The following is a 288,358-nucleotide window of genomic DNA, read 5'->3' on the forward strand; positions in this document are numbered from 1 at the left end:
TTTTTTTCAAAATACCATCTTTTGCTTTTTCCGCACAACAAAGAAATGCATACAAGGTTAAAAAAAAATCATTTAAATTAGGCTGTAAGTTTCCGCCAACTTTCGACTGGTATTATTTGCATTGTTACAGTGTTGCTAGTTCATGCAAATATCCACTATTACTGTACTGATAGAGTTTCCTTGATTAGCAGGATTACGTGTGTTTGATTGTGGTTGGAGCTGAAGGACCCCTTTCTTATAACATTTCCCCTATGTTTAGCTATATATTTGCAGGGTCACAGCGTCTCAGGCCGAAGGCAGGGAAACATCCTTGACAGGAAACCAGTCCATCGTTGAGCCAACATACAAAGACACACATTCATAAAGAAGGGCAAGTCATATTCTCCAGTACACCTAAAAAGCTGCAGTCAATGGACAAACCTACGCCAACGCTGAGAAAACATACAATCTTTATACAGACAGGACTCCACGCTCAACCAGAGGGTTTAATTAAGGGCTCGAAAGCATTTCCCAGAGGCACAAGCAAGCAGAGCATTTATCCCATGAGACTACTTCCAATTACCACAGTCAGCAGACGGTAGAGAAACGTGTTTATTATGACTGAAATATGGATACTTCTCGTACAAAAACGTGTGGATTCGCTGCAGGTGGTTTTTATTCAGCCCAATGGGCCATGTGAGGGATGTTTTATGATGTATGCGTGTGCTTTATTTAATGTGTTTAGGACTGTTAAAGGAAAACACCCACCCACTACAGTGATAGAGCGTAAAAAGTGCCTGGACAATTTTAAATATAACGAAAAAAGAGAGTCAAATACACCTAGAACGGCTTGAGGTTTAGTAAAATACATGCTAAATTTCATTTTTGACACCAACCCTTTAAATTGGCTTAAATTGGGAACCCATAGAGAACACCAAGATACTCATCAGCGAACAAAACAAGGATGCATTTTATGTTATATGCATTGTGGTGTCAGTCTTAAAAGGTACCGCTTAACCAGAAGACAATACTGGAAATGACATTAGAATGAATTCCACTACACCTAGTACCAACAAATGAGTTTTGAGCACCAGGAAGAACAGATGCTGGCAGAGCTCTCCAAATGTAAACTTTATTTATTCTAATTATTAAACCGACGCCATCAAGTCCACCTTGAACTCTCAATACAACCGCTTCAGTTTTCATGTGATGCTGCGGAAAAGACACCAAAGTGATCTTTCATTTGTATTCCCATAAATCGCATACATTCAGGACCAAAAACCTATAGAACAGCTTAACATTAAACCTGTAGACGCTTATTATTAAACCTCTCTTTTAAAGAAGTGTTCATAAGTTTTAAAATAATTTACATTTTCGCTAAGAAGCTACGTAACAATTCAGTTGTTATTTACAATATTATACTACACTAAAAATATTAGTAAATATGACACAGTCACATCTTTTCACTGACAATTTCTATTAATCTCTTTTTTGTTGTATTGTTTGAGAGCACTCTTTGATCAAAAGAAATCAATTGCAAGCGAAAGGCCTATTTACCAATAGAGTGGACCAGCACTAATATATCTGAGCAACTTTACATACAATACAGATCATATTTTCTCACATGAAGGCTAAAGGTTTCTACTCTTTAATCGTACCAACGTAGAAGTATCAGTCTTTAAAATTCCTTATTGATGAAATGTTAGAGGATGTGGCAAGAGGTTATCAATCCATTCAGTCCTATGCTGGCACCTTGAATAAAAAAAACCTTAAAAATATACCAACAGATCAAAATGAATTAAAAAAAGAACATTGGCTATACATTATTTGACCTGACTGGTTGAAACAGTGACACTAAATGTAACAAGTCTGCTAGTCTTACTAGTCAGGATTTATACATTTTAAAGTGTTAACACAACAGACTCTTTCATACAGTATTTTCCAGTGACATCCTCAACATTTTACAATCACCTAATAAGATGAAAATATTCTACAACTTTTTACTACAGTGTGTCAGTTACGGTATGTTTTCGCAGCTTTGCAAATGATGAATCACATTCAAATGTTACCAACAGTTAACAACTGGTAGATACAAAGCGAGGAGGTAGACTTAGCACGGAACATCTAACATGTTCTTCTTGAAGGCCATGACCAAGCAAGGGCTTTAGCACACGTGTTCTTCATGATCCTCCTGCAGCAGAACCTCCTGTGTGACTGAAAGGCGTTCATGTACTCAACAAGGCATCCAGGCTTTTAAAAAGTACTGAAATGGGAATAACCCTACTCCATAAATAAAAAAAACCCTTCTAGCACAACACATCACAGTACAATACACTGTGTCTCTTAATTTATCTTCGTTAATAGATTCCAACTTAATACAGTTAAATGGACCAGAACGTTTGCGTATGTCTGCTAAACATGGCGGCTTTGCAACTGGTGCTGTACCTATAGTACCGTGTGTTCACATAGTCACGCTTATACGCTTATTTTACTTTACTTTGTCCGTGATCACAAGTCTGTCACTTTATTTTCTACAGCTGCAGCGATCTGTTGAAGCCGGTACCCGAGCTGCATCTTCTGAGCAGTGGTGTCTTCCTCTAAAGCGGTGATGATCTAACATGAACACACGGACACATCCAGGAAAGAGGAATTCGGTTAGAGCGCAGATGTGTACATTTTTATAAGCAACAGAAGCATAGTCACTAAAAATGTATCGTTCTACTAAAAGTGGTAACATGGTCACCTTTATTTTAAAATCCAGTACTTGCTATTAGCAATCAATTCTAATTATTAACTAGTTTCTTATTGGCATTCATATAACTACAATATAAGTATATAACTACATATATATAACTACAATAAGTTTTTTTTTTTTTTAGTTTGCACATATTAATGCTTTATTCCGCATGACTATATTTCGATCCCCTAATCCTACACCGTACCTAAAATTAACAACTGCTTTTTTTAACTATTAATAAACCGCCAATTAAGCTTACAGAGTCGTTAACATGCTTATTAGTTACTACTGAGAACTGACTCAATATATTAATAATACGCTGTACATTATTTCATTTAATTATAGTAGTGGTTAACTAGTGCCAACAAACTGAAACATTTGTCAAATGCTAGCCTTATAAGAACTTGTTTGTTTGTGCTTAAAGCCCTTTCGGCTCTTAGGCTATTTTCATGGCGAAAAATATTATAGCTAAATGATATCATTTGTATCATTTATTTTTGCTGAAACCTCCAAAACTGTATCTGGCTGTTCAAATCTCTTCAGAACATTTTTCGTAATAAGTTAAAACCAGCACAATCCACTAAAACATGCTTAATGGATAAAGGGATTTGGCTGGATGTTGGAGGCTCTTCCCTTACATAAGAGCTCAAATATATCTCAGCCTGTCATGACTCACCTGATCGTAGTATTTGTTGATGTACTTATAGAGCTCATGCAGGGCCACCAGGTAATTTAATTCTCCAGAGTAATTCTGACAGTCAAAACAAATGCGGACAGTGTTTAACAACATTTACATGTGCTGCAAAGCACTGTTACTAACCCCCATCCACAACCCATTCATTTTTACAAGTGAAAGAAAGTAAACCGCTGACAGGCATACCCTGGAGAGCTCAGCAAGAGCGGAGTTCATCTCCTGATCACTGGCAGAGATGGTCTGCTTGATGTCTGCATAATATCTGTGTAACAGAAACAGTGGGATTCAGAACAAGAAGCCTTTCGACTATGGCCTCTGTAATAGAAAAGCAGTCCAAGTTAACGTTACCGTTCAACCATATGTTTGTAGCGAGGGATATCTCTGGCATACAGCAACTTATTAATAGGTGAATCCTAGATTAGAAGGAATAGAGAAGAACAATCTTCAGCATTGTCAATATTGCACTCTACTGGCTTCCTGTTCTTAGCTCTGTTTGTGTCTTACCCTGCCAAGTTTATGTTCTGTGGTAGTGCAAGAGTCCATGAATGTTTGAGCGATGACTGACAGAACTGCATCCACATTATCCGACACCTGCACATCGAAGATGAACTGAGGGTTCTTTACGATGTTGATCCAGAACCGCAGAGGCAAACTAGAACCAAAAGACAACCAAATCGGATCGAGAAAAGTGATAAATTGGTAGCACTTCAGAATAGGGGAAATAAATTCCTAATGTGCTGCTTATTAATACTTAGTGCTGTAGTTGTTAAGTTTAGGTATTGGGTAGGATTGGGGATGTACAATAAGGTCATTTAGAATAGGGCATTAATATGTGCTTAATTACTACTAATAAATCATTTTCTAGTAATATGCATGCTACTAAGCAACTAGTTTAATATAAAGCATTAGCAATAGTTTTAACCCTGTCAGGGCTTTCAAGATCTAATTCTATTACCTAGTACCTCCGCTAAATACACAGGGTACAGTTATAGCTTTAACATGCACAAACCTACAAGTTACAACACTTCTAGATTGTCTTTTAGCGTTTTCTATGGTTTAATCTTTCACGGAGTTAAGTTGTACCTGTTAGTCTTCCAGATGTGGATCGTTTCAGAGTCTGAAATGCCATGGCGCACTGCCTGATCATCGAGCAAGTCAAAGAAATATTTGATTGCCAGAGGAACTGGTTGACTAGTGCTTAGAATAACTGTGAACAGGTCATCCACAAACTTCTGCAGTGTACCCTAAAGAAAAATGTAAAATGGAGCATGTATTCAGTCATTCCTACGGGAAAGAGTTGTACATAACTGGTGTGAGTTTGACTTCCTCATCTTTAGGGTACGTAAACACATGTTTAAGCTACCTTCATTGACAGTAACCGTGTGAGATAGATCTCGGGTATCGTCTTGGCTCGTTCTCGTTCTTTTAAACTGCCTCGTCTGTGTTTGGGTAACTCTGGCTCCTCGCTGGCCTTCACTAAATGCCACATTCTCACTCCTCCTTCATCTGCATCCTCCAGCATGGGCGTCTCTGTGTAGGGAGAATGAAAGACGATACAAGAAAGCAATATATTTAGCAATAAAGCCTCATTCACTGTATTGCATGCCTGTGTGTATCTTTACACGTGAACATTTTGCACATGCAATATACTGTACTCACTCTCTCCTGCAATGTAATCATGGGTATCATGGTGAATATGTTTGCTATTGCGCGGCACCAAAGCTACAGTTGCACCATCCGGAACCTGCAAATACATTTAGTTAAAACTGTTAGCTTAATTTCATTTTACTACAGAATAATCGACACGAGTTAATTAATATAACTATGTGCCAGTCAAATGAGGTTAGTCTCAATTCGGTCCTCCACTACAAGGTAGATTTCTGTTAATCAAATTTGCATGACCACCTTGAATGAAAAAACACTTTTTTGTAAAGCACTTGACCTGAGTGTTATACAGCATCGTGTGTATTGAAGATTGCATTGTACCTTATAATGCTGGAGCGTGTTGAGGCGTTTCCAGTTGCCCTGAACCACAGATGTTAGATCTTCGTCTGAGAGGATTAGGTGACCTGCTACACCAGACCGCCATTCTGGGAATGCACGAGGAACAAATGGAAACCACAGGTAACGTCAAAGACACAAAGTTTGAAAAGAAACAAAGAATGGAAAAAAAAAAGAATATGACATGTATGAACATTGTCACCTAGGTCCACGGAGTCAGCATGCGGTCTATGAGAATAAGAGGTGCCCTTGTACACCTGGTCTAGTATCTTCTCCTTCACCTGGGTTATAGTGTCACAGTCTAAAACTTTAGCAGCAACTGGCTGAGCCTCATTCACCCCTATCCCCTGCATCAGGACATTCACTGTCTAAAGAGAAAAAAAGAGTTTGAGACAAAAAGAATTAAGTATTTTCTTTTTAATCACACCTACATTTTAATACACGCATAAAAAAAATAGGATTCTGTAATAATTATTTACCGATTTGTTTATTATAAACATCCCAGTTAATGTTCCCATTTTCTCTTTAAAAAAGTAGGTTATGCTTAATAACTTATTGCACTTATTTCATTAATGTTTTGCTGAAAAATTTCAAGTTAACCCTTTGTTTTTTGCATTGGCAGCCAGTTTATCAGAACAAAGTCATCCTTCAATTATACTGATAAGACAGAAAATAAGAGTTGTTAATTCTATATTAATACACTGATGAAACAAACCACATGTCTAACATGCTGTTGGCCCTCATTGTTCTGCCAAAACAGCACTCCCCCATCATGGACTACCTGAAGGCATCCTGTGCTATTATCAGTAGATAGTGCCAACGATGCTCAGTCAGATTAACATTTAAAGAATTTGAAGATCAGTTCTCTAATTCTTCATTACCCTCTTTTAAACCGCTCCTGAACAATATGTGCACTGAAGTAGGGTGCGATATCCTACTATCGTGAAAAGTTCACCTGGACTGCAATGAGGTTCATGTGGTGGCATGTGGCGTGAATTCACAACAGAATTCATAGATATACATATCTATGCTCAAATTCATTTTGTCCATGTCAACTAAACGGCTAAATACTGGAAGTGGCGCAATTCAACAATTCTTCTTCCCCGAGTAAATCTCGCTGAATACATTGATTGTACTGGGGTACTCTCCATAATGGCAGAAAACAGTAACTCGTGGAGAAGAATTGATGAAAAAAATTGTATTATTGTTTTCTTTGTTCAGAAAACATTTTCATAGTTTCGTAAATTACAGTTGAGCACCTGCTGTCTCATGGACTAATTTACCAATGTCCTTACTACGTTTCTGTGCATTCACAGCACTAAAATCCTTGTTATAGTACATGTTGTTTTGTTACTACAGGGAGTGCAGAATTATTAGGCAAATGAGTATTTTGACCACATCTTTATGCATGTTGTCTTACTCCAAGCTGTATAGGCTCGAAAGCCTACTACCAATTAAGCATATTAGGTGATGTGCATCTCAGTAATGAGAAGGGGTGTGGTCTAATGACATCAACACCCTATATCAGGTGTGCATAATTATTAGGCAACTTCCTTTCCTTTGGCAAAATGGGTCAAAAGATGGACTTGACAGGCTCCGAAAAGTCAGAAATAGTGAGATATCTTGCAGAGGGATGCAGCGCTCTTAAAATTGCCAAGCTTCTGAAGCGTGCTCATCGAACAATCAAGCGTTTCATTCAAAATAGTAAACAGGGTCGCAAGAAGCGTGTGGAAAAACCAAGGTGCAAAATAACTGCCTGTGAACTGAGAAAAGTCAAGCGTGCAGCTGCCAAGATGCCACTTGCCACCAGTTTTGCCATATTTCAGAGCTGCAACATCACTGGAGTGCCCAAAAGCACAAGGTGTGCAATACTCATGGCCAAGGTGAGAAAGGCTGAAAAACGACCACCAGGGTTTTATGGACTGATGAAATGAGAGTGAGTCTTGATGGGCCAGATGGATGGGCCCGTGGCTGGATCGGTAAAGGGCAGAGAGCTCCAGTCCGACTCCAGCAAGGTGGAGGTGGAGTACTGGTTTGGGCTGGTATCATCAAAGATGAGCTTGTGGGGCCTTTTCGGGTTGAGGATGGAGTCAAGCTCAACTCCCAGTCCTACTGCCAGTTTCTGGAAGACACCTTCTTCAAGCAGTGGTACAAGAAGAAGTCTGCATCCTTCAAGAAAAACATGATTTTCATGCAGGACAATGCTCCACCACAGCATGGCTGGCAAGAAAGGGTCTAAAAGAAGAAAAACCTGGCCTCCTTGTTCACCTGATCTGAACCCCATAGACAACCTGTGGTCCATCATGAAATGTGAGATTTACAAGGAGGGAAAACAGTACACCTCTCTGAACAGTGTCTGGGAGGCTGTGGTTGCTGCTGCATGCAATGTTGATGGTGAACAGATCAAAACACTGACAGAATCCATGGATGGCAGGCTTTTGAGTGTCCTTGCACAGAAAGGTGGCTATATTGGTCACTGATTTGTTTTGGTTTTATTTTTGAATGTCAGAAATGTATATTTGTGACTGTTGAGATGTTATATTGGTTTCACTGGTGAAAATAAATAATTGAAATGGGTGTATATATATATATATATATTTGTTTTTTGTTAAGTTGCCTAATAATTATGCACAGTAATAGCCACCTGCACACACAGATATCACTAAAACTAAAAACTACTTCCAAAAATATTCAGCTTTGAGACCATGGTTGTTGTTGTTCAATAATAAAATGTATCCTCAAAAATACTACTTGCCTAATAATTCTGCACTCCCTGTATTACTCTGTACCTATTGGTGCAATTATGTATATGTATAAATGAAGTGTAACCAAACATTGTGATAGTTGAAGTGTGGACACAATCTGCCATATTTAAACTTTTTTTTCCAAAAGCTTTGGCACAAACAAATTAGACTACTACTGTAATGAGATGTAAGGACTGTACTGTAAGGAAATGTAAACAATTCTAACCAGAGTGTGGTATTCCAGATCCTCTCTTAGCAAGCGGTTGTCATTTAAAGTGTATTTGGCTTTGCCAGTCACTGCATCCACGGGTCCTTTATCCACCTGGTGTTTAATTGCTCTGAAGAGCATGTACAGAGACTCACCAGCTGAATGCTGCGCAGGGAGCAGAAGTACAATCATTTACAAAAGTACAACATGGATAATCTACTAAAACACACAAATGATTTTACTGCAATCAGATCTTCAAGGGCCTCACTGTTAACTATGCTGCAATCTTAATTAGAACATCCTCAGGCTTTAGGGGGCTAATTACATGGAAAAAATTGTATATTGTTAAGCATCTAATCACATTTTTAGAACTGCAAAAGTAATTTGTAAGTGTCTCCTCAGCAATGCATCATCAATGTATCCACAGTATATTTATGTATTAAAAAACCCTACCAATTTCCATACGCACCCTTAAGAAAGAATAGAGGCAGATAGAGATCCAGTTTGTCAGGAGCTTTTCAACTACCGTCTCAGTTCTGAGAAGACAAAGTCTCAGTCATACAAACACTTTTTTTTTTGTTTTAAACAGTGAATTTAGTACTTCTACTGTCAGTTGCTTACCGCCGGAGCATGAGTTTAGGGTTCTTGGCAATATACTGTTCCACCAGATCGTTCAACAGCGTTTTAAGGATGTCAGTGAAGTACTCTAGTTTACTGTGAAGAGCCACGGTGAGCAAAGAGGCCACATATCCTCTGTCTCTAGGGGAAAATGTCCTCTGGCTTTCAAGGGTGTGGATAAACTATAGGAAAGAAGCATATGAGAACGAATATCAAAAGATGGAAAGAATTATCATTTAGTGCAGGTGCTTAATCCTGTTCCTGGAAATCTATCTACCTGCAAATTTGAAATCCAACCCTAAATCAACACACCTGTGTCTAATTAAGTGCTCCACAAAATCTTAATAAGCTGCTTCAGTTATGTTTGGGTCCGAGCTGAACATTGCAGGAAGGATGATCTCCAGGAACAGGACTGGGCACTCCTAATTTAGTTTATCCATTCACAGACTCAAACATTCAGTGATGCTCAAGGCAGCAAAATGTATTAAAAAGAGAACTGAAATTTTTGGAGTGTACATTTTTCTCTGTTTTGTTGTTTAAAGGAAAAAACATCTTCAGAACATTCTCTGTTTGTTATAAAGTAATGGGTAAATCTCAGAAAACTGAGGGGAAAAAAACTAATTTTAGCTACCTTTGTGAGGAAGAGTTTGCTGTTTAGGAGATTGGATAACTGAATGAGTCCTTGCTCCACCGTGGCCCGTCGACACTCCTGCACGTCCAGGTCTCTGCGAAGCGGAGACTCGCGGTGTCCAGGGAAAAAGATGCGTTCAGCATACATACGGTACTCCAAGAAAGGAATCCCTGATCCAACCAGATCACTTGTCACATCCATCATTTCAGTCATGAGATCTGTGGAGGTTTAAAAGTCAAAGCTGTGATTATTGAAGGCTAGATGTTCATGAGAAATGTTTTGATATTCACTTACAGCATCTTTATTTTTTTAAACTAACCACAGCTAGACAGACCTTCAGTGGATAGACGAAGATGATGAGGAAAACTACATTTTATCAATTTGTGTTTCCAAAGATGAATGAAGTCTTAAGGGTTTGGAATGGCATGAGGAATTAATGACAGGATTTTAATTTCTGAGTGAACCATCATTCAAACTGATCCGAGCCATAAATTACCTGTAAACTCCTTTTTGCAGCGGTCTCTCACACTGGTCTCTAGATTCTCCAGCTGGATCTGAACTTTCTTATAATCTCTCAGTGCCTGTTTACTCTTTCTCCTAAGTGAAGGAGATATCAGGCCACAAAATATCAATTATGTTCATATACCAGTCTATAAACATTTCAATACCGATTTATTGTGTTATGCACTTGTAGCAGGTGAGGATTGAAAATGAAACGTACATGCAAGTTTGTTAAATGATACTGCTATTTATCATTAACATTACCCTCTTTATAGGGTAATATCTTTTTCACAGGACTGTATTTAGCACAGTCTCTCACGTTACATATTACCTACACACCTGTATATAAACACGATGATAAGCACAATAAGAGCAACAAGAGAAGCAACTGCTCCGACCCCAATCTGTGCCACCAGTGGAAAGATGGAGTGACTAGGAGAATCATACTGCACTTGTCCCAGTGAAAAGTTCAGGTTTCCCATATGCACCTGAAAACAGACAGACACACACGCCATTATACAATGCCTGTCACCAAAATAAAAAATGCTAATCACAGTCCCTTCATGATAGAAGATGTAAGTGAAAGGGCGTTGGCTTTATGCTTACTATAAATTCTGGGAAGGCCTCGGCTCCTTCTCGCTTGCGCCCGTGCCTGAGGGAAAGTGGGGGCTGCTGGGGCGGTGGCTCACAATAAAGGTGGTTGTGTGTCAAAGTTTTAACAGTGCAAACTCCTTCACCAATCAGAGCTACCACTTCCTCTTTAAAGATGGCCAAGTCTAAATTCTCACCCTGTAGAAAGAAATGAAAAAGGTGTCCAAAAAAAGAAGAGGAACATGACAAATAATGGTGGGCAATATGAGGAATTATCAATCCATGCTGTGATAATTAGACAATTAGACTCAACTACTCCAGTAAAAAAGTCCCTTGGATATAATCAGTATTCACTGTCATAACAAAAATACAAGAACTAACAAAAACTCAAAGAGTCCCACTAACCTCCACTGATATAACTGATCCAGGTTTGTAGCGATATGGTTTTGTGGGATCACTGTGGTTCAGCGGGTGCAGGGTTGGGTTGGGTTCATAGGTAAAAGGCGATTGGCTAACAGAGTTAAAGTCAAAGTGCAAGTTATCCAACAGAAACTCAACCAGCATATGACCACCAACTACCTGAGCATCTACACCAGGAGTCCGACACAACAACTGAGAAGAGGTTTTCACCTCGCAATCCTCCTCAAACTACAGGGAAAATAAAAACAAAAAGAAAGCGATTACACTGTGTAAGTGTACAAACTCTCCAAAACATCTGACACGCAATGAATGCATAACTATGCAGACAGTTCACCAAAGACTATGATGTAATATCTTAATAAACACCTTCAGGATGGAAAAATATCATCGTTTGATCAGTCTTAAGATGTTGTGAATCTAGACAGGTTTACTTTAGAACGCAAGTATTTTTGAATCTCAGTAGAAGATCACAGAGTAAAATAGTCTCAAAAAGAATAAATGTGTGATAGTCAATAAAATTAACATCAGAACTATGAAAGTAACTGCAATCAATGCATTTACCATAGTCATATCAGATATGAAACTAAAAAGGTTCATAATGTATAATACAATGAATAACATCATCTCAACCAGTTGTGTACAATTTCTAAATTGAGAAAATGGCTTCAAATTTGTGGATACATGTGTTGGAATGGTTTGCTAATTGCTAATAGTAAAAAAACTAGGAAAACTGAAAATTCAGGTGTATGAGTTTGTTAGGTCACATTAAAAAAAATAAACAAGAGGATGACAGAAGATTGTTTTGTTTTGTCTATTACCTGCATTTCCACATCTGTCAAGCTCCTTTTTCTCTTTCTCCTGAGTCTCCTCAAGGGATAAACCGAGTCTGAGAGGACCACTGTCACTCGCATCCGAGGCTTCTGGACCACATCCAAGTTCTGGCCAAAAACGGTAATTACACGCCCACCACTGTAGAAATGCATAAAGGAGGAACTTTTTGAAAGAAGCGTTTCTAGATACAGGCTTGTTTTAATGCAGAATGTTGATTCGATTGTCCAAAATCCTAAAATCTAAAGAGAAAGTATTCAAACACGCACCCGATGAAGCTCTTAGAGGGCATGGCATGTGTAATGTTGGGGTCAGGGGTATAGTAGTAGCCATTGCCATGGAGATGTCGCTCAGTGTTTCCGTAACGCACAGTCACTCTGTGTTCTCCTGTCCTGTTACTAGCGCCAGTCAGACACTTGATAGTTTCCTCCTGAACACTTGATATTCTGCAAAGGAAAAGACTACCATAAAAGAACTTCCTAATCACAGACAATACTCATATTACACCAGTCCACAGCAGACAGCGATACATAGTACTCACAATGAACAAGGCACATTCCCCAGTAGGACACTGATATCAGTAACACGACCAGTCAAAAGTTTTCTGCCTGTGATTGTCAGAGTTGTTCCTCCTGCCTGTGGTCCTCTCTGAGGAGAAACTTCTATCAGCTTCGGGTCCTTGATAAAGGATGCAAGGTAAAAGAGATACAATCAGAAGAAAATCTGCATTTAGTCTGTACTACATTCAACGTAATGCAACCTTATGGGCCATGCTTTTATGTTGCGTCAAAGCACAATATGCCATAGTCATGTTTTGTATGGAGTGTATCGTTACATACTGAAATTGAATCTTAACTATGAAAAAAGTCTCATATTTAATGCGCAGAGGCAAGTTTTTTAACAATAGAAAAGGCCATTTTTTTTTCAAATAGTTGTATCTCAGCCAAATATTTTCATATCCTAACAAACTATACATCAAAGTAGTCCATACGACTCATCCCTATATTCAACGTCTTCTGAAGCCATAATGATGATCATTATTACCGACTAACACAAAGCTATCCTATGTCTTTAAACAAGTTAGAGGGAACACTTTTATGATACATTTGGGTGCAACGGCCAGATTATTTCATACAGCGACGGGCCAATACATTGTTTTTGAAAGATGTGATAATAATATTGCTAGTTAATAGTAAATGCAAGTTAACCTGGTAGCTGAATCTCTGACTCGACAGGCCGAAGCCTCCAGAAGACACCTTCACCGAGACGTGACCAGATTTCTCCTCTCCACTTGCAGTAGTTGTACATATAATTCTATAATAGAGGACGAGAGTAAGCATAAGCAAGTGTCTGAGACACACAAAAACACATCAAACGGGCAAGTACTTCTTAAAATGCTTTATATTGTAAAGAACAATGCTATTCAGGTGCAGGAAGCCACAGTTCTATACTCTACTCCTGAAGCAGTGTGTTTTAGGGGCATGTCGAAGCACTAACATTTAAACTCATCTAGTCAGTGATGGTGCTTATTATTCACACAATGTGTGGGTGTTTACCTGGAGGATATTTCATATAGATGTGGTATAACAGTGCAGGGCACATCTGCCACGGTCACAGAACGAAGGATATCCTGAGCTTTCTGTCCCAAGTTAGACCCAGAAACAGTTAAAATAATGCCTCCTTCCACCAACCCTGACAAAGGCTCCACCTATGGACAGAAAACCAATCTTTATGGTGGAACAGATGTACATTTACACTTACATATCTGGAAGAGGAAAGCAATGCAAGTTACCTTGGATAAAATCAAGTTATACATTTATTCCCTTCAATGCATTCCCTGGGAATTAAAAACACAGCTCTGGCATCGCTAAACTACCTCAATTTAAAAGTATCTACTATAGATCGTATTTGGAATAACGGATTAATTACGTGTTGAACTATTTTTTATATTTCTGAATATCCACTTTTTTGCTCATCGCGGAAGTAAGCCTATGGGTGAGGTTTCCTGTTCGTTAAGACACTATAGGTAAATAACAAGGAGAACAAGAACGTCATTAAACGGTAAAACTGTTTGCACTACAAAGCAGTGGGTTCATAATTAAGATCATACATTAAAATAACAATAAACTGTTTTGTACAGCGAAAAATAGCTACCACAAACCAAAATTAATTTTAGACTTGTGTATTAAAAAGTTACGAACTGTATATGCACTAAAGAATTCAGCATTAAGTTTGAAACTGTTAACAAACCAAATGAATGAGAGGAGCAGGACAGGTCTTCTCGATGTGTTTGGAACAGGACTCTCTATAAACACAACTGGCTCCACACCACACACAGTCGTACTTCTGATCTGCAGTATGACAGCGGCTGCAGTCCAAGTGCCCAACCGAACAGTTATATAATGTCACTGAAATAGTGAGGACACAGGAAATATCAGCTACAACATAGTACGAATACAAAGACTTTAAATTCATACATTAGAGTTAGATTCAGTAACGAGCGGTCGAGAAAGACAGATTATCAAGTCGAAGGCATGACAACAATTTTAATAATGAGTGTTAAACTGGACAGAGTAACAAGACTAACGATGATTCATTTTCTTCAGTCTTTAAATCATTTAATCTGTTTTTTTTCCTAAGGCCTTAAAGCTACTGTAATGAGTTCATTCATAAATAAAAAATTCTAAATTAGTGATCCTGTACCACAAAACCAGTCATAAGTAGCACATGGTTTATTTAATAGCTATAGCCAAGAAAACATTGCATTTTCGCAATATTCAGATTTGTTTTTTTGTACCCTCAGATTGCAGATTTTCAGTTGGATCAGTCCGTCTGCCCACCGCTCCGGGGTGTATACTTTGACGGGTTGAATGCAGAGCGCAGATTCTAAGAATGGGTCACCATACTTGACCGCATGTCACTTCCTTTTCAGTTTTTCCACTTTCAAATATTGTCCTATGCTAACAAACCATACATAAACGGAAAACTTATTTGTTCAGTGTAAGGTGATTTATAAATATCAACTTATTATGACAGGTTTTGTGGTCCAGTATAACATTTAGTGCATTTTTATCAAATTATTATACTCACCGTAAAGGTCAGTGCTGTCAATATGAAAAGTGTCTTTTCTCTTCACGTAAACCATGGCATTATACTCTCTAACTGGGTCTGCATAAAAATACTACAGAAAAGAAGATCCGAGTTGAGTAACAATAATATCTGCAAACTGTAGGCTTTCCTCACAGAACACACATGCATTTTAAAATACTACATAGTTATTTTCCTCTTTAATTATTGTTGTGGGCTTTTGTCTTTCCATAGTAATGGACGCAACACTTTAGAGCATGTGCATTAGGCCCTCTGTCAAACTAGTATATATGAGAGCAATGTCCACACCAGCATTTTCAAGTATTTTTATTACTTAAATGTTATCTCAGACATAAAACTTAGATCACTTAGATGATACTGAAAGACCAAACAGCAAATTTCCCACAATTAAAAAACATTACTTCACTTAAAACCTTTATGATGCATCATGAAATGTATTTTATTGCATTAATTATAAAAGTGTTGTAATACACCTCACTGTATGATCACATGAATAACTGTAACCACAGTTATAATACATGCATTACAGTACTAACATAATCACTATTAAGCCTTTAAAAAGTATATTCAAATAAAGCACATAAAATCATATTACAGTGAAATTTAAGTTCAGTTACAATTATTCCTAAAAGTTTATAATGCTTTATAGCATACATTATCAATACCTCCATTTCCACAGTCCAACACTACAAATTTATGCACTTGAAACTCATGAATCATGTTTTGTATTATGTTGCTGCGGTACCTGGTGATCACTACAGGTGATGTCAAACAGGAACGGGTTTGCCTCATTCAGTGTCACATCTGCATCAACCACCACAGTTTGCCCCTCGATCACCAATACACACTCGTACGCCAACTCTTTATCCTAGGCACAAGTGTGTGTTTCACTAGTTTTTTGTTTTTATTTTAAATGCAGATGTATACATTTTAAAATTCACACTGAAGTTGGTGTTTATTTATTTTTACCTGATAGAGATGCAAGTTGAGAGCCAGCAGAGAGATCTTTCTCTGAGTTAGGACAGGAAGCAGAGAGGATCCTTGAATCTTTTTCACACATGGGCAAGCAGATGCCCCCCGATTGACAAAAGTGCCTTCATCGGCCTGATGAACAGGAGGGAAAGGATTCACATAACCAAAAACATTGAAGCAGAAAAATATATTCCACTTCTTTCGTGGTCAATTTGATTTGACGTTAGGACAAATGAACAATGAAATGCGTGATTTCTGAATAAATGAATTACATTTATTAATATCACTTGCTATCAATTCAAGATGTTTAGTCTCACCGGTAAATCCGCTGAGTCATACTGGTAATCAGCATCTATGTCCGTACTTCGCAAACGGAGATACAATGGGGGGTCACTGTCAGATTCTCCATCCCCTGACAACACTGTAGCTGCAGAAAATGTTGTGTTGTCGTTTTCTAATTGATCCACCTCCTCGGTTTCCTCTGGAGCCAAATGAGCCACTTCACGGTCAGCAATGATCCTATTCTCTGAAGGCACGGCAGGTGATACTCTCTCAGACATTGGCAAAAAGTCATTGGTTTCAGAATCAGACATGTTTGGTTCTGGATTTAAAGGTGAAACTGTAGTTTGGTTTTCCTTTATCAAATTTAATGTCCCTGCCAGATTGTCCGGTGTGCTGGTAAGCAAGCTATGGTGTGTTACTGGCTCCACTAGTGGCGGCAATTCGGTTTCAGCCAGTGACGACGGCAGTGATATCCTTTGCTCCTCAGCCGCGTCGATGACCGATGGCAGCTCTGTTTTTACAACCACTTCCAAACTTGCAAGAGTAGCCACATCAGTGTCCGTCTCTCTCAGAGCCACTGACTCAATGTCTGTAACAAGAAGCTCTTTTTCTGAGAGGATCTCATCTAGAAGAGAGAGTGTGGAGGCTGGCTGTTTTGTGGTCTCGGCTGTGGAAGAAGGGCGAAGGGCACTTGTGGGCACAGTAGACGGCTTGAAAGTGGAAGAAATCTTAGTTGATGGTGTTGGTTTCACAGGTTCCCGAGATGTTAATGAATCCAGTACAGAAGTTACAGTTTCAGTTATTGCAGTGGCAGTAGTCGGAGGTTTAGTATGAGCCATGGTTTCAGGAACTTTGTGTGTTGTGACTGGTGAGGTCATGAATGCAGCACTAGAGGCTTTGGTTGCAGGAGGCGGGGTGGGGAGAGATTTCCACTAAGAGCGAGAAGTACAGGGAAAACCAAGGGAGACACAATAGTAAAAAGTGACTTTCCTAGCAGAATGTTGCAATGGTGGACCTCCAAATTATGTGAATGTTAGCCTTACCAAGCAGGAATTTCAGTTTTATTATTTTAAAAGTATAATTAACAAACGTAGAGGAAGTAAGGCCTTACAGGCATTTTCAAATTCAAAGTTACTATGACTACAAATATAGAGACAGCTTGTTTTTCTACAGATTACACTGCTGATGGCGTAATGACTTACATTTTCGTTGTAGATTATCAGTCCCTCATCGCACACAGCCTTGTGGGTACACATATGCTGGTTCACACACCAGTTGCATCCCCAGCGACTCTGCACACAACCATGGCAGCTGCGAAAGAGAAAACAAAAGTATCCAAAACCATTACCTAGAGGTAGTGTATACAGACAAATATGTAAATCACAGTTAATAAAACTTTCTTTTCAAACTTAACGACCATGCTTTACTTGATTTCATAATAAGACGCAGGCTTTATTAGTGAAGAATTGAGCTTTTTGTGCCCAAAATATGTGCTGTGTTTGCAACTCACGGCATGCTTCCTGCAAGCTGTTTGACTGCTGTGCAATCATAAAAGGTGAATTCCCGAGAAGTCACAACAACATCATGGAACCGTAGAGACAGAGTGACTATAAAAAAATCTGTTTCAGATAGAACAAGAGATTAGCAAGAAGAGACTCCTCCAGAGTCACGATTGTTATAAAGCCAGTGCTTCTCCATTTCATCTCCGGAGTCTCACCGTTTCATCTTTGTTTACACATACTACCAGCTAGGTTTTAACTTGCCTAGTATTCATCTAGCAGATGTGGGGGTTTAACTGATATCAGTTGAAAATATTTGCGGTGACTTTTTGAAATGGGATAAGAAACGTCAGCCTCACATTTTTCCCCACTTATGACTTTTATTCTACTGTGGAACACAAACAAATATTTTCAAGAACACTGGGGTCCCAAACAGAAGCACATTTTTTTATATCTTTTGTAAAGCTAAAAGCAAGAAACACAAACAGGAATTAAACAATGTGAGGGTGAATGCGCTTTCATTGTAAGTATTATCACGTAAGTATTATTAAACTAATTTAATACATACATTTAATACAAAACATACACAATAAATGTGACGATAGCAATATTCTCACCCTGACCAGGTGGCACAGATGGCAATGTATATACGTCTGGAGAAGAGCAGGTGACACCAGACTCCGTGACTACAGCTAAACTTGATCTGTCCTGGAAAACACAAGAGTAATGCTCTCCTCGTTCCAGACTGGGAAGACCAGGGATGGATAAAGAAATCTAAAAGGAGCAAAAGACATTTAGAGAGATGGAACGACGGACAAAGTCAGTGGATTTGTGAGGATTAAAATGATGTTTGTCAGGTTTGTCGTTGGTTATTGTTGTTTGTGTGCTCAATTATAGACACTGTGAACTATGCTTAAACAAATATACCCATCTCTGAATTAATTTTTATGTTTTGAAAAAAAAAAGGTGAAACACACATCTCTCCTCTCCTCTCGGCTGATGTTGGATGGATTGAGAAACGTCACACTCAGGCATTGTTGCTCTATGTCAAAGCTCCAAAGCCACTGATCTTTCTGATCCCCACGCGCACACTCGCTACGAAGCCCACACCTGACGCATAAAGACACGGTGTTCTAGCTCAGGTAACCAACAATTCAAAACAAAGCATCCAGGTGCTCTTCAAATATGAACTTACTTCCCCTCCAGAACACACCAGCCACAATATGGATCATGAGCCATCAGACAGGACTGACAATCCAAATGCTTTTCACACTCTGCTACAGGCCTCTTCTCTAGCTGTGTGAGCGCAGTAAAAAAAAGAAAAGAAATTATGAATAATATACTACACATAGGCTGCAGTTATTTGATGAATGATATCTGAAGTTTCAATTAAAGTAGTGATGGCTTCTAAAAAAAATCATCTGTGCCATCACAGGAATAGATTACATTTTAAAAATGAGGTCACACTTTATATTAGGTAGCCTTAACTATTATGTACTTACATTTTAATTAATCATTTGGTACAACGCACTTACTGTATGTGTACATGTAATTACATATAGGTATATAAGTACAATGTAAATATGTCTGTAAATCTTTTCTGTAGTTACATTTATAATACATACATAATGCATATATAACACTGTCCCTTGTCCCTTAACCCACCCTTAAACCTACCCATAACACCAGACCTGCATCCCACCTCAACTGCAACAAAAGTGTTTTACAATATAATATGACCACATAAATACGTGGCAATTCTTGTTCTTAATTTTTCCAAACCTTTAGCCAGTAATTCAAATACATACATGATGTTTAATTCTATTATATTGCCAAAAAATGGTTACTACTATATTACAAATTTTACCTAATTCGGCAATTTGTAATTTTTGGTCAGAAAAGCAATACACATTTTCGTCATAGACAAGGTTTATGATAAATTTTTGGGTCAACTATCCATTGTTCGGTTTTGTTTAGTACAGGTGAAGTGACATTTAATTGAAGGCAATTATGCATGACCTTCAAGAATTAAATTATCATTGGCTATGCCAATTCCACTTCAATAATCTGATAGTTACCATGTTACTTGTCAAGATGTATAGATGCTTCTCTTGATGGTCAAGTCTGAGCTCTCTGCTTATTGGTGCGCTGGGATGGATGGAGATCACTGCATACTCTTCCACCTCACCTTCTGGGCCCAGAAACACCTGATGAAAAAAAAACCACACACACCTTCTGAACAAATCTGAGAATGAGTTAAAATGTTTTAACTTTTTTCATAGGGTCACATCCAGAGACTACATTAGCATAGTCTTCTTGTAGAAATAAAACATCAAGCAAACAAACAAAATGATAGAGAATTCATCAACAAAACGTAAGAGGCAACTTGTAGCTTTTAAACTAAAACTAACTGTATTCAAAATGCGTGCCTCTAAAAGACCAATGATGAAAACATTGTTTTTAAAATGACATATCCATAAGACTTTGCCTATTTTTGTATAATAATGTTGATAATGCACCCTAGAGAAAAGTGCAATAAAATATGAAGGTGCTCTATTATTGATAATCTTATGTGCCTATATCAATCAAGCATCATTTTGGCTATAGACAACTAAAAGTGGAACAGGAACCCAAATACGGGCTTTAACAAAATGGGAATCACACATAGCACACTGAGAAACTTCATTCATGTTACTATATCAGGAAATTGTTTTCTTTGTGAATTCATCATACTTCACCGATTCTCAAACTGCTCTAAACATGATCTTTGGTTTAAAAGTCTGACTCTTTAACCATTAGGCCACAGCTGCCCTAGTTTAGGTTTTCACGTACATTTTTAGTGCATGTAGTTTACAATAATATAGACTACCTATACCTGTAACATGAGCGTAACAATGCTGTCACTCAGTTCAGTATATTGACATGTATATTGCAAATGCATAAAATACTGATGTCCATTTAATCCTCAGGTTCTGTAGGTCACTGAAAAGGGAATCAAATGCACCTGTGAAAGACTACCAAAGATGCACTTTACACCAAATGGTGAGTTTCCCATAAAAACCCATTCTTAAACATTCCGTGATAATCTCATATTTTCCTTGTACCCTAATTAAAATCCAGAAAAAAAAAAAACTTTTTATAAAGTATTTTTACCTCAGATAAGAACTAAAAATAATGGAATATTTGCATGCGATAGTAGCAAAACGCCTCATTCCTTGAGAAAGTCTCTATACCTTGTGTAAATTTCCTTGAGAATCTCCTAGAAAGGCAATGGTGTGTTCCTGCCTTACGCTCACAGCAACAGCAGTGAGACGGACAGATGGACTGTCAAATATTGGCTCTGCTTTCACAAGAACGCGGCTTGCCATTGGACTAGGAGTGTGATCAGAACCACATGGGTAAGCATCCAAAGTGTTCTGTAGAGAGAAACGAAACAAAAAATCACAATAACTGAAATATTTTTAAAAACCGACAAATTTAATCATCATCGCAAATATCTTTTAAGGTATAAAGTCAACATAAAAAAATTGTTGCTTTTACAGATACACACTATCCACCTTTTTCCAGACATACAGATGGGCGCCGCCATTTGTAAACTCTATGGGAATAGCTTCTGGTCTCACAACAGTTGGTTTTGCTATTTGATCTGTTATTTTAATACATTATCCTAATTACGAACACACTGGTTTGTAGTGCATACAGTTTTACCGTTTACTGCTATTACTGTTATTTTCCTTGTTATTTACCTATAAAAGTCTAACAAAGCCATAGGCTTATATCTGAATTCAGGAAAAAGATGGATAGAAAGAGTAAAGGCCGTATAAGTTCTCCTAAGCCTAAACAAAATTACTTGTAAAAATGTATTTTTTCTTAAATCTTACTGCCGTTTTTCTTTTTGTTCCTTTTATCTTGTTCCTTTTATCTTGTTCCTTTTATCACCGTGTTCTTACTTTGATCTTTTCAATAACTATGTTAGCTACCCTCTCCAGACCGGTTTAGAATACTTATATATAGCTACACAACGGGGGTGGTGGAATTTGATGTCATCATAGAATGAAGCCATGTTCAATTATAGTTTTGCTTCCCCTAAATAGGTTATCTGCTATGTTCAGGGGTACAATGGTGATACATTCAGGAGAAAATCTTGGAGGATCTGAAACAACAGCCGCAGTCACCAACATCATTTAAACCACATAGCTCTTTTCTACTAGACAAAGTAGGCTCTGATTATAACTGGATCGGTTTCATAAATCACAGGGGTCAGGTGAGGCACAGTGCCGTTTACACCTGATAGTAAAATGAGCTTCCTCTGACCAGTTGTGATTTGCGAGAGTAAGATCTCTGATTTTGTGTTTGCTTAACCTGATAAAGAGGACTTGTGTTATCACACCATTATACAGCTCTAAATGCCTTTCATTTTGTAATGGAGTGACTACAAATCTGTTCACACCTGTTGACTTAAGCTATACGCGTACTAGTCCAGGTTTAAAACTCACCTCTGGAAGATTGGCACAGTTTGATTTGACTTCATACTCAATGTATGCGACCTCCTTTCCATCTGCACGACCCATTTCAGTATAGCACAGATCTCTTGTAGAATTGATATGTTTATCCACTTCTTCAAGTGAAAACACGCATACGGCGGATTCTTCGTTTGGCCGACTGGAGGAGGCGAAATGGCTCGAAAACACCCCCAACAGAACCTCTTGTTCCGAAGCGCTTGAGTTTTCGATTCCCATAGTCTTACCTAACTTCGGTAAGCCTACATGCAGAGCTTGTAGGAGGTTATAATTCTTTCCTCCAGCTGAACGGCAACTTAATGGAACTTCTACATATGAATAATACGCAGCATCATCCAAACACATACGGGAAACATATGTGCGATATTCTCTCGATGGTGACTCCAAGTCCCGCCGATAGAACATGAAGTAGACATACGAACGGTGTGTAAATGATGTTACAAAATGGTGGTCATACTCAGAAAGCCTCCCAGCCACCGCTAACTTTGAAGTTTCTTCATATGAGAAAACAGGCTCCATAACTAAGTTTCGAGTAGATATTGGGGGTTGGCTGTTGGTGTAACCCCGCCCCACAAACAGTACCGGCTGTTGTTTCCCACGGCCTCTTGTGAGCGCCACAAGTCCTACTGTAGAGACATTAGGGTCATTAGCCGCCACATACTGTGTATCTACAGGCCTCTCTGCGGAGAAAAGCACTTTCCCCACTGCATCCAAACTTCGTTTCTGACATATTCCTTGATACACACTTCCACAACTGATGAGCTCCTGACTATAAGGATCCACAAGTAGTATCTTGTTGTGGTTATTGGTCCATTTTGCCTGTGGGCAGTTTGTGTCACTAATTGGGGGCAGGCAGTCACGACTGTCTATTACTGGCCCCGTCTCTTCCTCTGCCTCAAGCTGAAGATCAGAAGAAAGCTGATAAAGTCGATCACGACCGCCTAAATAGACCCGACCCAATTTAGGGTCAGGATGCAAAGCCAGGTGCTCAAAGTAGGTGTCATTGCGCAAGAAGGTGGGGTGATGGTTAGAGGAAGCAGAGCTCTGGGTGACCATGCAGCAACACAGTATAGAGAAAAGAGAAGAGAACACACACACCATCCCAGGTGGCATGTCAACTATTCTGAAAGCAAAGAGAGAAAGAACAAATTAAAAAAAAAAAATTACAGCCCCAATTATTTAATGACCAGTGTACATATTGCAAGTGTTATTAAAACAGCATAATATCAAGAAATGATGCCACATATGTAATGCCACAGCATGTCACAATATAAAAATTACAGTAAAAGAAGTGTTCATTTGTAATCAAAGAACAAATTAAATGGACTGTTGACAAATTGTCTTACCAGGGTTTGATCTGCAGGGGCGACATGCATACACACAAAACAGTCAAATACACCTCCCCATAGGCATCTATGACACAAACCAAAACAGAAAGAAACACTTAAAAAGTTAATAAATCAAGTCTGTTTATTTGCCAGGAGCATCTTGATTAAGTTTAAATTACATTTTGGGATGTTTACAAAATTACATATACATATACACATAAACACACACAGTCAAGCTCGAAATTATTCATACCCCGGACAAAATGGGCTTCTCCCAAAAGATAAGACGACAATGTACAAGAGGCATCTCAAAAATTATTACTCATCTTTTATTTACATTTGTACAAAGACTGGCATGTTCAAATTTATTCATACCCTTTGCAAACTGTCACAGTCTATGGTAAAATCCAAAGGTCTACACCATTTCAAATAGTCCAAGCTGTTGTAAAGCATCCTAATTACCCTGATTTGTTGGGAACAGCTGTTTTAATCGACTCAACAGGAGATCTGCTGTTGGTTTGTGGACAGTCATGGCTAAGACAAAGGAGCTCACTGAGTACCTGAAGTTGCCCATTGTAGCTGCTCACAAGTCAGGAAAGAGCTATAAGACCATATCTAAATGTTTTGAATTTTCAGAGGCTACAGTGTAAAGTATTATTAAAAAATACAAGACGTTCCACACTGTGAAAAATCTCAAGAGGACGTGGTCGGAAGCCAAAAGTGACACCTGTGCGAGCCAGGAGGATAATGAGAGAGGTAAAAAAAGAATTCAAGGATCACAACCAAGGCCATTCTGATGAATCTGGGCTGTGCTGGTGGCAACATCTCAAGGCAGACAGTCCAACGGACACTGCACACAGCTGGGTTCCACAGACACAGACCAAGGAGGACACCCCTTCTCCAGATAAGGCACGCAGATTGGCCTTTGCAAATGATCATCTTGACAAAGAAGAATACTTCTGGTCTTCTGTTTTATGATCAGATAAAACAAATTGAATTGTTTGGCCACAATGATGTAGCTTTCATTTGGTGCAAAAAAGGAGAAGCCTTCAACCCTAAGAAAACCATCTCCACTGTCAAACATGGTGGTGGGACCCTAACGTTTTGGGGATATTTTTCAGCTAGTGGGTGAGGAATCCTAATCACAGTAAACGGCACCATTAAAAAAGGAGCAATACATCAAAATTCTTAACAATAACATCAGGTAGTCTGCAGAGAAACTTGGCCTTGGGCACCAGTGGACATTTCAGCATGGCAACGACCCAAAACACACAGCAAAAGTGGTCAAGAAATGGTAAGCAGACAAAAACATTACATTAACCAAAACATGTTTTGCAGTGGCCTAGTCAAGAGTCCGGACTTAAATCCAATTGAGAATCTGTGGAGGGAGCTAAAGATCAGGGTGATGGTAAGGAGACCTTCTAACCTGAAAGAGTTAAAGCTCATTGCTAAAGATGATTGGGCAAATATACCAGTGGACACATGCAAGAAGCTGCTCAGCAATTATAGGAAGCATTCGATTGCTGTAATAGCCAATAAATGCTTTTCTATTGATTTATTGAGAAGGGTATGAATAATTTTGGACATGCCACATTGCCAGGGGTATGAATAATTTTGGGCTTCACTAATCTATATAAAAAAAAAAAAAACATTTACAATTTTTTATTATTATTATTAAGGAACCTGCAAAAATTTTACAGAAATTGACTGAAAATATTGCTTTTTTAAATACATATTTCTAAGTACTATGCTCGTTTCTTTACAGCTCAAACATTTTAAACTGTAATGTTTCTGGCAAATCTACAGACATTTTTCTCTGTATTACGAATTACACTTTATACAACATTTCTTGGTTTTTGTAATTAATAATATCTGTAATTTAACAAGATTATTTTAGGTAGACAAAATTACTTCTGAATACCCTGCAAAATTTAGAGATTGGTTAAAGTTATGAGATTTTTTTCTGTAAAAGTAGTATTAATCCTTTAAAAATACAAACTGTATCTGACATATTTCTCGACAAACACTTCCACAACTGATGAGCTCCTGACTATAAGGATCCACAAGTAGTATCTTGTTGTGGTTATTGGTCCATTTTGCCTGTGGGCAGTTTGTGTCACTAATTAGGGGCAGGCAGTCACGACTGTCTATTATTTTTATTTATTTATTTTTTTTTAAATATGTACAGCATTTTCGTAATTTTTTAGTTATTGTACATGTGAAAAGTATACTTTAAAAGTAAATTACTGTAGGTGCACAGATCAGTTTTCTAAAAATAGCTAACAAAAACTTTCAATTTATGGTGTTTAATCAGAGCTGGTTGTTTTTCCATTTGATATGATATGATGAATTTAGCTTAAAAACAAGTTATCAACAGAAATACACTGTATTTTAATTAATTTTGTCCATAAAGTCTATTTTGCATTTTTACAGTTATTTCTAGTAATTTTATAAAATTGTTATTTTAATTTAACAGAATATCTCTGGAAATGTTTCATGACTCTGGCTGAGATTTTGCCACCCCGCGAGCACATTGTTCAGGGTTCAGTACATTTCACTGTCACTGTAAGCAATCTTTTTTTCTATTACGGATGTGGGTTTATTTAAACAGCTCAGTTTGAAAAAATAAAACATACCTTATTACATTTTTTCTTTGGAGTGTTACAAGCTGTTAGTGCATGGATTAACTAAAGTCTCACATCCAAAAAGATATTCTTTATAAAAGTTATGACTTGTCTATGCCCTCGTTTAAACATCTCTACATCACTGTGTGGGTTTATTTTCATAACACTGCCCGAATGCTTACACAAAGAAAGAAGCCAGAGCTATTAGACTCGCTGTAGTTTTGTAGCAGAAATACTGTGTTTCGCTGTCAAAGTGAAAATACTTTCTTTTCAAGAGAAGCCAGTCTGTGCATAAAGTGGGGAAATTCTAACTTTGCGAGGGAAGTCTGGTGCTTGTAACTACCTGTACCTCTTTTCATATCTAAAGGATTTGCTGCTGACTATTCAAAAGCGAATTTTGAGCAGTGTAGAGTAGTCTTTGTTTGATTCTTCCAATCACAAAAGCAGACATGGAAATGTTTACGAGACGCAAATGCATAAAAAGACAGTAAAAATCATTATAATCAGTAATTATGTCCCCACTGGATGCAACAAATGCCTTGTTTATGTTGGGTTTTATTGTTTGTCATCATGCCAGGACACCGCATCACGTTTCCGTCACCCGCTTGTGGTATTCAGCCCCTCAGCCAATCACAACACACTGAATAGCTGCTAATCAGAGCTCACCTCGCTTCTCAGGACGATAAGCTCAGGACGACGGGGTATAAGAGGAGTAACAATATAACAGTATGTGGAAAATAATGTGTTTTTGAACCTTAAACCCCATAAACACATTGCATTACATCAAATACACAAAACAATGTACCGAGCAAGTTTGCCATGCCAGGGAAGCCATACATATGGGGAGGGTGTGTGATGCAAATATCAAAATTTATTAGTTTACGAATCATGCACTATGGAATTTTTTTTTTTTTTCCTGTGAGAACAATGATGACGATGTGCACTTACAGCTTTGAATAAGAACAATGATAACATAGTACTGTACAACGACAGCTGCGCATGCAGAGGCATCTCCAAAACATTATGAACATTATCGCTGTATTTGAAGGATGCCGCTGAAGGAAAATGGTAAGATTGGTATATTTCAGTAATTCGCAAAGTCTCACAACTGTATTTACACGGCAAAAGAAAATATAGGTCTATATCAAAAACCTACATTATACAAACATATTGAATAGTATTAATCTTACGTATGTCACATTTATAACAGCTTGTGTAAAAAGGAGCATTAGATAACAAAATACTATAATTTATGTAACGTAACTACAGTTAAGTCAGTTAAAGCAGCATTTAAATAAATACTTTGAAGACTCGCATAAAAAAAGGAACTTTGAAAAAGAGAACTGGAAATGGGAAATTGATCTGAATTATTAAACGATCAATTGACATTTCATTATTTGACACACACACACACACACACACACACACACACACTCTGTGAATATGACAATTACGGATTTAAAGTGACAGCTCTACAAAAGTTCAAGTTCAACTTTCTCTTCTCATCTTCATAATCCTTGTCACCCGCTCACAAGTTCGCATGTGCCTGCAGTCAATCACTTTATTAACGAACGCATGAATGCTTCGTCTGTCTCCGTTTTTACTTGTGCATATCAGAAAGCTACACGCCACCTTGTAAACCTTTTTACGCATACAGTCGGTTCACAACTAAATCTGATATACAAAAGAAAAAAACCATATGATCTGATTGAGCAGCAATTCCTGCAGGGTGAACATAGCCTGAAGGCCTGCAGCCTGTTCAAATAGTGACACAGCAGTCTCTATAAAAAGCTGTACAATTAAAAGTCTTTGAAGATTTAATTCAGTGTGCTATTGACAGCGAAAGAACAGCCCGTGATGCTATGCTTTCAGCGCAGTAATGCTCCGAGCTAGAAGTTCTCTAAACACAACATGTCCGAACCTGAGATTTCGGTCTTAAATCTTGGACTCTAGGACAAGTGTCATAGTTATATCAGTTCCTAAACATTCCCTAAAGGTCAACATGAATCATGTTCAAAACATTTTACTTACTGTGACATATTCCACAAGAAATTCAACAAGAGAGAAATAAATATACTGGAAAATTCAATTTGAGCGGTCAAGCCTCGAATTAGCTCGAAAGAGCGCTTATATTTTTTTTTTGAGGACTGCAACACTTGTATAAGAGGTATTAAAATGTACTAGAAAAGCAAAAAAAAAAAAGTATATATCGATTTTACATTCAGTCTAAAAAGAAAAGAACATGGTGAAAAAAGCCCAGTCATCTAAATACTAAGAGCAGCTCAAACGCACAAATTATTTGATCCTCGGGCAAAAACATGCACACACTTGCCTGACACAGCCCTAGGGTGACGAACACACTCAGGTCCTTCAAACTACATCTCAATGTCCAATATCCTTAATATATCTAGTTTCAGACTTCGTTAAAAGACTGTTGTTGGTGACGGCAGTTTCAGATAGTTGACTTTATTAAATGTTACTGATATTTACATTAATAAACTGCTAAATTAAAATACAGATATCTTGTGAAATCATTCTAATGTTTCTTAAACATACATTATGTGTGTCAACAAAACAAAAATAACACGACTATGGCCAATCTCAGCCATCCTTAAAAAGTAGGTTTTATCAGCTTTAATTCACTGGGTACAAATTTGTCCCCAGAATAAGGTTAAGTAAACACACACACGATCCTTCAATAGCTAAATATTAATACAGACTAGCTAGAGCAATGCATGTGCACCTTTAAACCCGAAACACTGAGCTCCTGTCTAATGCTGTTGCTATATGAAGAAATAAATCCAAAACTATTGTAAGGCTCAAGAAGACCTGGAATGTATTCCACAGGTTTTATGGACTGATTTTATGATGCTTGACAGACATGGTCACTAAGAGAGCAGGAACATTATTCAAAACTTCCCTTTTGTGTTTCAGAGAAACAATATCATCATACCGGTTTGAAAGCAAATTATTTCTCTCTCTGCAGAGACTCCAGTGAAGGACGTTGAACCAACTACAAGCTCTGCAAATACTTAATTCTATACAACTCTACATCCAAACAGTTTTATAAGCTACGTTCAACTCAAATGAAAACCTGATGAGTCTATAAACTGCAACAAAAAAGTTATAAGTATCGTTGGGGGAACATGCCTTTATTCACTCCAAATAAAATGAGATGAACAACTTTACAACCATGCTTAGATAAATGTTTTGTGACCTCGAGGCCAGAGTCAACCGATGGATTAAAGAAGTTTGAAACAGAGACGACGCCACTGATTCCATGGCTGAAGCTAAGGCAAAGTGTACCCTTCTGTGCAAACAAGAAAAATCAGAAACATATCGTGCAACTATCTTGCTGCTGCAGCCCAATTGTTCCTCTGCATCAAGAGTTCCTTCGGTGAGGGTATTCAGTGCCAGGGACACGTTCTTTCTACTGTCTGCTTTATAACGCAATGCAATACAAAAGGTTTTAAAACCATTTAAACCAAGGTTTAAAACCATAGCCACTTGTGTTATGTATATGCAGAAAAATTGCAGACCCAAGGGTATATAGGTCAACAAAACCATTCAGGCTTGTAGCCAGAACAGCTAGTTCCTAGGATCCACAGTTGACTGAACTCTAGTTTTTTTCTCAACTTTGTTGTGTTTGTGGCCATGACCACACTACAGTATTCACTATTACTCAACCAAACCAACACCTTAAATACTCAGGATTTACAGCTGTATTTTGGTGAACCAATGCTACGCCAACATATAACAACACGAACCACAACAGACAACTATTATTTTGTCATGTTGTTGCACATAACCAGATCGCTTCAAGTAATATATTGCTGGATGCTCAGCTACAAACGGTAGAAAGGAGAATTGCGGGGTCTGAGAGAGAGACTAAACTTTTATCAAAGGGTCAAGAGTTTACCGGCTGAGTCAAGTGGTTCACACCTCAGATTTGGCTCAAGGCTCAAGAAATGTGCAAAGAAAGCTGTGGAAAGGTGGGAGGAAAGAGGGAGGGAATCAAGCACAACAACCCACAACACACAGACCAAAAGCACTCATTACTGTGATGAATGAAGATTAAAATGGGAGTGGAAACAAAGACAAAGGAGCTGGGGCACTTTGCTGTTTCGCTCATAAGCCAAATGCACAAACACGTGATGGGACAATAAAACCATTTGTAAAGTGTATCGGATAATTGGGTCAGATTCAAGAAGTATCTTGCTGCATTCAGAAAAACAGAACTGGCGCATACAATGGATTTAGGAAAACAAGCCAAAATAGCTTATTACTATCTAATCTTTAAAGATTAAATCCCAAATGTCACCCTTATCGAAGAGCAATGTAGCCATAAACAAACTCTATTGTTATGTTTCAACATTTCAGCACATACTAAACTGTAATTAGGAGGAAGAACGTTTTTAGAAGCAACCTCCTTGACAATGCTTTCACAGATTTTAGCAGCCTCTGAACAAGCTCATTACGTCTTCTGTACATTCTTCTTTGAATTTTCAGTTTTCATCTTTACATTGTTTGTACTTGAACAATCCATTGTTTTGTTGCATTTATGAGCATGAATTATGCTGCCGTCATTTCCATTAAAAGGCCCACTGTTCGATTGAAAAAAAAAAAAAAAAAAGAACGCAATGGAATGTGAGTGAATAAATGGGGCTGGTTCATGTTTAAAGTACTATATCAATAGAGAGCTTAAACTAGCTAGGAATGCTTGATTTGAATTTTTATAGGCGTTACAACTTTCTTTGCATATTTTAATTTCTTTTTGAGGGATTTTATGTCCTTCTGGCCTAATTTAACACGGTTAAAACGTCCCATAACGTAACCTTCTGTGTGATGCTCTTTAACCTTTCCCAAACGCTTTCAATAAAGGAGAAATGTGCTGCCAAAACCGTATGTACAACATCCACAGGACTCTTTTAAATGGTTTGTGTTGGTTATGTTTTCCATGTACACACATGCTTGGACTCTTATTATTGGTGCATGCAGCTGTATTTCACTTTATTGTGCTCAATTGCTGCACACCCTGTTTACCCAAGGCACACCCTAAGCCTTATCCCTGGCTTCTGCTTTTATGATTTTTTTTTTTTTTTTTTTTTTTTTTTTGAAGCTCCAGCAATCCATGATTACTGTATGCTTTCAAAAGAAAGATGTGAACTTTTTAAAACTTTAATCTTTTTTTTTTTTAGAATGAATGAAGGTGAGGAAATGAGTTATACATATATTTTAAAGCAAGTTATTCTTTTAGGATTCCTATAAGCTTATCTTCCCTAACCGCTTCATAAGAATTTAATGATATCATGATCCAAAGGACAGGGCAAATAAAGTGGGAAAACTAGATCAATCATCATGCATATACTAAAAATTAAGTACATCCTAAAACATTATGTTATGACCTTGATATAAGCAAGTTTTTGCATCAAAGAGCAACATAAATGATGCACTCCCACAGCTCTCTATTCATTTGTCTGTATACTGTTCCTCTATGCAGTTGAGCAGCAGCAGAGAAGTGCTTTGCTTTCCTTTGTTTATGCCATTCCTTAACCTGCACGGCGGCATGACACAATCACATACTATAGATAATGTGCTTTGAACAAATGAGACAAAAGTTGAACTATTTATTTATAAAACTAAAAATAGCCTTTGGCTAAAAGGAGACCCAAACAGTACAGCAGGAATGGAAGCATTATGGTTTGAGGCCAGACGGGGCCTGAGCAAATTACAGACTCAACCAAGCATTCCACAATGTACCAAAGTATTTGAGAATATAAGGCCATCTAAGAGGATCTTAGTACAAACCCTGAAACAAGTCCACAAAAGAATGTCTAAAGCAACATGAAATGGGCATTTCATAACCCTCCCAAAGCAAGGCCCACTTTTAAAACAAAGACAATTCTATAGGTCAACATTTAGGTCTGCGGTCTGCAGGTTTGGGTTATATGCAACAAATGTATCTTTATGTAACAGCTATGTTTGGAGAGAAAGAGAGTGAGAGGCAGAGTGTGTGGAGATGGGTGGGGGTTTGTTCCCACTAATTCAGCAAGGGGGAAAAAAATAAAAGAGGGGCAGTTCCCAGGACAACCGGAGACCCACCAGAGCTTTCCAACAAGAGACTTCACCAACTAGAAAGAGTTCTTCACACTTAACACTTTTCTACTTCCAAATACACATTAAATGCATATTTTATCGTTTTTGCCTCCAAAACATGACTAGCGGCGTTGTACACGGATTCCTTACAATAAAAGAGAGAAAATTCATAACATCACAACGAGCCAACAAACCCTCACTTTTAACAGATCACAGAGGCTTTCACTAGTAGCGCCGCACCAAGGAATAAAAAAAGGAGAACAATCTTTATTAAAGCTCTAAAAGGCAAGGTCTGCTCCAACATTCATGTTCTCTTCACCATGGCAACTCCTTTTCCCAGGATAGAGACAATCTCAAGGGTAGGAATGTTTATGAGTCCCGGGAAGAGTTTTGAGGAGTTCTGTGTGACTGCATCGGTGGGACAAAAGAAGAGAAACGGAGCGCAGAAAAGATTGAAAATGGTTTAGAGTTACTGAATCACTGCTATTGGCGTTGCGTTCGATTTTCATGCACACGTGTCAGTTAATCCATACGACGCATAGAGCTTTTGTCCCTGCAATGCATACTCAATAAATTCTACTAAATGAATATGCCAACTGTCAAGTAGCTACGCATTGCTCATTAAATAAAATGCAGATTATCATCTGTACACAGCTTATTTAGGTATTTATTGCATGCTTGCGCACACCTTCCACACAGCGTGCCCATGCACTCATTCACATGTTCAACAGTTACTCACTCACTCACCCCTCCCCTCCATCTGCAACTCTCCCTCATTCTCCAATTCCCCCTCTTTTCACTGACCTTTTAAATCTCCGCTCCAACAAAAGAGACAAAGGGAGCTGGACGGCTTTCTCTCTTTCCCCCCTGCCGAAGGGGAACAAACACACATACACAAGACTACAGTCCGTCACTTCACAGACACAGGCCCGAAGTACATGTTCAGATCTGCAGCTCGGTCCATTCCTCATCACGTGCAGCATTCCTAGAAAATATGAAGGCTTCTACACGCCTTATTGAAACAACTATAAGTCTATATTAAATTACAATTATCATTTTGTAATTATTGTCATAGAAAAAGTACTAAACCTTCAACATATGGGAGATTGTGGATCACAATGTACTTTTTGAAGCTTAAACTGGTTTATAAAATTACAATGAATGGAAAAAAAGTAAGTATAAAAAAACTCAACTTATTTTGTTTTGCTAAATGACTAGCACCACAAAATGACTGGCAGACAAAGAAGAAGAAGAAGTGGACTGTGAGCACTTTTGATTTGACTGTGTACAGAGCTTTGGGCTGCCACAGAGATTGTGGTACATCTCTTGACGTTTATTTTCACGATGTGTTTTAAGGAAGTAGGATAATATCGTACGCCATAAAGACTTAGCAAACCTAACACCACCAGAACATTCAGGTAACACCCTAGTGATGATCAGCACCCAGCCAAAACAGCCTAGCAACCAACTACAGCACCCTGAGAAACCAAGAGCAAAACACTTCAGCCATATTTAAGCAAAAAAAAGGATGCATTTTCATTTATGAACTTTGCATAATTATAGTCAATGTAACAATGAAATTATTATTTATAATAAAATGTAATGATAAATCCAGAAAGTAATGTAAAAGTCTATTGTAAAAAAAAAATTGTGTTTTATGAATTAGGCTAAAACTATTAAATGGGAATCCAGAAATTCTTTAACAAATCACTTTATTTGGGAAAAATAAAATGCAATTGGGGGAAAAATGTATTCTGTAGCGCCCTAAAATGTTACTTTTTAAATCTATTTTAAATAAGCAGTTGTTAAATTGTATACGCTTCATAATTTCAATGAATTAGACATTCTGTTTGATTAGTTTTAAAATGTAAAAAGGACTACAGAAATGTTCAAATGGATACCAGGAAGAGTCTTGTGAGACCCCATCCAGTGAACAGAAAACACAGATAAGCTCTTTTAGCTTGGAACAAAGTTAAGAGTTAGTATGTGTTTGGGGAACGTAAAAGAAAGAATTATAAGTCCTATAGAAACTTTAAAGTAAGATTTGTTCAGCCATCCTTTGTACTGACTAGGGCTGACTAGGAGATTTCCAGCACATGTCCACACTTTTTCTGGAATCTTTCCATGGAAAGCACGCCCGGGAAATTTTCCAAATTTTAAACTTATTTATGGGAAATTTGGGGAAATGTATAAAACTGCATCATATACAAACAACATTAACATTAACATTAACATAACATTTTTTAATTGCATTTTTTAATTTTTTTCAGGATATCTGTCACGTTTTTTTTCAGGATTTATTGATGAATCTTACTATTGACAAACTTTACTTCAGGTTAAATCTTAATTTTTCTATCAAAAGACAAAACAGTATGGAACTACAGAAAACATACATGTTTAGATTGCGGTCATGTAAAAACATGAATGAGAAACATAATGTTGCTAATCTTATTACTCAATCTAACTTTTGATCTTTTGATCTTGGTGTGATGGTATGGTGTGCTTCACTGTCAACAGTTTATTGAGAGTCGTATAATATTCCACTTTAATGAAAAACCACCATAAAACATTTCATGCCTTCAGGTCTTCTGCTGACATTATATTACTTATATATGTTAACTTATCTTTCTCCATTCAGCATCGAAACATTGTCACAACTACTTATGACACTCAGGATGTTAAAAAACTCCCTCTAACGTGTTCCCATGCTCCCTTGCGCATAATTCGGACTTAAAGGTCTGTGTTTAGCTTAAAACGACTGCATTTTGCTGGAGTTTATTGGTGCTATTGAATGGCGTCTGTTAGATGAGCTCAAAGAGGACGACTGAATAAAAACACATTCCCAAGCAATTACTAGAATTTAAAACCCTGATGAAAAAGCTTGGTAACCTATTGAATAGATGCAATACTCTCAGTTTTGCGCACACAATATCTTTTTGTGCTCTAAATTTTTCATCATGGTTAATCTGTGACTCAAGAAAAAGCTACTACTTTAAAGCACACCACCACCACCACCATCATCATCATCATCATCATCATCTGTAAAGCAACCAGAATGTGTATAAAATGCTTTAAGCAATTCTGCATTGAACGATAATTAAAGCTACACTCTTTAACTTTAAATAACGCACAGGTCCATCAGGAGTTGCTGGGACAGATTGCATGGGAAACTACTATCATCTGTCAGTGTGTTTAATGTCGTATCATATTGCTTATTTTTAATTCTTTAGTTAAATGGAAGTCTACGTCCAATCCAATCAAGGGAGTACTCCATTACTTTTAATGAACTTTGAAACTAGATCCAGCCACACAGAACACGCATAACTACTAAAACAATGCTCCTTCTGTTAGCCAATATAATTATTCTTATTGTGTGCATCATTTCCGATGTTCTAGTAAATAACACATTGCGTATATATTTATTTAGTAAGAATATTTGTATTAAAAGTAACCCATTTTGCGACATAGCTCGTTACATTATAGATCACGTATGCAATGTTTTATGTACACTCTTCATTTATACTGAAGCAGTGCGCAGTTAGCCAGTTAATAAGGTAAAGATGTAATGAACGGTGTCATATATTGCTACGTTTTAATCCAGACACCTTTTGTTACGTTTTGTTAGATAAAGCTACACAAATCTCCACAATATGTACTTTTTAAACATCATTTGTCAAAGTCAATATGAAAAAGAAGTGGCATCTTAATTTGTTTCACAGTATGAGCAATAGTCGTACACCTCGCATGAAAAGATGTATGATATTTATCACTCTGTTTTGGTGTATATCTAGCCTCACCACAAAGCAGTAAGTAGTGCACTTGTTCAAGTACAACAATTTAGTCATTTAACAAACCCACAGGTTGTTGAAGTGTTTCTCATCTGGGGAACAAATCATGGTAACATTTTATTATAAGGGCAATAGGTCTGTCCAAAATTCCATAAAAACACAAACGTGTCGCAAAAGTGGTCCATATGACTCCTGCTCTATATATTCCAAGACTTTTGTTGATAAACAGACTTAAATTTCGATCATTATTCACAGACAGTACCCTGTCTGCAACCTGTTTGGGATCACAGTAAACTAAACAACGAAAGAAAACGTGGAGTCTATTTACAACTGTATTTAACAGATGAATATTAATGCCAAAGATAAAGAGGATAAGACCCCTGTGGTTAAAGGAAGAGTTACAACATCAGTGCAAGTGTTCCACAGCAAGACCATTCTCTCCCTTTTTTTTCAATTGTTTTGTTTCAGCACCACCAAATAGACTACTGTGTAGCAGTAAATATGTCCAGACACATCACACACACACACACACACACACACACACACACACACACACACACACACACACACATAAATATATATAAGTCCTTATTGCCCTGATTTAAAAAAAAAAAAATAGACAAATTATATACTTTTAAACATCATGAGCCTGTTAAACATCATAAGTTTTCACTCTTTTTTTATTTGTTGGTAAATATGCCTTATCTTTAATGCTAGTGCTTACAAAAAAATAATAATAAACGAACTTTATGTTTTCATAGCCTATTTTTAACAACCCAGATGACTTATTTTCCTCAAAATATATTATATTTTAAAGTGTTGTAGAACACTTTAAATCGAAATAGCATCTTCAAGAACAACGGTGTTTAGCTAGAAGATAAATTACAGTGTTACGGTGTTGTTATTCTAACCTGAGGAAAATGCACGGACTTCCTTAAATCCGTTTTCAGAACAGGACAACGTACTCTACTTTTAATTCCCGATCCGTAGAACTTAATCGGAAGTAAATCATCCCCGATTTCAAGTCCTTGAGGAGTCTCGTGGGGTTTGGGTCCCGACAGACCGTGGCTATTTGTTTAAAAGCCATTCCCAAGCGGAACGGGTACGTCTAAAACAAACTACCTTGACTTCAGCGTGCACATAACAGCACGACTGTACGGATTTCCACAGCATTCTACAGCGCTAAACATTTACGTAACAATCATAGAGCACACATGTGTTAGGAACACTTACCTTCTGACCGCCTTAAACTCTGCTTTTGCGTTTGGAAAAAGTTTATCCAACTTGGACGGTTTTGAGCGCAAATTCGCACGCTGACCACAGCGTCCACGGTGTGATTTACTCGGTTTAAGGTACAAAAAATTATTACAAAAAGAAAAAAATATATTTAAAAAAAAACAATATTGATGATTAAGACATTCCGCTTATTTTTGGTTGCAAAAGCCGGTCGCTTGGCTTGTAGTTAAAATTATGTCCATTTAAAAATGAGTGCTTTGCAATCTACTGGCCCTTTTCACAGTCGGCATATCGCGCTACGAGAGCGTTTCAAAGGGAAAGGGTTTCGTATACAGAAATGAATCATTAGAAGGGAAACTAGAGAAAAGAGTCGGTTCCATGAGAGGCGACCCGGAAGTAGTTTCCAATTGGTCAGATATGTTAGGGACGCCATTTTTCCTCTCTCCTTTTTTTTAAGTCTGTGTTTTAGATCACTCAAGTGATAATGCTGTAATTTGTTGTAGAATTTTGTTTTTAATTTTTTGCTCTGGCCCTAGTGGTCCCAATTTTGACAATGGCCCATGTCTATACATGTGTGCTTGCTAGCAACCACAGGACAACAGCGCCAGTGCACTCAAAACACAGAGAGTGTGTGTGTGTGTGTGTGTGTGAGAGAGAGAGAGAGAGAGAGAGGAGAGAGGAGAGAAAGGGACAGAGGCAATCTAGTGGATGGGGTTTATTGGGAGGCCAGGGATGTTGGCCAGGACACCGGGATCTAGTAACTGTAGTGCTCCTAATTAAGTGATAAAAGCAGTTGTAGGCCCAAACATTTGACATTAATAAGCTAATCTCTGCACCAACAAAACTACCACTGTTTAATTAATTTACCTTGTACTGAAATTTGTCACGTGTCACATTTGTATTTAAATGAATTTGTACAACTTGGTGTATAGGAAACTTAAGAAAGGAGACAGGGAAATCAACAATTAGCATAAAAAAAACTTTTTAACCCAGTAATAGCATCCACATTTAAACTGTGTGATCTGGGCATCTCGTTCCTAAACAATAATTTGTTCAGTTTCACATGCAGGTCAAAGGGTGGAGGATTATGAATATGTAACAATGACCGATGACTTCAGTTTGAATCTAATGAATTTAAATTTCAAATTTCCTCTTTTGTTGAAAACTGAAAGTGTAAACTTCCCATAATGTAAACCACTGGGAGACCACAAATGCTTGTCAGTACATCCATACATTCTTTTTTTTTTCCAAAATAATAAAATTTTAATTATACATATATTATAGCAGTAATAGAAATGTTACAGCTACACAGCGACTGCCCCATAATTGTCACTGTGGAGACAGAATGGTACAAGTCTCATTCTACAATGGAGTGTTAAGAGCTGGTCTAGGTGGGTCTTGAGGAACAGTGGACCGCTGGCTGTTGCTTAAGTTGCATGAGTGCCCACTGCTGGTAGAACCCGAGCTATGACTTCAAATACACATGCCCTTGGATTTTCACTCCCTTTCCTGGAGATCTAGCCTTGTACAAAGTTCAGCTCCAACCCTCCTCAAATTCACCTGAAGCAGCTAATTAAGATCTTCACAAGCACTTGATAATTATAGACAGGTGTGTTACGCAGGTTTGAGATTGAACTGCTACAGGAGCAGGACCGAGCACCTTTGCTCTTGGAAGCCAGTACAGAGCCGATTTATTATTTATTATCTGCTTTTTCTTTTTATTTAGTTTTATGCACCACTGACGTGTAGGTCAATAAAAGTGAGTTGCCCCGATCAAGCTGTATAACGGGAGATGGAACTGACTAAATCATTTGAGTCAAGTCACCTTCATTTATATAGTGCTTTATATAATGCCGATTGTGTCACATCATCTTTATCATCAACAGGAAACTAGTCAATAATGCAAGAGGACAATGATAAAGTCTTTTTTTCCCCCAACAGTTTGTTGATGATTCATTAGTGTCTGTGCAATCAGTCAAGCGTTCCCTACTAAGCAAGCCAAAGGCAACAGTGGCAAGAAACCAAAATTCTATTAGTGACAAAATGGAGAAACTAGATTCAATTGGGGGGTCAGTTCTCTAGCCAGATGAAACCTGCGTGCTGTGGTTTAGGTTACGTTTAGGTTAGTTATTTTAAACAATACTTACCTATATTAGCAATTTTGACAGAACTGTATTGGATCGTATTGGTTTGTTTTGTTACAGTTCATGCAACTTTTGTATTCAATACAATTCATCATTTGAATTGAAAATAAATGAAATAAAAACTTCAAATGTCTTTGCTCCACGTTAGCGCTAGGTGGCGGTAATGAAACGGGACAGTGTGCGATCCACTGTTTAACAAACCCAGAAGAAAGGAGAGGTAACTTCTTCTCTTGTTTTTTTCCTGGGTTTAGTTGTATTGATGGTGTACTGTTACTGTACGAATGACTGAGTTATTAATACTTCGTCCCGTAAATGCACACATTGCGTACTAGCAGGCAAACGGAGAACAGGTTCGATTTTTTTTACATTCTTAGTTTAGACGTAAGTCATATGACAATGAAAAAAGTCTACCAGTAGTAGTGTCGGATGTATTTGCATTCATTTGCTCTGTTGCAGGTTATCCGGGGCTGATAATGCAGGAGCCTGAGCAGACCGTCACTATCGGAGCTACTGTCCCGACGGGCTTCGAGCACACCGCGGCGGAGGAGGTCCAGGAGAAGCTCGAGGCCGCTGCTCGAGTCAGCAAGAACAGAGGAAGGATTTATTTCGATATAACGACACAAACGCTCTTTAAGGTCTGCCGTGCTTTCGTGCTTTTTTTCACATGAGCTGTAATTTTGTGACAACACCGAGGCTCTGAAATCATTTGTCCGTGTAGTATTTTTAACATGGCACATCCGGTTTTCAGTAACACGTGCCGCTAAAAGTTGGGGCATGCCGTATAGTGCTTTTTGCGAGTGACTACATTCATAGGTATTACAAACGTATACGATATGAATGAACCGCAACGTTACAAACATTTCTTATCATAGACTTCAAAGAAACACAAAAGTACAAGACTCCGTGTTTACCATTTATACTGAAGAAATGAAATACAATAAGCGACATAATACAGTTTTTTAATGATCGAAAAACAAGCAGAGCTCTAATCACATGTTGAGTGTTCATAACATTAGAGGGAAAATGATTAGGATTTTTATGACTGTTTCACTCCATTGTGGACACAAGCATGAAGTCTTAGTAAAATAATAATAATAATAATAATAATGCACAAACATAACTGTGTTGTGGTGGAATGAAGGCTTGACATGGCTTGATCTTTTAATTTAACTTGTGTTTGTGGAGCTCAAATACGCATGAACAATGTCACACAACAATAAATGGCGTCAGTCTTGCTCTCATTTACCTAAAAAAAAACCTATAGGTAATTAATGAGGAGAATAACAACAGACAGTATGTGATAAAACTACAAACCAGTCCGTTCATAACTAGGACACGATCAAAATAACACGATAAGACATTTTCAATATCAAGCAGCAAATCAAACAGCTTTTTGTACAGCTAAAAAATAGCTGGATGCGTATGAGAGCGGAAGTTATACCTATAGAATTTACAAATGGACATGCCCAGTTTAACATGAAGGGTTTAAGAAGAATTTAATAAAAGGGTACCATTAATTAAGTCCAATGTGTATTAGAGAAAATTATTAATTCATAATGAATTTCAAACTCTTATTCTCCAATGATAGGTTAGATTTTATTTGTTCTTTTTTTATTAAACAATAAAAGGATTAACAATATGGATTTATTTTCACAGCCTTTTTTTTTTTCACCTTGTGTGTAAATGTGTAATTACACTGTAACAAGGACACTTTAAAATTAAATGTAATATTTTGATTTTTTTTTTGTGATTATTTTATATTTTTGTTGTATTAACAAGCAACACATCCAGAAGTAAAGTTGTGTTGTTTGTTTTTTTTAGTTCTCAACCTAGATTGGTTTTAGTAATATTTAGTAATATGCTATGAATAAATATAGCAGCACTTTCTCATGTGATTTTCATATTTATTCATTTATATACAAAGGTACATCAGCTGAAGTCTCTAGACAATCTGTTCGTTGTGGTTAAAGAATATGACGACTACCAATTTAAAACCACAAAGGTATGTTCAATATTTTAGTAGTTATTTGAAAACCCTATACACATTTGTCACGTGCTTCCCACCAAACTCCACCATTTTTGATATGTATTTACTGGATTGTTTAGCTCTGGAAGTCATTTATATTTAATGCTTATTTAACAGGAGGAAGTGCAATTGGATTGGCAAGAGCTGGCTGCCAAGTTGCCTTGGAGCAATGCCTTAGAAGTCTGGAAGTTGAACAATTCTATAAAAAAGAAGAAAGGACGTCGGAAAAGAACTAACCCCACTAAATCAGATCAGTGCGGCAATGTCGGCATCAAATCTACTGATGATGTTCCATCAGATCCAGAAGAGCTCTTGGAAGATCTTGAGGCTCTAGAAGTGAAAGGAAACCAAAGAGATGTTTCTCCTCAGCCGGAAAACGATTCGGAGGAAGAAAAACACTCTGAAATCCAGGATCAGGAGTCAGGTGTGACGCCTCTTAAGTTTCGAGTAACATGCAACAGAGCTGGAGACAAACACTGCTTCACCTCCAATGACGCTGCACGGGACTTTGGAGGAGCCGTGCAGGAGTTCTTCCAGTGGAAAGCAGATATGACTAAATTCGATGTTGAGGTAAAAACAGGATAATTAATTTAAAGGGAAATCTTTCTAAAATGTTTACTTAAGGCAGATTGCCTGCAGCAAACATAGTAGGATTGTAAGTTAGTAAGTTAGGAGTCCTCTTGACTTCTAAGTTCAAGTTGAATCAAGTCGGGAGCTACTTTTAGCCTAAAGATGTTTCAAGCGTATTGCAGTCCAGTGTGGTGTTGTGTAATAATTCACCAAAGTGGTTGTTTCTCTCTTATTTACTAGGTACTGTTGAATATCCACAATAATGAAGTTGTTGTTGGTATTGCTCTCACAGTGGAGAGTCTGCACAGGAGAAACATCACTCACTTTGGCCCAACCACTCTACGTTCTACGCTGGCTTATGGCATGCTGAGGTAAGTAACGTTCATGTAAATTATTGCTTGCGATCATGTCAGTAGGGGTGTCACAATGTCATCATTTTACCTAACTTTTTGGACATGGAAGTTCACTAAATGGAAATTGAATACTCCATGGAGTTATTTATAAAGTATTTAATAAATGGAAGCGAGGGTATAATATATATATATAAATTTCTAATATATTTCAGACTTTGCAAGCCACAGGTCTCAGATGTGATTGTAGATCCCATGTGTGGAACAGGAGCAATACCTTTAGAGGTTTGTAAAATTCATTAAACTGCTACATTTTCAGTCAGTATATTGCACTTTCATAAGAGGTCAATTATTAACTTCTTTTTTTTAACAGGGAGTTATGGAGTGGCAGAATTCATTCTTTTTAGCTGGAGATAACAATGGCACAGCGGTCAGCCGATCGGTCAATAATATCAAACACATTCTAAAGAGAACACATGATGGAGGAAGGTAAGGACGCTTGTGTCCAGTCAACCGTTTACTTGTACTATTTATATGTTATAGTTGTATTTATATTTAGAATTTAATCTTTTTGTGATTATTTTATGTGCTTTTGTCAGCATTTATTATAATTTTAGTCATTTTAGTACTTAAAAAGTTTAGGTTGGAGTAACACGCATACACACACACACACATATATAAAAATAAAATATTCTCAGTATTTTATGTTGTATATCTAGCTCTACAGGCTTGCCTTTAGACATAATTCAGTGGGACTTGTGCAATCTACCCATGAGAAGCAGTTCCGTGGATATCATCATCACTGACATGCCTTTTGGAAAAAGGTACTGACCAACATCTGAAGCTATGCATTTATTCTAGTTTATTAAAATTAAATTAATTAAAGATCCAATTAAAAATATTGCACCTTACAGTATCATTCTATTAATTTTAAATGTATTTTGAACTGTTTGTGGTGTCTGTGTGTTAAAGAATGGGATCCAAGAAGAAAAACTGGGAGTTATACCCTCTATGTCTTCGAGAAATGGCTCGAGTTTGTAAACCTGGTACAGGAAAAGCTGTACTACTGACCCAGGATAAAAAATGTTTCTTGAAGGTATGGCTAATATGAGATCCTTTTCGTAGTTCATGATGGGGTTTATTAAATAATTCTGTGGTTTTCAAGGGACCTGGACCTTTTATCATACATGAATCATATCTATTCAATCATGACGTACATCATTTTTTAACCATTTCTTGCAGGCATTGTCTCAGATGGAGGGGCTGTGGCGGAAATTGCACACTGTGTGGGTGAATGTGGGAGGACTGCATGCTGGCGTTTTTGTTCTCAAAAGAACGGCAATAGTTTTTGGCACCACTTCCGGAGATGTAATGGAGCCTCATACAGAAACAGGATCACAAAAAGAGAATATGAAGGAGGCTAGTCAGCGAGAAGCCTGACAGACATTAGCAAAGGCCTTTGTGTTCCTCTTTTTTTTGTTTTTAAGATAATATGCCAAAGTTTGTCTTTTCATTGATTAGATCACTCAAGACATAATTTATCCTGATTCCGAGATAATAAAATATTCATATCTTTACATTCAATTTAAGGTGTGATTTATTTCTTTGCGAAAAGAAAATGACAATTGAGAATGAAAAGTTACTCTGCATTGGACCTCCCAAGTTTTTATTACATTAAATGCAAGTGTAATGTTTTAATGTATAGAATGCACGGAATGTGACTTAAACAGAAATAGTCAAACGGGCATCTAATACACATACACGTGCCTCAGTGAGCAGAAGTCTTATTTCTGATTCTTAACAGTGAAATAAGTCCAAGCAATAGAGTAATGAAGACACTTTTATTAATTTTTTTCTTAAAACCATCACTAATTTTCTCAAAACTTTAAACGCAGTCCCAGAACCCTGACCTCTGGCAAAATCAAACAAAACATTTCACCTGTACTCAAAATCAAAAAAAGCTTTCAAATCATAAACGCATTAAACAGTAATATGCATACTACAGATTATTCAATTAAAAACACTACACTGTACAGAGAACATAGTTACAAAAAAATGTAATTGTGTACATAGTAAACGATTTGCATTCAAAAAATGCACAAAGTCTGGTGACCAAAAGGCATGTTTCTCTCAAAAAGGAATGAATGTATTTATGTTCCACCTCAGGATCACACGGGTTTCAGAACTCACATCTATCCAGAGGACTTCTTCTTCCTTGCAGACAATTTTGTCCCTTACCTAAAGTATGCTAAAGACCCTCTGGTGTGGCAGATCTGGTGTGGTGTTGTTTTTAGTTAATGCTAAAAAATAATTAGGCATGTTATCCCTGTGGAAACATTCTAATTTAATAACACTGAACGAAATAACTAATTTGTTGGCTAATTAAATAAAATGGAACCGAACACTGTTAACCATCAAGGTCAGTGAGATCAATTTGTCTTTGTTTTTGAATTTTCTCGAGGGTCTTGAAATATGCGTTTGGCGTGACGTAATATCTACACCGGCCTATCAGGATCGGGCTCTCATATGTGAAGGGCGGAGCTTTCGTGAGCTGCTGCTACAGGGACACCAAGATGGAAATTCAGGGGCTTACTGACACCAAAAACACTCAGTACCAACATGGCGTCCCGCTCCACACGACATTCTCTCAGCAGACAACAGCTTCTGCGATTCATGCGAGAACTCGTCTGACTGAAAATGCGATCTCAGGTCTTTCGGGATCGCTGGGCTTAGAAAGCGACGCCAACAACAACCGGGCCAGATCCTCTCCGCTTCGAGTTGCGGAAAATGGCAGCGGCAGTGCTCTGTCTCTTCAAAACAACCATGGTAAGAAATATGATGTTCAGTCAGCAGATGCAGAACTCGGTGACGTGAATGCGTCCAAACAGAAGGTATTTAATGAATTAGATTTGCTGCCTTCCGAGTTTGAGAGGGCAGTTAAACATGGTGACAACGATCTGCAAATGGCGCTTCCCCTTCTGGACACTGAGAGCTGTGAACAAAGACTCACGACAGAGAGGATTCTCAGCAACACCTCTACCTCTTCGAACAAGAGCCCAGAGGAACTATACGTGGTTTTCAACATCGTGCATAAAGAAGATGACAGTAAGGAACGACAAATGAGCTTTCAGCACAAAGCTGAAGAGAATGGATCATCATCATCATCATCATCACCCAAGTCCAAGATTCTCAGTTCCCCGGTTGATTCAGATGAAAACTTTAACAGGACATCCAAATTGGGACATTTGTCAAGCAACGGTAGTTTAAATTCCAGATCTGAGACAACAGACCAAAATGTTAGACGTGAGATCTGTCTTTTGGCTGAGAACAGAGATCCGATATTGTCAGAAGGCTATGCTGGAGGCAGTCAAACACCAAAGGTCTCTGCTGTTGAAATGCTCGGCAGTAGTTTAGTTGAACATTCAGCAGAAGAGCTGATGCAGTGTGTCACAAAAGATAATAGCCCTGCGTTTGTTCCAGAGAACAGGGTTGCACCTGAAATGAATATCATGGATTACGCGAATCAAGAGTCCAGCAGTAATGGAGACTGCGGTCCTGATGGGACTCCAATACCTGTGCATGAAACCTTTTCTGGGACCATCATGATTAACAATCAAAGTATTATTGTGACTATTGAAAATGGAATATTGACCCTAGCCACCCCACCAGAGGGCTACAAGGAGGATGGTATGATAAGCTTAAAAGAACATTTGGGAATGAAAGACGATGATCTTGTGCTGCTCAATTATGATGGGGAGAGTAAGTCCATTGGGAAAATTAGCAATGTTAACTCGAGTCTACAAGATGAGCCTAAAGCCAGATTCACCGGCAGTGATTCAGAGTTGACTCTAGCCGATGACTGTTCTCTGTCAGAAATGGGTGTAACTCTGGACTCTTGCTCCTCAATTAAGCAAGAGGAAGGCACTGTTTGTGCTATAGAAGATGATGGTAGCATTTGCCAAAATTCCAAAAACAAACCAGTTACTTGTGAAGAACTGCAGCCAATAAACCTATTAACTGTGTCAGGTTTGGCCAAAAAAGGTTCAGTGGTAAAGTATAGATGTCCCCAGCCTGGTTGCTCCGGCACCTTTGATACCAGGCAAAATCTCAAAATACACCTGGTTCTACACACAGAGGACCAGCGTCCCTTCAAGTGCACAGTGGAGGGTTGTGATTGGTCCTTCACCACATCATACAAGCTAAAACGTCACCTGCAGTCTCACGACAAAGTGCGTCCTTACAAATGTGAATGGGAGAACTGCGGTCGCCGCTTCACCACCGTTTACAATCTAAAAGCTCACGTTAAAGCACACGATCAGGAAAATGCATTTATCTGCGAAGTATGCAGCGAGAGGTTTCGTACTGCCACCAGACTCACTAATCATCAGAGAACACACTTTGAACCAGAGAGACCGCATAAGTGTGAGTTCCCAGGTGAGTTGAATTGAGGTCTCGGTTTCTAAACCGAAATTGACAATAAGCAGTATTACAGGTAGTGATACCAACTTGATTTTGCTGTTCCTGTGGCTCCTCAGGATGTGAGAAGACCTTCATCACGTTCAGTGCCCTGTTCTCCCACAACAGGACCCACTTCAGAGAAATGGCTCAGTTCACTTGTACCTATCCTGGCTGTGACAAGCGATATGACAAGGCTTGTCGGCTCAAAATACACCTTCGTAGTCACACAGGTGAACATATAAACAGATACTTAGAATAAAGTAGTATTAGCTGAGTTTTCTAACATCTCTCTTGCTTTTTCTTACCAGGTGAAAGGCCATTTGTTTGTGACTCTGACTCTTGTGGTTGGACTTTCACAAGTATGTCCAAATTACTCCGACACAAACGGTGAGGAGTTTAAGTTTGACCCTCTTGTACCCACGATCTCTGTTGACTTTTAAACATGGCTTAATTTCAAAAACATACAGTTCAACATGTTATTGACCTTCATTCACAGGAAGCACGATGATGACCGGCGGTTTGCATGTCCAGAGGAAGGCTGCGGGAAGTCCTTTACACGGGCCGAGCACCTGAAGGGCCACAGTATCACACACTTGGGTACCAAGCCGTTTGAATGCCCTGTAGAAGGTCAGTATTCAAGATGTTCGCGAAAAGAGACAAAAATAATATTGAGAATCAAAGCTCAAAAAATGAAATACACAGGCTTCAATACCTCTCCTGAATCTCACGATTAATATCTGTGTACGGCAAAGAAAAAGATCTGTGCTTAGGTTGCTATTTTAGATAGAATTTTGTAATCATCATCATTTTGTTTGTAAATATTTAGGTTGTAATGCGAAGTTTTCAGCTCGAAGTAGTCTCTACATTCATTCTAAGAAACACAAGCAAGATGGAGTCAGTCTGAGGAGTCGCTGTCCTGTCGCCGGTTGCACCAAACACTTCTCGTCACGCAGCAGTCTCAAGACACACATGCTGAAACACCACAACCTCAGCCCAGGTACACCCATACACACAACTTCCAAGATGTATATTATGTAGCAAGCACATTGTGATCCCTTACCCTCTTGCCACCAGTCTTCAGTTTTGATGGAGGAAGTTGATATTTAGTTTACTGGGAAAAATCAATTGGTAATTTCTCTCAACAGCAACCATAAACCTAGTGTGGGGCTTGAATATTTGTATTTATTAGCACGCTTGCCATCCATCCTGTCGTTCTGATTGTTTTGTTCCTCTTTCTCTAGATGTGTTAAATCAGTTGGATGACACGACCACCCTCACCCCCAGCAGTGAGCTAACAAGCACTTCCCAGGCTGTCAGCGCCCCATCAGGACCTGCGGGAGCTGAGCTCAGCAGTCTGGACCTGTCTTCTCTCTTCTCTAGCATCCCTGCATGTCCCGGGACCAACGCTTTAGGCAGCGAAGGCACTACGGGGGCCGGATCCTTCTCCATGGACATGCCTCTGGTTAACACTGGAATCCTCACAATAGATCCAGCATCAGTTGGCTCGGCCCTTAACGGGGCAAAAACTGTGGATCCTCTCATTTTAGCGGCTGGGCAAGATGTGGGCGTACACGTATTAGACGCAGGATTGGGCGCTGGAGGTGGTGGAGGGGTTTTGCCTCATGCCGCATTGCATTTGGACGAGTTTCAAAAAGTCAACCCAGAAGAGCTGGGAACTCTGACTGCTCTCGGTATTCAAAGTACCGCGTCTTCAGAACAACTCCACACTCTGAACTCCTGCAATCCCTTGACTGTAGAATCACCATCTACTCTCACGCCCACTCTTTCTTCATCGCTGACTCAGTCTCTCTCCTCACTGACATCGGCTCTTCCTCCAGCACTCGGTTCCTCTCTCGTTCCTGCTCTCTCCGCTCCGCTCTCCTCCATGGCTCTGGCGGCGACCCCTGTACCGGAATTACTCTCTCCGCAGGCAAAGGCAGACCTGCCAGGCAGCGAGACAGCCGTCGGGCCACTCTTAAGCAGGGTGGAGGTCATGGCTCAGTCAGATGGCAGTAAGGGGATGTGTCAGTTTGTGTTCACCGGCCACAGTGGAACCTACAGCGGACAGAAAATAACAGAGTTGCCCTCGGTCACGTGCCCTGTTATGGTTGGTACTAAATGGTTGATCTTGAACTTTTTAGAAAATAGAATTAAAAGGGTTACTCTATAGAATTTTAGGGTGACTGGCAAGTAAAAAGCACTGGCAAGGCCCAGAAAATCAGTGGTTCGATCAGAATTTTATGAAGCGATGCAATTACTTTTTCTATGCAAAGAAAAAAAAAAAAAAAAAAAGCGGATTTGGTCAGTTCGTCTCCTCTGCGTTAACATAGCCCCATTTTGGTGAGAATCCACTCAACGCGAGCTGCATGCTCCTATCTGTGTCAGCCACACCATGCAGATACATTGCTTTCATTCAAATCAATTCAAATTAAATGAAGAAAACTTATCCATGTGGTGCAGCTAACACAGAACTGCTTACACACTTTCCATTTAGTGGATGCTCTCCCAACTGAGCCTGGTTTCTTCTCCATTCTGGCACAGATGGGGTTTTGGTTCCTTGCCGCTGTCATCTCTGGCTTGCTGTGTTGGGGCACTTATCACCATCACTCTATTCTCCTATTTGATACTGTTCAGTGTTTTGACACAATCTGTATTGTTAAAAGCACTATATAAAGTGATTGAATGAAGGATACAGTGACATGAAGAGTTGAAGGTTTTTTTTGTGCTTGTAAAAAGTATTCTCATCGCTTTATAAAATTCAGATTGAAACACTGATGGTAGATAGACCATTTGAACAATGTCTTTTAATGTTTCTGGGTCTTGACGGTGTTATTTACTTGGCAGTCAATGGGACAGAATTTTCACTTTGAGATTTTATATACAGTATATATTTTTTTTGTTGGTTAAACATACTTCAATAATTTCACAACAAGGTATCTCCAAAGTCTAAATGCATGCTGTTGTCGGTCTATTAGGAGAGCAGTGGATCAGCACGCACAGACTACAGGGCCATTCAGCTCGCCAAGAAGAGAAAACAGAAAGGTCCAGGCCCTTCTACATCTTCTATAGAGACTGGCCAAAGAAAGACCAAAGGATCAAAGGGCACCGGTTCTGCTCCACCGACTACTTCAGGTGCTCATTTTGGAGAAGGAGGTGCTACAGGAAACGGGGAGCTACCCATCCGGGATCCGGTGGCAGGCACACAATTTGTACAGATTCAGCTGCTGCAGGTGAGATGATGAGGTGTGAGGGGGTTCTAGTGACAGCGTTCTCACTTCACTTCTGAATATTGATTTGAGTGTGTTTGTTGTAGGATGATCCTGCTGCTGATGGAGACCTGGCTTTCCAGTTGAGTTCACAGACCTCGTGTTCACACTCTCAGCTCACCGTGGATCTGCCTGTCAACATCCTACAGGTTTACACAACTACTAAACCTCCTAATCGTTGCACTGCTTTTTGTCCTTTTGGTTTGTACTGGAGTTGTTTCATTTTTGTTTGTGATTGCAAGATATGCAAGTTAAAATTCTTTAATGTGATGTGGTCATTACCAAAGCATTACTGTCACTACCGAAAACGTGCAGCCACTGCCAAAACATGGGCTGATTGGTCAATAATAAAGTATACCGAATTATTAACTAAGATGTTTTTGGTTTAATGTATATTCATACTAACGAATCCTTAACTTTGAAATCAGTATGATCAACTTTTTTCCCTTTTACAAAGAAAAATAGGATTCAAAATACAACAAAACTCATAAATTACACTGTTGTAATGTCACTGTTGTTGATTGAAGTTTTATTAAAATAGCAATAACCTACAAACTAGCCTAAATATGATCTCTTGCAGGAACCTACAGTCATGGCCGAAGATGAGAATGGATCTGATAACTCTCAGTTCACTGGGAGCACCATTAACTTACAAGACTTGGAGTGATCATGGAAGCAGAAAACGCTTCTAAAAGTCCTTGTATGTCAGGCTGTCTCCCCCTAGTCTCTGTTATTTTCAGATGATCTTGTATCTTTTCTCAGTGCCTCCACTGGTTTTTATCTTTTATTCATTACCTAATTTGAGCAAATCATTGCATTCGTGTTTAACCCATGAAGTCAGAATAGTACTGTGTTCCATACAGATGGCTAATTTGACCAAAAACAACGCACATTTAAGTTTAATTTTGATCATGTAAAGTTCATATTACAGTATGATTTGTAAGCACATAAATGGCAGAGAACATCACTGATCTGCCTCTTAAACAGAATAAATCCTATCGATTATGAAAACCTAACTGTTTATGTCTAGTTTGATTTGACCTTAACTTATTTGCCTGATTCACCACTATAAAACAAAGTTGTTTTGATGCCTATTTTTGTATGGCTTTGTAAAGTGCGGATATAGTTATGTTTCATGTTTGTGGGGGGAAAAAGTTTGTTCTACTTTTTATAAAAACAATGCAGCTGAAATGTATTTATTAGGTTTGGTTTACGTCAGAACAGGTTAATAAAATTTTACATTTAAATCATACGTAGTCTCTGTAGTTTGTGTCCTTTTATAGTTGAGTTTTGAGAGATCTTTGCATATTTGATTCATGCATTCATTAACATTTATGTCCTGAAAAAAACAGGTGACATTAAGTATAATTTCCATCCTTTTCTACAAAAATACATTTGTATTCACATTCAAATATCAACATGCTTCTTTTAACTGAGGAAATACAAGAATTCTTCGTTCTCCCGTTCTGTAGCTTCAGTGTTTTTGCTTGCCTGTTGTTTGCGCTGAGGAGGCTGAGAGCGTGGCATCAGCTTCTTGACAGACTAAAAGAAAACAAAGCATGTTCTCACTTCTATTTAAAGATGTTATAAAATAAGAAATCATTTGAGGTGACAGATTGATGAAAACATTTCTGGCGCTGGCAGTTAAGACTACTTTAAAAGTGGCAAACAATTGCAATATGATTTTATGCCAGAGATGGATGACATTTGTTGTGGAAAGACATTCTATTTCTTGTCTTTTTCTTACTGTTTTTTTTATTTGAGCCTGAGATCTTTCCAGGGCTTTTTTCTGTCTTTCCTCTTGTTGTTTCATCTGCAAATATATCTTCTCATCGCGCAGCCTAAACAGAAAAAGAAGGTGAAGATTAGATACCGTTGACACTACATACAGATAATTCCTTTTATGTAGATGTACAGTACTGTGCAAAAGTCTTATGTCACTAGTATTTTTTTTTGAAAATAAATTGATCAATTTGCACTGGTTACAAATAACTGCTCACATAGAAGCTTGTGTTCTGTAAGTGGACATCCCTTTTGTTGAGACTATTTCACTCAAACGGCTCTTTACCAGGAAGGATCAACTCAAGGCGAAATAAAACACAAGACAAGTTTTTGGATTTTTAGCTTGCAAGGATTGCGCTGTCGGTTGCAAGCGGGAGAGAAGCAGGTTTCTCCTTAAACTCCCTTTTGCCTCCAGACGGATCACAGTCCGCCTGAGGCCCGGCCCCCGCCTTCTGCCTCCTTCCCTGCTTTTGCCTCCTTTTGCCTCCCTTTGCCTCCCTGCTTTGCCTCCGAAGCTCAGATCGCAAGTCACTTTATTTATAGAGGAAAGGACAAGACACAATAAATGAAAACAATTGGCAACATCTCTTGTGCGTCAGAATCTTCATTCCTTCAGATTCTTCTGGTGCCCATATCAGTATTATACGGAGGCCATGTTATGACCAAGAATCAAACTGAAACTAAAAGGCCACAGGTGCATAACTGTCAACATTCAACTCTAACATTCCGTTCTCACCAAGCTGACAAAGCCTGGCACCCGATGGATACATACATAACTCCAACACCTTTATTGTGCCATAATGAATGAAATGTTCTCTCCTGCTGGAATGACTTACCCAACTGAATCTGAATAACTGAGTCCTTAAACATTTTCAGGTATTAGATAAATCAGCTTCCATCTTTATTTAGCCCTCCAACTCTAGCACTTTCTGTTTTAATTTTATTATTTGAAAAATAAAACATTCACCCCTTTTAGACTTCTATTCATTTACTACTTTTTTTTAAACACTTGCTTCTCTAATCTTTTTATATTCGATCTGTTTTCTTTTTATTATATAATCAACAAAAGCAAAAGGTCTCTAACGCTAGCTTTCTGTAATCTTTTTTTCTATTCTATTTTCTTTTTTAGTATGTGATTAAAAATTATTTTAAATTGCTCCATGCACTGTGTTAAAATGAGATGTGCACAGCACTTGCTCTTTTGTTGATTTTGATTGCTTCCATTGTCCTCATTTGTAAATCACCTTGGATAAAATGACTAAATGTAATAAATCTTTGCTGTAGTGTTAGTAGGAAATATCAATGTACATTTCCAAATATTCCTTTTGCCATTAATTGTAATAATAAGCTTGGAGGTTTGGGAGGTGAGGGGAGAGAGCACCACCGAGGTGAGACCCTTGAGCAGCATTGGCTGCACAAATTCCAAGTATGGGTCACCTTGCCACAAGTCACCATTTTTGTTGGTGAAAATACTAGTGGTCTAACACTTTTGCAGAGCAGTGTAGATCAGTAGTATACAGTACTTGGTAGTGTAGTGCTCATCACCTCATTCTCCTCTCTTTCTCTTTGGCACGTTCAGCTATACTCATTTGGTCTTTTGGAATCATATCTGCATTTTCCAGAAGCTCCCCCAGTTTTTCCTCAATGGCTGTCAGCATCTGCAAAGTGGTCAGATTGGCCTCCGTCTCCCCCACGCAGCAGTGGTACACCTCCTCCACCTTTCGGCTCAATGCGTCAAGAGTCTTGTCCTGGAGGCGAGGTAAAAGGACATGTTTAACAAATGACAAGTTACTGTCCGATAGTCTATCAAAGAGAGTAACTGAGCAACGAGTAGCACTCACGAAAATGTAATGTCTTTGACAAGACTCTAACATCACAACTAACATTACACTACTTTTTTTAGTTACTGTTGACACATAATTGGATATATGACATGTTTCAGAAGTTTCTAGAACCTTCCTAAATTTTTATGAGAATGTTTTAATCTTTGAATTGATTAGAAAATGCCTATAACAGCTAGTGTTTAGTAATGTTTATGTCATTTAAAATCTTGCTGACTTTTGCCAGAATGTAGAACATTCTTCAGGGAAAGAATTCTCAGGGATGTATATATGTAACAAGTTATTTGTGGCAGTTTGTGTGATTCTTCTATTTCAGGGTGCAATTATTCCCTTGAATATCACACCCATATATTGTAGGATCTGGCTCATCATATTCATTACCTGACAGTGCCCTTAGTACCTTTAATCGAACTGGATTAAATGAACCGTTCAAATCATTGACTGTCTACTTGAGTTTATGGAGAAAGATTTTCTGCCACCCATTATTACCCTAAACAGGCTGCCAATGTTATCATGTTAACATGTGACTAATTAAGTATTAAGTCCTTGCATACCAAATCCAAAACTTTACTATGTATTTTTTTGTATGTTTTGCATTTGTCATCCTTTCCTATCAAAATACTTGCAACCAATGCAAAAACACAACCACCTGCAGTCTGCTTGGCCCAGCGGTACCTATCAGCTGCCTCAGGAGTCCCATGAGCCATCCAGGCCCGAAAGGACTCCTTCAGCTTGATGGCATCCACCGGGTTCGGGAGTTGCCGCCACGACAGGCACTGGAGACTACAGCCACAGCTCCGAACAGCCCCGTCAGCAATGGAGGCAGAGAACATAGTCCAGTTGGACTCAGTGTCTCCAACCTCCCTTTGGGATCTGTTCAAAGCTCTGCTGGAGGTGGGAGTTGACAGGGGGCTCTGCGAAATCTTCCCAACAAACCCTCACAGTACGTTTGGGCCTGCCGAGTCTGTCCAAGATATACAGGTCCGATGAAACAACCACAAAATCAATCATCAACCTCCACCCTAGGATGTCCTGATGCCATGTGTATTGACGGACACCCTTATGCTCAAACATGGTGTTCATTATGTACAAACTGTGACTAGCACAGAACTCCAACGACAGAACACCACTCGGGTTCAGACCACTCCCAATCACTACCCTCCACACCAAAACCAAAACTTTAGTATGTGGTTTTTTTGGGGGTTTTTTTGCATTTGTTATCCTTTCCTATCAAAATGCTTGCAACAAATGCAAAAACGCAGAAAATCAAACCCAGTCTGATATTTATTTTATGATGGCCATAACAATCCTTTTCTTAATGCCTTCTTGCAGGCATATTTGTAAATAAGTGTTCTACGAAGTTGAAATGTCAGTGACTTAATCACATGGTTAATGAAAAAGCCAGTGGACTAGTGGGAAAAATGTAGTTTAATATTCAGAAAATATTCTGTGACGACACAGAAAACATGATGAATGGTTTTGTTTGCAAGTTACTTAAAAAAAAACAAAATAGAACAACAAAAGACAAGCATCTTACCTGGTCCTCTGGTTTGTACTGTTCAAAGCTGAACATTTTGGCTTTCGCTTCCAGCTCTGCTGCTCTGTCTTTCTCCCTCTGAATGGTATCAGTCATGATATCAATCTGCTCTTTTAGCTGCTTTGATTCAGACTCCCTGTAAATACACAGGCAAATAGCATTTAAAATGTTTCGTAAATAAATTTACGAAAATATATATGATGGTGCATACAAGTACGCACATGTTTTTTTGAGTCAGTTCAGCATTCTGTCTGAACTCCTCCAAAGCTTCTTCTGTCTCTCTAGTGTTTTGGATGAGAGAAAGGTTCTGCTCTTCCAGTTCAGTCATTAGATTCAAAAGATCCTGCGGTTCTTTGAAGAACATCTCTGGGTCCTCCTAAAGGAGACATCACAGTGATATTTTAGTTCCTAAAGAACTATCTGTTTGTATTCCTGTTGATCTCGTTGGCACTTGCTTGAATGGTGCAATAACGGTCAGTGGCATATAAAATCTTGACTGTAAGCATAAATTTAGAGAATAAGATAATCTCTCTAAGATATTTCTTTTCAAAAACATTCTCTTTATCGATTATATATATTAAATTAATTATGAATGTGCATTGTATTTAATGTTTAGATAAAAAAGTGTAAAAGCAATAATCTATAGTGTAAGTTCATTTCACTCCTTTATATTATAATATATAAAATATATTTATATTACAATTAAATATTACTAAATAGCCACACATACAGCAATATATACGCTGCCTGATCAGTGCTAATTAATGGAGAAAGCAAATTAGGTAGTTTATGCATCTACTAGCAGAGAGGTTCAGGCATGAAATATAAATGTTACACTTTTATTACTTTTAATATTACACTCTTACAACTATAAATAGTGGATATTAACCTCACAATCCGAGCTGTCAGTCCCAGGAGCAGATCTAACGTGAAAACAAAGCATTATTAATAAGTCACAGAACGTACAAAGCTGTGCATTTAATATTTTGTTTAGCATATACATTTTGCTGCTCTGATGGCTGGACTTCACACTTTGTCTAGATGAAGCCCCGGCCTCCTGAGAAGACAAGAAACCACGGGCCACTCGTCTTTCTCCACCTATGCATGTTTGATTACATAAAAAGAGACAATAAAAAGCAAATACATGACAAAAAGTAATATTTACACCCGTGTCTTCTATTCATTTTATATCTTGTACTTCGCTCTTAAACAAACATGTAATTTTAAAATGCTTGTCAAGTTGCCAACTTACGCTTGCTGCCTTCTGCTGTCTTTCTTTCTTTGCTCTTTTGGATTGTTTCTGCCTGTTTTTCATCCCTCTTAGTACTTGTGGAGACAGTAGAGTGCCTACTCTTGGAAATCTGTTTCTCCTGCCATTCCGGAGGTGACAGCATAAGCAGAAACTCTTTATATTTTTTATACTCCTTCAGGATGTCCTCATATTTAGAGATGTCGCTAAAATCAAAAGGATAATGGGAGGAAAAAGATAACCCTGCTGAAACTATTTTGGAAGTATTTAATCAAACAATTAGTTTTTTACCTTTTGACTGCAACCATTTTGGAAGTTATCTTCTTGATCTCAGCTACTTTCTCCAGCTTCACCTTGGTCTCCTGCTCAGCACTAAACAGAATTTGATGGTATATTAAGATAAATGCAGGCCACGTATTCTTCTGTGTTCATGCATTGCCGTGTAAAACACCATTGTTTGCTATATGTATGTCCATTTTTAAAAACCTCTTAAATATTATAATTCTTTTAAATAATTTTTTTTTAAGTGAATTTGTACAGCTGGTACATTTTGATAGCTTCCACCGAATTCTTGTCATTTTCTTTTAGGAATTCTTCAAACAAGATGGCATCATCTTCCAAGAACTTCTCAGCTTTTGTCAATTTCGCCTCTTCTTCTGCAGCCATTTGTTCCAGTAGTTGAATCTCTCCTTTTTTTACTGCCAGAGAATACTATGAAATTGACAGAGATTGTGTACAAAAAACAATCAAGCACAGAAGAATAGAGCACAAAATTAAAGAGAAAAATCTGTCTAAATCACAAAGAAGTAATTAAACAAATCTTCCACCTGGCTAGTGGCCAAAAAGTAGAAAAACAAGATGCATCTTACCTCAAGTAAAAAGAGCTCACGTTTCCTTGTGATATATTCATTCATGCCTCCCTTTTCAACATTATGGTCTGACAAAATCAAAATAATAATATTACTTTCAGGCAACAATGTAAAGTTACTTGTGGGTCATTCTATGCCAACTCAACTCAACACAAATTTATATACAACAAATTGTTATATATAAAAGCAAATCTGTTGACATTAGAAAATTGTTTTTATATAATTATACATCAATTAGCAATCTTTGTTGCATTATATGCCAATGGTGAGTGTTCAAATATGAGTAAAAGCATTTTTATGTACTTAAGTATATATGCTTCGAACTCGGGAAGTATTAAACATTTAGTTTTTATATAGATATAAGACATAGGCATTTCTTTACACACAGCTAACACTGCTCTTTGTCTGAAAGTGGTGAAATTAAAACTGTATCTTGTTTCTCTCTGCCAAACTCAAATCAAGAATTACTAAAGATATCTTAGCTGTTCTTTCATAATCTTAATTTTTAAGCCCCAAAGATATTTCAGTCCCAAAGATATGGAGCTCTCAATGTGACTAGGTGCCCTAACGGCATTTTATGCTTTTTCAGTGGTTGAAAATCAAATTTAGGTCACTTTGCATACTGCTGTTACCTCTTGTATTTAAAGAAAAATAATGAAAATATTGAAAATAAACACTTTCTTTTTCTCCCTCTATCGAAATTGAACAATTTACACTTGGAGCCACAATAAGAACCACCAAAAGCCTTAAAAAAATACAGTAATTTGTACCTCCTCTAATCTAGCTCCAAGTCTTACCTCAAAATTGTAATTTTGATCCCTTCCCAAAACAGTGGATTACTCGACATCCACAACATTTAATATTCAATATAAAAGGTTTGCCTTTCATTACAAAAAGCTAGGAAGGTTTCTGAAATGTGGATGATTTAACGTGGAACGACCCACACTTGATGCTAATGTGATATGGTGTGTCACCTTTCATAGATACCCTCCATGCGGGAGTCAGTTGGAGTTGTCCATGAGTCTGTGTCACTGGTATGTTTCTCTCCTCTTTCAGTTCCTTCTTCAGTCTGGTTTGTCCTGACCTTGTTCTGCCTGCAAATGTCATCTTCTCATGGGCAGATAAAGCCAACTTACTTTGGTGCTCCTGCCACAACAGAGAGCATTTTTATTACCATTACATTTAATTCCTGTTGGACAAATTATGTTTTAGTGCTGTACTCTGGCGTGTGCTTTTAACTTCTAGCAAATCTCCGGACTCCAGTTAAGTGCTAGTGAAGTTAAGATATCACTGGATGATCCATTTACCTTTACTATTCTAAATGTCTAATAGCTCCCTCGTTACAGCACATCTTTAATGTATTGTATCGGTGTATTAAATGATACAAACCAGCTTCCTGTGAGATTTCTCTTTGTCCCTCATCTGGAAAAGATCGTGGTGTTCGGGGATTTTAAATGGGTTCACATCATCACTGCTTTCTAAAAGAGATTTAAACACACACACATCACAATGATATTTTCAAATAAAATTAAATTCAAGTTTATTTATAAAACATCCCAGTAATTGATTGTATTAAAGCCCATCGTCTGTTGATAAATGAATCTGAAGTCTTACTGTGTGCTGATGATTGAGGTGAGGACATGTTGCTCCTGAGGCGAATAACTATTTAACTTCTGTAGGGACTCCTGGTTTGTCCTGGACTGTTTCAAGTCTCGGTGTCTTTATGTAAAATATCGAGAGAGTTTGTAAAGTATTGGTTTTTAGAACTGAATGACCTTTTAACATCTAAACCTCCGGAAAGATCACAACGAGTAAAGCTGCTGGCAAGAGCCAGTTTGATGACACTTTTTGTTTGGTTTTTGGTTGCCCTGACAACGTAATATTCGGTTGTTCTTTCCGCGAAAAGTAGGTGGCAGTATTGTACAGGATTCCTTGTTATTGTCACTATCTTCAGTTTCCGCTCCTATCTCCAGAAACTACGCCAAAACAGCGACAGAAATGTTGCTGTGCGGTTAAACTAAATGCCCTACAGCTGGAGAGAATAAAATGAGAATGAAATGAAAAGCGTTGACGGCAGCGTTAAATGTAGATCTGCTCAATGTTGCGCCATGATTAATATCCACATTAAAGAACTTCAGGTGGGTCAAGAAATCTGTATAACCCTTTTAAAATCATTAAAAGAATTTACTTTGGATAATGCTTTAAATAGAAAAGCTAGTTTAGAGCTGGTTTAATCTGTTCTAAATTCAGTGTTTGTAATAACCCAGCTTTATGGTTTTATAGCACCTAGATCTAAATTTCTCTTTCATTATCTCCCTTAAGAGAAATTTGTAATAGGCAATCCACAGAGCAGATCAAACATACAACAATAAATTTACACTTTTACACACACACACACACACACACACACACACACACATACAAAACACTCCTACACAATCCTAATAAGACACAAACATTACATATTATCCAACACCCACACAACAATTTCAGTCACTGATAATTTAATGATTTGATACATAATGGAATTAGAGAAAAATTGTACCTATTTATTTTACAATACAGTAGCCTATACCTCCTGCCTGATGGCATACTCATACTCCTTGTGGAGAATATAGCTTAAGTCAGTAAAACAATTTAAGATACAGACCTCTCAAAATTGTACTGAAGAATAAGATAAGAGAATAAGATAAAATCATAGTTAGATAAGATGATTTTTAAATGAATGGCATCAAGGCTGTAACATCCTCAAGACAATCCATCTACGGTATCTTTCTGTCTCAAAGGCAGAGAAAGTTTCATCAGAAGCTAACAGATCTTTAATAATCTACACATCTTGTAGATCACACACACAAAAAAATTATATATATATATATATATATTATAAATAAATAAATAAATATATACAAATTACAGATCAACAAAATACTTTTTAATCATTTGCTGCTACACTTTACTGATTGTTATTTAATATATAGGTTTACTGATGGATAGTCTAATACAGTACTGCAGACATTTTAATCTCATTTTTACTTGAGCTGGTAATGAATTAAATCAGCTATGTGGATTATAGGAAACTTTTACTTTGAGTTTTTGCTGAATCATTCACTTCTCCAGAATAAGGGTCAATAGACATCTCAGACATCAATCATTAACTCTAGTATGGTAATGATTCTCGGCTGACTGAGGTCCAGTGAAAACTAGATTAAATGACCATGACAACCCCCTCAAAAAATATATTTTTATTCATTTTCACTTTATAATCTTTAAACCATTAAAATTGTATTGTGCAAAAGATGCAGTATGGATTGCAGTCAAATAAATTGTTAATGGTATTTTGTATTCTAAATATGCTGTTATTTTTGTCATGTTATGTGTGAATTTGAAGAAAGTCTGTGTGCTGAAATGAGTGAAGCAAAAGTGTCTCTGTGAGATCAAGACTGCTGTGTGAGGTGAAGGCCCAGACACTTTCATAAGTGTTTCAAAATCTGTTAAAAGCATGCACCTTTTTAGTGGATTAAATCGTATTACTGTAATTAATATACATATCCCATATTACTGTATTACTATACTGCATTTCAAATCTGATTTACACATTTGCATTGCTGCTATCTGCGGCTAACAAAATCACATTAAACTGTGCGTACAGTCTTGTATGTTTAAAATGTTAATCATGATGGCTTTATTGACGCTGTATCGAAATCAATCCTATCATAATGAAGATAACTGCACAGCTTTTGAAGACACTCCACTAAAACATCAGAGGACTCCTCTTTGGCGGTGGACACAAAATACATTTATAAACTTATATAACTTCTTATGCAAGAACGCTCAAATCGTCTAAATTGGAAGCATGCACCAACAACGGCACTGCATCATCTGCTTACCAGTTCAGATGGGATTGCATATGCAGGATTGTTATTCTTGTCTGTATAGTTTTTAGTTTTTTTTAAGTTCAGTTTCATTCCCTGTGCTTAGCCGTGTCCGAAATCGCCCCCTATACCCTTAAATAGGACGGTGTCTGAATCCATAGTGGGCCTTATCAAGTGCTTCTTGGACAAGCCTTCTCTACGTTCTCATCTTGCTTGTTGAGCTACGTTCATCTTTATATAGATCAGTGAATGTGCTATTATGATGTCATCTAGTTACATTTAACTAGCAGTTTTAATAACTTTCAGTTGAAAGCGCTTGGCTACACTGACAATGTCACAATAGGTAAATGTGAGCAAAACTAGGCTCTTTCACTCAAAATATACTCTCAAAAATCTGAACTCAATCTCTAAATATACTCTTAAAAGTCTAATTCAAAGGAAAACAAACAAATTGGATTTTGATTTTATGGTCAGTGAATCATTTTTGTCTTGATTTTGATATTCATGTTCTTGATTTTAATCATTGTCCTGCTGGAATTGTTAACAGCAGGGTGTTGATTTAATTTCATTGTCCATATGAAAGAAATATGGCCATGTTTATGTGTCACCTGACCTCTTGGAGACCTCCAGCTGTAATTCCAGGAGATTGTTTGCCACTACGGGGTTAATAGACACACGTCCTCCATGTCAGTTCTTAAGCTCTCCACTTTATATATAGAAATACTGAATGCAAAAAAATTGAACCTACTTCTAGGAAATAATGTTATCACACATTATGCAATATTTGACTAAACTACAACGGTATAAAAGGCTTGTTTAATTGGAATGTCTGAAATACTGCCCAGACAAACACAGCCAGGTCAATACACTAGATCCTCTTTTAAATCGATAGCTTGCAAGCCAGTCACAGTTAAATAACTATCAAATTTGGCCAATCTTTTCTGGTACAATTATCAATGGAGTAAAATACTTCATGTATGAGATAGTTCTGCTAAACTTACATCAGGAACAACAAAAACTTTTCTTATTTACAGAAGTATGTTAGGGCTGCCCTATTTCCCCTTTTCATTAACCCTTATTTACCCAGGTTTGTCTCAATTTTATTGTATATTATTTTGGGTTTTTTTTTAAATACACACTTTTTCATATTTGTATCATTTACATGTCTTACTTCCTGTTGTTCTGTACTCGTTAATGCAATTGTCAAATCAATACGTCACGTTTTGTCACGTTTTTACACTATTTCTGCATATGCTTTAAAACTGTGGAAACGGACTCTTTTGGTTCCACCCCCTCGTGTTTGTAATAACGCTATTGGTGGTCTGATCGCTGGCCTGCAATCCAGTTGTGCTGAAATAAATAGCAACAGTGTCTGCTCAGTCCTTCTTTCCTGCAGAAGAGCAGCTCCAGTCTGGTCTTGAAAAGGTACGAGACGTGTATAATATCTAGATAGGCTACATGTTGATTGTGTGAAATGCGAGCCTGATAGCGAATAGTCTCACGGGCTGTGTGCAATGACAGATTCCTTTTGACAAAGGACACAAGCTCGTTTCGTGTCATGAGTAAAAGGGTTTTGTGTTAGCGAAAACGATTTTAAAAGGTAAACAAAAAATGTCGCCTAGTTGAAGTAAAGTTCATGTCATTCAGGGTTTGAATGTGTTTGGCTTTTTATTATAGTAGCCTAAACTCTTACATGCTAGATGTTATATAGATATATGAAATCGTTCCATGTTATTTTGTAGTAAATATCAGGTTAAATATTTGATTGTGGGCGTACCTGGTTGAGCGAACTTTGTGTGACCCTGTAGTGCACTCTGAGCAACTATCCTAAACACGAGCATTTTCTTTGGTGGGTTTCTCAACGTTCTCATACTCATTTATTTTTGCAGACTCGTTTAATAAAAACCTTTTTTTTGCTGCCGGACTTGGTTCCTGACTAACGTCAGCTATATCTGGTTCGCGAACGAACCGAATCGTTCTTTTGAACCGGTTCTTTTCGGTAAACCAGTTGAACCGGTTCGTCAAACCGAAATGAGTCGTTTGGGACGGTTCGCGTCTGTTCCGCTGTTAAGAACTCAGATAACGTGTCAGACGTGTCCGACATTCCGAAGGAAAATCGGCCGAAGTCCGACAGCAGCTATGTCCTAGAACTAGGCCATGTCTTTTGCAGTTCAGATGTCACAGTAGTGCGGTTATACATTTCAAAAGTGGGACAAAAATGGGTTAATATTTACAGTGCATTAGCATTGCAGTAGCTTGCTGTATCATACTGATCTTTTATAGAAATATTAAATATATTTTACAGTAAAATGACATATTGAGTACATATGTTGTTCCTGACTTTTTTATGTGTTCTTAAGTTATTAAAGATGATCAAAAGTTACAGATTTAATAAGCTATACAGCTAGCATGCTAACGTAATCTGACATGATAAGCAGGTAAACTAAGCTTTATATGAAATTGTTAGATAAATGGGAACATTTCTGATAACTAAAAAGAAACTGAACTTAAAAATGGGTCTTTTTTCGTAGATCTTTAGAAAAAAAAGGAAGTCAAGTGATGTCATTAGTCTCATTTTTATTTCAAAATAACACACAAATTCAGAGGGCCACTGTTTTAATGATATATTTTATAATATTTATTCAGCATTTTGTTTTATTACGCCATTTCTATCGTATATTTGACACAAGTTATGAATACATTATTGTATTTTAAATGCTAGAAAAACACTTTTGACCTGAAAATAAAGCACTTTCCTTCCGTACATGTCTGTGGGGGACGAGCAGTTTTGTGATAACCTTAATGTGTTTTTCAATTGCAATATTTCTGTAAAGGCTAGGGACAGAAACGTTTCTGTAGAATGACCCATAAATTAAGTCAAAAGTCAAATGTATAGGTTTTCCAGTAAAAGCCCTTTCAGTCAATGGGATCACAAGTTTGGACTTGTTGGACAAGTTGTGCAGAGGGATGAAATGGCCATGAACTGTCGGTGAAAACCTACTCAAATAAAAATAATAAAGTTGAATTGAATACAATAAAGCGTGGCCACAAGTCGGCTTGTGGTATTGTGCTCTTAAATCAATATAACCCTATTCTCTGGGCAGCTGTCTTGGGAATATACTCAGTCATGAAACTACAGCTCCTGTCTAATTGAACGGAGATTCATTGTCAAATTGTTTCACAAAAATGACTTGCCAAAATCACATTTTAATAACACATTTCAAACCAGCAATAAAATCATGACCAACTTTTGATTGTATAATAAACGTTGCTTCTTACCCTTATGTTCGTTGACCCTGTTTCGAGGTTACTATCGTTACGTAATTGGCAAACAGTAAATGTCTTTTACATTATTGAATTAATCAGTTGTTCCTGACACAAGCTATAACGGATGCATTCGATCCGAAACTGATTGTGGGTGTCAATATCATTCGTATAGCACTTAAATACTGTATGCCAGTCGTTAGTTTTTTTAAACATGAATACTTTCGCTCCTGGATGCACATGATCGATTCATATTACTGAACCGAATGACCCATTCATCTAGTTACTGTTTCGGTCAGCGGGTTGTCGTTCACAAACAGTGTTATTTGTTTACCCTATAATGGTCTTTGTAGGCAGGAAAAAGCCTCACAGAGTCAATAAGATCTTTTCCTGGCTGTGCTATCTGCTGTGCGTGAGACTTTGGAAACTAATTCTTGACCTTTAAGTGCATAACAAACTGCAATGCCGGGGAACGAAATTAGTGTCTACTACAAATATGTCTTTAGGAGATATAAGATTTAAGCACCACACGATGACAACAAAGCAGATTTAATACGTTTGTAGTTTATATCAGTTTAGTAACAGAGTAACTAGTCAGAGCCGTTGGTGCTCAAAATGAGTGTTTAACAGTCTTATTTGAGTCGAGACGCTGACAGGGAAAAGATAGAGAAGAGCTGGAGCAGGAGACGAAGCTATGATGGTAAAGAGTATTGAACAATCTTAGTTGCGTATGTCACAATGTTCAAACTTCATCTGACCAGCATCATTTCAACATGTACTGTTACCAAAAGTGCTTAAACTCTAACCTTGGGCTTCCATGAACCTCTAGAAGTATGAGATGAGAACAACGATGAAAATACATCAGCGAGGAAAGATTAATAAGAAATATAACATATAGAAACTTAATAAATTATAATAATTATAATAAAAACACGTTTATAAAAATATAATGATAAATTACACAAAAGAATTAAATCAAATAATAGATCTTATGACCGACTACTGATTCTAAATTGATTACGTAAATAAATGATTATAAATGAGTTAAAAATATAAACATAAAAGCACTATAAGTTAGTGCATGGAAGTGAACAAGAATTATTTCTTTTCTTTTAATAACGTTTTGCCAGAAAGATGATTTGATCAGTAGTTGCTTCAGTAGGAGTTTAAACATTTTAATGGTGAAAATCTTCTCAGGACCTCAGTCTGGTTTACAGAATCTTTATCTTTTTTGTTTAACTGCTCACTCGCAAAATCCTGTCCCTTGTCACAGTTTCTGAAACCTGACCAAATCCAAATCTACAAAACTCTCCGCTAAATCTCTGCCTGTGACAATTTTATAAAATGCTTTTTGCTGAACGTAACACGCGTATCTCTGTGTAACACACAAAAATCTAACAGGAATTAACATTACGGCAAAGGTGCTTGTTCATTTTGTGAAGGTTAGTTCTAAAATAAACGTTTACATTTTCAAGACATAAAAACAGATGAACATAATCAAAACTCTTGCTGTGTCTTGCTCAAGGGCACAGTCACGATAGAGGTTCTTAGCAGAACAAGCTCTGATTCACTGAGCAACACACAGAGACTGCTGGTATTTCCTCTGAACATGCTCTTGAATACAAAGCAAAGGCTTGTGAATTCATTTCAAAGCGGCTCGACGAGCAATTTATCAGACGGTCCAGCTATATCTGCAGTGCAATATTCACAATTTACATTTTTAAGACAGAGTGTTAAACAACCTAGAAAAGTGAAATGTGGAAAATGAGAAAAGAGAGTTTTTTAAACCTTAATTTTAGTAACAGTATAGTAACAGCAGCAGTTGTATGTGTAGTATATAGTGTTTTTTAACCTGTATGTGGTCCTTTGATTTCAGATGAAGATTGCCGTGATTGGCCAGAGTCTCTTTGGACAGGAAGTGTACAAAGAACTGAAGAAGGATGGCCACATGATTGTCGGTGTATTCACCATCCCTGACAAAGATGGAAAAGTGGACCCACTTGGTAAGTCTCTTGTTTCTGTTAAAATCATTGATTTTACTCCTAAAAAGATCATTTTCTCAAAATCTACCCACACTTCCTGGTTTATGTCTTTCTTTCTTCTGTGGAACACAAACAGATTTAATGTTAAATTGCTTTCCTTAGTCTTGCGAAGTAAAGACTAAAATATTCAAAGTTAACATTACTTATAAACAATCATTGTGAACATCAGCACCTGAAGTTACTTGTAAAGTTGAAAATAGTCCTCTGTGCTTTTGCATCACTTCTCATGAGAGTTTCATCAGTAAGATTGAAGTGCTTTTTCTCACAGGCCTATAGTTTTGTTTCAGAAGACACTTATTCATCAGCTTTTTTATGGATTACCATCATGTTGGGTTTTCCATCATCTCTGACAATATAAGCACGGCCTTATGTAACAGCAGCAGACGGTCGTCTTGATTTGAATCTTTTTTTCAAAAATACATTCGTACATAAATCGAGTTTTTACATAAAATTATTTGAATACAATTCTTATTAAAATAATAAAAAATATTAATGGTGATACAATTGTTTTGTTAATTGCTGAATGTTTCGTAATTAAAATACTTATATAGAATACGTGTAATATCCATTAAAGATAAGTAATGTGATGCAAACAACATTTAGAAACACATTAAAGACATGTTTTAAGAAGATTGTGTGTTTCTTGTAAATATGAGAAGACAAGATTAGCTCAGGTTGTTAAATGTCAAGACACATTGATTCAGGTTAGTATTTGTCTTCTTGAGACGTCTTAAAAATGTAATTAATTATGAATTAGTTGCACTATGAAACTTTGACCTGTATAAAATATAAAATTGCATGTTATTCGCAGGAAGCTTTTTCAGGGCAGGTGTGTTTCACCGCTGCTCTTTTTTGCGTACGGATCTGAATTGAAACAAACCTTTTAAACTTTCCACAGCGACTGAGGCAGAGAAAGACGGCGTGCCAGTGTTTAAATTCCCCCGCTGGAGGCTGAAGGGAAAGGCCATCGCAGAGGTTGTGGATCAGTATAAGGCAGTGGGTGCTGAACTGAACGTTCTTCCTTTCTGCTCTCAATTCATTCCTATGGAGGTGATAGATCACCCAACGCATGGGTCCATCATTTATCATCCCTCCTTGCTGCCCAGACACAGAGGAGCTTCTGCCATTAACTGGTACGTGTGTTTGTTTTGTGTTTCATTACTGAGCGTGTGTATAATTAGAAATATTAGAAATACTCAAAAACCCCAGTGTTTGGTGTCTGTGTTACTGTAGACAGAAAACCAGCGAACGTATTGATCAGAGCCTTCAACCAAAAGCAGCATATAGCATGCAGTAATTAATCAATAAAGAAAATAATTTGCAATGTTACATGGGTAAAACCCATCTAAGGAAGAAAGCGTATGAACAGTGCTATTGAAAACATAAAATGCTTTATATTTAACAGTTCAAACAAATGGATATAATTTAAGGAGGCTTGCTTGTCAGGTGCTTTGATGGATACATGTTCTCTCTTGAAAACATCTGAGACATGTTTTCTCCATACAATTAAAGTTTTTAGGTTTTATCGTTGTCTGCATATGTTATTAAGCATAATATGTGTTGGGCTTCCAAGTATAATATTTGGTTTTTTGGAGCTTGGCAAAATATTTTATCCGCTGACAGAAACAGCATGAGGGTGAGCAAATGATAACACAATACTCGAGTGTGTAAATGATGTAAAATTGTTTTAACGTGATTTATGTTTTGTTATTTTGCGTCCCCTAAGGACTCTGATTCATGGTGATAAGAAGGGTGGGTTTACTATATTCTGGGCAGATGATGGACTGGACACAGGACCAATTCTTTTACAAAAGGAATGCGATGTGGAGCCGAACGACAACGTAAACAGCATCTACAAACGCTTTCTGTTCCCAGAAGGAGTCAAAGGCATGGTGTGGATCAATGCAGAAACTTCTACATCTACATCATATAAACTGTAGTGTACTATGCATTCAATTTAAAAGAGAATTAAAAGGACTGTTTTCATTTAGGATCGGTAGGATTTGAAGTCTGATGTGGTTATTGTATATGAGAGCGCCCTTGTGTGTGTGTGTTTGTTTTAGGTCGAGGCAGTCAGGTTAATTGCGGGAGGTAAAGCGCCGAGAATCAAACAGCCAGAGGAAGGAGCCACATACGAGTGCATTCAGAAGAAAGAAAATTCAAAGGTGGAGTTCTCTAGCCAAGCACAACAGCCGATATATAGAAAGCTTTAACCTCATTGTTGCGCACAACATTTAAACAATGATTATCTGTGGTTGGTTGAATAGATTGACTGGAACCAGCCAGGAGAAGCCATTCATAACTGGATCAGAGGAAATGACAGAGTACCTGGAGCCTGGGCAGAGATTGATGGCAAAGTGAGTGTTTTAACTAACACACACACACACACACACACACACACACACCAGTACAGGAAACATGCAGAGACTGCATTAAATTATGTGCAAAACGCCTCTTGTTTGCAACAGTTTTCTTTGAATTTTTTCGGTAGAATGTTTCATTCTATGGATCAACACTGTTGGAAAACGATCATTCTTTAAGTAATGGTCAACCTCTGGAAATCCCTGGAGCAGCTCGACCAGGTCTGGTTACCAAAAATGGCCTTGTTCTTTTTGGGAATGATGGCAAGACGGTAAGGACATGCAAAAATATTTTTCATTTATGCTATTAAAATTGATACAGGCACAAAACATTGTTAACGTAATTGATATGATTTGTCACTATGTCATCCAAATTTAAAGGGATAGTTCACCCAAAAAAACTGCCATAAAAAAAAACTAGAGAAAGCGATGATGTCTTTGAGTAAATGTGTGAGTAAATGACTTTTGGGTGAACTGTCCTTTTAAGTGCAAGCTGCAATCGTCACGGCTCAAGCTCACGTGAAGACACCATGACCGAAACAGACACATTAGAAAGAATAGAGGCTGTTGATGCAATTGCTTTGGAGTCAAATGTCAACTTCTTCAGTCACAGATAGCACAATTAGGTTTTTCTTAAGTTATAGCCCCTAGCGACAGAAGCATTTTCAGCGCAAGCATGCTAAGCAGCAGTCTGTCAGTATGTGGCACCGCTGAAAAATCAATTAGATCACATCTTAGAAACGTAATGAGGGTCTCTAAAGGATCAGTACCATATTTGATGTGAACTGGACAAACCTCCTGTGCATTACTTGTGTAAAAAAACCCGTAAAATGTATAGAAATTAAAGCTGTACATTTCCTTTTGTGTCAACTCAAGTATTTCTGAGCAGAATCCCAGACCATATTGTAATGGACAACAACATACAGTAATTGTACTTGGGTCCTTAAAAGAATAGGTCATTATTTACCCCTCACTTTTTCAAACATTTTTGGAAAACTTTCTTGGTAAACCTATTTCACTTTTCAAATTTGAAATCACATCAGAAAAGCATTTTCTTAGTGAAAAAGGCGCATCTATCTATCTTCCGCTGCCTAGAAAATATCATACAGGTTTAGAATGATATGAGAATGAGTTTAAATAGAATTTTACCCAGTGAAATATGCAGTACAAGACTCCAGGCGAGCGTGTGTCTGTGTATTTAAGTACATAAAGTCTGTTCGTACTTGTGTGTAGTTGCTTGTGAAGAATCTGCAGTTTGAGGATGGGAAGATGATTGCTGCGTCCCAGTATTTTAAAGCTGCTGTCAGTTCCACTGTGGAGCTCTCTGAGGATGAAAAACGATTTTCTGAGCAGATGAGGGTAAAAATATATCACTCTTTTCATTACTAGTCACCTCAGTCTTCTTTGTGTTGTTGATTTTCTTTGTCTGTATGCTACAAACCCTTTTCTGCGTTCTGAAAGATGATGTGTTTTGAAGCCTGAAGGTTAGATCATTTATTCCTTTTTTCGTCCAGGTGGTGTGGAAGAGTATTTTGACCAATGTAGAGAAGATCGAAGACAGTACTGACTTTTTTAAGTCTGGTGCTGCTTCGATGGATGTAGTCAGGTAATGTGTGAATTTATAACTCTCCTCATACCGCATGTACATGTACATGCTTTGTTTAGAATATTTTTCCCTTTATCTAATCGAAAAGACGCTCTTATTTTTGTATCGTAGACTGGTGGAAGAGGTAAAGTTGAGGGCGGCACAGTTACAGTTGCAGAACGAGGATGTTTACATGGCAACAAGCTTTGAAGAGTTCATTCAAATGTGTGTGAGGAAGCTGAGAGGAGAGGACCAGGAAGAAGAGTTCACCGTAGACTATGTTAGTATTATATCTGTTAAATGGGTTGTAGCTTGTAATTAAAATATCATTGTCTGTCACATATAGTTGTATATTTCATTTCTGTAGTCATCCATTTCAAATTTATTAAGACTCGGCCAATGAAAAAGCTAATTTTTTAATAATATTTTTGAAGCACCAGACTTAAATCTATAATATATATATATATATATATATATATATAAAAATATTTTTGTCTTGCAATATATGAACTGTGTATGTTTTTATTTTATTGTTGCAAAACAGGTAACTTTTTTTTACATTTTACATTTTTTTACATTAGCTGTATCTTTAATGTTATCAAAATAATCCAACTCCTGGTTTATTAAGATCAGTTGGAATGCGCAATAAAAAAAGAAAACTGTTAAAAACATAGTTATCTGTTTTTGCAAATAAACTCTTCATATATGCAGTACCTATATATTTAATATACAAGTATAGTATACAAGTTACAGTATATTACAAAATAGAAGTCTAAGCCCAAATACACACGATAATGATTATGTATTTCAATTTCTGTTGTAGGTAGAAAAGAAGTTGAACAACATGACAATCCAAATCCCACACCAGCTTTTCATAAATGGGGAGTTTGTAGATGCTGAAGGGGGGAAGACCTATAAGACGATTAACCCCACTGATGGACAGGTACACGGGGGAACTGCTTCTTCTACATTATCTGTTTTCTTCTTTTTCACAATCACATTTCAGCTTTTGTTTGCGTAGGCAATCTGTGACGTGTCCTTAGCTCAGATCTCTGATGTGGAAAAAGCTGTGGCTGCTGCTAAAGAAGCATTTGAGGAAGGAGAGTGGGGCAAGATGAACCCCAGAGACCGAGGCAAACTACTCTACAAGTAGATGGATTTTAAATTGAAACACTGCAATTTAAAACATAAGTTTCTTTCTTTCTCATGTTTTCGCACTTAACTCTTTGAATAACGTACTTATTCAGTTCGGCTCTGATTTTTTTGCTTTTTGGATGACTACAGAAATTAAAAATACAACTACACGTGACAGACAATGATATTTTTATACCACAGTCCGTGCAGTGATGCGCTTATTAGAAAAGTGTCTATCCTCCAGACTGGCTGATCTGATGGAGCAGCACCAGGAAGAGCTGGCCACTATAGAGACCATAGACTCAGGAGCAGTCTATACTCTGGCCCTCAAAACACACATCGGCATGTCCATTCAAACATTCAGATATTTTGCTGGCTGGTGTGACAAGATTCAGGTTTGTTTGTTATTTATCAGAATATTTATCAGCCATAATTTGTGTCATATTTTGTATATTAATTTATTATTATTATAAATTATTATTTATATTAATTTATTAAGTATATTTTTTTCTATCCTTATTCACCTAATTTAAACGTAAAAAAAAAATATCATGAAACAAAAGAGAAAATTAACTTTGTGATAATTAATGTGCACTGAATGCTGAGCTTAACTTAAACTGTACCCAGAAGATTACTTTAAAGCATTGACTGCATTGTGTTAGAAACTACAGTTATAATATAAAAAAATATATCATATCCTTGTGTGTGTCTGAAATATATCCAATTATTTTCCACAGGGCTGCACTATTCCCATAAACCAGGCTCGGCCTAATCGAAACCTGACCTTCACCAAGAAAGAACCGATTGGGTAAAATCAACTCTCCTCATAAAAAAACATCCTATGTTTTTGTCCAGCCTGAGCATAAAAGAAATCACCTCAGTTGTGTTGAGAATCTTTAGCTCTTGTTTGTTCATGCTCAGAGTGTGTGCCATCGTCATTCCCTGGAATTATCCCCTGATGATGCTGGCGTGGAAGACCGCAGCATGCCTAGCAGCCGGAAACACTGTGGTGCTCAAACCTGCACAGGTAAAGAACCGAGGTTTATACTAAAACAAAAAAGCACATGGACATGGCATATTTAACCCAAATCGTTTAAGCACAGAATTTAAGGCATACTCTTCTAGGTCACACCTTTGACTGCTCTCAAGTTTGCTGAATTAACCGCACTGGCAAAGTTTCCGAAAGGTGTGGTGAACATACTGCCAGGATCAGGTACTTCTACAACCAAACATGCACAGTACAGTTTAGTATAGTAAAAAAATAAACTGATATAATTGAACTGTTTTCTGCACTCAATTCAGCATCAGTATTGCAAATTCTTTGTACACTTGCGTCACTTCAGGGTCACTGGTTGGTCAGCGGTTATCTGACCATCCTGATGTTCGAAAACTTGGCTTCACTGGCTCCACTGAGATTGGCAAACAGATAATGAAAAGGTAAATGAGCATCTGTTTAAATCTGGACGAGGTTTCTGATTTCAGCTTTTGTAGTAAAACACTAATTAAATTGAAGTCAAATTTTTACATCATCAAAATGCTTGTGTATCTTGTAGCTGTGCAGTCAGCAATGTGAAGAAGGTTTCTCTTGAGCTAGGAGGAAAGTCTCCTCTCATCGTTTTTAGCGACTGTGATCTGGACAAGGCTGTCAGAATGGTTTGTTGACCTCACCCATCACACAGTTGTATTTGCAGTGTAAATGTTTGGTTGTGTTCTCAGACGTGTGTTATACCCTTCACACACACTTCTTATCTACAGGGCATGAGCTCTGTGTTCTTCAACAAGGGAGAGAACTGCATTGCAGCGGGACGACTTTTCATCGAGGAATCTATCCATGACACTTTTGTGGAGAGAGTGGTAAAGAACGATAGACACCAGTTTAATATATTCATCTCTGTTTTTACATATATGTATTCCTTTTGATTACCCGTGACTGATTCTGACACAGGGCCATAGATGACTTTTGTGAGTTTTGGCTGTATATCAGCTCAGGCTTTTGGAATTTGAAGCTAAAAATAAACGCTTAAACTTCTTAAAACTGCCCACCCTCATTCATCATAGTAACACAAATTAAGATATTTTTGATTCATTATAAGAGCTCTCTAAACCTCCCATAGACAGCAATGCAATTAACACAGTCAGGTTTTATAGGATCAGAACAACGTGAGGGTGAGTAATTAATGATAGAATTTCAATTTTGGGTGAACTATCCCTTTAAACCCTTAGATTCGAACTGAAGTGTAAAAGGCATACTGTGAAGAGTTATTAATGCGTGATTTATAACTCCAGTATCTCAATTCAGAACTCACAGCATGTATAACCGCGTCTATGTAGGTGAGTGAAATAAAGAAAATGAAGATTGGAGATCCGCTGGACCGTTCCACAGACCATGGCCCGCAGAACCACAAAGCTCATTTGGACAAACTGGTGGAATACTGTGAGAAGGGAGTCAAAGAAGGAGCAAAATTAGTGTGTGGAGGAAAACAAGTGAAGCGTCCAGGTCAGAGGAGCGTGTGAGCATATGCATACGTCTTTGTTGAGGACAAAGTGCAATGTTGTTTACATCGTGTATCTCTATAGGTTTCTTCTTTGAGCCTACTGTTTTCACCGACGTGCAGGATCACATGTATGTTGCCATTGAGGAGTCCTTTGGGCCGGTCATGATCATCTCCAAATTCAGTAATGGGTTGGTAGAAATAAGCTACTTTTATCATTAAACTGCTGATTGTTTCACACCAGTGAATTTTAAATGATGTATGATAGATTTAACTGTATTCATTGTAAAAAAAAAAAAAAAGTAGCAGAGTAGTAACAACATGACTAAGAGCAACACTGCAAACTAGCTTTTCCTCAATCTCCCTCATTCAGAGATGTTGACAAAGTGCTGCAGAGGGCTAATGCTACAGAATATGGTTTAGCATCAGGTGTGTTTACACGCGACATCAGTAAGGCTCTGTACGTGAGTGAAAAACTTCAGGCCGGCACTGTGTTCATCAATACTTACAACAAGACCGACGTGGCTGCTCCTTTTGGAGGCTTCAAGCAGTCTGGCTTTGGCAAAGATTTGGGTAAGACAAAAGAACGAATGATATAAGTATTTTGATGCAAGATAAATGGATTTAAATGAACAGGTTTTTGCGAGTAGTCATTGTGCTATACTTCAGTAGTCGTTTATCTTACAATAAATATTTTTTGTGTATTGTTTTAACTGGGTTTATTTTTTCCTAACAGGACAAGAAGCTCTGAACGAGTATCTAAAGACGAAGTGTGTCACTGTAGAATACTAATAAAAGCATGAGATACTGGACATATAGTGCGCAGCATAAAATGATTCCATTTTAATGCTTTAAAGTGGCAGCTAAGGACCACTTCAGTTTAGTCTTCAAGTAAATTGTCACAACTCAGTAATTAGCTTTGTTTTGTGTGTAATGATGAAATGGATGGACTTTATTTCAGTTGAGGCAATTAAGAAAATGAACTCACAAGTTCCTCTTTTGTTCTTATTTTCCTACTTTTACATGGTACCTGTAAATGTCTTACTGTATATAAGCTCAGAGAAATCAAGGATCATACATCAGACTTTTATAAATTATTATAATGAATGTTGTTTCACTATATCATTTATTTTGAGATGATTGTTTCAGATAAAATGTAGATACTGTGAAATAATGCCTAGTCGTCAAAGCAATCTGGGGTAGAATATTTTTAGACGTTGCCGTTTACTGCACTGTTATTGCTCAATTGTTTTAAAGAATTTAAATGAATCTAAAGAGATAACAGAAGTGTATTTTATGGTTTTGAAACCAGACCTCCAACATATTCCAAGCATGTGCCACAAAAGAATAAAACCAGTCCAGTATTGTCTTCTAATATTGTTTCCTTTGTGATTTGTGAAAGGAATTACATGAAATAATGTTTGGTAATGTACATTTTAACTTTAATCCATATCCCACATCACAGCAACACTGTCACAGAATTTCAGCTAATTATTCAAATTACCCACCATTTTTACATTAAAATGTAGTAATTTAGAGTGGAGAGTGTAACATGTTCTCCATTGGGTTGATTTGCAAACAAAAGATGTTCAGCATACAGAGGCCTTCAACTCAAATAGAACATCTTCTGTCAGGATCCAACCATCCGTTCTCTGTAGGGTCAATGAGATGCTGGAGGCCATCCAGACAGGGAACACCCTAGGCAGGTGGCCAGTGACAGGCCTCACACACAGACACAAACACATTTACACCTCCAGAGCATTTAGTGTCTCACCAGTGCTGTGTATTTGTATTAAGGGGAAATGGAGCACATGGAAAACCTACACAGAAAAAAAAAACACATGCAAACTCCACCCAGAAAGGCCTGATGCTCAGCCACAACTTGAGGGAACCACCTTGTGAGACGCCATTGTGCCAGGATCCTGCTGCATTTCTTAGCTAAATTCCTAGGGGAGGGTCTATGCCATGGGTTGGGTTACTTCAGGAATTTCCCATGACCCTGTGTATACTAATGCCCCTGCTATTTTTAGCCATGCAAGCATCTGTATGAAAAATGTAATTAATTTGTATTCTTTAAATTTACGTATCAATAATATGAAATCAGAAAATGATATGAAAAGCTTTTTAGGTTACAAAATGTGCATTGAGAGCCTATGGCAAGTCTACTGAAATGACAATACGTTTGTAGCCTTAGCTGCACACAACATAAACCAAAAAAACCAAAACATTGCTAACCAAGTTTATAAATAACAAAAAATATATATAAAAAATATATACACATATGCATATACATACATTTTGAGAAATTTAGGTATAAAGGGGGGAACGAAAGAAAATGTATAATATTGATAACCAGCAAATGTTCCATGTATTTTATAGCATATTATATTATATGGTTGTTTTGTAATAAACAGTAGAAAACTAAGTTCTGGACACAACCTTTCGTTTTTTCCAGCCATGTTTTCTTGTGTGGTTGGTTGTGTCCATTAAGTGGTTTGCGGTTTACTATCCGTAGAGACCTTGAATTGATATAGTCTCTTGTAGAACCAAATAACACTGCATAGATGTGTTTAAATTGTGTTTTACTTTTGTATATTAAAATCTAATGAACCTAATACAGTATGTCAATGGTTTAGGTGGAAATATTTTGTGCCTCTTCGTAGCACGTGAGCGAACGAAAGTTGTTTGCAAAACAAGATCTTACGTCTTTCGCATCTGATAACCGTTACTTTTCTCCGCGCTGATGTCTGGTCACCAATAAAAGTCGTTTGTGGTTAAAGGTTAAGATAGATTTTTGCCTTCTTATCTTTTGCAGTGACTGCTATAAAACAATTTTGCAATTGTTATATAGGCATTTAAACGACAACGTTGTTATGCACACATTCGTCCAATCATCTAGTGCGCAATTAGTTTTAACAGAAGCTCATTGAGAGGTTACAATTCGTTAGGTTCATCGGTGTTTTGAGTTCGACCTGCGGGTCTTTACGATTTTAAGCGAATTCATCACCATTTTACGCTATTTTCGCTGCGTAATTTCTGTACTCTCAATAGAGCCCTGCGTTCAAAATTCTACGTCATTAAACGGGGCGGGCACAATTGTCTGGCTGTGGACGACATTTTACTAAACCGAGAACACACGAAGATGTTGATTTCCAAGCACAAAGCTGGCGTCATTTTTGCGAGTTTGCTTGCAGAAGACATGCTGTAAGGATTTGCATGCAGAAACTACAGCCCAACTTTGTCTAAAACATTTTCATTCAATATAATATTTCTTCGCCGATTTCTTAGTTAGACATTTCCACAAACCAGGTAGGACCAACGTTAAGTTACTCCGTTTTGCTCTGGAGAAAACAGTGATTATTCTGTCGGAGTTTTACTCTACAGCAAGCTAAAGGAGATGAGAGGAAGTTCCTCATATGGAGACCGTGACAGAGATCGAGGACGAGACAGAGGGTGGGCCTTTATATTTAACTGATGTTTCTTTATTTCTGTATATCAGTTTATTTGGAGATGGGACATTAGGACATTCATTACACTATTTGCTCCCATGAACATATTTAGCTGTCTGTTCGTACACTCCTGGCAAACACCGTTTATCACTGGCAGGATTCAAAGTAAGCGCATTGATCTTTAACAGGCCTCGCTTTGGATCCAGTCGAGTTGCCCCAGCTCCACCCAAAAAGTTTGGGAATCCAGGAGATCGGCTGAGGAAGAAGAAATGGGACCTGGACCAGCTGCCCAAGTTTGAGAAGAACTTTTACAGTGAACACCCAGAGGTTCATCACATGAGTCAGGTAATGCATAGGATAAATATGTACACACACATTATATGTGTGTATATGGACATATACATACATACATACATACATATATATATATGTGTGTGTGTGTATGGCTTAAAAAAGTCTAGCTTAGATTTTTATTTATACTTAACAGTATGATGTAGAAGAATATCGCCAGAAGAGAGAGATCACTGTCAGAGGCTCTGGCTGCCCAAAGCCTGTCACCAACTTCCATCAAGCTCAGTTTCCTCGTAAGTTTAATTTGCATGTGAATCACTTGTGGATTTTTCAATTTAATCTTTTCTATGATATTCAATCACACATTTGACAAATGTTAGCATGATTGTTTTCAGTGAGTGTGAAAACAAACTCATTAATAAAATGTTATCATTTTGTAGTGTTTTCTACCAGTAAAGATCATACTGCCACCTGCAGCTAATATTCAAACAGTCAATCCATTTGTGTCATTTTTCATATGTTTATCCTTTGGTAATAGGAAAAGAGAGGAAGGGACATAGTCATGAAAAACATCATCTTTCAAATGCACCACATTTCAGTACACCTTCCACATTTCTAATACACCATATAAATCTTTTTTTTTTTTTTTTTTTTTTTTTTATAAATTTTTTCCTATTAACTGCAATTCTTTAGTCCTAAATTTAAATTACTTTGTAATTTTGGCCAAGGTTTAATAAGAACTTCTCAGACTTGTAGAGGTCTTGTAGAACTGTAGCACACAGGATTATTAAAGTGATGTCTCTGTGTTTAAGAATACGTGATGGACGTGCTGCTGCAGCAGAACTTTAAGGAGCCCACTGCTATCCAGGCTCAAGGTTTTCCTTTAGCTCTCAGTGGCAGGGACATGGTGGGCATCGCTCAGACCGGCTCCGGAAAAACACTGGCTGTGAGAGACCCACATCTACAACCTACAGCCATAGAAAGTTCACATATTCAAACATGCATCCCAAGCCTCATGTTTCCTCATTTCTTTACACTCAACAGTATCTGCTGCCCGCCATAGTGCATATTAACCATCAGCCGTACCTCGAGAGAGGGGATGGGCCCATTGTAAGTTGACATACAACTTTTTACCTCAACAAATTAAGAATGGGAACCGGATCGTGTTTTGATATACTGTCAGACCAGAATGAATCCATAGTGCTTCGTTAGCACATTCTAAAGTTGTGTCTTTTTTTTTCTGCTCTGTTGTGTATAGTGCCTTGTGTTGGCACCGACACGTGAATTAGCCCAGCAGGTGCAGCAAGTGGCTTATGACTATGGCAAATCATCTCGGATCAAGAGTACCTGTGTGTATGGAGGAGCCCCTAAGGGTCCACAAATCAGAGATTTGGAACGAGGTATGAGAAATGTACTTTACAGCCTTAAAAATAGCAGTAGAAGAATTTACTGGAATGCACTACATATAGACTTTTGAAATTTTATTGTAGAAATATATTTATTTGTGATGCTGCATTAGAAAGATCTGAGCTTTTAGGGTTAGTTTTTGTCTGCTTTGCTTTTTTATTTTAATTATAAAAGGGTGAGGAGAATAGCATCACCTCGTTGTAGCCTGTTTTATAAAATGTCTGTTTTTTTAAGAAACAGTTAAACAAGTTCATTGGCAGCTGCTGATTGTCAACATTTCAATGGAATTTACTCCCATAAGTCGTTCAAGGTGTCATGGGATGGGGTTCTCTACCCTCTTCCTGAACAAGTGCAACTGTGATCATTAATTAAAGAGTAATACTTGAGGGCTTTTCTTAAAAAAAAAAAAACCTGTTTGACTTCTTAAAGGTGTTGAAATCTGCATTGCCACACCTGGCCGTCTGATCGATTTCCTGGAGGCGGGAAAAACCAACCTGCGTCGTTGCACCTACCTGGTGCTGGATGAGGCTGATCGTATGTTAGACATGGGATTTGAACCCCAAATTCGCAAAATTGTTGACCAAATTAGAGTAAGTACAGTACAATATTTGGCAGCTCAATTGAAATTGCATAAAAATACCATAAAATGAAATACACGTGTTTGCTGCCTGTCTGTCTGTCTATACTAGCTTTAAAAAGATCCTTTAAAAGGATCAGTAAGACTTCATCTAGTCTGCATTTATTTGATCAAAAATACAGAAAAAAACTGCAGAATGTAATTACAATATTGCATAATTATGCAAACACGCGTTTTGCATTTAGTTTTCTATTCTTCCTGTTTCCTTCAGCCTGACAGACAGACTCTCATGTGGAGTGCCACCTGGCCTAAAGAGGTTCGTCAGCTGGCCGAAGACTTCCTCCATGACTATGTCCAAATCAATATAGGAGCTCTAGAATTGAGCGCCAACCACAACATCCTGCAGATAGTGGATGTCTGCATGGAGAATGAAAAAGACAACAAGTAAGTTAATTTACCAGTCATGTCTCTAATAAAGTATTGGGTTTTTATTCATTTATTCAGCTGCTGTGATTTGCATTGGCTTCCTGCTTACCTGTACATGTTTTTGTGCTTTTAAGGCTAATTCAGCTGATGGAGGAAATCATGGCTGAAAAGGAGAACAAAACCATCATCTTTGTCGAGACAAAGAAACGTTGTGATGAACTCACTCGGAGAATGAGAAGAGATGGGTGAGACGGATCTTTTATAATCCCTTATATTAAAGAGAAAAGTACTTACGTACGTTGTGTGTTTATCCAGGTGGCCTGCGATGTGTATTCATGGTGACAAGAGCCAGCCAGAGAGGGACTGGGTACTATCAGGTGAAGTTAAGCTTCATCTTTCATTAAACAAGGCTGTCACAATTTGGCCTGCCTTTTCTCATTTTGTTGCACTTTGTATTTCCAGAGTTCCGCAGTGGAAAAGCTCCGATTCTGATTGCTACTGACGTTGCTTCACGGGGTCTGGGTATGTCCTGATACTTCATACTCAGTCACAACCGCTTGTCTTTCTTTTGAGTCCAGAACCGAATGTTTTAATATCCACTAAATAATTCAGACAATATATAGAGAACGCGCTGACAACTATAACAATGATATTTTTTAGTTTTAACATTTTGGATGACGACGTCATCATTTTTTGGTGCCAACGGTGAAACTCACTGGTTCAGCAGACGTCATTTCCACAGACACAGAGATGCAAATTAAGAGAGGATTGCTGTTTTGCAGTCAAAATTGGTCACTTTCATGATTTGTGCTGTCAGATTTCACTTTCATAGCTTTAACCCTAGAATCACAAATCATAAACATTGATTCAAATGTGTTTGAAACAGTGGTGTTGAAATTAGCGCGCTAATGCATTCAGATGAGCTCATATTTAACGCAGGGGTGGGTCTGGGGTTGACCCCCCCCTCACAACTGCTGCTTCTGTTACTTTTTCTTTTATTTAAAAAAAAAAAGAATAAAAGAAGCAACATAGGAAATATGCTTCAAAGACTCTGAAAAATAGGTATAAACTTAAAAAAAAAGTCAATGTCTTGCTGACGTTCACGAAAACCAGACGTCTATTGGACCCAGAAATAACATCTTTACAGATATTACATAGACTACGATCTGAATCCTTATCCATCTTCAAGAATCGGTTCAAACACATCTCTCCCATCATTACTTGACTCTAGCAATCTATATTCTATTATTTTTCTGTTCAGTCTATTAATTGTTGTATGTACAAGCCTGCATTCATGTAATATTAGAACCAATAGTCAGAACCACGTAACATTCAGCAAGGTGAAAGAAAATCACCTGTAATAACCAGCAGTGATGTCTGTTAATCAAAGGACAGTTTTACAGAGAAATCAGGTTTTATGTGAAGTTCACTTAAACTAGACGTTATGTAATGTTGAATGGCTAATAAATGATTAAATAGCTACTAGGAGGACAAAGTGTTCCAGAGACATCAGAGAGATGCTGAGTGGACCTCCACTGTGAACCCTTGTAAAATAAAAACCATTGTCACACATTTGCACAAATGCAGGCAGTATTCAGGACAACAGTGTGCTGTTTTGAGGAACTTTCCACAATATGGTACAAAATATGGACAAGTAAAGTATAACTTGGGCTTGAAATTTGTCAGACTTTAGTTGGTCTGTTTGGTTACAGATTATTTTTTGCATATGATATTATGTACAAGATAGATAATAGGAAGAAAGTTTTTTTTTTTTTATGCATGGTGTTTAAATTTAAAATAATTTTACTTGCCGTTGTTTTGCATTCTCTTGTTACGGCGTTTCTAATGCTTTCTTTCACTTACAGTTGGAAAAACCATCGTGTACAGTATATTTTGTAATCACTTGGTTGGATCTTTTCACCTTCAGCACCCCCCCACCCCCTCTCTCTCTTCACTTCATCCTGTCCTGTTCTATCTCCGCTTTTCTTCCATCCCTTTCGGTTTTTTTTTTGTTTTGTTTTTTTTGAGCGATACACTTCTGAATTGTTGGGTTCACATTTAACATGAATCATACAATGACTCTGTGCTGACGGTGACTGACTGGAGGACTGCTTTGTCAGTTTCCACATCCACAAGCTGTTCCAAAGATGTTAAAGGTGTGCTGTCTGTTTCTTGTTACTGATGTAAAAACCCTCGCTCACGTGGGGCTCACCGGCTCGCTGTTGACCCTAGCACGGATCTGGGGGAGCTGCTATGCTTCCCTCCTCTTCCCTGGGTCCTAATGCCAGTCTCCTTCCTGAACAAATGTGTACACGTGTCCAGTTATTTAGCAAGATGTCAATCAATAGTTATGGTCATAATACAGTTGGTTTAGATTATTATTATTTTTTTCTCCCCCTTAGAAATATTTTCATTTGTGCACTTTTTTTTAATATCATTCATATTTTTATGAGATCGTTGTTAACCCAGATATTAGGCATTGCTATTTTGTTTGGTTTGGGTTATGCCAGAGGGTCTTACACTATTATTGTTCTTTTTCCCCTTCAGGATTTTTGACTTCCTAACTGGCAGCCCAGGCATGCTGTGCTAATTTGACACAGTGGCCTCCCTCCCAGTAACCAGAGCTCTATCAGACGCTAGCACAGGTCTCGATATGGATAGACTCCCTCAGCTGCTCCCCTACTTATCTGTAGTCTTAAGGGCTGGTGGCATCTACGAGCTTACTTTTTTTTCTTTTTGTTTACACTTTTACCTCAAACTCTGGATTGGCAAGTCTCAAAGGATACTGTAGCCCCTCAGAGCTCTGTTAGTTTCCAGAAAAAAGTCTGCCCCTAAGATAGATCTGGGGCCGAATGGCCACGGAGTGATTGAGAGAGAGGGAGAGAGAAAGTTAAGAGTGCTGGATACAGTCCGGTCCGGTTTGTGGAGGCCCTGCAACCCAGCGAGAGAGAGAGAACTGGGGCAGAGCCGGTTCTGCTCCCGCCTGGCGTTGCTGGGACAGGGCCGAGGGTGAAGGGGGGGCAGCTCAGCGCGTGAGCCCACATTAACCTCTTCCTCTTGGGCCGCTCCACGGGACCCAGGACTGATCCCAGCCAAGAGTAACCTAACCTAGGGTAAGTACCTGATTATGCCCTAGTCACTGTTTCCACAGTGTGACAAATGTCCTTTAAGTATGTTTAAAGGTGTGTGGTAAGTGCCGTGGTACATTAGACCGTTATTGTACTGTATATGACTACATTTAGCACATTGCTTTTTTGAATAATCTAAATATTATCTATCATCATCACTTTCTAAAAGGAGACTGTTTTCTTTTAGGGTCAATAGCAGTGTTGTTAGAGCCCCTTTTGAACTGTAATGAGAAACAGACTTTTAAGATGTCGTGTCCAGAAAAAAGAAAAACCACCTTTGTTTAACTCCTGACATTTCTCATCTTTAATACCAGATCGGGCATTGCTCGACAAAAACCCTGAATCGTATTGTTAATGTAGTGATAGTGAATGTGATACTTGAGATTTAAATAAGCTGTTTATGTATGGAATAGGTAAGTAGCAAGTCCAAGTTGTAGAGTGTTGTCATTTTATTTTACTCTATGTGTCTGTCTGCTTATAGCAGAGTCTCACTAACCGACTAAAAACTGATTTTGGTCTCTTCTGTTGCGTTTGGATGACGTGAACGGTGTTTTCACTGCTATAGCCATCGCTTTCCTGACAAATGAGGTGTGCACGCTTGCAAGCACAGTGATGAATGTAGAAAATGAATCCCGCATTCTTTGAAACCTTGCAGAAACGAACTAATAAAAGTGAGGCGAGTGATTCTCTTGAGTTAAGTTGAGGGATTAAACCGCTGTGTGGCTGAAGAAAAGGACTGCAGAACCGTCGGTTCATCAGAAACTCACCGCTGTAGCCACAAGCATCTCCAACCACCGGCAAAGTCATAACTAAACAAGACCAAAATTGTCTTCTATTCATCATTAATCATCAGTGTTTTTCTCCTTTGGAAATTGACTGTAAAATTCGGCCAGTGAGACCCTGTCTTTAAGCTGACTTTAAGGCACACTTGTTCTAAATGATTAATAAAGTAGTGATGCACCGAAATCATTGACCGGTGACATTTAAGTAGGGCCTCTTCGAAGCCGCATTCTAACTATGGGCACAACATTTTTCATTTTAATGAACCCTGATCTCAAGACTATGCTGTTTTCATTTACCACATTAACAAAACTTCTAAATACTATTTTGTAGTGTACTTTTTATCTAATAATTGCAATAAGCTTTGTTCCAATAAGCTTTTTTTTTTTTTTTTGTCAATTTTGTAATGAAATTCAGATAACTGCTGTTGCCATCTCAGTTCAAGCAGCAGCACATTGTAGGCAATTGAAGTGTATATACACAATAAAGTGAAGGTGCATCACTATTTATTATACAATTAACACCTGCATATTTCTGACTGCTTGTGAAACGGCATACAGAAATGTTCTTTCAGACATTTTAAAGCGTATGCATGCCATTGGATAATTAAAGAGAGTTCAGAGATCCCAACCCCAGATGACTGAATACCACTGTTGCTCTCGCAGTGAACTAGGCAACGGTCCGTTCCTTCCATTTACTACCACACTTTCTAATTTACTTTTTTTCCTTCCTCCATAAATTTCTTGATCTTGGTCCCATGAAGATGTGGAGGACGTTAAATTTGTCATCAACTATGACTATCCAAACTCTTCGGAGGATTATGTTCATCGTATTGGGCGGACAGCCCGCAGCACCAACAAAGGAACGGCCTATACCTTCTTCACCCCTGGGAACCTTCGGCAGGCTCGTGATTTAGTCCGGGTTCTTGAGGAGGCTAGACAGGCCATCAATCCCAAACTTCTGCAGCTGGTGGACACAGGCCGTGGGGGAGGTGGAGGTGAGCTTTTTAAAATGAGTTGGGCATGCATTCAGTTGCGCTAGATGGACATCTTTTGGAGGTACTTTTTTTTTGGTTTTTTACATTTCAAAATTTGAAACTCTCTGGTTACTTCTGTAGGTGGAAGGATGCGCTATCGTGGCAACAACTCGGGCTCAAATAATCCCAACCTGATGTACCAGGATGAATGCGATCGCCGCATGCGCTCTGTAACTGGAAGTAACAAGGGCAGCCGCAGCAACAACATGAGCCGTGACGCAAGGCCAGGTGGGAGCAACCGCGACGACCGCATGTCCTCTTCTTACAGAGACCGCAGCAGGGATGGACGAAACAACTACAACTCAGGACCCTCCTACAACAGTGGAGGAGGTGACCAATACCAGAGCTGTGGGGGCGGAGGAGGGGGGCAGTACGGCTCCAGAGGGGGAAGCTCACATCCAGGTGGGGCCGGTGGTGGAGGTGCAGGAGGGCAAGATCAAGCTGGACCTCCCCAAGGTCTGTTTGGACCACCTCCACCAACTCCTCCTCAGCCTGGGCCAGGTCCACAACCTCTCATGGCACAGCAGTTCCCTCCTCCACCACAGCCTATGATGGGGTTCATGGGTCCTGGGCCATACCCTTTTGCCTCACCACCACCACCCCTTCCTCCTCCTCCTCCTAGAAAATAGCATCTGGAGTCTTTGCCGTCTTTTCAGGGTTTTTTTTTTTCTTGTTGTAATAGTAACCTGCCCTGTTTCTAGTCTGACATTTTGAATATAGCTGTAATACATGGAATACTTTTTTTGTTTTTATTAGTGTTGTTGTAGAAAAGGATGACTTTGCATTTAATCAAGCCCGTGTTCTAAGGTCTTGATTGAAGGGCTTTTCGTCCAATACAATGTTTTGGGTTTTTTTTTTTCGTTATCAAATCTGGTCCCTAAGTGAAACCAGTTAGGTACAATCTTTAGGTTTCTTGCCTTCTTTGTATTTTCTATTTTCCCCAAATAAAATGTTTTGGTCAGTGTTTATTAATGATTTTCGATGTTTTAGTACTTAATTGATTTCCACACTCCAGTGTCAGTCTTATACTTGCAGAATGGATTTTTTTTTATTTTTTTTGTAGGTAACTCACAGAAAGCTAACTTCTCTGCGTCTTACCTTAGCATACCATTAGCCACTTAGTACGCTACAGCTACACTGAACAGACTCAGCGGAATCAAAGTTAACTCCGCCTCCTTTCTGATCCGAAGGGACCTGGAAATAATTCAGTGTTTTTTGTATAATCACCATTTTACAAATTTTAATAAAAGAGTTCAATCCAGATCAGTGTCATTCATGGCTTTGATTGCTACCTCATTCAGCTGTTGTTTTAAAAAAAAAAACTACTAAAGATGAAAACACATTTTAAACCCCAGAGAAAAAGAATAACTTTATTTCCCTTAAATACATATTTGCACTACATTCACTTCTCCATATGTTTAGTCTCTGTATTAATTTTTGGCAAATGTACATAATAGCAATACCGATTTTATTTACACTGTCATGTTGGAAGGACATTAATGATCTGGAATGCAACCGACTTCATCGCAGACCTTCAGCTGTAAAGAGTGACACAAACTAGAATTGTTTACTTTGGGAACACAGTGATTTCAATTCCTGTCTAGAGATGCAGGAGCATCCTGCTTCCACCTACGTATAACCAAAATACAGTTATTTAATTACCTGTGTTATCATCTTGAGTACAGTATTCTTCAACTACCTCATATAGGAATGGTAAAGGTGAAAGTATTTATTAAACCACTGCATCGGGAGAGCCCAGATTACATGTGGAACCTTCAGGAAATCACAAAAAGACAAAGAAAAGGGGAAAACTTTTGCCAATTAAAAACAAGCATCAATACATAAATGTCTATTCACGTCAACATGAAAAAAAAAAAAAAAAAAATCTGATTAGGCACGTACGGTAAATATAAACAAGACATCAGCATGATGTTCAAGAGCAGTACAGTGCGCATGGGGCAATTTTAGGGCAATCTTAAATTAAGATGAACAAAATTACAATGATTGATAAGCGGGGCTGTATGATTTGCAATATAGACCATTTGAATTTGAACTATTTCTTGCTAAGAAATTGATTTTTTTAGTTGCCATTAAAACCACATGCAGCCTGACAATACAACCAAACACACACACACACACACACAAAATAAGATCAAGAATGTGTGCAAGTGAAAACCTATTAATCAACACTATGAGAATGAAACAATTAGTGCAGAAACTGAATTTGCTCTATGCCATTACTGCCGACTGAGACCGCAGTATCTCGATTCACACATGAAAATAATGTCATAAATGACCACAAAACTCAAGTCTCTAACTTTCAAACAATTAAAGCTTCATACAAAAAGGGCCTGACATACCACAAAACAAAACAAAAAAAAATAAGCTGGGAAAAAAAAAAAAAAAGAGCAACTGGAATTAAAATGAGTTCTTTAAAGGCCTCCTCCCAGTACTCATTCAGACATTAAGGAGTAGATAGAAGGATGTGGACCAAAGGCAGAGCCATTGACACAGTCTGGATATGAACTGCCGTAAGGAAGCAGAGGGGCCGCTAGCAGGAAATCAGTCTGTTCTTTAAATGTTTCCCCAAGACTCTGGTGGAGGGAACTGCTCTACATCTCCGCTCTCATCGTGCGATTCTTCTCCTAAATCAAATGTCAGTTTGTATCTCAACCGCACCTTCTCCTTCAAATAGAAAGAAAACTTGTATGAAAATATGAACTTGATAGGAATATGAAATGCAGTGTAATCAGATCATTTCTGCAAATCAGCAACATAACCATCACAGCTTTCACATTGGTTCATTTACCTTCTGAGGATTGGCTAAAAGCAGGACCTGTGTAATGGCGGCAGGGGGCAATAAAGGATTGAAGGCAGGTAATTCTGATCCTGACGGTGGCTGCAGCTTTACTCTCATATTCTGCACATACATGCATACGATACAGCTTCAATACAGATTTATATACAGGTTGACTAATGATGGATGATCAGTGGTTACCTTAGGAACGGCCGCCTGGAATCGTACATTAGTGATGGGCACAGGGGCGGATGACAACATTGAGATAATCACCACTAAAACATCTTGCCGGGCTGGTGGAGAGTCTCTTGCGAAATGGAACAGAACTCGAAGGCTGTGTTTATCGAAGATTGTCACGGGTAACAAGCTACCTGTCACAGATACAAACTTAAATCAACAATACATCCTCATATGTTAAAACAAACAACAAAACAGCAGCATTAAATATAGAGTACAGACCACTAAATATTTATTCATCCTTGTGTATTCTTATGTGTTTCATGGAGGAATTTACACATTTAAGAACCATCCTTTTTTCCCATGAGGATTGAGGACTTCAAGCGTTAAAAAGAACACTAAGCAGATCCATATAACTTGACTTTCACAAAACCTCAAAAGTAACATGAAAGATTTATGAAGAACAGACTTGCATGTAACCTTTATTGGCTGTATTACTGTATTTTAAGCTGATAACTGCTGTAACAAGATTGAGTGAACTACTTAGTGACCATTACATGTAAGAATAGACATTTTATTCAAGTGTGATCGTGTGGCTCAGGCATTGTTTAGATTTACTAGGCTGCTTTACAAAACTGATTTTGAACATTTTTGAACCTTAGGGCTGCAACAAATATTTCTGTTGTCTGAGTCATAATGTTTCATACAGCTAATTAAGTGATTATTCGTTTAATCGTTCTAATAATCGTTAGATCAAATACTAAAATAATTGGTGCAGCCCTAATCTTTATAAAACTTTTAACCGTAAAAGCAGGCTTAGTCTAGAGAAAAACATTCAAATGAATAACATCATGCTTCAAGCAGCAGGAGCAAAGGCTGTCACTACACTACATATTCTCTATCTCGATCTGTCAACTGTATAGTTAAATATCTTACATGTAGGAACAGACCGACAGGATAAAGATATATTTTCTACAGCCTTGATACTTTTTAAAAGGCGTTTTGTTGTAAATTCATAGAAAAGCAAAGCATGACCATTCCAGCCTTACTAGGTTTGATAGACTCCAGGGGCACAGTCACATTCACCAATGATATATCATCCTGAGGGGTAGAAGCTGGAGTGGTGCCTGCTGGGAGCTGGGAATTCAAGAGACTGCCTGGCTCAGAAGAGAAGGCCAACACAGGACTGGGGGTTGTAGCATTGTTGGTTCCAGACTTGATCTGAAGGTCTCTTAGTGTGGGCTTGGACTGAGACTGAAGTTTGTCCCTGTTGAAGAAGAGTCATGTCAATTCCATGTCACAATGCATCACGATTATCTAAACTTTAATCATATAAGCAGGCTACTTTGAAAGATATACATTTTGTGTTATATTATTATTTTATTAATATATAATTAATTATTGCTAATTATTCACATATTTTGTGCAATGAAGACCGCCACGTTTGTCTCTAGCGCACACGCACGCACACGCACACACACACACTCGCACGCGCGCACACACACACACACACGCACACACACGCACACACACGCACGCACACGCACACACACACGCACACACACACACACACACACACACACACACATATACACTAAATGCGGAAAACAGCCAAGCTCAACCATAGGCTCTAAACGATTACGGTCTATTCGGTCATCAATACAGAATCGCCCACGTCCGCATCGATTCATTTTGACATCCCTAACTGATATGCAGCCATATACATATTTAAAGCATAAACTATTTACCCTTTTCCAAAATCTTGTAATTATTTTTCAGATATTTTCACAAACACACTCAAACATAAACAAGCAACCATTTTCCAATTATACAAAAAACGGAAAAAAAAAAAAAAGATGGAAATTTACCATTTGACTTGAAGGTTTTCTGGGGGTAGAGACTGCTGAAGCAGGGTCTTCCCCAACAGGTCTAACTCGTCTAGGGATTTAGTGGATGTCACAGGCACAGTAACAGGTGTCTTGGTAGCACTCGCCACCGGCAGCAGCACTGGAGGGGCTGGAGTAACAGCTGTATCCACAGACTCTGATGACTAACAAAACAGGTCAAGAGTTATGGTAAGAAGGGATCCAAATAACATTTAGCCAAGCCATTAACACGCTAGGTCATAATCAAACTTCAGCTAGTAATTTTTTTTTTAATGCATTTTTAAGTTTTTAACTCTGGGATTTGCAAGGCTATTTAAATGTCGGATGAGTAAAAATACTACTAAAATGTTACTTTTCTGCATTTGCTAACAGAAATGGTGACAAAATCAGAATTATTTTTAAACATCTCTCAAAACCTTTTTTAATTCCTAAAAACAATTTGCCAGCACCAATTAGCACTGAATATTGAATTTGATAAAAAAAAATCTGCCCCAACAAACTGTCAACAGACCTGAGATTACTAGATTACCTAGATTAATTAGTCAAATAGCTGCTTGGTGGATGATTAGTCAACCATCCTGGTACATCTAAATATGATCTTCATCCCATGATTACAACACAAATAAATGTAACAGATTTTTCTTGAGCTCACCTGAAAAGTATTCCATGTCACTGCATCTCCAGATTGAGAAGATGCCAGATTAGAATTGACTTCAGTTAAGCCTGAAACAGAGTTACAAACAAACATGATAAAAGTTGAGTTTTGTATGAATGTACAATACTTGCTAGGGGTTCCTTTTGCTCCATTAACTGCTCTCTCAGCTGAGGTGGTATGGAAGGCCAGGTTTCTTTGACAGCGGCCTTTATTTTTTGGTCTCTTGTTTCTCATTTTCCTCTATAATCTGTACCTCTCCTCTATAATACAGTATAATTATCTATGAAGTTTAGGTCTGGTGAGTTTGCTGGCCAGTCAAGTACACCAACACCATAATCATTTTACCAACTTTTGATGCTTTTGGCAGTGTGGGCAGGAACCAAGTCCTGCTGGAAAATAAAATGAGCAGAAGGAAGCATGAAGTTCTCTAAAATTTCTTGGTAAACGGGGGCAATGACATTGATTTTCAGAAACACAAAGGACCAACACCAGCAGATGACATTGCACCCCTCATCACAGACCATGGAAACTTCTCACTGGATTTTAAGCAACTTGGGCTACGAGCTTGTCCACCTTTCCTCCAGACTCTAGAACCTTGGTTTCCAAATGAAGCAAAACTTGCTCTCATCTGAAAAGAAGACTTTGGACCACTGGGCAACAGTCCAGTTGTTGTTCTCCTAAGCCCAGGTAAGACGCTTCTGATGTTGTCTGTGGTTCAGGAGTGACTTAACAAGAGGAATACGTACTGTATATGAATACAAAATGTAGTCCAATTCCTTGACACGTCTGTGTGTGATTGCTCTTGATGCCTTGACCCCAGCCTCAGGCCATTCCTTGTGGTGTTTTGAGTTGATTAGCTGACTGGCATGTCACCATATTCTTATTTGTAGAGATTGGTGAGTTTTTGTTAAATATGAGTCAAAATTATCACAATTAAAAGAACCAGCGACTTAAAACTACTTTAGTCTGTGTGCACTGAATTTATTTAAAATACACAAGTTTTCACAATTTGAGTTGAATTACTAAAATTAACTTTTTTATTGAGATGCACCTGTATTGACTGTGTAAGTGTCAAAGGAAAACGCTACAATCAAGCATGACAGTGAGAGATTGTTTAGCACTGCAATCTCATGTCTCTGATATTCTTTATAAAACATGCCCCAACTGCTCTTTTCGTAACATTACACAAGTGTTTACTCAAAGAAAGAAGGTGGTACTAATATTCTGACACTGTGTTTCGTTGCCTTCTTATTTGCCTTCTAAAGGAGGACACAACTAGAAATCATTGGTAAACAGTTTTCAGTGTTCCAGAACAATTCAACCCAAATACTCAGAGGTGTTCAGCGCATTTCATGGACAACTGATTTCTGAACCTGCAGAGCAGCCTATGCTGGCTGTGTGAGACTATAAAGTGGGGCAAATGACCATTTGTAAAGACTTGCTCTCCTTACTATTGTCATGACCAACAAACAATGCCGCTCTCACACATGTGAAAACTACATCGCAGAGCAAAAAGAAAACACCATAAGAGAAGACAAAGCAGGTTACTTGTAATGTGAAACAAGATCTCATGAATATTAGCTTTTTGTAGCTCTTTACTGTGTCGTGACAGATCACTGTATGTCCTCAAACCAACTGTGCATCTTTTCATATTTACTTAAAGCACGAAAATAAAATTAACGCCCAAGTATTTTATTTCAATTGCAGAACACACCATATGCAGTTTAAGTCCACTGGAATTAATATAATCCAAAATATATGCGTATTTATATATTTTCATAAGCCAACAATATAGCAATATAACTTAACTTCTAGTGATTATCGTTGAATTAATTACAGAGACCGTCTCTCCATTTAATAACAAATTGTTCAATCTCCTCATTATATATCCCCATCATTGTATTCTTTTGCTTTATACTGTTCAGTGCTTTGATACACCCTGTGTTGTTAAAAGCGCTATATAAATAAAAATGTTAGACTGATATAAATGACATGATGTTATGTTTAGAAGACTGTACCAAGTCATAATCAGTAATTATGTCCCGGCTGGATTCAACAAATGCCTGGTTTGTAATGCGTTTTGTTGTTTTTGTGTCATCGCGCTGGGGCATCACGTTAGAGAAAGGGGTGTAAAATCACAATGCATTGTATAGCTGGCCAATCAAAGAACACCTTGAAAGTAAAGGTGTGAAAGTAAATGTAAATATAATGCTTTTAATGGACATTGATTAGGTTATCAAAGCCAGCTGTAACTGTAATTGGTTTCTTAAATTATTTTATTACACTAACATTTTTTGTTTAAATATTAATTATAAAATAAGAGGGAAGGAAAGGAAAGGAAAGTTTTTACATGCATTTTGTATTTCTGGGTCAAAGATTCTAGAGTTTTATGCAACCCTTCACATGCTCCAATTCACTTTATAATATCAAGAGAATTACATGGCAAAGTGTCATCACAGATTTCTTACCCAGGGACATGAGCTCATCATCCAAAAGGCTGATGCCCAAATCTTGTGAAGACAGTGTCTTAGAGGGAAATTCAGAGAAAGACTGAGCCGAAGAAGAGGTATCCAGCCCTGTGAGATCCAAGAGAGCAGTACTGTAGCCTATGAACACCAAGAGTATCAGAATTAACAACTCTATTATATAAGAAATTACCAAACAGAACAAAGTCAAAAGGGTGAATGGAGTCAAAAACAGAATCAATTTTACGGCAAACTGAGACATTTTTCAATATCTTTAGAGCTCAAGGATGGGAGCAGTGCTGTACCTGGGAGTTTGGAGGTGCTGCTGGTGTCTCCATTCACTTCCTCGCCTTTCACCAGCTGTCTGTACAGATTTATCACCTGCGTTAGGCTGTCATTTGCCTGTAAGATCTCAGCTGAAGACAAACACAAACACAGAAACACATCAGAAACTCACTAATTCAGTTTGTAGTCAGGTCACCTTTTTTATATAGTGCTTTATACAAGGCTGGGTCAAACTCAAGTCAGTGCAGTGTTCAATAATAGTGTGAAGTCACTTTAAAATTAGTTCAATTCAGCTATAACCAGTTCTACAACAATGTAACTATTGAGTCAGTTCAATACAAGTGTCAATGTTGCAAGATGTGAATTTGTGGAAACACAGGTTTTTTGCCCTTCAGCCTATATACCTTACCGAGAGCTTCATCGTTGTCTTCAGTATCACTGGCCAGTCTGAACAGAGTAGGCCTCATTTTCTCACAGCGCTGGTAAAGATCCTACATCGACACAACAAAGACCAAATAGAATGATTTAACAATAAAAATACTCAACCATGTGAAAAATCTATCTGCTACTCTGAATGTATTGAGTAGCTCTAAGTCCACTGCTGAAGTGTGACAGTAAAAATGTGTTAGAGACCTTAATTAACTCCTCGTTGCCATGTGAGCCGCTCTCTTTGCTGTAATCCCCCAGTAGCTGTGTGAGAAGCCCAACACTCTCCTTTACTTCCTGAATAGCATTCACTCTCTTTGACACCTTCTCCATACGCTTCTGATCCTGAAAACAGAGTGTATGAATTACTTTTAAAATGTCAAGAATGCAAAACTTGTATGTCCTAGTCCTGGTCGTCTGACAGCTGGATTAAAAAGACCAGCTAAAAGATGAACTGTGTGCATCTATTATGAAAGGACAAAGAATGGTCTAAGAACCCGCTAAGAGTTAATCCAACATTTAGGGCACACACACACACCTCCTGAACCATTTCTTTAATGAGTTTGTTTGCTGCCCGCAGGTCCTCAGGGTGAGAGCTATTCAGAAGGCGAGACAACATCTATTGAATCAAACAGAAAAAAAAAAAGTAAGAGAGAGTGCACAGACACAAGAGAAGTTATTTCTTCATGTATCTGAAGTCATCCTAAAAATGCTTCATTAGCTCATGGTTTAGAAACAAATTGAAAGAATGAAGATTTAGCAAAAAACATCAGCCTAAACTGCATCTCAACAACCTTTGATTTCTCCTCATCCTCAAAGATAGCGTTTTTGGGCCTAGGTGGTGGAGGAGGGCAGAGCTTGTCTTCAGGAAGGTCTGGGTCCTGCTTAATAATTCCTAAAAGGAGATGCGGAGCATAAACATAATGCAGCTCATGTATTACCAAATAAACAGTTTAGCTTCAACTCTAATCCAACAATTAAGAGTTATTTTACTTGATTACTGTACTTAAGTACTATTTTGGGGGAATTTTACTTTATGCAAGTACAATTTAAACTGACTACTAAGCTCAAACGTGTATGCTTGATGTGAGAACCAATGATCTCTGTTTGAAGCACACACACTTCAGTTACTTCAGTCATGACTGTCACCATAAATGTCTGGGTTCAATAGTTCACCATCAAACCAAGGAAGCAGGTTGAGACGGCTAAGTTGTGTTTTCCCCCCAAAAAAGATTATTCATATTTCTTTCTGTTTCGATCGAGGCATTAGCAATGTAATATATTGGCTGAATGCACACGACTGAATGCAAATAAAATCAGTGATGAAAAAAATAAATTAATTAAATGTGAGTAAAGCTCAAAAAAAGTTAAAATTGAACATGAATTACAATTAAACAAAATATTAGTGTTGTATTATTGTGTCATTATATGACACATTAGTAGGAATTTAGACTCTCAATTAATATTTGCTTTAAATCTTAATAATTACATGATTTTCCTTATAATTTATAGAAATAGTTGCAAATAATTACGTAGCAATATTTGCTAAGAAAATGCCCAAAAAGATCAATTATACTTTTAGACAACGATGTAGACAACACAAAAAAGTTCAAATTCTATGACTCTCCTCATTGATTTAACCCATTCTTAAATCCTGTTTGGTTCATGTTTCTAACCTCTGCATCACATTCTTATTAAAAGTGAAAGTTTTAAAATTAAGATTCTTATTTCTGACCATTTGAGAGACCCTTCTTGAATAGGCATGTATATGTTACTGTACAAATAAATACAGCCTTGCTGATCAGAATAGAAATCCGTGAAAACATTGAAAAACATTACTGTAATATTCACTTACATTAGGTTATACGAAGAGAGATTATTTAGTTTACATGATTAAGATCTTAGTTTGTGTTCATCTTATAAATTGAATTTTTAATACTTCAGTACAATTCAATTTAAACTTGTACTTAAGTATGTTTTTGGCCACAATTTAATTGAGCAGAATGTTTACTGAATATCTTTACTTTCACTTGAGTAAAATTTTGAGTATTTTTTTACTTTTTATTGTGAGATGTAGTGATGCTGCACGTCACGTTACCTTGTTTCTTTAGCATCTGGTAAGCATCAGAAATCTTGGTCTCTTCTGGTAAACTCACAGTCCAGCTGTACATCATTTCTAAAACCTTTTTCTTTACTGGTTCTGGGGCTCGAGAACCAAGATACTGTAACAAAAATAGAGCACAGGAAGTTAAATAAAAAGGAATGTTTTCACACAGACATTGATATTGACATTAAAAAAAGATATCGAGTACTAATATTGACATTCTAAGCAGCAAGAGACACCTCAGTATAAGCTGTATAACTACAGTGTCTGGTTATCTAGTTATTTTTTCGTCTTGCTTTTGTGCTTCATTCTCACTTTGGTTCCTATGTGTTTCCTGTTCACAAATAAGCATGTGTAATGAAGTTATATGTTTGTGGTTGCACAGGCCCCTGCTCAGTTGAGCGCACAACCAGTCCAGAGAGAAGATACAGGAGTTTGTTGAATGAAATTATTGATATTTCGTTGTGTAACCAAAACACCAATAATAAATGATTAACAATGCAGCACCTTTAATTATAAAAAGCCTTCGAAAAGTACAGATGGAGATAAAATATGCACTCTTACAACAATCTGCATCATATTACAACATAAACACACGGTCAAAAAAAAAAAATTCATTTAAAAAGATTTAAAATAATGGTCACTATCCACCAGCATTACTGAGCTTTTAAACACTCTGACTGTATTAGTCTGAAAGAAGAAACAATAACTTTGGGGAAGTAGATTATGCCGTAACTTTCCTTTTTGGGTGAACTATTCCTTTAAGATGTTTAAGTTGCATTTTTCATTTTGTTCCTTTTACAAACTAACTACAAACTCCTTCAAATGTTAGGATGCTTTGTGATTACGTTTGTGGTGTGAATTTTAACAAAGGGACAGTGCTGATTTATACACACAGACCAAACATACCTTAGGGGAAACCACTTTGATGAGCTCGTTCAGGAAACGGAACTTCCCCACCTCGTTATGGAACCTTTTCCCACAGTTCTTCACACAGGTCTCTAGAACCTTAAGACAAAAACAGACAAAGAGTTATGTGTGCAGTTGTAGACAGATAATTTATTAATGTTAGCTGTATGATTCATTCAGAACATTTCCATAATTTCATAAAATGGGTCAGCCAACATGAATAAAATAAAAACAGGTGATAATAACCACCTCAAGCACTTACTACAGGTATGATTTGATCATTTTCCTTGATCAAATGGTTGTTAATTATAACTGATTGTAGCATCCCTTTTAGACAGATGAAATTGGTGTTCATCCTCAAAATATCCTGTTGTCTATGTGTTTCATTAAGTCTGACATTCAGCGGTTCTAAGTCAGTTAGTCGAAATGGGTAAAACTAGACCATCTAATATGCTTATATCTTAGCAAAGTTTTCATAAATCACAATTTAGGGAAGTCTTTGCCTAAACAGTGAGCAAGAAGACCTTACCGTGAGCGCCTGCATGGCTTCCCACTCCTGAGGAGACTGAATCTTGTGAGCAAGAAGTCTGGTGGCCAACTGTGGACTAAAGACACAACGTTATTTAGCACAATAAATAGAATAGTCTGTAAATCAGGAACATTCACACAAACAAAAGCAAAAGATACTTTTACATTGACTCCTAACTCAGCTTTCACTTTCTGTACATTTCCCAGTAACTTGAAGCTTTCCTAAATAAGGACAGGTAACTTTACACTTTAATTGTGTTTCTTCCTTTGGGACTGCACATGCATGGCCAAAAAACAAGAAATCACATTCGGTAAACCCCAGAAAAAGCTTAAGGAAAACTCAAATACAAGTATGCCAATGGCTTTTCAATTCCCCTAACATGAGAAATTCAGTTGTAGTCAGTAACACCAACACCTCAATAACATATTGAGCCACTGCTCGGGGCTTAAAATACATGTAACAGTGAGACGCAAGCATTCATTGTGAACAGTACCTCACTGTGCATACTTGAGGAGAAAAATGTGAGTTTAAAAATGACGGAAATGTAGACGCACCCTTCAGGTTCATTGCTGAGCTGGTCACAGAACAGCTGAATACTCTCCCAGTCAGTTTCTCGATTTAAAGGGTTGGTCGCTTTGTCTATAGGGGACATGAAAAAAAAGAAAAAGCAAAAAAGTTTGAAAAATTACAATAAACCAACAACAAGCGTATCAGCAATTCAACATTAATACATGAAAGCAAATTTTTTTACATTTACATGCATTTTACATTTATATTTCACAGATGCTTTTATACAAAGAGGGGGCAATGAAAGCAATCAAAATCAACAAAAGAGCAATGAGATGTAAGTGCTAGAACAAGTTGGCCTAATGGGTTTGTTTGTTGCTGCTGCTGTCGTTTTTAAATTATATTATAAATAAAAACAGAACAGAAAAACAAAGCAAGCAAGTGTTAGAGGCCTTTTTTTTTGCTAAATAATCTTTTATATATAAATAAAAAAGACAAGCAATAGACCAGAAAACAAAAACAATAAAGAAGCTAGAGTTAAAAAAAATCTAAAACAACAATAACCAATCTTAATCTATAAAATGATATCATCAACAAGAAATAGTTTTCAAGCATGTATGTCATATCAAAAATATTCCTTGTAGGTTCACTGTAGCTCATTATCTTAATATGCAAAAATTAAATAACTTTCGATGTAAGCCAGACTATTTCCACAGGTTGCTGACTGCATTTGTTTAAAGTGGCTATTGTATAATGAATAGGAGGCATTAAATGTGAAGATTAGGAGGTCAATACACGAATTATTCAAAAGTAAATGCATGGACATAACAATAACCCAGAGACATAATTACAGAAAATGTAAAGAAGTCAATTATAATTTTATATTTTCCTTTAGAAAATATTTCATGAACATTCATTTCTTTGTGCACAACGTTTCAATTAAGAAACATACACCAGTAATCAGTAATGTTATTGGTGTTGAGTCCACAGTCACTTTTAAAGACACCAATTCAAATGGTTAAAGAAAGGGTAGAAAGTGTTCACCATACTAAGTGATGACTGTGACTCAAGCATTACAAAAGGACAACATAAAACTGACAAAAGAGTAGGTTGGATATGGCCCCTTTAAGGAAACAGGCGAATGAATCATCTTTTCTTGACTGCCATTGCTGAATGGTTGTACGGAGCTGTGTTGTAAATGGGGACTTCACACAATAGAAGTGCAAGAAATATTTTGTTATTGAATGTATTCATTCAATAATTTATTTATCATGTGATTCTGCTTACAGAGACTCCTCCCTTTTGCCTCACGGACAGATAGGGTGCAATTTTACAACTCTTCTTTAACTTACCTGTCCAGCACAGAACACACACACACCCACAACAGTACAAATAAACGCACAAAACACACTAAAACAAAAGTGTGTCAGAAACTCAACTATATCGGCGTTAGCATGCTAATAACTCAACTGCCAACAACACCATGACACTCCGCATCTGCGTTTAGTAAAGCGCTTGCGTTAATGTATAATTTTAGGCGTATGTATCTCCTTGGTACTTGCACTGTCACATTAGAATGTAATACGTTTGTAGTTTAAATGTGTTTGACTTACTGATGCGGGACTCTAAGCTCTGCTCGTCAGGCGGAGCCGCCATCTTCACCCGAGATCACAAGACTCAAATCTCGCGATGAAACACGTGACGACTCTAAGTACTTCTGCATTTTTATTTTCGTATAATGAAGCGTCTATCCAAATTTGTACAAGCAGTAGGCTACTTGACTATGTTTCATGATGCCTGAAAGTTTTGTATATGAAAACATATACAAAAGAAAGAAAGAAAGAAAGAAAGAAAGAAAGAAAGAAAGAAAGAAAGAAAGAGTCCATATATACGTTCGCATAATTCGTTTTTAATTGATATTAAAAAATGAAAAATAAAAGTTTTTTTTCATATTTCTTTTTAAATTTGATGAAACAAAAAAAATATCAAGAATTCGGCTCCAATTTCGTTTTTTCGTCCAGGGACAGAAAACGATTAAAACACTTGAACATTCGATCATTAAATGTGGGCGGGAGTTACAGGCCCCTCTCCGCTGATTTGGTTAGTCATAAATTAAAACATATTAAGAGTCCTCGGTTTGTACAGGTTTAATATTTCTATTACATTTGATATCTTTCTCTTCATGATGAAACATTATGCGAATGACTTCACATAAAGCGTACCGAGGCAGAGCCCTTAATGTGTATGAATAAATTCTGTAACCTACCAGAAATATTATGCTGCGTTTATGCTTTTCGGAAGTTCGTTCTTATGAGTTGACAAGCCATTATTAAAACATCGGGGTGCGTTCGAAAAGATATCAATTTTCACTTTTTCACCATTCACTTTTCTACATAAAATTAAATGATTTTGCACCCCAAATAGAAACAGAAAATCATGTTTAAAAAAATTAAATACATTTATGTATTAATTTTACCCTTATGAGCAAACATTACAGCGTATTTCATTTAGTTGTTTCTACTACAAAAAAAGGCAAGTGATGACGCTGGCGCCTCCGTGTCCTGCAGAGCGCGCTTCAGCTTCTGTTGGGTGTGCGTTATTGTGATATTGATATATAGAACTGTTTCATATCTAGGTTTTATTTTAGGCATGTAGTGATGATTTGAGAATGCCAAATTATTCAAACACTGGCTATGATTAAAACAACAGAAAACAGAAAAGTCAGTGCAGCTTCCTGCCAACCATCAGAGATTGTGACTGTTGACCATCATCATCATGCTCATCATCATTGGATGATGTTACAATTGATTAAAGTGGGATTAAAGATTGAACAGAGAAAGTTTGTTTTGTTTTTTATGTTTATAAGTTTTTATTAATTCATAATAATTTATTTAAATAATCGTTTTATAACTATTAGTCATTCATATGATTTATTATTAGATCATTTTTAATGTATTTCAATTTAATTTATTTAATTTATCATTTATTTAATTTTATCATTTGATTATTTCATCATTTATTATATTATATACATTTATTATATAAGTATCTGTATTGTTTATTCATTTATTTATACATTTATTATGTTTCCATATTTTATATTTTAGATTTCTTATACATTTTTCCTTGCTTATGTATTTTCTCTGTTGTTCAGTCTCATGCTTGTGGAGTTTCGTGAACTGTTTTGTCTGTATGAATAGAGATAGATAAGGGGAAATGTTTATGGAAGCCCAAGGTTTATGGGATGTTGCTGTGAAGCAGTTTTAGTATAACGGTACATGTCAAATTTGTGCTGGTCAGATGAAGATTGTTCAATAAACTCTGTTACTCTTTACCATCATAGCTTCATCTCCTGCTCCTGCTCTTCTCTGTCTTTTCCCTGTCAGCGTCTCGACTGAAATAAGACTGTTAAACACTCGTTTTGCACACCAACGGCTCTGCTGTTTTGATATTTTTTGACGGGATCTGGTGTCCGGGGCTGGATTCTGAATATTTTCTGGCACCCCTTTTTCTTAAGAATATTTTCCATCCTTCTCCCTTCTTTGTCTTTGTCCTGGTGCTTCCTTATCATTTTTAATGTTTTGTTTAAAGCTAAAATGTCCCAACCTCATTCTAGTCAATACAATGTTCCTGTTTATTTTTTCCCCACAGATAACTTTTTCACTTCTCCTTTATATATTCTCCTTCTACTTTTTCCTTCTTCAACGCCTTTTTTACCGCCTTATCTGCTTTTTCATTCCCCTTTACTCCTACATGCTCCAGAACCCGTTTGTCATGTTGACTCCTTTACTGCTTCTTTACTTTCTGTTTCCTTCATGAGAGCAGACCCAAGCATAGGGCATGTGGTTAGGACAACATGTAAGCCTATTAAAACAATAACATACATAAAACCATTACAGTACTGAGCATCTTAAAACATGTGTCTTATGTAACAGTGGAACAAGCTTGATTCACACCGATGCCTGGATGCCTTCACCCAAACATCCCCCTGTAGAAGATATAGCTCTCCACATGGGGCTTCAGCTCCCTTGTAGAAATGTGCTGCTCCTGGAGGATAGGCCGGTATATGCTGTGATCTTGGACTTTCGATGTTGCAGCAGTTTTTAGACGAATACCTCGATGAGTAGGAATACCTGGTCTTGAGAGGCTGGCCACGGAGCAGACCATGGACCATCAATAGAAAGGGTCTGTAAAACTTTAGGACTTTGGAAGTGTGGAGAAGCATGTATTCAGCTGACTGAACTTCAAACCTGACACCTGGATTTCAGTGAGCATATTGGTTTCTTAACTGTAATACTATTCTATATTAACTATATTAAATAAAATGTTATATTTATAGTGGAGCAACATACTTCAGATTACTTCAGAAAAACATGGTCTTAAACTAGAAATACAAAGTAACCAGGAAACCACCTGGCTTTACCAGCCTTTAAAATCATTCACAAATGTGCTCTTGCAAATATTGCAGAAAAAAAAGCTAAAGTAAGAATAAAGTTTATGATATTAAATCTTATTAATTGTAACACACAATATGTGGTGTATCGTGTATCGTGTAGGTGTGGTGTCTTTTAGGTCAAACAAAGCTGTGCTTGAAGGACAGGTTCTCAGAACACAGAAACGCCATTAGAAAACAAAATAAGGACTATCCTATGTGGTGAGATATTCAAGTAGGCTAATCCATAACAGCGACCCAGACACTCTTAACATTTATTTATTTATTTAATTTGATCTTTTTTTCCAGAATAAACATAGCTATATGTTTCGTATGTTCATTGTTCTCCGCAGAAAATGTTAAAATAATAATAATAAACAAATAGAAAGTAGTATTTGGGTGACGATTACGTCATCAAAGCGCGCCCTAGACAACTGAGCGACGGAAGTACCTTTAGCAGTGCGTGAGTGTGTATCGTCTCTGAAGCGGGAACCGCTTTTATGGAAAATATCTACGGCAGTAGGTGAGTTTACTTCATTCCGATGTTTTGATCAATCATAATATGTGATGTAGAGGCTGCCCGAGCCTATAATTGATTTGTGTTCGCTGCAGGCTGCTAAAACCAGATTTCACCGTTTGCGGTTGCGTGTAAACGTAAAGTAGAATTTAGTATTTCACGCCATAATCTGGCTACAATGGTAATTTTGGACACTTTAGGAATGGCAGCCGTTTGTTAATGTTAACATCAAATGAATTTAGTCACGTGTTGATATGATTTCGTACGAGACGTTGCTCTGATCTGACTCAGTCTTTGTTATGATCAGCTCTTAACAGGTCGAAATGAGTTTATTCGGGGCGAACACGGGCTTTGGCTCCGGGGGAACGGGTGTATTTGGTAGCACCACCACAGACAGTCATAATCCCATGAAGGTATATACACATATATAATATATTTATCAGTACACTTTTGTGCATGTTAATACATTTGAGGCGTCATTGATAACAGGATGTTGAAGTAACATCGCCCCCCGATGACAGCATAAGCTGCTTGGCCTTCAGTCCCCCCACGATGCCGGGGAACTTTCTGATCGGAGGCTCGTGGGCCAATGACGTAAGCGTTTGACCAAGTATAATTTTTCACATGCGTTTCTGTCACTTTATATATTGGTACAACGTTGACTGGACGTTGCACTTATAATATGTTAAATATGTTATTGCACCTCGATTACTTCATGAAATCTGTCTAAAATATTTTTCAAAAGAACCTTTCTGTCGGGTTGTATCGTAGATAATGAATTATCACGTGTTGCATATACTCAGGTGCGGTGCTGGGAGGTTCAGGATAATGGTCAGACTGTCCCTAAAGCCCAGCAGATGCACACAGGCCCAGTGCTTGATGTGTGCTGGAGTGATGTAAGATTATTTACACATTTCCTATTTAATAATTCCAGCCAAACAGCATTATACATTTTTACGAAAATATGTGTTTGTCTAAGAATTGCAATCAACCGCAGAATACAGAATAAACACTTTTGCACAGAATACAAGCATTCTGATGATAGCTGTTTTAAAATGCCTTTATATATATATATATATATATATATATAGCGGGCTCTGTATTCAGCTGTAAATTCTATCACATATGTGATTTCACATTGAGCAGCATTTATTACACAGAGCTATGGTTTGCTGTAAGACAGTAACTATAACACTTTAAACATTAAAATGGTGCTATGGTTTTGAATATGTCTCATGAAACCAAGTTGGATGGCTGTTTGAGGTATATATCTCTTTTTTTTTGTGCATAGTTGCATGTGGGTATTCTGGTCAGAATTGTTGTTGTAGTAGAACTGAATATCTGTCCTGTGTTCTTTTTTGAAACACAAGGCATCTTACCTGTTTTTGCTTGTTTTGTTAACAGGATGGCAGTAAAGTCTTTACAGCCTCCTGTGACAAAACCGCTAAGATGTGGGATCTGAACAGCAATCAGACGATTCAGATAGCACAAGTAAGTGGTTCATTTGTTTCTAATGTGTTCTTGTCCTCCTACTCTTAGCTGATGTATTTCAGTCGTGTTGGTGTAGTGTGATTTAAACAGATCCTTTTCCTTTGACCAGCACGAAGGTCCAATCAGGACAATTCATTGGATTAAAGCACCAAACTACAGCTGTGTTATGACTGGCAGCTGGGACAAAACGCTGAAGGTAATGGAACCCATCCTGATACGGCCTAGTATTAATGTTTATTAGTTGAAGCCTTGAATAGATTAGCATTTGTTTCTATGCCTCTCATTTTTGACAGTTTTGGGATACACGATCCCCAAACCCTATGATGTCCCTGCAGATGCCAGAGAGGTGTTACTGTGCAGATGTGGTAAATGATTGAAATTAAACCGAATGTGAATCCCATCTCTCTTGCAGTGTAGTTGATCACATGATGGGGAAGTTTTGATTGTGTGTGCGTATATTATCAAAGTGATCTTCTTAGTGTAGTACATTAAATTGTTTCTGCTGAAAGCATTTTTTACCTCCAGTTAATGGATATCTTTTTGTTCTTTTATAGGTCTATCCTATGGCTGTTGTGGCCACTGCAGAACGTGGTCTTATTGTTTACCAGTTGGAAAATCAACCTTCAGAGTTTCGACGTATAGAGTCACCTCTGAAGCATCAGGTCATTGTTGGTCATGCTCAGTTTTTGAAGTAGTTAAATGGCAATTAAAAGACTCAAGCAATAGGGGGATAATAAACATTGGCTTCAAATTAGCATTTTATATTGAATATTGCTGTAGCAGACAAATTAGAATAGTGCTCTTTTTGATTTACAGAACCCTTTACAGTTAGATCAAACAAGGTGTTAACATTAGTTAACAAACTAATAATAAAAACCCACTTCTAAAGCATTAATTTATTGTAGTTTCTCAATTCCAGCATTTACTAATGCTAGGGATTTCCCCGGCCGATGTCAGCTGATGTGTATCGACTAGCCCGATCCTGTCTGGCTGTTGGTTCAGCACACACGTGTTAATTGCAGAATTGAACCATGATAGCAAAAAAAAGCAAGCAAATTTTAAACACTTTCATTAAAAAGAGTTGCAGAGAGAGGTGCGTTTCAGACGCGTACACTGAACTAAATCCTCTTCTGAATCCTCTGAACAGACTCATACACTTAAAATCATGACATTCATTCAGCTAAACACAGAAAATCAACACACACACACACACACACACACACACACACACACACACACACACACACACACACGTATGTGTGCCTGTATACACATGCATGCTTTGGGCTCTTATACATACTTAAATTATTATACATACAAATTACAATTAGTTCAATATTCAGCATTCTGAATAGATTATTAGGCCACACAAACTCATGAGAAAAGTATCACTTAAATAGTCATTTATGAATCGGCAGTGATTTTTCTCATTGGAAATCAGTGAATCATTTCTCAGCTGTGCTTAACCTGTAGTTCACTAACATCTCAATCCCTTGTGTATAATCCCAGTTCTCAACCCCATTTTATTTTTAATATTGATTCGTAGCCCATTTTCAGCATTTTTTTATTCTTTACAGATGTTGTTGTTAACCGTTGAGGTGTATTTTAACCTGTGTGTTTTGTTTAATAGCACCGCTGTGTGGCCATCTTTAAGGACAAGCAGAGTAAACCCACTGGTTTTGCACTGGGCAGCATCGAGGGACGAGTTGCCATTCATTACATAAACCCCCCTAATCCGTGAGTCTGTATCTGATTTTTCCAGTCAACAGATAATTCATGGCTGGTTTAGAAATTTGAAAGCTAATACAGTGACCTTAAAATTCAATCACCTTAAATTAAGAAGAACTTTTCCACAACAATTAGTTATTGTGTTAGATAACAGCTAAGAATAGCATGTTAGCATGTTAAAGGAACATTCTCCAACTCCCCCAGAATGAATAAGTTGAGTTTTACCCTTTTTGAATCTATTCAGCCCATCTCTGGCGTTAGCACTTGTGAGGAGTTGGAGAATGAGCCAAAAAAAATTTCCAAAAAAAGTGGAACTTTCCTTTAAAACAATCACATTCAGTGAAGGGAGTCTCTAAAAAACAATATTAAATTTCAAGTTTTAGTCTTCTGATGCCTTACTGTGTGAAATATCTCGAACAAGCAACAATTTATTGGAATCTAATACTGAACATGTGTCTATCTTTCTATCTTAATATAATGTCTCTTTTAACCCAGAGCCAAGGACAATTTCACCTTTAAGTGCCACAGGTCTAATGGAACCAATACTGCCACACCCCAAGATATTTATGCTGTAAGTGTTCCAGGTGTATTTTTGAGGTTATGAAAGTTGAGTAATGATAGTCTGAGGTTATGAAAGAAAGTATTCAGTAATAAATAGTACTAGCTAAATAAACGCCTGCACTTGCTGTTTTTTTCCTCTGTTGTAGGTGAATGCTATTTCCTTTCACCCGGTCCACGGCACTCTGGCGACAGTAGGGTCTGATGGGCGCTTCAGTTTCTGGGATAAAGATGCCCGCACCAAGCTGAAGACCTCTGAACAGTTAGATCAACCAATAACTGCTTGTTGCTTCAATAACAATGGGAACATATTTGCCTATGCTTCCAGCTATGACTGGTCTAAGGTACACTCTCAATGCACATGAAACATTTGAGGAACTCTCATTGTTAACTTCATAACTATATATATATATATATATTTTATTTTATTATTATTTTTCATTTGATAATTTCGGATAGTTGTCCTTTTAGTTTAGTTTTTAGGTTTGTGTGTATTATTCAACTGGAAAAAATCCTTCAGTGATATTTTTGCGGTCATTAAAACCGGGGTGTCTAATTTGTTTAATTTTCATTACTGCAACAGTTTTTCTTTTTATTGATCTGACAGTCAGTTTAATCTCTGCTCACTTGTGTTACTTCTGTTTGTGTCACAGGGACATGAATATTACAATCCCCAGAAAAAGAATTACATCTTCTTGAGGAATGCAGCTGAGGAACTGAAGCCTCGGAACAAGAAATGGTGAGAGCAGGATATCCATTACCATGGAGAAGGTGTCTTTCACCTGGCAGGGGCAGGTGTGCTGCCTGACTTGCGCTGACTTTCCTTTCTGTGCAGTTCTGAGGCTTTCTGAGTCCTTCTTTGGTATCTCATGATGGATTAATACGTTGCACTTAGCTCACAGGGATGAAACCAATATTTCTAAAATGCTATATAGAAATGAGGTTCTACTTCAGTTTGATTTTTATTTATTTATTTATTTATTTTTAATTGTTCAGAGTTGGAGTGGATTCTGTATTGATTGACTATAATGGTGATTTTTTTTTTTTTTTGGAAATCTATTATATAAATCAAAGCCATGTTATGAAAAGTCAGAGTAACTAATAATTTGCAAGCAATTAATATTGTGTTTTGCAGTGCTTTAGTAATATTGATCAGTTTAGCTGTGATTGTTTCTATTCTGTTTCATAATTTAGTCTTACTTTGTTCTCAACCAGAAGGCCAGGGTTGCTAGGGGCTCTCTGTAAACTTCCAGTTGAGCCATAAGTTAACTTACATGATTTAAAAATGAGTTCTAGTAAAAAGAAAATGTATAGCATGTGCATTCACATTTCTCTTACTTTTTTTGACTGTGTCCTCAGTTGTTGTTTTTACTGAAGAATACACACTTCTTAAAACGTCTGGGGCCTGATGTATAATCGTTGTGTGAACAGAATAAGCTTTAAAAACTGCACACAACATTTCCCATACAAATATTGGAATTAAAAATAACTTGCCACTTGTGCACTGACGGCGCACACTCTTATTAGTGTGTATTATGTTTTAATGATATGTAAGCTAATAGGTGAAGAGAATGATTCAACGATGACATTGATATAAGCTACAAAAGAAAATGTTTTCTAATAGATAAACTAATTTTCTGCTGGTATTCTACAGGGAAGTACGCTTTTAAAGATTTTGCTTTTCTTGGATGAAATCTGCTTGAAGGAGTAGTTCACCCAAAAATTAAAATTACCTTATAATTTACTCACATCCAAGCCATCCTAGATGTATAGGACTTTCATTTTTTGTCAGAAAGAAGAAAGTCTCATACAGCTAATTATGGGGTAATTTTGGGTAAATTTTTCTAAATAGCAAAGAATACTTTTAGGAATCACACATTTTGGTTCCAGCTAAAATATTGATAGATTTATTTAATTTAAGAAAATGACAGTCTGTGTTTTTTTTTTTTCTTCTACTGATGAATTGATTGCTATCAGATGTTTGATGTGCATGGATATTATATGCAGATGAAGACAAATTATAATTTGGTCACTGATCTATTTTTTTAAATATACAAGAGAATGACCTGTAAAACTTGGAACCATTGGAATTGGCCTAAAATAAAGATTTAATAAATGCTAAAAACGATGCTTCTCTCTACCATGTGTGTGCTTTCATTCATGGGGAAAAGAAAACCAAAAATAAATCAGATTTGAAAAGCAGAATGCTGTATTGACTGACGCCTGCCCCTCCTTGTCTTTAGATTCATCAAGCTTCGCATCACATCTCGGAAGACCTGCGTTTGTGTGTAAATATGGGACAGAGACCTCAATTTGGCTAACACCTGGACCAATGGCATGGCAATGCATAATTTTTATGGACCAATCAGAAGGTGGCCAACTGCTCATAAGCAATAATGATGTGAGCAGTGGCTGTTGACATAAGTAAGGAAGCCATGCTTCAGTATTTTTGGTGTAACTGGTGTACCTTTTTTCTTCAAGTTCATCATTACTTGCAGCTCTTTTATTTCTTGAAACTGCCTTACGAAGGAAATGCATTTTCACCTTTACATTTCTTTATGCTTGGTGTATAATCAAATTGTGTAACCAATAATAAATCTGTCTCGAGCTTTCTCTGCATTTTGACATTGCGCTTGTCTTATTGTTGTGTGTGTGTGTTTTATGTATAGGTGTCTATATATAATATATATGCATATTGCTCTTACAAATGGTAATCGATGACGCATTAATTAAAAGTTAAATTGCTAAAAACCTTTTGTCAAGCGGTGCAACTAACATGCAGAGAGGGAGTGTTGGTCTATAATGGTAGATAATTTAACCTTTTCGTTTCAGGGCAAGGATCAATGTCTTTAACAACCTCAAAAAAAACTTGATAGTTTAGTTAAGGAAAGTGTTTTTAATTTAGGTAGTGTAACTATTTTTTTCAACACCATTTGAAATGTATGCACACTAATATGCATACAAATATTACATTTCTAAAATTAAGATAATCTAAAAATACTTTTTTTCATCATGCTCGTCATGTGACGGTAAGTTTTGTTGTAATGTTATAATTTTTATTTGAAATGTTCCCAGTTTTTTGTTAACAATATCGTGAAATGTATCTATTCTCAAATGAAGATTTATAGACCATGTTAGTTAATCTATAAGGGGCAAAGTAGCCTTAATGTCATCTGTGTATTATGCATAAAACATATTTTTACTTTTAAGTACCAAATATGGGTCAAAAAATCTATTTAATACGACTGACTCTGTATTTAACGTAAATTTATTTAATACAGTTGTCAACATCAGTAGTCAAGTCCCCAAAACAAACTTTTTTGATCCACTTCAGATGTTTCTCTCTCTGCGCCAATCAGAGAACGCCTACAGTAGCTGCTGGTTTTGTCACTAGGGGTCTAACGCAATAAACACCGCACCAAGTGAGCCACGGTGTATTGAGTCCATGCCAACAATAGGTGGCGGTACTGAGCTTACAGGTTTGCGAACCGTCGTTAAACAAAAAGAGGAAGAAAGTCCTCGGCGGTTGTGCACACTGTGGACAAGATGGTTGGCTCTATGTGGCGGATCAGTGGGGCAGTGAATCGAGCTCTTTCTAGAGCTGGTTACGTACGTATTGCATGGCTTTGATATTTTATACCGGCGCTACGAATTTCAAACATTACATTTAAATAGGCGGATAGTGAACAGTCGGTTTCCATCGTCACAGCGACTGTCATTGGCCTTGTTAGTACCGGCGAGCTAGCTCATAGCCCAGACACACCAAAGGTTAGACCTCTTTCCCGTGTGTAAGGGCTTTCAGGATCAAGAGGAGAGCTATAGACAGTTCTGTATGCCACTCACCGTGTACATTTAAGAATGCAAATATTGCACTTTTATGTTTCTTATTTTTAATGTTAAGGTTGGGCCAATCTGTAATTTGGTCTGACAAGGTCATTGAAATCTGACGTCATGCGGAGATATAGATTATCAGTTCGTTTTATACAATGTAACCGTTAAACTGAGGACATTAATAGCACAGCTTCGTGCTGAAAGGAACATTTAATCGTTGATTGTAACCAAATAATAGAAACACTGAGTGTTGTGTCCTCTTGAAGAAAACAGCGTGAGCTCTGGCTGGACGGAGAACTAACTTCTTGACTGTTAGTACAGAACTTTCTGTTAACAGTGGGGTCAGATACATACAAGAGCGGCCGGGATAGAAAAGGACTTTTTTTTCTCGGAAACAGTTCAGATACACAGTTCATATGAAAACTACTAAAGCTACTATGCTTTAATATTTACAATAAAATGTAATATGACTCCAAAAATGAAGGAAAATGTCATAATATTGTATCACATTGTAAAAATGTGTATACGCGTGTATTTTGCTTTACCTCTAAGTTACGGTGGACGAGTGAACTCGACACACTACAATAACAAACCTCATGTATTTTGTTTAGGCCAGGGTTGCTAGGGGCTCTCTGCAAACTTCCAGTTGAGCCATAAGTTAACTTACATGATTTAAAAATGAGTTATAATACAATAAAAAAAGAAAAAGACCACGCTAGAAATGCTTTAAAAACTACACACAACATTTCCCATACAAATATCAGGATTAAAAATAACTCTTATTAGTGTGTATCGACCATAAGTGATATGTAGGAACCAAACGGAACGATAAACTTTAGAAAACACATGCAAATAGAAAAGCAGCAGTAAATATTAGGATAAAATCTTAAGCGTTTTGACATCACATGTGAACACAACACAATTAACTTTTAAATATTTCAAACATGCATACAAGCAAATACAGAAATGCACTGTAAGTAGCGCAGACAGGAGCGGAAGCCTTACGACAGTTAACCAGGGTTTTACTACTAGAAATAAAACCATAACTATAGTTAAACCATGGTAACCACAAATGAACTGTAGTTTTGCTATACTATAGTTTAACCATGATAATTGTAGCACAGTTCTGTTATACAAATGGTAGTAAATACGACAAAAATGCGTTTTAATAAAGCATGATTTATTTTCAGAAATGAAATGTTTCAAGGGGACCCCAAAAATGCTTAACAAAATTAAGTTTTATTATAGGAAAAAGTGTAGTAACTGTGTGTGTGTGTGTGTGTGTGTGTGTGTGTGTGCTTTTTCTGGATCGACCACAGTTGTACAAACACCATGGTTGTCTGCTGTCTTTTTCAATCAATTTAATCAATTTAAATTATTTTTACAATAGCCCTATAAAATTCCTCAGAAATTCTGTTGTGTATTTTAATTTGAAGTCTTATTTACGGCTTAATATTTACAGATACTAGTCCATACCGCAATTTGGTTTAAGATTAATGACCTACTTTTGATTAATTCATCCAAAGATAAAATATTTTAAAATGGAAAATGATTCATTGTTATTTTACAATATATGACTTCTAAAAACATTCAACTCTGGCTACTGGGTCAGATCTTGTCTTATAGGTCAGCCTCTAGTCTATATAATTGCATTAGTCTGTGATTTTTGGCTTGATTTTGAAGTAATACAAAGAACTATCTTTCACCATATACTTATGTCTGCTGTTTCATTATTTCAGCCTCTTCTGGTGTCTCTGAGACGAGGACAGGCCTCTGTGTCGTATGCTCAGAGCCTGCTTGGAGCTCCAGAAACACGGCTAACTACTCTAAGCAATGGCTTTAGGATTGCCTCTGAAGAGACCAACCAAGCCACATGCACGGTAAATAGCTGTTTTTAGGCTACAAATCAATTATTTGTTTGATTTTTGCAGATGTAATGTATATTCTCAGTGAGGGAATTATAAGGTCCTCACACTTTCTAGCACAGATATAAAAACAACGGTATATCTGAAAGGAAATCGTCCTGAACTGGTGATGTAATTGCTTGTGCATTTCATCTGTCTTGCTTTTGTAGGTTGGCCTTTGGTTAGGTTGTGGGAGCAGATACGAGTCCGAGAAGAATAATGGAACTGGATTTTTTCTGGAACATATGGCGTTTAAAGTATGCAATAAAGCTTTACTTGGTCTAATACATGAATATAGTTACTAGGGCTGGCATGATATGGCTTCAAGACTTATAATAACACCATTTTAAGTCATTTGCACACTTTTTATTTCAAACTGCTTTTGGATCAAGGGCACAAAGAAGCACCCACAGGCCGCTCTTGAACAGGCAGTGGAGTCTATGGGAGCACACTTGAGTGCGTACACCTCACGGGAACACACTGCTTACTACATGAAGACCCTCGCCAAGGACTTGCCTAAAGGTTATACAACACGCATGTGGATCTAGAATGTAGTATGTCACGTTGGCTTCCTCTGAATAATTTGGAAGCGTCCCCCTTTCTTCTCTTGTATTCTTTTTAGCCGTGGAGCTCTTGGCAGAAGTAGTTCAGAGCTCATCTTTGAGTGAGGCTGATATCGAGCAGCAGAGGAGTGTGGTGCTAAGAGAGCTGGAGGAGGTACAAGGTAGCTTGCAGGATGTTTGCCTGGATCTGCTCCATGCCACTGCCTTCCAGGGTACTTCTCTGAGCCACAGCGTTCTGGGTCCCTCTGCCAATGCCAGGTACTCGCATGGCCTCCAGATCATGTATTTCATATGATTCACATGCTTGGATTGTGGGTACACTGACGTTTCGTTCAGCATACACAAATGCACGTTTAAATATAAATGTGAATTGCATTGCAAAGTTTAGTATAAACAGAACTTTTGGAAACCGAAACCGGATTGGATTCATTCTCATTGCTGAAAATTTAGTCTAAATGCAAGCAAACATATCTAACGAAACCTGAATTTAATGTTTATTTTTTTTTCTTTCCCTCTCTTTGTGTTTTGAAGAAACTGACTCGTGATGATTTAGTGGAGTACATCAATATCCATTATAAAGCTCCTCGCATGGTCCTGGCTACAGCTGGGGGTACTGCTGTTGAACTTGTTATACAGTATGGTTTAAATAGAAACCCCACGCAAAGCTTAAACACCGTCTCTCTGTTCTGCTGCAGGAGTCAACCACGATGAGCTTGTGGCTCTGGCCAAGCAGCATTTCAGCGCTGTTCCTCATGAATATGAAATCGATGCTATACCTGTTCTGTCCCCATGCCGCTTCACTGGGAGTGAGGTAGCTTTACAAATCGCATGTGTGTTATACGCGCTAATAATTGACCAGTTGATTGACTTTTTTTGTTGGTCCAATCCTGTGTCTCTTTCAGATTCGCATGCGTGATGATGCCATGCCCCTAGCACACGTTGCTATTGCTGTAGAGGGAGCTGGAGCTGCAAGCCCTGATATCGTGCCTCTTATGGTTGCCAATTCCATCATCGGTAGCTATGACATCACATTTGGGGGTGGCAAGGTTAGTTTATAACTTTCCTTTAATTTAGTTCCCTGTTAAACCTTTCATTTCCTGTGAACAATGCAGGGTATTTTTATGGAGGTACATTTGCACTTTAAATATCAGGTACTATGTTGTTTTTTTTTGGTTTTAATTACACATGAATAATTTAAATTTTACATGCTTAAAGGGGAATTTGGCTATTACAACGTTTATAACGTACAGTAATAAAAATTAAGCTTTTAAAGGTTTACTTTAAGTAAATATCATGGAAAAAAAGCAACTAATAAATGTAGGACTTCACACTATATCAGTGTGACATCTGTAATTTTTTTTATGGTGTTTTAAAATCAATTTCATTAGAATTTAGGTAACACTAGTCTAAAATGCCAAAAGGCTACTGTCTACGCCAGTTGTTATGAGAACCATTGCTGGTATTATTTATATTTCTTTCCTACTATTACAAAAACCACTGCATATGCATGGCATTAATGTTTATATCAGTAAATTACATTTAATCTGTAAATTAGCTGGGTAGGACACAGATTGTAAATTATCAGGTAAAAGGCTGGTTGCATTAGAATCATGACGCAATACAAATTATATTATAATATATATATTTTTTCTTGTATGTTGTATAGCACTTAAGCAGTCGGCTGGCTCGCCTGGCTGCAGAGCTGAACCTGTGTCACAGTTTCCAGGCTTTCCACTCTTCATACAGTGACACTGGACTGCTGGGTATATATTTTGTTGCAGACAAACACAAAATAGAGGACATGATGCATTGGGCTCAAAATGCCTGGTAAGTTCAGCTGTGATGTACGAAGAAGACAGGATTGTCACCCATCAATTTGAAGTTGTGTAATGTGCTCTTGATGTTTCTGTATTACAGGATGAATTTGTGCACCACAGTGACCGAGAGCGATGTGGCTCGAGCCAAGAATGCTTTGAAGGCTAGCTTAGTGGGACAGCTCAATGGTTAATATACATTCTCACTCTTAAGCTCTCTGAAGAAATGATACAGAAATCATTACTGTTCATTATAGTGCTGATGATTGTGGTGAAAAATAACCTCACAGCACAACTTGACTTACTAAATCGCTACATTACTAAAAATCGCTACATTACTAAATTTACATTTTTTTTGGTTACATGCCAACCAGTTGTTGCAGATATTGGAGAGAAGTAAATGATTATGATTTTGTCTGGTGTTGTGTAATAATACATCAGCTGCAGATATCTTGTGTACTTGGCAGATGTTTTTTGCTTTAATATTGACTCGGTACCTCTCAGAACTGACTTCTTCTACACACACACACACACAATTTAATTGAACCCATTTCTTCTTTTTGTCCTCAGGAACCACCCCTGTTTGTGATGACATTGGCAGGCACATACTAAACTATGGTCGTCGTATCCCTCTGGCAGAGTGGGATGCCAGAATTGAGGTAAAATGTCCATGCTAGTAAACTTACAATGGCTGAGTGACCACACTTTTTAAGGTGACATTTTAATGAATTATAATTGTTGTCATTTGTTTTAAATTGAACACTACTTTTTTTTTGCTTGTTTGTTACTAGGCTGTGACTCCCAGCATTGTCCGGGATGTCTGCTCTAAATACATCTATGACAAATGCCCAGCTGTTTCTGCCGTTGGTGAGTCAGTTTATTTTTAGATTAAATATATATTGTCTGTGTTTACAACTTTGTTTTATTAGTGAATAATTATTAGAATTAATAATGAGTGGAATTGTGTTATTTGTCATGACACACAATTAGGGAATTTAACTAGTAATCAGTGTAGTGATAATAGTATGGCTGATAATGTTGAGAAATTTGTGCATGTTTGACACATACAGCATCATACAGTGCTTAAGGAAGTATAGACAGCATCTGCTCTCATGATAACTCAACTTTTTTGTTGTAAAATTAGTTGCTTATAATCAAATTAAGCTTGTCTAAGGATTAAAAATATCAATCATTAACATAATAGTTATTTTCTGAATCTGGCTGCAGCTTATTTAGAGACGCAATAATTCTGCTATCAGACTTTAATGTAAGGAAACTGTAAAATTTCACTTGCATTAACAACGGAATTTTTTTTTTCTGTATCCAGGTCCAATAGAGCAGCTGCCTGATTATAACAGAATGAGAAGTGCTATGTACTGGCTCCGATTTTAAATCTTCCCTGGGCTGTTAACCCCAATGATGTGATGTGTTTCTTTGCAACTTTTTGTCCTCTCATTTTCGTACCCCTATCTCATATGAAATTAATGAGCAGCATATTTGCTCGTTTCTTTGCCATCTTTCAAGCTCAGATGAAGAGAGAGAAGAGAATATGGTACATTTAAATCTAGACACGGCACAGAGCTATTTATAAATATATGTAATGTTTTGTTTGTCTATTTTGTATATAGCAATAGCTCTCATTCCAACTTCAAATAAAACCCGTCACATCAAGTTGGTTTTTTGATTTCCTTTATTCTTCAGCGATTCTTAAACACCTTTCCTATTTACAGGAAAAAAACTGAATGGATTTAAAGGATGACAAGGTAAATGACAGCTGTTTAAAATATTTCCTCTTCCAATTTTCCCATCATTTTACTTAAAACCGCCATGTTATTTGATGTAAGCGAATCATCATATTTGTACAACTGCAGATTACAAATGATCAGAAAAGCAAAAACTTTCAACAGTTTCAAATTCTTTTTATTGTTAATTGTAAGCCTAATTTTACAGTAAATGCTAAATACTTTAAAAGTCATGAATTAAGATAACCCTGTTGATCTAAAAATCCATTGCAGTATTTTTATTTTTTAAATTTGTGTTCATATTTTGACCTATAATGCTTTCAAAGATATACATAAAAGGACAGTTGTTTTACAATAAATAAAAGATACAGAAGAAAAAGCCTGAGCCTGCAGAAGCACTATAAGTTCTTTCATATAATTCTGTCTGCATCATTACTTCCAGCAAACAACAATGTTAGGGTCATTCTCCAAGCGTTCATCCAACTCCTTATAACTCATTCCTGGAAACACAAGCAAAGAATAATGTCGCTTTCATTTAAATAAAGGAATATTCTTGTGCCAAAATATGCATAATACTTGCCAGTTTTGCAGCAGATTTCATCGTAACTATGGCAGCCAGTATAAAGTCTAGGTGGACGACTCTTCTCATCTCTCACAACCTTGACTGGATATTTCTGTAGGCGTCGAATCAAACCTTTCATCAATCCAAACTGAATCAACTTCCTAAAGCAACACAAAAAAAATTCAAATGGAATCATTATTTTATATAGAATATTGATTTTCATACAGATCGCACTAGTACTTAGCTAATAGCTAACTAAGCCATATACACAAAAAACGGCATGTTAATTAGGAGAATCGGATTCAAATGGCCTTGCCTTTCATCAACTCTCTGTAACTGGTGAGAATAGCGGGAACAGAGGTCACGTACAGTCGTACCTGGGGTCAGACCACAGTACAACTGGAAGACGTCCCTGAGATTTGTCCTTTGGCCTGAAGATGTACAATAAAATGCCTTGTACTGTATGTGTATAAGTGTAAGAAAACATGTTGGAATCAGACGTGCTTACCCAGCTTACTGACGTAATGTATACACTCTTCCTGAAGGCACTTCTTATCTATTAGGTTTTGTACTTTAGGTGTTGTGCAGTAAACATTTGAGTACTGTAGGGTATGAAAACAGAGAAAAAAAAAAGTAAAAAAAATATCCATAATAAAATTCTGAAGAAACAACAACAACAATAACCTACCTGGAATATGGACACCAGAGTTACTACTTCATAATACCTGTCAAACATAACACAACTGTTCAGTCCGTGACTTCTGCTGCTATTACAGGCATCTACCTTCTTATCAGGATCAACTAAATGCTGGATTTTCAAAAGGACGGGAAATATTTCAAATTCGTGGCATAGAATCATAAATCAGCTAAACAGCCACTTTCATGATGTCTAGTTACCTGGTTACCCAGCTAAAATGGCTTCATATGTGAACAGTTAATCTCTGCATGTATTTTTTTTAACCTTGTTTAATTAACGTTAAATCAGAATGACCTAGCTTGCCATGAAAATGGGAGCCTTCTGGTAATTGATAATAACTTCACTTAAAAACTGCTGATTCATCTGCCTCTGCTTTTGAGTGCAACTTTCACATATCAAAATCTAATCAAAAACCAGTCCATAGAACATCCCTCACGTTTTTCAGTAATCCATTACACTTGCATAAACAAGATTCAGTGCTATTTCTATTTTATTGTGGCTTTGAGGTCTTTTTGTTTAATTGTGTAGTTTTATACATTTTGTAGAAAACTGGGTGCTAGAGCAAAGCCATTTAAGAACCAGTGCTGTATTCAACACAGAATATTCTTTTAATTCAAATATCGAAACTAATGCAGTAGCTCAAAAATAAAAATAAAGTCATACTTACAATAAATTCTGAACAGCAATCCGAACCAAATTAAGCTCAACGTCGGCCTCAGCTGAGATCTTTTGAATGTGTCGATACCCATCTACAAAAGGTAAGATCTTCAAAAAAACAAAAAAGAAATAATTAATGAAATGCAAAATGACTGGAAACACAAATAAAGCCACACAACATGGCGTTCACGTACCACTGACTTTACAATATGCAGCAGGGTTTTATTTTTTTTTATTCTGATCATAAAAAAACAAGACAGTAAAAGTAGATGGTGAAAAACATCTTTTGTAGACCTGTTGCGTGGTGAGATCCCACTGTGACTTTATAAAGTGGTCCTTATTCTTGGTAAATACCGGCACGTCATACTCCTGAACCACCAGAGGATCTTTCCTTTGTTCAATGAGCTTCAAGTGGATGGTGTTCGAGTCATCTGTCCTCAAAGCAAGAAAGAGTGGTTATAAAAACCATGACATCCACTGATCGGGGAAACAGAGAGATAGAAAATACATATCTTACCAATAGGCAGGGTGCAGGCTCCTGTAACATTAAGTTCCTCCAGAAGTGTGGACAGGATAGGTAATAGCTTCTGTTTACTCTCCTCGTTTGAAATGAATCCACTCTCAAGCTAATCAAAGGCATTTTACTCAAGTTAATAAGTTTATTATATATATACCATAACATAAATGATTAAATTAACTTTTACCTCCAGAGTTGTGAGGTAGCCAGACAGTTTTTTGACAATAGGTTCTAAAGCGCATGTTTTTGTCCTGGCATCACAGACTAATCCCAAATTGAAGAGCAAGGCATTCCGGCTGTACTTCTTATGCTCAATGCACACTGGACAACCTATTAGTTTCTTCTCCATTGCAGTCCTTAATCAGTTACACAGATGAAACACAACAGTGTCATTATTTCAAACTCCAAAGGTGAAAAAATAAATAAAAATCACAGAAGCAAAAGAAGTAATTTTTTTTTTTTTTTTTTTTATTTAAAGTGCATTTAAGTTCAAAAGAGTGAAACTTAATATATATAACTGTTTCTATACCATTCCAAATCAAGAACTAATAAAAATCTGCATGACTTCAGTTGGACTAACTTGTGTTGAAACATTTCATATAATATGAGTTTAAAGTTCACACTCTTTATTCTCTTAACAACTGAGGAAAAGGTTAAGGAAGGTTTTCAAAAGGACCAAAAGTAACTGGACAGTTGACCCAGATGTGGGCTATACCTTCATTACTTCTACATCAATTAAGGTAAAAGGTCTAGAGTAGAGTGCCATTTGCATTGGGGAAGGTGTTGCTGTGAACCCACATCATGCCTTCAAAGAAGCTCTTCATGCACGGGAAACGGCTTCAAAACCAAAACAAATCCATAAGGAACACAGGATCATTAGGAGTGGCCATATCTCCATCTCTATGGTAAAGAAAAACTCTTTCACGACATTCAGTCCAGAGTAAAACACTCTACGGGAGGTAGACATATCACTGTCAAAGTCTACAATCATAAGAAGACCTCACGAGAGACAGTACAGAAGGTGCAGACAAGGCCTGATTAGACTTTGGCAAAAAACATCTACAAAAGCCAGTCCACTTATGCAAAAGCATTCATTCATCAACCTGTACCATAATAACAGAAAGAAAAAAGTATGTAGAAGGCTTGATAGCTCATGATACATGATACAACATCATCTGTGAAACACGACGGAGCATTGTGATGGGATGAGCGGGGTTACTGGTGTTTATTGTCGACTTATTCTGAGAAGACAGAATTCAGAAGTGAATAGAAGTGAAGGGATATACTGTCTGCCCACATTTAGCCAAACGCAGCAAAGCTGTTGCTTTATAGTACAAATGGACAATGATCCAAAAAAATACAGTAAAGCAACCCAGGAGCTTTTTAAGATATAAAAAATAGATTACTCTGCAATGGCCAAGTCAATCTCCATATGTCAACCACAAAAGCAGAATGAAAACAACAACAGCCCATAAACAAAAAACAACCAAAGTCAGCATCATAAAGGAGGAAACCTAGTCCCTGATTTTCAGACTTGAAGCAGTTATTGGCAGCAAAGGATTCTCAACAAACGTTTAAAAACGAACATTTTATTTATAATTATGTATATTTGTCCAGTTACATTTGAGCCCCTGAAAAGGAGGGACTGTATTAAAATAGTTCCTAACAATTCCTAAGCCATACAAATACATACAAAGAAGAGTTTTTGATCGCACCTGTATAAATGTATAATCTAAGTACAGTGCAAATACAAATACGACAATGCCACATTGAGATGAGACGAAGTTCAGTACGTACACTGTTATAAGCTTGTTTTGCAGTTCAGGTTTGGTGATGATGTACACCTGCACAGTATCAAAAAGTTCCCTCGAAATATATTCTTCAGGAACCTTCGAACATTAAAAATAACTGGTCAAACATACTGCATGTATTTATTTATTTTTTGCTCCCAAATATATGCTTCTATGACGTTACCTGATATGTGATCTTTGGTCCTAAAGTTGGATGAAATTCACTAAAAAATATACAATCTATTCGTCTGTATGTACCCATGTTCAGCACCAACTCGATAATGTTGAGCGATATTTTCTTTTCTTTTTTTCAGTGAGTGCTTCTCTTCTTCTTCTATTGACTTTTTACAGCGGCTGGCAAAACAAGCGATAGGTGCATTCCTGCCACCTACTGGGCTGAAGTAATATTAAGAGGAATATATATATATATATATATATATATATATATATATATATATATATATATATATATATATATATATATATATATATATATATATAGTTTTTAAAATAGTTTAAAAATACAGATTTTATTACACAGCTCAGCTTTCTTTAAATACTCAAAATATGAAGGTAAATCAGTAGCGAAACCCAAGAGCTTGTTGATTTGAATGTGAGAACTTGTCATATAAATGCTTGTTGTCTATTTCTAAGTTGACATTTAAACTCACTGCTTTGAACTGAAAAGCTGAATGTTTTGATTTGCACACACAGACAATAATAAAATCAATAATTAATAGTTGCAAATTTGAATAATGACATTCAAAAAAAAAAAAAAAAAAAAAAAGACACACAAATGTGTATCACATATTTACTTTTGTAAACACGGGCCCTGGGGATTATGTAGTGTGGACTGAAATAACCACTAGACTGCAGTTTTGGGAGTCCTACTTTTGATTATTGTCCTAGTGAGTGTGTCATGGCCAAAGGTTTTGGCAGTTACATAAATTTAGTTTTTACAATTTGCTGCTTCAGTATTTGTAGATTATATTTGTATATTTTTTCACTTTAAGTATTAAATGCTTTTATTGGCAAAACATACAATGAGTCAATATTTACAGTGTTGATCCGTCCTTCTTTATAACCTTTGCAATTCCATGTTGGATATTAGCTCCTGACTGATAGCGATCCATTCTTGCCTCATTAGTACACCATACTGATCACAAATTGTGGGCTTCTGCTTGTCCACTCGTCTTTTCTTTCACATGATCAAGGCCTCCCGACGATGTGTGCAAGCCATAGACATGTGGAAGAATCAGTGCCCGGTTGATCCATTTTCCGATGCAAAGCCTCAAGCTTCCCCATGATGTTATCCAGAGTCCCGACAGATCTGCCCACCGCTTCATTATCCCAGGCAGCTTTGTGGGGCTGTGGACAGCTGCCCTCGTTCTCTCATTTTGTCGATATACCAGGGCTATGCCCAATCCGATCAGCAATAGCCCCGTAATCAAAGTTCCGAAAAGAAAGATATCTTCAATATCCTCCACGGAAAGAGGCTCCAAGCACACAAGACGCCACTTCTCCCACGAGTCCATCGAATACCCGGCTGCCATCATCCCGGCAGGACAATCGGGTTCCCCCGAACCCACGCTTCTCTTCGAGAAGATGGTGTCAATTGCGTTGAGAGACCAGTTGATCAAATCCATGTTTTTAGCTGGAGAGCAGGGCAGAGAGAGTCTCTCAAGTGGAAAAGAGTAGACGCAAGACGAGACTAAGATGCACAAGCAGGCAAGGTCACGGGGAAGGGAGAGGGGAGGAAAACACGTCCATCTCCGAGGACGGGCAGAGAAGAAAACTGAGATTTGATTTGATTTGATTTGATTTGAAAACTGTGAACAGTAATGGAAAATGCACAATGTATATAGTTTCTTTTTAAGAGCAAATTGACAACTCTATTACCACCTGATGCAAGGGAATTTCAAAAAAAGCCCAAAGCCAAGTGTATACTCAGCCAAAAGGTTCCTCCTCAGTGCCTTCCAGTAAACATTAAACAGAGATGGAACACATGGATCTGTGTACAAGTCATGATGTACGTCTAATGTGTTTATTTTAGTCACCAGTGAGCTCTAAAAACAAGGTTGATGAGATTTCCATTTTTATTTTTGTCTGTGTGCAGAACTGCATAATATGATGTAACAATATATGAATAGCTTCTGTAACCCTCTGTAATGAGGAGGCAGAGGCCGACTTAGAATCCATGTGCAGAAGTTTATTATACACAAGGACAACAATCATCAACATAGTTCAGGCAGAGGGTAGTTAACTGTAAGGCAGTCTGCGAGGCTGAAGTTTAGGGGTAATCCAAGAGACAGAGATCAAGAAACAGGCAATGGGTCTTTACCAGGCAGCAAATCCAGACAGGCAAACAGAACAGAAGGGCAGGTCCTAGAATCAGTAGTCAGGCAAACAGGCAGAGATCATACACTAGGCAATCAACAAAAATAGAGAGAGACCGCTTGGTAAGGCAGTGAAACTGGCAATACTTTGCAGTGAGCACATGGAGGACCTCTGGTTCAAACATAGGTAGACAGATGATAGATTGTTGACTGGCTTACTCCTAAAATGTTTGCAATACAAGAAACTGGTGAAGACATCTCAATGAGTCGGGACAGCATTTCCTCAGAAACAACAAACTTTGGTTGACCTTGTCCACCCCCACATTCCCTCGTAAGAACTGGCGCCACCTCTTGGGAAAGAGCTGCATGAATTTTTTCTTGTAGATCCATGAGGGTCTCCAAAATATAATTTGGCACATCAAAGATAGTTGAGGCTGATAACAAAACAAACACTTCTTGATTGATTAAGTTCAGCTGATGGCCATCTAAAAGGACACTTATTATTTGGTGACGGGGCGCATTGCACACTTTGTGGAGTCGATTCATCTTCCCTTGGATAGTAATGCCTGTGACCGTGATTACATATTTTAGACAGTCATTTTGTACACTGCACTTAGTAGTCGTGAGCATGTTGTGCGTGTCATAGTTGTACATTATGCAGTTGTACTCTAACAAACACACAAAATCTTGTATCTGTAAACTGTTGTGGCCATAGATTTTGGAATACATTATTACATACAACAGTTTTAAAATTACACATAATTTTGTAAATTAAAAGAACACACAAAATGCCCTGAATTATATATAATTATTTTTGACAGTAATTTTATTCCATAGGCAATTGCTTCTAATCCCTCTGGTCAAACCAATGACAGCCTTTTCCACCCCTGATGCGGCATTTCAATACTGGCTTCCTTCTTTCAGGGTCCATGGGGCTCTTGCAATCTTTCAAAGGCTCATGGATAGAGTCCTCCAACTCCACCAACAACATGCTGAAGAATACCTAGACGACAGGAGTTGGGAGGAACTTCTTCATCTGGAGGCAGTCCTATAGGCATTATGGGCAGCAGCTCTAATGGCAAACCCAAACTAGCCCAAGAGGAAGCAAACTACCTGGGGTACACTGTTGGAAGAGGAAATGTGAAAGCACAATCTAAGATGATTGGCTCAATACTTTCCTGGCCCCAGCCCCAAACCAAGAAGTAAGAACCTTGCTTTGGCTTGTTAGTTACTACCACCCCTTTATTCCTAGATTCACCACAAAATCACTCCCCTTAAAGGTAGGAGATCTCAATCCAATGGCTGGACTTTTACCACTTGGCTATGATTATAATTCCATTCGGTTAACTGGTCAAGGTGAGGGCCTTATGCCAATTTTTAAACATGATAATCTCTACCGAACTTTATAATAGCTTTGAGCTACAAGCATTTCAGATATGTGGGATGTGATTGATACCATACATTTATTTATTTGTGGCGACCTGCCATGATATCAAAAATGACCAATTTTCCAAAAGGCTTCCTTGAATAAACATGAGCATGTAATGCACATTTAAAAATCAAAGCGAGAGGTGGAAAATGTTCTTTTGAAAATGTCATTTTCATTTTACCCTGCATACAAGGCAGCATTTGTAAGCTCAGAGATACTTTGTCTACAGCCGGTACTGGGAAAACCTCCATTTCTCATCCTTAAACTACCTTCTGCTGGCAAAAAATTAATTAGCATTTTTTATAAAATTGATGGAGCAAACATATTTTGCTTGTTATTTAAAAAAAGTCAAATTTTAGAAGGACTTAGCTGCTGTTATTAATTCTATTGGGTCTAGCGGATGTTAAGTTAGGGACACAAAAGCATGCATGAGCAGTAACGTTTGTTTGTCATTGAAAACGTCAATAAGTGTTGATGATTTGTTGGAACAATTTAATTCTGTCTGTGCAGATATTTTAGGTACTGTTGCTCTTAATGAACCCCTACGGGCACTTAGACAACATGCTGGACAAGCTGAGAGGAGGTGGAAAAAACATAAATTGCAGGTTCACTATGAGATATTTAAAGAATCGTTACAGACATTCCAGAAGGCCTCTAGTATTACTCAGATGTTATCACTTAACGTGGAAATGAACCTAATATTTGAGAGTATACATTCAGAAATTAACCCTAGGCAAACTATGTATCCAGATCTTTCTTTCCTTGATTGTGACATCTTTCTGAACCCTTTTAATGATAAAACTGTAGCTATACATTCTACAAAACCAAAATGACAGGTGGCTTTGTCTTTTGACCTGATGAGCCTTACAGAGTTCCAAAATTCCAGCCCTTCCAGTGTTTACCGATATCATTGTACATACTAAGTCTTCTTTATCTAACAGTTTATCTAAAAGAATATCATGTTACCTTGTTTTTTAAGCAGATCTTTGTTAGTGTGGGGACCACAGTGTTTAACCTAATAAATAAATGCCTTAGCCAGGGCATCTGTTCAGCAGATTTTTTTGTATTCTACATTTCTTCTATTGTTAAAGAGACCTAATTTGGCAATAGAAGATCCTAATAATTTTAGACCTTTCAAATTTATCTTTTTTAGCTAAGGTTTGAGGGAAAAGTGGTATTTAAGCAGTTGCAAGCACATATCACTGTAAATTCAATTAGTGAGCCCTTTCAGTTGGGCTTTAAGTCTTGCCATAGCACTGAGACAGTAGTAGTCCATATCCTCTGACTTCTGCCATCCTTGATTTATGGCTTTGACTTTTGACCTTACCCCTCCCCTTACCTGGGACCACCCGCATCGCTGCCAAACTCATGTGACTCCCTACTGGAAGTGTTGACCCTGCGACCCTTCCTGTTTTTCCTTATTTGGTCATGTTCTTGTTTACTTTGCTTATTTAATTACTCTCCACCTAGTGTCATTGTGTCACAATGTTTAATACTTTCATCTATCTACCTATGTTAGAATTTTCTAGATTTTTTTTTTTTGGTTACACTTATTTAGAATGATCGCCTTGTTTTCATGGAGATGTGCATCATTCTTGTCACATGACACATCGCGGCCGCAATAACACTGTATGACAGATGGTTCGACTTTTATTTTGTTTTTCCTTTTATTTGAAATATTCACAAACTTGCTTACCATGTCATGAACAATCTGAACTTTATAGTTACTTACACTGTATCTGATGTGAATCAAACACATCTGCAAATTACATTTGAATGGATTGTGTGTGTATTTTACAAGCTATAAATGTACTGTTTTACTAGAACTTAAATGTCCTACAATTTGTATTATGTGGTTAAGAACACTGCATAGTTATGTGACATCATCGAACATTCTAAATCCCATCTGTGGGACTGTACTCCTGTACGGAAATAAAAGTCCCATATGTAAGCCCATTCTGTTTAGTCTTTTTTGTGAGTCCCTTAATTTTGAAAATGCTGTGTGTTGTAGCTTATTTGATTTAGAATGAAAAGAAACTTTCATTTATTTCTTCATCGTTCCTGTTGACTACAACCACAATTACAATTACTTTAATTTTGTAATAAAATTCCAGCAATAAGTGACTGCTGTGAAACAGATTTTATTTCACCAGTCACACAGAAACAATTAAAGTGATACAAAACATGAAAGGAGAAAAACAACAGGGCCCTTATTCACAAAACATCTTAAGGCTAAAAGCTCCTAACTTGCTGATTTATTAGTGGGAGTGTCAGGCCTAAATTTAGGACTAGCTAGACTGTGAAACGTTAAGAATAGGACTTCTATGTCACTAAGACCAACTCACAATCTATTTACCTATCTATTAACTATCCTAAATTTATATATACATTTTAAAACATTTGATGATGGGGTTAGGAGCTTACATCTGGTACAGCTGTTCTTGCATTCAGTTTGCTTTTCTTACTATGAGCCATGATTATTCTACTGTTAATAAAAAGGTTTTTTATATGCATATTTTTTCTTTTTTGTTTGTACAAGGAGTATACAGGCTCACACACACACACACACCCATGACACAAGCACAAATGTTGGTTTTCCAGACATTTTAATTTAACTGATGATTCTTTTGGTGTGTAGAAATAAGTATATCCTAATTCCTAAACAGACCAAGTCTTCGGCATGGAATAGGTATCTTTCATGTGTAAGTTTGAGTGGGGTATTAATGCACTTGTTTGTTTAAATTAAAGTTCAAAAGTAGCCTTTTAGAGTTATTGCTACAATTGTTCCCATTATTGCTAAATGAGAGTCCAAAGAAGACTCAAACAGAAGACTAGACCAGTGCAACTGTCACTGCTAAAAGACTTTGTCTTAGACGTTGTGCTATATTCCATAACAATGTTCTTGCTGGTTATATATTTCTCAAGTTGAGGAATCCAGTAAGAACAGTTATATGTTTTCCAGTTTACACTGTTATTGAGAGAACTAACCACTGTATATAATCCATTAACAGGATAAATGACCTGGGATGATTGGCTCGTTAGATTGACCGTTCCATGAAACCAGTGGATACGCCCATCATGGTCTGACTTCTCAACCTTGCAAGTCACCCTGTTTTTTCCGTCTTCTTTTACCTGGACAATTTTCTTAGGACACTCTGCAGGAAGAAGAAAGAGAGGCTATGATAAATGGTAATCTGTGAATAGTGTTGGGTAAAGTTATATATTTATATTTTAACATATTTTTTTGGTAAACAAATTAAGTCTTAGCTTGAAGGTAAAGTAAGTTCACATCTATACAATAGAATGTAGAATACAGATGTAGTATTTAGTGTGTTCAACACACTTAACTTTTGCTTATTATTAGGGTTAAATTGAAAGTCAGCAGCAAAGACATTGGTTAATAAAATGGGATTAAATTAATAAATTATATTTGTGTTATATAACATTTAATTATTGCAAAAATTTAATTTAACAGTTTTTATTTATTTTGAGGAATGTTGCAATCTGTTTTTTATTTTTTGTCAGCAAGTGAGGTGAATTAATTAATGTTCACATTTATTCTAGAATTACAGTAACATCTCTTGATTTCTCTCAATGTGGGGACATGACAGCTGTCAATCAATAAATGGAAAAAAGTAACTGGCATTACTTATTTGAAAAAGTAACTCAGAGATTTTCTTGTAAAAATACTTTACTAGGTACTTGAAAAAAGTAATCTAATTATGCAAATAATTTTACCCTCAACAGAGTGTGTGAAGCTAAAATGGCTTTCTAAAAAAGGTTTTAAAGAAGGTAAATGGGATTTGCTAAATTTGCCCTTAACCTCACAAACAAATTATTTTTTTTACTGAATAAAACAATTATCATTTAATGATAAAGGATTTGTCTGTGTTGTTTTTTTATGTACATTTCTTATAAAATCTTTTTTTCTCCATTCTCAGTCATAACATTCAGTTTACATACCCAAAGTCACACTGGTATTAGCACTTGTATGTCCATGGGAAGATCGGAGTTTGCAGATATAGCGTCCAATGTCATCTGATTTTGGTTGGGTAATAGTCAATACCAACTGTTTTTTTGGCATGTATTGGCAAAGGATGGAACCATTCATTGCTGTCTTGCTTTCTGAGCATATTGTTTTATTTGATTCTTTAATCCAGCTCAGATGAGTAACCTGGAATTCACGGTCCTTTCCATCAGGCAGTGAAACATTGCAGTGTAGAGTGATAGCCTGGTGGCAGTAGGAAACCACAGGTTTGGTAACTTGTACACTCATCATGCCTGTGCAAGAGAAAGAAATGAATCCAGATAAATAAAAAACAACAAAACTAAAATGTCATAAAAATATCACTAAAATATAATAAGATAAATTTTCAACTTTCCTGGGTAATGATTCATGCAACATATAATGGCAATGTGAATGTTTATTAACACCAAGAATCAAGATTCAAGATTTTTATTTGTCACATTCAATTTGTACAAGTACAACTTGTAGTGAAATGTAATAAACAAAACCAAATGCAAATATCTGCATTAATTTTACACCTGAATTTTACACCATTATGACTGGAATACCATAGTACCAAGCTAATACTGACAGAATTTTTAGTTTTTAGTGATTTTCTTAGCCTTAGGCCTTGTAAACTATGATGAGGAGGAATAACTCACCAACTACTGCTGAAACAGATGAGATGAACAGAAGAACAGGAAATTGCATACTGAGGATATTTCAGCTTAAGTAGCATGAAAATAAAACAAACAAAAAATATATATTAAACACTACAATAACAAATTCTTTATTATTGATGTATAAATCAATACCCTGCAGTTTTGGGTAAAAGTTGTGTCATAGTTGAATTAGCACTAGACTAACTTGAATGGCAAGCAACTGAATGTAGTACAAAAAAATTTGGATTAGGGTGCTGCTTGGGAGCCCAGACACCTCTGACAATATTGAGAAAAGGCCAATGAAACTGTCGAACAAACATTGCATAGCTGGCAATGTTCCCTCCACTAGAGAAGGAGGATTACCATATTTAACCAAGAAGGCTTCCTTTCAGCTTGTCATTTCGATTTTGCATTGAAGTTTTACCTGTGGGATGCTAAAGTGGTCATGATAAATAATAACAATGTTTTAATGCATCTTCATACTGCAAAATTGGGAGTGGTAGAGCAAAGGTAGGTAGCCCAATTAGCAAATTACAATTATGAGATTAAACAGTAGAACCGAGGTTACCGGGCTCAAAGATCTGCCAAAAGCCAGTCCCCCAGATTGGTGTAGGGCAACTGAATGTGGCAATGGTGGAAGCACCAAGAAGATACCCCACCACTATGCCTTTTGGCAAAAATAAAAGGACACAAGGACAAGATGCAGTTTTGAGGAAAGTAAGAAATTAGTAGGAAGCAGGAACTTTGCCCTTGAGAGAGGAGCGACTGGCCTCCCATAAAGATGTGCAGAAGTTTTTGGGTCAGCAGAATTGACCGTGTTTGAAGGAGGGTGTACTTAGACCAGACTAAGCAACACAGGAAAAGATCCAGCAGACTTACCCTCAGACTCAGAAGACCTGTTAGAGGCCTACCACAGTCAAACGGGCCATCAAGTAGCTGAAAATATGCTTTTCTTACGGCAAAGACATTTCTTTTGGCCCCGGATGGAGGTTTCTGTTTATGAGTATCTTGCAGGCTGGCCACGTAGTGTTCTTCAAAAGGCTAAACTAGACACTAAAGCTCCATTGACCAGTTTTGTCCACTAGGCACCCTTGCAAATTGTGGTACTAGACTTTTTCTGCCACTGAGTCGGCTAAATGACAGAAAGTCATTTAGTATACCCACTCCAGACCAGACAGCCATGATAACTGCCCAATAAACACAAAAATCAGGGCATGTCAAAGAATCTCAAGGGCTCCAAAAGGTAACTTTGCAACTACATGGCAACCAGCAGTCATTAGAGTATTAGTATGTTTGCTTAAGATCTTAAATTATTCTACCAACAACCTACCCTAAGAATCTACTAATCAAATCAACGATAATCACTAGGGGAAAAAAACCCCAAAACCCCATCCATTTGGTAAAAAACAAAAATCGACCTTGTTCATGAATCCCTGGAACACGGAAGGTGAGTTGGAGAGCCCATACTGCATAACCTAGTATTCATATTGCCCAGAGGGAGTTATGAAGGCCGTCTTACATTAATCACAGCATGTATTCATACCAGGTTATAGGCACTCTGCAGGTCAAGTTTGACGGGCTCCCTGCAGTTCCTCCAGGGCAGTGGAGACCAGTGGAACCAGGCATGGCAGCTTGACAGTATGGGAGTTCAAAGCTCAATAATCTATGCACGGCCTCAGTCCTCCATCCTTTTTAACCACAAAGAAGAAACTTGAGGCCTCTGGAGAGGTTGCAGGGCGAATCTCCCTGTCGGAGAGCCTTTGTGATAAAAACATTTGCATAAACTTTTGAACTGTGTTTGAAAATAAACCTACTCTATGACATAGAAAAGTGGGGGAGTTTAAACAAGCCATTTTAGGGAGTGTGGACAAGTGAATGATAGCCAGTCATATAAATGCAAGGCAGTAAGCTCATTGGCTGCATATGTAGCATGAACCAATCAGCTTGTTCCAAGTGGTTTAAATCTGAATATAATAGGATATGCTAACAGCCTGTCAGTCTGCATCATCTACAGTTTTATGGCTGAACTATATGTATTTCTATAAAATGAATAGAAGATAAAAAAATCCCTCATATTAGATCTCTGATTATTTCATAGCAAGAAGGTCTCTGGTTCAAGTCCCGGCTAAGCCATGACACTTTTCTGTGTGGAGCTTGCGTGTGCTCTGCATGGGTTTACTCCTGGTGCTCCTGTTTGCCCCACAGTCCAAAGACATGCAGTATAGGTGAATTAGACAAAAAAATAGCTTGTTAGTGAGTGAGTGTGAGCGTGCCACTGGTTACACTTTCAGGGCTGGGTTGTGGCATCCGTTGTGAAACATGTGCCAAATTGGCTGTGCAGACTACTTTGTTGTGGCCACCCCTAATAAAAGGGAGCATGTGGAAGGAGAGAGAGAGAGATTAGTGATTACTGTATTGGATTATATTAGATCCATGCATTACAATAGGACTTAAGCTGTGTATCTCATTAATGTTAAAAGGATATTAACTTAAGGATATTAATAATCAATAATCAATAATTAACGTGACAATTAATTACGCACACATTGTATATATGATCAGACACTTAAATTATTAATAAATTAATTTCTGAAAATCATACTCAAATGGAGTTAAGGTTTTTGACAGCCCAATGATGGCGATCTATGTTGATTATTAGAATGGCAGCATTCTAATGTCAGTAAATCAGTAACTATAGTCAGTAAATATCAGGACCAGGGACCAGACATGAAGTTTCCAGAGATGTGGACAAGGATGCCATAGGGTGCCTTGTTTCTGAGACAGTAGATCATTCCTTCCTTCCAAGGAAGGGCTGAGTCAGTAAATATAGGATTATGTTCATCAGTTTGCAGGTTTAAAGTCTATTATAGCTATAGCTCTCAGTTTATTATTGTTTAATACAATTGGCCAAATGATATGAAACACAAACCACTATGCACAGGATATTTTAAAAATAACAAATTGCTGTACAACTGTATATTAGCTACAACTAGACAGCAAATTCTAAACCTCTTCTGTGGCCTTTTAAACATTCAAAAACTGTAGCCTTTAAAAACAGCATTTCTTGAGTAAAGAAAATTCTGCACTTATTTAAATATATGTTTTTTATTTACCCTTGCATTGTTAAGAAGTATGACTGTCTCCATCTTTATTATATATGAATGGAGGCGGGGTGGTGTTATGAGGTTTGACCAACAATTTGAGGACTCAATGGCATTACAAGGTTTAGTCACAGGGTCTTTTGAATGCTTGTCATTAGTAAAATATTTATAAAACCCACAAACAAGCATAATGATAACCAATAACACTGATTTAAAATAAAAACTAAATCTAATAGCAATGAGGAAGTTGTAGATAATATTCCATGGCGCAGCCCACAATCTGTCACGGCACACTAATTTGCTGTGGTTGTTGGGAAACACTGCCCTAAGGAATGATGACCAGGTCATGCTTCCCCATCAACCTCTCTTTGTTGGGGTCATAGTTGGCAGTAATTGCAACCACATAGACATTAAGGGTTGAGGTAGACTGTCACGGATCTGCCAGATTCTGCCACCACATGATCACAACAATCTCCCTTACCAGAGTTCTAACCAGTCACACCTGCACCTGCACCTCATCAGCTAATCACCACAAGCACTATAAAAGCACACACCAAGTTCGTCAAGTTCTCCTACATTTACCAGCCATATCTTCAATCACCACTCCCTTACCAGTCACTGTCAGCACTTCTTCACCTACAATCAACTCCAGTCCCATGGCCCATCCAGCGCCCTACTCTGGCTTGGTGGAGGAGTGCAATGGATTTCTTTTACAGTGCTTGCTATTATTTGAGATGCAGCCCACGCTATATCCCACTGATCAGTCAAAAATGGCATTTATAATCTCCTTGCTTTCAGGGTCAGCACTTCCATGGACCTTGTGATGCCATCTTCTAGGACTTTATGCATGGGCTACTCGGAGACTTTCCATATTGATCTACTCCAAAAGCCTGATGGAACACCAGGTACACATTATAGAGGTTCTCCAGTGGCTGAGGGAATACCAGTAGTTCCTGAAAGCTGAGAAATGCATCTTTCATCTCTCCTTAGTCCAGTTTTTGGGGTATGTCATCGACTCTAAAGGTGTGTGGTTGGATAAGTGGAAAGTTGAAGCAATCACCTCCTGGCCAGAACCCACCTCCATGAAAGAACTCCAAAGATTCCTAGGATTTGTTAATTTTTACCGTCTCTTCATGAACTATAGCATCTCTGGTCTGTTGACGTCTGTACTTGAAGACGAGCCCAAGTATCTGTTCTGGACTCCAGCAGCATCCCAAGCTTTTGCCGCACTGAAACAAGATTCACAAATGCACTGCTCCTTGTACATCCAGATTCCCAGAGTCCCCTTCATTGTAGAGGTTAACGCGTCCACTGCCGGTATAAGAGCCATATTGTCCCAGCAGCAGGGGAAGCCAGCTCGACTCCATCCATGTGCCTCCTTCTCCAGAAAGCTCAGCTCAGCAGAAAAAAGCTCACATTGGCAACAGAGAGCTCCTAGCTAATAAACTGGCTCTAGAGGAGTGGAGGCATTGACTGCAGGGTGCTGCACATCCCTTCATAGTGTGGATGGATCATAAGAATCTGCAGCACTTCAGAGATGCCAAGAGACTGAATGCCAGATAAGCCAGATGGACATTGTTCTTTATGCTTCAACTTCACCATCTCCTATTGTCCTGGACACAAGAACGTCAAGGCTGACACCCTGTCTCACATCCATTCCAAGAATGAAAATCCTGAGAACTTCCTTCCTGAGGAACTCTTTGTAAGCGTCATTCAATGCGTCTCCCCTCCACTCTACTCCGAGCCAGCTCCTTTATAATCTGCCTGGCTGGCCACCAGGTTGACAGTTTGTACCCTGGTCACAGCACACCCACCAATCCATACCACTAATACATCCTTGGGCACTGGCCACCCGGGGTCCAACAACACAATCTTGCTGCTACAAGACTGCTTCTGGTGGCTAGAGATGGCAAGGGATGTGAGAAGGTACGTGAGTGAAAATAAGTATTGTGCCATGTCCAGGAGTCCGCGACACTTACTGGTTAGGAACCTAGGTGTGCTGTTTTACAGCAATCTTTCCTTCGAAAATCATGTTTCTAGCATCTGTAAAACTGCGTTTTTCCATCTTAAAAATATAAAATATATTTAAAAATATTAAATTAAAAATATTAAAAATATATCTAAATTACGACCTATGCTTTCAACCTCTAATGCAGAAATATTAATTCTGAGAATAATAATTCTCAGAATTCTCAGTGTAGTTTAGTTGTGCTGTACTTTAAGTGGTTGTAAATTGTTTGCCTCCGGGCTATTAAGAGCACTTAAGTGTGAAGGCGTTAGTTTCGTTTTTCCTGATCGACCTCCTGATTGGCTACTGCCTGGGCAAATTAGAACTAGCTTTCCGCTGTTTCCACTGCATGCACTTTGTATTTATTTGTTGAGTGTGCCAGCGGAAGCGTCCAGTGCTCGTGTTCAGTCTCCTCGTGTGAAGACTACGAGAGTAAAGACATACGACTTTTCCTGCGCGACTTTAACTGAGCAACGCACTTAAGTACATTTTCCTTCATTCTCTTACACATCTTCACTTCCTCTTTCCTACCTCTATCATGTGGCTCCAACTCATTCCGGTTTTCTCTCGACCTCGCCCTAACAACCCACGCAGACGACAATGCACTCCTACTAACCTACGCTCTGTCCCTACATCCTCTACTACACCCCTATCTTTCTCTGTTGGTCTGTGGAATTGCCAGTCAGCTGTCAACAAAGCTGACTTCATTTCTGCTTTTTCTTTACATTCTTCACTCAACATTCTGGGATTGACGGAGACCTGGATTCGTCCAGAAGACTCAGCAAACCCAGCGGCTCTAGCCAACAATCACTCTTTCTCACATACACCTCGTCAGGTTGGCCGGGGTGGGGGCACTGGTCTGCTCATCCCAAACAATTGGAAATATTCAACCAACTCACTTGTATGTAATTACATCTCTTTTGAATTTCATGCTATCACAGTTACTACTCCGACAAAATTCCACATAGTGATAATCTACCGCCCCCCCTGGACATATTCTAGACACCTTCCTAGAGGAGCTGGATGGATTATTGTCATCTTTTACAGACGAAGGCACTCCACTCCTACTCTTGGGGACTTCAACATTCATCTTGACAAACCTTACGCTACGCACTTCCATTCACTTCTAGCTTCATTTGACCTCAAACGCCTTATCACGACAAGCACCCACAAATCAGGCAACCAGCTTGATTTAATTTACACACGCAGTTGTACTGCAGACACCATTTCAGTACAACCGCTTCACATCTCTGACCATTTCCTTCTTACATTTAAACTGCATTTTCCTATCTCTGTGCAACCAACCCCTATACCGGTTACTTTCCGACGTAACCTTCGTTCCCTTTCTCCCTCCCATCTCTCCTCTGCTGTGTCCTCCTCCCTTCCCTCACCTACCCATTTCTCTGCTTTGGATGTGAATGCAGCTACAGATACCTTGTTCAGTACTCTAACCTCCTGTCTAGACGACATCTGCCCTCTCTCCTCCAGGCCAGCACGGACTGCCTCCTCTAGCCCCTGGTTGTCTGATGTTCTCCGTGAGCATCGGGTCAAACTCAGGGCAGCGGAGAGAAAGTGGCGCAAATCTAAAGATCTGTCAGACCTGAGCAGGTATCAGACTTTGCTTTCTTCCTTCTCTGCTGAAATCCGCACTGCCAAATCATCACACTTCCAAAACAAGATCAACAACACTTCAGACACACGTAAGCTCTTCAGATCATTTAACTCCCTGCTCTATCCCCCTCCACCACCTCCCACCACCTCAATATCACCTGACGATTTTGCCACATTTTTTACAAACAAAACAAAAGCGATCAGTAGCCAGTTCTCAGCCCCCCCAACGCACAACCTTCAACCAACCGCATCGACTACCGATTCCTCCACTTTCTCCTTCTGCTCCCTCACTGAGGCAGAAGTATCCAAACTTCTCCTCTCCAGCCATCCAACAACATGTCCGCTAGACCCCATACCCTCTCATCTTCTCCAAGCAATCTCCCCCACAGTCTTGCCGGCACTCACGCACATCATCAACACATCTCTCCTCACAAGCACCTTCCCCACAGCATTTAAGCAGGCTCGGGTAACCCCACTGCTCAAAAAGCCCACTTTAAACACTTCCCTTATTGATAACTACAGGCCAGTCTCTCTTCTTCCATTCATAGCGAAAACACTTGAAAGAGTGGTTTTCAACCAGGTATCACTGTTTCTTTTGCAAAACAACAAACTGGACCATAACCAATCAGGTTTCAGGTGCGGCCATTCAACTGAGACTGCGCTGCTCTCAGTCACGGAAGCCCTGCGGACTGCAAGAGCTGAATCCAAATCATCAGTTCTCATTCTGCTGGATCTATCCGCTGCTTTTGACACTGTGAATCATCAGATCCTGCTGTCTACCCTCTCATCACTGGGCATCTCTGGGATCCCACTTCGCTGGTTCGAATCCTATCTCACTGGTAGGTTTTTTAGGGTGGCCTGGGGAGGAGAAGTATCCACAGCACATCAACTGGTCACTGGGGTTCCTCAGGGATCGGTTCTTGGACCCCTCCTCTTCTCCATTTACACTACATCACTAGGCCCCATCATACAGGCTCACGGCTTCTCCTACCACTGCTACGCCGATGACACACAGCTCTACCTCTCTTTTCATCCAGATGATCCAACGGTAGCTACTTGGATCTCGGGTTGCCTGGCGGACATCTTGGCATGGATGCAAGAGTACCACCTACAGCTCAACCTGACAAAGACTGAGCTGCTTGTATTCCCTGCCACTCCAACTACACAGCATGACTTCACCATCCAGCTAGGCTCTTCTACAATTACCCCATCAACCTCAGTCAGAAATCTTGGTGTAATCCTTGATGACCAACTAACCTTCAAAGATCACAATGCAAACACTGCTCGATCAGGCCCTTTCTAACAGAGCAAGCTGCACAGCTACTTGTCCAGGCCCTTGTCATTTCTAGACTGGACTATTGCAATGCTCTTCTGGCTGGCCTTCCATCAAACACAATAAAACCTCTACAAATGATTCAGAATGCAGCGGCACGGCTGGTATTCAATGAGCCCAAAAGAACCCATGTTACACCTCTCTTTATCTCCTTACATTGGCTACCGATTGCAGCTCGCATCAAGTTCAAGGCACCGATGCTTGCATATAGAACAACCACAGACTTGGCACCGCTCTACTTCCACTCACTATTACAAATCTACACACCCTCTAGAAGTCTGAGATCTGCTAGCGAGCGACGCCTCGTGGTACCATCTCAAAGAGGCTCGAAATCACTCTCCAGAACTTTCTCGTTCTCTGTTCCTGGCTGGTGGAACAATCTTCCCGTACATATCCGGAATGCTGGATCTCTGTCAATCTTTAAGAAACAGCTGAAAACTCACATCTTTCAGCAATACCTGACCTCATCATAAAAAAAATAATAATAATACAAAAATACTCTCACTGTCTCTGTCTCACTTCGCCTCCCCCTTGTTTATTCCTTCCCTTCTGGCATGTACTAATTTGAACACTGCCTGTGACTGGGTGTTACAAGCACTTACTCTGTCTGTTTGTCTCTCAAAAAAATGAATCGCTGTTGTACTCTCAATTGTAAGTCGCTTTGGATAAAAGCGTCTGCAAAATGACTAAATGTAAATGTAAATGTAATTCATGCGTTTATGACCTCGAGGTTAGATTATTGTAATGCTTTATTGGGTGGTTGTTCTGCACGCTTAATAAACAAACTTCAGCTAGTCCAAAACGCAGCAGCCAGAGTCCTTACTAGAACTAGGAAGTATGATCACATTAGCCCTGTTCTGTCAACACTGCACTGGCTCCCTATCAAACATCGGATAGATTTTAAAATCTTATTAATTACCTATAAAGCCCTGAATGGTTTAGCTCCTCAATACTTGAGCGAGCTCTTATCACATTATAGTCCTGCACGTCCGCTACGTTCTCAAAACTCTGGCCATTTGATAATACCTAGAAAATCAAAATCAACTGCGGGCAGCAGATCCTTTTCCTATCTAGCACTTAAACTCTGGAACAATCTCCCTAACTCTGTTCGGGAAGCAGACACACTCTGCCAGTTTAAATCTAGATTAAAGACGCATCTTTTTAACTTAGCCTACACATAACACACCAACACACTTTTTATTATTCAAATCCGTTATTTTTAGGCTGCATTACTTAGATTTGCTGGAACCGGGAACACTACTCCTAAAATACGTCTCTTTCTCAATCTGTTTTCACAGTTTGTATCCAGACTAGATGGTGGATCAGCACACAGAGATTATGTTCATCAGAGACCAGAAAACCTAGATGCGCCCGTCGACAGATCACCAGATCCTGATGCACACACACACACACACACACACACTTACAAGTCATTTACACTATCTGACACAGTTGCGTTTAAAATTGAACTGGAAGTTAAGTGCTGGGCGTCCGTTCAGAGGAGAACTGACCCCAACTGAGTCTGGTTTCTCCCAAGGTTTTTTTTTCTCCATTCTGTATGCATGGGGTTTTGTTTCCTTGCCGCTGTCGCCTCTGGCTTGCTTGGTTGGGGACACTTAACTTCTAGTGATTTAACGTCGAATTGACTACAGAGACCGTCTCTGCATTTAATAAGAAATTGGTCATTCTCGTCATTATACATCCCTTGTACTCTTCTACATTATACTGTACAGTGCTTTGATGCAACCTGTGTTGTTAAAAGCGCTATATAAATAAAAATGATTGATTGATTGACTTATCATCTGGTAAGCTGTGTCATCTGCCAATCTTGAATCGCCCCTGGTCTCACCTAGGAGTAGACTTCTTCACAGATCTACCACCCTATGAAGTTAATACTTGTATCCTAGCAATTGTGGATCAATTCTCTAAGTTCTGCCTTCCATTAACCCTCAAAGGTTTACCCACTGCCCTGGAAACAGCAGAAATGCTGTTAAAATCAAGTATTCTGGTTGTCTGGACTTTCTGAAGACATTGCTTCTGACTGCAGACCTCAGTTTATATTCAAGGTATGGGATGCATTCTTTTTTCTCCTAGGTGTGACCATCAGCCTCTTCTTGGGATGCCATCAGATGTCCCAGCGGTTGACTACTGGTTCCGAGAGTGTGGGACAAAGCTCACTACCTCCAATGGGCAGTGCACAGGCAAAAAGCCAGGCTGACCAGAGGAGAGCTGAGACACCCACTTTACAACTTGGCCAGAAGGTATGGCTCTCCACACAGGACTTTCACCTGCGCCTGCCATGTAAGTGCCAGGTTTGTTGGCCCCTTTCCCATTCTGGAACAGGTAAACCCGGTATCGAATAAGCTCCAACTCCCACCTCAATAACACATTCACCCTACATTCCACGTTTCCCCATTGAAACTGTATGTTGAACCTGTTCCTCTTCCCACAGAACCTGGACCAGCCAAAGAACCCCCTCCATTACTCACAGAGGATGGCGCTATATATATACGGTCAAGGAGATATTGAATTCCCAATGTTGCGGTGGCCGTTTGGAATGGGAAGGTTATGGTCCTGAGGAAAGATCCTGGGTTCTCTCCATGTGTGTGTGGCCTTTGTTACAACCCTTGCTGCAGAAAGGACAGCACAATTCTGAACAGGCATTTTCATTCTCTGTGAAAAGAGCATCATAGCATCATGACATCAATCTGCCTCCTAGCAATCTGTCAAGGAGGGGCTGTCACAACATTCACAAGGTTCCGGGAACCAGGTCCAAGTAGAAGAGTGAGAAGGCTCACTTGGGGAAACACATACTTGCACACACATTGATCATGAAACAACAACTCCTATGGTAAGACGCCTTGTCCAAAAATACAACAGTACATGTATGTAATACTGTAAACACTTCAGAATGTATATGTAAGTAAGAGACACAACTAGGGAGTGAAGTTTGAACATCTACTCAGCCTGTTATTAATTTGTTAAAGGTCTATGAATTTAAGAATAAGAATAATTAATATAACCTAAGAATTTAACCTAAGAATAATTTATTTGAACAATGGAAAAATCCACATTACCAGTGCTAAAAAACTTTGGTATACTCTTAATTTAGTCTCACACTACAGGATTTTTAGCCTACCTTAGCCCAGATTTTCCCCTCCTGAGAATTGGAGCAAAAGAGTAATGACTGTCTGAATAACGTGACAAAGGCATGCAACTAGTCTCTCTATACAAGAGGCTTGAAACTGTCATTGCCAAACAAGGCTTTTGTACAAAATGAATTTATTCAGCAGTTCAATATATATATATATATATATATATATATATATATATATATATATATATATATATATATCCCCCATTGCCTGGACATGAGAAAGCAACTCCTTCTGCACCTAATCTTAAATTAAACTGACAAATGACTTTGTTCAAATATCATGCCAATTTATATGTTAGAAATCACAGGTGACAAAAGAATGCCAAGTCAAAGAAATCAAATTTATTTAAATTAAGTAGTCTTGAGTTGTTATTTAGATTAGTATTTAACATTTATTGTTAGATTAGATTACTCAAAGATTCCTATAATCAACAACCTCTGTCTGAGTGTATGAGGAAGTGTCTATTGACCACCAAGGTCAAATCTGGACAATGCTCAGGAAAGCTGGACAGTAGGCAAAAACTGTTTTGTGTCTTACAGCTTCCTGAGTTTGTTTTTATGCAGTGCTTTCCCGTATAGCAGAGAAAAGGTTAGAGTGAATGTTTCTGAAGTAATTGTACAGTCACTCATTGTGTAACATTTCTTTGACATACAGTGTACATGATAAGATGAGACAATTTCACCTTTCACTTTCAAATTAATCTTTCATCACTTTTGTCACTTTGAACATTAATTATATTGGAAACTAGGTGACTGCAAATTGCCTCTCATAATAACATGCTAAAGGCAATTTGCAAAAAAAACCCCAAAACAACTTGGTCACAAAAAAAATCTAACTGGTTCACAAACAATTCACCTTGTCAATCACCTATCATCGAAGGGGCCTGTACAGAACTATGCCTTTCTGCCATGAATCTGAGATTTAAAAAAAACAAACAAACAAAAAAAAACACTGGAAGGATTTTTATCATTAGAGGATGGAAGTGTACGCACACTTTCAACACACATTTTTAAACTTGATCCCTTTAAATGTACAGTATAATTAAGAAAGGCTTAGAAAAGATTAATTTCCTGCTCAAAGTGGCAAAAATAGAATATACTTGTTCCTGTTTGATACTGTGACTTAATCTTTAGAAGACCTGGACTTGCCTTGAAGTGAGCCACTGACTTGACTAGCTTGAGACTTCAGACTTGCTTGAGATTTTAACAATGTACGACTTGCTTCCACATCTGCTTTTTTCCCTGACCAAGGCCCCCCTTTGGCACAGATGCACTGGCACACAGCTGGCCTCGCTCTTTACTCAAGTATGCATTTCACCCTGTGAGCCTGCTTGCACAGAGCTTGCAAAGATCTGGGAGGACAAGGAGCAGGTCTTGCTGATTGCACCATACTGGCCCAACCGGAGGTGGTTCCCGGAACTCCTGCTCCTTGTGACAGCCCCTCCCTGGTGAATATCTCTGAGCAAGGACCTCCTTGGGCACCATCTGGCACCTGGAAGACTTGAGTGGCCTGCCCCATACTTGGGTCAGTCCACATCAATGTGGTCTCTGTAGTGTTCTTTTTTGGAAGGTTCGCTTCCTCAACAAATAGCCAGCAGTCAGAAACAGCGGTCTGGCTTCTCCAGTAGTGATGTACTCACCTGTGGTCCCTGCAGGCACCAATGTCAGTGAAATTGCTCTGGAGCGATAGAAAGGTTACAGCCTTTGCACAGCATTTGTTGACATGCACTGCCTGGCAACATTTGCAATGCCACAAGGCTGCGATGGGTTTCAGGTTGTGGAGTTTTCCATGGACCCCAGTCTGTCATCACGACATAACTTGTAGTGACTGACAGATAGGGAATGTCTCGGTTGCGTTTCCTGAAGGAGGGAACTGAGACGTTATGCCCCCTTGCCACGACCTTGAACCATCGGTGGGTGCCAGGGACTAGTTCTCGGCTCCTCAGCAAAACCAGATGAGTGGCTACACCTGTTGCCTATTTATAATACCCGTATGATGGGGAGTGGCTCAGCATTAATTAACCACTTGCCAAATTTCATTGGCCTTTTCTTAATCAGGGCTCCAAGCAAGACCCCAATCTGTTGCCACAACATCAGGGAACGAGGGTTACATACGTAACTGAGACAATCTATTGGACTGCACCATGTAGAGTATCATTCCATTACTTTGTATTTCTGTTATGAAAAGTCTTTGTAGGGATTGGCACAGTGAAGCAGATGACAGTGTTAGTGGATTTGGTCATGGTGGAATAGATCTGCTACTCTGTTACTAGCAGCAAGCATGTATAGCAAGTAACGATACTTGCTACTGCCAGTACATAGACTACATGCTGCTGTGAACAGTAAAAATACTGCTGCTGCACCAGTAACATATGAACATGCCAAATCAGGAGACAATATGAGCATTTCAGTGAATATAAGGATATAACTACTGCATCAGTGCACATACATCTGCACACATAAGACTGTTAATAACAGGAATAGAACCAGATACGCCCCACAAAGCAATTCTATCTCCAAGACATATACCACTGCCACAATGTAAAGCACTCATGGCACAATGAGTGCCTAAAATTGCTTTATTATAATAGTAATAATATTTTGTCACATTTATAATGTCACATTAAATAGTTATGTGTGTCAAAATCATATGTTTATTTGTGATAATCTTGGTACTTTTTAAAATATTGTCTAATATAGCTGGCATTCTGTTTTTAATATTGTATTTAATATATCCCCTCATAATCTGTGTGCACATTTTGTGTTAACAAATAGTATTGTATATTGTTTTTAAATTTTTTATTATTATATTAGTAAGATTTATATTACTGTTTTGATGTATTACTATTTACTGTCAAATGAAAAAAACCTCTTAATGGTTTTTGTTGTGCATAGTAGACATCATTCATCCACAGCATGGAAAACAATTTATAATAAGATTTCAGTTGTAGAACAGTATTAACAGAAAAATATAAAAATTAAGATGAATGATTTATTGCATGAGACATGGGAAATGACTCAGTGAACACAATCAACATGAGGGAAACTAGGTCACATGGAGCAACACACACATACAGACAGTCCATGGCTGTATCCAAAATTGACCCCTGTACCCTCATTCACTATACCCTACATTAGTCCACTCATTCAGTTTACTTGAAGCAGGGCTGCAAACTCTCACACATTCAGTGTGTTTTGTGACTTTACAGTTTTTATGATTTATGCTAATTTCATTCATAAAATTGACATTAATTCACTTCACACACTCATTATAATATACTTACTTTACTAGTTTATGTATTATCTTTATCTTTGAAAATATACAAAATACAGGCATCTATAAAATCTATCTGGATATTTTCAGAAAAAAAACTTATTAGGACAACTGCATATAATTGCTTACAACTTCCTAGAAACGTTAATTTTCATTTTATATATCGTATTTATGAATCAATAATTTAAAAATGAACAAATGACCTTTGCCTGTGTTCAGCTTTCAACACGTTTATTGTTTTTTTTTTGTCGTGCAAGAGACTATGACATTCATGTTACATGATTTGACTGATTTTTATGTAGAAATGGTGGCAACGCACCGCATTAAAATAGTAAACATTCATGTTTTTATAAACAAATTTAAAAACTTACACATGCTTTCTTTTCTTTATTTTACTTGCACATGATAATGACGTTTTATTCTTATATAGTAATGTGCGTAATACATTTGTCACAGCCAGGTTTATTAGATCCATGTCACACAGTGTGACATGCAATGACCTTGATTGCTAAAATTGTGCAAAGAGTATCAGACTTTACAGACGTGAAAAAGTATGGGGATGCCATGGGGAGTGTTATGTTGCCTGCAACATCCACTTTATGATTAACATTTGACTTGTTTATGTACCTTCACCCTAAGCAAAAAACTCCACTGTGGACCACATTGGTAACCCTTTGACACTGTAATTACAAATATTCTTCCAGTCAATCCCATATAAAGCATAAAACCATAAATGCAATTTTTTTACTTGAATGGTTTTGTTCTACAATCTACTGCACTTTGAAAATTACATTAATTAAAAGCAATCATATTGGGCAATCGTTTTAGAGTATTTATTATGTTTTAGTTTACTTACTGTGAAGACAGCTTCTTTTTGAAAATATTTAAATATGCATATTTGTTATGTACTATAAAAAATATTTGATAACAATCTTCATAATAATGAATGATTAGACCAATGCAAAAATTGTATTTAAATAAATTATATGAAAAATATATATATATATATATATATATATTTTTTTTTTTAATTCTTCAGAAAATGTGAGATTCTTTAAAAATGCACATACCTTTTTAAAGATAATGCAGCTCCAGTTATTTTCTGTATGACAATACGTCTGCGCATAAAGCTCCCCACCTATCTCTTCAAGCTACTAATAACTGCATTGTACAGGAGTGTGCAGACATTGTTTCTGTTTCCTGAGAGAGCTTCCTGTACATTCCTTAACTTTACACATTTTAACATAAAAAGGAAGAGGTCAGTCTGAGAATAAAAGGGCTGACCTAGTAGTTTAAAGGTTAACACAACACTTTAAAAGCAGTTTGTGAGCGATATGACATCTGACTAACAGAAATTGCAAGTACATTATTGTCCTCCTAAGCCAGCTTGACCTTATTTTAATGTTCATGACTCTTGTATTTATAAAGCATGCATAAGCACAAATTTGATCTTAGAGTATGCATACACTTATATCCATGCCAGCGCTCGTATTTATGAAAACTGTCTTTGCATGGAAAAGTGACAATATAAATATAAATATTTTCATAATTTGAATTATTTCCAACCAATTAATCAATTATGAATAATCGCATATATTGTGATGCATTCTGTGTTCATATCCGTGCTGATGCATCTGTACTGATACTGTCTGTAACATTTAATTAGTGGTTAATAAGCAGAACTGTGTGCATCATAGGGAGGAAATTTGTAGCCAGAGCTATATCTGTTTATGTCTATGATGAATCACTTAAAGGTATAGTGTGTCAATTTAGCATCTAGCGGTTGAGATTTTGAATTGCGACAAACCCCGCTAACCCCTCCCTTTAGAGAAGCTACGGTGATAGTCGGAGACAGCGGAGATAGTAAGAATAAGGTTTCTTTACAAAGGTAAATGAAGGAATTATATTTACTTTTTAACATTTATATATCACTTTTTTAGATTTCTCAACCACCACCAATGTGCAGCATCTACCTGGATAATGCGCCAGAACACCCACCAGCTTACTGGTGGAGAGTAGACAGAGTAATGGAGTCAATCAGTAGATATGGGGAGGCCATGGTCACAACTCTAAGTATAAGGGGATACCCAATGTTTGGATTGTTTTGAAATTTGTATAAATCATCACACCACTACTCAAACAATGGAGAGCCTCTTAAGAGTTCAACTTTCAAAGGCAACATGCAGTAGTAAACAAAAAGTGAAATTATTTACATTTAAGGCCATGGAAACTGTTAAATGGTACAAAAAGTCTAAATTAGAAGAGATCTTAAATTTGGGGATTGAAATAGAAGAATTGCTATATGAATTAATTTGACGATTACATTTAAAAAGCTTTTTCAGTAAGCCCTTCTGCTGGTTTGGCTACATGTTTTTAAATGTGAACCAGTAGATCGACAATGCATTATACAAATCAAAACAATATTTATAAAAATATATAATAGAAATGTTAAAATTGAGTTAGTAATTATTATTAAAGTAATAATTATTAAAATATTATCATAATGCTAATGTAACACACACAAATAGTGTTCAATTGTTGTAAAGAAAACCTGTTAAAACTGTTTTTGTTTACATAATATATGCATATATTTATTATGTATGCATAAATAAGACTAATCCATTAATTTTGCGCTTAATTGCACACAATAGGATACAGCTTGCCACAAAGCCCCAGCAAAAGTAACCATGAATGTGTCTGGAAAATAGTAGGAATATATTTGAATTTACTTTTTCTGACTCACCATCTCCTTAGATGCTTTTAAAAAGAAAAAGTCTTCTTTACGGATTTAGATTATAATGAAAGTTTTGTTTTCGAATTTTCTTTATTTCATTAAGTGGTCATTTAAAGCTGTAAGAAGCAAAATCAAAAACATGTAATGCAATAAAACTAATCTGAGAAGGGATATCCAAAGGAACAAAAGGACTTCAAAAAGAGAGTAAACAACACCACCCCCTCTGTTGCTTTTATGACACCCTCTTCACCTCTGCTCTTCCTGCTTCCCCTCCTTCTGCCCAAAAGACTTGGCTTAAAGTTCATTAGGAATAAGGCATTATATGCCATGTGTCTTGTCAACCTATTGTTCTTCACTTTCATGTTTGGTCTCATTTGAAAGGTCTCAGTGCGATTGGTAATTTGGTCTCAATTTCACAGTAATCACTTATATTATGGAAAAGATTAAGAACTTGGTAGAACTGTGTTCTGTTGAGAAGGAGGTGTGCCCTCCTTTTGGGTCTCTGACAGGTGTGACCCTGGAACACGGGAACCTAAACACCAAAAGGTTTTTACAATTACATTTGGGATCTCTTTGTCTGGTCTGAGTATATAAGGAAAATGACAAAACATAACAAGGCACGATTCTGTAGCCAGATCGGCCCGTAGTGTGGTGTGTTTCCATAAGACCAGGTATAATCAACTTTTATGTTTTATGTTTTATTTTTCTTTGTTTTGTTTATGTACTGCTGATCAGTTGTGCAAATGTTTATGAATTTAACCAATTTGGAAACTATTCTTGCCTGGCAAAATAAACATTAATCTCGGTTAAGTTATAATATTGTCTGAAATCATTATTCTAGTAGGTTAGTGAGGTTTTCCGCATTGTTGGCATGCTAGGGTGAATCAGATCAATGGATGGATCCGGGGGCACGTTTTTGAGATCTTAACTTCTGGCCACCAAACTGGCTTAGCATGCTATTACTTAGGGAACGCTTAAAAAATTACTCTTTTTGAGTCTATTGAGGAAATGGTTGCATCAAGGTAAGCGATCTACGGTTTAGCCTCTGACTAAGACCTGGACTAGCCCAGATGTGTTGTGAGTCTGTTCTGGCCAAACAGGTCTCTAAGTGACCCAGACTCCTAACGAACAATAAGTCGAAACTAGGAAGTATTATAGTTAATTAATGATGGGTTAAATTTAATCACAACTAGAGCTCACAACCAAGCTCGATCTGTGAAGTTGGTACAACCTAATCCGTATCCGAGAGGGGGGCAAATGGAAGACTGCTTCATTACCCCCGCAGGTCACTACGAATATCAGGTAATGCCCTATGGGCTCGCCAATAGTCCTTCAAATTCCAAAGCTTTATGAATGAGATCTTCCGAGATTACTTCCACAAGTTTACTATCATTTATACTGATGATCTCCTCATTTATTCCCGCAACCTACCTGAACACCAGATCCATGTCCAACAAGTTCTCCAACGTCTCCGGTAGCAGATGGTGTGTACATGGAGTCTACCAAGGTAGATGCTGGGAAGAGCCCAAGCAACGTTTCCTCGGGTTTGCAAATTTTTACCTTCGTTTTATAAGGAATTAGTCTTTATTCTGCCCCTTTAACCACTTTACTTAAAGGAGGACAACTCTCTAAACTGGGCACCTGAGGCTTGATAGGCTTTCCAATTCCTGAAGCAACACTTCACCATGGCACCCATCCCACGGTATCCTAATCCCTCTAAGCCAGACCTGGGCAAACTACGGCCCGCCCGCGGGCCACATCCGACCCTTTGTACGTTGGTTTCGCCCGCGCGAGTCAAATATAATTACCATAAATTAAACAATTTTTAAAAACTTTTATTTTGAAAAAGCGTTACGTCACTAATTAAACAAGCGTATGCGCGTAAGTGGGTGACGCTTAACAACTACAAATGATACAAGACGGTTAACCCTCAAGATATCGGCTCACGCTAAGAAAAGAAAAGTTGATAAAGAATGCCGTATTTTTAACAAAAAATGGACTGTCAAATATTTCTGTACAGAAGTTAAAGGTAAAGCAGTGTGCTTAATCTGTGGTACACAGATTGCTGTGTTTAAAGAGTATAATTTGAATCGCCATTACACGACCAAGCATGAAGATAAATACAAAAATCTGTCCGATGAAGAGCGTGCAAGGGAGTCTGCATTGCTTGCAAAACTACAAACCCAACAGGAATTTTTTTTTTTTTACTAAACTTCCCGCTGCCAGAGATGCAGCCGTCAGGACAAGTTATGTAATTTCTTACAAAATCGCCAAAAAGTAAGTCGTTTTCCTATGGAGAGTTTTATAAGGAATGTTTATTGGACTCTGCTGCGCTGAGAAAAGCGGCGCATTTGAGAGCGTTTCACTCTCCCGACTCACTGTAACGAGGTGGATAGAGGACATCACTGGAAACTTAGAGCTTCAGCTGAGGAACAGAGCGGCTGACTTTGACTTTTTTTCTCTGGCTTTGGACGAGAGCTGCGATGTACGTGACACCGCCCAGCTCCTCATCTTCTTACGTGGAATAACTTCAGACTTTCAAATCACAGGGGAGTTGGCAGCCATGCAGTCATTAAAAGTCACAACTACTGGTATAATCATTTAGAGAGGTAAATGCATGTTTGAACATTTTAGGTTTGAAATGGGACAAGCTTGCAGGTGTGACAACACCAGATCCAGAGTTTTGTCCAAATCTGACAGGGAAAAATGTTGGACTTTTAAAGAGAATGCAGGATAAAGTCACAGAAATTAACCCTGTTCAGAAATTGACATTTTTGCATTGTATCATACATCAGGAAGTGTTGTGTAAGACAGTGTTAAAAATGAAACATGTAGTTGATGCTGTCAGTAAAACAGTTAACTTCATCAGAGCAAGGGCTTTAAATCACAATTTGTTGCATTGTTGGAAGAAAATTAACAAGTTAAAAATAAATTGCACTGATTCAAAAATGATTGTTTTCTTTTTAACCTATACACCATAATTTCACATAACCTAATTTAAATATTTACAAAGTGTGTTAATCTTCTGATTATCAGTACCAGTTATTCAAAATATTTAATTTAGAGCATTTTACAATGAAAAAAAGTTGGTGGCCCTCGACGCAATTCTAGTTTCTCATGTGGCCCCTGATAGAAATTAATTGCCCACCCCTGCTCTAAGCCATTTGTTGTGGAAGTTGATGCTGCTGATAGCGACGTCAAAGCTATCCTTTCTCAATGGTCTGATGAACCCCGCTCGCTTTACCCGTGTGCATACTTTTCCGAGAAGCTCACACCTGCGGAGCGTAACTATGGAATAGCCAAGAGACTTAACGCCCGTCAGACTCTATGGTCACTGTTTTGATTTTAAAATCACATATCAACCGGGGCATAAGAATACTAAAGCCGATGCCTTATTTATGTTTTTCCCAGAGCTTACCACTAACCTACCCGAGCCTGTGTTACCTCCCTCAGTCTTCGCAGCAAGTACCACCAGGTCTCACCTACGTACCCACTTAGCTATGTCCTGCCCTTCTGGATAGTACACACACGTCACCTGGTTCGGGACACCCTGGCATCGGGTGAACCTTTTCGCTTCTCCAACAGAAATACTGGTGGCTGAACATGGCTACCGATGTCACCCATTACGTCCAAGGATGCTCTGTCTGCGCCACCACAATGACACTGCGTCGCCTACCTAAAGGTAAACTCCAGCCATTACCCATTCCTCGCTGACCCTGGACCCACATAGAAGTTGACTTTGCCACTGACTTGCCTCCATCTCAAGGTTTTACCACTATTCTGGTTGTTGTCGATCGGTTTTCTAAAGCATGCAAGTTAATTCTTTTGAAAGATCTTCCCACAGCTATGGAAACTGCAGAAACCCTATTCACCCATGTGTTCCAAAACTTCAGAATCCCTGAAGACATTGTGTCAGTACAGAATCTCCCCCTCGTTCCATGTTTCCCAGCTCAAGAGTCATACTGACCCAGTCTTTCCTCCCTCTACAGAACCAACCAGAAGTCCTCGGAGATAACATCTACCAGGTCCAAGAGATCCTCGACTCCTGGTGATGAAACGGCAAACTTCGATACCTTTTTATAGAGTAGGAGGGTTTTGGTCCCGAGCAGAGGTTTTGGGTTCCCCGTGATGACATCCTAGACCCCACTCTCCTAGAGGAGTTCCATCACCAACATCCTGATCGTCCTGCTCCCCGTCGCCGATCTAGGGTGCCTGGAATCAACTTATCTATTTGCCCTTGCCTGAAGATACCGGTGTTGAACACGTTACTCACCTGATTCTTCTATGTTTCCATTTGTTTTACAATAAAACTCTAAAACTTACATCTGCCTCTCCCTTATATGTGTGGTCGTGACAGCTTGAGGTTTATCTTTAGAACTCAGAATTTGTTCCTTAGCCTCAATTGCCTCTCTAAACCATCTGTTGATATGATACTCATTATTAAGAGTTTCAACATGTTTAAGACTATTAATTTCACTTTCATGTTTAGAATTATCAAGGGAAAGGTTTTAACTCCATTTTAAATGAACTAACATACAAATATAAAATACGTCCAGCACTATTATAAAATTAAATTCCCAAAGGACATATAAACTCATAAATATATATTTCCTTTAAAAAAAAACAACTAATGATTTCAGTCTCTTTTTAAATTTTTATTAAAAACACCCTTCTTTAAACCTCAAAAGAGATTCTTACTTGTTAATTAAATTATTTCACGTCACTATCCATTTGTGGTGAGATGTGTATCGGAGTATACATTTTTTGTTTTGTTTTTTAAATAAAATAAGACTAATTAACATTAAAGGATCCTTAGATCCTCATGCAAATTATGTTATGTCTATGAATTTTAATTCAGTCCCCCTTTTCCTGCAGAACGGAATCCAGAGGCCCTGGTCAAAGGTCAATGCGTGTTCGGTCTTTTCTTTGCGTCTCATTAAAAATCACTAATATTTATTAATCTTTTGTATTTCCAATTATAGTACTGACCTTATACACAATTTTATCTGACTCCAATCTTTCGTGATTTTATTTATATTTATTAAAATGTAACTGCTGATCCATCTAGTTGTGATTAAATTTGGATCATTAATTAACTATAATATTTCCTAGTTTCGACTTATCGTTCATTAAAAGTCTGGGTCGCTTAGAGACCTTGTTTGGCCAGAACAGACTCAGGACACATCTGGGCTAGTCCAGGTCTTAGTCAGAGGCTACCCTGTAGATCGCTTACCTTAATGCAGCCATTTCCTCAAAAGACTCAAAAAGAGTAATTTTTTATGCGTTCCCTAAGTAATAGCATGCTAAGCCAGTTTGGTGGCCAGAAGTCAAGATCTCAAGACGGCTCCATCCATCGATCGTTGATCTGACTCACCCTAGCACGCCAACAATGCGGAAAACCTCAGAAGTCACTAACTTACTAGAAAAGTTATTTCATACAATATTATAAGTTAACCAAGATTAACATTTATTTTGCCAGGCAAGAACAGTTTCCAAATTGGTATAATTGATAAACATTTGCACAACTGATCAGCAGTACAAAAATAACACAAAACAAAATAAAACAAACTTAAAAGGTCAGTATACCTGGTCTTTAAAAAGTACATAGTGTAGTGTATGAGGACACACACCACACTACGGGCCGATCTGGCTACAGAATCACGCCTTGATGTGTTTTGTCACTTTTCTTATATACTCAGACCAGACAAAGAGATCCCAAATGTAGTTGTATAAACCTTTTGGTGTTTAGGTTCCCGTGCTCCAGGGTCACACCTGGCTGGAACACGTTCAGGGACCCAAAAGGAGGACACACCTCCTTCTCAACAGAACACAGTTCTATCAAGTTCTTAATCTTCTCTATAATATAAGTGATTACGGCGAAATTGAGACCAATTTACCAATCGCACTGAGACCTTTCAAATGAGACCAAACATGAAAGTGAAGAACAATAGGTTCATAAGACACATGACATATAATGCCTTATTCTTAATGAACTTTAAACCAAGTGTTTTGGGCAGAAGGAGGGGATGCAGGAAGAGCAGAGGTGAAGAGGGTGTTATAAACACAACAGAGGGGGTGGGGTGTTTACTCTCTTTTTGAAGTCCTTTTGTTCCTTTGGATATCCCTTCTCAGATCAGTCTTAATGCATATACAGGTTTTGATTCACCTCCTTACATAATTTTATAATCATTAGTTATTTATATGATTATTAGATCATTTTTATTTACTTTTATCATTTGATTATTTTGATCATTTATTATTATATTTTTTATTAAGTATTTTGTATTGTTTATTCATTTATTCATTTATAATGTTTTTTTTATTTATATTTCTTACAAATTTTTCCTTGCTTATGTATTTTTATTGTTGTTCAATCTCATGCTTGTGGAGTTTCATGAACTGTTGTGTCTGTATGATTAGTGATATATATATAAAGGGAAAATGTTTATGGAAGCCCAAGTTTTATGGGATGCTGCTCTGAAGCAGTTTTGGTATAATGGTACATGTCAAAATTGTGCTGGTCAGATGAAATGTGAACATTGAGACATATGCAACTAGGATTGTTCAATAAACTCTTTTTACCATCATCACTTTGTCTCCTGCTTCTGCTCTTCTCTTCTCTAACAGCAATTAGACAATCCCAACATAGACAAAGAAGTAATGGAGAGAAAGCTGAAGGGGTTACAAGATAGATGTCAAGAGTTAAAACCTCAGGTTGAAAATGAAAAGAAAACTAAAACAACTAATGCTTTTTTTTCCAGTTTTTCCAGATTTGGCTGCATGTGATACTGGTAGTGACACTGATATGACCACAGATTCAGATTATTGTAAAAATGCAACAGCAGAGCTTAGTCCTTTGACAGTTAACGTCAAGAAGGGGGAAACGTGGTTTATCTTTGGAAAACAAAGGAAGGTAATGTGTTAATGGATTGTGAGATCAGAGAATCAGATTTGGTGCTGTAAAAATATTCACCCCTGATGTGTAAAGCGTATAAATGTTCAAAGGAGGTTGGTAATGTCAGAAAAGATCCGAGATCAGCATTAGCGCGATTGGAAACTCTGAAACAGAATTTTTTTCTCTGTCAGTCAGAGATTTAGCATGTCTCAGTCAGTCTGTCATCAGCAGACATAAAAAGCTTGAAAGAAGCTATCTGTAACCGTTTAAATGGTGAACATTTGACTGATGATAGAGCTGAAAAAGAAGAATGGACTTCACAACAGAAGGAAAGCACAACAGCAAAAAGTAGATGAAATCACAAGATGTAAACAAAAGACAGATGAAAGTGTGGAGGATTACACTCAACGATTGTGTGATACCTTTTCACTTTTCTCTGGCTTGGATGTGGGCTGTGAGCCATCAAGTTTTATGAAAAAAATTCCTGGCAAAGGAAGGCCTTTTTCATCAGTTTGGCTGAATGGGTCAATTCCCGAAATTAGGAAAGGTGTGTGCAACAGGAAGGAGGGGTTAGGCTTCCCTACTGACACAAATTAAACTGTTGAAGAATTGCTAATTGCTGCAAGAGATGTGGCACGAGCTAAAAGCCAAACTTTAAAATTAGTATGTGTTTTAATAGCAGATCCTAACAGCTCTAACAACATTCTGAGAAAATCTGGAGCTGTGCCAAAGCAAACCAACTGTTCAGGTCAAGACAAATTTTAAACTTAGATAAGTGTTGGAAATGTGCAATGAGTGGATATTGGGCAAAAAAATACAAAGTTAAATAGAGACCAAAAAGTCAGAGATTTGTGGCCTTTCTCCCTCTTCCTCCACCCCCTCTCCCTCCTTCAGACCCAGTTTCTCAGATTGGTCAACTTCAGCTTGAAACACAGCAGAAGCTGCTGAGTGCTGTCTCAGTTGCTCCAGCGGCTGTGGAGGCAAAGACACAACAATCTCAGGGAAACTAGATTAGCTTCCCTCCTCTCTCGGGGCCTTGGAGGGAGAGCTTATTTGTAAGCCAGACGGTTTGTATGTAAGGGCCCATATTCTATATTCTTATCATTTCATCTAGATCTGTTGTTAGATACTGGAGCTGAATTAAGTGTGATTCCATCGGATTTCTTTGACATCAGAAATTATGCATGTCATAGGTGTAACAGGGAAAGGGACATTTCTCACAAAAACATAGCCTCTCACTCTTCTGTTTGGCCCACATGTAAACTGCAGTATGGGATGGTAATGTTACTCAACCATTATTGGGAATGGATATACTAATGAATTTTAATTCAGATTTGCAATTCAGGGAAGGGAAAGTCACATGGCAATTAAGAACATTAGTCAGTGCTGATGTGCAAGCACACCCAAAAAACAAAATTCATTGTGGGTTACTTGACATGAAGCCTTTTTTATTAAAGTCAATAGTCCCTGTAACAGCCCTGTTTTGGCCTGTAAGGAAATCAGATGGCTCGTGGAGACTCACAATTGATTACAGTGCCACTCTGTAATCAATTGTGAGTCTCCACGAGCCATCTGTACAGTACATTGATATGATCAGTCCTTTTGTGGCTGACCCGTCAACCATTTTCAGATTGGTTAAACCAGAACACAAATGGTTTACAGTAATTGATATGGCTAATTGCTAATTCAATATATTGATGATATTTTCATTTGTTAAAACTGAACATGAGAGGGATGTCAAGTGGCTGCTCCATTTTCAGTACAGCAAACAGTAAAAAGCTCAATTATGTCAGGAAGAAGTAATTTTGTATTTGGGTCAGAGTGTATCTCACGGTAAAAAGCGAAAGAAAAAAACCCACCCAGTTGCCATGATGCTGTTAAAAGACATCTAATTCCTCAAACCATTCGAAATATGGATTGAAGGGTATGCAGAAAAATTACAACCTTAAACTATTTGTTAAAAGGAAATCCAAAAGCTCAAGACAAAGTAAACTGGATTCCTCAAGCAAACATGGCTTTTAAGTAATTGAAACAAGCCTTATGGCATGGCCGACCACAGGAAATCCTTTACATTACTGGTAGCCCGTAGAAACAGAAGACTTGATTCATCAACACTTCTGCTGTCTCCCTGGCAGTGGGTAGTTTGGGGAGTGGCACAAACCTGCAATCCTTGGAGAATATGTCAATGACGGTGAGGATAGTGGTATTGTTGTTAGAAGGTGGCAAATCCATAACAAAGTTTACTCCGATAAACAAAGACAGGAGGCTAGTAGATGTCAGGGTTGACCACAGTATAGGCATAGACAAATCTGCAAGTGGTTCTCACGTTCCTCCGAACTTAGACTTGTGTAGCCGATCTGCATGGGTTCCTGTTTGGGAATTGTTGTCAAGAGCTTGAGTGTCCATGACGTGGAGGCACCTTGACTAGTCCTTATCAAATTATCAATATGAATGGTGAGTTCCATAAATTGTTCCAGGGTTTTCCCTTCATCATGACAAGCGAGCTCGGCTTGTAGATCAGCGTTTAGTCCCTTGCGGTACATCAGTTTGAGGGGATCTGGGCTCCATCCAGTTTGTGCTGCAAGCATATGAAAGGTTAATGTATAATCGACAGCTGCTCCCTAGGTTCTCTTCCTCCAGCTGGGTGTTCGAACACATCTCTGAACTGATGCAGGAAATCGTGGTAAGATGAGAAAGTCATTTGTCTGCCCTCCCACATGGCGGTATCCCAATCCAGCGCTCTCCCAGACAATAACGAACACACTAAAGCCACTTTGCTGTCGTCTGAAGGATATAGATGAGGCTGTGGGTAATGAACAGTGAGCATTGGAAACAGAAACTCTTACACTTGGCGGGGTTACTATTGAACTTGTGGGGCAGCGATAGTCGAGGACAGAACACGTTTGTGTTGTTCTGAGCGGGGGGTGAAGTTGCTGTAGCAGCGTTGGTGGTAAGTGGCGTGAGCATTTGAACGATTCTAAGCACATAAACATAGCACAAATTCTAGATGTTTTTATAGCTTTCTTGTTAACAGATGTAGAAATACGATTGCAGTTCTTGTTTGAAGATGTTAAAGTGGAGTTTAGAATTAGTATATTTACATTTATGGACAAAGAACTTTCCAATAAATATCAGTAGGTTTATACAAAAACTTGCATTAAGCAATTTTTTTTGTAATTTCTTTAGCAAAAAACACAAAAATAATATTTTTATAACATATAAAAAAAAATATATATATATTTTATGGACAATCAGGGCATTAACCTTATTCCAGAACGACTGAGAAAAAAAAGCATTACCAAAAGAAATGAAAGAAAATTCACAAAAAGAACTAGCTGTATCAATGTCACTCTTAAATTTCTGCAAAAACTGCTTGACAGGACAAAACCTGTGTATCATTTTTAGTTGTTTTTTTAATTAGATAAGAAAAAAATCTGAGGGAGTGACCAAACATATGCTCACTTAAAATCATCAAAAGGGTTGTTCCAGTATGAAATTGAAGACAGCTTAGAAATAACAAGGTCCAAGAATAAAGACCTAATTTTGTGAGGGATTACATTCATTTTCAATTGAAATTTTTTTTTATTCATTTTTTATTCATTAAACATAATTTTTATATAGTATCCTAAAATTGGTCACAGGAACCATATTATTAAAGATGTTCAGGCTGTGATAATATTTACATATCATACACTGACTGTTCTACTCCACTAATTGCAGAAGGCCCCCTGCCTTGAAGAAACTGAATCACTGATTTTAGAAATGTAGTTAATTAGTTCTTCCCTGAATTTATTCTCTTTTAGGTTTAAGCCTAAAATGTATGTCTGTGCTGCTTCAACTGAAGGAAACTTGCACTGACTCATCTTAAAATATACAGTATCTGTTTTGTTTTGTCTCAAGATGGAGACCAGTAATGTTTATTTCTACGGCACATTTTTAAAAATTAGTTAAATGTCCTAATTGAATTATAGCCTAATCCTGGCCCTCTCTGTGAAACCATAGGGTTTACTTTTTAAAAGTACTAAATAGCAATTTATAGGTAAAACATTTTTGCTGGATAGTATTTCATTGAGACTTGCTTTGAGTGGTTTAACAAACATCAAAACATTGAATGGTTTTTATTCATTCAACTTTGTGGCTTGTTCCTCAGGATCTGCAAAAGACAATGCACAATGTCCTAACAACATATGGAAAAGGAAAATTTCATGATGGACAACATATTATATTTGAACATATAATTATTCATGATTAAACAACATTAAAGGATGTTAACTGACTCATCTGGCAAGATAATTGGCACTGAAATGGAGGGCCTTGCAAATCTCATCTCCTCCAGTGCAATTCTCCTCTCTTCCATGCCAACTTGGCCTTCTTGAGTTCAATGATTTCCATCTGAAAGTTGTTGTCTTTCTCATTGGCCTCTTTAAGAGATTGTCTAATGTCTTTTAAAACATCTAGTTTCTCTCGGTCCAGCTGCACTAAGTACTGACTACAACCACATGCATTCTCAAATCGCTAAGGCGTTGTGGCTGTAGCCTGAACAATTGAAGATGGAGTCTGGGGCATGGATGGACCGTTGGGAAGATTGGGAAATGGTAGGTGTCTGCCAATAGGAGTGGAACCTGATTGCTCTTGCGAGCATGATGGACCTGGTTCAGATTCAGGTTGACCCAACCCTACTCTTCCATGGAGTTAAATACCGCCACAAATCCAATCTGAGGAAGTTTTTCCAAGGATTGACAGTGCCTTTTTTTCTTCTGCTGTAGGAAAGGGGGACATCATTAGATCCGCCACCTGTTTTATTAATTGTTGTCCTCTGCAGTGGCCTTTTTTTTAAAGCACGGCTTGAATAGTCCTGCCACTTCTTTCTGACCTCCTTCACTGATCTTGTTGCAGTAAGTTTTTAGCAATATCATCCCAGATTTTTTGTTTTTCTTCATTTCTATGACTGCCCTTAAAACTGCTGAAAATTCTATGTTTTGTAACTCCACCTCCTCTAAAATAGTATTAATTTCCTCCTTTTGAAAAATGTATTTTCTTTGGTTTTTGGTTTCAGCCATTTTGCTAGTGTCTCCACCCCTAGGTGTGTACTTATATAATCTAACAAATACACATCAGCTGAAGATAATTAGGTAAAACTTTACAAAAATAAACATAAGAGCCATATCTTGTTTATTTATATAGATGTGAGATGAGCAATTGTGCATAGTATAATTGACAAATAATTCTACTTAAATAATTAAGTTTCATATATGTATCGAAAATTATGCTGATGCCATTTCCGGCAAGTACTGTTAGAATTAGTGCAAAATTCCAATAAATTTTTGTTTTTAAACTTGCTTCAGAATAAATGACTTTTCATGCAGTTATGTTATTCGAGTTGAATACACATTCACACAAGTAGAAAAAGAAACGGAAATCAGACATTAAAAGGATTGCTATAACAACAAGCATGTGCAACAATGAAAAGCCATTCTACAATGTGACATTTCAGCACTTGGCAAATGGACAGCGACTCCTAAGTAGCACTTAAAGCAGGGCTACATGCAAACGTGTTAAGTGCATTATTGGGAAACGCACCTGAAACAATAATGAACGTTCATAAAATGACTCGCAGAAAACGTTCTTAAGTGCTAAGATCAATCGTTATTGAGAAATGCAGCCCAGGTGTATTTATTACTCTGTTCATAGACTGCTGAAATTTAGATTAGATTAGATTAGATTCAACTTTATTGTCATTACACGTGTACAAGTACAAGGTAACGAAATGCAGTTTAGGTCTAACCAGGAGTGCAATAAGCAGCAAGTGCAGGATATAGGTACAAATATAAATATAAATTACAAAGATAAATATGTACAAATTAAATTACAGATGAGAAGGGGGAATTTACAGTGATTATGTGTAAACAATTTACAGATCATTATGTACATAAGAAAGAGCAGGATATACAGGATATGTATAGACAATTTTACAAGAGTATGTACAGTGGATATGTACATACATTTACAAAGATATATACAGTGGAGTGCAATGAATGTTAACAGTGCATTTTTGTATTTTTGTTTTAATGGGGTGGGTGGGGCAGACATCAGTGGGGGTAGAATTCAGTAGTGAGACAGCTCTGGTAAAAAGCTGTTCCTCAGTCTACTTGTTCTAGTCCGGGGAATCTGAATCGCCTGCCAGATGGCAGGAGGGAAACAGTTTGTGGGCAGGGTGAGAGGAGTCCTTAAGAATACTGCGTGCTCGACGCAAACAGTGTTTCTTCTGGATGTCCTCAATGGATGGAAGTGGAGTTCCTGTGATGCGCTGGGCAGTTTTCACCACCCGCTGCAGTGCCTTACGCTCAGCAACAGAGCAGCTCCCATACCAGACTGTGACACAGTTTGTTAGGATGCTCTCTATTGTACAGCGATAGAAGTTCACTAGGATGGCTGAGGACAGCTGGTTCTTCTTAAGTTTCCTCAGAAAGAATAAACGCTGGTGAGCCTTCTTGACCAGGCTGGAGGTGTTGGTGGTCCAGACAGATCCTCCGAGATGTGGGTTCCCAGGAACTTGATGCATGAGACAGGCTCCACAGCAATCCCATTAATGTGGATGGGATCATGTGTGCCTCTTCTCACCTTCCTGAAGTCCACAATGAGCTCCTTGGTTTTGGTGGTGTTAAGGAGCAGATTATTGTCTTTGCACCACGTGGCCAGATGCTGGACCTCTTCTCTGTAGGCAGTCTCATCGTTGTTGCTGATGAGACCGATCATCAGTAGTATCGTCTGCAAACTTGATGATGGAGTTAGATCCAAACACAGGCCTGCAGTCGTGGGTGAAGAGGGAGTAGAGGAAGGGGCTCAGCACACAGCCTTGTGGTACACCGGTGTTGAGAGTGATAGTGGTGGAGCGGGATGTGGCCTGACCTAACATGCTGAGGTCTGTTGGTCAGGAAGTCCATAACCCAGTTGCACAGTGAGGTGTTAATGTCCAGATCTCTGAGTTTGGTGATTAACTTAGAGGGTATGACCGTGTTGAATGCTGAACTGAAGTCAACAAACAGCATCCGTGCGTAAGTGTTTTTATTGTCCAAGTGTGTGAGTACAGAGTGCAGTGCGATGGAGACTGCGTCCTCAGTGCTCCTATTGCCTTGGTAGGCAAACTGGTGGGGTCCAGTGTGGAAGGCAGAGAGTCCTTCAGATGTGACAGGACTAGTCGCTCAAAGCACTTCATAACGATGGGTGTGAGTGCTACAGGGCGGAAGTCATTTAGGCACACTGGGCTTGAGATTTTCGGCACTGGCACAATGGAGGTGGATTTGAAGCATGTTGGTACAGCTGCTTGGGCAAGGGACATGTTGAAAATGTCCGCGAATACCCCAGCGAGCTGCTCTGCACATGCCGTAGTGCGCGTCCAGGGATACCGTCTGGTCCAGCAGCCTTGCGCGCGTTGATCCGGCTTAGTGCAGTGTAAACCTCTGAGGAGGTGAGTGTGATGGGTGGGTCGGTTAAGGGGGTGATCTTGGTGACCGTTTCATTATTATCCCTCTCAAAGCGAGCATAAAAGTCATTAAGCTCGTCCAGAAAGAAGACATTTGGTGCTGTGGGGGTGGAGTGGTTGGGCTTGTAATCACTGATGGCCTGGATGCCCTGCCACATGCGTCGAGGGTCAGAGTTGGAAAAGTGCTCCTCTAACTTCAGCTTGTAGCAGTACTTGGCCTTTTTGATGCCCCTCTTCAGATTTGCCCTGGAAGTGCTGTAGGCCTGTGCGTCACCTGATCTGAAGGCAGTGTTGCGTGCTTTCAACAGAAGGCGCACCTCCTTATTCATCCATGGCTTCTGATTTGGGTATGTGGTGATCTGTTTCTGGGTAGTAACACTGTCTATGGTGGTGTTGATGTAATCCAGAACAGAGGAAGTGTAGTGGTCTATATCCGTGTGAGAGCCACAGGTAGCCTGGGAAGCAAACATACTCCAGTCTGTGTGTTGAAACCTGTCCTGGAGTGTGGAGTCAGCCCCGCTGGCCAGACTTTGATGGTCCTCACTGATGGCTTCACACGGTTGATGAGGGGGAGTACTTGGGGTGAGGAACAAAGAAAGGTGATCCGATTGTCCTAGATGGGGAGGGGGTCACAGCATAGGCTTCAGCCATGTTTGTGTATACATGGTCCAAAGTTCTGTTTCCTCTGGTGTGACAGAAAACGTTCTGGTGAAATTTAGGAGTACTGCCTTCAAGTTAGAGTGATTAAAATCCCCGCAACAATAAATGCAGCCTCCGGGTGAGCAGCCTGTTGTTTACTGATGGCTGCATGAAGTTCGTTCATAGCAAGCTTGGCATCAGCATCGGGTGGAACATAAGCAGCAGTTATGATGGTTGATGTGAACTCCCGTGGCAGATAAAACGGTCTACTCTTAACCATGAGAAACTCTAGGTTGGCTGAGCAGTGTCTCCCAACGATAACAGAGTTTGTGCACCAAGCATTGTTAGTATAAATGCACAATCCCCGCCTCTGGTCTTACCGAGTCATCCGCCGTTCTGTCTGCCCGGAATGTGTGGTGTCCAGCTATGCTGATAGCATGGTCTGGTATACTGCTGTTTAGCCATGTTTCGTGAAGATCATGACATTGCAGTTCTGAAGTTTTTTGTTGTCTCTGATGCGGGTCGAATCTCGCCCATTTTGTTCGCCAGTGACCGCACATTGGCAAGGAAAATGCTGGGTAAAGAGAGCCGATGTGGTGTTAGCTTTAGCTTAGCTCTTAGCCCTCCGCGCTTCCCCGCCTTTGTTTACGATCGCGCCGCCTTCTTGAGCACTTCCGCCCGGCCGAAGAGTGCTCAGCCTCGGTTGTTCTGACGATCTCCGGACGAGTTGAAGGTTGCCGTTAAAACTGTCTGAAAATGATGAACCAATATCCAAAAGCTCATGTCGGGTGTACGATGTAAAGGCACTGCTGTTCTGCACGAACAGACCCGAAATGAGCAGGTAAAATACTGCAAAATTGCAGAAACTGGAGAGACGCTGAGCCTCGCGATGTGTACGCGCCACGCCATCTTGGTCATAATCAGTCACAATTTCAAATCCAAGGAAGGGTGAAAAATGCGCCTTAATATTTACAAGTAAATTAAGAACATTTATTTTTAGCAAAAATCTATTGGTAATGCGTTATATTACTTACCAAATGAACACAATTTGAGACAAAAAATGTATACATTTAAAAAAAATTAAGATAAATGTGTGATAAATATATCCAATCGTTTGTGCTAAGAGTAGAAGCTAAATTGTGCTTTGAAGAACGTGGAGGTGCTAGTGCTATCACTTGCATTTTTCCTCATAAAGGTAGAGTATACATCATTCAGATTCGGAACTGCAAACAGTTTTATTTGTGTGCACTCTGCATTTTTGATCTTGAGCAGGAACGCTTCACAAATCTAGAAGTAATTAAATAATTGCATCACTGACATGAAAAATATATTTATAAAATTATTTATTTTAGGTTCAGTTTTTGTGAAGTGCACACGAGGTGAAGTAACAAATGGCAAGGAGAGCTCCAATAAAGACCCAGAGGGTGGATTTATTTAACAAAGAATGAATAATACGGGTGCTGGTCAGTGTCCAAGTGGTGTAGGGTGCTGAGGTGCTCTCTCTTCCTCTTCCTTCCACGTGGTGTAGTGGGTCTGTGCCTTGCGCTGATCGGTCACACGCTGCTATCTATTGGGGACAAGAGCGCCCTCGCGTTGGTTTCCTTTGCAGGAAGACTCGTACCTGGGTCTTGATGAGAGGCCTGGGAGTGTTCCAGCTTCTTCTCCTTGGGCCAGATGAGGCCCCTCCCGACTTGGAAACCCAGGTACTTTGCTTTGAAGAGTGCCAGATGACATTTCCTGGGGTTGGCTGTGAGCCCAGCCCTCCAGAGTTTGGACAGCACCCTCCGCAATTGCTCCAGGTGGTCCTCCCGTGGGTCTGCCCGGGGAGAGGTGAGAACACACCAGAGAACTAAACGACCAGGTGCTGGAGTTCCCCCTTCTGGGCAGCCGAGAGGTGGGGGTTGATGTCAAGAATCACGGGATCGGTGGACGTGAGGGCGGAGAGTTGGCCCTCGTTCCCTCTCACCTTTTTAAGGAGGTTGACGTGATAAAGTTGGTTGGGGCATTGGCAGCCTGGCTGATGCAGCCGATATGTGACGGCATCAATTCCAAGTTCCATGACGGTGTGATGGGCTCCCACACCTCCTTGGTGACATCCTTGGAAGCCAGTTGAGGCCTGGGGAACTTCCCTAATGCAGAAGAGGATGTAGGGTAGCATCAAGTTCCAGTCTTGCCTGTCCTCTGCGTCAAGCATTTGTTTCAATGCTTTGATTGAAGCTTTCGACCAGGCCATCCGTCTGGGGGTGGTTTTGCTTTTGCTGTGGCTTTCCGTAAGGGGACTGCTTCCAGGTAGCGAGTGGCATAGTCGATGATGACCAGACTTCGGCAACGGCCTTACGAGGTCCACCCCAATGTGCTCGAAGGGCACGTTGATTATGGGCAATGAAATGAGTGGACTGGGGGGAGGAGTACGAGGCGTATTCAGCAGTTTTGGGATTCTGAGCTTTGGCGAACGAGCCCCCTCCCGTGACCTGTTGGAACACATTGAAAAAAACGTTAGGATTTTGGGAGGGGGACTCTCCATCTCTCCTGCTGTCTGAGGCCAGCAACGTGGGACGGTGCCTCCCAGCACGGGTCGCTCCTGGACCACCCTCCAGGGAAACAGCGGTGCTTGCTCCCCAGGCTCCCGCTGTTGGGCCGCGTCTGCCAGCTCCACTGCCTTGACGAGCTCATTAATCATTATACATTAATCTTGGATGGAGCCGGGGGCACGTTTTTGAGATCTTGACTTCTGGCCACCAAACTGGCTTAGCATGCTATTACTTAGGGAACGCATAAAAAATTACTATAGAGGAGATGGCTGCATTAAGGTAAGCGATCTACAGGGTAGCCTCTGACTAAGACCTGGACTAGCCCAGATGTGTCATGAGTCTGTTCTGGCCAAACAAGGTCTCTAAGCGACCCAGACTCCTAACAAACGATAAGTCGAAACTAGGAAATATTATAGTTAATTAATGATCCAAATTTAATCACAACTAGAGGGATCAGCAGTTACATTTAAATAAATATAACTAAAATCACGAAAGATTGGAGTCAGATCAAATTATGTATAAGGTCAGTACTATAATTTGAAACTAAAAAGATTCATAAATATCAGTGATTTTTAAAGGGACGTAAAGAAAAGACCGAACACGAATTGACCTTCGACCAGGGCATCTGGATTCCGTTCTGCAGAAAAAAAGGGGGACCCTTACAACGTCTCCTTTTTAAAGTCCGAGATCTCTTAGATGTTTATGATTTAGAATGTATATAAAACTGACATCTGTAAGACGTCTACCAGACATTTGTAGACAGATGTTTTCCAGATCAAGAGATCTTTAACAGACATCTTGCATTGTATGTGTTCTATCTGGATCTTACCCACATTTTCTGGATAAATTATGTTGTCACCTGTGAACATTGGGATAGACTAGGCTGTAAAGGTTCCAGCTTTTGTATCTTTCATTTGCCTAAGTGTGCTTTGATTTGATACACAGCCTTCATTTTGGAACAGCCTTCATAGTGCAGCTGTGATGCAATCACACTTCAAATGAAGCTTTCAAAGTGGACAGCTTTCACATTGGGATGCAGCTGTGGAATGTGGATGATTAGATGAAGGTGATATTCAATGACAAATCACAATCATGCATTAGACAAGGAAATGATGCTGGAACAATACACAGGTTTTTATACTGATTATTTTGTTTATGATGATAAATGCATCTTGCCACAAAGCTAGAAAAAAATAAAAAATAAAATAAAATAAAACTGGCACATAATAAGGCTTTGTAACGCCACACCAGCAGAGGGAGCCTTCCCCAGAGTACTGACTGTCAGCTCTTCCTCTGCTTTCTCCACGCCCACTTCCCTTTTGGCGGCCATTTTAACCAGGCCCAAACAACAGCCTGGTGCAAAGTATTGCCAGCTCATCACTGCATACCAAGCGTTTCTTTATCTGTCTGTTTCTATTGTGTTTTTTGACCTATTGCCTGTTTTTTCTTGACTATTGAGACTTTGGATTACCCCTTGCCTTGACGACTCGGATTGGACTGATTATTGTGTTTGAACCTTTGCCTGATTATTTGACGCTGAGTTTGGATTACGTTTGGATTTGTTTGCTGTCTCCATTAAAACTCTGCATATGGAATCTACCCCGGCTTCCGCCTCTGGTTCGTTACAGGCTTCATCCTGTAAAGCCAATCTGTCAACCAGTCTTTAAGAAAGTTGAAATGAGCTTGATGAAGAATATTGTTTTTCAAAGTCCATACCACAAATAATTCAGGTTTTCAATATAAATTTATACTTTGGAATTTCTTGAATTTTTAAACATGTTCCTTGAAAGGTTTATATTGTGACCACATGCTGAGAACAGGTTAAATTACATGTTTACAATGAATGCCCTGATTATACATATTTCCTGTAGACTTTTTAGGTTTTTATAGTGATTAATTTTTCATGTTTAATATGAAGAGAACTTTTGTGTGAAACGCTTAAAACAAGCTGTGTTCAGTCAGGCTGCTGCTTTTCTCACACAGAAAAACCTACTGACAGCAATAAGTGCATATCTCAAGAAACTCACTCCACTGGTGCAAGTCTTACCTCTCAGATATATCCTTCAAAGCATCTTGTACGGGTGGACCACTTGGACCACTTCTCTATCTACATGGCATCATTAGGTTCTGTCATTCAGAAACATGGCTTTTCATTTCACTGTTATGTTGATGACAGTTACCTCTCATTCTGATGATCCAATGATAGCCCCTTGCATCTCAGCATGTCTAATAGAAATTTCTTGCTGGATCACGAACCATCACCTTCAGCTCAACCATTATTAAGACAAAACTGCTTGTGGCTTCAGTCAATCCAACACTTTATCACAAACATCTCTGTATAACTTATGCAACTAATTCAGAATGCTGCAGCAATTGTAATCTTTAAAAGAGCACATTGCACCCCTCTGTTTTTCAATTTGCACTTGCTACCACTTGCTACTTGCTATCTCTGCACCCCTTCACCCTTTTACCCTGCCCAGCTAAATCTGGGCAACTAAATCTTTTTCCTTTTTCAAAAAATCTTTTCCATTTAGACCTACAGTAGCAGTCTATTTATCTACTTGTTTTCTTTTAGTATTAAAATATTACCTTCTTAACACTAGCAGTAATATTGTATTTCTTTTCTTTCTACTTTTTATTTGTATGTTCCTTTGGATAAGAGCATCTACTAAATGATTAAACATAAAAGTGATACATAAAAAAAAACAGTAAAATTTTTTAAGAGGTTAAACTGCAAATTACTTGTTAATGGTAAATGTGATAAATGTCACGTGATGAATAAAACTAAATTGTAATTTATCCTGGTATATCACAGTTGTAACAGTTTTCATTACACACAGCTATTAGTTCAATGTATTCTTTGTGGGCAAGTTAATACAAATGTGAATGGCTCTTATTCATTGCGAGCTTCATTTTGAACATACCTGCCCTGCTTCAGAAGAAACATGGGCTATTTTTTATTTTACTCTGAGACATCTCAATTCCATTAAAACCTCTTTAAAGGAACAATAATGCTACTGGTTCCCAAATCCCAAAGTGTAAACTTAGTTAGATCAGTGATCTCAGTATGCTTATACTGCTAAAGCCATTATTTTAGTTACTAAAGTTCAGTGTTTTATCAGGGGATCTATTGAATGAAAACATACCTCCAGACATTTGGCCATTTTATTCAACAATGAGCTATAATATCATCGGATTATGTTATTTTCATGCTATAAAACCAATTCAAACTGAGAAAACAGAATACAGCATTGACTGGAATGACACTTCAACATCAAAGACTAAAAGTAAAAATTTCAACTCATTTCAGTCAGAGTTTCGTTCGTTTTTTAGGACCTTCTCTTTTAACAAATCCAATATAACCTGTCTTTCCTGACTCTCTAGCTCAAACCGACGTTCCCGCTCTTTTCTTTCTGCTCCGAGACGCTCCCGATCCAGGGCAATCTTATTCCTCTGGATTTCTAGCTCCTCTCTTCTAAGTGCCATTTCCTCCTCTCGCAGACTCTGCTCTGCTTCAAATCGCTTTTCTAAGAAGCTTAAGATCTCTGAGTAGGTCTGGCAGCAGCACTGGCATGGCCTTTTGGCTGTGGGCGCTGTGAGCTCAGCCTCCTCCTGCTCCTCAGGTTCTGGGCTGGCTACCACTAATAAAAACACAAATGTAAGAATGTGTTAAATACAATGTTTATTTATCTTTAGTATGTTTATGACAATAAAATCTAAAGATCTCCACTTGTGGATTGTTATGAAATGATCTACGAGCTATGGTTATAATCATTTCTAAACTAAAGACTCCTTACCAGTGGGGGGAGCTGCTGTTACTGAGAGCACTGTGGATTTGTCAGGCTCAGGGGATGATAATTCCTCCAGTGCTCTCTTCCTGAGTTCGTCATCTTGGTATTTACTTTCCCCACTTGCCAGAAGATTCTTCTCTGCCTCCAGCTCCAGAACTTCATGCAACAGGTCTTCTTTCTGTGCATACAGGCGTTCTGTACCAAACCTAAACACAACTTAGATCTAATAGCTTTTGTTTATACAATTAATGATTAAATAGTAAGAGTATTTAATCTTTACTCTAAGAGTAAAGTATTGTGCATTTATTTTTTTTATTTACCATTTATTCGATTATATTTCTATAATTCATTAATGTATTTTCACATTATTTACATCAGTTCATTTATTTGAACTAGGGGGAAAAAAGAGGAAGGTGACCTCTCCTAACCTGCGTAGACTTGCAAAGTCCTGTTTTTTATAATAATCCAACAGTAGCATGGTTCTCTCCCTGCATCTGCGTCCGTCCACCTCAAAGTTCTCATCCTGTAGAGTCGCAGTTATAATTTCACCCACCCTCGCCCAGATTCGGCCTGACTCTTTAGAAGTGAATGGGTTCTGTGCTATCACCTCACGGAGGAGCAGGATGTCATGACGTGCTGAAAATCGTACTTGGCGTTTACGAGGATTAGAAGAAGGTCCAGCGAGAGAGAAACCTTAACAAGCACAGAAAGACGTGAGATGGGGCACATAAATCTGAGCACTGGATTTTCAAACATTTTTATTTTGTAATTTTTTTTTATATGCTACAGCAGCATTAACATACTATAAATATACTAAATTGCACATGAGTAACATTTTATTATAAATACTAAAAGTGCATGCATGTCCTTGTTTCTCTTTCACATTTCTTTTTCAGTCAGTAGTAACCTATGCCACACGCGTTTACCAGGGTAATGTTTTTTTAAGTTATTCTTTATGTTTCATTGTTTTGAGTTTGGGACATTATTTTGATATGTATGCAAACAAATATAACGAAATATACCCAGAGCGCTATTGGTGCTTTGACTACTGACAGACTCCCAGCAGGACAGCCCATTCTTTTACAGCGCGTTGACTGCATGACGTCGCTTAGCATTGCAGTGTAATGCAACTTAATTAAACAGAATTTAATAACACTGAATTAAACAGCAGTGTCAATGAATTTTATTCTATTCAAATGCAGAATAGAATAGATACTATAGATTAGATTCAAGAATATAATAAATATATTCCAATCTATTCAAACGTTGCGGTTTTTCGGCAGGTCTTACCGCGTTCCATGTTTTCCCGTCTGTGTGTGTGTGTGTGTCAGCTGATACGCACAAACTGCTGAGGTCACTGTACACGTCCGCTCACCAGTACAGGTTCCATTCTGACGTGTACCTCAACTTCTCGGGAAATCTGGCATAACCGGGAGAGAACGGAATGCAGGTGCACCTTTAATCCTCAAGAGGGCAGAAGATAGTCAAATCAATTATAGGGGGTTGGTACTTTTATCAGTACATATTTAACACAGACATGTAGCCAACTCATCTGGAAAGGTAAAACTATTATTCACGTGATTTTCAGTATATGACATAATCCCTTTGGCCAGTAAATTATTCTCAGTTGTGAAATTTAATTTACCCCCCCCCAAAAATTAAAATTAGTCAGACTGGTCATGATATGGTCAAAATGACGATATGGTCATGTACACGGTCCTTAAAAAATCTTGATTTTGAAGTTGCTGTTGGATTCTCCTCCAGCAATACAAGACAGAATTGCATACTGTTGAAGCAGGCTTACTAAAGGATTTTGGCTCAATGGCTCAACCGCTGAACCTGGGGTGACAGGAAAAAGTACAAAGAATACAAATCTGTCACTGGGGTGTACATGTTACTAAATGGCAGCCTACATACCCTTTGAAAGGTCAATTTTATTGCTTTCTGAGAGTATGGTGGGTTAATGTACATTTTACCATGCACTCATATAAAATTATGCTTTGGCATGGGTGTAAAATGATTTTACTTGACTACTGTACTTTATTATGGTAGACCTATTTGCACTCTAAGTAACATTCAAACCGACTACTTTTACTTGATTCGTTTGTGAATAAAAAAACAAAAACAAATCTGTAGCCTACTTTATACTCCTACAATATTTGTTAGAACTGCATAGATGCAGACATAATCTGTCATATCGGTTCTCCATCTACCTTAAGTTCACCTCTCATCACACCACAGCTGATTTATGCAGCCAAAAAGGAAGCCCTTAGCACACTGGTCTCAAACTCACTTCCTGGAGGGCCACAGTTTTGCTCCAGCCAGCTCCAAATCACACCTGTCAGTGCTATTGGTCATCTTTATGACCATCTTCTGTTTGTGGGTTTTACAAATATTTAACCAAAGAATAGCATCAAAAGAGCTTGTGACTAAACTTTATAACACCATTGGATCCTCAAAGATCCCTCCAAGGCCTGCTTTAGTCCAGGTGATATGTGCAAAAATGTAGGTTATGTGTTCACATTTTCAAAAAGCATGATGGTACAATTGTACAGGTTAGGGCCCTGAACATTTTCAGAAATTGAGCCAAAAACACATTGTGGTTGCCATAGAGACCATTTTACTTTCCATCATAAACAAATTATGTATTTTATGTCATATCTCCTAAAACAAAACACAATAACACAAAAAGGTGATGTCTACCCCTTTGTTTTGATAGTCAATGATTACAATACCATATACAGCAGAATTGGACAATTCAATAGAACAGTAAACAATTATTTTAATGAACTTATTAAATTTATACAGTGCTTTTCTGTGTACTTTGCATGTAAGGGGGAATCTCCTCAACAATGTGTACCATCCACCTAAATGATCCAACAGAAGCCATACTGCACCAGAATGCCCACCATATAGAGACCTGTATGGGGCTCATATTTAGGCCCTAGTCCCTGGTCTGAGACCAGTGGGGCCCTTTTGAGATAAAAATTATTGGGCCCAAAGGTGTAAAAAATGGTAAGCACAAAAAAGATAATTTCAATATTTAAGTATATTTAAGTATTACCTGTAACATATTCAACATAATACATGTGTAAAAATATTTAATCGGATTGAAATAAATTTGCAAGTACCACAAAGTATTGTAAATTATTACAAATGAAAGTGCAAGTGTGTTTGAGAAATTAAACTAAATTAAATAAAATAACTAAATAAAATAAATTACTTCTTTGTGACTTCTTGGCTGCAAAATCCTCGATCACCTCATATGACACAGTCTCACATCTTTCATGGTTGATACTCAGAACAGCAAGTCCTGATAAACACTCCTGGGCCATTGTGGATCTCAATGTTTTGAATATTTGCGCTGGCTACAGTAACAGGTGAGGACCAAACAATTTGAAGAGCCATCCAGAGACTGGGGTAGATTTCTGTCAGTTGCTAAGAGTGAATAAATGATGGGAGGCTTAACAAGGCCATGCTGGTTGACTGCAGTTGTGGCAAGTTTGTCACATTCATGGCATCATAGATGTCTTTTGCTGTTGCTTGAGCTGCTGCAAATCCATCGACTCTGTAGTCAGTGAGGGACCTTTGCATCTTATTTAGCACATCAACAGCTACGTCTAGCTGAATATCAGGTGACTGCAAAATCTTATGATCTAAATCTAATTGATAGACAGAGGAAAGAATGTCGTACCACACTGCTGAATGAGCCCACTTCCTCTGTCAGTGACTGAGTTTCAGTTCTAATGTTTCCATCAGTGGCCTTGTCCCTCATTTCCAAAGAGCTTCCCTTGTCTCTAAGGCCTGATAGATTAAACCCTCCATACTTTTTATCCTGCCTTCCCAGGATTAAAAGTGTAAACCCTCCACAATTTTCAACCTGCTTTCCCATCTGGACCTCTGTTTACTAAATCAGTTCTAACTGCACCTGATAAGACAGAGGGCCAGTCAGTTGGGTCAATTGGTGGAGATTGATGAACTGAAACATCTGCAGCAGGTTCCTCGGTTGGAATGGTCTCTATAGCTTGGGAATCAGTTGAATGGGATTCTGAAGACTGAAGTTTCACCTTAGGATCAGCAGATGGACCTTAAAAATACAGTAACAGAAACTGATGTACAATGTAATGATTAATTTTAATGCAGTAATGTATCTACATTGTTTTGTAATATAGAATTAATACAACAAGTGTCTTATATCAGAGTGCAAACCTAATAAAAATATATTCTTTACCAGGAATGCTATGAAAAATTCCAGATGTAGCAGAAGCAAATGTCTCTGCAGCTGTAGGTACACTGAGGGATTTCAGCAAAGATGCTAGTACATAAATAAAGCCATTTTCTAAATGAATAACATTCACACAGATATGCATAAATAACAAGAAATGCAGGAGACATTTTAGCTTGTTTTTTAGTGTTTTTAATAATCAACAAAATCTTGCATTACATATTGGACAGCGTGTTAAATTCGAATTTGGAAAGAGGAGGTGACCTTTTTTAGCATGAATTAGTGTGATAAAATAATAGATTTTTTAATGAAACATGCTAAATGTAGACAAATTTTCTCTTACATTTCATAAGTATGTCTGTGATCGTAGGCATCATCACATTTATTAAATCAAGTCTTAATCTTCTATTAACTTCTATTAAAAAGGTAGTAAAAATACTACCTGTCAAATGATCTTTTACTAATGTCTACACCTAACCCAACCCTAAACCTACCCTTACAGTAATGCAAATATAGTAATAATGTGTTATATTCACGTTTTTGACTATAAGGTATATATCTACTACCTATTAGATTGTGTTTTATTAATGCCTACACCTACCACATCCCTAAACCTACCCGTACAGTAATGCAGATGCATTAAATATTGTTGTTCAGCATGAAAAAAACATGTGCACAGTAAGCTCTGGTAGGAAAACAGACAGTGAGCTTATAATAAAGTATGACTGATCAATTTAGCCTTCTCAAATCATCACAACTTGCCTAAAATACAATTTATAGATATTCTAATACAGTTCAAGCATATAACAATGTTTAAACATTAAACCTGTACTATAAGAATAAGTATGCGATGTGATGGTTTGTGCAGAGAGTGGATGCTAAAGCACGCTCTGCAGGACATAGAGGCACCAGCTCAATCACTTGCATTTTGCATTCTCTGATAAAGGTAAGAGTAATACATCATTTGGATTTGTAACGGGTCTACTTATATTTGTGTGCAATGACACTATCCACAAAACATGAAATCAAAACAAATGCTTTCTGTCTTGAACAGGAGTGCTTCAACTCAGCAAAAAAGGCAAGATAAATATATCAATAGAAAGCTTTAAATTACCACTTAACAAAATAAAAAAATGTAAACAAAACTCGTTATAATTATTATCTGTAAAGATGGCTTTTCTTTAAAAGCGTGTATAAGAGGAGATGGAGAGTCAGGAAATCATAATTGCACTTATTCAGAAAACATTAGATTAGTAGTTAGTAGTAATTATCACATTCGTCATAATACTGTACGGGTTTAGTGGTTTGTGTGGTATCCACCAGCGCAACATGACAATTTTTAATCACTAAACAGGCACGAGGCCTGGCCGTGTCTGAACTATGACATGAAATTGGCCCATCTGTTGCCACCATTCTGCCCGGGCTTACATTCAGGGCTCTACCACCACTCACTAGCTTAACTAATATTTAATTTGATAGTACAATAAAAGATTATCAAGAAAACAATACATACTGTATATTTCAGAGATTATAAATAAATATATATATAAGCAAGTGCATTTTACTCAGTCCTGCTCTCTCATCAACAACACCTACATCGCACACAGATGGCAAAGCGGTCTTGCTAAGATGCATCCTATCTGCACCTCTGTAATTTTCTGTGGGTTGCTGAAATTGTCAGCTGTTCAGCTGTTAATAAACTTCATTCTGGCCATTGCTTCTCCGTCTGCTCTTATTATTTTGGGCTTGACTGAGATATGATTTCAAGTAGGAAGGGCACTGGTCATCTCATTTCTAATAATTGAAAATACTAAACCAACTCTACTATGCGATAAAAATTATTTTGAGAAGCATGCTATTATGGTAAGAGCTTCTTTTAAACTCTATGTTGTATGTTTTATTGTTTCCCTGGTCATCTGGGCACCTTTTACAGGCACTTTTTCGAGGATCTATAGGCTTTTTTATTCCCTGTGGATGGCAGTCCACTTGTAGTCCTTGGTGAATCTATTTGGAGAAGCCTTACACGGAAGACTTCCAGTTCTACTACTAGCTTCCTTTGATATCAAATGGCTTATCACCACAAACAAATGAGGCCGCTTGACTTTTTTACACATACAGTTATATCACAGAAAACATTTGGTAAAACCTCTAGACATCTTTGTTCATTTCATTACATTTAACCTAAGTATTATTATGTGTGTGCCACCAATTCCTCTATCTAACTGATAGAGGAATTGGTGGCACACACATAATAATACTTAGGTTAAATTTTAAGCAAAAACTATGCTCCCTTTCACTCTTTCGTCTTTTCTTTGTAATGTCATCCTCTCTTCCCTCAACCACCCATTTCTCATCTTTACATGTAAATACAACAACTGACACATTATTATCCACTTTAAATAATTGTCAAGACAATATCTGTCTAGACAGGCCAGTACATACTACCTCTTCTTTGAATGGCTCACCAATGACTTCCAAAACATTTTTAGTTTTATCCAAAATTTTTGTGTGGAAAAGAATTGTAGCAGTTCTTCAATTGTAATGTAAGCATATCTTTCTTTAAACAATCTTAACCCTTGTACGAATGCTATTACTATTCCCAAAGTTCTGTATGTGAGATATGATTCGTTATGGGTTTCAGGTCTGGTGACTTTGCTCTCCTGTCACCATGGTCATTGCTGCCGCATCTTGCTGGAAAATGAAATCAGCATCTTTAAAAAGCTGGTCAGCAGAAGGAAGCATGAAGTGCTCTAAAATCTCTTGGTAAACAGGTGCAGTGAAGTTGGATTCTCCTGTTTACCATCATTGGATCTGTACTCCACTGCTTTGAATCTAATCTCAGAGGTAGGTCTTTCAGGGTTTCCTGGGGAGGAGAGCTATTCAAAGAACACTAACAATGGTCACAGGGTTTCCTCGGGGATCAATTCTTGGACTCCTCCTTTTCACCATGTACACTACATCACTGAGACCCACTATACAAGCACCTAACTTCTACCATTGATATGCTAGAATGATTGATATGATATTGGAGGGGTTCATGTGTTTGTACCTCTGTGTAGCTTGCCTATTCTTTTTTATCACTCTCTGTTGTTTATAGCGATCAAATATAACTTAATTCTCTCCATATCACTGATGCTATCTATCAAACTAAACTAACAAATTTTACTGTTGATCATTCGCTTTTAATATGAAACCATGAAGTGTGTTTCCCCACTCAATGATGCACCCACTGAGAAACCTGATGAAAGCGGTCAAGTAGTTGGCGATTCTATTGTACAGAACATAAAGATAGAGACACCAGCCACCATACTGTCCAATGGAGCTAATTTTGGCAAATTTAAAAGTGCTGGCTAATGCTAAACATAAATTCAGCAAGATTGTTATTCATATCAGTGTTAATTATATTAAACTTTGTCAGTCGAAGATCACTAAAAATAACATTAAAGAGGTGTGTGAACTTGCAAGTATGATGTCAGACACTGTAATATGCTCTGGTGCCCTCCCTGCTTACTGGGGTGATGAAATTCACAGGAGGGTCTCAACGGCTGAATGTCTAAGTGGTGCCCGTAGAGTTTTTGGGGCAGACCTGACCTGTTGAAAAGAGATGGTCTTCATCCCTCCTGGGGTGCCGCTCTTCTCTCTTGAAGTATGGCAAATATTCTTAGAGCTTGTACTTGACTAACTAGGGTCTCGCTAAAACCAGATGAATACATTACTTTAAATGAGTCTACCTCCCAAAATTACTGCTATAAAAATGAGCCACTTCTAAAAGGTAAAGAGTAAGGTGTTGATACAATTTATAACAATATTCTCTGTCTTCCTTTAAGTAACTCATTTGAAGCTGTGTTGCTGCATATAACATTATCTAGAGAAACACATGATAGTGATTTATACTGGCTACTGCCTATAGGCCACTACATAGATTTCATTTCATTAAAGAATTTGCTGATTTTATAACTGAGTTGGCGATCAGTATTCTTAGACATTCTGAACTCTATTGGGGTTAGACAACATGTGTCTGGTCCTACTCATTGTCAAAATCATACTCTAGATTTAATACTGTAGCATGGAATTGATGTTAATGGTATTGAAATTTCCACAATATTAGTCTGTTTTTTTTTTTAAATTCTCTTTCTCAGTTTGTATCCAGATCAGAGGGTGGATCATCGGAGACCAGACCACCTAGATGTGCCCCGTGGACAGATCACTGGAATCATATGCACACACACTTTAAAATACATTAAAAGTTGTTTGCACAATCTGACATAGCTGCATTTAAAATTGAACTGGAAATTCTTGACTGAGAGACTGTCTCAGTCTGTTTAATCTCTTCATTATACATTATCATTGTATTTTCCTATTTGATACTGTTCAATGCATTGATACAATCTGTATTGTTAAAAGCGCTATATAAATAAAAAGTGATTTATTGATTGATTGATATGCTGATACACAGCTCTATTATTCATTTAAACCAGGTGATCCAACAGTAGCTGCAGGGATCTCAGGCTGTCTGGAAAACATTTCTGCATGGATGAAGGAACATTACCTACAGCTCAACTTGGCAAAGACTGAGTTTCTCATTTGCTCTGCCACTCTGACTCTACAGCATGATTTCATCATCCTGGTAGGTTGATCAAAAAATATTTTTTTTGGTGACCAGCTGACCTTCAGACAGCTCAATCATGCAGTTTTTCATTGAACAACATTAGAAGGATCAGGCCATTCCAAAAAATATGTTGCACAACTTCTTGCCCAGGGCCTTGTCAGGCTGGACTATTGAAATGTCTTTCTAGATGGACTTACATATGCAATCAAACCTTGAGAAATGTTTCAGAATGCAGCGGTCTTCAACAAGTCCATAAGAGTCCATGTCACACCTCTCTTTACTTTCCTGCATTGGCTACCACTTGTGGCTCGCACCAAGTTCAAGACATTTATGTCTGCATATAACAGCCACAGGCTCAGCATTCTCCTACTTCCTCTTCAGTTTTTATGAATCTACATCCCCTCTAGAGGCCTGAGATCTCTAAGTAAGCGAGGCCTTGTGGTAACCTTTCATTCACATTTCCTGGTTGGTGGAATGATGTTCCCACAATTGCACTAATTAACAGAGCACCCAACACATTATATGACAGCAACACTAATTTAATCATTTAACTCATAAAACTCATTTGACCTGAAATCTGGCACCTGAACTGCATCTGCATTAAATCTCCTACATAAGTAACTCATTGTTAAACTTTTATTCAAATTGTGAATAGATTAAATACAGAAAGCAAGCAAAGAGCACTCCCTTTATAATTACTATAGCTGTCAGTCATTGGTAGTGCAGTTGGCTACATTGCTCAGCATAAACTGGATCAAGTCAAAATAGTTTTGGTTATTGGATCCCCAACCCACACCCACACCACACCTTACACAAGAATATTATTCTCCAAATTAAAGCAAAGAACTGCTTCTTGCTGAATTGATGCAAATTTAAAAGCAAAAGTAAAACCCAGGTTATTTAAAAACGAAGGAAAGCGAGGAAAAGACTAAAAACTCAAATGACCCCCCCATCACGGTGATACCGGTATTACCGGTGTTGTTATATGAAGAGGAAATTTGATCACCCTCACAACCCTAAATTTCATTCAAGTTGAGAAATTTCATGCGAATACTTGATTACTTGATTACGTTGCTGTCTGCATGTGATGTTAGAATGTTGTTAGATTGTTGAACAAGAATGTATTAGAAACACACTGTCACGATTTCAGTCAGTGTTCCCTTTTCATGGTGTTTATGGACTCTTTATTTGAAGTGTTTGTTCCCCATTGTTTCGGTGTTCCCTTGTTCCCTGTTCCTTACCCACATTGTTTCCTCTGTAACTGTTTAGCTCCTCTCCCTTGTTAACATGTTATATTTTTTATTTAAGATCAGCTCAGTCTCTAAGCAAGCATCAAGTATTGTTTAATCTATTTTTCCCCATGTCATTGCTTAGTCCTGTTTTCCCTATGTTTGATTCTCCTGTGTTCTGATCTCTTCCTGGTTACTGGATTTGCTCTTTGCCTGCTATCTTGGACACTGTTTGTACCCCGTTTGGACTGACCCTCTCCTGTTTTTTGGACTTTTCTTGTGTTTTGCCTGTGCCACACCTGTTTGGCTTTGTCTGACCCTGCCTGTTATTTGACTATTACTCTTAATAAAGCCCTGTATATGGATCTGCTCGCCTCTGACTCCTCCGTTACACACTCTACAGTCTATTTCTGATTTCACCATTATCTCTTCAGCTGAGCAGTTTATGTTATTATGATATCATTGTAATCCTTGACCATCATAATATAGGGCTAGACATCACCTTTTCTGTGTTATCATGTCTGGTTGAGGAGATATGACACAAAATACATAATTTTGTTATGGTGGAAAATAAAATGATTGCCTAGCAACCACAAGGTGTTTTTGTGATAGCTCCATTTCCAAAAAGGTTTAGGGCTGCAAACTATGCAAGTACATTAAGCTTCATGCTTTTATGAAAAAGTTAACTTTATTTTCTCATATCATCTGTACTACTCATCTCCATTCAAAGTGTCTCAACATGCAATACTTCTTCATAGTGCAAGGGTAAATAAAGCACTGATGTAAATAAGTTAAATTTCCTAACACTGTCTATAAAGTCTAATGTTTTAGTTTGTTTGACGAGGAGAGAAGAGCCTTATCATTTGCTGTATAATTGTAGCCAAAACACTTTTGTACATTTTAAATACCCTGTGTATAGCGATTTGTCATTTATATCATGAGAGTTTGGTCAAATTAATTAAACAAAATCAGTACCTGAGCTACAATAAACTGTGACTCTGATGTTTAATTATTGTAATTATTATCCCCTTATTATTGTTACTATTCTTTTGTGTGGTGTACTGTGTGTTTTTTTTTTAAATATACACGCATACATTAGACATATACAGATTTTATTTCGAATGCAATGAGTCCAAATGGTGCTCCCGGTGCTGAATGGTGCTCTCTTCCTCGTTCAATCTCTTGTGGTGCAGTAAGTCCATGTGGTGCTCCTTGAGAATGGGCTGATCGGTCACACACTGCTGTCTGAGGGACAAGAGAAAAGGCATTAATTTCAAGTCTCAATGAGTCGATGTTTATCTTCAGTCCTGCCTTGTGTGGCTGATATAGCCAGCTCCTGAAGAGTTGCAGTTGTGATGGTCCTTTGGGATGCTTGTCGCACCCCCCCCAAGTGTCATCCTGGTCCTATGAAGATATGACCCTAGCTCGAGAGAGGCCTTCAGCGTTGCCATTCGCCGCTCCAGCTCATTGACGTATACAAAGTGGAAGTCCTGGAGTGCAAGGAACCATCGGGTCACCCTGCCATTGGTATCCTTCGCCTAGGCCATTCACTGAAGGGGAGCATGATCGGTGACCTCTGGTCCAAGAGGTAGTAACGCGACTCCAGGACTGCCCACTTGACTTGCCTCCTTCTCTACGGTTGCGTAGTTTCTCTTGGCTGGGGTCAGCTTCCTGCTGATAGGTTTCGAGGTTAAGGCGTCCTTCACCCGCCGGAGGGTTTCTCTGCTGCTGGCATCCAAATCACCTACTCTAGTTGCTTTGCAGGACTGGTCTGCCCTTCGGTGGCCTGGCTGCCATAGGTAACAGGGCTCTGTAACAACTCGCTTAGTAACAGTGTATGGGCCTTGCCAGGTGGCAAGGAACTTGCAGGCCGCAGTCAGGACAAGGACCATAACCCAGTCTCCAGGGTGGAACTCTCGTGCTTGGGTGGCCCGATTGTAGTGGCTTGGGCTTGCTGGGCTTTGCTCAAATGGTCCCGGACTAGCGGCATTACTCGGTCGATTCGGTCCTCATTTCATGTACATGTTCGACCACAGTGCAGTGGGCTGCCGGCTGCTGGTCCTAGGTCTCTTTAGTGATGACGTTGAGTTTGGCGGCCAAACAAGAGCTAGAAGGGGGTGAATCCGTTGATGCCTGTGGCACCTCCCAGATGCTGAACAGCACACAAGGGGATCATGAGGTCCCAGTCTCTCCGATCTTCAGCAGCTACGCACAACAACATCTGCTTAAGGGTCTTGTTGAATTGTTCGATGAGACCGCTGTTTGTGGGTGGTACACTGTTGTCCGAGCTGCTTCAGCCCCATCAGCCAGCAGAGGTCAGCCATTAGCCGGACATGAAGGGGTTCCCTGATCGGTCAATTTTTCTCTGCGGATGCCGACTCGGCAGAACAGCAGGAACAACTCGTGGCGATGGATTTGGCCGTGGCTTTATGCAGCGGGACTGCTTCAGGGTATCAGCTGGCGTAGTCGACAACCACCAGGATGTGTTCATATCCCCGGGCAGACTTGGGCAGCGGCCCCACAAGGTTCATCCCAATGTGCTCAAAGGGCATATCAATGATAGGCAGTGGTATTAGCAGACTGGGGGGAGGAGCTCTCGGTGACATGTGCTGGCAGGTTGGACAGGCTTGGCAAAAGGCCTCTAGGCTGGAGCAGGCCAGTAAAAGTGGTCTCTGATTCGTTGAATAGTGTTGGCGGCACCCAGGTTCTCTGCCATCGAGTGAGAGTGGGCCAGCTCCAGCACGGTCTCTGTCTTGCAGCATGGAACTACTAGTAATTTTTTTTCCTCCCTCTTTCCACAATGAAATGCAGGAGAGGATGGGGCCTAGGCCATACGTCCTGTTTCTCCAGGATTCTCACTTGAGGCCAGCAGTGTTTCAGGCGGTCATCTTCCTTTTGGGCACGGGTAAATGAGCCCCTTTCCATCACCTGTTGGAAAACATTGAGAAATGGGTTAGGATTTTGGGAAGGGGACTCACCATCTCTCCCGCTGTCTGAGGCCAATAAAGCCGGTTGGCGGCGTGGTCCTCGAGCTGGCCTCAGTCTTCAGTGGCTCCCTTGATGGCTGGCAGGCTGGGTAATGGCAGCAAGCAGGCGGTCGAACCCGACCAGTCTTGTCCAATGAAAACGGGAACCAGCAGATCCTTTAGAATTCCAACCTCTACCACCCAGGAACCTGGGGTGGCAGCGATGGTGACGGTATGGGCTGGAACTTGTCGGGTATCCCCATACACACAGTTAATTGGCAGGACAGTTTTACTGTCTAAGTGGGGCCCAAGCATGCGAGACTGGACATGACTGACTGTGCTGCTGGAGTAAAACAGGGCCCAAAATGATTGTCCATTCACCTTCACTTGCATGTCAGGAGCTCCTCTTGGGAGTCCAGCATTCAGGATGCGCCTTCCTCGGTGTTGAGCCGCATCGGTGCTTTGATGCAACCTGTGTTGTTAAAAGCGCTATATAAATAAAAATGATTGATCGGCCAGCTCAATGACCTCATCTTGATGGCCTGTCAGTGCATTCGGGAGGGATATGGAGATCATGCTCATGCTGCTTCGTGGCTTTTTAAGGCTAGTGGGAAATTACTTGCAGCTGTGAACAATCGGAAAGTGATGAGTGAAGCCAGGTGCTCCGTCTCTGTTGCCAGGGCAATGCTGATGACTGTTCGGTATGCTTGCCACAATATATATATATATATATATATATATATATATATATATATATATATATATATATATATATATATATATATATATATATATATATATATATAATTATACACACTATACTGCCAAAAGTGTTTGCTCACCCATCCAAATAATGGGAATAAGGTGTTTCAACCACTTTCATGGCTACAGTTGAATAAAATCAAGCACCTAGGCATGCTGTTTTTACAAACATTTGTGAACGAATGGGTCACTCTTAGGAGTTCAGTGAATTCAGTAAAACCCATGGAATGGGTTTCTATGGCCGAGCAGCTGCTTCCAAACCATTCATCACCAAGTGCACTGCAATGTGTTGAATGCAGTGGTGTAAAGCATGCTGCCATTGGAGACATTTTCTGGAGTGACGAATCACGTTTATCCATCATCATGGATGAGTCTGGGTTTGCCAGGAGAATGGTACTTGTCTGACTGCATTGTGCCAAGTGTAAAGTTTGGTGGAGGGGGGATTATGGTGTGGGGTTGTTTTTCAGGAGCCCCTTTAGTTCCAGTGAAAGGAACTCTGAATGCTTCAGCATACCAAGAAATTTTGGACAATTCCATGCTCTCAACTATGTGGGAACAGTTTGGAACTGGCCCCTTTCTCTTCCAACATGACTGTGCACCAGTGCACAAAGCAAGGTCCATAAAGACATAGATGACAGAGTCTGGTGTAGATTAACTTGACTGGCCTGCACAGATTCCTAACCTCAACCCGATAGAACACCTTTGAGAGTGGAGACTGAGAGCCAGGCCTTCTCGTCCAACATCAGTGTGTGACCTCACAAATGCACTCCTGGCAGAATGGTCAAAAATTCCCATAAACACACTCCTAAACTTTGTGGACAGCCTTGCCAGAAGAGTTGAAGCTGTTATAGCTGCAAAGGGTGGACCAATGTCATATTAAACCCTATGGATTAGGAATGGGATGTCACCTAAGTTAATATGCGAGTCAAGGCAGGTGAGCGAATTGTCACGGGGCGGATGAAGCACAGCACAAACAGAGGCGTTTGAACCCCGGAGGGCACGTTTATTCAACAATATAAGTGAGGCGTGAATAGTGAGCCGGTGTACAACCGCTGTCGGTAGCGTTATCTTCTAGGTGCTCGGTGCTCAGGGTGCAGTCGGTGAGTACGGCAGCGGCGAATCTTGGGGGAATTAGCTCCGTGTCGTGGTTCAAGGACTGGCTTCTGGAATACAAAAGAGATAACAGTCAGAGACAGCATGTGGGAGTGTGGTAGCTCACTGGATCGCGGGCCTGACGTGGCTTATCTGGCCACCGGCAAACGAGCTCCAGGTGCGGCGAATCCGGTGATCAGTGGCTTTTCCAGGTGCTCGAGGTTTATTCCCAGGGCAATGCTGATGGTAGCTCGGGACGCCCGTCACAATATATATATATATATATATATATATATATATATATATATATATATATATATATATATATATATATATATGTAGTGATGAGCGTCTCGAACAAAAATCAGCGTCACCCTGCAAGCTGACGAGGAGCACCTAGACGCGCCCATCACCAGCTGATCGGTCGCAGCTGCTTCTCATTTCCCTCTGGCTTCAAAAGGCCACAAGGCATGCCAGAAGGGTGAGCATGATCTCCAAAAAAGCTGACAGTAACATTTATTCTCTTGTTTCTCACAGACAGCAGCGTGTGATCGATCAGCCACCTCTTCACGGCACGGACCCACTGCACCACGAGAAGGAGCAAGGAGTAGAGAGCACTGCAGCACCTGTCACCACTTCAGAACCTTCATTTCACCAGTATTCTTTCTGTTTGTTAAATAAATCCACTCTACGATATTTATTTGAGCTCTCCTTGCTGTGTGTTTGTTCACCACGCCACAGACACACACACACACACACACACACACACACACACACACACACATATATATATATATATATATATATATATATATATATATATATATATATATATATATATATATATATATACATTCTATTTATTATTAGCTATAAGCAGCTAAAATGGTTTACATTATTTGTTTGTTTTTAATGTCTCTCCCACTTGTTCTAGTGTTATAGAACCCTTTTATTTCTATACTGGTGCTATAGAAATATGACTACTTACCATTTAGAGTCACAGGAGTCTCCGTTGAATGTGATGGCCAGTCAAAGGTGTTTTTCTAAATTTAAAATAATTAATAATAAATAATTAAAACAAACAAACAAGGTAAATAACACATTCTTTGTGTATAGTTAATCATTGACTCTAAAAATATCTTTATGTGAGTAAGCCTGGTCAGCTAAACTATAAACAGAGCACCATTGCAAAACATTATGTAACTGAATCCACTAAATTGCTTCGCAAGACATTGCTATGATTGACAGTGATAACTGTAGCAATGGTTGGAAAAAAAGAGGAAGGGTTAGAAATAATTTTGAATATTGTTTTGTGTAATAGACTTCATATTATCTTTTCTTATTATACCTTTTTTTTACGAAATTGATGATTGCTGAATATGTAGTTTCAGGTATCTCATTTTTTTGTGTGTAAAGGCACAGTTTGGAGAGGGTTTATAGATAACAGGAAATTATCCCCTTTCTTATACCCCCACGCACACCCCTCTGTCTCTCTCTCTCTCTCTCTCTCTCTCTCTCTCTCTCTCTCTCTGTCACCTCCCTTCAGCTCCCTCCCTCTCTTCCCCACATTCCATATCTGAGGTCATTACAAATCCAGAAGTTCCAAGCATAGAGAACATCTGTGTTAGAGGGAAGACAAAGACCCGAGCAGCTCGGAAGATAAGCCAAGGAAAAGCAAGTGGAAAGAGAGAGAAACAGTGTCGGCAGACATATTCATCGAACGATTGTCAGAAGTGAAATCATCCTGCCTGCTCAAGGGAGTGAGGGGCACAGGGTGAGAGGGGGGCGGATGCACACTCTCTACTCTCTTGCCCTGCGTTTTTGTTGCCCCTTCCGCCAACTTCGTCGCTCCTCTCCACCACCACAACCGCTCATTCCACCGTCTGTGCCTGCTTCAGGCGCAAGTACCCCGTGGTGTGTCTGTGGCATGGAGAAAGAGAGGGAGGACGAAGAAACAGAGGGGAGGGAGAGACCGGAGCCGCTGACGGATGTGGAACGGGGCATCATTCAGGACACCTGGGCGCGTGTTTACGAGAGCTGTGAGGATGTGGGCGTCACTATTCTGATCAGGTGCAGTAAATTTACCCCCATAAAAAAACAACCAATAGGATACTCATTTTATAATGATATTTTTTTTATTAGATGTCTTTCTTGTACATTTGGAAATACAGCATGTGATGCTGCACAGTGGGCAAACCAGAATATTTGGCAAGCAGAGTAATTGTGCATGATGGATATTGTAGCATATAGGAAAAAGCCACTAGCATACGCAGATGTATTATAGCAAAGACATATAGATTGGGGAAAACTCATTATTAGAATATTTTGATATGATATATATTATTTGAAAAGAAAAACAGATGTGTGTATATATAGTGCATTTTTTGCTCTTGCATCTGGCATTGCCACATTTAGACATAATGGACGGATACCAAAGGAAGGTGTTCCATGATATCTTTTTCTGCATGCCTTTTCTCATTGTGAAAACCTCTCTAACATCCACACCATCAAGTAAATATATTATTCTTTAGAACTTCTATTTTTAATTGAGTATAGCAGGTATAGAAATACACCTTGTACAATATTTACTAAACAACTATCGTGCATGCCTGGGAATTCTCTCAGACTCTGTCAGAAACCACATGCCAGTGTAATAAATCCAGTGACAGATTTGACAAAAAATATCTAGTAAATCTATTAACACATAATTAATAAATACATGTAACTAAGCACATACTTATGATAACATACATTTTAAATAGGCAATGCCTACAGGACTCATTAAAATAGAATGCTTTAGGTTGCCAGGACAACTGTCAGGGATAATTTAGTGATTTTAGGTTATTAGACTCTCTCTCTGTGTGTGTGTGTGTGTGTGTGTGTGTGTGTCTTATCTGTGGATTTCAGTAACCACTGTTGGCACACTTTAATGTCTCTCACTCTTTTTGGCCACATAGAAATTGTTTTCCTTGGCACCTTCAAGCATGCATCATTCAGTTCCCTCTGTGTCCTGTGTGAGTTGTCTATGACCTGATCAAACATATGCACCAGATCTGATTAATGTTTAAATTTGAACGATAACAAAATAAACACTTTAGATTACAAAGACTTTTAATGCCCTATTTTGGATAAAATATTAATACACTTGTAGCTAATTTTATTAATTTAACCATACATTTTCAGACTTTTCTATGGATATATTCCTTCAGTTTCTCAGGACAATTCTTTTTAAAGCATGTGACAATAAAAATGTATTTGTATTTTAAAAATGAATGTGTAATTATGTGACACAACCTTTTTTGACAACCTTTTTTGAATGCATTAATATTATGTACTTGATGCCAAAATTATGAACCTAGGTGGGGAAAAATAATGTCTTTACTTTGAATAACTGTTGCTTGAAAATATTATGACCAAAACTATGAACATCAGCATTAGACATATTCTATCCATACTGATCCATACTACAAATGACAAATTTATTTGGATATACAATAGCATATGCAAAACCTTTCATTTATGATAAAAAAAACAAGTTATCGTGATACTGTCAAGTGTGATCTGTCCATTTCCTTGGGGGCTTTACTGCTTTTATTTTGTATTTTTGTTTGTTAATTCGTTACATCTCTTTAGTTTTTCATTCTCACATAATGATTTATTCTTTTTGGGTTTTCTCTTCTTTAGCACACCACAATCAGCACGACTGGTTGTTTGGCGCACCTGCATCCTTGTACCCAATTATTACTCTCCCTATTTCTGTTTTCGTTGTTTTTTGTCACTATGTTTATTATTGTTAATTTTGCAATCTCTGCTTTTGTTCATTCTGGTTTCTTCTTTCTAGTCAAAGAATCTCAATCTTGCTCTGCCTTTCTCAGCCTGTGTTTTGCCCTTAGTGTCTCTGGATTTGACCCATGCATTCTTTTTCGACTTCCTCACCTCAGTCTGCACCTCACTCGACCCCTATCTGCTTGACTATTCTCCTACCTGCTGATTTGGATTAATTGCCCGCTTCTCTCCTGGCAACTACGGAAGCTCAGTGCTCTGCCCGTTCTGGAATTTGGTTTTTGGAACTATGGACTTATTCATTTTTGGGACTGTGCCTTGGTTTCTACTCACAGACTATTTTCCTTTGCATTTCTGACATTGTTTTGGTCTGCGCTTTTTTTCTGTTAATAAAATATATTATCTGCCTCATCCGTTGTTGGGTCCTTTCTGCTCTGACACCACACACTGACCAAGGATGGACCCAGTGAAAGGATCACCATTGCAGTCTGCATTGGAGCATCACGAAGCGATGTTGAGTCGTCACAAGCTGGAACTGTCCTCCACTCGCTGCTTGGCGGCTCAGCTCACAGATCCGGTGGAGCGATTTGATCAACTAACTAACTTGAAATCATTTTGCCTCAGCACCCCCTGTGGCCTTCCCATACCCTTCTCCTCTGAACCTACAATAAATAATCCTCCCACTTATGCTGGTGAGCCAACAAGCTGTTAATCATTTCTTATTCAGTGTGAGGTTGTGTTTTCTCTTCAGACTAGAACCTACACATCTGAGACTTTGAAAATGGCCTATGGCATCCCTTTAACAGGGCAGAAGAAGAATGTGAACCCATGCAAGTTGACCACTTGTGCTTAACTGCCAAGGAGAAACAGCACCACCTTTTGGAGGGTCTTTGCTTGAATTGTGCGACTCAAGGTCATCAGGCTCAGTCCTGCCCAATTAATCTGACTTGTTCACCACAAAGAGTTAATATGAATGGTACAGCCTTTTGTCCCCCTCATGGCTTAAGCACTGTGCTGTCTATGTCCATAATCACTAAACATGCTTCTTTTAAGGATTCAGCTCTCACTGACTTGGAAGCAGAGGGTAACTTCACTGATAAGGAGTGGGCTCACGCTCTGGAAATACCCATTCAACTCCTGCCATCTTCAATTGTCACTCATGTGCTCTACGGTCAGCCTCTAATGAAGATTCACTGACTCAATGAATGCCTTTAAATCAGGGAACCACCAGGAGAACCTAAAGCTCCTATTTTGCTCCTAGTTTTTTCTCCGTCTACCCCTTTAGTTTTCTGTCATCACTCGACACTGACCGTTCATTAGCTGGGCAGACAATTCAGTAGATTCTTGGCGTCTATATTGTCACAAACATTGCCTTTTGGCTGCTCCCTCTCCAGTGTCTGTTTTTGCTTCTCCACAGGATGAGGCGGTGGATCTGTCCCGACGTCCGTCTTGCTATCATAATCTGTGGGCAGTTTACAGCATGTCTCGAGTTCAAGTTCTCTCTTCCTCCACATCAACCATATGATTGTGCCAGCGATCTCCTCCCTAGTAATTCTCTGCCTTATGGCCTACTATACTCCCTCTCTGATTCTGAGCGCAAAGTGATGGAGAAGCGTTTAATTTCTCTGGCAGCCGGTATAATTCAGTTCTCTGCATAGACTATTGGGGGTTGAATGAAATCACTGTTAAGAACTGGTACCCCCAGCCGCTTATGTCTTCTGCCTTCGATCTCTTGCAGGGGGCAGAGATTTTAATGAATTTGTACCTTGGCAATACTTACCATCTGTTTCAGATAAAGGAGGGGGTGAATGGAAGAGCACTTTTTTTGATTTTGTTCTTGGGAGACATCATTTTGGTTGGGGGGATTTGCATGGACGAAGGTGAGAGCCATCTCTGATTAGCTGGCACCTGATTCTTGAAAGGCATTTTAGTGGTTCCTGGGCTTTTTTCTTTTTATCTGTGATTTATCAGGAATTTTGGACAGGTGGCGGCCCTTTTGATGGCATTGACCTCCACCAAGATCAGTTTCTGTTGGTCTGTGGCTGCTCATGTGGAGTTCAATGAGCTTAAATGCAGATTTACCTTTGCTCCCATTCTGGTGACTACAGAATCATCCCAACAGTTTGTGGAGGAGGTTGATGCGTCGGAGGTTGGAGTGCGTATCCCTTCTAGATAACAAGTTGCATCCGTGCACCTTTTTCTCACAACGTTTGTCTCCCACCCAATCAAACTACGACATTGGTGACTTAAGTTGTTAGCTGTTCAACTGACTCTTCGCCCCTTCCCTCCTGCTGATCTGCCCCTCGACACTATAATAACTTTGTACTGCATGGTGGGGGGGTGCTTACCTGGAGAACCGAGGAGCTCTTTGTGCCAGAGTCACTCCACTCTGCCGTTCTCCACTGGGACCATTTGACCTAAATCATGTGCCAACCAGGCATGAGGAGGTTGCTGACTGTCATCCGCAAGAGGGTTTTGGTGGCCACCCACAGACAAACGGACTGGCCGAGCGCACCAACCAGGATCTCAGGTGGATGCTCGGCTGCCTGGCAACCCATAACCCCTCATCCTGGAGCTGACATGGGCAGAATATGCTCACAACTTGTTACTGATGTCATTAGGGTATGTCCCCTTTCATGTGCTATCTGAGTTATCAACCTCCTCTGTTTTCTTCCCAGAGCACCGAAGCAGCTGTCCTCTCAGTTCAGGCTTTTATTCAGTGCTGTCACCGTACCTGGAGGAGGACCATTGAGGTGCTGATCAGGGCTAGGGAACACACTAAGACTGCTGTATCACTGTCACACGTTATTACATGCAGCGGGTCCCAGAAGTTGACCCCTAAATTCATCTGGCCATAACTGATTTCTAAGGTCATTAACCTGGTAATGGTCTGTCTTCAGTTGCTCAACTCCCTTCATTGTGTGCACCCTGTCTTTCATATGTCTAAAGTTAAACCTGTCTTGTGCTTACCTCATTCCCCTATTGTGTCTTTCCCTGTTGTGAATTGGCAGAGTTTTTGTTACATTTCTGTCCCCTCATTTCTGAAATACAGAAATTACAGTACAGAACGTACAGAAAACATAGCATGATTCTTCTTGTTCTTAAATGTTTTAAAGTCATGTTAAACAGCATACAAAGGAAACTTAATTTTAACAAGTAGATGATTCCTGACCTTAAGCATCCTATTCCAGAATTGGAATATATGTTGTATTCCCAAGCCTTAGAATGGGTTAACATGTTGAATAAAATACTCTTTTTTTGTCCTACTGGATATGTGGCTAAAGTCCACCTTTGTTATTATAACAAAGTACACTTTAAATGTGATTTTAAACCATTCAAGTCACAAAGACTCACAGGCTGTATGTTTTGTAATAAGGTGATATCTAAGATTTATGTATGAATGTATTTATTTATTTAGTTATTTATTTTACCTTATTAGAATCAAAATTAGTACATGGGTGTTAGGATTAGGGTTAACCCTGCTTTATAATGCTCACATCATGTTTGGACTCTTGTACAGAGGAAGACAATATCTCCAATTAAGCAGTTGAGGTGTTTTGTTGTTTAGCCTCGATTTCATCTCCTGAGTATCGAAGCAAAAATCTTGTTAGGCACCTTGATCAGTCCTGATGTTCAGTGCAGATTATCTGGTAATGTGAGGTGTTCACCGATGGAACTTTGCACCTCCTGATCTGTTCGTCCACAAATGGGCCCACGCCAATCATATCAAACATGTTTGATTTTCAGAATTTAATTCGGGATGATGGCTATATGATTATGTAAGTACTTTCACAATAGCCAATGTGTGACTGCAAAACAGCTGCTATAACAGCTTCATTGGAGTTTTGTACGACTGTCTGTGTCAAATGTTTCAAAAACATATCACAACTGTAAGAAAAAAGAGAAGAGCTGGAGTGAAATCACCTCAGCTTTAAAATGTACTGGGTGATTACAGAAAGCTGCTAGCATTTTTGAAGGGAATACGGATTGATTCTCTAATCATATAAACTTGAGAAAAATGGCATCAGATGGCCCCTTTAAAGTCAAAACACACAGAGCACTGGTCACATTGAGATTATGTCCTAATATGAATTATGTTAATGAGACTTTAGATAACCGTTCTTATGAATTCATCTAGATTCAAGAGGGAGAGTTACACAAGCATAAGATGTTATCCTCCAGCTTCACACTTAAGGGCTGTCAAGTACAGAAAGTGCTTCCTACTTCTCAAGAATGAAGGCAGCAAAAACACTGGGTTTAACGGTTACAACTTTCAGTATTCCAACATGGTATCACAGTTTGTGTAATGTATCTTTTAGGATAAATATGTATTTTGCATGAACCATGTTAAATCTCACTAAACAGGGCAGCATTTGTTATAGTCTTGAGCACACTGTTGTGCTCAATGTCTGTGTTTCTAAGAGAGTGAAGTGACAGCTGCGGAGGTTACGCATGGCCAGCTATGAGCTGTCACACATTTTCATCTCCAGTGATGGGATCTAGGATGCACTGTAGTGTATTGGCCAAAGGCTAAAGCTAATAATGTCTCTAGTTTCTCTTAGTGGCATAAGAGAGCATCCAGAGAAGTGAAACAAGGTCAACATAAAGTGTATATTTTCTGAGAAAAGAAATTCTATATTAATCAATTTATTTACAGAAAAAAAACATCAGTTGTCAGCTGAAAGAACCAAGTTAAAGCACATGAAATACACAGTATGCTATGCAGTGATGTGTGTTTCTAGATTAAAATATCCTGGTATCAACATTAACTTTAAGAGAAAGCCAGAGGAAATCTTAATGCTGTCATTAAAACTAGTTACTAGGACAACCATAGGGGAATACATAATTAAGTCAAATAAAGAAACACTGTTAATGTTAATAATATATTCATCACACCATGACTGTGGTTTTCTCCAAACTGTATAAGAAATAACATTAAATGTACAACACTATAATATTTAATGCATAATATTTAATGCAAATCATTCTATGTACAAGCAAAACATTTTTAAGTATTGTCACCAATGCCTGCTTAAACAGCCTTGATCATTGATATGTATTCATACCATGGCATTTGATCTTCATACAGGATACTGCCAGTCACAAAGCTGACAGTTTTAGCGCCTGCTGTGGAACTGAAAACAGAAACAGAGCAGCAGTTTGTCATTTATGTCAGAATTGCACTCTGATTATTAGAGCATGTTCATTATCAGCGCTGAGGCTTTTAAACCAACAGAGCTGAAGCTCTGGTTGTGTTTGAACTCTCTCCCTCTCTGTCTGTGCACCTGCCTCTCATTTTCCCTGCTGTGACTTAATGACATCCTTCTCATCAGAGCCACTTAAGCTCTGCACTGCAGTCGTACACCACACTGCCATTCATTGCCCAAAATATCTCTCCCTCTCTCTCTCTTTCTCCCCTTTCAGCTATCTTAATTCCTTCTTTCTAGTCTTCCAGTTTATCATTTTTCATAATTTGCATTTATTGGCTTGTGTCTATGTAATTTATGCAGCTTGTGCTCCCTGGATTTCAAAGGCATAAATATTCTATTTCTACTCAGCTGCGAAGGGTACCCATGGGCAAAATGTTAACGAAGAGTGATGGGTTTGGTTATCATGGACCTTAGAAATTTTTTTGTGTCTTGCTGAGGGAAGTATGAATTTAAATATTCTATCACTACTACAAATACTAGCAATGGATATTCATAATATTCTATATATATATATATATATATATATTAAAATGTACAGCAAATATGTGATACATAAAGCAATTGTATTCAGTTATTTGCCAGCTCACTGTATGGATTCAGCAAAGGATTTTTAATATAACCCAATTGTCACTAGTCACATTCAGTTGACTTTTCCACAAAAACACAGATGAATCAGAGTGTCAGAGTGTCCACCACTGAAAGGCTGCCTGGTCCAATAATGAAGAATCTTACACAGCTTTATACAGCATTGCAGCGATTGCTTGATGGCTTTTCTAGATCCAGAATTTCCACCAGAGCTTAGTAAATAACCTTTCATGATCTGATGTACTTTTGAGTCATAACATTGCATGATGAGTTAAGTAATGTTTGGATGCTTTGGAATGGGCACAACTGGGTGCAAGTTGCCTGGTTTAAGATATGATCTATGACATAGGTATCTTATTTACCTTAATTTCTTCATCAAGCTCTGAGGCCAGCACTTCTAGACAACTGTAATAGGCTGTTCAAAGTCCGACAGGAAACATTCCTGCTGTGTTTAGTGCCATTTGTGGTTTTGTTCTCACTCTCCCTTGACTCATTTATACATTTCAAATTAATAAAAAAATACAAATATGAAAATAAATAACTACATTTCAAATTAATGAATAGTATAATATACACTATAAACAACAAAAAAGAAGCAAAAAGACTGTCAGCAGGGCTTCCAGATATATTCTGTTAAATTACATAAAATAACCATTTTACAAAATTACATGCAAATACTGTAAAAAATACAGGATAGAAATTACAGTATATTACAGTCGATAACTTGTTTAAACAGATACATTGTATCAAATTATAAAGCAACTCTCACAAATCAAAACTGATTTGTCCAATGTCCAGTAATTTACTTTTAAAGAGTATGTTTTCCTTGTACAATAACTTCTAATTTTTAAGTCTTCGTTTTACAGAAACAATCTCATAACTTCCAACCAATTTCTGTAAATGAAAATGTATTTAGAAGTTATTTTATATCTACCTAGAATAATCTTAAAATCTTAAAATACGTTTCAATGGCGCCGTTCCCACTTCCGCAAAACCGGAGCGAGCACATCTGTTGACACAAGAATTGCAGGACAAAGGGGCCATAGAACGTGTTCCCTTGATTTTTGTTTCTCAAATCCAACCAGAATACTGGTTAGTGACAATAGATCTGAAGGACGCATATTTTCACATAGAAATATTGCCACAACACAGGAAGTTTCTGAGGGTTACTGAAGGTTTGCTTTCGGGGGTGAAGCTTACCGCTATCGGGTTCTTCCATTCGACCTAGCCTTGTCACCCTGTACATATACGAAATGCATGGATGCAGCTCTGGCTCCTCTGCGAATCCAGGGCAGTTGCATTCTCAATTACATAGACAACTGGTTAAGTCTAGCCCAGTCTCAAGAGCTACCGCTTCGACATCGGGATGTCATCATCTCAAATCTCTGGGGCTGAGACTTAACACCAAGAAAAGTGTTCTCACTCCTGCTCAGAGGACAACATATCTAGGGGTTGTATGGCATTCGGTCACGACGCTGGCACAACTGTCTCCGGCACGTGTTGAATCCATTCTAAACACCCTAAAAGAAATCAAGCTAGGTCGGAAAGTGACTGTTCATTACTTTCAGAGAGTTCTAGGTCTCATGGCAGCAGCATCCACGATAATACCCTTGTGCCTTCTGCGCATGAGACCATTCCAGCTGTGGCAAATAAGGGTTATGCTTTAGGGGCTCCATACCCTTTCTATGTGGTTCAGACCTCGGTTTCTGACTTTGGGTCCCACTCTAGGTCCATGTTGTCATCGTAAGATGCTAACAGCAGCAGTTGAGAGGCTACCATGTCCTAATGGGGGTTGACAACACTTCAGTAGTCTCTTACATGAATTGCCAGGGCGGACTGCGTTCGCGCCATTTCAACAAGCTCGTGCAGCAGGTTCTGCTTTAGGCACAGGACAAGTTTCTGTCCCTTAGGGCGATTTACATTCCTGGACATATGAATGTGGAATCTAATCTGGGAGAAACTTTATGTAGCAGAGGTGGATCTCTTTGCCTTACAGGAGATGGCACAATGTCCCCTTTACTACTCTCTGACTCATCCAGCTCCCCTGGGTCTGGACTCAGTGGCCAAGACAGCGTCTTTACGCATTTCCTCTGATAGCTCTGCTCCCAGGAGTCCTGGAGAAGGTTCGTTAAGAGGGCCTGTGCCTCTTATTGATAGCGCCTTGTTGGGCAAACAGAGTATGGTTCTCAGATCTAATAGCCCTTCTCAACAGCTCACCGTGGGCAATTCCGATCAGGAGGGATCTTCTGTCTCAGCCAAAGGGGACAATATTTCATCCCCGGCCTGAGCTCTGGAACCCTGAGGGGGACCAACTGAGAGATGCTGGCATTCCAACCAATGTAATAGAGACTATTCTAAGCACTAGGGCTCCCTCCAGCAAAGGGTCTTAGGCCCTCAGATGGCAGGTTTTTGAAGATTGGTGCAGACCCAGTTCACTGCCAGATTGTTTCAGTGCTACAGTTTCTGCAAGAGAAATTGTCCTCTGGCACATGCCCTAGTACTCTCAGAACTTACATGGCCCCCATTTCGGCCTGCCATATTCTGATTAATGGGGTTTCCGTGGGAAAGCACGCTCTTGTTACCTGCTTCATTCGTGCAGCTAAGTGGTTAAAGCCGCCTATCAGGGTAACGGTCCCATCATGAGATCACTAGCCAGTGTCACAAGTCGGAGCAGCTCTTTATATGCCATGGGGGCCATAACCAGGGGGGCGGCTGCCACTAGACAAACCATGTCACATTGGGTGAGGGATGCTGGCCAAACTTTGCCTTGCCCATAGCCTTCACAATTAGGCGCAGCAAGTGTGTAATGCGACGGGATGGCCAAACTTGTCCATGCCTCTCAAGAGTCAGGGCCCATTTAACCAGGGGGGTTGCATCTTCAATAGCATTAGCAAGAGGTGCACCCTTGCAGCAAGTGTGTAATGCGACGGGATGGTCCTCTCCGCACACATTTGTTAGATTTTAAAGTCTGGATGTCCATGCTACTCCGGGCTCTCAACATCCCAAGGTCATGCCTGAGACCTCTTTGAGGTTTGTGCACACACACTACACAATGCATGACCGGACGTCCTTTCAGGCAAAAGATTAACCTGAGGATAATTCCGTTTCATGCCTTATATACATATATAACCTCCAGGTGCATTTAATGAATTGACGTCACCTAACCGAGGTTATATGAGCCAAACTTTGTGTGTTTGACACATGCTTCAACAACCAGTCGAACAAAAGATGTTCTCATTAACACTATTAAATGCAGCATCTTGTTCCCAGGGTTGGGGTCCAGACACTTCCAGTGTGGTGGCATTGGTATTCTTGTTAATTTTCCTCCAACAATGTTCCCATTAGCACTATTGAGTGCAATATCGAGACTGTAGCTTTGTATGAAGTGAACGTATTGGATTATTGATTCTCTGTAACCCTGTTCCCATGAAAAAGCGGGAACGAGATGCTGCGCCTCAATGCCACACTGTATGCATGACCGGACGTCCTTTCAGGCAAAAGATTAACCTGAGGATAATTCCGCTTTCATGCCTTATATACATATATAACCTCCAGGTGCATTTAATGAATTGACGCCATCCGACCTAACTTTTTGGCGAGGTTATATGAGCCAAACTTTGTGTGTTTGACACACATGCTTTCAACAACCAGTCAGATTCAACAAAAGATGTTCTCATTAGCACTATTAAATGCAGCATCTTGTTCCCACTTTTAGCGTGAGCCGATAGGGAACAGGGTTACAGTCAACAGTCAACCCGAGACGTTCGTTTTTTTGACGTTTTTTATATTATATAATAAATAAAGTAACAAACACAAGCTTCTAGAGGGAATATAGTCTAAAGTAATGAATTTGGGTACAGAGCCAGTGGTGGTTTTGTAGGCAAATATTAATGCCTTGAATTTTATGTGAGCAGCTATTGTTAGCCAGTTCAAACTAATAAATAGAGGTTTGACATGCTTTCTTTTGAGCTCATTAAAAATGTATCTGCATTGTAGATTAATTGATAGAGCTGGCTGGAGGAAATGCCATAGGAACAATCGCAATAGACAAGCCTTAACAGAACAAGAGCTTGAAAGCTGTGAAGTATGTTCTGAAAGAAAAGGCCTGCTTTTCTTGATGTTGAATAAAGCAAATGTGCAGGACGAGGCAATTTTAGCAATGTGTTCTGAGAAAGTCAGCTGATCGTTAATATTAATTCCAAGGTCTCTGGATGTTTTTGAAGGAATTATGGTTGATGTGCCTTACTAGATCCTTAGAAGGATTATGATTTTATATACCATTGCATGACTGCCTGACACATAATGTTATCATATTTACATTTAGTCATTTTGCAGACACTTTTATCCAAAGTGACTTACAATTGGAGAATACATAATATGATACTTAAAGACGCAAACAGAGGAAGTGCTCATCATACCAGCCCCAAGCATTGTTCAAATAAGTACGAGCTACAAAGGGAACGGATAAATAAAGAGAAAGAATTTACAAAAAGATTGAGGTTTGACAGGGATCCAGCATTCCAGATAAGGGTTTTAAGATGGTGAATGAGAATGTTACCATGAGGCATTGTTTACTAGGGGATGGAGATGTAGATTTGTAAGGCTTTCGTTTAGGCTTGATAATTGATAATTGATAATTGACACACAAGTTGCTAAGAATACAGGTGCCATCAGTTGTCTTAAGAATGATTTGTTTATTCATTTGTTATTTGTTTATATTAGTCAGTGTTGCTGATGCAAAGTAGACCCTTTGTTACCAAACACCAAGTAACTAAATTAGGATACAGTTATAAGTAATTTGCAAACGTTAAACATTAATCTGTTAGTTAGTTTAGCACATTTAAAAACAACTGAATGCTGATCAAAGTGCTGTACAAGACATAACAACATTACATAAACGTATTACAATCAACAAAATAAAATACATACAGTAAAAGTTAATTTGTTGTTAAACGTCATAGATAAAAAATTACGGAGTACTAAAACAGAAAGTGGTTGAACTCACAAGCTAAAGACTTTGTTGGGTGTTTCCCCCATTTAGGACTCAGACCAGACAGAAATTCCTTACAAAACCTTTAACCTCTCTGGTCTCCACATAACGCCCTCAATCACAGAATGGCACAGACAATGTTTTCTTACATGTAGATGCAACATCATCATCTTAAAAGGACTTATGAACAATTAATCACTTATGCGCAGAACTGTACATTTATACACTATATTGCAAAAAGTATTGGTTCAATACTTCCCCCTTCCAATGAACAGATATGACAACTTTAGTAATTTCCATGAGTACAAACCTTAAAATTCATGCATAATGCTATTCTAGGGAATTGTGTGCTTCTAATTATAAAGTAACATTTTGGACAGGACCCTTTTCTCTACCATGACAATGCCTCTGTGTATAAGGCGAGGTTTAAAAAGAATTGATTCATTCAGTGTGGAAGAACTCCACTGGTCCGCAGAGAGCAAAGTCATAATGCCAGCTCTCTGGTGTGACTTTAAATACAGACATTGAGCCAAAAACTCATCACCAAACACCAATGACTTGTACATATGGGTATAGTCATTGTAGACACTTCCAAAAATATAGCAACAAAGATGGAAATACAATTAGTTGACACACAAATTACGTTTTCTTCAGGGATTGGCCATCAAGAGCACCAGAAGAATTCCTGATGGCCTGACAGTCAATTAGGCCTACTTTTTCTTTCTTTTTGTTATTTTTTTGTTTATTGTTTTACTGTCTGCCGAAGGTACTGAACTGAGCATTTTCGAATTTGCAGTTCAATAATTAAAAACACACACACACACACACACACACACACACACACATATATATATATAACCTTCTATCTGTAAAAGTGCACTGGAACGGCAGTCAAACCTGTGACTTCCCACCTGTGAACTCGATCTAGATTGATATACTCCCAGTTCTGAGTTCTGACATCACATAGCCCGCTAAACAGCAGTGGGAAACCCCTACAGATGCAGTGTTTATGCAAGTGGTACAATAAAATAAAAGGTTTAATAGCTTCTCTTGTCTTATGTAACATTTTTCAATAAGTGAAATAATAAGTGAGAAAAGCACCTTTGTTGATAGAAATTATTGTAAATGAGCAAAAGCCCCGTATGGTCCGACATGCTAGTTTGTGTACATCAAGCTACCACAATTCCTTGTGCTCGGGCAGTTTGGCGTGATTCGCCTGGAACGCTGCAAAGTCATGAGTTATGGTTTAAAGTCATGACTTGCGGGACTAAAACCTGCTTGGAACGCAGCATGTCTCGATTCATGTGGAAGTATCCAGGTGTAGCAGAGAGGCAAAACTGTCCTGTTTATGACTTCAAGTTCAGGACACTTACATCTGTAAATATACTGTGGTTTTGTCTTTGTTTACTTAAGCATTAAATTGCTAACAAATTTTAGCAGTAGCCTAGTGGTCTGACAAAAATTACCAAAAGAAAATAACTGTTGCAAAGAATTGGAACAGTAGACAAATATTTACATCTTTTTATAAACCTGCTAACCAGACCATATTTCTCATAGTGACGTATCAAATAATGTTACAACGACGTAACTTTGTGATTCCTACTTTGTGAATCCTGGAACGTACATTGCTGGAACATGCCAAGTACAGCATAAAGACCAAACTGGCATGTTGTGGGGATGTGGCAGTATGTGATCAAATTGGTCACAGCATCTGTGTTATTTTTAATACTTGCACCTCACCTTTAGTCCGGGTCCTGTGCTTTAACCGTTACCCTGAAATACATATACAACTAAAAGAACTCAAACATTCTCATGTGCAAAAAAAGAAACCATGTAAAATCTACATTAATCTACATTAATAGATACATTCATTACATACATTCCATGTAAACCAATACAAAAACATTAAACTCAAACAAAAAAAAAAAAACAGACAAAACGGACAAACAGACAAAACCACAATGCATTCATTCATGAATATTTATTCTTTTTCTACAACATTACACCCATGATTTAACCATGCAAAGTGTTATAAAGTTAATTAAAGATAAATATATAAATTACATAATAATCAATTTCAAAAGTTTCTCATTATGGAAGATAGACATAGTTAAATAATGATGTTTCAGTGAAAATGATCAATAATGATCAGTACACTTATTAATAATTTGAGTATCCATATTTTGGTGCAAAAAATAAATACATGATAAAAAGATACAATAAAAATAAGACTCTTTCAGACAGTGCTGAAGAGGCAAAGTTAGGTATTGAAGGGCTGTGAGAGAAGAGGAAGAGTGTCTTTCTTACCTCAGCAGCAGAAGGACAGGACACTTCACTCTTTTCCTTAAGGGTTGATGCAGTGTTTTGCTGTAGGACAAGGCTCCTTGTCAGCATTTGGTCTTCAGCAAAGAGTTCCTGTCGTACAGAGTGAGAGACTCCAGAATCCGTGCAAATATTATTTTTCTATATATAATAATTATAAAACAGTAATATTGTAAAATATTTGTATAATATTTAAAACAACAGTTTTTGTACTCTCTTTCGAATATACTTCAAAATGCATTTCATTTCCATTAGGCAAAGAAGAATTTATCAACATTTCTGATTATTATCAATCACTTACATGCACCTAATCACATTATAACAAGTGTGCATGTGCTCATGAATGAAGCGACACCAAAAACATTGTTAGCTAACTATAGTCATGGTTTCCACTGAACTTTGTTGGTAATGATGGAACTTGTGACTATAGTTGCTTTTGGGAAACAAACTCCAGAATAGAAACGATGGATTGCTGACACCAGTCTCTGGCCCTTACCCTCATTAATAAAAAGGTGCGTTAAACATGACCGCAAACCCAGCTGCAAAAAGCATGTAATACAACCATACAGAAGTGTTTAGCAATGTCTATTGACGCACCTACTCTGATTCCATCATTTTTGCTGTGCAGTTGGGTAATTTTATGTAAATAATGGCAGTAAAAATTTTAACAATTAAAATAATATATATAATGGAAATTGCATGTGAACAGGAGTGAAGAGCTTTGCTCTCCACATGTAAACTTCATAATGTGATTAAGTCTTTACTCTGATTATTGGAAAATTACATTATTTGTCAGCATGTAAACACAGTTTGCGTTGGAAACAGCTACTTAATATTTTATGAATACAAAGTTAAAACATAAAAAAAGTTTTCAAATCTTTTGTACAACTTGAATTAAATTTTATTTTGTTATTATCATTTTTAATCAGTGCAATTGGTCATCGTTATGTCTGTTTGTGGGTTTTTACAAAAACATAACCAATGAAAACCATTCAAAAGAGCTTTTGACTAATGCCACTGGATCCTCAGTTTGTCAGTCAAACCTCTTAACTCCACCTCCACCACTCCACTTCGACACGACACACAGTTTGAAAACAAATGTCTACTTCTTTGATATGCAAGGGTTAATAAAGAACTGTTTTTATTTATATAGCTGGAATAAGTACAGCATTTCCTTTACTCAAGAACACTGTCTGTAAAGCACAATGTGTTTAAAGAGAAGAGAACAGCATTTGCTGTCTACACAACTTCACAACTGTTTAAAATATTTCGTCAGCATATTAGAATAATATGGAGGATCATAAAACACTGGAATAATGGAATAATAATGCTGGAAATTCAGCTTTGATAGAAATAAAATACATTTTAAAATATTTGATATTCTATTGACCAGCTGTGCACATTGACACATTTAAATGAAAAACAACTTGTAATAAACAATGCACACATTGTCAAAGAACTTACATTTTGATGGTTACTTCCTTCCCTCGCTGCTATCTTCTTCAGTCATTCCCAGAGTGTAAATTGTACACATAAAAATAATTAAATAATTTTATGGAAAATTTGGGTAAGTTACCTAAAACCTTATTTGATGGTGACCACAAACTGTGAATCCAAAGTAGTTCTCCAACTTCTAAAGGAAAGGCCATTTTCACAGAGAGTTATATCTTGACTTATTTTAGGTGTCCTAGCTAGGAGATTTAGCTTAAAACCTATTAACAAAACTCTTAGGGGTCTACGGTAACTAAAATGAGGGTTGAGTCATTGTATTAACTTTCTTATTTGTTCCACACCAGAGTGATGTGGTTGTGTATGATTTAGGAATAAGGGATAGCCTTTAGGTTACACAACAATTGTGGCCCTGGGCACCCATGGCACCGCACACTTTGTATGTATCTCTTGTTGAACACACATAATTAAGATAGGCAGCTATTTAGGAAAGAGCACTATGAACTAAACTAAGCTCATGTCAGTAAAGAGAGATAAATAAAATGTGCAGTGCCAAGGGTCCCCACATCCATAACTGGAAACTACTGTCAAGAAGTACTCTGCTCAGGCCATGATTTTTCTCATACTACATGCATAAGCACATTTGTGCAGCTCTGTATTGGAACCAATTAATAATTGAAAAAGCAATGTACAACATTTTACCATATTTTGTCCTACACTTATTAACTTTTTATTTGTTTCCCACTAAATAATGTTTATGTTTAACATTCTATGAACATTTATTTTGAACATTTCAACGTTAAAATGTCAAGTTTGCTTAACGTTCCTAGAACATTATTTTACGGTTGGCACAACTGTAATGAGGACAAGGAGGAGGCATTCGAATCCATGTGCAGGCAAAGGGTTTTATATTTGCTATATAAAAATCTTATTTCTCTACCCATATGTTTTATACTGTATAGCCTATAAGATTTTTAGTTATAGTTATGATAATGTTCATAAAGTAGACTGCAATCATAAGGACATGAATACTATTCCCAGAATGTTTTATGACAACATTATAAAATATTTAGCAAATAATTATTAATTTAGAAATTATATTAATAGCATTACAATAACATTCTAAGAATGTTGTTATGTTTTTTACCAACATTATAGGAACGTTCATCAAATACAAACAACGTCCTAAAATCATTCCAAGAATGTTAAAATGACATTTTCTATTAACATTATAAGAACATTTAGGTACAAATAACGTACTAAACAAACATGGGTCTAAAAACATTTTCTGTCAAAATTATAGCAACATCCATCAAGTACAAATGTCGTCCTAAAGACATTTCAAGAATGTTGTTCTAAGAATGTTTTTTATCAACATTATAGGAACATTCATCAAGTACAAATAACATCCTAAAACAGTTCCAAGAATGTTGTTCTAAGAACATTTTTAATCAGCATTTTAAGAACATTCATCAAGTACAAATAACGTCCTAAAAACCTTCTAAGAACAGTTTCTTTCATTATAAAAATATTCCAAAAACATTATTTTAATTACGTTTGTGTGGTACACATCTTTTAAAACATTTTACTAATGTTTCTGGAAACGTCCCCTGTTAGCAGGAAAGACCCTTTTAAGCACCTTTATTATTTGAATGTGTAACCACAAATTAACAGTGGATTTGCTACACTGTTTCACCTTGGTATTTGTAGTAAAATTCTGGCCTAATAATATCATTTTATTTATATAGCGCTTTTAACAATACATATTGTACCAAAGCACTGAACAGTATCAAATAGAAAAATACAATGAAAGTAATCCCTAGAAATTAAGTGCCCCAACTAAGCAAGCCAAAGGTGACAGTGCCAAGGAACCAAAACCCCATTCATTATAGAACGGGAAAAAAAACCTTGGGAGAAAACAGGCTTGGTTGTGGCTGACCCAATATATGCCCCTTGATAATGCAAAAACATGTTCAAAATGTAGCTATTATTGTACAAATTGTATTTTTTTTTCCTAATATATTTATATTAGGAAAAAAAAATAAAATTTGTACAATAATACTACGTGCTGTACTACGTGCAGACAAATTACAATGAGGTAGCTGTATTGCAACATGGAGATGTGTAAGTGACAGGTACAAAAAAAGGAAACATGCACACGAGGGACAGAGAGATGTCAGGTAAAAATGAAGAGACTATAAAGGAAAATGAAATTTTAGGAGATAACATTTCGTTTTGTGTGACCCCGGCCTAGGGATTTTTGTTGTTGTGGATGTATGGCCTGGATTAGTGTGAGATTTCCCAGCCTGAAATTTTGTCCCAGTCTGTCCCATGGTTCCTTCTTTGTTGCCACAGCTTTGGAAGTGCCCTTTTCTGTTCTAAAGAAGGGGGTGTCCCAATAGTATTGTCCATATAGTGTATGTACAAGTCATTGGTGTTTGGTGATGAGTTTTTGGCTCAGGGTCTGTATCTTAAGTCACACTAGATGTGTCCACACAGAATTGTTGCTCTTTGCAAGTTCTTCCACACTGACTGAATCAATCATTTCTTTTTAAACCTTGCCTTATACAAAGAGGCACTGTAATGTTAGATTAGAAAGGGGTTCTGTCCAGACTGTAACTATACAATTAGAAGCACACAATTCCCTGGAATATCATTATATTCATAAATATTAAGTTTTGCATTACTAAAATTACTAAAGTAGTCAGATCTGTTAATCGACCCCCAATACTTTTGGCAATATAGTTTATATGTAACCCACACATATGTAACCCACAACTATCATGTGCTAATCACTTGTATATGTATTTTGAATAACTATGAAATGGTTTGTATGGCCATTTCCATGTTTGTGTGTTTGAATCTCCTTACTTGCATCGTATTCGTGTAATAGAAATCATGTCCAAAAATTCAGACCATGTGACTGATGATATAACATTCACAATTTATGATCTGAGAGGAGAAACCTTGCAACACCTAAAACAATATCTGTTGGTTAAAACATGAATTTGGGTTGTGTCCAAAGCTAAGTTTAAAAGCTTAAGAAAAATGTTTGTATACTCTTAGCCTGGTTTTCAGCTATGATTTTAGTCATACTCTTCCTCACTTTTTGGATTCTTTGAGAGCCATTACAGCGTGCTTTGGCCTGCACTTCCGCTACTGCCTAGACACAATGAGTAGAAAACCCATATAGTTTTGCTACTTATTTCTTTACTCTAGATTCTTTTCTTTCAAATTTTGCATGAAATGTCTCCAAGTCTCTGACTGCACTGTATCAAAACATCAACTAGAACTGGTGATTTTAATATAAATTTTACCCTGACTGACAAACTCAGTGAGAAGGTTCATTGTGATTGATGGTTGTATGCAATTGCACACACTGCTGTAAACTAGGGGTTTTACATTTCACATTTAGAGGCTCACTCTTTCCTTACTCTCTCCTCCAGCAACTTGTATGAATGTGTAAACTTGTTTACGTGTTAGACTAGTTTATTTCTCAGATGTATCCAATAAAGCCTTATTTATATTCAAAATAGAAGTATCTTATATTTTGTGCTTATAAGGTAATGTCTTAATCTGCCAATCTTGTTGTTTCATTATAGTTTTGAATTTAATATCCAGTGCAGAGTTGATATTATATGGCTCGTTCAGTGAATTGCTGACCTACTCAGTGATCAGCCATAAAAACAGTGCTTCTGTTCAAATTCCCTCTAAAACCAAAGAGGCAAAACTTATGGACTGCAGCTTTAATGATGGAACAGTATTTTAAAGTGTCACCCTGTTTTTTTTCTTCTGTGTTTCTCAGATTTTTTGTGAACTTCCCCTCAGCAAAGCAGTACTTCAGTCAGTTCCAGGACATGGAAGATCCAGAAGAGATGGAGAAGAGCTCTCAGCTAAGAAAACATGCCCGTCGTGTCATGAATGCAATCAACACAGTTGTGGAGAATCTTCATGACCCAGAGAAGGTTTCTTCTGTTCTGGGACTAGTGGGAAAAGCACATGCACTCAAATACAAAGTGGAGCCAATGTACTTCAAAGTAAGAAAAATAAGATTAGGATAAGGATTTTGTACACTGGTATAACGTGTTATGACTGAGCTATTTTGCACTTGAAATGGATGCGATTTGGTACTAGGAGAGGCACCACAGAGAACAGAGTATGTGGTAGAAATTTCCACATATATTAATTTATTTGAAAAAAATACATTATTCAAAGATATTGTTCGTCAAGCCATGGTTTTTTAAATTTGTTTCAGGAAATAAAAGATGATTTGGAACCCCTTATTACACAATGCTATCTCTGTCAAAACTGTTGGGATATTAGTAATTTGCCCTGTTTAGTAAAATTGGCCTTTAGGATGCTACATTTTATTTTGATGCATGAAAAATTACATGGTACATGGAGCATGGCACTCCAACACTCTTGAGTGTTCTGTAAGAATATCTGGATGCTCTGCTAACATCCAAGATAGACGAAAACTTCTAATTTCATCATATGACCCCCTAAGTTAATTTATTAACATTCTTTATTTTAAAGTTACTGTAATTGCTGTGAAAAAACTGATGAAGCATCCCTTCTCAATTCGAGCCCTTATGATATATATAGTGAAAGAGAGGGTGTGTGTGTGTGTGTGTGGGGGTGGGGGGTTATGTCTTTAGGTGTTTTTAAAAATTGAGTTTGAGAGGTCATTTTGCCAGTTGGGCACTGTCCAGGAAAAGGTGCTTAAGAGTGATTTGGTACCTTTTACCTTTTGGTACCTTTTACCTTTTGGTACCGTTTCTGGAGGGAGCAAATATTTGAACTAGTGAGTTGAGGTATATTTGTGCAGCACCAGTAGGCAAACATAAGAACCTTGAATTTGATGTGAGTGGCTATTAGGTAGCTATTGTGTAGCCTAATGAAGAGAGGAGTAAATTATTTGAAAAAAGCTCACATAAAGACCACTCTCATTGCTGCATTCTGGAACAGTTGCAGATGCTTGATGATACATGTGGGAAGCCCCACCAAGAAAGTATTACAATAGCACAGTCTGGAGAGAACAAGAACTTGGACAAGGAGTTGTGCTGCTGGCTCTGACAGGAGGGGTCTAATTTTCCTGATGTTTTATGAGGCAAATATGCAGGACTGGACTGTTGGAGCTGGACGGAGAAGAGATGTGTTGGCTGAGACTTAACTGTGCCAGAAGCAGCAGGCAGATCCAGCAAGATGAGTACTGAGGATTTGGAAGCTGTTCTTGCAAGTCTCAGGGCTTCAGTAACCAAGAGCAGGGCAGTCTCAGTTGACAGCCAGATTGGCTGTTGTCCAGGACGTTGTCCTGTGCTAGAAATTCAGAGTTGGTTAAATTAATAGAAAATATCATGGATAGTAGTTTTCTAAAAGTGCTAAATTTAGAGAGGGTTTTTTAAGCAGTGGACCCTGACCTGCTTAAATGCTGTGGGAAATATATCAATGTGAATAGATGTGTTGATAATGTAAGTAAGAAGGTATGACTGAAGAATAAATGGAGGAGGTCAGTGAAGATAGAATCAAGTGGACATAATTGAAAGGATCGATTTGGAAACGTTCATCTCCAAAAGTGGGGAGATGGAAGAGAAATAGTGTGTATTTGTTGCTATGAAGTTATCAAAAATTGATCATGTGGGAAATTGGTCACTGATGGTTCTTGTTTTATTTGTGAAGAAAATTGCAAAGTAATCAGCAGTAAGAATTTTAAATTTTGCTGGGCTAGTTTTTTGTTTTATCAGTGGAAACATTTGCAGAAAAAGAAAGGACTGATAAACAAGGTCAGATGAGTTTTTTAATTTGCACGATTTTCTAGAGTGATGTTCATGCAGAACAGCAGACAGCTAGGGGGCAGAAGGGATAATGTATGCTGGATGAAATACAAAAGATAGGCAAGAAGGAGAGAGTGAGCGTAGGTTATATCGAAAGATGACCTGCAGAGGAATGGTTACTTTTTTAGTAAGTTGTTAGTGTTAGTTAGGTTAGGTTAGTGTTAGGTTAGTTAGTGTTAGGTTGTGATTAGGAAGTGGGTCTGAGGTGTGCAGAGGAATAAAAAACAAGTGTTGTCTAGGTGTTAGTACCAGAGGAGTACCATCCTCAGGAAGGTTTGATAGTAACACATCCAACTCCTCCAGGAATCTGCCTAGTTGACCTGGGAGACGATAAACAACTACAAAGTGAATTTTAACAGGGTGCATTTGCATGTGATTCAAATGTGATTACTGTTGCCTATGATCGTGCAAGGGGTGTAGGAAAAAGTGAAATTAGTGTAGAGGGCTGCGAAGTAAATAACTTCAATAATTGAAACATAACATATTGACAATGAGGCAAACAATTTTCAATGAGGCAACCATTTGGCATACATTCTTGGTTTGCCTTGGGTTACCCCGTGATTTATTTTCTAGTGATCAGTGTTGCAGGAGAGGAATGGTTTGAAGCCAGAGAAAATGCCTTTCGTTACTTTTTGGTTGGTACATGAGCATGCTTATTACTTTTGGAAATCACCCTTACAGCTACCAATTACACTAAGAGTGCATCTAGTCAATTACTCTCAAACTCATGTTAGCTGTAACGGGGATGCTGAGGCAGAATTAGAATCCATTTGCTGGAGTTTATTGAGGGTTGAGACAGAAAGCATAAATGGGTAGGCAGGCAGAAGGTCAGAACCAGAACAGCAATCCAATCAGGCAGACAAAACAGAAGGGCAAATCCAACAATCGAGAAACAGACAGACAGGCAATGATCATACACAAGACAGCAATGGGTAGAATAATAAACGCTCGTGAGGGCAGGTAAACTCGCCTCCAAACAGGAAATGATCAGAGAAGAACCTGGGGGCCGGGAACCCAGCTAGTACTCAGGCGAGGGCTCTCTCTGCTGGCTGGATGTTACATTAGCGATCAGCTGTATGCAGTGCAGTGGTGGTAAAAGATGAATGCAAATGCCCTGTAAACTACTTAGTGGACAAAAAACTGCATTAATGAGTATGAATCTCAGCTGCTAAAAAAATCTCAGAATTACAGCTGCTAAAGGGTTACTCCACCCCAAAATGAGACATCTCTGTGTTTATTACAGAGGTGGGAGGGTCTGTTTTGTACGTCTGGGCTTCACAGAGATCAGATGCGCACATTCATATTGATTACAATTAATATAAGTCACAAATACCATTGGGAAGCACTCATTACATACCTTTAGCAAATTCGGAACACCGAAAAGGTTACATGCTGCTTTACCTTTTTGTTGCTGCCTTAAAGCTGGAGACTCAGGAATTGGTAGTTGTTATTATCTCTTCCCTCATGAGACTCAGACTCAGTACCTATGCACTGGATGCTCTGTGCTGTTAGTCTCTCCCCCTTGAAGACCCAGACTCAGAATCTAGTGATCTATTGCAGTCCTTTTCTTAACTCAGAATGGAGGTCTGTTGTTGCCTCTCTGGAGGGGAAACCCAGAACTTATGTGTTGCATGCCCTGTTAGTGTCTCACTGGACACGCCGAAGACTCAGAACATGGATGATTTGTTTTCTCCTACCATGCAGGCTGGAGACTCAGAACAAGAAGTGTCTTTTGGTCTGACTCCAATCTTTCGTGATTTTAGTTATATTGTATTTAAATGTAACTGCTGATCTCTCTAGTTGTGATTAAATTTGGATCATTAATTAACTATAATACTTCCTAGTTTCCTAGTTTATCGTTTGTTAGGAGTCTGGATCGCTTAGAGACCTGTTTGGCCAGAACAGACTCATGACATATCTGGGCTAGTCCAGGTCTTAGTCAGCGGCTACTATGTAGATTGCTTACATAAATGCTGCCATTTCCTCAATAAACTCAAAAAGAGTAATTTTTTATGCAATCCCTAAATAATAACATGCTAAGTTTGGTGGCCAGAAATCAAGATCTCAAAAACTTGAGAAAGAAAGTCTTTAGAAAGTACATAGCATGGTGTATGGAGACACACGCCGCACTACGGGCCGATCTGGCCACAGAATCGCACTTTGTTATGTTTTGTCACTTTCCTTATTTTGTCACCAAAACCTTTTGGTGTTTAGGTTCCCATGCTCCAGGTTCACACCTGGCTGGAACACTTTCAGAGACCCTAAAAGAGGACACACCCCCTTCTTCACAGAACACAGTTCTACAAAGTTCTTAATCTTTTCCATAATAGAAGTGATTTCGGTGAAATTGAGAACAATTTACCAATCACACTGAGACCTTTCAAATGAGACCAAACATGAAATTGAGGTTCACAAGACATGACATATAACACCTTATTATTAATCAACTGTAAGGGGAACCTTTCCTGAAGAACAGAATCCAGAGGCCCTGGTTGAAGGTTAATGTGCTTTTGGTCTTTTCCTTGCGTTTCTTTAAAAATCACTCATATTTATTAATCTTTTTCAATTTATTAATGCTTTTTCAATTTTAATTCTGACCCTTCAAATAATTTTATCTGACTCCAGTCTTTCAAGAGTTTAGTTGTATTTAAATGTAACTGCTGATCCCTCTAGTTGTGATTAAATTTGGATCATTAAGTAACTATAATACTTCTCTGAGTTTATAAATAAATAAAATAAATTAACAGGATCAAGTCAACAAAACAAGCCTCCAGTCCCTCCTTTGGGCAGGGAACCACAGGCGTAAGGAAATCCTCCCAAAGAGTCTTTAATACAGTCCTGCTGCTTGATCCCAGCATAAGATCCAAAGGGGGGCAGGTGAGGACGAGCTGCCAAACACGGCACCGGAGGAACCAGGACTGGAGTCGGTGAACGGAGGTCTGGAGAAAACAGATGGCAGAGCGAGCAAAGAGCAGAACTAAAAATACAAGCTACACTTGGAGCCTACGCAGACATGACAGGACTGGACTGGACTGGACTGGACTGGACACAAAATGCAGCATCCACACACCACAACGGTCAGACACAAGACTGCAAACAAAGGGAGCTTAAGTAGGGGAGCAGTTAAGGAGCTAATGAGCCACAGGTGAGAAGGCAGCTAAAGTGATTAATGAGATGACAATGGGGCGGGGAAACACGAGCACATGGCAGACAAAAACAAAAACAAAACTGATCAGACTGAAGTCATGACAGTACCCCCCCTCCCAGGAGCGCCACCTGGCGCCCCAAGGGGGAGCCCACCTCGTCGCCGGCGAAAGTCCTCAACCAGAGTCTGATCCAGAATGTCCCGGGCCGGTATCCAACTCCTCTCCTCCGGTCCGTAACCCTCCCAGTCCACCAGAAACTGGAAACCCCGACCACGGCGTCTGACGTCCAGGAGCTTTCTCACAGTGTATACTGGAGTACCATCCACTACACGGGGGGGAGGGGGAGTCGGGGCAGACCTCACAGGATTAAGAGGGGAACGAAACACAGGCTTAACCCTGGACACATGAAAGACAGGGTGGACCCGACCAAGCGTGTGGGGAAGCTTGAGCCGCACCGCCACTGGACTCAGAACCTTGGTGATAGGATATGGACCAATGAACCTGGGCGCCAGCTTGCGAGAAGGCACCCGGAGAGGCAGGTCCTTGGTGGAAAGCCATACCTTCTGACCACACACATACTGAGGAGCAGGAGTCCTGTGACGATCAGCCGCTGCTTTGGTCCGTCTGGAAGCCCGGGCCAAGACCTCCTTAGCCCTCTTCCAGGTGCGACGACACCGACGGACGAAGGCCAAGGCAGACGGAACCGCAGCCTCGGGTTCCTGAGTGGGGAAAAGGGGTGGTTGATAACCCATGGAACATTGAAAGGGAGACATACCTGTGGACGCTACAGGAAGGGAATTGTGGGAATATTCGACCCACGGTAGCTGCTGGCTCCAGGAGCTCGGACTGTGTGATGCCATACAGCGGAGAGCTCTCTCGAGATCCTGGTTGGCTCGCTCGGACTGCCCATTGGTCTGGGGGTGAAAACCTGAAGACAGACTCGTAGAGGCCCCGATCTGTCTACAGAACTCTTTCCAAAACCGGGAGACAAATTGTGGTCCTCTGTCGGAGACCACATTTACCGGAAGGCCATGAATCCGGAAAACGTGGTCCACCACCACCTGTGCGGTCTCCTTGGCGGAAGGGAGTTTGGGCAAAGGGATAAAATGGGCCGCTTTAGAGAAGCGATCCACCACTGTCAGTATCACGGTGTTGCCTCTCGAAGGGGGAAGACCAGAAACAAAGTCAAGGGCCAGGTGTGACCAAGGACGAGAGGGAATGGGCAGGGGCTGCAACAGACCAACGGGAGACTGGTTAGAAGTCTTATTTTGAGCACACACCGAGCAAGCCAACACAAACTGCCTGACATCGGAAGCCATGGATGGCCACCAAAATCGCTGACGGATGGTAGCCAGCGATCTCCGAACACCTGGGTGACAGGCTACCCTGGACTCATGACCCCACTGGAGAACTTTAGGACGCAGAGCAGCCGGCACAAATAACCGACCCTCTGGGCACCCCTCTGGCGCCTCTCCCTCCCGTCCGGCCTTTCTCACTCGCTGTTCGATGTCCCAGGAGAGGGACCCCACAACCACCCCCTTGGGGAGAATGGTATCGGGATCCGAATCCCTCCCAGGAACCTCAAACAGACGAGAAAGGGCATCAGGCTTAGTGTTCTTAGAACCCGGCCGATACGAGAGGGAGAAGTTAAACCGCCCAAAGAAGAGTGCCCAGCGAGCCTGGCGAGCATTTAGCCTCTTGGCCGAACGGATATACTGCAGGTTCTTATGATCCGTCCAAACCAAGAAGGGCTGCGCAGCTCCCTCCAGCCATTGGCGCCACTCCCCCAGAGCCAGCCTGACTGCCAGCAGCTCCCTGTTACCTATGTCATAGTTTCGCTCTGCAGGGCTCAGACGGTGAGAGAAAAACGCACATGGGTGCACCTTCTCATCTCCAGGGGACCGTTGGGATAGAACCGCGCCTACCCCGACCTCTGAAGCATCTACCTCAACAATAAACTGACGTTCAGGATCTGGAAGACAAAGAACAGGAGCAGAGATGAAACGGGACTTAAGAACATCAAAGGCCTCCTGAGCCTGAGAACTCCACCTGAACGATACTTTGGGTGAGGTAAGTGCCGTTATGGTGCAGCGACCAGGCCAAAGTTCCGGATGAATCGCCTATAGAAGTTGGCGAAGCCCAGGAACCGCTGCAGTGCCTTCCGAGAATCGGGGGTTGGCCACTCGGCTACGGCTCTTATCTTGGCAGGATCAGCTTTAATCCCCTCCGCTGAAATAATATGCCCCAAGAACGAAACTGACTTGGCGTGGAACACACACTTCTCCGCCTTGGCATAAAGCTGGTTCTCCAGCAGCCGTTGTAGCACCTGACGAACGTGTTGAGTGTGTACCTGCAACGAGGGGGAGAAGATGAGAATATCATCAAGATACACAAAGACAAACCTGTTTACCATGTCCCTCAACACGTCATTGATCAGGGCCTGGAAGACAGCTGGGGCATTGGTAAGCCCGAAGGGTAAGACCCGGTATTCAAAGTGTCCCGTAGGGGTGTTAAAGGCTGTCTTCCACTCATCCCCCTCACGGATGCGGACTAAAATGATAGGCGTTATGGAGGTCTAGTTTAGTAAAGACCTTGCTCTCTGTAATAACTCGAAGGCAGAGGACATCAGAGGTAGAGGATACCTGTTTCTAATGGTGATGTCATTCAGGCCTCGATAATCGATGCAAGGACGCAGGGAGCCATCCTTCTTCTTAACGAAGAAGAACCCAGCACCAGCAGGTGAGGAAGAGGGTCGGATGAGGCCGGCATTTAAGGACTCCTTGATATACTTGTCCATGGCCTCTCTTTCAGGACTAGACAGGGAGTACAAACGCCCTCTAGGCGGAGAAGTGCCTGGGAGGAGATCGATGGCACAGTCGTACGGCCGGTGAGGAGGTAAGGATGTGGCTCGAGACTTACTGAAGACCCGACAAAGATCATGGTACTCCGCCGGGACCCCAGAGAGATCAGCGGACTCCATCTGAAACACAGAAGAGACAGAGACAGAGACAAGGCAGCACCCAAACATGAAGCAAGACAAGACTGACTCCAAGATAGCACAGAATTACCTGACCAATCCACGTGAGGCTTGTGCTGCACCAACCACGGGTGCCCCAGGACAACAGGGGCTCCCGGGGAATCAAGGAGGTACAGCTCAATTACCTCACGGTGATTGCCAGAGACCACTAGACTCACTGAGGGAGTGGAATGGGTGATGGAGAAGAGAAGGAGGCCATTGAGAGAGCGGACAGGAATGGGGAAAGGGAGAGGAATGGCGGGAATGCCCCACTGTGCAGCAACTGAGGCGTCCAAAAAATTGCCCTCAGCTCCCGAATCCACCAGAGCTGGGCAAGAGTGGACGGAATCCTGGAAATGAATGGACACCGGAAGCAGGGTACGAGACTTTGGGGACTCAGAACACGGAAAAACGCCCATCAGAATTCCGTCTTGCTGATGGGCCCCGGCTTTTAAAGGACACTGGATGGCTCTGTGTCCTGGCTTCCCACAGTATAGGCAGAGCCCTCGAGTCAGTCGATCCTGCTTCTCCTTGGCGGAAAGGCGGCGGCGCCCACCTGCATGGGTTCAGGGTCGGCTGTAGGGAGTGAGGTGGCGAGGGTGAAGTTAGTTGCTCTGTCTTTCAAGGTCCGGGAAGACTGGGCAGTGCACCGCTGACGGCGACGCTGAAGACGCCTCTCCACACGCAGTGCCAGTTCCACTAGGGAGTCGATATCGCGAGGCAGTTCATGGGTGACAATCTCATCCTGGATCTCATCGTCCAGCCCCTCCCGAAACCTGGCTCGCAGAGCAGCCTCATTCCAGTCACAGGTGGCTGCCAGTGTTCTAAATTGAATGAAGTAGTCTGTGACCGAGCCACCGTCCTGCCTCAGCCGTACCAGCTGAGAGGCAGCCTCCTCACCCTGAGCAGATCGGTCGAACAACTTGATCATTTCGGCTCGGAATTCCTGAAAAGCGGCACAGAAAGGGGCACGAGCATCCCACACAGCAGTTGCCCAGTCACGAGCCCTTCCTTTAAGGAGGGTGATCACAAATGCCACCTGAGACTCCTGTGTGGCATAGCGGCGGGGCTGGAGAGCAAAAACCAAGGAACACTGGGACAGGAAGGCCCGACATGAGTTAGGATCCCCGTCATAGGAGGGAGGGCTATTGGCGTGGGGTTCTGGACCAGCCTGAGGTGAGAAATATGCCAAGGAGGCAGCAGAGCGGGTGGCCTGGGCCTCTTGCTGGAGTTCTTGCACCCTGGAACTGAGCTCAGCAACTTGATGTAACTTGATGTCTCTTGATGTAACAGTTAATTGAGTGGCATGCTGGCCAAGGAGAATACCCTGTTGTGTGACAGCGGTCCTGACTTGGTTTTCTCCTGCTGAATCCATTTAGGTCTGACCGTTCTGTCAGGAACGAACAAGGATTCAAATGCAGGTTAGAACTGAAATTTATTATAGTCTCTGAACAAAAAGTTGACTGAGGCAGAGGGACAGATGACTTAACCTCAAAAAATAAATTAACAGGATCAAGTCAACAAAACAAGCCTCCAGTCCCTCCTTTGGGCAGGGAACCACAGGCGTAAGGAAATCCTCCCAAAGAGTCTTTAATACAGTCCTGCTGCTTGATCCCAGCATAAGATCCAAAGGGGGGCAGGTGAGGACGAGCTGCCAAACACGGCACCGGAGGAACCAGGACTGGAGTCGGTGAACGGAGGTCTGGAGAAAACAGATGGCAGAGCGAGCAAAGAGCAGAACTAAAAATACAAGCTACACTTGGAGCCTACGCAGACATGACAGGACTGGACTGGACTGGACTGGACACAAATGCAGCATCCACACACCACAACGGTCAGACACAAGACTGCAAGCAAAGGGAGCTTAAGTAGGGGAGCAGTTAAGGAGCTAATTAGCCACAGGTGAGAAGGCAGCTAAAGTGATTAATGAGATGACAATGGGGCGGGGAAACACGAGCACATGGCAGACAAAAACAAAAACAAAACTGATCAGACTGAAGTCATGACAAGTCCAGGTCTTAGTCAGCGGCTACCCCATAGTTCGCTTACCTTAATGCAGCCATTTCCTCAACAGACTCAAAAAGAGTAATTTTTATGCCCTTTTAAGAGTAATTTTTATGCCCTAATTAATAGCATGCTAAGCCAGTTTGGTGGCCAGAAGTCAAGATCTCAAAAACGTGCCCCCGGTGCCATCCATTGATCATTGAGCTGACTCACCCTAGCAAGCCAACAATGCGGAAACCCTCAGAAGTCACTAACCTACAACAGGGAGAGATGACCAAAACAGGGGTGTTGTTTGCTCTCTTTTTGAAGTCCTTTTGTTCCTTTGGCTATCCCTTCTAAGATTAGTCTTATTGCATTACAGGTTTTTGATTTTGCTCCTTACAGGAATAATTTGGCAAGATTTTGAGAATCTGTCAATGATTACTAGAATTGTAGTGAAACCTTCAGAGACAGCGTGGCTTGAGGAGACCGAATGTGCTTTGGGGGTTTTAGATTGTAAAAGCCTGCTCAGTTTGAGCACAAAGGCAGTGACATCACGGTTCACAGAAGGCCACCAAAAGGTGTTCCAGGTCAGCTGGAGGGTCCTAGAGATAACCTGATTGCCCCGGAGCAAAGTGATGTATGTATCCATTGCATGACACGGTTTCTCATATTGTTTGTTACTAGGACAGTTTGTAGGTGTAGGATCTCCTTCCATGGCTCTCTGAATTTCCTCCATGATGTCCCAGTTGAGTGGTGCACTGATGGTGGTAGTATAGGCTCAGGATTATGATCTTGAAGAGATCACTGTCTAATGCATCGACTTCAAGAATGAAAGGGAGGTTGGGGTCACTGTGTTTGAGTATGGGTGCAGTAGTGAAGCTTTGGTAAATGTGAAACGTTGGTAAAGTTTGAGATTTCAAGAAACCGTTGTAGTTCCTTAACTGTGCATGGGTGAGGCCATTCTGTGACAGCAATGATCTCTGACCTGTCCATCTCTACTTTTTGATGGCTGATGTTATTGAAGGTGGTTTGTTTCACGTTGAATTCACACTTTTCTGCTTTAACATAGAGTTGGTGTTGGAGAAGGTGATTCAAGACGGTACGGACATGATTCGTATGTTCAGCTTCAGATAGGTGATGACATAATGGTTCAGGATATCCTTGAAGATTTCATTGATAAATGATTTGAAGATGGCTGGAGCATTTGCAAGTCCATACAGCATGACCAGGTACTCATAGTGCCCCCTGGTGGTAAGAAAAGTCTTCCATTCATCTCCTTCTTTAATGCGGATAAGATGTTCTGAGTTGTTCTCGCAGTTGTTCCTTGGCAGATGGGACAAGAGGAAGAGGGTATCTATTTTTTACAGTCACATTATTGAGATCGATGCACGGTCGAAGTCCACCATCTTTTTTTCACACAAATAGGAATCCTGTGGCTGCTGGAGAGGTGGAAGATCAGATGAAACCTGAACTTAGCACTTCTTAAATGTACTCCTCCATGGCAGCTGTTTCTTGGAGAGACAATAGTTATACCTTGCTCTTGAGAGGCATAACGTTTGGCAATAATTCAATGGCTCAGTCCCAATCACGGTGTGGAGGTAGTTGGGTGGCTTTCACCGTGCTCAAGAATTCTTGGAGATCTGGCAGGAATCAGCAGGAATGGATGGCGTGGAGATGACAGGTGGACTTTCAATGGACGTTGTTAAACAGGGCTTTATCAAGTTGATGTGCATGTAGTGGGTGGAGCAAAACTTGAACCAGTGGGTGAGTTCACTGTGAAACCAGGAAATGGTAGGATAATGTATGGTCAACCTAGGATATCCAAGTATAACTTCATATTTGGGGGAATTTACCACATACAAAGAGATGTCTTCTTGATGAAAAAAATCAAATTTTCATGTGAATGGTCATGGTCTGTTGCTTGATGCTGCTCTTAATGGGTTGGTTATTTACAGTGTTGATTTTGATGGGTGGAATGCACGGGATGGTGGTGAGTTCATATCTTCTTATTATCTCCTCTGTGATGGGAGGAGCTAATGACAGACACAGTGGGTGTGGCATCAGGCATCTGAGAGGCTTTTTATTAATAAAAATACAAAATAAAGTGTCCAGGGAAAAGAGTGGGGATAAACAGCTTGGCATTCTGGCCCGTCAGCGGTACACATGTGCAGTCATCGCCAGGACTACGGAGTCCGACAGCTCGCTTCTCTGGGGGCGTGGCGAGTCCCTCACGCACCCTTCCTTGACCCACGAGGACACCAGCGTGCATGCACGGGGGAAGAGACTGGTCTCTCGAGGAGAGGCGCACTCGGCATTTAACTGCGACGGGGATGAGGCTCGATCCACTTCAGGTGTGCCTCGTAACATGCCGCCATACCTATCCAATACCACGCCCCTCCTCTCACACATGCCCACTCCCATCGGGAGCCTGGTGAAGGGCGCGAATAGGGGGTGGTAAAGTTGTGGTAAAGTTGTATGCTATGGTAGGTCGAGGGATCTTTCTTCATAGTGCCTGGTGCAACAGGTTATCTATCTTGATGGTCAGGGTGATGAAGTGAGACAATGATAATTCCTCTCCTTTGCATGCTAATTCCATCTTGATCTCAGTGTTCAGACTTTGAAAACTGCCTTGAGTGCAATATCATTCCATCCGCTTTGTGCAGTGAGTGTTCAAAAATCAATGGCTTAATCAGCAGCAGTATGGTTTCCTTGAGATAACTGCAATAGTTGAGTTGAAATGTCCTTGCCCCCAGCAGGATATTCAAACACTTCACACAGTTGTGGCAGAAAATATTCAAACAAAGAACGAATGTGAAAGTCTGACTCCCAAACTGCTGCAGCTGCAGCCCAATCAATCGCCTTCCCAGATAACAATGAGATCAGAAATGCACATTTACTCGAGTCTGTTGGTAACTGGTCTCCGATGCATTCCACATAAATATGAGCTTGACGCACAAAACCATGGCATTGTTGAGCAGAGCCATGAAATTTATCAGGAAGTCTTACCATGGATGGGGTGGTTGAGGGAAGCGATTGAATGTAGTTTGTCAGATGTTCGTTAGCAGACTGTAGTTTGCTCAGCTGTTCCTAGTAGTTCTTCAGCTCTTTAGCATGTCACTCTGAAGAGTGAATGCGGCCTGGAGCTGTGAAACTTCCACTGGATTCATCAGTGGCGAAGTACTCTGGTGAGAGCTCCCTCTGCAGGCCTGGTGTTACACTTTCACAGACTTTAAAATTAAATGTTTCCTCCTGCTGGAATGACCTGCACCCTATATTAATAAATGGGTTACTAAATCATTCAAATCAAACAATTTGTTCAAAATGACTGATTCAATTAGAAACTAAATAATTGAATGTACTGCTGAATCACTGGCTCACTTATTTAAGAAACTGCTGCTCACTGGTTTATACATTTTTTTGTATTTATAAGAACTACAAAAAAAAATTATAAGGGCATTCTAACTCTAATGGGACATTGCACAGTAAACTCTTTTTGACTCTCAAGACGTGGTTTTGTTTTTGCAAAGCAGGTAACATACTCCATGTCAGCTCTCTATTACATTCACACAAACAGTACAATGATATTATGTCAGGGGAATGTTTTTAAAACTCTAAAGAAGGAAAAATTATACCTTCTGTTGGCTTCTTTTTAAAGAATGTACCACTTAAACTGTTTTGTTTGAAAAATGAGAAATGCTTGCCAATCACTGTTATTTAGTTTGCGAATTATTATAAGTACAGAAGTTTAATTAAAAATTTTATGGTAATCTTTACATAATACATAAATATATGAATCTAGGGCATGGTAAGTGGGATGGGAGTTTATTTGCAAATAACAATAAAGATTAAAAAAAATGTTTTTTATTAAGCTTTTATTGTTGTTAGTTTATTTATTTATTAATTTTTTTGTTTTTAAGTACATTTACATTTACATTTAGTCATTTAGCAGACGCTTTTATCCAAAGCGACGTACAAATGAGGTAGGCAATAGAAGCAATTAATGTCAACAAAAGGGCAGTAGTGCATAAGTGCTCTAAATGGGGTCTTGGCTTACCTAACGCAGACACAAGGCTTTTTTTTTTTTTTTATAAACAAGAAAAAGATAGGAAAGAGCAGGAGAAGAAGAAAGTGCTATCGATGTTGGGTCAAGTGTAGACGAAAAAGATGAGTTTTGAGTTTGTTTTTGAAGATTGCTAGTGACTCTGCTGCCCTAGTGGCAATGGGCAGATCGTTCCACCAGCGAGAAACAGACCAGGTGAAGGTGCGCAAGAGTGATTTTGCACCTTTTTGTGAAGGCACTGCAAGACGCCTTTCGTTTGCAGAGCGTAGGCACCTGGAGGGAACATATGATTCAGTTAGTGAGTGTAAGTATGGGGGAGCGGAGTCTGTGATTGTCCTGTAGGCAAAGTAAATATGTAACCACTGTGTGTACTCTGTTTACTATAGTTCTGACTAGAAGTCAATCAATCAATCAATCATTTTTATTTATATAGCGCTTTTAACAACACAGGTTGCATCAAAGCACTGTACAGTATAAGGTAGAAGAGTACAATGACAGGGATATATAATGACGAAAGTGACCAATTTGTTATTAAATACTGAAGAAGTGGTTGGAGATAGGTGGCAGAGATGTAGAAAAAGGATAGAGAACATGAGTTTGTATGCATTATGAGTTTTTAAAATATGTAATTAATTCACCTGGGGTTAATTTCTAAATCCTGCAAATATAACACTCTGTAAGCCGGAAGAAAGTTACTGATCCCTTACTAAAGCCAGCTAATTAATTCTTTGTGCTTTAAAAAAATAAATAAATCTTTAATTCCTTTGACAGAAGATATTTTTTCTTTTAACAGATCTTAAGTGGGGTTATTCTGGAGATACTTGCAGAGGATTTTGGAGAGTGCTTTACAGCAGAAGTTCAGAAATCCTGGACCAAACTGATGGCAGCATTGTACTGGTATATCACAGGGGCCTATACTGAGGTGGGGTGGCTCAAACTCTCCAGCTCAGCAGTGTGAAATTAGGCATTCCTTCTCACTGCACATGAACACTGGTTGTAACCCATCAGCTTGGCTAGCCAAAGGACTGACCGAAGAGGAAGAAGATAAATAAAATAGAATTAGAAAATTGTTTTCCATCATATGCATCATTCTCTTTCACCTTGTTTTATATATATTTAGTATACAGCTGTGGTAAAAAGTTCACAGACAAGTTGCAGAATCTGAAAAATGTTACATATTTTGCCAAAATAAGAGGTATTACACAACATAGCTTTTCACACTTGAAATTGTTAACCCCGGATAAATGTAGTCCTGGGTTATCTGTAATCATGTTTCGCAGTGCTCATATTAAACCTGTGGTTAAATGTTAATCCTGGGTTTTCATTAATAAACATTTCAGTGTGAAACGTGCCTTGACCTGGGGTTAAAAGCGGTGTTTAAAACGATGATAACCCAGGGTTAAGTGCAGTATGAAATGCCCTAACATGAATGTTATCTTTTATTTAGTACTGACCTATATATGATATTTCACATTAAATAGACTTACATATAGTCCACAAGAGAAAATAATAGTTGTATTTTTTAAAAATAATCCCATTTGAAAGTTTACATACACTTGATTTTTATACTTTTTTGTTACCTGAATAATGCACAGCTGCACAGCATGAGACCCTTGTTTGTCTTAAACAGTTAAACTGCTCGCTGTTCTTCAGAAAAATCCTTCAGGTTCAACAAAATTCTTTTTTTTTTCTGTATTTGAACCATTTTCAACTATGACTGTATGATTTAGAGATCCATCATTTCATAGTGATGTCAACTGTGACTTATATGCAACTATTACAGGTTCAAATGCTCACTGATGCTCCAGAAGGAAAAATTATGCAAAATGTAAACTTTTGAACAGAAGACGTGTACATTTGTGACCCATGCTGGCAAAATGACTTGGAATGAACACATTTTCAAAAATTAGTTAACTGTATTTTTCATATTTCCATTCAAACATATTTAAAATGATATATGACTTGTTGGAATCAGACAAAATGACTGAGCTACAGATGTTTAAAAGCTATTGTAATGTAATGTTTTCCCAAAAAGATGACAAATGCTTTCTGTACAAAAATTGGTTAGAATGAACACAGCGAAGAAACAAACAGGGCATTTAAAAACAGGGACACAATTTTAGAGAACTGACACAGGTAGGGAGTAATTATTCAATCAAACTAAACTAGAACAGGAAGAACCAAATAAGGACACATGAGGGAAGAAAACACAACAGAACAGTCCAAGAACATCACAGCTAACATCAGAAAAGTGGATTTTGAAAAAAAAAACAAGTTTCCAAAACAAAACAATTAAGCAACGTTGCATATTTTTGCTCTCTTATGCAGGCGCTTTCCAAAGTATCAGCCAGCATGATTGTTTTGTTTACATCAGCATGGGTTTGAAAATCATATTTCACTGGTTTGAACATATGCAATCGAGAATTTACTATAAATGTTCACAAAGCTGGAATGCTGCGCTTTGCAACAACAGACTTACAATGTGTGGTGAGAAGCAGCAGTAGTCATCCAGAAATATTCAAACATTTTAGATGTTTATTTACTATTTGGAACATTTGGATGACTTGAAGAGGGTTTATTAAAATATTTGTTCACGTCTTTTGCCTGTACATTTGGTATCTCAAAAGAAGACTGTGCACATTCAGACTCATTTTGCCAACACAGGTAAAATGTATCTTATTTTGTCTGCAATGTATTTAGACTTTTCTTCATTTAGTACTGCCCTTCAGAAGCTATAGAAAATTTATAAAAATTTTGAGCCCTCTTATTTTAGTAAAAGGATTATCATTTAGCAGATTCTGCATGATGTATGCAAACTTTTGACCTCAACGTATGTAACTCCATCCTCTAAGATATTGTCTGTGGTGTGTAGTGTAATGTGTTTGTGTGTCTTTATATCTTTATATCTTTATATATCTTAAACCTAAATTATAAATCATACTAAGGACCAATGAAAATTAATATTGTAAACCTGCTGTTCATTTGTCAACTTTATCTAGGCAATAGTGTTCCAAAATAAAAAAAAAACACACAAAAGTCTTGATTGTTCAGTAAACATATGTATTATATATATAATTATTGTTGCTTTTCATAAATTTCATGTAAATGAATAAAATTACATATTTAACAAGTGACCCATTATTCTCAGATTTGCAGTTTAATGCTGTATATATAAGGTACCAGAGAGCACAAGCAATGAAGTAATATATAATTTATTAATAACAAAAACACACATTTCAGTATGATCAGGAATTTGTTGCTGATCAAATAGAAAAAAGAAGATAAAATAAGTAATGGATTTTAAAAGGAAAAAAGGTAACACTTTCAGTTTATATTATGAGGGTATTCCTAAGGCATTATAATGAGTGCATAAATATTGTATGTTGTATCATCTCATTAATATTCATACTGATGATGTCAACTAGCCTCACTAGAGTATCAGAGTATTAGTAGTGTGTTCAGAATATATACTAGCGGACATGCTGAGCGTAGGATACTTTGGAAGCATGTCAACATTCTACCTACCCTTCCTAAATCTGCTAACACTCTTTTTAAAATAAAAATGTCATTTTTTCAGTTGAAAGTATCAGCTAGCTCACATTAGCCTCAATGTTACCCTCAGCACCTAACAAGTAACAAGATGTTGTAAGGTGCAGATCTTGAATAAACAATGCCAAAATATAGTCCATTATAAGCATTACAAAGTATATTTAATATGGTATTCATTGTGTATTATAAATAATCATACTCTTAAAAAGTTAGAATCACAAATATGGAAAATAGCCCATTATCATTATTTATAACATCTCGTGAATAATATGATTATAAATGTTTTTAGAATGCATTAAGCATTCATTATAATTCCTTAAAAATACCCTTATAATGCATTATAAATACGTGCTTAATAGAAAGTGTTACCAAAAAATCTAGTGAGCTCTCAGACGCTCAGAAACACACCATTCCAAATAGTGGTGCTATAACACACACATATAAAAACATGACTGATTATGGCCTACTATAAGTCTTTTAACTACACAATATGTTTTATTATACGGTGTGTTGTTGTGGTTATTTGAGATTGTTTTATTTATTTATTTATTTTTTGTTAGTTGGTCCAAGCATCTATTCTTCTACGTACACATTATTCCATGCATATCTCACTCCATCTCCAGCTTGTTTACAAAATGGGCTCCTTCTCTTTACCAGCTTTTACATCACTTTTCTCTTCTTTTCCTTCGTTCCTTGTCTTTTTCATTTTTTTATTATCTAGCTAATTCCACCTTCTGGCAGTGAACCTGTCTCTGTTCAATAGCCTGTGCCAGGTTTCCCTTAAATCACACACATCCACAAATGCACACAAACAATGGTCCAGTGGTATTTTACTGACAAATGCTTTAAGATTTACTAGGACTGCTCCCAAAATGCTAAAGCAACAACTTACACACATGAACATAGATACTCTGTGGTAATCTTTTATTTTTCTAACTATTAAAGTTCTGTATCTGAGTTTATTATGGTGTCTCAATGTCAAAAAAATGTATTTTTTATTCTTTTGGTTCATGATACTAATCTCTGAAGAGTCATAATGAATATAAAATAAAGTGAAGATATAAATATGAATATAAAAATACTAATGTCTCTTTTTTTTTTGATCATTGCCATGCGATTTGCTTTTTGTGGTTCACACAGTGACAGTAATGTTACAATGACAATCATTTTGTTAGTTTATACATTTGTAACTTACTTTACACAAAATCTCAGATATGCAAAACTTTCCTTGCTGGTCTAAAAACAGCTTTATAACTGACACAAACAATTCATGAAATATGGAGACCTACAGCAGACATTTTGTTTCCCCTGCAGGTTTTAAAGAATTTAAAACTTATGAGTAACCCTTTTTTACACATTGTTTTTTCTCAGATATTGAAAGGACTGTAAGGGGATCTTCCAGAATTTGTTTAACAAAAACATTTCAATCTTCTTGAATTCACAAGGCGTTAAGTAAAATACTTGATATTTAAGTAAATTAAATAATAATTAAAAAAATGAATGCCTTAAGCTGGATTTTGCTTTATTCTAATAAATACTAACATTGTAGACATTGTTAGGAGTTGTGAAGGTAAACATCTGAATCTTGAAGAAATGTGGATGGGCAATGACAGTTACATGTGTAGAGCTGAGTGAGAACTCTATACTATAGGCTTTGTAACATGGGAGCATCTTAATATGTTTTGATTTGTTTAGAGACATGTTTCATACATTGATTTATTTGTTGCAATATAAAAACTGACTGCCACAAATAGATTTTCTAATAGGGTTTGACTTTGTTGAATAAGTGCTGCACATTTCAAAATCGAAAACCCTGAGTGGATGTTTTTATTTCACTTTATTTCTGAAGGAATCCGACTGTCTTCATAAAATTTTGGATGCAATTTTAATTTTATCTTGCATGTATTGCTTGATAAAAAAAAAAGTTCTGAGCAGAGCGTTGCATTGTGTATAGCTGTTACCAGGGAAACCTAATCTACCACATCAACAGCGCCTACCGCTGGCAGAGAATAAATTTGCATATATATATATATGCCACCACAAATTGAGTGCAAGTCTGTGGGAAACACATAAAACAATGGTAAATTAAAAGGGATGAAGAACATCTTTTTTCAACTGGTCAGGTCTGCCCAGTCTATAGCCCTCACATTCTTACTGTCCTGAGTTAAAGTTTGGATGCATGTCAATTCTAAAATCTTCTGCATTTATCACATGTGAAACCCTCATCGTTGACAGAGAGAGATAAACTGTATATCTGACATAAAGAGCAAACAACAAAAGCCGGAGAAGCCATACTCTAGCATTACATGGTAACAAGCAGCTGCCAGAACTGGGCCCTGAGACAAGAACCAAGGGTTTCTCCACATCTAAGGCACACCTTTGCATTACCTTGATCATGCAAAGTGGGTTCCCCCTCTTGAAAAACCCCTTGGTCTTGAGCCACCACTGTAGGGGTCTCATGTACAGCAGGCCAAAAGGTATCACATTGGATGCATTCGTGCCTCCATCATGGTCGAATCGCTGGAGATCTCTGCACCCTGTAACTCAGACTGGATTGGCAGAGTGATCTCCAGAGGGCACTGAGGAGGGACAGGCACCGTGTAATACGGTGTACACTGCTCTTCCTCTGAGGGGCCTGCCCTCCGAAGTCCAGAGCCATGACCCTCAGGATCTCTTCGTCTGGGACCTCTTCACCGTGAGAAAGGATCAGAGATCCGGTTTCGGCTTAGAGGCTTCAGACACAAAGAACCACTTCGTACCCCAGTTCTGCTGTGGCACAGGCAGTGATGCTCTCTTTTTGAGCCCTCCAGAATGAGGAGCCAGTACTCATAGAGGGCTGCTCCCACCCAGCGATCCTTTGAGCTGGAGAGCAACAAGTGAGAAACTGTTCTTTCATGTCGGACAGTCAGCCACAAATGCCTCTCCGCTGCCACCGAAGCTGCCATAGACTTTCTGATAGAATGGGCAGTCTCTTTAGTGATGCAAAGACAGATCAGCCCTCAATCACTGTACTTGTAGCTGAGACCAAACAGAGTACATTAGGCTCTAGAAATGGCAGCAGTAAAAAATAGTTTTTCATTGATTTCATCTTTTGTTTTTATGATTTTACTAGTAATTATGTTTGTTTATGATGCTTTGCAGTGAGTCGGTCAGTGATGTAATGTTCCTGGTGTTTACTCCACAAAAGAAAGTGGTCCAAGAAATATGTCATGAACTGTGCCTCTATAGCTCTCTCCGACGGCCACCAGAGGAAACCCTCTCCCGACACTAACTATTCAGAACTACATCTCCCATCATGCCCCATACCTAGGACTGATTGACTGCCCAGGCATTTCCCATTACACCAGCTATATAAGCTGTGCCCTGACACATGCTCACTGCAAAGTCTTATCCTTGCCCCGGCTGGTTATTCTGAGCGTTTATATCCCACTGTAGATTTCCTGTGTTTAACTTGGACCGTTACTGCCTACCTACTGACCCCTTGCCTGGACTTACAGCCTGGTACTGCCTTTGTTTCTGATACTCCTGTTGATCTTCTGCCTGTTTTACCACCCTCAATAAAGAGCTAGCACATTAATCGGAACGTCTCTGACTCTTCATTACAATATGAAAATTAAGATGTTCGTGATTCAATATTAAAAATTAAAGCCTTTAAAATAAATAAAAAATAAATAAAATAAATCTTTTAATTTGATCAATTTTGCATTTGCAAAATTGGAAATTGCATTTCCAATTCTCAGTTGGAACAATGTATTTACATGCCATCTCAGTGATAACTTGTGAATTTGATATATTCACAGTGGAAAAGTGTGTGATCATGTTAGCAGTGCATTCCTAGGTTGACAATGACCAATTGCATAATTATCTGAATCTGAAATTTATTATAAAATTTATTATTTCTGGTTTAAAATGAAGAAAATACTCAATATAGCTGAAATGGTTTTCTTAAAATCTCAATAATGGGTGTCAAAAAATGTAGGATTAGCAGAAATAAGTAAATGCAACCTTTTATTTACATGACAAATAAAGCTGCTTGGTTTACATTTTTATTCATGTAATTGAAGGCCTATATATTAATTAGTTATGTAATTTCAGTAATATGCAAAGTACAACATTTAGTAAAAGGACTAAACATTTAAAATTTCTCATTGATTTCTTCTCAGATGTGGATTTAGGCAGCAATTAAATTACCACATGCCCTTGGTAATTCAGTGAGGGATGTTCATGGGGATGCTGAAAAACAAAAAACAAAACCAAACAACCCCATGTAAAATGTTAAAGTGCTAACACCCCTGTGAGAAGCAATTATCCAAATCTGTCCATCAAGTGCATTTCAGGCGTAACCAAACACAATTTCTCAAACAGTGTTTGCACCATCAGAAGCCTCTTTAGTGTTCTTGTGCTTTTGTCCAATTTCTGCCAGCTGCTCCAGGCAGCTGAATAAAATTAAATTATCAAATCATAGATAAGGGGGAAATAATTTATTTATTCTCAAACAGCTTTGGTGCAATCGACTGATGCACTCAAATGAAAATGCATGTCATATGATATGCATGTGCATGATTATTTGTTCTATGCATCTTCGTCCACTACTTATTTTATTAAACGTTAGGGATTTTCATTTTTCACGACAGTACATGGTAAATTCACTCACCTTGCAATAAATGCCTCTCACGAAGCAAATGAAACATCTGTCAAGTATTCCATCCACACATTAAAACTTCCTGACCCTACCTCTGCTTTAGGTTTCATTGGTTGAATCTGTATACCAGTCATTTTCCTTTCTGCCCTCAGAACATGTTTGAGTAAGTAAAACTATCTGCTGTACAGACACACACCAACCCGACCTGCCGCCAAGTATCTTATAACCTTGCTCAGTCAACCCTGCCACATTACAGCAGTAATCGGATGTGTGGGGATGAGGAGGACTGAGTACAGATTTTCCCATGATCTGTGGTGGAGCCTGTTTCTAGTCTCATACTGGGGTATAATTAATTGTCATAATTAATTATATTTTATAAACTAAATAAATTTAATTAGGATTGCAAATTTTCTTACCTGTACAGGAAAATGCAGGAGACTCAGGAATCTTAATAAGGAACATTTAATAGCCAAATTCAGGAAATGTGGTGCTTATATATACACTAAACATAACAGTAGACCAGACAAAACAAGAACTCAACAGATAACTTGAATTACTGTCAAAGCTATACAATAAGTACAGTGGCTAACTGTAATGTTAAGCATAGCTAAACATTAACCCACCCCAGGGCAGGAAGAAAACAAAAAGGTTTGTGAATATTCATACTCACAGCCAGAGAGGCCACATTATAAGCACAAATCAAGGTTCTGCTAAAAAACTGACATCTCTACATCCAGAGTTCTCTCAGCTGGGAGGAAATTCTCATTACTGACAGACAGGGAGCAGCCTCTCTGCATGTCTCTTGCATTTCTGATGAAATTCTGGGAATGTGCATCCAGACCTCTGACAGATTAACATCAAAAGCCTTTTTTTGTATGTTGAGATACTAGTTTGTATTTCAGAGAATTTCAACCATTTCAACCAGTTCTGGCCAGAGAAATCACACTACCTTTATTATGTGTTAATTTAAAACAATCTTTTTAAATATATGAAATTCTTAATTAGGTTGATCAGATAGGTCCATCATTGTCAATTGCTTGTTTAATAAAGATGCAAAACACTCACAAAGCTGTTACAACTTCTTGTTAGCAGTTGACATCAAAATCACTTAAATTTGTAAGATGATTTCACACTTGAGTCCTTTTCTAAAAGAATCGAACCGAGACCCCTTTATAAGTGGAATAAGAGGGGGACCAAGTGAAAAAAGATCCAGTTCTCTGTGTTTACACTGTGGCTGTTCCTGAAAGAGGACTCAGAACCTTTTTTGATCACTTCAGCAGGAATGGTGTCTCAGACCGTCTCAGGTTACGGATGTAACCATGGTTCCTTTAGGGAACGAGACGCTGCGTCACAAACGCTTTGGGAATGCCTTCAGCGTGAGCCTCTCTGAACCACGTGTGAAATCTGTCCAATGGAGGGGAGCGACGTCATGGACGAGATGACGTCACCAACCAGGAAGTATAAAGTCACGCTCTGCGAGGCCGGCGCCAGCCTCTGTAGTGAAGTACGCGCCGGCAGGGGTGCGGGAAGTATGGCATCGGGACGCAGCATCTCGTTCCCTAGAGGAACCATGGTTACATCCGTAACCTGAGCTGCGCTTTGGGAACGAGATGCCCACGCCGCCATAATTCCAAAGCCCTGCCTGAAAAGGGGTCCTCAGACCACCCATCAGGATAAAACCGAGGAGCCAGGGGCGGCCCTCATGTCTAGATTGTAAAACCGGGCAAAAGTGGAGGGCGTGGACCACCCCGCAGCATTGCAGATGTCCCCGAGGGGCACACCGCTAAGATAGGCCTTGGAGGCCACCATACCCCTAGTTGAATGCGCTCTGACCCCAAAAGGGCATGGGAGTGCAGAGGCCTCATAGGCCAGGTGGATAGCCTCAACTATCCACCTGCTAATAGTCCGCTTAGCAGCAGCGCCACCCCTATTCGTCGGACCAAAACAAATGAGTAATTGGTCCGACCTCCGCAGAGACGCAGTTCTGCGCACATAAGTGTCCAGTGCTCGTACTGCTGGTCTGGATCCAGGAAAGGGGAGAGGACAGAAGGCCTGCAGTACGATTGGCTGCCGTGTAACAGAGGGCACTTTAGGTGTATAACCTACTCGTGGGTATACAAAAGCCTTGGCCATGCCTGGGGCAAAGTCCAAGTAAGTAGGGGCCACTGAGAGGGCCTGCAGATCTCCCACCCTCCGAAGAGAGGTGATGGCGAGGAGAAATGCTGTCTTATAAGATAAGACAGGTAAGGGAACCTCTTCGAGGGGCTCGAAGGGTGCCTTACACAAAGCCTCTAACACCACAACCAAATCCCAGGGGGGAACTCTGGTCCGCACTGGAGGTTTCAGCCTCAGCACACCGTCGAGGAATCGTGTAACTAATGGGTGTCTGCCCACTGAATGGCCACCAACAGGGTCATGATATGCAGATATGGCTGACACGTAGACCTTTAGGATGGAGTGGGATAACCCGGTGGAGAATCTCGCCTGAAGGAACTCCAGCACTGAACCTACTGGGCAGTTAACTGGGTTTAAGTGGCGGTCTCCACACCAGGAAGTGAACATTTCCCACCTCCTGGCATACACACTCCTCGTAGAGGGAGCTCTGGATTGGAGGATGGTCTCAACAACCTCAGCTGAAAGACCAGAGGCTATGAGTTGTGCCCCCTCAGGGGCCACACCCACAGCTTCAATAACTCCGGGCGAGGGTGAACTATTGTTCCCCCCACCTGAGAGAGTAGATCCGGCCTCAGGGGGATCTCCCACGGATGACCGTCTACTAGGCCGATGAGGTCTGTGAACCATACTCGGCCCGGCCAGAACGGGGCTACCAGTCTGTAGTCTGATTCCGTCCTGGCGAACTCTCACCAGAACTTCTGGGAGCAGGGCAATCGGAGGAAATGCGTACAGGCGCCGTCTTGGCCACGCCTGTGACATGGCATCCAGTCCCAGGGGAGCTGGATGAACTAGAGAGAACCAGAGGGGACATTGTGCATTCCCTCGAGAAGCAAAGAGGTCCACCTCTGCCTGGTAAAATCTCAACCAGATCTGCTTCACCACGTCGGGGTGAAGCATCCATTCCCCCGGCCTCAACCCCTATCTCGACAGGGTGTCGGCTCCCATATTGAGATGCCCAGGAATGTAGGTCGCTCTCAGCGAGCAGATTTTGTCCTGGGACCACACAAGGATCTGGTGCGCCAGCTTGTTCAAGGGGCGCGAACGCAGTCCTCCCTGGTGGTTGATGTAAGAGACCACCGATGTGTTGTCGGTGTGCACCAACACATGGTGACCTCTCAGGTCTGGGAGGAAGTGCTTTAGAGCACAAAATACAGCTAACATCTCTAGCAGATTGATATGCCACCTCTGGTGGTGATCGCTCCACAGACCGTGGGCCGGGCGCCCGTTCAACACTGCGCCCCAACCGGTTAGGGATGCATCCGTCGCAAGGGAGGTGCGGCGACATAGAGCTCCTAACATTGGGCCCTGATTCAGGAACCAAGGCTTCCTCCACAAGTCTAAGGCACGAACTGCACGGCGTGACACTTTGATCTTGCGAAGTGGGTTTCCCCTCGGGGAGAACCCCTTGGTCCTGAGCCACCACTGTAGGGGTCTCATGTACAGCAGGCCAAAAGGTATCACGTTGGACGCAGCTGCCATCAGGCCCAGCAGTCTCTGATACTGCTTGACAGTGAATGACTGGCCTTCCCTGACTCCCTTGACTGACATGAGGATCGACTGTGTTGAGGAAGGATGGATATATGGAAGTATGCGTCTTTCAGATCTATGTTGACAAACCAGTCCTCAGATCTGATTTGAGTCACCACATGCTTGATGGTAAGCATTTTGAACTTCAGTCTGTTGACTGAGCGGTTCAAGACCCTCAGATCTATGATGGGACGCAACCCCCCGTCCTTCTTCGGGAACAATGAAATAGCGGCTGTAAAACCCAGATTCCACAGCATGAGGAGGGACCACCTCGATGGCCTTCCTGAGAAGGGATTCTACTTCCTGTTCCATCACCAGAGCCTGCTGGGGGCCGACTACTGTCGGTGTGACTCCCCTGAATGTCGGTGGTGGAAAACCGAACTGAATTCGATAGCCTTTCTCTATCGTTTGTATGACCCATTGAGATACATTTGGCTGAAGTTTCCACGCTAGTAAATAATCTACTAAGGGAATCAGCCTCTCGAGGCTGATGTCTGGTGTGTGAGATACAGGTAACTCGGCTGACGGGCAGGCAGACGCCGGGCTAGCTGTAAACGGGACCCCCGCAGGGGTGGCGCGTTCCCCGGCCGTGATGCACCCTCGGGTGAATTCGGCTAGGGAGACGTGCTGGAAGGCTCTGCGCTCTGGCACGAGGGCAGAGACAGCGGAGTTACTCCCTGAGGAGGAACGGGTGCCGACTGACAAGGCATAACCTGTTCCTCCCCAGGAGGGGCAGCCCTCAGAAGCCCTGGACCACTCATATCAGGGCTTCTTGGCCGAGGACTTCCTGTTCAGAAAGACCCTCAGATCTTTGGACCCGGAAGTCCCCGTCCCAGAGCGCCGCTTCACGCCCCTGCTGTTTCTTAGGGGAGGAACGAGAGGCGACGCTCTGTTTCTGCACTCGACTGTATGAGGAGCTGGCACGCGGTGGGGGCATCTCTCGTCCCGATGCCCCCTGAGATCGACGCGGGAGGAAATTTTTGAACGCCGCCGCCTGTTTACGGGCCTCCTGGTACCTATCGACAACCTCGTTGACAGAGCCACCGAGTAGGAAGGCTGCAGGGGGGCGTCCAATAGGCAGACCCTGTCCCTCTCTTTCATATCGGACAGGGTCAGCCAAAGATGCCTCTCCGCGGCCACAAGGGATGACATAGACCGCCCCAAAGCGCGGGCGGTCTCCTTAGTGACGTGGAGGCAGGTCAGCGGTCCGACGCAGCTCTGCAATGTCATCGGACCTGACCCCCTCTCTCTCGTCGACCTCTTTCAGCAGGTTGGCTTGATATGCCTGCAACACATGCAAGATCCAGCCAGACCCGCTGCCGCGTACCCCTTAGCCACCAAAGCCGACGTTGTTCTCAGCGGCTTTGATGGTAAGGTCGGAGCCTTCAAAGATGACGCCGCACCGGGGGACAGATAGGTGGCGAGAGACTGTTCTACCCGGGGCATCGCCTTATAGCCGTACTCCGCGACTCCCCCCACATTCCCATAATAACAAACAGCAGTGGGGGAGAAAACACGAGCGGAGTACCGCCTTCCCCAGGACCTTGACAGCTCACTGTGGAGGTCTGGGAAGAACGGAAGGCTCCGTCTTAGAGGTGGCTGCTTCGCTCTCAGAAATCTTTCATCTAATTTAGATTTCTGAGGCTCAACGTATTGCTCGGCGGGCTAATCGATGTTAAGCTTAGCTACCGCACGAGTTACCACCTCTAAAAGCTCCTCATACTGGGGCGTGTGCAGTGGCGCGTCGTCCACCGTGTCCACATCGACCTCCTCGGAGGAAGAGCGAGCGCGAGTGGACGTCTCCCCCGTGGCCAAAGAAGCCGAAGTTCGGGCTTCGGATACACGGGATTGAGCGCCCGATCTGGCGGATTCCGACGGAGAAAAGGACGAGCCCGTCTCCATCTCCTCCGCCAGATCGAGTTGCGATCCCCAGACGTGCTTTCGCCGCTCCGCCTCGGCGGCAGCGGGTCCCGAACCCCTGGGAAGAGCCCTCCGGGAGCGGAGTGTTCGCAGCAGTAGCTGCAAACAATGCGGGCAATCAGTCCCCTCAAGGGCTGATGCCGCGTGCTCCGCTCCCAGGCACGCCACGCACAAGCTGTGTGTGTCCCTACCCGTGATATAACGAGGGCAGGGATCAGCATACCGCTTGAAGCACGGCGGATCACCAGTGTTTAAATTTTCTTTTTAGCCCCTGATTATCAGCCATGTCTAGTTTATATTTATACTGGACAGACAGACAATAAATAGACAGACAATATTCACATAGAGCGCTTACTGAATGCAGAAAGCTGGCGCCGGCCTTGCAGAGCGTGACTTTATACTTCCTGGTCGGTGACGTCATCTCGTCCATGACGTCGCTCCCCTCCATTGGACAGATTTCACACGTGGTTCAGAGTGGCTCACGCTGAAGGCGTTCCCAAAGCATGTGTGACACAGCTCGAGTTGCTGAAGAGGAACTCTTTGTGTTCAGACTTTTGCATTTTGGAAAACTTAATTATATATATATCTTTTGCACAAAAATATTAGTCCACCCCAGGGTCTCTGAGGTATCTCGGTGCATACTGGGCCATCAGTAACGAGACTGGAGAAGCAAGAGGGTTCTTCTGCTGGCTGGATTTGTGAGCTGTGACATTTTATGGTCAGTGATGATGGTAAATGGATGAATGGCCCTCTCCAGCTGGTGGCGCCACTCCTCCAGGGCCAATTTGAGGCTCAACAACTCTCGATTTCCCACATCGTAGTTTTGGGCAGCCGGAGTCAGCTTACGGGAGAAGAAGGCACAGGTATGGAGGAGTGAGGAATCGCAGACCGCTTGAGCAAGTACCGCCCCTACTCCAATGGTGGAGGCGTCCACTTCCACGAAGGAAGAGCGTTTGGGAATCCACCAGTACCAGAAACTCAATATCCTCCATATGAAATCTGTAGAGTGATTTCTTACAACTTTCTTACAACTTTTCCCATGCCCCAATGGTTTGCCTTTGATGGTGGTCACAGGATATTCAGTATCAATGTGTTGACTCTTGAAATGTAGTTGTTATAAACAGTCTGAGGAAATGAAGTTACCTAACGAACCTGAATAAACAAGGGCAGATAGCGAGAATTCAGCAGTATGCAATGTGATATGTATTAACGTCAATGATGCAGTATTGATTTCCGAACTGAATACTCCTCAAGGGGAGTGAAGGTCAAATGGGACAGTTGTGAATGAGATGACCTGGGTTTGACGGTTTGAATCGACTTGCATAAGTTCTGATACTGAAGGCCTAGCTGCCACCGATGCCAGCTGAGGAGTGGGGGCTGGCAGGCGGAAAGTCAATGGGAGACTCTGGTCGTCAGTTGCAGGAAGTCCTCTAATCCGATGGAGTCATCATACAACGCCATGGCATGATATACGTGGGAATCATGAAGAGGTCAGGAGATATATATATAGCAGGCTTATATAGTATGGATCTGATTTAAAACAGGAGGGGGTCATTAGAGCTCTGGAGATGATGATCTGGTGGGTGGTGTTTCAGAGGAAGGTTTCAGAATTTACGAATGAAAAAATCAAGTGAGCTGGCTCCGATTCGTGTTCACAATGTTTTAGTGAACCACACCAACAGCCGAGCGCGAACCAACTCTCGACATGGTCTCAGCCCACCGCTTCTGAGAGGTCTAAGATCGTTTGGAGTGTTCACATATAGGCCAAAAATCACGTGAACTGGGCTCAGACCTCTGAAAAGGACCAGGTGTCAAAACTGATACTCAAAAAAAGAGAGATATTTTGTCATCCTTGCACCCCAGGATTAGACACGCAGCGGTTCCACACATGGTGGTATAGGATTGAGTAATTATGCAGTACTTATACATCTCTAACATAAATAAATGTTAAATGTTAAATTTAATGGAAAAAATAAAAAAGTAAAAAAAGGGAACTGAAATATATTCTTCCAATTAATTAGCCAATAGTGGTGTTGGTCATATATGTGAAACCACTACAAATTGTAGCTGACTAAACAAACAAAAATAATAATACAGGTAAAAAATACTGTCCAGGTATCAGATTCTGGTACCATAAGAGTTTCTTATGGGTGTCAGGGAGGCCCTCAATCTTGAGTCATGTCAGAAGCACCATGATTTCTGAATTTCCATCAACATTCATCCTACCTCAACCAGCCATCCAGATTAGCTCGAGATGGCGCCACATATGCTTACACACACACACACACACAGAAACAGAAAGACAGAGAGATAGAGAGAAAGAGAGAGAGAGAGAGAGAGAGAGAGAGAGAGAGAGAGAGAGAGAGAGAGAGAGAGAGAGAAAGGAGCCAAATAATTAAGGTATTGTAGATCATATTTCCTTAAAACTTGCTAAACAGTCTAAATGTTTTCTGTGTGTTTGAAACATGTAATGCTCTGTTGTATGTGAATTACAAATATACTTATTAGAGCTTAGGTTTAAATATAGAAATATACTTAGTCTCAGTGGCATGTACCATTATAGGTTTAATCATCCTGGACTCACACTTGCCAATGAATATAGTCACAGGCTGAGGCACTGATGCCTCTCCCATTATCTGTTGTGTTTCCATGGTGATTTGTGAGCTCTGGAATCTCTAGCTAGGTGCCAGGACCAGGTGTGGTGACAGCAGAGTGTCTCAATTCTAAATCCAAACACATATAACTCTACTCATGCCTCACTGGTGAAATTATGACAATATAGAGCACAGAGAAAATAAAAAGGGAAGGAAATTAGGATAATCATATGGGGTGAATGAAGCAATAATAACAAAACAATTGAGAAGATTCAAGACATGAGAGCACATGGCACACACAAATATGACAGAAGCTTTGTCTCACACCAAACATGAAAATACAAGCCAAATGTATGTTGTACATTTTAGGATGTCCTCAGACTTCAGTCATAAAATGAAAAGGCGTCGTGCCTCAGTCTAAAAGGATTCAGCCACTTGACAAAATGGCATCGTGACTCAGACTGAAAGGCTTCAGATCTCAGGAAAAATTACATCAGCTGTAAGGTCTTGTACAGTTGAGGTGAAACAGATTCAGTTTAAAAGGCACAGTCATTATTTATTATCAATTATTTACTACCAATAAGGAGCCCGCAACACATTAAACTGTGTAAAAATTAAAAACTAAGCTAAAAGAAGGTCATCCCACTCCTCTAACGTTAATGTTACTTCTATTGTCGCTTGGATTAAAGCATCATGTGCCTTCTTTTTGAATGTGATTTTTCACATATACATTCAGAACAGTTTTGCCTGATACCTTTTTGTGTCAAACCTTTTAATTTGAGTTTGTTTTGCTTGATGACCTTTGTCTGATACCTTTTAATCTGAGTCCGTTTCTCCTGATGCCTAGTTGTGATGCTGTTTTGTCAACACAACAACGTGTGCTTGACAAAACACACAAGAATGCATGCCACAGGAACAAATTACCCCCATGATTTACTCACAATGAATGACATGACACGGAAGTATGAGCATCATATAAAAAGTGAAGCAAAAATAAACTAGACAGAAGCGACAGGATCCAGACCCCATGCTCTAAGTACAAGTGATATAGCAAAGTGTACAGAGAAGGAGAAAAACCCTGAAGCTTTGTGAACAGCCAGACACAAAAACAAACAAACAATAAACATGGTTGTCATGATCCTGTCACCAAACACAACAGACCCCAGTGGCAGGATCCAAACAGTATGTAGTCTATGTATATGGATTCTTCCTGATGTGCATAATGCCTGGCTCACACTACAGGATTTAGCCCTGATTTTCCCCTCCTGAGAATTGTAGCAAAAAAATGTGTTTACATTTCGCAGGAAAAAATAGAAGAAAATCCGTAAATGTTCATTTGCTTCATTATTTTCATATTGCCAGAGGTTATATAGGCCAACATATAGCCTATAATGCTAAATTAATATACTTTAAAATATAATTTAATTCAGTTATGCAAATTTGAATTTTATCAGATCTTACTCTAGTTTTCAGAGTCATATGATCCTTAGAAATCATTTGAATATAATGATTTATTGCAGTGTTGAAAACAGTTTTGTTGCCTAATATTTGGTTCAGGATTATTGTATGAATATAAAGCTAAAAAGAACAGCACTGATAGTACATCAACATATTGGAAGTATTTTTTTTCTTTCTATAGGTTATCTTATGGGGTTTTCCATTGTTATAATTTCAGTTGTAATATAATATTATAATACCATTGATATTTTTGCTTTTTTTATTTAAAGAATAAAACAATCCAATGTATAATTGACATTTGGGGCTTAATGCTGTAGAAAAGGAATAAAGGTTTTTCAGTTAGTGTCTTCAGCTTGTTTATGTTCATGTAAAAACATGGCATACAGATGGATCAAACAACATTATAAACATTGGTTAGTTTAAATTGTGAAAATTGTAAATAAAGGGATAGTTCACTTTGAAACTACAATTTGACATTTATCAGCTTACCCCAAGGGCATCTAAGGTGTAGGTGATTTCTTCATTATATCCAGTTTTGAGATTTTTAAGTCAAACCGTTGTAGTCCGTCAGTCATATAAATACTGTTTGTTTTCTCACACACGCACCTCGTTTCGTGTTTTAGGCCATCAATGTATTGTTACGATAGGATATGGTTTGATTTGGTGACTAATGTATTTGGATGTCAACAGATCTCACAAGCTGGCCTGTGATTGGCCAATGTTTGGCTCTGGTCACCATTTTAGATGAGGGGCCACATGCATGATGAAACCATGAGAAGCTAATGCTTAGTTAATACTAGATTCTGGGCTGTGATCGTGGTCTGTCCATTTGCCTGCAGGCTACTATGAAGAATATGAACATGCTTGATAACTCAGATCATAATTACTGAAAAACATTAGTTCATACATTATTTAATTAATGTTTTCTACATGTATGCATGCAATTAATTCATAATAATTCATGTAGCCTTACTGTAAAGAACTTGCCCAACTGAGCCTGGTTTCTCTTCTGTCACTGATGGGGTTTTGGTTCCTTGCCACTGTCATCTCTGGCTTAGTTAGCTGGGGACACTTAATTTCTAGCAATTATTGTCGATTTGATTACAGAGACTTAATACAGAGATTTAATAAAAAAGTGTTTAATCTTGTCATTATACATTACTATTACTCTATTCTCCTATTTGATACTGGTAAGTCTTTTGATACAATCTGTATTGTTAAACGTGCCACTATATAAATAAGATTAGTTTTTTAATCCAATACCTTTTTTACTGAAGTAACTATTACTTTTACTTTAACTTTTTGATTATTATGAAATGAATAAACTGAGAATAACTTTTTTAGCATTTTATGGTTTGATTTAATAATAAAGAAACAGTGATGTTCCATTTCACTTTAAATAAACGGTGCAAAACTATGTTCCTGGAGAGCCACAGGCCTGCAGAGTTTAGATTCAACAGTTTAAAACACACTTGATGCAGCTAATCAAGTCCTTCAGGGTTATTTGAAAACTACATGGTATGGAACTTTGCAGGGCTATGGCCCTCTAGGAAATGTTTTGCACCCCTGGCCTATAAATGTATGTCTATGTTTATCTCCCTGAATCACTAACACACTTCTACTCTTTCTCCTACTCTCACTCACTTTTTCTCTGCATATGTGTGTATTAGATATAAATGGGTCCTGAATTCAGCGGCCAGATAACTGGTCATTAATCAGTTTGTTTTGGAGATTTCTTAGAAAATGTATACACTCTTTTCATCAGATTAGAGACAGTATCTATATTCACATTTATACCACATTTATTACTCAAAGGATCAATTAGGTAATTTAATTATGTGTTCTTCATTTAATTTGTAGTCACTGAAAAGGCCCCTTTCAATTGCATTTATTTTAAATTGGCATGTGCTATTCCCCTCCATGAAACATCAATTAGTATGCTTCAAAATTATCTTAGCAAGACTTTAAAATGTTCTTTCTTCTACAATCCATTCATTTATTTTATGTAATTTACTGTGTGTGTCTCTGGAGATAAACTACAGACAAAAGTGGGATGAATCAACCAAATCTTCTTCATTGACCAAAACCAGACCATTTTCCAATCTGGCTTTAACATTTCCATCTGTCACAATCTCTTATGGGAGGCCAAAGGATGTAGAGCATTTAGTGTATAATCAAATGTGCTAATGGGTTCCTGCTTACATAATATGGTAAACTAAAGGAGAGAGAGGATGCTAAGGATCTCTTGAGAAAATCCTTACAAATAAGTTTACAAAGGAACACTGTTGCTTGTCAGTGAATGTATTACTTGTCATTTTGTTGAGTCGGTTGGAGACACTTTGATTACTTTTTGAGAGATGAAAATACAATTTAGCATTTATGACAACATAGATAGAGAGTTATATCACAAAAAAGACTTAAAATTCTAAAAAGAATCCATATAAACTTATGTGAAGGGAGCCAAGGTTTCCTCACTAATGTTGTTACTGGGCTAAGCCCAAGGGCTCATCACTCTGCTCTGAACCATTTCAGCACTGCACAAATGAGATCCTGCTGGAGGCTTCCTCCCTGATTAGATAAATGGACTATCCAATCTTTGTTTGTCCTTGTTGTTATTTTCCCAATATTGTCAATATTGTCATGGTGATAAGGCCACATATGTTTTGTCTCTATTTGAGGACTGCACCAGTTGTTATTGTGGAAATTAAGCTCTATTGCCATGATGAGAATCTGGTAAACAAAGAGGGACAATTACTAGGGATTCTATCTTGCAGTCCTCCAGGCTGCCACAGTGCTAAACAATAGATCACTATACAGTACAGTGAACAATAATGAACGTAAAAACAGGGCTGTGGAATTGCTGCGTCCAAGTCCTTTGTTTCACTGTAATTAGACAGATAAAGGACTGAACTGTCCCTAGCATCTCTCTTTTTTTTTTAGACTGGAGAAAATAAAAGGTGTGTTTTGGTAAAAACATTGCTTGGTCGTTAACTTTTTCTGCTTTCAACTGGACTCTGCACCCAGGAGGTGGGTAATTAATAATGAGAAATAAAGTTCTTATGGCAGATAGATAGATAGATAGATAGATAGATAGATAGATAGATAGATAGATAGATAGATAGATAGATAGATAGATAGATAGACAGATAGACAGATAGATAGACAGATAGATAGATAGATAGATAGATAGATAGATAGATAGATAGATAGATAGATAGATAGATAGTCCCTGTTTGTCCCTACCTTTCTCTCTCCCATACAGAAGGATTAAGGACATTAATAATTCAGAGTCAGTGTTTAAACTGTGTAAAAGTAAGCAGGTAATTAAAAGCTCTGCTGTTGTAGCATCACAGGGCAGAGCTAAACCCAAGACCACCAGTGACCCCAGGATAATTACACAGCCTCACAGAGTCATAGTGAGCCCAATAATTCCAGAGGTGTCAAAGAGGTGAAAGAATGAAAGTGTTGCGTTGTGGGCATGAGCAATGCAGTTTTTAAAGAGTGGGTTGTTTATTGAAAATGCTAATTATGTTGCACAGATTAGATCTGGCACTTGGGAACATCATGTTTTAGGAAGAGCAGGCCAGCTCAGTACTTTGAGTTACCACGCAACCACGCCACTTCCATCATGACTTTGCAAACAGCGCAGCTATTTTTGAAATTATAAACTTGATCGCACAAAAGACGCCACATGTGAAAGCTCCCTTATACTTTCACATGACCAGCAGGGAGATTGCAGCATTCTGAAAAGTTTCAAAATGTTTTTATCTTAATGCTCTGCAGATGTGTCTGGAAAGCGGCTACGTCCATTCCATTATGAGCTTGCAAAATGTGTGGCCACATACTTTTGCCTGGCTTCCAAGTGGGTATAACTGCAGGCCGGACATTTCCAAAAAAGGGTAGAAACTCCAAAAATGGGCAGAACCTCCAATCACTTTTATATATATATATATATATATATATATATATATATATATATATATATATATATATATATATATATATAGCTTTCAACAACACAAATTGTATCAAAGCACTAAACAGTGTCTAGCAGGAGAACAGATTAATAATGATGTTTTTCTCGACCTAAAAGTCTTTCTTCACTTCTGGGTCGAGAATGCTGTGCATATTAAATTCAAAATTCTCCTGCTAGTTTTCAAATCCCTGCATGGCTTAGCTCCCCCATATCTTTGTTATATGTTTGATCATTTAGTGTTATTGCGCCCAAACTTTGGAATTTACTACCCCTCTCACCTCGTTCTTTTAATAATATCTCTGAATTTAAATCACTACTCAAAACTCACTTGTTTTCTGAATTTCTCTGGTTTTGACTGAATAACCTTGTTTGATAAACTTGTCCTGCTCTGTCTTTTAATTCCTGCTTTACATTTGTATTCTGTTCTGCTTGACCTATTGTCTAATTGCTACCCCGCCCATATAATGTTTCTCTACTGTATCTACTATATGTTATTACCTTTAATGTCTATTCATATTATCTTTTCTTGTTATATTTCATTGTAAAGTGTTCTTGAGCACTAGAAAGGTGCTATAAATAAAACAGGACTGTAATAAGATATCACTTTAGTATTAAGGAGCAAAAACATTCAAGGCTTTATAAGTAAATAACAAGATTTTAAAATCTCTCCGATGTTTGATAGGGAGCCAGTGCAGTGTTGACAGAACCGAGGTAATATGGTCATACTTCCTAGTTCTAGTAAGCTCTCTAGCTGCTGCATGTTGGTCCAGCTGAAGTTTGTTCATCAAGCATACAGAACAAACACCCAATAAAGCATTACAATAGTCTAACCTCGAGGTCATAAACACATGAATTAACATTTCTATTCCCGTGCTCATCCTTGGGGCAAAGACAAATGGTTATCAAAATTTTAGTCAAAAGTTTATTGGGGCACCTGCTCACCAGGAGACCAGCTTTTAATGGTCCTTCTCTATTGATGAAAGAAACTATTTTATCAGTCACACCTGAAGAATTTACATTGACCTTCTATCTGTATCTGTCACACTCGAGGGGAATGATAATTTTATTTAGACAGGAACCAAAAACATGAGGGAGAAAAGGGGGAACAATAAAATTGGGCTACATATTGTTTTTTACTCTTTACCACAGATCTTCTCTCAAGATTAAACAATTACTGTACTGTAGACTGGAACTCTTGCTTGGTGAAATCCATCCTTACATGAGTGTGCTAATTATACCACTGTTACAGCCCATTTTAAAAGGGTGAGACGCGAATAACAGCCAACAGATGAACAAAGGAACATGTGAATTTTAAGTTATTTATTGGGTAACAAGTAAAATTAATATATAAGGAGCATTGACTTCAGAAAGACCGAAGGCCAAAATAACAAACCAAAAGAGCTTAACAAAATAAAATAAATTACCTAATGATAAGGAAAAGAAAATTCAAATCAACTTCCCTAACTCCCTAGGCAAAAACACATCACAAAATCATATCAAAAATAAAGGGCAGACCTCTCCTACGCTCCAGAATCATTCTTTGTTAACTGAAACTGACACAAACAGTAGCAACTAGGGATGTGGATAATCTGTTGACTGAGGCGGAATCCGGAGCTCTTCATGCCACAGCTGAAAACTACGAAGAGAGCTCGCCATTTTTTGTGAGCACCGCCCTTTTAAAGACGTCCAGATCAGGATTCGCCAATCACGTCACTCGATGAACAGCCAATACCTGCACACACACAATCAAATACACAAAAGCCACGATGCCGGGTATCGTAACAACCACAGAGTCAGATTGTTTCCTTAATCTTTCTTAAGCGTAAAGGAGCAACTTTATCTAAAGTGCTAAAAAAAGAGAGCACATAGTTTCTGTTACATCATCAAGTTTTTCTGTAGTGTCGGATGTGAGATAAACATGGAAGATTACATAGATTACAAAGCATCCTTTGATGGTAGAAGTGATGGTTCTACCATAACAAGTAACAAGTTGCAGAGTTTATGGTTTAATCTATACAGGGAGTGCAGAATTATTAGGCAAATGAGTATTTTGACCACATCATCCTCTTTATGCATGTTGTCTTACTCCAAGCTGTATAGGCTCGAAAGCCTACTACCAATTAAGCATATTAGGTGATGTGCATCTCAGTAATGAGAAGGGGTGTGGTCTAATGACCTATAAAGCCCTGAATGGTTTAGCTCCTCAATACTTGAGCGAGCTCTTATCACATTATAGTCCTGCACGTCCGCTGCGTTCTCAAAACTCTGGCCATCTGATAATACCTAGAATATCAAAATCAACTGCGGGCGGCAGATCATTTTCCTATCTAGCACCTAAACTCTGGAACAATCTCCCTAACTCTGTTCGGGAAGCAGACACACTCTGCCAGTTTAAATCTAGATTAAAGACACATCTTTTTAACTTAGCCTACACATAACACATCAACACACCTTTTATTATTCAAATCCGTTAAAGGATTTTTAGGCTGCATTACTTAGATTTGCTGGAACCGGGAACACTACTCCTACAATACGATGTACTTGTGACATCGTAAAAAGAATGGCATCTACGCTAATATTAGTCCTGTTTCTTTCTCAATCTGTTTTCACAGTTTGTATCCAGACTAGATGGTGGATCAGCACCCAGAGATTATGTTCATCAGAGACCAGAACACCTAGATGCGCCCGTCGACAGATCACCAGATCCTGATGCTCACACACACACGCACACGCACACACTAAGTCATTTACACTACCTGACACAGCTGCGTTTAAAATTGAACTGAAAGTTAAGTGCTGGGCGTCCGGTCAGAGGAGAACTGACCCCAACTGAGTCTGGTTTCTCCCAAGGTTTTTTTTTCTCCATTCTGTATGCATGGGGTTTTGTTTCCTTGCCGCTGTCGCCTCTGGCTTGCTTGGTTGGGGACACTTAACTTCTAGTGACTATCGTTGAATTGACTACAGAGACCGTCTCTGCATTTAATAAGAAATTGGTCACTCTCGTCACTATACATCCCTGTCATTATACTGTACAGTGCTTTGATGCAACCTGTGTTGTTAAAAGCGCTATATAAATAAAAATGATTGATTGATTGATTGATAATGACATCAACACCCTATATCAGGTGTGCATAATTATTAGGCAACTTCCTTTCCTTTGGCAAAATGGGTCAAAAGATAGACTTGACAGGCTCCGAAAAGTCAAAAATAGTGAGATATCTTGCAGAGGGATGCAGCGCTCTTAAAATTGCCAAGCTTCTGAAGCGTGCTCATCGAACAATCAAGCGTTTCATTCAAAATAGTAAACAGGGTCGCAAGAAGCGTGTGGAAAAACCAAGGTGCAAAATAACTGCCCGTGAACTGAGAAAAGTCAAGCGTGCAGCTGCCAAGATGCCACTTGCCACCAGTTTTGCCATATTTCAGAGCTGCAACATCACTGGAGTGCCCAAAAGCACAAGGTGTGCAATACTCATGGCCAAGGTGAGAAAGGCTGAAAAACGACCACCAGGGTTTTATGGACTGATGAAATGAGAGTGAGTCTTGATGGGCCAGATGGATGGGCCCGTGGCTGGATCGGTAAAGGGCAGAGAGCTCCAGTCCGACTCCAGCAAGGTGGAGGTGGAGTACTGGTTTGGGCTGGTATCATCAAAGATGAGCTTGTGGGGCCTTTTCGGGTTGAGGATGGAGTCAAGCTCAACTCCCAGTCCTACTGCCAGTTTCTGGAAGACACCTTCTTCAAGCAGTGGTACAAGAAGAAGTCTGCATCCTTCAAGAAAAACATGATTTTCATGCAGGACAATGCTCCACCACAGCATGGCTGGCAAGAAAGGGTCTAAAAGAAGAAAAACCTGGCCTCCTTGTTCACCTGATCTGAACCCCATAGACAACCTGTGGTCCGTCATGAAATGTGAGATTTACAAGGAGGGAAAACGGTACACCTCTCTGAACAGTGTCTGGGAGGCTGTGGTTGCTGCTGCATGCAATGTTGATGGTGAACAGATCAAAACACTGACAGAATCCATGGATGGCAGGCTTTTGAGTGTCCTTGCACAGAAAGGTGGCTATATTGGTCACTGATTTGTTTTGGTTTTATTTTTGAATGTCAGAAATGTATATTTGTGAATGTTGAGATGTTATATTGGTTTCACTGGTGAAAATAAATAATTGAAATGGGTATATATTTGTTTTTTAAGTTGCCTAATACTTATGCACAGTAATAGCCACCTGCACACACAGATATCCTCCTAAAATTGCTAAAACTAAAAACTACTTCCAAAAATATTCTGCTTTGATATTGAGTTTTTTGGGTTCATTGAGAACATGGTTGTTGTTCAATAATAAAATTAATCCTCAAAAATACTACTTGCCTAATAATTCTGCACTCCCTGTATAGAGTTCACACCAGACTATATAATGATCTGAAATATCATCCTTTTGCTGCAGAATTTCAACACCAATAACAATTTCATGGAACAGTATTAATTCTAGAGCATGATTTCGACAATGAGTTGGTCCTGACACGCTATCTAACCCAATAGAGTTCAGAATGTCTAAGAATGCTGATCCTAATGCATGTTTTTCATTATCAACAATTAACAGTTTATCTGCAGCCAGTAATAATTCAGCCAGAAAATCAGCAAATTCTTTAATAAAGTCTGTGTGCTGGCCTGGTGGCCTGTATACAATAGCCAGTACAAACATGAAAAGGGATTATCACTAGAACGTGTTTCTCTAGATAATGTTATATAACAGACACAGTCTCTATAGTGTGATATGTAGCTGAGAGTCTTTATGTGCTGAGAATTAACTTCCTTGTGTGATGTGTGGCGGCTAGCAGACGCTCTGTTTAGCCAGTCTGTCTGCTTCCTGACCTGGGCCCTAGTTAGTCAAGTATGAGCTCTAAGACTATATGCCATATTTCTAGCAAAGAGCGGCACCACCCCAGGAGGGATGAAGACTATCTCTTTTCAACAGGTTAAGCCTGCCCCAGAAACTCATCCAATTGTCTATGAAAGCTGTTACTCTGCAGGCACCACTTAAACTTCCAGCCATTGAGGCCCAGCAGTCTGCTGTGTATCTCATCACCCCGGTAAGCAGGGAGGGAACCAGAGCATATTACAGCATCTAACATCGTACTTACGAGTTCTTCAATGATATTTTTTGTGATCTTCGACTGGCTAAGTTGAACATCATTATTGCAGAAGTGAACAACAATCTTACTGAATTTACGTTTAATATTACGTTTAACATAACCAGCACATTTAAATTTGCCAAGATGTCTGATGCTCTGGCTCCCAGGAAACATTGGACTATGGTGGCTGGTGTCTTTATTGTCAGGTTCCAAACAATAGAATCGTTAATTACTAGAGAACTTTCATCAGATTTCTTAGTGGGTGCTTCACTGAATGGGAAGAACCTGTTTGATGTTCTGTGTTTTGACCTACAACTAGTGCGCCTCATAGTCACCCAGTTCCCATGCTGCACGGGCTGTAGAGCCGGAACCAAACAATTTACATGATTCATTAAACTAGTCGCATGCAAAGCAGTATCTATAGCCCTCACTTTCTTACTATCCTCACTTAAAATTTGGATGTGTGTCTCCAATTCTAAAACCTTCTCTGTCAGCCTAGCTATTTTCCTGCATTCCCCTTCAAAATGGGGCAGTGGTCTCTTCCCCCCAAAAGTTTCATCATTTGGCTCCTCCAGATAATTTCCATATAGTTTTAATTTAAAACCTTCCTTAATCTTCCTCTTTGTAAACCACATTTTGTTTTAGCAGAAAATTTAAAACCCCATTTTTCCCCTGTTGCATTCCATCTCAGACCTTCTTAACTATATGCTTAACATTCCTTCCTCTTTTCCATATTGCTCCATCATCTCCATCTCCTATCTTGTCCTTCTATTTGCTCAAGTTGATTTAACTGTAACCTACATGAATTGTAATAATTTATTAGCAACAAATTTCTTCCCAACATCCCATACTTCCACTACCACATATTCATGTTCCTTCCCTAAACTTAACTCCCAACGAGGAATCCCCTACCTCACAAATGTAACACAGCCACCTCCACCATAATATACCCTATTATGTCCAATTGCTACATACCCATATATAATGAAATCCAAATTAGGCTTTAGCCAAGATTCTTGAACTCATATTATGTCTGTTTTTGCTCTCCTACTTGCAACAAACTGTTTAAAATCTTGCCCATTTGCAATCAGGCTCCTTGCATTCCACTAAAGGAGTAACATTACTATAATTATTAACCCACACATGTTGTCCCTTGCACACTTTCTCCTTTTCCACATGCTAAAATTCTTGACATTTATAGTATCTCATTGGCTTAGGTATGTTTTCCCTTACACTATATATTATGAATACATAATATACATCCTTTGTGTAATGATACATCAGAGACGTGGGGATCCATTTGCGATTGAGCTTTAATCGTGGTCGGGCAGGCAGGGTCAAACAGGAGCAAACGATAATACACGAGGGAAATCCAAGAGACGTAAACGATAACAGGCAGTGGGTCAAAAGGCAGGCAGATATCAATCACAAGAGTAACAAGGCACAGGTCGGCAACAGGAAAACAAACACGGGAATAAACGCTCAGAATTGCAGTAAACACAAACAAGACTTCGCGATGAATGAACGTGAGAGGGTCCATTATAAAGGCTGGATGATGCGGAACACCTGGTGGCTGTAATCAGCCCAAGGTACGGGGTTGTGGGAAATGTAGTCTTTTAGCGATTAGTATTCCGGTGAGAGCTCCCTCCGGTGGTGGTCGGAGAGAGCCACAGAGGTGCTGTTCATGACAGAGCCCCCCCCCTGCGAGCGGCTCCGGAAGCGAGGAGTGACTCGACGCCGAGGTCTTCCACGGGGTCTGGGAGCAGGTTTGTCGGGATGGTCATGGTGAAAGGTGGCAGTGAGAGTGGGGTCGAGAATGTCTCGAGCAGGTATCCAAGACCTCTCCTCGGGTCCATAGCCTTCCCAGTCGATGAGGTATTGAAGTTCTCTGCCTCGGCGTCGAGAGTCCAGGATTTCTCGAACCTGGTAGGCCTCCTCGCCGTCGATGATCAAGGGAGGGGCGTCGTTGGTAGCAACCTCTTCCTGGTCCCTCTCTCCTCCCGGACCACCGGCGGGTTTAAGCAGTGAGACATGGAAAGTAGAGGCAATGCGATAATTAGCAGGTAGGTCAAGACGATATGAAACTGGTGTAACTTGCTTGATTTTGAAGGACCCACGTACCTTGGACTCAGTTTCTTGCAGGGTAATCGGAGGCGGAGATCTCGGGTTGATAGCCAAACCCAGTCACCAGGTGAGTACTCGGGTGCATCTCGGCGATGACGATCAGCCTGAGCTTGGAACCTTCTGACAGCTCCTCTGAGATGGACGTGGGCGGTATTCCAGACTTCCTCACTTCTTTGTAACCATGCGTTGACTGCGGGGCAGTGCTGAGGGTTCTCGGACCAAGGAAACAAAGGCGGTTGATAGCCCAGAACGCATTGGAAGGGGGTTAGTCCAGTGGATTGTTTCCTTAAAGAATTCTGTGCATACTCAGCCCAAACTAAGTAACGACTCCAGTCCTGTTGGTTATTGTGGCAGTAGCTCAGGAGGAATTGTGACAGTTCTTGATTCTGACGTTCGGCTTGGCCATTGGATTGAGGGTGATAACCTGAAGTGAGACTTATGTTGATGTTTAGTTGTGAGCAGAATGCTTGCCAGACTCGAGAGGTGAACTGTGGGCGCGATCAGACACAATATCTTCGGGTAACCCGTAAAAGCGGAATACCTGTTGTAAGAGGACCTCGGCGGTTTCCCAGGCTGTGGGTAGTTTGGGCAATGGTATGAATCTGCATGACTTAGAGAACCGGTCTATGACTGTGAGCACCGTGGTGAAGGAGTTGGAGACTGGTAGGTCGGTTACTGAAGTCTATGGCTATGTGCGACCAAGGTCTTTCCGGTATGGGTAGTGGTTGAAGGAGTCCTGCTGGGCGTTGATGGGAGGTCTTGGTGATATTGCATGTTTCACACTGTTGAACGAAGAGGATGGTGTCTGAACGAATGGTTGACCACCAGAAACGGTTGTTAACTAGCTGGAGAGTGGCTGTGATGCCTGGATGACCGGCGCTGGGGTATCATGAACCCAATGCAGAACTCTTTGTCGTGCGCTTGTGGTACATAGGTTCGATTAGGAGGGCAGGCTGAAGGCGCTGGTTCGGAGAGTTGAGCCTCTGTGATCTCGGTCATAATGTCCCACTGGACTGGAGCGATAATGCGGGCTGACGGTAGGATGGGTTCATGAGGGGATTCTTGAGGGATATTCTCGAACTGCCTGGATAAAGCATCCGCTTTGGTGTTTTTTGACCCTGGGCGGTAAGTAACTTTAAAATCAAAACGGGAAAAGAATAAAGACCACCTGGCTTGTCTTGAATTTAGACGCTTGGCGGATTGGATATATTCAAGATTTCGTGATCGGTGAGTACGGTGAATGACAGTTTGGCTCCTCTAGCCAGTGTCGCCACTCCTCGAGGGCTGATTTCATGGCGAGGAGCTCTCTGTCCCCCACATCGTAATTGCGTTCGGCAGGATTAAGCTTGCGGGAGAAGTAAGCACAAGGGAAAAGTTTTGCTGGCTGCCCGTGACGTTGTGACAGAATGGCGCCGATGCCCACATTAGAAGCATCTACCTCAACTATGAATTCCCGATTGGGGTCTGGGTGATGAAGTATGGGAGCGGTCGTGAACCTTTCCTTGAGCTGATCAAAAGCCTGGATGCTGTCGGGTGACCACGATAGGCGATGAGATGTTCTTTTAACCAAAGAGGTGAGTGGCGCGGCAATGATACTAAAGTTGCGGATAAATCTGCGATAAAAATTAGAGAACCCCAGAAAACGCTGCAATTCCTTGACTGTAGAGGGGCGCGGCCACTCCACGACTGCTTTGACCTTGTGTTCGTCCATCGTCACCCCGTCGGAACTGATGATGTACCCCAGATAAGCCACCTGGGTCCTATGAAATTCACATTTCTGGAGCTTGGCGTACAGTTGATTGTCAATCAGGCGTTGAAGAACTGTTCTGACGTGGGTAACATGAGACTCGAAGCTGTCAGAGTACACTAGGATGTCATCCATGTAAACAATGAGGAATTGGTGCAACATGTCTCTAAATACCTCGTTTACGAAAGCCTGAAAGACAGAAGGACTGTTTGCGAGCCCAAACGGCATAACAAGATACTCATAATGCCCAGATGTAGTGGAGAAAGCAGTCTTCCATTCGTCTCCTTCCCTGATCCGGATCAGGTTATACGCATTTCTGAGGTCTAATTTAGTAAAAAACTTAGCCTTACGGAGTTGTTCTAGAGAGGCTGGTACGAGAGGCAGCGGATAACGGTATTTGACAATTACCTCGTTCAGACTGCGGTAATCAATGCAAGGCCGAAGGCTTCCATCCTTCTTCTTGACGAAGAAAAACCCTGCCGATGCTGGTGACGTAGAGGTCGGATGAATCCTTTGCCAACTCCTCCTCGATGTAGGATCTCATCGCCTCTGATTCGGGTTGTGAGAGGGGAAAGACACGACCGCGTTGAGGGAAGCGACCCGGCATGAGATCGATAGCACAATCGTATGGACGGTGAGGTGGTAATTGTGTTGCTCCTCTTTCACTAAAAGCAAAGGCTAAATCTTGATATTCTGCGGGGAGTTCAGGTACATTGATGACCTCCTCTTCAGCAGGAAGCGGTTTAGAAGGAGACCGGTGCACTGGGGCTTTAAGACAGTGGTTGTGGCAGTTAGTTGACCAGTGTGTTATTTGACGATCTGTCCATGATATAGTGGGGTTGTGAATCTCGAGCCAGGGTAGTCCGAGGATGAGGTGATGCTTGGGAGAGTGAATTACGAACAGGCGTATGGATTCCGAATGAAGGGGGCTTGCTTGCAGCGTTAGAGGTTGGGTGACGGAAGAAATAGTTCCAGATCCGACTGGCCGTCCATCTACCGCCGCCACTGCGACATGGGGTACACAGGGAACGAGAGGGATCTTGTTAGAGTCCGCGAAGGCTTTATCAATAAAATTACCAGCCGCTCCTGAATCAATGAGAGCTGTTGCAGAAATCCATGTCGACTTTACTTTTAACAGAACCTCAATTTCAAAGAGTCAGGATGAGTGTGCGGTCTCACCGAAGCAGGTTGCTGGCGCTGGCGCTGAGGACGTGTTGGGCAGTAAGCTCGAAAATGACCGGCTTGACCACAATAGAGACATAACCGTTCCCGAACTCTTCTCACTCTCTCCTCCGGATCAAGGTGAGTTGAGCTAATCTGCATAGGCTCCGGTGCTGGTGAATGGACAGGGTGTGGGAAGGAGGGAATCGGGTACTTGCCACGGCGTGCTCTGAGAACATTATCCAATTTTATGGTGATTTCCATGAATTCCTCCAGAGATTTGCCCTCATCACGACATGCCAGTTCTGCTTGGAGCTCGGTGTTCAAACCCCTTCGATACATAAGCTTAAGTGGCGACTCTCCCCAGCCTGATTGAGCGTGCGGAAGTTGAGCGTGTAATCAGCAGCTGTGTCGGTACCTTGCGATAAGGCGAGCAGCTGGTCTCCCGGTTCTCTCCCTCCGGCTACGTGCTCGAAAACCTCCCTGAATTTGCGCAGGAAATCATTATACGAGGGAAAAGACATACGGCGCGCCTCCCAAGTAGCTGTGGCCCAATCAAGAGCTTTCCCGGTGAGCAAGGAACAGATTAGAGCGACCTTGCTGTCATCTGTGGGGTATAAACCCGGTTGCTGATGAATGAACAAGGAACATTGTAATAAAAATCCCTTACATTTGGAGGCTGACCCATCGAATTTGTCAGGTAGACTGAGACGCGGATTAAGGTTAGGTTGAGGCGGCGACATGATTGGTTGCGTGGGCTGGGCAGGTGGGGCGGTGTGCTGGGTTGGATTGGTGGTCGTGAGGGTTAGCGTCTGAATCGACTTCACTAGCTCCTCCGTCAGCGTGGTGAGCTTGTGCAGCTGTTGCTGATGTGCGGCGATAGTGGTCGCTTGAGACGAGACTTCAGACATCAGAAGATACATTTCCGCTGGATCCGTTTGTGGCGAAGTCTTCTGTAATGATACATCAGAGACGTGGGGATCCATTTGCGATTGAGCTTTAATCGTGGTCGGGCAGGCAGGGTCAAACAGGAGCAAACGATAATACACGAGGGAAATCCAAGAGACGTAAACGATAACAGGCAGTGGGTCAAAAGGCAGGCAGATATCAATCACAAGAGTAACAAGGCACAGGTCGGCAACAGGAAAACAAACACGGGAATAAACGCTCAGAATTGCAGTAAACACAAACAAGACTTCGCGATGAATGAACGTGAGAGGGTCCATTATAAAGGCTGGATGATGCGGAACACCTGGTGGCTGTAATCAGCCCAAGGTACGGGGTTGTGGGAAATGTAGTCTTTTAGCGATTAGTATTCCGGTGAGAGCTCCCTCCGGTGGTGGTCGGAGAGAGCCACAGAGGTGCTGTTCATGACACTTTGGTACATTCTTTGATTTAAAATCAACCAATACACATTCTATTTCTATTTTTATCCATTTTCATTCTTACAGCAATTTTAACTGAATTGTTTTGCACCCTCATGTTTTCCTTTATTTCTTTCACATTACTGAAAGTGGAATTCCATACCCACCCTTATTACTTTGTCTACTTTCATTTTTCCAGTGTAATCTCACCTTGCTTTTTCCATCTGCCCCTCATTATCACACCCTATAAGTAGATTTTCATCTACCAATATCATTGCATATTTCCCTTCTCCAACTTGCCCTCTTATTATTTTTGTTAACTTAAGAGGATCCATTATCTTAACTCCTCCCTCTCCTTTAAATCGTATCACTACATTAAACAGTCTTACTTTTGGATCCCCTCCCTTATCATCTTTCCCTTAATTTTCCGATCCAGTTGAGCTAACTCAATTTTTTATCCTATTATGATTTATCTATTTCTGTACACAACTCTACCTCTTTATTCCCAATTCCTCTCCTTCCATCACTACCATTCCCTTCTTGTTTACTATATTCCATACCATTCAAACCCCTCCCTATCTTTTTATTAAAGTTGATAGTATTAGCCAGATGAAGAATCTACAGGTCATCATCTGATGCACCCCACACCACTCTCCAAATGACTCACCACCAACTATCACTTCTTATTCCAGTCAGTCTTTTTTCCAGTTCTTTGTATTCCAAATGTCAACTCAAGTGCTCCTAGAACGTGGTTTGAATGTGGTGTGTCTCCAGTGTGAGCACAGCTGGCGCCGCTTGAGCACCTCCCCAATCGTCTCAGTTATGTAACTCTCATTCCCTGATGGAGGGAATGGAGAGATTATGTTGTGACGACAGACTGGGGTCTACAAATACTGGCAGGCAACAGCATGTCAGACAAATGCTATACAAGATTGTAACCTTCCTAATGCCCCAGGGCACATCTGCTGACTTTGGCACCCACAGGGACAGACGGTGAGTACATTGCTGCTGGAGAAGCCAAGCCATTGTTCTTGAGATAGAAAGAGATTCTTAAGATAAGGGATTTCGACCTTCAATCAAGATTGCTTCAAATCTCCCTATTTGTTGTTACAGTTTTGACAGAACGAATGGCAAGAGAACCTTCAGGAGAAGGACGCTATGGAGGCCACCTCCTGGCCAAAGGGAGGTAACATGTGGAGACACAGATATGGAATGACCCAAGCAGATTCAAGATTCAAGATTTTATTTGCCACATACAATTTGTACAAGTATAACTTGTAGTGAAATGTTATTCTGGTACATTCCAAGACTGTGCAAAGGAGAAAAAAGAAAATGTATTTAAATGTAAAATGTAAAATAAATACTTACAACAAAAAATATACATCAAAATAAAAATATATAATGACAATAAAATAAAATGTAAAATATATGTATGTACTGTATAATGTAAACAGGTAAGTGGCTATGTAGAGGTAGACAAAGTGTGCAAATGTACAAATTATGTTATTAAAGTGCAGATGCAATAGTAGCAATGGCATTATACTATCACAGTTCTTATAGTGCGGCAATTGTTTGTGCAGAGGAGTCTAATGGCCTGGGGGAAGAAACTTTTTTGGAGTCTATCTGTTTTGGCCAACAGACTGCGGTATCATCTGCCAGAGTGCAGCAGACGGTAGAGAGGATTTGCAGGGTGTGTATTGTCTTTGATGATTTTTGTAGCTCTGACTACGCAACGCCTGTTGTAAATGTCTTGTAGAGAGGGTAGAGCAGAACCAGGGATGTGTTCAGCTAAGTGAACCACTCTGTGAAGAGCTTTGCAGTCATTGACAGAGCAATTTCCATACCATGATGAGATGCAGTAGTATGCTTTCTATGGCACCAGTATAGAAAGTTTTCAGAATCCTAGGTGGGATCCTGAATTTTCTCAGTTGTCTCAGGTGGTAATAGACATTGCCTGGCATTCTTCACCTGTATCTGTGTGTGCTGAGTCCAGGTTAAGTCCTCAGAGATGTGTACTCTTACGTACTTGACACAACTTATTCTCTCCACCAGTGTGTCTCTGATCACTAGTGGAGTGTAGTTTCGTTGTCCTCTCCTAAAGTCAACCACAATTTCCTTGGTTTTGCTGACATTCAGAGAAAGAAAGTTTGACACACACCACGATGTCACCCGCTCCACCTCATCAAGATAAGCTGCCTCGTTGTTGGATATGAGGCCCAGTACAACTGTATCATCTGCAAACTTGATGATCCAGAGCCTCGAGGCTGCCTGTCCGTTGCATGTAGCATCCATGCCTATCTTGGGACTTGGGAGTGAAGCCAGTGCTGAAGTGGTCTCACAAGCAGCTTGACAGTGGCTGCAGATGCCATATGCCCCAGTAGTGTCTGAAAGTGTTTCAGTGGGATCACCATCCTGCCTCTAAGCAAACACAGGCAGTTCAGCACTGACTGGGTGCACTCCTCTGAGAGACACACCATCATACTCATTGACAGCAAACAACACCCTCTCTCCCTGTTGTTTTACAACACCCCTTTTTACCCCCTGCCCTTCCTGCCTCCCTTCCTTCTGTCCAAAAGGGTTGGCTTAAAGTTCATTAAGAATAAGGTCTTATGAACCTGTTGTTTCTCACTTTCATGGTTGGTATCATTTTAAAGGTCTCAGTGCGATTGGTGAATTGGTCTCAATTTCACAGAAATCATTTGAAATAGGGAAAACAATTTAAACTTTGTAGTTCCCTTGTAAAAGCTACTCTCGATGCTGCACTCAGTGCTTGGAAACATCCTCAGGCGCATGAGACAGGTTCGCCCTTTTCCCTCACCAGGTCAAGAGGCTCTTCCTTCTGATTCTTCATATATAATAATATATGTGATGCATTAAAATATATTTAGGTAAGATGAATATAATCAATGTGTTACATGTAGTGTATGTAATTAGTACATTTAAAAAAATTCCATTACACTCCTACATTTTGATTATTCATTGATCGCTGATCATTGTCATCATTTGGTCTGCACTGACCTCAGATCACTCCCACATAGTAATGTTGCTTCGTGTTCAGCTCCTATACACCACTGCATGTTTGTTCACATGTGACAGCTAGACGTTCCCCTCGGCACAGGGCAGTTTGTCAGTCACTTGACCAATCTGTGTCACCGTCTGGTGGTGTTGGAACCTTCCTGCAGTCACTTGCATACTGTATATCCACGTAGCTCTCTTTGTCACTTTGACTGCAGTGTGTGTTATCAGCAGGACCTGGAAGGGGCGTTCCACCTCTTGGACTTGCAATGTTTCCTCCTCCAATCCTTAATTACCACAAAGTTGCCAGGCCTGATGTTCTACAAGACTACTTTAGCCTTGACCTGCTGAAAGAACAGGAGATGGATTTGGTTCTTTTCCGCATTCCTCATGTAGATGCAGAACACAATGGTGCAGACAAGCAGACAAATGTGATGTTTTCTGTTTCAACAGGATCATATAGACAGCATGTGACACTAGCAGAATTACATCAGAATATCCCACAATTTCCTTGAAGCAAAAATAGCTTTTTCTGCAGATACAACAGCTCTTGGTGACAGACTTGGTGACATTTGTAACAAAGTTTTCCACCTTTCAAATGCTTTTTCTGCGTCTGGGGTCCATGTCAGTTTATCATGTGGCTGTAAGCCTCTGCCGTGAGCCAAAGCACTCAGAGGTGATTTTTCAATAGCATCATTTGAAATGAACTTTGAAATGAAATTCCCAAAAATGACACTAGTTGCTTGTTAGGGCGATGCTCTTTAGTGAGATTTCCATTAACATTTCCAAAAAGCATTGTCTTGAACTGGCACAAGAAGAAAACATTGGAAAGAGCAACAGCTGAGAGCTCGGCATCATCTGGTACTTTTCACAGAATTATCTAGGGGTTTGGGACAGTTGCGGACTTCTTTAATCTTCCAATGTCCAGGCTCTTTGCAGTACCAGCAAACATCTGGATCAATTCGAGACAGCCTTTGTCCCCTTCCTCCTCCATGTTCAAGCCTTCACCCCCCTGTAGCTCACTCCTCTTCCTGGCTAATCTTTATACACAAAGTTGTTAGCTGAAGTTCCTTCCCTCCTTTTTATCCGGCTTTCTCTTCCAACAGCTTTTCAGCATGCAACACATATTGTCTGATGCAGTTTCTCATCCTACCATCTAATGCAGGTTTGTTTGATGATTGTGGCTATTTCAGGTTTCAGACCACTTATAAGGCTGCTTCTTAGATGAGATTCCCACAAGCGTGGAACTTTTCCTCTGTTTTATTGGTTCAGGCATTCCACTCTATCTTTTGTCATACAGTAGTGTCATACAGCCACACATAATAGTCATTGACAGACTCATCTTTTTTCTGCGTGCCGTTGATTTATGTGGTGTTTACTCTGACTGGAAAGTTGTCATTGAACTGTTCACACAGTGTGTCCACTGTTTGCCTGTGGTCTTATTTTATGGCAGTCTGTCGCCCCCAGCTTGAGCATTAGCAGATGCTTCAGTTCCTGCATGGTGGGACAGAACTCTTGGCAAAACATTTCCAAATCAGTTGTAAAATTTTCTCCTGAGTTTCTGGGATGGGGCAGGGACTCCTTTAAGTCTCTTTCATTCTATGGTTGAAAGATCATTGTAGTTCCATTTGGTCCAGCCACTTTCGGCCTCTTCTAGCCAATAATTTATGTACTGTCTATGTTTTTAAAACATATCTTTTTGTTTGTTTTTTAGAGCTTCTTCTTTTCTCTTAATTTGTTTTTACGTCTTTTTAGACTAATAACTCTGTTTTACTCTCTTCTATCTTTTTTTGGAAAATCATGATTTTCCAACCCATTGGTATCACCTCCATAATTGAAAGTTTACAGTTTTAGCTATACAGAGTCCACACAAGACTAGATGGTGATCTGAAATATCACTTTCATGCAAAATTTCAACCATATTAACATCCATTCCATGTGACAGTATTAGATCTAGAGTAGGATTTTGGCAATGAGTAGGTCCTGACACGTGTTGTCTAATCCCAGTGGAGTTCAGAATGTCTAAGAAAACTAATCTTAATGCGTCTTTTTCATTATCAACATCGATGTTAAAATCACCAACAATTAAGACTTTATCTACAGCTAGTACTAACTCAGTTAGAAAATCAGCAAATTTTTTAATGAAATCTATGCGGTGCCCTGGTGGCCTGTATACAATCAGATATTAATCAGAATATGGCAGCCAAAATGGTTGCCACATAAGTTCTGAGAGTACTAGGGCATGTGCCAGAGGACAATTCAGAAACTCCAGCAATGAAACAATCTGGCAGTGAACTGGGTCTGCATGATCATGCACCAATCTTCAAAAACTGAGGGCATAAGACGTGGAGGGAGCCCTAGCACTTAGCACAATCTCTATTACATTGGCTGGAAGGCCAGCATCTCTTAGTTGTTCCCCCACATGTAAAGGTTCCAGAGCTCGGGCAGGGAATGAAATATTGTCCCCTGTGCCTGAGGCAGAAGATCCCTCCTGATCGGAATCACACACAGTGAGCCGTCGAGGAGGGCTATTATATCTGAGAACCATACTCTACTTACTTGATACTTGAGGTGTCTACTCCCATACTTGAGGTGCTATTAATAAGATGCACAGGCCCTGTTGAGGAACCTTTGCCAGGACTCCAGGGAGCAGAGCTATCAGAGGAAATGCATAAAGACGCCGACTGGCTACTTGCGCCAGCCTCTCATCTGCTGGAGGAAATATTTCAGGGCCTGAATTAGAGCCATCATCTCCAGGCAATTGATGTGCCATGCAACAAGATGACCTCTCCAGATCATAACCTCTCCAAACGGCCAGCTAAGATCGCTCCCCAGCCCGTGAGGGAAGAGCCTGTCATTAGCGTCTTGCGATGACAACGTGGACCTAGAATGGGGGCTTTGGGGATTGGCCCTTGGATGAAATGCCCTGGCTCTGAGCCACAACTGGAATGGTCTCATGTACAGAAAGCCCAAGGGTCTCACCGTGAATGCAGCAGCCACAAGACCTACAACTCTCTGAAAGTAACGAACAGTCACTTTCTTGCCTAGCTTGATTTCCTTCATGGTGTTTAGAATGGATTTGACGCGTACTGGAGATAGCTGTGCCAGCATCGTGACCTAATGCCATACAACCCCTAAATACGTTGTCCTCTGAGCAGGAGTGAGAACGTTTTTCTTGGCTTTGAGTCTCAGCAATATTTCTATGTGAAAATATGCGTTGTAGTGTATTTGTGTAAATTATTATTATTTACCACAGTAAAATATGTACAATTAAAGGTTATAAATTACACTTATTTTATACACTTTATCTATTGCAGCAAATTTAATAATAACACCAAACTTAAAGGCGCTCGTCCACAGAGTGCTCAGCCAGATTAATATTAACTGTAAGAAAATGAATTTCCTTAGCCTTAGAAAAACCATATATTTCTCCCGTGGTTGGCTAAGTCACAGTACTACATCAGTTTTGTAACAAAATCAAGCAGTTTAAGTGGCATTAAAGCTTGACCAATAAACAGAACAACGTATTCAAACGTGAATATATATGTGAGTTTATCGATTACACAAACATAAAACATCTAACTAGCAAACAATGTATTTTAACGAACAATACATGAAACATAAAAGCAAGAAGGAATGAGAAAGGTAGACAAGTGAAGAATTAGAGTGTTAAATCTGGTGTTCCATCTGCATCGACCATTAGGACACTAATCACCTTATGAAAAGGGGCTAAGCTTGAGCGCAGCTAAAGAAGTGGATCAGATACTTGCATTAGTTTTGGAGTGTGCACGAATCACATCCGGTTGCACTGGGAGAGAGTTTCGCATCCTTATTGGTTCGCAGCAGTCAGGTGTTCGTCAGTTTGTCGGTTTTTCCCAGAGAGGTAGACTAAACCAGGTGAACTTAGCCAAAGTAAACTACAGAAGAAAGCTGTCTCAAAGGGGGAACACAGGTCTTGGAAGGAGAGAGAAAGAGAGAGTCCAAACAAGCAATGATTTCTAGGATTTCTTTTATCTCCTGGGGGGTTCCACCTCCAAGAGTTCAGCGATCCAACAAGAAGGAACTGGTTTTGGGCATGAAACATGGTTCTTTGTTTCATCGTTGCCTCAATTGCATTTATGACCACCTACACGAGCGTGCTTCAGTAGTTGAAAATAGTTTTAGACAAGAAAAAGATAACAGTGGAATAAGACACAGTAGAGTGCTATACACTATCGTTTAAGAAATAACAAGAAGAGCATTTACATATGAAACATGTCAGGTTTTTGAGTACCTTCACCCAGGGTTTCAACAAGAATGCAAATATAAGCAGGATACAGTTGCTATGTTTGCCCCTGAGGTTACAAATGAGGTAGAATAGAATAAGAAACACAACAATTTAATACAGAGTTATGCATTTATATATTTTGTCCCATCTGTTGTCTCTAAAGAACAGAAACGTCTCAGGTTACGAATGTAACCATGGTTCCTCTAGGGAACGAGACGCTGCGTCACAAACGCTTTGGGAACGCCTTTGGCGTGAGCCGTTCTGAACCACGTGTAAAATCTGTCCAATGGAGGGGAGCGACGTCATGGACAAGATGACGTCGCCGACCAGGAAGTATAAAGTCACGCTTTGCGATGCCGGCACCAGCCTCGTAGTGAAGTAAGCGCCGGCAGGGATGCGGGAAGTATGGCATCGGGACACAGCGTCTCGTTCCCTAGAGGAACCATGGTTACATTCGTAACCTGAGACGTTCCTCTTCAGGAACTCGAGCTGCGTCACAAACGCTTTGGGAACGAGATGCCCACGCCGCCATAATTCCAAGGCCCTGCCTGAAAAGGGGTCCTCAGACCACCCATCAGGAAAGGACAGAGGAGCCAGGAGCAGCCCTCATGTCCAAGTTGTAGAACCGGGCAAAAGTGGAGGGCGTGGACCACCCCGCAGCATTGCAGATGTCCCCGAGGGGGACACCGCTAAGATAGGCCTTAGAGGCCGCCATACCCCTGGTAGAGTGCGCTCTGACCCCGAGAGGGCATGGGAGTGCAGAGGCTTCATAGGCCAGGTGGATAGCCTCAACTATCCACCTGCTAACAGTCCGCTTAGCAGCAGCATCACCCCTATTTGTCGGACCAAAACAAATAAGTAATTGGTCCGACCTCCGCAGAGAGGTCGGACCTGCGCACATACGTGTCCAGTGCTCGCACTGGACACATGCAGTTGAACTTCCGCTGGTCTGGATCCTGGAAGCGGGGAGGACAGAAGGCCTGCAGTACGATCGGCTGTGGTGTAACAGAGGGCACTTTAGGTGTATAACCCACTCGTGGGTATAAAAAAGCCTTGGACATGCCTGGGGCAAAGTCCAGGTGAGTAGGGGCCACTGAGAGGGCCTGCAGATCTCCCACCCTCCGCAGAGAGGTGATGGCGAGGAGAAATGCTGTCTTAAAAGATAAGACAGGTAAGGGAACCTCTTCGAGGGGCTCGAGAAGGGTGCCTACACAGAGCCTCTAACACCACAACCAAATCCCAGGGGGGAATTCTGGTCCGCACTGGAGGTCTCAGCCTCAGCACACCGTGGAGGAATCGTGTAACTAATGGGTGTCTGCCCACTGAGTGGCCACCAATAGGGTCATGATATGCAGATATAGCTGCCACGTAGACCTTTAGGGTGGAGTGGGATAACCCGGTGGAGAATCTCGCCTGAAGGAACTCCAGCACTGAACCTACTGGGCAGTTAACTGGGTTTAAGTGGCGATCTCCACACCAGGAAGTGAACATTTCCCACCTCCTGGCATACACGCTCCTTGTAGAGGGAGCTCTGGATTGGAGGATGGTCTCAACAACCTCAGCTGAAAGACCAGAGGCTATGAGTTGTGCCCCCTCAGGGGCCACACCCACAGCTTCAATAACTCCGGGCGAGGGTGAACTATTGTTCCCCCCACCTGAGAGAGTAGATCCGGCCTCAGGGGGATCTCCCACGGATGACCGTCTACTAGGCCGATGAGGTCCGCAAACCATACTCAGCCCGGCCAGAACGGGGCTACCAGCAGTAGTCTGACTCCGTCCTGGCGCACTCTCGCCAGAACCCCGGGGAGCAGGGCAATCGGGGGAAATGCGTACAGGCGACGCCTTGGTCATGCCTGTGACATGGCATCCAGTCCCAGGGGAGCTGGATGAACTAGAGAGAACCAGAGGGGACATTGTGCATTCCCTCGAGAAGCAAAGAGGTCCACCTCTGCCTGGTAAAATCTCGACCAGATCTGCTTCACCACGTCGGGGTGAAGCATCCATTCCCCCGGCCTCAACCCCTGTCTCGACAGGGTGTCGGCTCACGTATTGAGATGCCCAGGGATGTAGGTCGCTCTCAGCGAGCAGATTTTGTCCTGGGACCACACAAGGATCTGGTGCGCCAGCTTGTTCAAGGGGCGCGACGCGCAGACCTCCCTGGTGGTTGATGTAAGAGACCACCGCTGTGTTGTCGGTGTGCACCAACACATGGTGACCTCTCCGGTCTGGGAGAAAGTGCTTCAAAGCACGAAATACCGCTAACATCAGATTGATATGCCACCCGTGGTGGTGATCGCTCCACAGACCATGGGCCGGGCGCCCGTTCAATACTGCGCCCCAACCGGTTAGGGGATGCATCTGTCGCAAGGGAGGTCCGCGACATAGAGCTCTAACCTTGGGCCCTGATTTAGGAACCAAGGCTTCCTCCACAAGTCTAAGGCCCGAACTGCACGGCGTGACACTTTGATTTTGCGGAGTGGGTAGGGGTCCACTGTAGGGTCTCATGTACAGCAGGCCAAAGGGTATCACATTGGACGCAGCTGCCATCAGGCCCAGCAGTCTCTGATACTGCTTGACAGTGAATGACTGGCCTTCCCTGACTCTCTCGACTGACATGAGGATTGACTGCACACGGGCAGGAGACAAGCGTGCCCACATTGTGGTCGAATCCCACACCACGCCTAGGTATGTCAATCAATCAATCAATCAATCATTTTTATTTATATAGCGCTTTTAACAACACAGGTTGCATCAAAGCACTGTACAGTATAATGACAGGGATGTATAGTGACGAGAGTGACCAATTTCTTATTAAATGCAGAGACGGTCTCTGTAGTCAATTCAACGATAGTCACTAGAAGTTAAGTGTCCCCAACCAAGCAAGCCAGAGGCGACAGCGGCAAGGAAACAAAACCCCATGCATACAGAATGGAGAAAAAAAAACCTTGGGAGAAACCAGACTCAGTTGGGGTCAGTTCTCCTCTGACCGGACGCCCAGCACTTAACTTCCAGTTCAATTTTAAACACAGCTGTGTCAGGTAGTGTAAATGACTTAGTGTGTGCGTGTGCGTGTGTGTGTGAGCATCAGGATCTGGTGATCTGTCGACGGGCGCATCTAGGTGTTCTGGTCTCTGATGAACATAATCTCTGGGTGCTGATCCACCATCTAGTCTGGATACAAACTGTGAAAACAGATTGAGAAAGAAACAGGACTAATATTAGCGTAGATGCCATTCTTTTTACGATGTCACAAGTACATCGTATTGTAGGAGTAGTGTTCCCGGTTCCAGCAAATCTAAGTAATGCAGCCTAAAAATCCTTTAACGGATTTGAATAATAAAAGGTGTGTTGATGTGTTATGTGTAGGCTAAGTTAAAAGATGTGTCTTTAATCTAGATTTAAACTGGCAGAGTGTGTCTGTTTCCCGAACAGAGTTAGGAGATTGTTCCAGAGTTTAGGTGCTAGATAGGAAAATGATCTGCCGCCATGAGTTGATTTTGATATTCTAGGTATTATCAGATGGCCAGAGTTTTGAGAACGCAGCGGCGGACGTGCAGGACTATAATGTGATAAGAGCTCGCTCAAGTATTGAGGAGCTAAACCATTCAGGGCTTTATAGGTAATTAATAAGATTTTAAAATCTATTCGATGTTTGATAGGAGCCAGTGCAGTGTTGACAGAACCGGGCTAATATGATCATACTTCCTAGTTCTAGTAAGGACTCTGGCTGCTGCGTTTTGGACTAGCTGAAGTTTGTTTATTAAGCGTGCAGAACAACCACCCAATAAAGCATTGCAATAATCTAACCTTGAGGTCATAAACGCATGAATTAATATTTCTGCATTAGAGGTTGAAAGCATAGGTCGTAATTTAGATATATTTTTAAGATGGAAAAACGCAGTTTTACAGATGCTAGAAACATGATTTTCAAAGGAAAGATTGCGGTCAAACAGCACACCTAGGTTCCTAACTGATGATGAAGAATTAACAGAGCAGCCATCAAGTGATAGGCTGTGTTCTAGATTATTATATGTGGGGTTTTAGGTCCAATTATTAGCACCTCTGTTTTTCAGAATTTAACATTAAGAAGTTACTCATCATCCAGCTTTTTATATCGACTATGCATTCTGTTAGATTCTCAATTTGGTGTGTATCACCAGGCTGCGCTGAAATATAGAGCTGAGTATCATCAGCATAGCAGTGAAAGCTAACACCATGACTCCTGATAATATCTCCCAGAGGTAACATGTAAAGGTTGAAAAGTAACGGTCCTAGCACTGAGCCTTGAGGAACTCCATATTTCACTTTTGATCGATATGATACCTCCTCATTTAATGCCACAAACTGATAGCGGTCAGATAGATATGATGTAAACCATGCTAAGGCGCTTCCTCTAATGCCAACATAGTTTTCTAGTCTATCCAAGAGAATGTTGTGATCGATAGTATCGAATGCTGCGCTAAGATCTAATAGCACTAATAACGAGATAAAACCACGATCAGATGATAGAAGCAGGTCATTAGTAACTCTAATGAGAGCAGTCTCAGTACTATGGTACGGTCTAAAACCTGATTGGAAATCCTCACAGACACCATTTTTTCTAAAAAGGAATACAGTTGTGAGGATACTACCTTTTCTAGTATCTTTGACAGAAAAGGAGATTAGAGATTGGTCTGTAATTTACTAAGTCTTTGGGATCAAGATGTGGTTTCTTAATGAGAGGTTTAACTACAGCCAGTTTAAAGGTTTTGGGAACATAACCTAATGACAATGATGAATTAATAATGTTCAAAATAGGATCTATAACTTCTGGAAGCAGATCTTTTAATAGTTTAGATGGAACAGGGTCTAACATACATGTTGCTGGTTTAGATGATTTAACAAGTTTGTACAAGTCTTCTTCTCCTATAATAGAGAAAGAGTGTAATTTTTCCTTAGGGGATCTAAAGCTCATTATCTGATGTGAAACTGTAGTTGACGGCTGCATATTTACAATTTTATCTCTGATGGTATCAATCTTAGAAGTAAAGAAATTCATAAACTCATTGCAGCTATACTCTTGGGGCATATTAGCACCTGTTGATGCTTTATTTTTTGTTAATTTAGTCACTGTACTAAATAAATGCCGGGGGTTGTGTTTGTTTTCTTCTAAAAGGGATGAAAAATAATCAGATCTTGCTATTTTTAATGCTTTTCTGTATGACAGCATACTCTCCCGCCAGGCAATACGAAATACTTCTAATTTGGTTTTTCTCCACCTGCGCTCCATTTTCCGGGCTGCTCTCTTTAGGGTGCGTGTGTTGTCATTATACCATGGAGTCAGATTGTTTTCTTTTATCTTTTTTAAGTGCAAAGGAGCAACTGTATCTAAAGTGCTAGAAAAAAGAGAGTGCATAGTTTCAGTTACATCATCAAGTTTTTGCATCGTATTGGATGAGCTAAGGAATTGAGATAAGTCAGGAAGGTTATTTAGAAAGCTTTCTTTTGTGGTGGAAGTGATGGTTCTACCATACTTGTAATAAGGTGCAGAGTTTACAGGTTTAACTATACAGAGTTCACATAAGACTAGATAGTGATCTGAAATGTCATCACTTTGCTGCAGTACTTCAACCATTTTAACATCTATTCCATGTGACAGTATTAGATCCTAATTAAATCCTCTGAGCGGGACGCAATACACTCTTCTTGGCGTTCAGTCTCAAACCCAGCTCCCCCATGTGAGACAGAACAACATCTCGATGTTGAACTGCCATCTGCTCTGATTGAGCTAATATCAACCAATCGTCGATATAATTGAGTATGCGGATGCCCTGGAGTCTCAGTGGAGCCAGAGCTGCATCCATACACTTCGTAAATGTGCGGGGTGAGAGTGCTAGGCCGAACGGAAGTACTCGATATTGGTATGCTACGCCCCCGAAAGCGAACCTCAGAAACTTGTTGAGGAAGGATGGATATATGGAAGTATGCGTCTTTCAGATCTATGTTGACAAACCAGTCCTCGGATCTGATTTGAGTCACCACATGCTTGATGGTAAGCATTTTGAACTTCAGTCTGTTGACTGAGCGGTTCAAGACCCTCAGATCTAGGATAGGACGCAACCCCCAGTCCTTCTTTGGAACAATGAAGTAGCGGCTGTAAAACCCAGATTCCACAGCATGAGGAGGGACCACCTCGATGGCCTCCTTCCTGAGCAGGGATCTTACTTCCTGTTCCATCACCAGAGCCTGCTGGGGGCCGACTACTGTCGGTGTGACTCCCCTGAATGTCGGTGGTGGAAAACCGAACTGAATTCGATAGCCTTTCTCTATCGTTAGTATGACCCATTGAGATACATTTGGCAGAAGTTTCCACGCTGCTAAATAATCTACTAAGGGAATCAGCCTCTCGAGGCTGACCTCTGGTGTGTGAGATACAGGTAACTCGGTGGCCTGAAACGGTTGACCGGCAGGCAGACAATGGGCTAGCTGTAAACGGGACCCCCGCAGGGGAGGCGCGTTCGCCGGCCGTGACGCACCCTCGGGTGAATCCGGCTGGGGAAACTTGCTGGAAGCCTCCGCACTCTGGCACGAGGGCAGAGATAGCGGAGTTACTCCCTGAGGGCCCTGAGGAGGAACGGGTGCCGTCTGACCAGGCATAGCCTGATCCTCCCAGGAGGGCAGCCCTCAGAAGCCCTGAACCACTCATATCAGGGCTTTCTTGGCGTGGACTTCCTGTCCAAAAGGCCCTCAGGTCTTTAGGCCCGGAAGCCCCCGGCCCAGAGCGCCGCTTCGCCCCCTGCTGTTTTTTAGGGGGGGAACGAGAGGCGACGCTCTGTTTCTGCACATGCCTATATGAGGAGCTGGCACGCGGTGGGGGCATCTCTCGTCCCGATGCCCCCTGAGATCGACGTGGGAGGAAACTCTTGAACGCCGCCGCCTGTTTACGGGCCTCCTGGTACCTATCGACGACCTCATTAACGGAGTCGCCGAATAGGCCAGAAGGCTGCAGGGGGGCGTCCAATAGGCACACCCTGTCCCGCTCTTTCATGTCGGACAGGGTCAGCCAGAGATGCCTCTCCGCGGCCACAACGGAAGACATAGGGTGGTGTAGGGCGGTCTCCTTAGTGACGCGGAGGCAGAGGTCAGCCGTCCGACGCAGTTCTGCGATGTCATCGGACCTGACCCCCTCTCCCTCATCGATCTCTTTCAGCAGGTCGGCTTGGTATGCCTGCAACACCGCCATAGTGTGCATGCAAGACCCAGCCAATCCTGCTGCCGCGTACCCCTTAGCCATCAAAGCCGACGTTGTTCTCAGCGGCTTCGATGGTAAGGTCGGAGCCTTCAAAGACGATGCCGCACCGGGGGACAGATAGGTAGCAAGAGACTGTTCTACCCGGGCATCGCCTTATAGCGCACTCGCGACTCCGCCACATTACCATAATAACTAGCAGCGGTGGGGGAGAAAACACGAGCGGAGTACGGCCTTCCCCAGGACCTCGACAGCTCACTGTCCCCACCCGTGATATAACGACGGCAGGGATCAGCACACCGCTTAAAACGTGACGGAACACCAGCGTGTTTCGACTTAGATTTTCTTTTCAACTCCTGATTATCAGCCATAATAATATTTAAGCTAGACAATACAGACAGCAAATAGACAAACAATATACACGTAGCGCTTACTGAACGCAGAAAGCTGGTGCCGGCATCGCAGAGCGTGACTTTATACTTCCTGGTCGGCGACGTCATCTCGTCCATGACGTCGCTCCCCTCCATTGGACAGATTTTACACGTGGTTCAGAACGGCTCACGCCGAAGGCGTTCCCAAAGCGTTTGTGACGCAGCTCGAGTTCCTGAAGAGGAACTATGAATTCCTTTGTTAGGACCTGAGTTTCTGGTTTCCTGGGGCAATGTGGCATTTCTCATTGCCCAAAGGGCCCTTTAAAGTCACGGCGGAGTGAAATTCTAGGCCTTTCCAACTCGCCTGGTCCATTTAGTGCCCATTTAGTTGTCCGTTCTGTGCTTTATGATTTTGGAGGGTCGACCTTTGGCCAGACCATACGCTACAGCGTCCTTCAGATTGATTATCACAAGCCAGTCCTCTGGCTGGATTTGAGAAATGATCATCTTGATTGTCAACAAGCGAAGATCTAGAATCAGATGCAACCCCCCCGTCTTTCTTTGGAACTAAGAAATATCGACTGTCCACAAGAAGCACCGGAGAAGCTTGAGAAACAGACGGAAGAGCCTCTTGATCTTGCGAGAGTGCGAGAGAAAGGGTTGAACCCGTCTCATTCGTCTTCACCAGATCAACACGCGATCCCCAGGAACGTGCAGAGGGAGCGTCGGCTCGCTGCTTGCCTTTAAAAAAGGCGAGCTGCGCAAAGAGCACTTTAATTGATATGCTCTTACAATGCTCGCAATCTCACTCTAGCCCAAGGATCGCATGCTCTTCCCCCAAGCACTCGAAGCAGAAAGCATGCAGATCATCATCGGAAAGGAATCGCTCACAGGATGGTAAGAACCTTTTTCTTTTAAAAGAACATTTGCTTTCTGCTTTCTCTCTCATATATATATATATATATATATATATATATATATATATATATATATATATATATATATATATATATATATTTTTCCTTTGCTTTCTCTCTCAACACACACAATGCGGTCATTGAAGTCAAAAAACCTTAGGATGTTTCCATTTCATGCCTATTTATAAGCTCCAGATGCATCTAATGAAATGATGTCACCTAACTGAGGTTATATGAGCCAAACTTTGGAGTGTTTGACACAGATGACATTCTCATTAGCACTAATGAGTGCAGCATCGAAAGTAGCTTTTGAAAGGGAACCCAAGAGTACAGTGGTAATGATTTCATGAAGTACTTTACTTCCAAGATTGATACTATCAGAGATGCACTATGCAGCTGTCAGCTACAGTATCACATTGGATAGTGAACTATAGAAAATATAGAAACTGTAGGAAAAATTCCACTCATTCTCTATCATAGGAGAGGAAGAAACTATTAAAAGAGCTGCTTCCAGAAATCATAGATCCTATAGTCAAGCCTCTCATTAAGACACCACATCTTGACCCCAAAGACTTACAGAATTACAGACAATCTTTAATCTCCCTTTCCTTTCAAAAATACTAGAAAGTAGAAAGTAGTAGCATCCTATATTCAGTAACTATTCTAAGAGAAAAATGGTATCTGCAAGGAGTTTCAGTCAGGGTTCAGACAGTACCATAGTACTGAGACTGCTCTCACTATCGACCACAACGTTCTCTTGAATAAATTAGAATACTATGTTGGCATTAGTGGAAGCGCCTTAGCATGGTTGTACGGCCCATTTTAATAGGGTGAGCTGTGAATACAAGATGTTAACAGGATTCCAGCCAACAGATAAATAAAGGCAACATGTCAATTTTAGGTTATTTATTGGTAAAAATTAATACAAGAAGCAGGCCTCTTCTACACTCCAGGGAATTTACTTAAGATCGACAGAATAAGCCATTAACTGAAACCGAAACAAGCAGTAACCACGAGGCTATGGATGGTCTGTTGACTGTTGACTTATCACATTTTAGTCCTGCACGTCTGCTGCGTTCTCAAAACTCTGGCCATTTGATAATACCTAGAAGATCAAAATCAACTGCAGGTGGCAGATCCTTTTCCTATCTAGCACCTAAACTCTGGAACAATCTCTCTAACACTGTTCGGGAAGCAGACACACTCTGTCAGTTTAAATCTAGATTAAAGACACATCTTTTAAACCTAGTCTACACATAACACACTAATACAGTTGTATTATTCAAATCTGTTAAAGGATTGTTAGGCTGCATTAATTAGATCGGCCAGAACCGGGAACACTTCTCATAAAACATGCTACGCTAATATTAGTCTGTTTCTTTCTCATTCTGTTTCTTGTATCCAGATCAGATGGTGGATCAGCACCCAGAGATGACGTTCATCTGAGACCAGAACACACACACAATATAAGTCCTTTACACAATCTGACATAGCTGCGTTTAAAATTGAACTGGAAATTAAGTGCTGGGTGTCCGGCCATAGGAGAACTGGCCCCAACTGACCCTGGTTTCCCCCAACAGTTTTTTTTCTCCAAACTGGCCAATGAAACTGTTCGCATTTCTAAATTTGAAAATCTGACAGGTTATTAATCATCTTTCTGAGTGAGGCAGCTGACTGCAGTTGCTGGTTGTTGAGAATCATCTCTATATGAACCTCTATACTTTCTTTAATAAAATATGTGGACATCACCACCCTTACAAAAATTAGAGGAACCATCACTCAATAAAGAAGCAGAAACTGATGTCGCTTCCGGGGGCCTCAGCAAGTTTATTGCTTATTTTAATATCACTTAACCTTTAAGAATATTTCATGCAGTGTGTGTTTAGTTTGTATTTTTTGCTGTAGAGCTATGATTTAAATATCTAAATAATATAATTTAAATACAATTTATTTATTTACTTTTATATTTTGTTAAAGTTATATGTTGACCCCAATAGTATTTTGTTGTTGCACAACAGTACAATTCTGCCGTATAACACAGCTTTGTGAGATTGCAAAGAACTGATATGCCATGTTTTTGAATTATATTTATTTATATTAATTATGCTTGCTTTAGTTGAAAATAACAGTGTTTTGTGAACGTTGATGCTGTAATAAATATTAATCGGAGCATTTATGCTGGGCATTCATGTAAATTTCATGGATGTAGCTTTCGAAGAAGTAAGATAATTAAGTAATGTAACTAATTACTTTTTCTAAAGTAAAATAAAATAAAGCAATCAGAACAGTAAAGACATTTTCAGAGTAACTTGCCCAACACTGCTACACTAATATATTGATACAAACCCCATCACCCCTGCCCCCCCCAAAAAACAAAAATTGAATGAGGACATAAGTGATGCGCTACATGTAAATGATATATTTTGTTGTCTTTTCCTGTTTAAAATAAATTTGTCGTCTTCTTCTGCTGCTTCTTCCTATGATAGTTAATATTGGATTGCAAACAACTTTTAAGTGTATACTGCCACCTACTGTTCAAGAGTGTGTGATATCATGTCATTTTAAGGGTTCTCATTTTCTGCTTACTATTATTTTGCTAGTGTTCCTTCTGCCTTCTAATCCCAGTTTCACCATTGAATTCCACTCCATTTCTGCCTCATGAAACCTATTGTGAAACACTTGTCATTCCACCTCATATGATATGTGATGTATTCTTTTTCCCAGTTAAAAACAAGGTGTTGTTCAGTCCTGTGTGATTCATTCAGTCTAAATTCTGGGATATGTAATCCAGTTCCTAACCATTCCTGTTTGCTGTTAGATCCACCTGTATACATTTTGAGATCATTTTAGTAACTGTTTCTCAGATAAATGCTTGTTTTAACTTTTATACCTTCTTTTATACCTCTTCATGACACTAAAATCAGTTTTAGTCTTGACCTCTGGAAAAACTGGGGTGAGCATGTTTTAATTTAAGGTCTCTATTTCCATGTTCACATTTCCCCATTATTTCATCCAAACCCCTATATTGTAATCTCTTTTTTTTTCAATAATGCTTTTGCACTGTTAGGCCATACAGTGAAAAGGTTTTTCATTTAATCCTGTTCCCATAAATGGGCACTAAATTAATTTCATTTCAAAAAAGGTCTATTGGTTGTAACAGAGAAAATAAAAGTTCTCCTGTTTAATACTACAGTTTATTTTTAATTAGATTTTAAAGTTTGCAATTTAAATCGTCAGATACTTTTCGCTGAACCAATAAGGTGACTGCTTTTTGGAGTGACATGTAAACATATAAGTCCAAGATCAGGCATCTTGTTGTCACTATCTATATCAGATCAGATGAATGTGTAATATGACACATTTGCTTTAATTTTTGTAGTTTTTTTATATTATCAGTTTGATTATTTTGATGGTACCTTTTAGACAGCTGTTGATAAGTAACTCTGCAACTACATGTCAAATAGCCTTCATTAGAGTATTAGTGGTGTGTCTACTAAATATATGCTGACACTTTATTTTGATAGTTCCTCAACATACATACCTACCCTACTTAAAGGGATAGTTCACTTTAAAACAAAAATTTTACGTTACACCAAGGGCATCCAAGGTGTAGGTGTTTTATTTTGTTCATTATATCCAGTTTTGAGATTTTTAAGTCAAACTGTTTGTTTCTGTGAGAACTCTGTTTAGAGAACTTTTTCTATGAGAGGAAGAAAAACATGCTCAGAGAAATCCCAATTAAACCATACACCATCGTAATGATAACAACATTCAGTATCAAAGGGTATGATTAAATTAATGATTAACATTTAACCTTTTTAACATGAACCTTTGTTTGTGTACATTGTACAAGACGCGGAAACTTAATGTGGTCAACTACATAATGAATGTTTTTGTCTTAATTTGGATTGGTTAAGGACATTGAATGCTCTTTTTTGTTCGGGATTCAGGAAATTCAAATAAAATAAATTATATTGCCTATCCTCTCAGAATACCTGGAATCAGTGTTAGAAGTACCCGAGACACTTTGTTTTTCCTTTTTTAACACATAAACCCCATAAAAACGATGCAATCTTCGGGTCTTCCAATGTTTCTCTATGGCTCTGAATCCTAAAAGTTCCATTCTTCGTGCAATTGATACTCAACTACTATTGGCCCTCATCTGCATTTGAGGGAAAGTGCTCACCCATAGGTCCATTGGACAATTATTTGCTTGTTTTTTGTTTTTGTTTTTAGACCTGTCAATCCTGAACTTCAGAACGAGAATCATGAAGTCATGATTTTGGCCAAGCAAAATGAGTCTGGTGGTTTTACTGTAAGACTGTAAAATTTGTTCGTCAGGGAATTATTTTTTCATACGCTTATTTAACATCGCCTGTGATGGATGTGACTGGTGGTAGCACTAGCCATGTGAATGAAGAATAGACTATTGCCCATTTTTTGTGCATTTAAGAGAAACAATAGACATATGAAATTTAGCCATATTGTTTTCAGATACACCTTTCAATTTTATGTATATGAAACTTGCCATATAAAATCAGTTGCCATAAAATTAGTTTTAGATTCATGACATGAAGACATTTAAGTTGTATCCAGATTTTTGTTGAAAATACCTAGATAGGTCTTTCCAAAAAACCTGTTTATGATCTGTTTACCTGAACAGAATGAAAAGCTTTATTTATCCACAAATGTTGCTAACATATAATTACATTGATGTATATTGTGAAGTACTTTAAATGGAATTCACTAATTTTGTTAGATATGCAAAAACTAAATGGGACAGCCAAGTCTATGGGACAGCCAAGCCCCTATGTAATACTATCAAAGTAGCCACCTCAAAAGAACTCTTTTGGCTTAACTGTTGTCTAATACATTTATTTATACATTTTTCACTGGTGATGTCCACTTCATTAATATATAATATAATTATATTAACATATGGGGTAAATTCTATAGAAAAAAACTCACACATAATTAATTAGCATTAAAAAACCCAACATAAAACCAAAATGTAAAAAAGCAAGTAAACTCACACAGGAAGTAAATAAAATGATAAGGTTTATTTGCACAGATGAGCATGAAAAGTCTGTTGCAGAAGAATCGGGTGAGTATATTGTTTTTAGAAAGTCATTGACTGGAATCACAGCGATACTGAGCACACTTCTTTAACAGGAACCCAGGGTGGCCAGTGCACAAAGGATGTATAAGTGGTATGGATTGGGGTGTGGGATGGCTGCTCATCAAGCCAACATTTAATTGACCAAAAATACAGACAAAAACAGTAACATTATGATTGAAAACAATCCACCTTCTTACACTTATCTGGGGCCGAGTCGTGGAGGCAGCAGTCTAAACAGGGATGTCCAGACTTCCCCTCTCCCGAGACACTTCCTCCAGCTCTTCGGGGGGAACACTAAGTTGTTCCCAGGCCAGACGAGAGACATAGGCCCTTCAGCATGTCCTGGGTCTTCCCTCAGACCTTCTCCCGGTGGGACATGCCTTTCCGACTGAGAACCATGGCCTCAGACTTGGACGTGCTGATTCTCCTCCCAGCCGCTGCACACTCAGCTGCAAACCGTTCCAGGGCCCACTGATGGAGCCTACAGAAAAACATAATCTGCATCCTCAGTGGAAGAGATGTTGGTGGGATTGAGGACATCCTCAAAGTATTCCTTCCACCGCTTGACAATGTCCCCAGTTGAACATCCCACCTCCAGCATCGGCAGAGGACTGCTTCCCCTTCCTGAGGTTCCAAGACAGTTTGCAAGACCCTCTTCACAATACATTTGGGCCTGCCAAGTCTGTCTTGCTTCCTCCCCAACGGGTGGTGATCAGTTAACAGCTCTCTGCGCCTCTCTTCAGCCAAGTGTCCAAGACATATGGCTAGAGGTCAGATGAAACAATCACAAAGTCGATTATCAACCTCCGCCCTAGGGTTTCCTGATGCCATGATTATTGATGGACACCCCTATGCTCGAACATGGTGTTTGTTATGGACAATCTGTGACTAGCACAGAAGTCCAACAACAGAACACCATTCGGCTTCAGATCAGGGGGTCTGTTCCTTCCAATCACTACCCTGCAGGTATCACTAGCACTGCCCACGTGAGCGTTGAAGTTCCCCAGTATAACAGTATATTTTTTATATACTAACTTAACTTTATATCGACTATGCATTCTGTTAGTTTCTCAATTTGGTGTGTATCACTGGGCTGCAATGAAAAATACAGCTGTTATGGCCCATCTTAAAAGGGTGAGATGCGAATAAGATGTTTAACGGGATTCCAGCCACAGCCAACAGATGAACAAAGGAACATGTGAATTTTAAGTTATTTATTGGGTAACAAGTAAAATTAATATATAAGGAGCATTGACTTCAGAGAGTCAATTACCTAAATTACCTAATGATAAGGAAAAGAAAATACAAATCAACTTCCCTAACTCCCTAGGCAAAAACACATTGCAAAATTATATGAAAAATAAAGGGCAGACCTCTCCTACGCTCCAGAGTAGTTACTTAAGCCATTAACCATTCTTTGTTAACTAAAACTGACACAAACAGTAGCAACGAGGGATGTGGATGATCTGTTAACTGAGGTGGAATCCGGAGCTCTTCACCCCACAGCCTCAAACGCTGAAGTGAGTTTGCCATATTTTGGGAGCGCCGCCCCTTTTAAAGACGTCCACATCAGGATTCGCCAATCACGTCCCTCGATGAAAGGCCAATCCCTGCACACATACACTCAAATACAAAAAAGCAATGATGACGGGTATCGTAACACCTCCACATACAAATAAATCAACTTCTAGTTGATTTTAAATAAAATCAAAAGAACGAGACAAGGCATCGTCCAATACATTATCCTCACCCTTTTTATACTGAATTTCTAGATTGTGAATAAATAATAAATAAGGACCAACGAATGATTCTTTGATTTGTGTTAAACATATGTGATAGGAAAATCAAGTGATTGTGATCGTAAAAATATTTACAGGGGCAGAACTCGATCCAGTGTACAGTTCAAAATGTTGCAACGACAGCGAGCGACTCTTTCTCGATTGTGCTGTAGTTTTTATGGTCCGGTAAGAACTTTTTTGAGAAGTAGGCTACAGAATGCTCCACCCCATCATCATCATCCTGCAGTAGAACCGCACCAGCTGCGGTGGCACTGGCATCAACATCAATTCTAAAACCTTGAAGTACTCCATATTTCACTTGTGAGCAATATGATACCTCCTCATTTACTGCTACAAACTGATAGCGGTCAGATAGGTCCACACTGAGGTGCTTCCACTAATGCCAACATAGTTTTCTAGTCTCTTCAAGAGAATGTTGTGATCGATAGTATCGAACGCTGCGCTAAGATCTAATAGCACTAATAACAAGATACAACCATAATCACATGATAGAAGCAGGTCATTAGTAACTCTAATGAGAACAGTTTCAGTACTGTGGTACAGTCTAAATCCTGATTGGAAATCCTTGCAGATACCATTTTTCTATATAATATAGTATGAGGATACTACCTTTTCTTGTATCTTTGACAGAAAAGGAAGATTAGAGACTGGCCTGTAATTTATTAAGTCTTTGGGGTCAAGATGTGGTTTCTTAATGAGAGGCTTACCTACAGTCATTTTGAAGTTTTTGGGGACATATCCTAATGACAGTGATGAATTGATAATGGTCAGAATAGGATCTATGACTTCTGGAAGCAAATCTTTTAATATTGTAGATGGAATCAGTGGGGGACAGAATTCAGTAGTGAGACAAAAAGCTGTTCCTCAGTCTACTTGTTCTAGTCCGGGGGAATCTGAATCGCCTGCCGGATGGCAGGAGGGAAAACAGTTTGTAGGCAGGGTGAGAGGAGTCCTTAACGATACTGCGTGCTTGACGCAAACAGTGTTTTTTCTGGATGCCCTCAATGGATGGAAGTGGAGTTCCTGTGATGCGCTGAGTGGTTTTCACCACCCGCTGCAGTGCCTTACGCTCAGCAACAGAGCAGCTCCCATACCAGACTGTGACACAGTTTGTTAGGATGCTCTCTATTGTGCAGCAATAGAAGTTCACCAGGATGGCTGAGGACAGCTGGTTCTTCTTAAGTTTCCTCAAGAAGAAAAGGCGCTGGTGAGCCTTCTTGACCAGGCTGGAGGTGTTGGTGGTCCAGGACAGGTTTTCAGAGATGTGGGTTTCCAGGAACTTGATGCATGAGACTAGCTCAACAGCAATCCCATTAATGTGGATGGGATCATCAATCATTTTTTATTTATATAGCGCTTTTAACAACACAGGTTGCATCAAAGCACTGTACAGTATAATGACAGGGATGTATAATGACGAGAGTGACCAATTTCTTATTAAATGCAGAGACGGCCTCTGTAATCAATTCAACGATAGTCACTAGAAGTTAAGTGTCCCCAACCAAGCAAGCCAGAGGCGACAGCGGCAAGGAAACAAAACCCCATGCATACAGAATGGAGAAAAAAAAAACCTTGGGAGAAACCAGACTCAGTTGGGGTCAGTTCTCCTCTGACCGGACGCCCAGCACTTAACTTCCAGTTCAATTTTAAACGCAGCTGTGTCAGGTAGTGTAAATGACTTAGTGTGTGCGTGTGCGTGTGTGCATCAGGATCTGGTGATTGGTCCACGGGGCGCATCTAGGTGTTCTGGTCTCTGATGAACATAATCTCTGGGTGCTGATCCACCATCTAGTCTGGATACAAACTGTGAAAACAGATTGAGAAAGAAACAGGACTAATATTAGCGTAGATGCCTCATCTGATCATGTGTGCCTCTTCTCACCTTCCTGAAGTCCACAATGAGCTCCTTGGTTTTGGTAGTGTTAAGGAGCAGATTATTGTCTTTGCACCACATGGCCAGATGCTGGACCTCCTCCCTGTAGGCAGTCTTATTTTTGTTGCTGAGGAGGCCAATCACCGTAGTATCATCTGCAAACTTGATGATGGAGTTAGATCCAAACACAGGCCTGCAGTCGTAGGTGAAGAGGGAGTAGAGGAAGAGGCTCAGCACACAGCCTTGTGGTATGCCAGTGTTGAGAGTGACAGTAGTGGAGCGGATGTGGCCTGACCTAACATGCTGAGGTCTGTTGGTCAGGAAGTCCATAACCCAGTTACACAGTGAGATGTTAATGTCAAGATGCCCTTCCACATGCGTTGAAGATCAGAGTTGGAAAAGTGCTCCTCTAGCTTCAGCTTGTAGCAGTACTTGGCCTTTTTTATGCCCCTCTTCAGATTTGACCTGGAAGTGCTGTAGGCCTGTGTGTCACCTGATCTGAAGGCAGTGTTGCGTGCTTTCAACAGATGGCTGTTCATCCATGGCTTCTGATATGGTGGTGTTGATGTAACCCAGAACAGAGGAAGTGTAGTGATCTATATCCGTATGAGAGCCACAGGTGGCCTGACAAGCAAACATACTCCAGTCTGTGTGTTGAAACCTGTCCTGGAGTATGGAGTCAGCCCCTGCTGGCCAAACTTTGATGGTCCTCACTGATGGCTTCACATGATTGATTAGGGGAGTATTTGGGGTGAGGAACAAAGAAAGGTGATCCGATTGTCCTAAATGGGGAAGGGGTCACAGCATAGGCTTCAGCCATGTTTGTGTATACATGGTCCAAAGTTTTGTTTCATCTGGTGTGACAGAAAACGTTTTGGTGAAATTTAGGGAGCACTGCCTTCAAGTTAAAATCCACCGCAACAATAAATGCACCCTCCGGGTGAGCAGACTGTTGTGTACTGATGGCTGCATGAAGTTCGTTCCATCAGCATTGGGAGGAATATAAGCGGCAGTTATAATGGTGGAATGTTAGCACCTGTTGACACTTTATTTTTCCTTAATTTAGTCACTATTGAATAAATACCGGGGGTTGTGTTTGTTTTCTTCTAAAAGAGATGAAAGAGAGAGCTACAAGGCAAAATCATGCCCACCGTTTGGTAAATCGAACCATGCAGCCATCTTCCTCGTGCCTGTTTACAAACAGAGGCTGAAACAGGAAGCCCCGGTACAGAGGGAAGTGTCACGCTGGTCTGACCATTCGGTGGCCGCTCTGCAGGATGCTTTGGATGACGCAGACTGGGCCATGTTCAGGTGTAGCTCCGAGGATTTCAATGTGTTCACGGAAGTGGTGGTGGGATTCATCGGGAAACTACCGTCATCAGGACGTTTCCCAACCAGAAGCCGTGGGTAGACAAAACTATCCGCGACTCTCTGAGATCCCACTCCGCAGCCTATAACACGGGGATAGTCACCGGGGATATGACCGAATACAAGGCTGCATCGTACAGCATGCGCAGAGTGGTAAAGGAGGCAAAGAGGTGCTACGGGAGGAAACTAGAGTCACAGTTTCAACACAGTGACTCTAGGAGCCTGTGGCAGGGACTGAGAAACATCACAGACTAAAAAATGCCAACCTCCAGCGCGGATGCTTCTCTGGCAGATGAGCTAAATAACTTTTATGCTTGTTTCGAGGCTGCAGCTAATCACGCTAATCACGCTAGCGCCGCTAGCGGTATGATGAACAGCATGCATGCTGAGAGAGCCGGAGAGGAAATCACGTTCACCATTTCGGAGCATGACGTTAGCACCGGTGTTCACTGAGATATTTAATCTCTCCCTGAAACAGTCTACAGTCCCCTTGTGTTTCAAACAGTCCATCATTGTTCCTGTGCCGAAGAAACCTCAACCATCTTGCCTGAATGATTACCGCCCGGTAGCTCTGACATCGGTAGTGATGAAGTGCTTCGAGAGACTCGTCAGAGACTTCATCACCGCATCACTACCGGACACACTCGACCCACTACAGTTCACCTACCGCCAGAACTGGTCTCCGGAGGATGCCATCACACACCTCCTCCACACAAACACAAGCCACCTGGATTTTAGAAAAGGGAACTATGTGAAAATGCTGTTCGTGGACTATAGTTCAGCGTTCAACACCATAGTTCCCTCCAAACTCACCTCGAAGTTGGAGGTCCTGGGACTCAGCCCATCCCTGCGTCACTGGATCACCAACTTCCTGACCGACAGACCACAAGCTGTGGTCTGTCGACGGATGGGAAAACACACCTCATCCTCCCTCACTCTCAGCACTGGAGCCCCTCAGGGTTGTGTTCTGAGTCCCCTGCTGTACTCGCTGTACACACATGACTGTGTGGCCACTACAAACTCCACCACCATCATTAAATTTGCTGACGACACTGTTGTGGTGGGCCTGATCTCCAACAACGATGAGATGGCCTACCTTCAGGAGATCAACAACCTGGAGAGATGGTGTCAGGAGAGCAATCTGCTCCTGAACGTCAGCAAAACAAAGGAGTTAATAGTGGACTTCAGCACGAAGCAGGTGCGCTCTTACCATCCCATCATGATCAAAGGGACCCCAGTGGAGAGAGTGGACAGTTTTCGGTACCTGGGTGTTAACATCACGGAGGACCTGTCTTGGTCCTGTCACATCAACACCCTGGTGAAGAAGGCCCGGCAGCATCTGAGGCGCTTAAGGGACTCATCTCAGGTGCTCAGGAACTTTTACACCTGCACCATTGAGAATGTCCTGACGGGAAACATCACCTCCTGGTTCGGGAACAGCACCATGCAGGACAGGCAAGCCCTTCAGAGGGTGGTGCGGTTAGCTGAGCGCACCATCCGCACTGAGCTCCCTGTGCTGCAGCACATCTACAACAAGCGGTGCTGTACCAGGGCCAGGAAGATCGTGGAAACCTCAGCCATCCCAACAATGGACTCTTTTCTCTGCTGCGTTCAGGAAAGCGCTTTCGTTCCCTGAAGGCAAACACAGAGAGAATGAGGAGGAGCTTCTTCCCGCAGGCCATTCGGAGTCTGAACCAGAGAACACCCAGCACCTAATCACCGGGATTTCCATGTTCACCCCTCTTCCCCAGATACCCACTTACAATTGAAAAATTACACTGGACAAAATTGCACTAGTCACTTTATATTGGACATTCATACAGCCACTTTATATTTTATATTTTATACTTATTTCATTTTTACCTTTTATACTTGTACACTTCTTTGTATATATATTTTTATATTTTATATATATTTATATATATTTTATATATCAATATTATATATATATATATATATTGTTTTTTCTTTCCGACGCTGGACAGTTGTAAAAACATTTCACTGCATGTCAATCAATCAATCAATCATTTTTATTTATATAGCGCTTTTAACAACACAGGTTGCATCAAAGCACTGTACAGTATAATGACAGTGTAAGCAGCTAAGTCCACTACTTTAAGCTGCTGAGGGATGCTGGTCGGTGCTTGTAAATGGACGTGCACTCTTACATTTATATTAACTAGAATGTCCACACAAGATATTAAAATGCTCATGGTTGTCGATTTATTTTACCCGTTCCTGGTCTTCATTTCCATATGGCAAGAATCCAAACAAACAGTCAATAAATCCACCTGTCCATCACCTTACAACTTGTATCATGGTACAAACAGCTTAGCGTAGCGGTCAAAAAACTGTGTGCCCCTTCCCTCCAGCAACACCTGTCACCTGAGGGAAGGTTCCCACCTATATTCTGTGCACAACCCACCAAGAGTGACCCCTACTGGACACACATGCACACAATCCAAAGCAAACCGCCAAAATGGCTCTTACAGACAGGGATGTATAATGACAGGGATGTATAATGACAGGGATGTATAATGACGAGAGTGACCAATTTCTTATTAAATGCAGAGACGGTCTCTGTAGTCAATTCAACGATAATCACTAGAAGTTAAGTGTCCCCAACCAAGCAAGCCAGAGGCGACAGCGGCAAGGAAACAAAACCCCATGCATACCGAATGGAGAAAAAAAAAACCTTGGGAGAAACCAGACTCAGTTGGGGTCAGTTCTCCTCTGACTGGACGCCCAGCACTTAACTTCCAGCTGTGTCAGGTAGTGTAAATGACTTAGTGTGTGCGTGTGTGTGTGTGCATCAGGATCTGGTGATCTGTCCACGGGCGCATCTAGGTGTTCTGGTCTCTGATGAACATAATCTCTGGGTGCTGATCGACCATCTAGTCTGGATACAAACTGTGAAAACAGATTGAGAAAGAGACAGGACTAATAGTAGCGTAGATGCCATTCTTTTTACGATGTCACAAGTACATCGTATTGTAGGAGTAGTGTTCCCGGTTCCAGCAAATCTAAGTAATGCAGCCTAAAAATCCTTTAACGGATTTGAATAATAAAAGGTGTGTTGGTGTGTTATGTGTAGGCTAAGTTAAAAAGATGTGTCTTTAATCTAGATTTAAACTGGCAGAGTGTGTCTGCTTCCCGAACAGAGTTAGGGAGATTGTTCCAGAGTTTAGGTGCTAGATAGGAAAATGATCTGCCGCCCGCAGTTGATTTTGATATTCTAGGTATTATCAAATGGCCAGAGTTTTGAGAACGCAGCGGACGTGCAGGACTATGATGTGATAAGAGCTCGCTCAAGTATTGAGGAGCTAAACCATTCAGGGCTTTATAGGTAATTAATAAGATTTTAAAATCTATTCGATGTTTGATTTGACAGAACCGGGCTAATATGATCATACTTCCTAGTTCTAGTAAGGACTCTGGCTGCTGCGTTTTGGACTAGCTGAAGTTTGTTTATTAAGCGTGCAGAACAACCACCCAATAAAGCATTACAATAATCTAACCTTGAGGTCATAAACGCATGAATTAATATTTCTGCATTAGAGGTTGAAAGCATAGGTCATAATTTAGATATATTTTTAAGATGGAAAAACGCAGTTTTACAGATGCTAGAAACATGATTTTCGAAGGAAAGATTGCGGTCAAACAGCACACCTAGGTTCCTAACTGATGATGAAGAATTAACAGAGCAGCCATCAAGTGATAGGCTGTGTTCTAGATTATTATATGTGGGGTTTTAGGTCCAATTATTAGCACCTCTGTTTTTTCAGAATTTAACATTAAGAAGTTACTCATCATCCAGCTTTTTATATTGACTATGCATTCTGTTAGATTCTCAATTTGGTGTGTATGACCAGGCTGCGCTGAAATATAGAGCTGAGTATCATCAGCATAGCAGTGAAAGCTAACACCATGACTCCTGATAATATCTCCCAGAGGTAACATGTACAGGTTGAAAAGTAACGGTCCTAGCACTGAGCCTTGAGGAACTCCATATTTCACTTGTGATTGATATGATACCTCCTCATTTAATGCCACAAACTGATAGCGGTCAGATAGGTATGATTTAAACCATGCTAAGGCGCTTCCTCTAATGCCAACATAGTTTTCTAGTCTATCCAAGAGAATGTTGTGATCAATAGTATCGAATGCTGCGCTAAGATCTAATAGCACTAATAATGAGATAAAACCACGATCAGATGATAAAAGCAGGTCATTAGTAACTCTAATGAGAGCAGTCTCAGTACTATGGTACGGTCTAAAACCTGATTGGAAATCCTCACAGACAACATTTTTTTCTAAAAAGGAATACAGTTGTGAGGATACTACCTTTTCTAGTATCTTTGACAGAAAAGGAAGATTAGAGATTGGTCTGTAATTTACTAAGTCTTTGGGATCAAGATGTGGTTTCTTAATGAGAGGTTTAACTACAGCCAGTTTGAAGGTTTTGGGAACATATCCTAATGACAATGATGAATTAATAATGTTCAAAATAGGATCTATGACTTCTGGAAGCAGATCTTTTAATAGTTTAGATGGAACAGGGTCTAACATACATGTTGCTGGTTTAGATGATTTAACAAGTTTGTACAAGTCTTCTTCTCCTATAATAGAGAAAGAGTGTAATTTTTCCTCAGGAGATCTAAAGCTCACTATCTGATGTGAAACTGTAGATTTGACAGCTGCATAGTTACAATTTTATCTCTGATGGTATCAATCTTAGAAGTAAAGAAATTCATGAACTCATTGCAGCTATACTCTTGGGGAATATTAGCACCTGTTGATGCTTTATTTTTTTGTTAATTTAGTTACTGTACTGAATAAATACCGGGGTTGTGTTTGTTTTCTTCTAAAAGGGATGAAAAATAATCAGATCTTGCAATTTTTAATGCTTTTCTGTATGACAGCATACTCTCCCGCCAGGCAATACGAAATACTTTTAATTTGGTTTTTCTCCAACTGCGCTCCATTTTCCGGGCTGCTCTCTTTAGGGTGTGTGTGTTGTCATTATACCATGGAGTCAGATTGTTTTCTTTTATCTTTTTTAAGTGCAAAGGAGCAACTGTATCTAAAGTGCTAGAAAAAAGAGAGTGCATAGTTTCTGTTATATCATCAAGTTTTTGCGTCGTATTGGATGAGCTAAGGAATTGAGATAAGTCAGGAAGGTTATTTAGAAAGCTTTCTTTTGTGGTGGAAGAGATGGTTCTACCATACTTGTAATAAGGTGCAGAGTTTACAGGTTTAACTATACAGAGTTCACACAAGACTAGATAGTGATCTGAAATGTCATCACTTTGCTGCAGTACTTCAACCATTTTAACATCCATTCCATGTGACAGTATTAGATCTAGAGTATGATTTCGACAATGAGTAGGTCCAGAGACGTGTTGTCTAACCCCAACGGAGTTCAAAATGTCTAAGAAAGCTGATCCTAATGAGTCTTTTTCATTATCAACATGGATATTAAAATCGCCAACAATTAAGACTTTTTCTGTGGCCACTACTAACTCAGTTAGAAAATCAGCAAATTCTTTAATGAAATCTGTGCTGTGCCCTGGTGGCCTGTATACAGTAGCCAGTACAAACATGACAGAAGATTTATCACTAGCACATGATTCTGTAGATAATGTTATATGCAGCACCAAAACTTCAAATGAGCTATACTTAAAGCCTGCCCTCTGAGAAGTACTAAGAATATTGTTATAAATTGTTGCAACAACTCCCCCTCTACCTTTTAAACGTGGCTCATTTTTATAGAAATAATTTTGGGGGGTATATGTCGTACCATGTATGTATGTGTATGTGACAAATAAAATTTGAATTTGATATGAATTGAATTTTGAAAAATAATAAGATCTAGCCGTTTTTAATGTTTTTCTGTATGGTAGGATTCTTTCCTGCCATTCAATATGAAATACTTCTAATTTAGTTTTTCTCCAACTGCGCTCCATTTTCCGGGCTGCTCTCTTTAGGGTGCGTGTGTTTTCATTATACCATGGAGTCAGATTGTTTTCTTTCATCTTTCTTAAGAGTAAAGGAGCAACTGTATCTAAAGTACCCTAAAAAAGAGAGTGCATAGTTTCTGTTACATCATTAAGTTTTTGTGTCGTATTGCATGTGTCAAGAAATTGAGGTAAGTCAGGGAGATTACTTAAAAAGCATTCTTTTGTGGTGGAAGTGATAGTTCTACCATACTTGTATTAAGGTGCAGAGTTTACAGTTTTAAAGGCAGCGAGTATCAAAATCGGGGTCAGTAGGCAGGCAGCAAACAAATAGAGAATCGGTAAATAGTCCAAGGTAAACACAGGAAATCAGTGCGATATAAACACCCAGCATTACCAGCTGGGGGCAAGGATAAGACTTCACACTGAGCATGTGTCAGGGTACGGCTTATATAGCCGGTGTAATGAGAAACACCTCAGCAGGCAATCAGACCAAGGCATGGGGCATGATGGGAGATGTAGTTCTGGACCGTTAGTATTCTGGTTCCTGCCCGGTGGCCGTCGGAGAGAGACACAGAGGCGTGGTTCAGGACAGTTCAACACTAATTGAATTAACATTACAAAGTTATGTTAATTCAACAAACTTTTGCATCTGCTGAAACAGTGTTGAAAAAAGATTAGATGCTGAAATGTACTTTTGAATAAAAACACCTTAATCTTATATATGGGCATTGAGTGCAAATAACAAACATTTGTGTAACAACGGATGCCAAACATTTTAGTATTAGGAGCATCTAATTTTTTACATACAGCCTATTAAAAGTATAATTTGCATTTTATTAAAGATGAGATTGTCTTGAGATGAGATGAGACTGTTTTTTTCTTGCCTTGCCCTTAGGTGTTAAATAGGCTGATGGAATGTGAGGATAGGGAAGAAGCTATTCAAACTCCTCTGGGAGTGCTTCCAGGGGACTCTGGAAATGCACTGGCAGCCTCTAGACACCTTTTTTCTGGGTAAGACTTTCCAAAATTCATACATTGCTTGTCTAGATCTATAAGGAAATAATTTTATCCAATTGCTTTTTACATGCTTTTTGGATCAATATCAGTAAGACATTGTGTAGGTCATTAATCAAATAAATTCTAATTAAAATTTTCAAATCTAAACTGTTCCAAAGATACGGCAATAAAATTATGCACTTCTCATTTCTCACAAAGAGGCAGTAAGCAAATCTCTGCAGAAAAAATAGCATAATTTAGCCCTGGTATTGTAAGCTCATTATATCCTACTGGTGAGAAAGGCAAAATTTTACTCTGTAATTTTACCTGTTAGTTTCTCAATTTGGTATGTATCACCAGGCCACAAAGAAATATAGAGCGTAGTACCATCGGCATATTAGTTAAAGGTAACACCATGTCTCCGGATAATATCTCCCAGAGGTAACATGTAAAGTGTGAAAAGTAACAGCCCTAGTACTGAGCCTTGAGGAACTCCATATTTCACTTGTGAATGATATGATACCTCCATCATTCCTCATGCTACAAACTGCAGTCAGATAAACACGATTTAAACAATGCTAAGGCACTTCCAATAATGCCTGTGATCGATCATGTTGAACGCCGCGCTAAGACCCAATAGCAATAATAACAAGATACAACCATGATCAGATGATAGAAGCAGTTCATTTGCAAATATAATGAGAGCAGTCTCAGTACTATGGTACGGTCTTAATCCTGATTGGAAATCCTCACAGATACCCATTTTCTTTAAGAAGGAATACTACCTTTTCTACTATCTTTGAAAGAAAATGGAGATTCGAGAACAGTCTGTAATTGACAAAAATCTTTGGGGTCATGTGTTTTTTTAATGATTGAAAGAATTTGAAGGTTTTGGGGACATATCCTAATGACAATGATGAGTTAATAATAATCAAAATAATAATCTTGGACAATATAAGCACCTGTTGATGCTTTATTTTTCGTTAAATTAAATCACTATTCAATAAATACCGTGTTTGTTTTGTTGTTTTCCTCTAAATCAGGTGAAAAATAATCTAGCAGTTTTTAATGCTTTTCTGTATGATAGGTTACTTTCCTGCCAAGCTATACAAAATGCTTCTAATTTTGTTTTTCTCCAGCTATGCTCCATCTTCCAGGCTGCTCCCTTCAGGGTGCGAGTGTGCTCATTATACCACAGAGTCAGAATTTCATTTTTTTTAAGCATAAAGGAGCAACTGTATCTAAAGTGCTACAAAAAATAGAGTACATAGTTTCTGTTACATCATCAAGTTTTTCTGGAAGATTACAAAGTAACTTGTACCATACAGAGATTTAGATATGGGGTTTACACAAAACTAGATCATTATCTGAAATATTATAACATTGCTGCAGAATTTCAACACCATTAACATCCATTCCATGTGACAGTATTAATTCTAGAGTATGATTTCGACAATGATTAGGTCCTGACATGTGTTGTCTAACCCCAATAGAGTTCAGATCGTCTAAGAATGCTGATCCTAATGCATGTTTTTCATAATCAACTAGATATTAAAATCTGCAGCCAGTTTTCTGCGTTTTCTAATTCGGTAACAGACATCATTGTTCAAAGTTGAACATCATTAGCACAGACGTGAATAACAATCTTGCTAAATTACGTTTAGCATAATAGCCAGCACTTACCAGGATTTCAGGCACTCTGGCTCCAGGTAAACATTGGACTATGGTGGCTGGTGTCTCTATTTTCACATTCAAAACAATAGAATCACCCATTACTAGAGGACTTTCATCAGGTTTCTCAGTGGGTGCTTTACTGAGTGAGGAGAACCTGTTTGATGTTATGATTGGAACAGAAAAGCAGTTTTTGGACCTTTGTCTAGTGCGCCTCACAGTCAATCAGTTGCCCTACTACTGCACACCAGCGAACAAAAAAATTGACATGATTCACTAGTCACATACAAAGCAGTATCTACACCTTCACATTCTCACTGTCCTCACTTATAACCTAGCTATTTCCTGCATTTATCACATGTGAATCCCTATTTGCTGACAGAAAGAAATAAAATATACATGACAATGCAGAGAGAAGCCATTTACTTACCGTGAGTGATGGTTGTTGTTTGATGAGCTTAAAAAAAATAATAAACGAACAAGCACAAGGAGAAATGAAACGGAGCAGAAAACTAAAACAATCGGCGCAAAATATAAAAGCCAAACGATATTAGTCTCTACATTGTACTTAAATCATAGTAGATGCACACTCAGCAAGTCTAATGAAACATCAACCTTAGATTTAAACAAACATGACATTGAGATTACACTGTTTAATATAATAAACCCTGATTGAAACAAATACACAAGAATGCATGTTTTCATTTAACCTGTTTTCATGACCATCACTACTGGAGTGTCCTCAGGGTGATTACATGACTGTGCTTGTTCCTGTTGTATGATGTGTAATTTATGCTGCTAATATGCTTAATATTCTGACTGCTAACAATGCAAACTGCTAAGTTTAAACTTGTTCGTGGTCACTTTTTTAATTCAATTAGGCAAACCATGCAATATACAGTGACATTGATTAACAGAGCATTGACTTCAATTAGATGTTGATTTCAGATGTTTCTGAAGTCTGCTGCAAACTGCTACCACAAGCATTAGCCAAATATGTGAATGTTGAGCAATTAGCATATTGGCTTTAGATACAGAAGAGATATTATCATAACTGTTCTGTTATGATGGTGATGATGATGTCATTATGTCATACTGACTACCTGACATTTTTCAGACATTCCATTTATACCTATGGCAGGTCAAATTAACTCTTCAAATATATAAAATGTAAGAAATTTTTATGTACTTTTATATAGTTATATAGTTTTATATAGTTTCAGTTTTAATTAACATTTAGCAGAATTAACTTAATTAACTTTTGCCTTG

The 288,358-nt window shown here is 39.5% G+C and overlaps 13 protein-coding genes and 1 pseudogene across 18 annotated transcripts; 8 read left to right on the plus strand and 6 right to left on the minus strand.

Moving 5' to 3' along the window:
- Positions 1-1,095: 1,095 nt before the first annotated feature.
- Positions 1,096-37,726, minus strand: plxnb1b (plexin b1b). 2 transcript variants are annotated; one of them, XM_043241920.1, is made up of 38 exons: positions 37,403-37,726; positions 23,680-23,746; positions 22,310-23,456; positions 21,047-21,229; positions 19,892-20,020; positions 19,009-19,109; positions 18,791-18,923; positions 18,431-18,587; positions 17,825-17,933; positions 17,517-17,625; positions 16,350-17,246; positions 16,030-16,164; positions 15,806-15,928; positions 15,043-15,133; positions 14,203-14,360; positions 13,509-13,660; positions 13,161-13,266; positions 12,494-12,630; positions 12,222-12,398; positions 11,943-12,093; positions 11,110-11,352; positions 10,720-10,902; positions 10,453-10,601; positions 10,109-10,209; positions 9,613-9,830; positions 8,985-9,163; positions 8,833-8,899; positions 8,382-8,528; positions 5,614-5,779; positions 5,397-5,500; positions 5,070-5,154; positions 4,774-4,940; positions 4,494-4,654; positions 3,915-4,062; positions 3,759-3,823; positions 3,597-3,672; positions 3,393-3,467; positions 1,096-2,592 (listed from the first exon to the last, which is right to left on the minus strand). In XM_043241920.1, the coding sequence occupies exons 3-38, from the start codon at positions 23,444-23,446 to the stop codon at positions 2,488-2,490; spliced, it is 6,624 nt and encodes a 2,207-aa protein (XP_043097855.1). In that variant the 5' UTR covers positions 23,447-23,456; positions 23,680-23,746; positions 37,403-37,726; the 3' UTR covers positions 1,096-2,487. The 2 variants fall into 2 exon arrangements, with proteins under 2 accessions (XP_043097855.1, XP_043097856.1); XM_043241921.1 differs by lacking the exon at positions 37,403-37,726 and adding an exon at positions 37,081-37,318.
- Positions 37,727-39,685: 1,959 nt separating this feature from the next.
- Positions 39,686-44,079, plus strand: thumpd3 (THUMP domain containing 3). 2 transcript variants are annotated; one of them, XM_043240968.1, is made up of 10 exons: positions 39,686-39,766; positions 40,006-40,184; positions 41,474-41,551; positions 41,693-42,145; positions 42,386-42,516; positions 42,711-42,780; positions 42,869-42,984; positions 43,215-43,319; positions 43,468-43,591; positions 43,738-44,079. In XM_043240968.1, exons 2-10 carry the CDS (start codon positions 40,023-40,025, stop codon positions 43,933-43,935), a joined length of 1,437 nt encoding a protein of 478 aa, XP_043096903.1. In that variant the 5' UTR covers positions 39,686-39,766; positions 40,006-40,022; the 3' UTR covers positions 43,936-44,079. The 2 variants fall into 2 exon arrangements, with proteins under 2 accessions (XP_043096903.1, XP_043096904.1); XM_043240969.1 differs by having other exon boundaries at positions 39,759-39,899.
- A 949-nt stretch (positions 44,080-45,028) lies between these two features.
- si:dkey-156n14.3 (zinc finger protein ZXDC) lies at positions 45,029-51,471 on the plus strand. Its single transcript, XM_043241828.1, has 9 exons — positions 45,029-46,929; positions 47,031-47,183; positions 47,262-47,340; positions 47,450-47,580; positions 47,780-47,950; positions 48,195-49,060; positions 49,929-50,183; positions 50,267-50,368; positions 50,800-51,471. Exons 1-9 carry the CDS (start codon positions 45,069-45,071, stop codon positions 50,884-50,886), a joined length of 3,705 nt encoding a protein of 1,234 aa, XP_043097763.1. The 5' UTR covers positions 45,029-45,068; the 3' UTR covers positions 50,887-51,471.
- Positions 51,400-59,341, minus strand: cfap100 (cilia and flagella associated protein 100). Its single transcript, XM_043241829.1, has 14 exons — positions 59,112-59,341; positions 58,887-58,975; positions 58,472-58,643; positions 57,498-57,565; positions 57,176-57,339; positions 56,920-57,000; positions 56,632-56,834; positions 56,381-56,477; positions 56,269-56,302; positions 55,601-55,755; positions 55,380-55,515; positions 53,547-53,749; positions 51,967-52,060; positions 51,400-51,761 (listed from the first exon to the last, which is right to left on the minus strand). The coding sequence occupies exons 1-14, from the start codon at positions 59,137-59,139 to the stop codon at positions 51,648-51,650; spliced, it is 1,638 nt and encodes a 545-aa protein (XP_043097764.1). The 5' UTR covers positions 59,140-59,341; the 3' UTR covers positions 51,400-51,647.
- Positions 59,342-62,667: 3,326 nt separating this feature from the next.
- aldh1l1 (aldehyde dehydrogenase 1 family, member L1) lies at positions 62,668-75,621 on the plus strand. The gene is made up of 23 exons (XM_043241648.1): positions 62,668-62,794; positions 66,510-66,636; positions 67,574-67,808; positions 68,402-68,567; positions 68,739-68,840; positions 68,943-69,032; positions 69,167-69,307; positions 70,269-70,394; positions 70,550-70,641; positions 70,753-70,900; positions 71,444-71,563; positions 71,642-71,769; positions 71,999-72,149; positions 72,492-72,562; positions 72,676-72,781; positions 72,880-72,967; positions 73,098-73,191; positions 73,308-73,407; positions 73,510-73,608; positions 74,086-74,251; positions 74,332-74,437; positions 74,620-74,819; positions 74,983-75,621. The coding sequence occupies exons 2-23, from the start codon at positions 66,510-66,512 to the stop codon at positions 75,036-75,038; spliced, it is 2,712 nt and encodes a 903-aa protein (XP_043097583.1). The 5' UTR covers positions 62,668-62,794; the 3' UTR covers positions 75,039-75,621.
- A 1,700-nt stretch (positions 75,622-77,321) lies between these two features.
- ddx17 (DEAD-box helicase 17) lies at positions 77,322-86,386 on the plus strand. 2 transcript variants are annotated; one of them, XM_043241651.1, is made up of 14 exons: positions 77,322-77,555; positions 77,631-77,699; positions 77,884-78,040; positions 78,183-78,279; positions 78,799-78,932; positions 79,031-79,096; positions 79,245-79,386; positions 79,823-79,983; positions 80,242-80,414; positions 80,531-80,641; positions 80,712-80,773; positions 80,859-80,918; positions 85,068-85,301; positions 85,422-86,386. In XM_043241651.1, the coding sequence occupies exons 2-14, from the start codon at positions 77,644-77,646 to the stop codon at positions 85,967-85,969; spliced, it is 2,001 nt and encodes a 666-aa protein (XP_043097586.1). In that variant the 5' UTR covers positions 77,322-77,555; positions 77,631-77,643; the 3' UTR covers positions 85,970-86,386. The 2 variants fall into 2 exon arrangements, with proteins under 2 accessions (XP_043097586.1, XP_043097585.1); XM_043241650.1 differs by having other exon boundaries at positions 77,330-77,450; positions 77,556-77,699.
- A 307-nt stretch (positions 86,387-86,693) lies between these two features.
- Positions 86,694-99,792, minus strand: gga1 (golgi-associated, gamma adaptin ear containing, ARF binding protein 1). The gene is made up of 17 exons (XM_043241652.1): positions 99,694-99,792; positions 98,128-98,212; positions 97,574-97,649; positions 97,045-97,143; positions 96,130-96,253; positions 94,826-94,926; positions 94,570-94,650; positions 94,239-94,376; positions 94,015-94,096; positions 93,626-93,736; positions 93,324-93,461; positions 90,853-90,923; positions 90,183-90,364; positions 89,364-89,581; positions 88,339-88,508; positions 88,150-88,260; positions 86,694-88,025 (listed from the first exon to the last, which is right to left on the minus strand). Exons 1-17 carry the CDS (start codon positions 99,734-99,736, stop codon positions 87,915-87,917), a joined length of 1,941 nt encoding a protein of 646 aa, XP_043097587.1. The 5' UTR covers positions 99,737-99,792; the 3' UTR covers positions 86,694-87,914.
- Positions 99,793-102,875: 3,083 nt separating this feature from the next.
- On the plus strand, positions 102,876-109,425 carry rae1 (ribonucleic acid export 1). 3 transcript variants are annotated; one of them, XM_043242679.1, is made up of 13 exons: positions 102,876-103,035; positions 103,337-103,442; positions 103,519-103,623; positions 103,833-103,925; positions 104,434-104,520; positions 104,630-104,716; positions 104,814-104,885; positions 105,075-105,182; positions 106,151-106,257; positions 106,744-106,819; positions 106,956-107,150; positions 107,460-107,545; positions 109,050-109,425. In XM_043242679.1, coding segments are annotated over exons 2-13 (1,107 nt in total). In that variant the 5' UTR covers positions 102,876-103,035; positions 103,337-103,352; the 3' UTR covers positions 109,051-109,425. The 3 variants fall into 3 exon arrangements, with proteins under 3 accessions (XP_043098614.1, XP_043098612.1, XP_043098613.1); XM_043242677.1 differs by lacking the exon at positions 109,050-109,425 and having other exon boundaries at positions 107,460-107,549; XM_043242678.1 differs by lacking the exon at positions 109,050-109,425 and having other exon boundaries at positions 102,930-103,031; positions 107,460-107,549.
- An 835-nt stretch (positions 109,426-110,260) lies between these two features.
- LOC122347000 (cytochrome b-c1 complex subunit 1, mitochondrial) lies at positions 110,261-116,589 on the plus strand. Its single transcript, XM_043241958.1, has 13 exons — positions 110,261-110,415; positions 112,377-112,517; positions 112,712-112,798; positions 112,934-113,063; positions 113,164-113,362; positions 113,635-113,714; positions 113,800-113,915; positions 114,007-114,150; positions 114,771-114,931; positions 115,022-115,107; positions 115,489-115,577; positions 115,710-115,785; positions 116,246-116,589. Exons 1-13 carry the CDS (start codon positions 110,353-110,355, stop codon positions 116,308-116,310), a joined length of 1,437 nt encoding a protein of 478 aa, XP_043097893.1. The 5' UTR covers positions 110,261-110,352; the 3' UTR covers positions 116,311-116,589.
- A 1-nt stretch (position 116,590) lies between these two features.
- Positions 116,591-121,224, minus strand: nprl2 (NPR2 like, GATOR1 complex subunit). The gene is made up of 11 exons (XM_043241959.1): positions 121,068-121,224; positions 120,891-120,982; positions 119,281-119,449; positions 119,094-119,202; positions 118,871-119,007; positions 118,587-118,684; positions 117,911-117,947; positions 117,731-117,824; positions 117,539-117,653; positions 117,241-117,383; positions 116,591-117,160 (listed from the first exon to the last, which is right to left on the minus strand). Exons 1-11 carry the CDS (start codon positions 121,143-121,145, stop codon positions 117,093-117,095), a joined length of 1,140 nt encoding a protein of 379 aa, XP_043097894.1. The 5' UTR covers positions 121,146-121,224; the 3' UTR covers positions 116,591-117,092.
- Positions 121,225-126,723: 5,499 nt separating this feature from the next.
- On the minus strand, positions 126,724-144,949 carry LOC122346602. The gene is made up of 4 exons (XM_043241334.1): positions 144,871-144,949; positions 129,317-129,381; positions 128,612-128,929; positions 126,724-127,803 (listed from the first exon to the last, which is right to left on the minus strand). The coding sequence occupies exons 2-4, from the start codon at positions 129,363-129,365 to the stop codon at positions 127,445-127,447; spliced, it is 726 nt and encodes a 241-aa protein (XP_043097269.1). The 5' UTR covers positions 129,366-129,381; positions 144,871-144,949; the 3' UTR covers positions 126,724-127,444.
- Positions 144,950-167,233: 22,284 nt separating this feature from the next.
- On the minus strand, positions 167,234-169,195 carry si:dkey-45d16.4. Its single transcript, XM_043242528.1, has 4 exons — positions 169,164-169,195; positions 168,302-168,566; positions 167,880-168,079; positions 167,234-167,723 (listed from the first exon to the last, which is right to left on the minus strand). The coding sequence occupies exons 1-4, from the start codon at positions 169,171-169,173 to the stop codon at positions 167,389-167,391; spliced, it is 810 nt and encodes a 269-aa protein (XP_043098463.1). The 5' UTR covers positions 169,174-169,195; the 3' UTR covers positions 167,234-167,388.
- Positions 169,196-184,337: 15,142 nt separating this feature from the next.
- cygb2 (cytoglobin 2) lies at positions 184,338-223,757 on the plus strand. Its single transcript, XM_043242698.1, has 3 exons — positions 184,338-184,826; positions 204,901-205,132; positions 219,931-223,757. Exons 1-3 carry the CDS (start codon positions 184,546-184,548, stop codon positions 220,093-220,095), a joined length of 678 nt encoding a protein of 225 aa, XP_043098633.1. The 5' UTR covers positions 184,338-184,545; the 3' UTR covers positions 220,096-223,757.
- Positions 223,758-278,573: 54,816 nt separating this feature from the next.
- LOC122346806 overlaps positions 278,574-288,358 on the plus strand; it is an 11,498-nt pseudogene continuing 1,713 nt past the window's right edge.

The sequence above is a fragment of the Puntigrus tetrazona genome, chromosome 6 (assembly GCF_018831695.1).
Source record: "Puntigrus tetrazona isolate hp1 chromosome 6, ASM1883169v1, whole genome shotgun sequence".
Classification (NCBI taxonomy): Eukaryota; Metazoa; Chordata; class Actinopteri; order Cypriniformes; family Cyprinidae; genus Puntigrus; species Puntigrus tetrazona.

Bases quoted from the DNA above. Each gene is read 5' to 3' on its own strand.
- rae1 (XM_043242677.1), top strand. From the start codon at position 103,353: ATGAGTTTATTCGGGGCGAACACGGGCTTTGGCTCCGGGGGAACGGGT. The intron at 105,183-106,150 runs GTCATTGTTGGT...TTTGTTTAATAG, and splicing joins AGTCACCTCTGAAGCATCAG to CACCGCTGTGTGGCCATCTT. The intron at 106,820-106,955 runs GTAAGTGTTCCA...CCTCTGTTGTAG, and splicing joins CACCCCAAGATATTTATGCT to GTGAATGCTATTTCCTTTCA.
- si:dkey-45d16.4 (XM_043242528.1), bottom strand. The intron at 168,080-168,301 runs GTTAGGAGAGGT...AGTTGTGTTTAG, and splicing joins GACTTTGCAAGTCTACGCAG to GTTTGGTACAGAACGCCTGT. The intron at 167,724-167,879 runs GTAAGGAGTCTT...TGTTTTTATTAG, and splicing joins AACAGCAGCTCCCCCCACTG to TGGTAGCCAGCCCAGAACCT.
- cygb2 (XM_043242698.1), top strand. From the start codon at position 184,546: ATGCACACTCTCTACTCTCTTGCCCTGCGTTTTTGTTGCCCCTTCCGC. The intron at 184,827-204,900 runs GTGCAGTAAATT...TGTGTTTCTCAG, and splicing joins GGCGTCACTATTCTGATCAG to ATTTTTTGTGAACTTCCCCT. The intron at 205,133-219,930 runs GTAAGAAAAATA...TTCTTTTAACAG, and splicing joins TGGAGCCAATGTACTTCAAA to ATCTTAAGTGGGGTTATTCT.
- LOC122347000 (XM_043241958.1), top strand. From the start codon at position 110,353: ATGGTTGGCTCTATGTGGCGGATCAGTGGGGCAGTGAATCGAGCTCTT. The intron at 112,518-112,711 runs GTAAATAGCTGT...TTGCTTTTGTAG, and splicing joins CCAACCAAGCCACATGCACG to GTTGGCCTTTGGTTAGGTTG. The intron at 112,799-112,933 runs GTATGCAATAAA...TTTTGGATCAAG, and splicing joins TGGAACATATGGCGTTTAAA to GGCACAAAGAAGCACCCACA.
- nprl2 (XM_043241959.1), bottom strand. From the start codon at position 121,145: ATGGGTACATACAGACGAATAGATTGTATATTTTTTAGTGAATTTCAT. The intron at 118,685-118,870 runs GTCTACAAAAGA...GTTTTTTTGAAG, and splicing joins GGGATCTCACCACGCAACAG to ATCTTACCTTTTGTAGATGG. The intron at 117,161-117,240 runs GCAAGTATTATG...TTGTGTTTCCAG, and splicing joins TGAAATCTGCTGCAAAACTG to GAATGAGTTATAAGGAGTTG.
- gga1 (XM_043241652.1), bottom strand. From the start codon at position 99,736: ATGGCGGCTCCGCCTGACGAGCAGAGCTTAGAGTCCCGCATCA. The intron at 93,737-94,014 runs GTAAGGTATATA...GTTTGTCTTCAG, and splicing joins AGACAACGATGAAGCTCTCG to CTGAGATCTTACAGGCAAAT. The intron at 88,026-88,149 runs GTAAATGAACCA...TTCTATTTGAAG, and splicing joins TTTTAGCCAATCCTCAGAAG to GAGAAGGTGCGGTTGAGATA.
- cfap100 (XM_043241829.1), bottom strand. From the start codon at position 59,139: ATGTCCTCACCTCAATCATCAGCACACA. The intron at 58,644-58,886 runs GTTTGTATCATT...CTGTTGTGGCAG, and splicing joins AGAAATCTCACAGGAAGCTG to GAGCACCAAAGTAAGTTGGC. The intron at 57,001-57,175 runs GTACCAGCTGTA...AATTCTGTTTAG, and splicing joins TCGGTGGAAGCTATCAAAAT to TGCTGAGCAGGAGACCAAGG.
- LOC122346602 (XM_043241334.1), bottom strand. From the start codon at position 129,365: ATGCAATTTCCTGTTCTTCTGTTCATCTCATCTGTTTCAGCAGTAGTT. The intron at 128,930-129,316 runs GTGAGTTATTCC...TCTCTTGCACAG, and splicing joins ATCTGTTTCAGCAGTAGTTG to GCATGATGAGTGTACAAGTT. The intron at 127,804-128,611 runs GTATGTAAACTG...TTCTTCCTGCAG, and splicing joins TAATACCAGTGTGACTTTGG to AGTGTCCTAAGAAAATTGTC.
- aldh1l1 (XM_043241648.1), top strand. From the start codon at position 66,510: ATGAAGATTGCCGTGATTGGCCAGAGTCTCTTTGGACAGGAAGTGTAC. The intron at 66,637-67,573 runs GTAAGTCTCTTG...AACTTTCCACAG, and splicing joins TGGAAAAGTGGACCCACTTG to CGACTGAGGCAGAGAAAGAC. The intron at 68,841-68,942 runs GTGGAGTTCTCT...TTGGTTGAATAG, and splicing joins AGAAGAAAGAAAATTCAAAG to ATTGACTGGAACCAGCCAGG.
- thumpd3 (XM_043240968.1), top strand. From the start codon at position 40,023: ATGCAGGAGCCTGAGCAGACCGTCACTATCGGAGCTACTGTCCCGACG. The intron at 40,185-41,473 runs GTCTGCCGTGCT...TTATATACAAAG, and splicing joins CGACACAAACGCTCTTTAAG to GTACATCAGCTGAAGTCTCT. The intron at 42,517-42,710 runs GTAAGTAACGTT...AATATATTTCAG, and splicing joins CTGGCTTATGGCATGCTGAG to ACTTTGCAAGCCACAGGTCT.
- si:dkey-156n14.3 (XM_043241828.1), top strand. From the start codon at position 45,069: ATGGAAATTCAGGGGCTTACTGACACCAAAAACACTCAGTACCAACAT. The intron at 46,930-47,030 runs GTGAGTTGAATT...GTGGCTCCTCAG, and splicing joins GCATAAGTGTGAGTTCCCAG to GATGTGAGAAGACCTTCATC. The intron at 47,184-47,261 runs GTGAACATATAA...TTTTCTTACCAG, and splicing joins ACACCTTCGTAGTCACACAG to GTGAAAGGCCATTTGTTTGT.
- plxnb1b (XM_043241920.1), bottom strand. From the start codon at position 23,446: ATGCCACCTGGGATGGTGTGTGTGTTCTCTTCTCTTTTCTCTATACTG. The intron at 17,247-17,516 runs GTAAGTCATTAC...TCTCGCTCTTAG, and splicing joins TGATAATCTACAACGAAAAT to TGGAAATCTCTCCCCACCCC. The intron at 8,900-8,984 runs GTAAGCAACTGA...TTGTCTTCTCAG, and splicing joins CCTAAACTCATGCTCCGGCG to AACTGAGACGGTAGTTGAAA.
- ddx17 (XM_043241651.1), top strand. From the start codon at position 77,644: ATGAGAGGAAGTTCCTCATATGGAGACCGTGACAGAGATCGAGGACGA. The intron at 78,280-78,798 runs GTAAGTTTAATT...TCTGTGTTTAAG, and splicing joins CCATCAAGCTCAGTTTCCTC to AATACGTGATGGACGTGCTG. The intron at 80,642-80,711 runs GTGAGACGGATC...GTGTTTATCCAG, and splicing joins CGGAGAATGAGAAGAGATGG to GTGGCCTGCGATGTGTATTC.